The 234686-nt window shown below is 41.5% G+C and overlaps 2 protein-coding genes across 6 annotated transcripts; both read right to left on the bottom strand.

Annotated features, from left to right (window-relative positions):
• Positions 1-39487: 39487 nt before the first annotated feature.
• Positions 39488-224224, bottom strand: TMEM164 (transmembrane protein 164). Of its 5 annotated transcripts, none has more exons than XM_025373155.1 (8): positions 223867-224224; positions 222498-223162; positions 159176-159225; positions 115834-115900; positions 80164-80242; positions 52233-52333; positions 50302-50510; positions 39488-41418 (listed from the first exon to the last, which is right to left on the bottom strand). In XM_025373155.1, exons 2-7 carry the CDS (start codon positions 222885-222887, stop codon positions 50304-50306), a joined length of 894 nt encoding a protein of 297 aa, XP_025228940.1. In that variant the 5' UTR covers positions 222888-223162; positions 223867-224224; the 3' UTR covers positions 39488-41418; positions 50302-50303. The 5 variants fall into 5 exon arrangements, with proteins under 5 accessions (XP_025228940.1, XP_025228941.1, XP_025228939.1 ...); XM_025373156.1 differs by lacking the exon at positions 223867-224224 and adding an exon at positions 223502-223538 and having other exon boundaries at positions 222498-222779; XM_025373154.1 differs by lacking the exons at positions 39488-41418; positions 223867-224224 and adding an exon at positions 223480-223547 and having other exon boundaries at positions 45935-50510.
• LOC112615232 lies at positions 45935-47951 on the bottom strand. Its single transcript, XM_025371850.1, has 2 exons — positions 47907-47951; positions 45935-47808 (listed from the first exon to the last, which is right to left on the bottom strand). Exons 1-2 carry the CDS (start codon positions 47949-47951, stop codon positions 47323-47325), a joined length of 531 nt encoding a protein of 176 aa, XP_025227635.1. The 3' UTR covers positions 45935-47322.
• Positions 224225-234686: the final 10462 nt, after the last annotated feature.

Raw genomic sequence — 234686 nt, 5'->3', positions numbered from 1 at the left:
TGCATAAATGCAGGCTCATAGCACCAGTTAATAAAATGCTGTAACTGAGTTTAGTATTCTCATATTTGAAGGTATGCAGTAGCTCACAGCTGCAGGGTTTTCTCAGCTTACAGTGAAGCCCAGAAAAAATAAAATAAAACAATGGCTTGGAGGATCATATTCATTTTTTAGCTTTTCGCAGGTATAAGAAACTGGATGTTTGGATTTGATTAAATAACATACAGGCTGTAAGGGTTGAAACACATATTCTGGAAATAAATTCAACTTGTTAAAGATAATATAAGTACTAGTCTAGGCATGTTAGATTTTTTTTTTCTGACATAAAATACAATGGGCTCATTTTTGGGACTTCAGCAAATTCTGCCAATGGCTACCTTTTTGGGATAGGTACAAATTAAATTACATATTTAATACTAATCAATGGCAATTCATTGTACATTTCCCAAAATAAGTTGTTATGAGGAACACTGGTTCCTTTGCGCTACCTGAAGAAAAGAATTCTGTGACCAGATAAGTTTGGGAAACACTGGTTAAAAACAGCTCTGCTCACTGTAGGACTTCTCAGAACCTTTTATGTTAATAGTGTTATGTATATCTAAGAGAGAGAAATAGAATGTAGCATTTTCCAGGCTTATTTGACTACAGGACCCTTTTATCCTCCCACCCCAAAGTCTGAGTGTTCCAAGGAACACATTTTTGGAAACACAAGTCTGTTTTCAAAACAGAGTATTACTTTATACTTGGGTAGTAAGAGTTGGTAGTATAGAAACCCTTTGTGCTTTCTAGTGAAATTGTAGCAGAAATCCCATTATCAAACATTATATACCTTAGAAATCTTTCGTAGTAGTAACTGTGGTAGCAATTGGGTTTTGTTTAAAGAAAAAAATAATTTTGCTTATGTTGGCAAGGGGTGAAAATATCCAACTTTTCTGGACTTCTCCATTTATATCCTAGGGTAATGACCAGAAGAATTACAGTAGAATTTTCTGACAGTAATGTGATTCTGAATGAATTGTTCAAATACTTGAACTTGGAAATTTGCCTACATTTGTATACCTTGTTACCCTCATTGCAATCTATAGCTCTTCCTGTTTACTTTTCAACTTTTTTCTCATGTTTCTATACAGCTTCCTCAAATTGTGTATATCACATTACAGAGGGGCGTGTGTGTGTGTGTACATGTGTTTGTGTGTGTATACACACATGCACATACATGGTTTTACTTCTCATTTTTGTTTGGCTTAATTTCCTTTCTTTAACAAGATATTAACAATCATACTATTTGGAAAAGATAAACAAAAGAAAACAAGTCTTACAAAATACAAGTAATCTTTTTTCCTGGATTCATTTCGGCATCAAAATTTATAAGGAGTCATTTTTTGAAAGTTGGAATATAATATTTTTCTGTCCAGTAGTGTGCTTATCATTTTTACATATTATGTTATTATGATTATTTTTGTTAATGGCTACCATTTATTAAGAATTTACTACATCAGACATTGTTGAGGAGCTTTACATGCATAGTCCTTGTAATAACTCTTAGGTACTAATATCTACATTTTCAAAATGAGGAAACTGAGAATTAGGTAATTTAAATAATTTACCCACTCACACATCTATTAAGTGATAGAACTAGGATTCAAACCCAGAACATGTGTCTACAAAATCCATCCCCTGAGACAAAATTTTCTGATTATTTATGTTTTGAAGCTTTGTCATGAAAATAATGAACTTGAAAACAAGTTACTATACATTTTATAAATCATAGATCAGTAATCCTTCAAAAATTCTAGTAGAGGGTTAAGACTGAAATTTTGCAACATTATTTAAAATTCCAGAAAATCCATAGATAATATTATGGAAAGTATACAACTCAGAGTTGTATAGACCAGGCAGAAGAAAATTGACTTGAACTAATATTGTATTAAGGATAAAGCTTATTACAAAAAAATACTACTGTAGGACAGGAAATTGCATTCTTTAGCTACATGGACTTGACTTTAAGAATACAATTTTTTTTTTTTGAACATAAAAATTGGTGATTCTTGGCCTCTGGTCGTCCCACCTTAAAACCCATAACTCACAAAATGAATAAATAGAATTAAATGAACTTAGGGGATGGGGCATAAAGGAGAGAGAAAGCAAAGCAAAAAAAACAAAACAAAACAAAACATAAACAGTGAAATTAAAGGCATTCTAGGCATAGGCATCTTTTTAAAAATTAGAATAACCGGTTCATCTGTGATTAGATAGACTTGTTTGATTTTCAGAATGTTACTCAATTATATCTCTTCTTTTTCTTATTGTGGGAAAATATATGTAACATAAAATTTACCATTTTAACCATTTTTAAATGTATAGTCCTGTGGCCTTAAGCACAACCACATTGTCATACAGTCATCACCACCATCCATCTCCAGAACGTTTTTCGTCTTCCCCAACTCAAACTCTGTACCCATTAAACATGAACTCCTCATTCTTCCTCCTCCAGGCCCTGGCAACCACCACTCTTTTTTGTGTTGCTATGAATTTGACTACTCTAGGTACCTCATATCAGTGGAATCATATGATAGTCATTTTGTGACTAGCTTATTTCACTTAGCATAATGTCTTCAAGGTTCATCCATGTGGTAGTGTGTGTCAATTTACCTTCTTTTTAAGGCTGAATATTCCATTGTATGTATATACCACATTTTGTTTATCCTTTCATCCATTGGTGGATGTTTGGGTGGGTGGCTTCTACCTTTTGGCTGTTGTGAATAATGCTGCAATGAACATAGGTGTACAAAATATCTGTTTGAGTACCCTTTTTCCTCTTAAAAGTTAACCAGTTTATAGAAGACAATGATCTAGCTTGTGTGTAGTACCTTAACTCTAAAACCTTTCTTAAAAATATGACCAGCTATTTTAAAAATGAAATGCCTATCCTGAATTAAGTTTTTATTTATAAATAAAATTATAAACTTTTAATTTTAATAAAATTTAATTTTAATTTTAATAAAATTATTAAAACTTTAAAAATTAAAGTACTTATCATTAAAGTACTTGTCATAGTCATGTTGTATGTTCAAATATGACCAGGTATTTTAAAAATGAAATGCCTATCCTGAATTAAGGTTTTTAAACATATATATATATATAAACATAATCTTTTAAATGTAAAGTACTTGTCATAGTCAAGTTATATGTTCTCCTAATTGAAATTTTGATTTTAGATTGAAAGAAAATCTTATAAAGAGGCTGAGGATTTCTTCTCAATTGTGAAAAAACATAGTATCTGTGTAGGTAATGCAAAGTTTGTGAGAAGTACATGGAACTATTATAAATAGACTATTCTTTCCCTGACCTTGAAGGATCTGGGTAAAAGCAGGAAAGATTATAGAAAATACGAAGCAGGATGGAGAGCTCAGAATTATTGATAAAAGCCTATCCATAGAATTTGGTGATAAAGGCCACAAATTACCCTATTTATCATTGCTGAAGACTTCAAAGTAGAAATATTCTTTGTCCGAGCTGAAGGAGATAATTTCCAGTATTGTTTATGGCTTTTATACATTAGAAAGCAGAGGCAGATTTATTTCCCCAATTTTAGTACTTAGAAAACATACTTTTATAAAGAGGAGAATTAACACTAAGATAGATGAATATAAACATCTCAGTCAAAAAAGATTCCTTAAAATTTTGTCTAATAAATTTCCCAGCAAAATGCAGATCTATTTATTTATGTAAATTCAAGTTGGCTGTAATTCTTCCAGAACACATAAGTAATTAATAGATATATTCTTATTCTGCAAAACAGGAATGTGGCCTGTCACCACACTTAAAAAAAGACTTTTTTTCTCCTTTACTTTGTTGTACTTAGACCTCTTGGCAGTGAAATAATTATTCAGGTGCTGGCAGTTCTAGAGCTTGATTGTGAACTATGCCACTTTTGTTGAACTACTTAATTCTGAGAAATTAGCAATGAAAGTTTAGCCCTTTCTAGGGAACAGTGTGACCACATTAAAGGTGATGTGCTGTGTTTTGTTTTGGAGTTTTATTTTGTTCTGTGTGGGTTAGTGGGGTTGTGTGTCAGGGGAGTTTGGGGGGGATTGATTGCTTGCATGATACAGATGTTCACTTTCCATTAGATATTTTGAGATATTGAAAATAGCTAACAAACCTACTTTATTACTTTCAAAGGTCCTAGCTACATTGGGTACTTGTGGGTGACTAGATTCATTGTAAACTGGATTTGCTTTTATATTTTGGTGTTGCAATCTGGCATTTTTCTAAAGCAGTATGAGTTTAAAGCCATTATAAGCAGCATAATATTTTCCCCTGTCATGGTAGACTGTCTTGTGATCATTTTTATTCTTGATTATTTGGGTAACCACTCTAGGCTCATTGTGAATAATTAGATTAAACAAGTTCCTCCTCCCTCTCATTTAATATTAGTCTTTATGGTAGCATCACCCAGATTGATTTTTCTTATGAAAAGAAAAGCTGTACGAATCACCTCTGACTGTACATTATTGTTATGGAAGCTCATTCTGGAGATGTTAAGGCCAAACAATTTTTGGCAAGTGGTTGTGGCAAGACTCCTGGCTAAAGTATGCATTTTGGGGAAATAAATTAGGTGTATCACAAACAATGCAAAATTAATTAGTTTAATTTACAACCTACATTTTTTGCCTTTTTATAGAACAGATGATGGCCTGAGTCCTAAAACTTATACCTAATTTGATAGTTTCAGTATATTAATTACAAAATGAGAAACATTTGTCAGATTTTATAGGCACTTAATTTAAGGTACAGTTTGGAACCTAGGTTGTTGTATGCTCTTTACTCAAAATCATCCATAGGGAAGCATGGTGAAATATCTGCACAAATCTGGAATCCTCATTTTAGCCATGAGGTTAATGCACTCCTTCATTATCCCAAGATTGTGCTAATGTGCAGAGATGTAACCACAAAATTCCCAGCAGAATGGAAACTAAACAGCAGGAACCATTTGCAGAATGGGTAATGGCTCCTGAAATGTAGAGAATTGTTTGAATTCATATAGCACCTATTGCCATAGGAATTAAGTGTAGTGAGTATATCAGATTCTAATTCCTTATCACATCTTTCAGATCTTTAGAGTTTGCAGTTGGAATCTCCCTCCTGCTTTGATTAAGAGCCACAGGCAAAATGCCTGGGGCAGAAAAGGCCATCTGTGAAAAGGTGGTGTTGAGAGAAGCTGAAAATGGGCTTTTTCAGCACCAGGGCTCTTGGTTCTTAAGTTTGATAGGGAGAGAGTCAACTGCAAGAAATTTACCCTGTTCTTACATCTGTCTGTAAAGTTTAATACCTCTCTGATCCTTCGAGGCTGTTTCCCCTTTTAATCATGTTTGAACAGTTCATTCTGCAAATCTTGTCTTAATTTTGCCTTAGGAGTTTATGATATATTAGGAGAGATAATAAGTTATCAAAATAATTGTAGTCCTAGGTAGAAAATAGTTTTTCTCAAGAAGCAGAGGAGGTGATACTGGATGATTACTACTCTGTATCTGTTATAAAAGCTAAAAGGTATTTAAAGATAACTATGAAATTATTTTATTTGGTTCATCCCTAGTTCACTTTGTATAAAAGCAAAACAATATGTACCACTTTCTGGCTTGTTTTTATCCTACATGGGCCAAAAAGGTCAAATTTACAGGGATGTGTATAAATCATTATTATCAAAGCAACCATATACAAGGTGTTGGGTACTTATATTTTAAGAAATTTGTAATACATATTTTAAAGGGGAAAATGATCTTGTCATAGAAGAAAAAGCCTTTGAAATAGAGGACTCGTAAAAGAGCGTGCATGCACATGCACACACACACACAGAATTTACCAAACATTAGCTAGAACCAAGTTGGATTATAGCTCTGATGCTTGGCAAATGAAGAAAATTAAAAGTTATTTCACTTTCCTCTTGTCTTGTTAAAGTGAATTCATATTTTGTTTTAGTACAGTAAACTGATATCTCTCTCCTTTCCTGAGAGTCATTGTCTGCGATAGTCTTCATTTTCTCAGATGAACGACTGAAATGGTAAAGCTAAGTTAGAACACAAATATTGTATGAAATTGTTACATTAGATGTGGCCTAAAATTATACTATAGACATTAAAAATATATTTCTTTTGTCTGAATATTTACATAATAAATATTGGGCTTACTTATAAGTGTCTAAAGTATTTGAGTCATTAGGACCTGAATGAACAGGAGAACAGATTTGTATCTTAGTGTTCTGGAAGAATAAGATGGTTATGCTTTGATGTAACTCAAGGTGATTATCATGCAAATTGTATGCTTTTACTACTTTTATGGGGACAATGTTAGGAATTTAAGTACTTTTAAATAATTAAAAGTTGAGGTTTTGGTGTAGCAATTGAATATTAAAATTTTAGTTATGATCTTATGAGCATGAGAAATACTTTTTAAAAGTAGAAGGCAAAAGAAATGAAGCCCTTCTCTGTGATCTTTCCCCTTCTCTCAAACTTTAAACTGCCTTAAATGTGGTTATCCAAAGTAGCAGTCTTTGGAAAAAACTTACTTTTCATCATTGATAATAATTTGTTGATCTTTAAATGCTGAACACTTATTGCATCATAAGTCCTTTATCTTGCATCATAAATATATTTTTCTTTTTTTTTTTGAGACGGAGTCTCGCTCTGTTGCCCTTGGCTGGAGTGCAGTGGCCGGATCTCAGCTCACTGCAAAGCTCCGCCTCCCGGGTTTATGCCATTCTCCTGCCTCAGCCTCCCGAGTAACTGGGACTACAGGCGCCCGCCACCTTGCCTGGCTAATTTTTTGTATTTTTTTTTTAGTAGAGACGGGGTTTCACCATGTTAGCCAGAATGGTCTCGATCTCCTGACCTTGTGATCCGCCCGTCTCGGCCTCCCAAAGTGCTGGGATTACAGGTTTGAGCCAGCGCGCCCAGTATAAATACATTTTTCTTAGAAACAACTCTAGTTTTTCTTACATTCTCTCTCGATTTTTAAATAAAGAACAAACTTGCAACATGAAAGTCCTGTCCTAAAGAACTACGTTATCTGATTTACTTCTTGTTAACAAAAGAAATAAAATATATCTATATTTATATAACAAAATAGACATGGACAAATTGTAACATTTAAAAAATTTTCTATTGGAATAGAATTTCACAGATGCTAGGAAATTCTAAAGATGGAAAACAGTATAGTCATGTACCGCATAATGACGTTTTGGTCAACAGTGGACTGCATATACAGCAGTGGTCCCATAAAATTATAATACTGTAATTTTACTCTACCATTTCTATATTTAGGTGCACAAATACGATTGTATTACAGTTGCCTACATTACACAGTATAGTAACATGCTGGACAGCTTTGTAGCCTAGGAGCAATAGGCTATATCATATAGCCTAGGTGTGTTGTAGACTATACCATCTAGGTTTGTGTAAGTACACTCTATGATGTTCACACAACAATGAAATTTTTAATGATGCATTTCTCAGAATGAATCCCTGCCCTTAAGCAATACATGACTGTATTTAATACATTCTTTTGAGAGTGAAGCTCTAATTATTGTTAATATCAAATGTGCAGTGTACTTTTCAGTATATTTAAAATCTAAAAGTGAAGAAAATACATTTGGATTCATAAGGTACAGATTTACACTTGGTCTCATGTTCAGAAAACTCATTTTTATTAATTTTACTTCAGCTCAAAAAATTATCCTGTAAATATACACACTGAAACTACAGACTTGTTCAAATTAGATTAGCATGTTATTGTCTCCATTTTTAACACTCTGCTTTTTTATTTCTACATGGAAATGCTAACTTTTGTATCCTTGCTAGTAGTGAAAGAGAAAGTTAGAAAAGTCCATAAAATAAATTCTTAGAAGCTTTAATTAAAGGGATTGCCCAGAACTCAACTTCTTGTTGCTATACCCAACTACCTTCAGGACTACTTTATATGTTCTACAAAGCTGATTTAAAAGGTTCCAACTGTAGCCACTTCACTGAGGATGGCAGGAAAGAGAATCTCTTTTAAGTTCTGCAGGCTGCTTTTAACCTAAACCATTCTTCTAAGATGACCATTAGTTGCCTCCTAGCTAAGCCTGGAGAAGTATTCTAAGCCTTTGAAATAAGTGGAGCTGTGTTGCATATGAAGAACAGTAAACAACTGTACACTGCTGGTTAGACTTGTACTGCTAATGAGATCATGGGTTCAATTCCTATTTGGACCAGTTCTCTTTGTTTTGTTCCACATCAAAGACTGTACCCTGGATCCCAGGCGCTGATTACAGTGGGGCTCAGACAGAGCATGTGGGCGAATCAGTACCAAACCCAAGTTTTAGCATCATTTCAGCATATGAAATGTGCTACATTAAAAGTACCCAAAACAATGTGGTCTTAAAATGTGATATGCACAAACCCTTTGAAAGTAGCAAGACAGACATGCCCTTTTTCTAAAATTGACAAATCCTGAAGAGGAAGAAAAGAGTTGGGACAATAAAACACTGGTTCTGGAATCTGGAATGTTGCTTTAAGTCCAGGCCAGCAGTGACAAAAGTTATTGTAGTGACCTCTGGACAGACACTGCCATTGAGCAGGCCTCTGGTATAGAAAACATGGTACATTTGGGAGCTGTGAATATAGCTCCAGGTGTGCTTCTGAATCCGTTCACGGTAGATTATGCTTAACAACATTGAGATGTTATTGGAGGTGTGGATGAGGAAGTTTGTTGTTGCAGTCCTTCTTTGCACCTTATTTTAAAGATTAAATGAAACATTTTTCTAATTGCCTTCTTAAAATTTTTAAATGGAAGGGAAGTTTACTTCTGATGCTTCAGTGTTGTAAATTCAACTTATAGACTGACAACCTAAATTCATGGTATAACACAGTTCTTTTCCTTTTTTTTGTATCTGTTCAATGAAAATAAGGTACAACCCAGGTTTTTACGTAGTCTGACTAGAAGTATTCTACTTCAAGATCTGAGAGTAGCATTTTCTCAAACTTTCACCTTAAAAAACAGCATCACCAAATAAAAACTATCACACAGGATGGATAAGAAGTTTTATAGATCTTTTTGGTGATGCACTATGACATGATCTTTATAGATTATAAAATATAGTTGAAACTATGTACATAACTAAAATTTTTAAACTTTATTTGCTGTTAAATTCTGTGAAATTTTAGTTATTTAAAATAAACATGCAAAAATATGAAATGTAATGTTTCAGATTGCAAGGTAATATGTAATGTAGTTTAATGTAGTGTTTGTAAAATACTCTTGTCTAATACTAACTAGTAGTATTTTGATTTGTACAGTCCTAATTTGTTCAAATGACTTCATTTTAACATGTACCGATGTAGATTAATAATGTAAGTTCTGATTTAAAGAATGGTGACAAAATGGTGCATGTAATCCTTTTGCAAGTGTTGGGGAGATCAGTATGTTTTGAAGAGAGTAATTTAACTTTTGGGTGCCAGGAAATGGGTTATCTCAAAGACCATTGCTGGCAGTGCGCAGGCCTGGTAATACTGGCACAGAGCATTAATCATAACACCTTATTAACGGTGAGATGAATAACTTTGAAATAAAGTTTTAGGGAAAAAAAGAGACTACCCAAAACGTAGCTATCTCATGAATAGTTAATTATAATAATAATTGCTTTGAATCTAAAAGAAAAAAGAATATTTTTAGATGCTAATTTTTCTTCACAAACTCTCTGAAGAGTGTCATTGTGACATTAGAGAAAAAGTCTTTGTAGAACTGACAACACAGGTTGGACTTCAGCAGGCCTGAAAATGGTATGGTCAAAAGGGAAGCTTTCTTTCTGCCTCTAATAAAGAGTAGTGGCTAGGAATAGGAGTCATCTCAGATGATACTGGATTTCAGCTGAAGCAACTCTTAAATATTTCAGTGGTAAAAGGATGACTATGTTAAATTCATGGGTTTGTAAATACATGTTATAAAATGTAATTGTTCTTTTTAAAAGTACATTTTTTTTAAAAGGCTACATTTTAAATTTGTCATCTATTGTGTATTGAGATGTTCCCGTGCCTCACAGATCAGCTCACTATGTGGTAGCTATTGTCTAAAAATATGTGCCCTCTCATACTGTTGCAGTTTCCTCTTCATAGGCTTTATTATTGCCCAGAGCAGCACATTTACCCCATTAGCCAAAATGGCACAAACACACCCATTGGCATGACTGAACTCTCCTCAGTGGGTGTCAATCCTTATATCTGAGATGAGAAGCCTTCCTGTGTCTACCTTTCTCACCTAGAATAAAAGCCAAAGTATTTAAAACACATATATTTCACTCAAAGGAAAGTTAATGTTCTGCAATGAATGCCACCATGCTCAGCTTGCCCCTCTCACCTCATCTCCTACTCCCCTCTTCCCACCTCCATTCATTCTCTTGGCCTTAGCCAGGCCGGTTTCCTTGTTTTCCTTTGAACTCACCAAGCATGGTCCCCCACTAGGGCCTCTGCACTTGAATTTTCTTTGCTTGCAACAGTCTTCTACTAGATAGACATGAAGCTTGGCTTCCTCACTCCCTTCAGGTCTCTATTCAAATGATACCATTATCAGTGACACGTATGTAAAATAGCAAGGCCTACATTTGATATCTGGCTCTCCCTGCCTGTTTACCCTGCTTCATTTTTCTCCATAGCACTTATCACCACCTGGCATACTCTAAATTCACTTGTATATTTGTGAGTCTTTCTTAATGCGAATGTAAGTTCCATGAGAGCAAGAACTGCTGTAATATTCCCCAAGGCCTACAACAGTGTGTGGTACATAGTAGGCATTCAGAATATATTATTTTTAAAAGTCTTGTTTTTATCAGCATTTAGGAATAGTGGATTATAAAGTATGATTCTTTGTCTTACTACTTTACCTAGATGTGAAATTATTTGGTCTTTTTGTGGCTGGTTTCTTACAGTTTTCATTGAGTGCATATTGAATGTATTTTTGTGTGTGTGAGTGGTTTGACATTAAAATTCCCTTTTAAAAGTCATTTTATCATGAACACTTTTAAATACTCACAAAAATAGACTATTATAATGATGCAGTCATTTTTATAATAGTGATATTTTTCTCTTTTATTTTTGTGGGGAACAGACTCTCACTATGTTACCCAGGCTAGTCATGAACTCCTGGGCTCAAACGATCCTCCCACCTCTGCTTCTCTAAGTGTTGGGATTACAGGTGTGAGCCACCACACCTGGCTGCTTTTTCATTTTACTTATTTTTGTTTTGACACTTGCTTTTTAAGTACAGAGGCAGTATGAGGTTGTAGAAAGAGCATGGGCTTTAGAGGTAGCCATATCTGGGTTCTAGTTGTGAATCCCTCAATTCTTAGCTTTGTGACCCAAGGGAAGCTACTGAAGTTCTGCCATGCCTTGGTTTTCTCATCTGTAAAATGGGTATAATTCTAAACTGGTAAGTTTGTTGTGAGGATTAGGATATATATGTATACGAAGTATCTTGTACATACTAGGTATGTAGTAAATATTTATATTGTAGTACATGTATAGTAAATATTTATATTTCTACTTTAGGAAGAAATTAAGTAGTGAGAATGGCCAAGAAATGAAATTTTAAATATATTTATAGCAATTTCAATTTTTCTTTTCCTCACGGACACATGTAGGTAGGCAGGAATTTTTATAATATGAGAAGAAACAAGCATCATCAGTAAATAAGCCTGTGACCCCATAATCAGTCACCATCACATATCTGTTTATGTAATTCTTTAAAAAATACACACATACAGCAAAACGCTATCAGTCTATATTTCCTGTTGGTTCTGCCCCACAGATATCTCTTGAATCCACCTCATCCTCTTCAGCCTCACTGCCACTGCCTTTGTCTGGGTTCTTATTCTGGCTCACTGGTTTCCCTGCTTCCCTTTGAAGCCATTCTGCACCAATCACCAGAATTATCTTTCTTGACAAAAATCTATCTCACTCTCCTTAAAACAGTGCCTGTTATTCCTTATTACCAGAGAGGAAAACCTATTTTTATTAAGAAGCATAGCACTTAAGGACCTAACCTCACACTCCAGCTATGCACAATTATTCACCACTTCCCAAATATATTCTTTCATGTCTCTCTGGCTTCACATTTTTTTCTTTGCCTCTCCCCATTTCCACCCAGTCAATTCCTACTCATCCTTCAAGACTCAACTTGCTCATTGCTTCCTCTGTGAGATTTCCTTGACAGTCCCCATGAAAATTGGTCAGTCTCTGAGTTCACACGGCACTTAGTTCAGGCCTCTATTATAACACTTAACACACTGGATTATAATTATTAATTTTATGTTTGTCTCTCCCTTTTGAAATTGCGCTCCACAGTAGTTTACCAAGCAACATCAAAGCAAACTAACAAAAACCAGTCTCATTGCTTTGTAGCAACTTTGCTTGATCCTGATAACCATTCTATTATCTTTCTTTTCTGTTCGCGTGTGTTAGCTTACATTTGTCACCTTTTCTTGCTGTCAGCATACTTGAACAAGTAAGAGTTACCAGTGTTGATTGATAGTGCAAAGGGTGGCTTAAGGCCACTTGGAATTAGACTGAGCCAGAGGACAGGGATCCTTATACGTAACACTTTAGAAAGCAAATTGACATGAGGTTGATCTCATTATAAGTGATTGAAGATGCACTATGTGAATTGATTCCTGCCATTGAACCATAGAGCTAGAAGAGATTCTTTTAAGTCATCTAGTCCAACCCCTATCAGATACTTTAATCTCTCTTAAAAATCTCCTGAGTAATGAGCATCTAGCTTCTATCTGAACATCTCTGTAGACTTGGAAGTCACTTCCAGTTAAGTAGCCCATTTCATTTTCATACACCTCTGAACTCTACTGCCATAACTCCAGTTACCACATAGTTTTAGTCGAAGGGGTAGAAGTCAAAGATTGCCTGCAATTAGTACTTTATTCTTTATAGAAAGCTGCATTAACCAGCAGTGGTTAAACTTAACCCTCTGGTAATGAGTCTTTAGGAGTTTAGGACTAGTAAGATAACACAGCTTTACAACTGAGTCCCATCCACCCACCCATACAAATTTTAACTCTTCCTTATTATTGAAACCTTTGAAGCTACTGCTGCACAACTCTCACAGTCTGCCTTAGACTTCTGGAGTTGGCTGAACCCTAGAGCCCAGAGATTCCGAGATAGACCTGGTGCTAGATCTTTTAGTGATCCCAACAATGACACAGAGTTGGAACTAGAGTTAGAACACAGGTCTTCTGACATTGCCTTGGACTATCTTTACAAATTCCAGAATAGAAAGTACCCATATTATATGTGACTTGATGCTTAAAAAATGAAAAAGTACCCATAAAAGTATATGAATTTATTAGTTTTAGTTAGGAAACATACAATTTCAAGGAACCCTGTAATGAAATAATGATTTTGTAATGTAAAGATTTATTCTTGCTGGGCGCGCGGTGGCTCACGCCTGTAATCCCAGCACTTTGGGAGGCCGAGGCGGGTGGATCACGAGGTCAGGAGATCGAGACCATTCTGGCTAACATGGTGAAACCCCGTCTTTACTAAAAATACAAAAAATTAGCCAGGCGTGGTGGCGGCGCCTGTAGTCCCAGCTACTCGGGAGGCTGAGGCAGGAGAATGGTGTGAACCCGGAGGCGGAGCTTGCAGTGAGCCGAGATCAGATCGCGCCACTCACTCCAGCCTGCGTGACAGAGCGAGACTCCGTCTCAAAAAAAAAAAAAAAAGATTTATTCTTGAGTTATCTTCCTTGTGTCAAGTTTAGGCATACTTCCATAAAATGAAGAATACCCTTAGAACTATTCAACTGCAAGAATAACAGAATATCAGAGTTAGAGAAACTCAAAGAAACACCTTAAGTTTATTATCTTAGATTTCCCTTTTCTCTTCTCTTCTCTTCTCTTCTCTTCTCTTCTCTTCTCTTCTCTTCTCTTCTCTTCTCTTCTCTTCTTTTCTTTTCTTTTCTTAACAGAGCCTCACTCTGTCACCAGGCTGGAGTGCAGTGGCACGATCTCGGCTCACTGCAACCTCCGCCTCCCACGTTCAAGCGATTTTCCTGCCTCAGCCTCCCAAGTAGCCGGGACTACAGGTGTGCACCACCATGCCCAGCTAATTTTTGTATTTTCAGTGGAGACGGGGTTTCACAGTGTTGGCAAGGATGGTCTCGATCTTTTGACCTCATGATCCACCCACCTTGGCCTCCCAAAGTGCTGAGATTACAGGTGTGAGCCATCGCGCCCAGCCAGATTTCCCTTTTCTTTAAACATATATCTGCTTGTTATGTGTCCCAATCATACTTGTAACTTCTGTTTTGTGTGTGTGTGCTGGAACTCTCATAAGTATTTTATATAAGTTACCTCGTCTAATATTTCCAACAACCTTGTGAAGGTGAAAGTATTTCACTTATATTGCAGTTAGGAAAAACAAGGTCTTCGATGGTTAAGTAATTTGCTGAATGACAGCTAATATATAACCTGATTCTATCTAACTCCAAAGCCTGTGCTCCCAACCACTGTGCAATACTGCTTCCTTCCAGTAATATCACTCCCCGTTCCCTGGTGAAAGCTTCTTATGGACATTTGTTTCACTGACTCAACAGGTATTCCCTGGTGTCCACTTACGGAAAACAACAACAACAACAACAACAAAATCACTGAATAACCTTTCTCTTCATTTGGGAACTCAGTTTCTTAACTCAGTTTTCCAAATTCCAAAATCTCCCTTATACCCCTAGTCCATTAATTCCAGTCTCAACTTCTCTTGGGTTCTCTTTCCTTTTAAAATCTTGAGGCACTGTCTCCCTTACTATGCCTTTTTTCTTCACAGCTACCCTCCCAGTTCAGTTTGGTATTCTGAACTTCCATAGTCCCATCAGAATTTACCACCTTCTCAGGGATACATACTCCCTAAACTTTGATTTCTTTCTACATTTGATCTTAACCAAAAGGCCAAGAAGTGATTGATCTCTTTCTGTACAACATTTGTACTTAATATCAGTAAATTTATATGGAATACTAGTTTAGCCCTTAGATTCTAGCCAGACACAACTCTCTGAAATCCACTGCCGACTAGAGAGCCTCGGGGGAAGGATTCACCATAAAGGAACTGTATAAAAGTCCTGACTCTGCCCTTCTCTTCAACTGGCCAAAAGGTAGACATCATTTAGGAGTTAAGAAGTGGGTCAGTTCCTTAGAAATTATAATTAAGGAAACAAATTCTAAGTTTCTAAGTAATTAAGACCAAATATATTGTCTTAGTTTTAATTTTTGCAATTTGAAGTTCCTTAGGGGCAGTTTTTGATAGAACAAATTATCATAAAACAGTTATATAAATGGCGGACAAATATACCCATGACTGGTATCAGGAAGGAATTGAAAGTATGTAGTCATGGACTGTGTCCATCTTATTGAACTTAGATTTCTTACAATACTAAGGTTTAAAAAAATAATAAAATTATCCAGATTGTATTTTTTTTTTCTTTTTTTTTTGAGACAGGCTCTCACTCTGTCACCCTTGCAGCCTCAACCTCCTGGGCTTAAGCAATTCTCTCACCTCAGCCACCCAAGTAGCTAGTACTACAGGTGCACACCACTATACCCAGCAAAATTTTTATAATTTTTGTAGAGACAGGGTTTTGCCATGTTGCCCAGGTCTCAAACTCTAGGCTCAAGTGATCTACCCAACTCAGCCTCAAAAAGTGCTGGGATTTCAGGTATGAGCCACCACGGCCAGCCTCAGATTGTGTCTTTTTCTTACCGCAGCTGGGATTTGAGGATATCAGTATTTGAAAGGCAAAGAAGATTTTTAGAATGTGCTTTCTATAGTATACAAGTATTTTATGATGCATTATTTTAAAATTTTGTGGCAAACAATAGTGAAAACTTTAGAATCATAGGCATCATTCATTATCTTCTGTTTTGCTCCTGAACCATTTAAAAACTTTTGTCTGAAACAAGTATTATTGGAAACTGTTATCAGGATAGGTGTTTTTAAATTTGACAGTGACAATACCTTTCAAACTTGTTTTCATATACTGCCTGTTAATAATAATGAAATTAATAAATTAATAGCCGGGTTGGTTGGGACATTGTCCATGTCACATGTGCTTCTTTCTTTACTTTTTTTTTTTTTTTTTTTTTTTTGAGACAGGGTTTCACTCCTGTCGCCTAGGCTGGAGTGCAGTGGTGCCCACTGGGTACACTGCAACCTCTGCCTCCAGGGCTGAGGTGGTTCTCCTAACTCAGCCACCCGAGTAGCTGGGATTATAGGCGCAAGCCACCACACCTGGCTAATTTTTGTATTTTTTGTAGAGATAGGGCTTCACCATGTTGTCCAGGCTGGTCTTCAACTCCTGGGCTCAAGTGATCCACCCACCTCGGCCTCCCAACGTGCTGGAATTACAGGTGCAAGCTGCCACACATGTCCAATTATTGTATTTGTGTAGAGACAGGGTTTCACCATGTTGCCCAAGGTGGTCTTGAACTCCTATGCTCAAGCTATCTACCTGGCATGGCCTCCTAAAGTGCTGGGATTACAGGAGTGAGCTATCATGGCCAGCCCATGTCACGTGTTTCCTAATAGGTTTTCAAAGATTTTTGCCACAGTAAGAAGTTTTTATTTCACATATTCAAGTCCCACATACCTGATCATGGCAAAATGGCAAATTAATGATATAGTTGAAGAGAAACCAGCAAAGGGCTGTACATGCTAGCCCAGAAATTAGTAACATTTTTAGTCTTTGGGATATCAGTGATGCCATACAGTGTATTTAAGTGTCATTTTTGTCATAAGCCAGAGAAGTGGGAGAAAAGAATAATGGGACATGGTAAAGCAGAAATTCTGCTAAGTAGCTGAAAGTTAGAGTTGATTGCTACTGTTCTGTGTCTTGCCTAAAGTGTAGCCCATTTTAAGTTCAAGACTAACAAAACCTTCCAAAAAGTTAAAAAATTTCAAAGCAAATAAACTAGTAAATGCTCATGGCTCTGCACTTTTACACTGCAGATTTCTTCTATTTCCCAAAGGACTCACCCAATGATGTCTCCTAGCTCCCCAGAGTTACTGTTTCTTCCCTTGTGTGTTCATAATACATTACTGGTACCTCTGTTACAGCACTTGCTTTATCTTGCCTTCCAATGTAGTTTCTTACATGATTGTCTTTCCTACTTAGATTGGTAGTCCCTTGAAGACCTGAACTATATTTTTCACATATTTGCATCCCCTAAGTAGCTATGAGGGAATAGGCATAGAGCAAAATAAATGTTTGAATAAGAGAGTCATTTCCCCTAGTATACTGAAGTATTTGTTTACTAGCTGGGTAAGATAATTAAAGAAAGTGTTAGGAGCCACAGCCTATGCAAAGGAAGTGAGAAATGAAGATTAAAGCATCTCTGAAAGTATAAGTCATAGGAAAATAAAATTAATTTGCAAAGGTGATTTACTTTTTAGGAATGGCAAGATGTATCTGCATTTTGTTTTCTATTTGTAGTTTTAAATCAAGGAAATTTTTACTCACTTGTTTTATAACTGGATCAGTTTTCATTTAATGAAGGATAGGAACACTCAATTCTTATGGGATATTTAGGTATTCTAGTCACACCTATTAAGTTGTGCTATTATAAAAATGAAACAATTGAAATATAAGTTTAAGCTGTGCTCCCATGGAAGAATCTATATATACTAATTGTACAAATGAGATGACACACAGAAATAGCCTGGGGAAAAGAAATGGGGATGCTATTTAACATCCTGTGTATTACCTCTAGCAGACAATTGCAACTTACAATCACTTTATAAGAAAAGGTGCCATGAGGGCTGCTTATTAGAATTCTTTTATGAAGGGCATTTTATTCACAGTAGCACTACTGTCCATGTATGATTTTTAAAACCCTACAAGAGAGAGATGGTCATTTCTGTGAAGTTTTGGTTGTAGTTCCTGGTCCTACAAAGGTTTAGTGAGTGAGTGATGGCTTGTCAGAAATGATCTTTCTGTGATGGCTGAAAACTTTGGGAGGACCAAAGTTTCAGGTGAGCAATCCCAGGTCATAGCTTCACATCCTGCCATTTATTATCTAGTTAATTATGCTTGATTCTGCTAATGCATGAAACCACCTAGAGATGCTGTGTTGATACAAAAATAAAACTTGCATTCAACAAACAAAACAGTACCTCACCTCTTTTTCACAAAGAAGAAGATTTGGGCAAGGGATTGGGAGATTTTGTATTTAGCAAATTTTAAAAAGTCCTTTTGAGATGTGTCTTCTGAGGGCTTTTTGTTTGCTATCATTAACTGTGGGAATATTTGCTCCTGAATGGATCCCACCCTATGCTGAGCCCAGCTTCCCTTGTCATTCCCCCTGCAATAAATACTATACAATAAGTGTCTATGTAACAAATAAACAGTTTGGAGGTTAAATGGAATGCTCAATATAATAAAGCTCCATTGCAGTAGGGAGAAAAGTCCTTTTGATATGCATTTGATAGGAATGTGTTAATTTCAACAAAACATCTGGTATAAAAGAGTTGTGAATGCAGGACATTTGAGGGGGTTACAGAAGGAGAAGGGATTTACTGTGCTTAACAATTGCCAGTAGTCAGGCTACTTCCAAGTTGTGATTTTGTCAGACTTGGAAATTAAGTGGGATCACATCTACTCAGCCCTTCAGTGGGAGAAGATCCAAATCCAGCTGCAAGGAGCAGTGACGGATTCAGAACTAACGCGCTCTATCCAGTGTCTCCTAGCTAGTTTTCATTAATATGCTTACTATTGCCCTCTTTATATTCTGGGTTTCAAAAAAAAAAATATGGCCTTTGTGGTTTATTGGTTGAACTTGTACAGCTGAATCTACTGTAAAAGGTCTTTTTTCACTGGCATTATGTCCTACAGATTTGAGCATTCTTGCTGTTTTACATAAGATAATTCAAACTTAGAATAGTCACTATAGTTTCAAAGCTTGATTGAAAGATACATTCAGTGTTTTCTCTAAATATGTAGCAATTATAACAACACAGCTGTAGTTAAATACATAACTTATTATAAATCCTGACAGTCTTCCTTCTCATTTATATCAGGCTGACATAAGGTTTAGTCAGTTCAATTCCACATTTATCGAGCACTTAACTCTGACCATGGTACTGCACTAGGTACTATGCAGCTACAAAGATCAACAATACATAATGTCTGTGCTCAAGAGCTGAGTGATGTCTTTTGAGGGAAATTGGCATGTATACAAAATAACTATAAGGAAGAATGTAATAAGTGTTGCATTAGATGTAGAAACAATGCTACTGGAAGTGGGAGAAATTAGCTCTAGTTGGATAGATTGGGGAAGGTTTTACCGACTGACATGTAAGCTGAACCTCTATGGACATATACGACTCAATTTCAACATTCAAAAGTGGGGATGTGGAGAAGATATTCATTATGCATCCCGAAAACTTCCTGAGCCAAATGTAAGGAGACAGAGAAATATATATGAGAAGAGATATATATACAAGCAGCCCGAGTCACATCGCTGACTCGGGCTGCTTGTATTAATATATAGGATGGAATGGAAAGGATAGAGATTAGAGACCAAACAGTTATGAAGCTAATCTTAAATATTCCAAATGAAAGATGGTAGAGGCCTGAATTAGGTTAGTAACAGGAGGGATGTAAAGAAACATATAACAGAGACAAGGTAGTAACTGAACAAGATGAGACTATTATGTGGAAAGTAAGCTAAAGGGAAGAGTTGAAGATGGCTTCAAAGATTCCTTCTTAGATGATGGGGGCAGGGGGAAGACAATAAGATGAAAAGTGATAGGCACACAAGACAAGAAGCATGTTTGACACATTGTTAAAGAGTCATTTTTAATGTGAAAGTAATTTTGAATTAATCCTAGATTATCTTTTTTCTGAATTTGAATGTTGAAGATTTTTTAAAATTAAGAATTTATTAAAAATTGTTTGCTTTCAGGATATGGTAGTGAGAGTGAAATACAGTAATATATTATTATACATTGTATCTTATTTAATATTTTATTTAAAATTATAATAAATAAAATAGTGGGAAAAGACCCTTGATATCATTATTTTCTCTTAGGCCACGCCACAAAGCAAAGCTTAGAAAATACAGCTGAACCCTCAAACTTCTTTCTAACCAAAAATACATTTTGTGGATGAGAAATCTATAAAGAAATAAATGTTTGTAAACATTGGGCGGTTGTTATGGAATTTAAATATCTGTTCTTATTACCTAAGAATGTCTGGGTTTCAAGGCTGAATTAAAATAGATTCCAGGCATCTTTAAAGGTAAACAACACATCTGTTGATTTGTCTAGTACAATGGAAACTGACTGAATTTTGATTATGATAAACGTCAGCATCTTCCATCTATTTAGCAATACTTTTGGGTAATCTTTTCTCCTTTGGGGAATTTTCCAGATGTTTTGTGAATATAATTCCAATTTACAAGAGTTGTTTTTACATTGTAGTTGAATGATGTCCTAACTATGAAAGTCTTAGGTTGGTGTAACAGTATCCAAAGGGTCATCTGCAGTGTGTGTAAGAATGCCCTGTGACACCTTGGCTTCTTTGACTTGCCCAGACTCTCAAAGCTAAGTGACAGGGAAGTTTCCTGGAGGCAAAGAGTCCAGTTCTCATTGTAGTAATTTACATTAACAAAGGAATTAACATTTCCAGCTATCTTCTGGGGTCACCCAGTTTTGAGCAACATTCATATAATGCAGTGAAAATGAACAGCTAGTACCACAAAACAATTTAGATGGTTCCTTTGGTACAGACGTTGACTTGTATTTTCTGAAAGGAAGAGAAGCTCTGAAATTCAGTGAAAATGACAGGGCGGTTGCTATTGTACATATTACTAGAAAGAACCATTTCAAATAACAGATTATAAACATGTATTTTAATGCTAATATACTGTAATAGCCTAGCATTGAGTAGTGAAACAATTTCAGACGTGTCCAAATTGTCTTATGACTACATTTATTTCTTAGTGTTTATTTAGAAAATTAGTAGTCAATGCTTAGTTTTATCCCAGTATGGATTATGACTTGTATAATGTTCTATAGAAAAATGTTACCTAACTGGAATAACTCAGAGCTGCCTCCCTCTGCCCCAGCAGTTGGTTTGTGCCCTATGTTTGCTGATTACCTTAAATATTTGCCCAAGTCAAGCCATAATTTAAAAAGCGAAATTCTCATTCAAAGAGTCACAAGCTTAGGGCGTCAAGTTGTAGATGAGTTCGGACTTGCGGGCCCTCTTGTTCCTCCTGATTAACACAGATGATACAGAGATGACAAAGATGATTAACCCAGCATATAAAGGGACATAACATCTTAAAAGAGAGGAGAGATTTTTGGTGACTTTCTTGACCGAAACTATTTTGGAGATTTTTTTTCTGTATGAAACTTACTGGCTAGCATTTCACTTTTGTTGGAGCATTGACCTGATTATTTTATTCAGTATTCTTGCATAGGCCTTTGAAAGGATACCTATTAATTTTATTGTACCAAATTTTCTTAAGAAAACACATTTGGTAGTTCTGATATTTTGAAGGTTTCCATAGAAACAAATCTTGCAACCATTTTTTATATTATTGCTCTAATTTACAATTCTGTATATGTAAAGGAGGAGTCTTACCACCTCAAACCAAGCAAAATTTGTAGAGCACCCATGATGTGCAAGTTTTATGTCTTACGGTAAGGGAAACCTGTACAAATCCAGGAGCTTACAATATAATTAGAGTAGCTAGGCTCTCTTTGTGACAAGGTAACTAAGACTCCTAGGCAGTGAGCCATGCTTGCAGAGGGAGTGGTTGTGGAGAGCTGGAAGACTGCCCTGTGCTAGTGAAGTGAGAGCCAGTATAATGTGTGAGGAGTAACAACCTCCAGGAATGCTTCCTTTGGACAGTGATGCTACTTTGTTGGGTTTGCATTGGATATTTATTTTATAATGATTATATGTTTAGTACTTAACTTACAGGTTTCCAAAGAATTTTAGCTGTTGTTTTGACTTTTTATTATGTTTGTGTTTTTTGTGTGTGTGTCGATCTATAACCTCAGGAGCATAAGCCTTTTTTCCCTTCCCCCTATTTTACAGCTAGATATACCCCCAAGGTATCTACATTAGGTATCTCTCCTAATGCTATCCCTCCCCTAGGCCCCCACCCCCCGACAGGCCCTGGCGTGTAATGTTCCCCTCTCTGTGTCCATGTGTTCTCATTGTTCAACTCCTACTTGTGAGTGAGAACATGCGGTGTTTGGTTTTCTGTTCCTGTGTTAGTTTGCTGACAGTGATGGTTTCCAGTCTTGGGAGGGTGTATGTGTCCAGGAATTTATCCATTTCTTCTAGACTTTCTAGTTTATTTGCATAGAAGTGTTTATAGTATTCTCTGATGTTAGATTGTATTTCTGTGAGATCAGTGGTGATCTCCCTTTTATTATTTTTTATTGTGTCTATTTGATCCTTATCTCTTTTCTTCTTTATTAGTCTGGCTAGTGGTCTATCTACTTTGTTAATCTTTTCAAAAAAACAGCTCCTGAATTCACTGATTTTTTTTGAAGGGGTTATCGTGTCTCTATGTCCTTCAGTTCTGCTCTGATCTTAGTTATTTCTTGTCTTCTGCTAGTTGAATTTGTTTGCTCTTGCTTCTCTAGTTCTTTTAATTGTGATGTTAGGGCATCAGTTTTAGACCTTTCCTGCTTTCTCCTGTGGGCATTTAGTGCTATAAATTTCCCTGTAAACACTGCTTTAGCTGTGTCCCAAGGATTCTGGTACGTTGTGTCTTTGTTCTCATTGGTTACCAAGAGCTTATTTATTTCTGCCTTAATTTCGTTATGTACCTAGTAGTCATTCAGGAGCAGGTTGTTCAGTTTCCACGTAGTTTTGTGGTTTTGAGTGAGTTTCTTAATCCTGAGTTCTAATTTTATTGCACTGTGGTCTGAGAGATTGTTTGTTATGATTTCTGTTCTTTTGCATTTGCTCAGGGGTGTTTTACTTTCAATTATGTGGTCAATTTTAGAATAAGTGCTATATGGTGCTGAGAAGAATATATATTCTGTTGATTTGGGGTGGAGAGTTCTGTAGATGTCTATTAGGTTCCCTTGGTCCAGAGCTGAGTTCAAGTCCTGAATATCTTTGTTAATGTTCTGTCTCGTTGATCTAATATTGACAGTGGGGTTTTGAAGTCTCCCACTATTATTATGTGGGAGTCTAAGTCTCTTTGTAGGTCTCTAAGGACTTGCTTTATGAATCTGGGTGGTCCGCTATTGGGTGCATATATATTTAGGATAGCTCTTCTTGTTGAATTGATCCCTTTACCATTATGTAATGCCCTTATTTGTTTTTTTTTAAATCTTTGTTGGTTTAAAGTCTGTTTTATCAGAAAGTAGGATTGCAAACCCCCCACCTTTTTTTTTTTTTTTTTTTTTGCTTTCCATTTACTTGGCAAATACTCCTCCATCCCTTTATTTTGAGCCTATGTGTGTCTTAGCATGTGAGATGTGTCTCATGAATACAGCACACCGATGATTCTTGACTCTTTATCCAATTTGCCAGTCTGTGTCTTTTAATTGGGGCATTTAGCCCGTATACATTTAAGGTTAATGTTGTTATGTGTGAATTTGGTCCTGTCATTACGATGCTAACTGGTTATTTTGCCCGTTAGTTGATGCAGTTTCTTCATACTGTCAATGGTCTTTACAATTTGGTATGTTTTTGTGGTGGTTAGTACCGGTTTTTCCTTTCCATATTTAGTACTTCCTTCAGGAGCTCTTGTAAGGCAGGCCTGATGGTGACAAAATCTCTCAGCATTTGCTTGTCTGTAAAGGATTTTATTTCTCCTTTGCTTCTGAAGCTTAGTTTGGCTGGATATTAAATTCTGGGTTAAAAATTCTTTTTTTTAAGAATGTTGAATATTGGCCCCCACTCTCTTCTGGCTTGTGAGGTTTCTGCCGAGAGATCCACTGTTAGTCTGATGGGCTTCCCTTTGTGGGTAACCCAACCTTTCTATCTGGCTGCCCTTAACGCTTTTTCCTTCATTTCAACCTTAGTGAATCTGATGATTGTGTATTTTGGGGTTGCTCTTCTCGAAGAGTATCTTTGTGGTATTCTCTGTGTTTCCTGAATTTGAATGTTGGCCTGTCTTGCTAGGTTAGGGAAGTTCTCCTGGATAATATCCTGAAGAGTGTTCTCCAACTTGGTTCCATTCTCCCTGTCACTTTCAGGTACACCAGTCAAATAAAAAATATTTGGTCTTTTCACATAGTCCGTATTTCTCCATATTTCTTGGAGGCTTTGCTCATTCCTTTTCATTCTTTTTTCTCTAATCTTGTCTTCACGCTGTACTTCATTAAGTTGATCTTCAATCTCTGATATCCTTTCTTCTGCTTGATGATTCGGTTATTGATACTTGTGTATGCTTCACAAAGTTCTTGTGCTATGTTTTTCAGCTCCATCAGGTCATTTACATTCTTCTCTAAACTGGTTATTCTAGTTAGCAATTCCTCTAATCTTTTTTCAAGGTTCTTAGTTTTCTTGCGTTGGGTTAGAACATGCTCCTTTAGCTTGGAGGAGTTTGTTATTACCCACCTTCTGAAGCCTACTTCTGTCAATTTGTCAAACTCATTCTCTGTCCAGTTTTGTTCCCCTGCTGGCAAAAAGTTGTGATCCTTTGGAGGAGAAGAGGCATTCTGTTTTTTTCAATTTTCAGCCTTTTTGCGCTGTTTTTTCCTCATCTTTGTGGATTTATCTAACTTTGGTCTTTGATGTTGGCGACCTTCAGATGGGGTTTCGGTGTGGACATCTTTTTTGTTGATGTTGATGCTGTTCCTTTCTGTTTGTTAGTTTTACTTCTAATAGGCCCCTCTGCTGCAGGTCTGGTGGAGTTTGCTGGAGTCCACTCCAGACCCTGTCTGCCTGGGTATCACCAGCAGAGGCTGCAGAACAGCAAAGATTGCTGCCTGTTCCTTCCCCTGGAAGCTTTGTCCCACAGGGGCACCCACCAGATGCCAGCCGGGGCTCTCCTGTATGAGGTGTCTGTTGACATCTGCTGGGAGGTGTCTCCCAGTCAGGAGGCACGGGGGTCAGGGACCCACTTGAGGAGGCAGTCTGTCTCTTAGCAGAGCTTGAGGACTGTGCTGGGAGATCCACTGTTGTCTTCAGAGCCGGCAGCAGGAACGTTCAAGTCTGCTGAAACTGCGCCCACAGCCACCATTTTCCCCAGGTGCTCTGTCCCAGGGAGATGGGAGTTTTATCTGTAAGTCCCTGACTGGGGCTGCTGTCTTTCTTTCAGAGGTGCCCTGCCCAGAAAGGAGGAATCTAGAGAGGCAGTCTGGCTACAGAGGCTTTGCTGAGCTGCGGTGGGCTCCACCCAGTTCGAACTTCCTGGAGGCTTTATTTACACTGTGAGAGGAAAACCGCCTACTCGGCTTGAGCTATATTTCTGATTCAGTTATTAGTGACTGTAAGATTTATACTTAGAGATCGTTGAGCATGACAAAGACTGTAGGCGAGGATCTAGCAACACCAACATGGAAGTAAAAGCTCTCAAATTCACAATAATTGCAGGAAGCCCAGTGTACTCAATAAAGAATGAATGAAATATTTATTTAAAAAGTAGTTTTGCTTGTTTTAGTGACACTGATTTGCTTGTGTTAGTGACAACAATAACTCAAAATAGGCTAATGGAGTGTTACCAAGTAGAAGTCCCCCAGAGACGTGCTTTTTAACATACTACACAAAAGATTTGTAATTATGATGTTACAGTGCCTGTAGATGGTTAACTCCAGAGTCCTGGAAATAATTTGTTCTCTTTAAGCAAGTCCTGTATTTCCCTTACAACCTTAATTATAAAGTTGATTTGCTTAGCAGACCCTTCTTTTCCAAACTTGCTAAGGAAAACCTTCAGTCTAGGTCTGTTTGAATTAGCACAAATTTTGAAATAGTAGAGTTCAAATTAATGAGGTTTTATTCTGTTACGAAGAGCTTGTTTTCCATCATTGATAATTATTTCCAGGAAAGTTAAGTCTGCAGAAGGCATTCTCTCAGTTTCCTTAATGTTGTTTACCAAAGTTTAAGAAGTGGTTTTTTTTAGTTACATGGGAGGAGAGTGAGGACACGGCAGTGGCAAAGGAAAATGAGGTGCTATAACGTGGTCTCTCAGATTTGTGGAGCAGGCTTTGAGCAGCATTCTAAACCAATATTATTTCTTGTAAAAGGCAAACCAGACCTTGGAATTTTAAAGTCTAATGTGATTGAGAGAATGTGTGCTGGTGCATAGTAATACTTTAACCCCCCCTTCAGTCGGGTAAGTTTTAGAACCTCTTAGGTGACAAATATCCTGACAGCCCCACGAGGCATGCACCATTTCCACCCATTTTCCCTGGAGTCAGCCTTTCTCCCACTAGATGATTTTCAACAAGTCCTCCTTCCCCCTTGACTGCTTACTAACCTGAAATCCCACAGAGAACTGGAAGAGTGGCCACTGGATTTTTTTGGAGGATTTAAAAAAATTTGTGTACTAATGTCTGATTTTCTTTAGGCCCATGTTCATCTAAAGAGTAAGTTATCTTATGTTTCTTTTTTCTATGCCTGCCTTTGATGTCCTATGATTCATCCAGTTCATAAGATGTTCCTTTATAAGAAAGTGAGAAAAGCATAAAAATAGACTACTAATATGGGTCCCTATGTGTTTCAAACTACAATAAAATATTATTTTTAATTACCCCCACAAACATAAGAAGCAATGGAGCTACTTCAGGATGCAAAGTTTATGTGTGTTTTCCAGGGGGGTGATAGAGGCTGGGAGATCAAAGCAATTCTGTAACTTTATCATGGAATTATATTTTTATCTATTTATAGCAGTCTATGAGTTTTAGACAGAAAAATGTTGCCAAACTTTGCTGTACTTTGAATGTATAGTAATCTAACGAATAAAAAGAACAGTTAACACCTTCTAAATGAACAGCATTAAATAAATAAAATCGTAGAAGACACACTTTAGTGGAACAATTTTTAAGTTGATGATAAAAGGATATTTTGAATGTAGGGGAACACTGACCATTTAATAAAGTATAACCAGTAATGCCATTTAATGTTTGTTATACTGCCAATAACTGTTTATTAAATTTGAAACTGCCTTCCTATATTCCTTCATTCATTCACTAAATATTTATTTACCAGCTACTATGTGTTAGGCACTGGGTATATAATGGTGAGTAAAAATGAGCACAGTCACCATACTTATAGAGCTAAAGTTATACCTATAACATATACATGGGGACAAAGAGTCCAAAAGTTAGTTTTTAATTTGAATTTCTATAGGGTTTTGCTTAGTCTGGTAGATTTCTACAGATAGGCTAGTATCCATAAACTTTAAGAAGTAGTAAGACCTTGTGAGTTTAGGTGCCTTCCTCTTTTTTTTCTTTTTTTTTTTTTTGTTTTGTGTTTCTGGAATGTGACTTCGTTTATAGGACTTGCACTTCTCATTAGGTGCTTTGAGTAACTCATATATATATGTTATCATAGTGTAGTAAAACTTCAATGAAACAAGGTGTTCCACAGGACTGAAATTGAACATAGGATGCTCCTGGATGTATACTTCTGCTTGGCACATAGCAGGCACTGAATACATATTTGCTGAAATAGTTCACGTTCATAGTTATGCCCTCATATCACTAATCATTAGGACTGCTATTATTCGTGAAAAGTTTTGTCACTATGGGAACAGAGCTTTTATCACATCACTGTAATTTAAATTGCATGGATTTTATCCATTGCCATTTTTTCTTTTCTTTTCTTTTTTTCCAGTCCTAACTGCTAGAAATATTTCCCCTGAAGGTATTTTTTTTTCTTTTTTTTTTTTTATACTTTAAGTTCTAGGGTACATGTGCACAACGTACAAGTTTGATACATAGGTATACATGTGCCATGTTGATTTGCTGCACCATCAACTCATCATTTACATTAGGTATTTCTCGTAATGCTATCCCTTCCACAGCCCCCAACCCCCCAACAGGCCCAGGTATGTGATGCTCCCCATCCTGGGTCTAAGTGATCTCATTATTCAATTCCCATCTATGAGTGAGATCATGTGGTGTTTGGTTTCCTGTCCTCGTGATAGTTTGCTGAGAATGGTGGTTTCCAACTTCATCCATGTCCCTGCAAAGGACATGAACTCATCCTTTTTTATGGCTGCATAGTATTCCACGGTGTATATGTGCCACATTTTCTTAATCCAGTCTATCATTGATGGACATTTGGGTTGGTTCCAAGTCTTTGATATTGTGACTAGTGCCAGAATAAACATACTTGTGCATGTGTCTTTATAGTGGCATGATTTATAATCCTTTGGGTATATACCCAGTAATGTAATTGCTGGGTCAAATGGTAATTGTAGTTGTAGATCCTTGAGGAATCTCCACACTGTCTTCCACAATGGATGAACCAATTTACACTCCCACCAACAGTGTAAAAGCATTCCTATTTCTCCACATTATCTCCAGCATCTGCTGTTTCCTGACTTTTTAATGATTGCTATTCTAACTGGTGTGAGATGGTATCTCATTGTGGTTTTGATTTGCATTTCTCTGATGACCAGTGATGATGAGCATTTTTTCATGTGTCTGTTGGCTGCATGGATGTCTTCTTTTGAGAAGTGTCTGTTCATATCCTTTGCCCACCTTTCGATGGGGTTGTTTTTTTCTTGTAAATTTGTTTGAATTCTTTGTATATTCTGGATATTAGTCCTTTGTCAGATGGGTAGATTGTAAAAATTTTCTCCCATTCTGTAGGTTACCTATTCACTCTGATGCCAGTTTCTTTTGCCGTGCAGAAGCTCTTTAGTTTAATTAGATCCCATTTGTCTATTTTGGCTTTTGTTGCCATTGCTTTTGGTGTTTTAGACATGAAGTCCTTGCCCATGCCTGTGTCCTGAATGGTATTGCCTAGGTTTTCTTCTAGGGTTTGTATGGTTTTAGGTCTAATATTTATGTCTTTAATCCATCTTGAATCAAGTTTTGTATAAGGTGTAATGAAGGGATCCAGTTTCAGCTTTCTACTTATGGCTAGCCAGTTTTCCCAGCACCATTTATTAAATAGGGAATCCTTTCCCCATTTCTTGTTTTTGTCAGGTTTCTCAAAGATCAGATGGTTGTAGATGTCTCGTATTATTTCTGAGCGCTCTGTTCTGTTCCATTGGTCTATATCTCTGTTTTGGTAGCAGTACCATTCTGTTTTGGTTACTGTAGCCTTGTAGTATCATTTGAAGTCAGGTAGCGTGATGCCTCCAGCTTTGTTCTTTTGGCTTAGCATTGTCTTGGCAATGCGGGCTCTTGTTTGGTTCCATATGAACTTTAAAGTAGTTTTTTTCCAATTCTTTGAAGAAAGTAATTGGTAGCTTGATGGGGATGGCATTGAATCTATAAATTACCTTAGGCAGTATGGCCATTTTCACGATACTGATTCTTGCTATCCATGAGCATGGAATATTCTATCATTTGTTTCTGTCCTCTTTTATTTCATTGAGCAGTGGTTTGTAGTTCTCCTTAAAGAGGTCCTTCACATCCCTTGTAAGTTGGATTCCTAGGTATTTTATTCTCTTTGTAGCAATTGTGAATGGGAGTTCACTCATGATTTGGCTGGCTGTCTGTTATTGGTGTATAAGAATTCTTGTGATTTTTGCACATTGATTTTGTATCCTGAGACTTTGCTGAAGTTGCGTGTCAGCTTAAGGAGATTCTGGGCTGAGACGATGGGGTTTTCTAGATATACAATCATGTCATCTGCAAAGAGGGACAATTTGACTTCCTCTTTTCCTAATTGAATACCTTTATTTCTTTCTCCTGCCTAATTGCCCTGGCCAGAACTTCCAACACTGTGTTGAATAGGAGTGGTGAGAGAGGGCATCACTGTTGTGCCAGTTTTGAAAGGGAATGATGCCAGTTTTTGCTCATTCAGTATGATATTGGCTGTGGGTTTGTCATAAATAACTCTTATTATTTTGAGATACGTTCCATCAAGACCTAGTTTATTGAGAGTTTTTAGCATGAAGGGCTGTTGAATTTTGTCGAAGGCCTTTTCTACATCTATTGAGATAATCATGTGTTTTTTGTCATTGGTTCTGTTTATGTGATGGATTACATTTATTGATTTGCGTATGTTGAACCAGCCTTGCATCCCAGGGATGAAGCCGACTTGGATCATGGTGGATAAGCTTTTTGATTTGCTGCTGGATTCGGTTTGCCAATATTTTACTGAGGATTTTCACATCGATGTTCATCAGGTATATTGGTCTAAAATTCTCTTTTTTGTTGCATCTCTGCCAGGCTTTGGTATTGGGATGATGCTGACCTCATAAGATGAGTTAGGGAGGATTCCCTCTTGTTCTGTTCATTGGAATAGTTTCAGAAAGAATGGTACCAGCTCCTCTTTGTACCTCTGGTAGAATTCGGCTGTGAATCCATCTGGTCCTGGACTTTTTTTGGTTGGTAGGCTATTAATTATTGCCTCGATTTCAGAGCCTGTTATTGTTCTATTCAGAGATTCCACTTCTTCCTGGTTTAGTCTTGGGAGGGTGTATGTGTCCAGGAATTTATCCATTTCTTCTAGATTTTCTAGTTAATTTGCATAGAGGTGTTTATAGTATTCTCTGATGGTAGTTTGCATTTCTGTGGGATTGGTGGTGATATCCTCTTCATCATTTTTTATTGTGTCTATTTGATTCTTCTCTCTCTTCTTATTAGTCTTGCTAGTGGTCTATCAGTTTTGTTGATCTTTTCAAAAAACCAACTCCTGGATTCACTGATTTTTTGAAGGGTTTTGTGTGTGTGTGTGTCTCTATCTCTTTCAGTTCTGCTCTGATTTTAGTTATTTCTTGCCTTCTGCTAGGTTTTGAATGTGTTTGCTCTTGCTTCTCTAGTTCTTTTAATTGTGATGTTAGGGTGTTGATTTTAGATGTTTGCTGCTTTCTCTTGTAGCCATTTAGTGCTATAAATTTCCCTCTACACACTGCTTTAAATGTGTCCCAGAGATTCTGGTATGTTGTGTCTTTGTTCTCATTGGTTTCAATGAATATCTTTATTTCTGCCTTCATTTCATTATTTACCCAGTAGTCATTCAGGAGCAAGTTGTTCAGTTTCCATGTAGTTATGCGGGTTTGAGTGAGTTTCTTAATCCTGAGTTCTAGTTTGATTGCACTGTGGTCTGAGAGACAGTTTGTTGTGATTTCTGTTCTTTTACATTTGCTGAGGAGTGCTTTACTTCCAAGTATGTGGTCAGTTTTAGAATAAGTGTGATGTGGTGCTGAGAAGAAGGTATATTCTGTTGATTTGGGGTGGAGAGTTCTGTAGATGTCTATTAGGTCTGCTTGTTGCAGAGCCGAGTTCGGGTCCTGGATATCCTTATTAACCTTCTGTCTCGTTGATCTGTCTAATATTCACAGTGGGGCATTAAAGTCTCCCATTATTATTGTGTGGGAATAAGTTTCTTCGTAGGTCTCTAAGGACTTGCTTTATGAATCTGGGTGCTCCTGTATTAGGTGCCTATATATTTAGGTTAGCTCTTCTTGTTGCATTGATCCTTTTACCATTATGTAATGGCCTTCTTTGTCTCTTTTGATCTTTCTTGGTTTAAAATCTGTTTTCAGAGACTAGGATTGAAACCCTTGCTTTTTTTTTGCTTTCCATTTGCTTGGTAGATCTTCCTCCATCCGTTTATTTTGAGCCTATATGCATCTTTGCATGTGAGATGGGTCTCCTGAATACAGCACACTGATGGGTCTTGACTCTTTATCCAATTTGCCAGTCTGTCTTTTAATTGGAGCATATAGCCCATTTACATTTAAGGTTAATATTGTTATATGTGAATTTGATTCTATCATTATGATATTAGCTGGTTATTTTGCTCATTAGTTGATACAGTTTCTTTCTAGCATCTATGGTCTTTACAATTTGGCATGTTTTTGCAGTGGCTGGTACCAGTTGTTCCTTTCCATGTTTAGTGCTTCCTTCAGGAGCTTTTGTAAGGCAGGCCTGGTGGTGACAAAATCTCTCAGCCTTTGCTTGTCTGTAAAGGATTTTATTTCTCCTTCACATATGAAGCCTAGTTTGGCTGGATATGAAATTCTGGGTTGAAAATTCTTTTCTTTAAGAATGTTGAATATTGGCCCCCACACTCTTCTGGCTTGTAGGGTTTCAGCTGAGAAATCCGCTGTTCCCTTTGTGGGTAACTTGACCTTTCTCTCTGGTTGCCCTTAACACTTTTTCCTTCATTTCAACCTTGGTGAATCTGACAATTATGTGTCTTGGAGTTGCTCTTCTCAAGGAGTATCTTTGTTGTGTTCTCTGTATTTCCTGAATTTGAATGTTGGCCTGCCTTGCTAGGTTGGGGAAGTTCTCCTGCATAATATCCCGAAGCGTGTTTTCCAACTTGGTTCCATTCTCCCCGTCACTTTCAGGTATACCAATCAAACGTAGATTTGGTCTTTTCACATAGTCCCATATTTCTTGGAGGCTTTGTTCATTTCTTTTTACTCTTTTATGTCTAACCTTGTCTTCTTGCTTTACTTCATTAATTTCATCTTCAATCACTGATACCCTTTCTTCCACTTGATTGAATCGGCTCTTGAAGCTTGTGCATGCATCACAAAGTTCTCGTGCCATGGCTTTCAGCTCCATCAGGTCACTTAAGGTCTTCTCTACACTGTTTATTCTAGTTAGCCATTTGTGTAATCTTTTTTCAAGGTTTTTAGCTTCCTTGCGATGAGTTTGAACATCCTCCTTTAGCTAGGAGAACTTTGTTATTACCGACCTTGTGAAGCCTACTTCTGTCAACTCGTCAAAGTCATTCTCCATCCAGCTTTGTTCCGTTGCTGGTGAGGAGCTGCGATCCTTTGGAGGAGAAGAGGTGCTCTGATTTTTAGAATTTTCAGCTTTTCTTCTCTGGTTTCTCCCCATCTTTGTGGTTTTATCTATCTTTGGTCTTTGATGTTGGTGACCTATAGATGGGATTTTGGTGTAGATGACCTTTTTGTTGATGTTGATGCTATTCCTATCTGTTTGTTAGTTTTCCTTCTCACAGTCAGGTCCCTCAGATGCAGGTCTGTTGGAGTTTGCTGGTGTTCCACTCCAGACCCTGTTTGCCTTGGTATCACCAGTGGAGGCTGCAGAACAGCAAATATTGCAGAACAGCAGATATTGCTGCCTGATCCTTCCTCTGGAAGCTTTTTCTCAGAGGGGCAGCCGCATATATGAGGTGTCTGTCAGACCCTACTGGGAGGTGTCTCCTAGTTAGGCTACATGGGGATTAGGGACCCACTTGAGGAGGCAGTCTCTCCATTCTCAGATGTCAAACGCTGTGCTGGGAGAATCACTGCTCTCTTCAGAGCTGTCAGACAGGGACATTTAAGTCTGCAGATGTTGTCTGCTGCCTTTTGTTCAGCTATGCCCTGCCCACAGAGTTGGAGTCTAGAGGCAGTAGGCCTTGCCTTGTTGAGCTGAGGTGGGCTCCACCCAGTTCGAGTTTCCTAGGTGCTTTGTTTACCTACTCAAGCCTCAGCAATGTTGGACGCCCCTCCCCGAGCCCAGCTGCTGCCTTGCAGATGCATCTCAGACTGCTGCACTAGCAGTGAGCAAGGCTTCGTGGGTGTGGGACCCGCTGAGCCAGGCACAGGACAGAATCACCTTGTCTGCTGGTTGCTAAGACCTTGGGAAAAGCATAGTATTTGGGCAGGGAGTGTCCTGTTTTTCCAGGTAGTCCGTCATGGCTTCCCTTGGCTAGGAAAGGGAAATGCCCCAACCCCTTGCGCTTCCCATGTGAGGCAATGCCCCGCCCTGCTTCAGCTCGCCCTCTGAGGGCTGCACCCACTGTCCTACCAGTCCCAATGAGATGAACCAGATACCTCAGTTCGAAATGCAATAATCACCCGTCTTCTGCATCGGTCATGCTGGGAGCTGCAGACTGGAGCTGTTCTGTTCAGCCATCTTGGCAACTCCCATTCCCTTTTTCATCTTCAAATGAAACTATTTCCTTTCTGTATCTATTGTGGTTTTCCTAATATGTAGCATAGTACAGAATCAGCAATTGCCATTATTTCTGCAGCATATTTTGAAGCTTTTCCAACATATTACCCCATGTGCTTGTCTCATGGAAACAAAAGTAAAGTAGGACCTTTTCAATGGGAGAATTAAATAATTTTTAAGGGTAACAGAATGGAAAACTATGTAAGTAAAATTTTTCTTTGAAAACTAGGTTCTTAAGATAGAACCAGATAAGAGATGAAGAGTTAAAATGTCCTTTTCTGTTTTATCAGGCTCAATTTAAACATGTTTGTTGAAAGGAGTAAAGTAAAACCTGTTCCAAGTTAAGAGATTGGAAAGAAGGTTTGCTTGAAGTATGAGACTTTAGTAGTACATCAAGAATCACATATTTGACCTGAACTGAATCTACCCCATGTCATTATGCTATTTACTTGAAAATGAATGTTGAGATTATCTTGCCCTGACCAATTTTGTATTTATACATGCACAACCAGAACATACAGTTGCTTTTACAATAGGGACAGATTCTCTATTTAGAGTTTGATAAAAGAGAACCAAATACTCTATTTTGAAAATGTATAACTTTTCCCTTGGATAATCCTTTATGTAGCTCAGCAGCTAAGTAGAAATGATGGGACAGAGTAGATGAACTGCAAGGTGAGACCAGCCCCTACTAGGAGTGTATAAGCAATATGAAGAGGGAGCGGAGTGGATAAGAAACACAGAGGAAGGCAATAGTTAAGACTGCATTCTCCACACACACACACACAGTGTTGGTGCTCCGCTGCTCCCCCACCCTTATCTGCTTAATTTCTAAGTTCTGCTTGGCTTCAGCATGCTGACACGTGCCAGGTGCCTGTCAGTGCTGAGTTATGTTGGGCAGCTCACTGTTTTACTGTTTTAGCTATTCCCTGGTGCCCTAGGCATCATTTTCCTCTTTCCATCTTGAACATCTGCTCTGGAGTGTTATTGGATTATGTGAAAGAATGATGGAAAGATCAGTGAATTGGGGAAGTCAGGAGATGTCGCTGCTTTCTAAATAGTTTTGTGACTTTGGGCATGCAGCTTTTTGCTCTTAGTTACCCCCAAAATCAAATGAAGGATATAGACTAGATGATCTCTAAGCACTTCTAGCTGACATTTGGTTGACCCCATGACTTTAGGGGGCCTCGTTCTTGGAGGACACCTATTATGATTTCTAATATAATGTAGTATTAGCTTTGTCTATTTCATGGGACTGTTTTGAGGTTCAGCTAGGATAAAAGATGTGAAGATGCTTTGGAAACTATTAAGAATCATATGAAACAAAGATGATACGAGTAGTTTAAAGGATTCTTTCCTCCAAAGATACCATGTAGTGATAAAAATTAAAATAATTCCATTTAAATGAATGTGAGGCCAATTACAGAGGCCATAAAAACAGACATGCAGTTATACTTACCATAGATAAATATGCCATTTAAAAGTACACAGATCAAGGAATGATTCAATAAACATTGATTGATTGGTTAGGCAGCTAGGCTGTGGGGATGAGGTACTCTACTTTTCTTCCTGATTCCCCTTGTGCTTGTCAAGTTTGAAAGAAACAGGCAGTGGATCATGTTATTTTCTCTGTCACTATCACCCATCCACTCCCCAAAGGTTGGANTTATTTATTTATTTATTTATTTATTTATTTTGCAATGGAGTTTCACTCTTGTTGCCCAGGCTGGAGTGCAATGGCACGATCTTGGCTAATTGCAACCTCCACTTCCTGGGTTCAAGCGATTCTTCTGCCTCAGCCTCCTGAGTAGCTGGGATTACAGGCATGTGCCACCACGCCCAGCTCATTTTGTATTTTTAGTAGAAATGAGGTTTTACCATGTTGGTCAGCTGGTCTTGAACTCCTGACCTCAAGTGATCCATCTGCCTCAGCCTCCCAAAGTGCTGAGATTACAGGCATGAGCCACCGCACCCAGCCTACCTTTAACTTTTTGAGGAACGACCAAACCATTTTCCAAAGTGGCTGTACCATTTTATGTTCCCAGTAGCAATGTATATAGGTTCCTATTTCTCATCCTCACCATCATTACTTTTCTTTTTTTGATTTAAGCCATCTTAGTGGATGTGAAGTGGCATCTCATTATGGTTTTGAATTGTATTTCCTTAAAGATCATTGATATTGAACACTTTTTCATGTGCTTATTGGCTATTGGTATATTTTCTTTGGAAAAATGTCCATTCTAGTACTTTGCCCAGTTTTTAATCAGACTGTTTGACTTTTATTATTTTTTGAGATAGGCTGGAGTGCAGTGGCACAATCTCGGCTCACTGCAACCACCATCTCCCGGTTTGAGCAACTCTCCTGCCTCAGCCTCCCGAGTAGCTGGGACTACAGGCGCACACCACCACGCCCAACTAATTTTTGTATTTTTAGTAGAGACAGGGTTTCACCATGTTGGCCAGGATGGTCTTGATCTCTTGACTTTGTGATCTGCCCACCTCGGCCTCCCAAACTGCTGAGATTACAGGTGTGAGCCACTGCGCCCAGCTGATTGTTTCACTTTTTATTGTTGAATTGTAAGAGTTCTTCATATATTCAGGATATTAAACCATTATCAGATATATGATTTGCAAATATTTTCTCTCACTCTGTAGTTTGTCTTTTTCATATTCTTGATAATATCCTTTGACGGACAAAAGTTTTTCACGTTTATGAAGTCCAACTTATCTATTTTTTTCTATTATTGCTAATGTTTTTGGTGTCAAATCTAAGAATCCACTGCCAAATCTGAGATCATGAAGATTTACTTCTATGTTTTCTTCTATTAGTTGTATAGTTTTATTCCTTTTATTTAGGTCTTTGACTTACTTTGAGCTATTTTGTATGTGATGTGTGGTAGCAGTCCAACTTCATTCTTTTTTTTTTTTTTTTTCCAACTTCATTCTTTTGCATGTGGTTATCCAGTTGTCTCAACATTATTTGTTAATACTATTCTTTCCCCCATTGAATGTTCTTGGAATCCTTGTTGAAAATCAGTTGACCATAGAGGTCTGCATTCATTTCTATTATTTCTCTATCTTATTCCATTGGTCTGTATGTCCACCTTTATGCCAGTACTACACTGTTTTGATTACTGTAGTTTTGCAGTGAGTTTTGAGATCAGGAAGTGTAATCCTACTTTGTTTTTCTTTTTCAATACTGTTTTGGCTGTCCAAGGCCCCTTGAGTTCCCTTATGAATTTAAAGATTGGCTTTTCCATTGTTGCAAAAAAAAAAAAAAAAAAAAAAAAAAAAGGCCATTGGAATTTTGAATTTTGATAGGAATTGCACTGAATGTGTAGATGGCTTTGGAGACTATTGTCATTTGGATATTTTTTCTAATACATGAACACAGGATGCCTTTCCATTTATTTAGATGTTTTAAAATTTCTTCCAGTAATATTTTCTAGTTTTCAATGTACAAGTCATTTACCTCCTTGGTTAAATGTATTACTAGGTATTTTGTTATTTTGGATGCTATTATAAAGGAGACTGCTTTTCTTCATTTTATTTTCAGACTGTTTATTACTGGCATTGAGAAACATAACTGATTTTGTGTGTTGATCTTATACACTACAACTTTGCTGAAATCATTTATTGGCTCTAGTAGTTGTTGGTGTGTGTATTCTATGGGAATATAGTCATATTATCTGCAAATAGAGATAGTTTTACTTCTTCCTTTCCAATTTGGATGCCTTTTATTTCTTTCTCTTGCTTAACTGCTCTGGCTAGGATTTTCAATACTATGTTGAATAGCAGAAGTAAACATAAACATCCTGGTCTTGTTCCTGATCTTAGGAGAAAGCTTTCAGTCTCTGTCTATTAGGTATGATGTTAGTTGTGGGTTTTTCATAAATGCCCCTTTATCATGTTAAGGCATTTGCCTTCTACTCCTAGTTTGCTGAGTGTTTTATTATGAAAGGGTATTAACTTTTGTCAAATGGTTTTTCTGCATATATTGAGATGATCATGTCCCCACCCCACCCCCCACTTTGTTCTATTACTGTGGTGTACCGCATTGGTTGATTTTCTTACATTAAACCACCCTTAAATTCCTGGAATAAATCCCACTTGGTCATGGTTTGTTATCCTTTCAAACAACCAACTATTGGTTACATTGACTCTTTTTCTTCTATTATCTATTTCATTTATCTCTGCTCTAATCTTTATTATTTCATTCCCTCTGCTGGCTTTAGGTTTCATTTGCTTTTCTTTTTCTAGTTCCTTAAGGTGTAAAGTTAGAGTATTGGTTTCGGATCTTTCTTCTTTTTTAATGTACGTGTTTACGGCTATAAATTTCCCTCTGGGCACTGCTTTCACTGTATCCCATAAGTTGTTGTATGTTGTATTTTCATTCTCATTCATCTAAAAGCATTTTCTAATTCCCCTAGTGATTTCTTCTTTGACTCATTGGTTCTTTAAGAGTATATTCTTAATTTCCACATATTTGCAAAATCTCCAGTTTTTCTCATTATTGATTTCTAGCTTTGCTCCATTTGATCAAACATACTTTGTATAATTCCAGCATTTTAAAATGTTTTAAAATAATTGTTTTATGGCCTAATATATGCTCTAACCTGGAGAATATCCCATGTACATTTGAGAAGAATGTGTATTGTGCTGTTGTGGGGTATAGTGTTCTGTATGTTTATTGGATCTAGTTGGTTTATAGTGTTGTTGAAACTATTTCCTTACTGATCTTCTGTCTAGTTGTTCTATCCATTATTTAATGTGGCATACAGAGGTCTCCAAATATTACTGTAGAATAGTCTACTATTTGTTTTTAATTCCATCAGTGTTCACTTCATATATTTTGGAGCTCTGTTGTTTGGTGCATACTTGTTTATCATTGTTATATCTTCTTTATGAATTAACCCTTTATCAGTAAAAATTTCCTTCTTCATTTTTTATGACAATTTTTTACTTAAACTCTATTTTGTCTAATATTAGTGTAACCATCTCAGCTCTCTTGTGGTTACTATTTGGATAGAATATCTATTTTAATCCTTTCACTTTCAACCCCTGTATCTTTGGGTCTAAACTGAGTGTCTTGTCAGTAGCACATAATTGGATCATGTTGTTTTTTAATCCATTCTGCCAGAGTCTGTCTTTTAATTGGTGAGCTTAATCCATTTACATTCAAAGTGATTACTGATAATAAAGGACTTGTGCCATTGTGCTATGTATCTTTTTTTGTTCCTCAGTTCCTCCTATACTGCGTTCTTTTGTGTTTGATGTATTTTTTTTTTGTAATATCCACTTTGATTCCCACTTCATTTCCTCTTCTATTTTAGTTATTTTCTTAGTGGTTATCATGGGGATTATAGCTAACATCCTAAGTTTATAACAATCTAGCATGATTGCTCCCATTTCTTTCTTTTCATTTTAAATAGACTTTATTTTTCAGAGTAGTTTTAGGTTCACAGCAAAACTGAGCAAAATGTATACAGGGTTCCCCTATATTTCCTATATACCCATCACACACACAGCCTACCCCACTATCAACATCCTGCATCAGAGTGGCACATTTGTTACAACTGATGAACCTGCAGTGATACATCATTATCATCCAACGTCCAAAGTTTACATTAGGGTTCACTTTTGGTATTGTATATTCTATGAGTTTTGACAACTACATAATGAAATGTATCCGCCATTATAGTATTATACAGAACAGTAGTCTCATTGCCCTAGAAATCCTCTGTGCTTAGCCCATTCATCTCCGTATCCTCCTAACACCTGGCAACCACTGACCTTGACCACTCCTTTTTAATAATTATAATAGCTAACATTTATTGAGTGCTTACTGTGGAGAACCATGTTATACACTTTTCAATAGCCTTATGAGTTTCCCGTTTTACAGAATAAGAATCAAGTTCAAGTTCAAGGAAGTTGTCACTTATCTGAGGCCACCTAACTATGAAGTGGCAAAGTCAGGATTCAAACCAAGTTTGTCAGGCTCCAGAGACTGAGCTTTTCCCGTTCACTGTTGTCTTGATGAGGATGATGATGGTGACAATGGTGGTGGTAATGGTTGTGGTGATGGTAGTGGTGGTATCTAACAAACGTGCTGCCAGGTACTGTGCCAAGTGCCTTATGTGCCTTTTCTTTTTAATCCTCACAATAGCCTATGAAGTAGATGCTATCATTATTGCCATTTTGTAGATGAGCAAACTGAGGCTCAGAGGTTAGTTAACAATCTCAAATGCACAGAACCTACTGAGTGGAGGCTAGTGACTACAACTATAATTGAAGATTTTATTTTGGCGATCTGCTACCTCTCTTTAGCTCTGAAGATGGCAAAGGTGTAGGACTAGGCCTATCCCTGAAAACTGATTGGTTGGTTTGGTTTTTGAAGTTCAAAATCCAGGGACTTAGCCTTGATATTATTTGGTTCTTTTACAAGAATACATGAGTTCTGACGGCAATGCTCTCCTATGGGCAAATCTCACTCTGCCCTTGGCTGTCCAGCCTTAGTCATTGTCTTTCTAGTCAGGGGAGGACCGCCCTCAGGCTTCTGGGTACACGACTAGATCTCAGAAATAGCCCCCTAATCGGCCTCATCAGCTTTGAAGGAGGCCACTGCAGGAGGGGCCTAAGTAGGCCAACACTTTAACCCAGTTACGTGAGGGCAGCTGTAATCCAGGCTGATCATGTCTTGCTAAGCTCTCTGGGGGAGAAATGTCCAAAAGCGGCTTCCTGTGACCAAGTATCCCTAGATCTCACTATGCAGACACTCCTCTTCCCTTCTGGAAGAGGATGGCCTAAAGGTTACAAGGGCAGAGTTTAATTTGAGTGACTGCCAGGACTGAGGGGATGTTGGTGGCAATTCCTAACTGCAGTGAAATGCCCATGGCTCAGGGTACCCTAGGACAAAGTGCTGCTTTTCCTTGAAAGGCTTACTACCTGACTCTTCTTCGACCTTGTTGGAGGAGGTAGGGAAATCAGTGTGTTCTTCTGCATGGGCCAGACAGCCACTCACATTAACCGAGGGAGTTCAGGACATGTTGGGCTTCACACCCCACGCCTACTTCTGCCAGCTTACCTCACCTCTGGCAATGACTAGCCCTAGGAGTTCCCCAGGGAAGTAGGCTGAGTTGTCTGGCCAGGCTGCTGTTGGGGAAAGAAAGAAACCAGAGCTATTGGGGCTGGGTGGCCTAGCTTGTCTGACTCCTTCCCTGTCATTTGGCACAGTGGGCTTCCTTATGCAGGTATACTCTGCCTCTTCCCTCTCATGTCCCACAAACCATCTGTCTCAAGAGAGAGCTCAACAAAGTGGGTCCCCTTCTGGTCAAGAAGCAGAAAGCTTGCCTGGCCTGGGTGGATGCTGGCAGGGAAGAAAAAGAGGAGTGTTAGAATGAGGCTATAAGCTAAAAGTCTGTACATTTTTCCAAAACGGTTTTCTCTAGCAAGAAGGTGACTTTCATGGGGGAAGAGGAAGAGGAATCTAAGTTAACAATTACAGTATTTCATTGATTCTAATATGCCTTAGATTATAAGATGTCTGTTATTTTATATACTGCTGAAAAAGAAGAAAGTTGCTGATTAAACTGTCATGCCACTGATTTTAAGATGCATTCCAATTTTAATGAGGTTAAAATGCAAAAAAAAAAAAATGTGTCTTAGAGTCCATGAAATAAACTGAGGTATCACCTGTCCTACACACAAACACCCACTCACAAACACACCACAGACCACAACCACACAGGGCACATTAAGGCAGATTGGGTATGAGTGCAGTCAAAACCCCAGCTAACCTCTGTGCTCTGAGAACAAGCATAGTAACCAAACTGTCTGGAAATAGGAACACCTTCCACTGGACAGAACTTTATAGAGCCCTCTCACACCCATTGATCTCACTGGATTCCTCATAGATGTCCTGTGGGGTAAGCTAGACAAGGGTATTTATTACTATTTTACAAATGGAGTTCAGGAAAGGTATGACTTTGCCAAGGGCACTCGGGACCTGAAAGGGAAGAACTGGGACAGCGGGCCCTGCCTGCTCAGTCCTGCTACAAGGCTGGTTTGACTACTACAGGACAACAACTATTATTAAGGCAAAGGATAGAGACATAACTACTGAGGTTGTAAATAAGTAACTTTTAGGTCCTTTTCCCAACAAAGTTATTTACAAAACCTCAATATACAAAACAGAATAAAATTGGAGTTGTTCTGGGTGAAGCCAGGGGAAAGGCCAGAGCACCGCCCACTCCACTGCCATGCATCCCCTGCTGCCGGAGGTGACTTCTCCCAGCATCCCTGAGGTGCTGAGGAAGAATCTGTAAACCTCTGGAGCAAGGGGGCTTCAACTGGATTGGTAATGTTCTTTTTTTAAGCGGGATTCAGTTATTATTCTTCATACCTTTGGTATATCTTAAATATTTCATTTTTTTAAAAGGCACTGCTATAGATGGTCAGGTCAAAGAGATGACTCAGAACCTGCCTGGAGACTTGAAAGCAAAAGAAGTTTGCTTTGAATTATAAGCTTGGGTGAGGCCTGGGCACTGAGATTTTTAAAGCTCCCCAGTTGATAAATGTGCAACAAAATCAACGATCCACTGTACTAGAGGCATCTTATTAGCTCCAACATGCTAGAAATCTGAGTGTATGTCTTGGAATGCACAGGAAGCTCCCTCTGTTCTCAGGGGACAGAATACTAGCGAGCCCAAGGTCTTTCTAAAAATGCAAGACCAAAAAGCATGAGCCTCCTGAGTATAGCGAAGGGACAACAATGGCAGGTTGGCATCACCTGGGCAAGCCCCTTGGATGGAGAGGGGAAGTGTGGAAGGGAGCAGAGAGGCCTGCTGGCTGGAGCAGTGGTGGGGCTGAGAATAGGTTGTTGGACAGGAGAACAGCTCTGTGACTCATGCTACTGGCCCTGTTTCCTAGCAGAGATGTGTCAAGGAAGCATCCACCCCCATTGCAAAGACCTGCCTCGGTGTGAAATGCAGAGATTACCGGCTGGCTGGGATGCAGGAGTTATTAAAAGTTAAGAAGTCAGCTGTGGAGGGCATCCAGTAGCCACAGGAGAAGCCTCTCCCTACTGCCTCCCTGGCTCTTAAACCCCTTTGCCCAACAGCTCAGACATCCCAGGTGTGCAATTCGGATGCTGGGCAGAGTGCTGACTGTGGGGAGGGTGGGTTCAGGCAGTGACAGAGTCCTTGACTTTCGACTACGTCGGCCTTGCCTGTTGCCAAGGTTAGCAAAGCACACATCCTTTGATTAAATCATTGCATTTGTCAGACTGACATCGGTGTATTTCTGTCCCTCCACTGGCATTGGCAAACCAGGACAAGGCAAAAGCTCATTGGGGGATCAGGCTGTAACCATCTCAAGCTGCTCCCTACCCATCGGGGGTGGATGACACATTCCATGGGCTGGTGGGGCTTTTGCCATGCAAACACCAACTCTGTGTGCCTCCAGGGAAGGAAGGGGTGACCCTGGTGGTGAAGAACAGCTATGGAGGATATGGAAAAGCAGTTGGACACCTTGCCCAGAGGTCCAGGGAAGAGTCAGGTGGAACAGTTGCCGTTGGTCTTAGAGCTTTTCCCTCACAATACTGCCTCCTTATCCAGGACACCAACTATACAGAGCCCTGCAGAGAAGCAGGATGGGGCCCCTCGGCAAGGAGCTTGAGGTGCCTGGGCAAACAAAGGCATCCCAGCCCCATCCAGGAGAATTCATGGGATGGGCATGGCTTATGAAGCCTAGGGTTCTCCATCAGAGAACAGTGGTGTCCCCTACCATATTTTAGCACTCAGCTGGAAGATCCTTGTTCACTGAGCACTTTCTTACGGAACGGATCCTGGACCAGGGGCTGGAGGATGAATCAGATCCCACCTCCTGGCCCTCAAGGAGCTTAACGTCTACAGAGGGAGAAAGACCAGTAATGAATCACCTGGGGGGGGGGGGGCAAATGGTGGCCAGAGTTAGTACCAGGTGCTGTAGGAGCAAAGTGGACCAGCACCTAACGTAGCCTGGGGCTTGGGGAAGACTGCAAAGAGGAGCTAACCTTCGTGTGGAGGCCTTAGGATGCAACGGGAGAGTGGGGAGCTGAGAAAACAGCACAAAGGAAACAAATGGCAAGGACCTGGGAAATGGCGGCATGCCAAAGCGGAGTACGGTCCCACCGGAGTGAAGGGTCTCTGTGCATGCTTCTTTTGGGAGTGTGGGGTGGAGGAGATGTGGCTGAAGATGCTTACAGAGCCCAGGGCTTGTGTGTTACATGAAAGAGCCTGGGCTTTATATTCTAGAGCGTGAGGGGCCCAGGGAAGTGATGCAGATTTGCATTTGAAAAGACTGTGGCCTGCAGGAGGGAATACAGACTACAGTGGGTTTGGGCATGGTGGTAGGGGCAGATGCACTGCCCAGGGTAGGGATGGCAATGGCCTGTGTCATTGTGTTTTTTAGCTCTCTTCCTAAAAAGGAACACATGGGGAAAGGACACGAACCAACTCTCCTCACCTCCTCTCCACCAGCCTCTTTCCATCCTTCCCCTTTGCCTGGCCCCCTTTCTTCCTGTGCCTTTCAGCTCTGCTTTGAGGCTGCTGCTGACAGGCCATGATTCCTCTGCTTTCTGCACTTGTGGGCCTCCCCTTTCTCTCTCATCTTCCACACCACTGCGCGGCTCTCTTTCCACTTCTGTAAGGACCGGGGGCCCCTGGGCAAGGGTCTACCCAGCAATGCCAGCACACTGGAAAGGCAGTGGAAGCTGGTGGAGAGTGGAGAGCATGTGAGTTTTGGGGTCTAACAAAACCAGTTTCCAACTCCAGCTCCTCCATTTATGAGTGAGCCTCCATGTTCTCAGTTTCTCCCTACCATACAAGGACAGCATTGCCAGTCAGCTAATTGTACTTTGATGGGGGTTCTAAGAGGTAACGGGAGGGATTTAGCTCCATGCCTGGCAAGCAGTTGGAGCTACTACTTTGCTGATAAAGAACCTGAGGCAGCAAGATAAGTGACTTTTCTAGGCTGCTAATCTTCTAGTCCACGATTGCAAGTCCCTGCCTCATTCATAGCCTGGGTGCCCAACCACTGGCAAATGAGGAGATCCACCTGCACTGGCTGCCAGGTCTGGCTAGCTGTACAAAGACTGCCCAGGGTAGGGATGGCAATGGCTTAGGTCACTGTCTTTTTTAGCTCTCTTCCTGAAAAAGAACACATGGGGAAGAACGCGAACCAACTCTCCTCACCTCCTCTCCACCAGCCTCTTTCTGTCCTTCCCGTTCGCCATATCTGGCCCCCTTTCTTCCTGTGCCTTTCAGCTCTGCTACCCCTCCCTATCTGGCTACCTCTCCCCTCTAGAAACAGCAGCCCAGGCGAAAGCCTGAACAGGGCCTCTGTCCTGTGTAAAAGGGCCGATCACAGTCATCATGGGCTGCTCAGCAGGTAGCCTTGGAAAAGCAGGTCTGCTTCCAAAGGGTAAGGCTATCTCGTTCATGGTCCAGCCCATGCTGGGTGCAGGACTGTGCTGAGAAGTGCTGGTGCAGAGCTGACCCTCAGGAAATTTGGGTTGAGTGGGCCTGAATGTGTTTGCCTTCTCCAGCTCAGTCCTCCAGCCTAGCCCAGTGCACTTTGGGTCCCAGAGAGCCCAGCAAATGTGCCTGGCAGACAAGCCCTCTGCTAAGAGCAAATGGCCTGCTGGGTCCCTGGCAGAAGTAGGCAATGTGTGGGAATTCAAGGCCAACCAGCCACACAGCTCCCAGGACAAAGATGTGCTGAGACAGCCCAGCTGTCCTTTGAGGGTCTTCCACAGCACAGAGGGCCAGAGGCCCCTTTTGTCTATTTTTCAAAGCAGAGGGCCTTCTGAGAGGGTTCTGGGAAGCAAGGCCAGGACTCCTGGGTTCTCATATATGTTTTAATAACAGTAAATTAAGAAACATTATAACAGTAAGCCCCATGGTGAGGGTTCCTTTTCATTCAAGGATCTTCAACAACAGAAACACCTGAGACTAAAATTCAGAATGCTAAGTACACAAATTAATGACTATTTATTTCCAAAGGCGACTGCAGAAACCATTTCGGTACAATCAAAAGGTTTTACAAGACAGAGAAAACACATTACAAAATGCCCCAAGAGGTGAGCAAACTGGTGGGGGCACAGAGCACTCAAGAGCCAGCCTGACAAAAATCCTCAGCCTGCTGCTGTTTAGGGAGAGTATAAAGACTGGTTCTAAGGGCAGCCACTGTGTGGGGGTTCAGGGGAGACAGTGAGGGGTCTGCCCAGTGCATAGCAATCCCAGCTGGGAATTGAGGAAGGACAGGGGTAGGGGAAGAGGGGCAGAGGCATTTGCTAAGCTCCTGGCAGAAACCATTACAGATCAGCCTATCATATTCTCTTCACTACAGTAATACCAATATAAATGAAAGATTCTTTAAAATAGAACACAAAATGGACACCAAAAGAAAGAGTTTTCAAAACAACAGCTTTTGTTTGAAATGACTTTTGTTTTGTTTTGTTTTTCATGGGGTTTTGTCTGTTTCTTGCCATGAGTAGCAAACCAGTGTACAAAAATGTCACAGACAAGAGCAACAAGCGACTAGGTTTTCCTGAGCCCAAATCAGCCCACTCTATATACACAACAGGAGGGCTGCCTCCCTGTCATTGACTCTACCCACCACAGTGCGGGCAGGATGGGCTGTGGGGGGAGCTCCTTCCCAGCCTGGGGCCTTGCCAAGGAGCCCACAAGGGCCTGCAGGAGACCCTGCATAATCAGCATCAGTGTCTTGTCTAACAGCATCACACATGGTCCTTTTTTCCTCCTCCCCTACCTCCCCTTCAGCAGAAACCAGTAAGAAAATTCTCTTCAGGAGGGGACAGATGACTCTGGGTCAATGTCTACAAATCCAAGGAAGTCTTTTTGGCAGAGGGAGGGGGGAACAGGGCCCTTCTGCCCTGAGCCACCTCGCTCACCCCCAGGGCACTGCCCTGCCCCAACACCAGTGCACAGAGACCTGCTGACAACTTGCTCTCTGTGGGGAGCTGTGCCCACTTCATAAGACACCAAATTACCAATGATCACAAATATGAAAACCCCAACAGAGGCTACAGCAAAAGGGATGATCTGACAGCTAGACTGAGGTACTGTACGGTAAAGTTCGCCGATCACCCTGGTTAGCCCGGCGACCCTGCAAGCAGCTTCTATGAATGTGATGAAGTTTGAGGAGAGAGAGAGAAAGAGATTGCTGACTTGGGGAGACTGAGTCTGTGGCTTCAGAACCCTGCATGCCTTCACAGGCTGACAGAGGAACGTGTTACTGTTGTGTCTCTGGGAGGAAGATGGGCCAGATCATCTTTGGTGTACAAAACCAAATACTGAGGGCAGGGAGGACTGGAAGTAGGCGTGACTGGATCTCTGCTATTTCGAGTGGATGCCACAAGTTGGCCAGCTCCACAGACTGTTCTCCTCGGCCCATATCCCTGGCCAAGGCTACCTGGGGGCTGAAGGGAGCACTCTTTTCCCTTCCTGAGGCCATTTGAAAGGAAACTGCCCTCTTCTACAAACACCCTCACACATGCGCAGAGCTCCCACACACTGGCAAATGACACATGGAAACCTGGCTGGGGAACTGGCTTGGCACTGACAGGAAAGCCCTGAGGAGGAGCTGGGAAGACAGCCCCACTGGCCACTGGGTGTGCAAGCTCTGGCTTCTCCCTCAGTCCTGTACCAAAGCCGGGGCAGTAGAGGGCCGGCACTGCGCAGATATGAGAGCTACCCTATAAGGCGGGCTACCCTGTAAGGCAGGCTGCCAGGAGTCTGCTTGGGTTGCTTCTCTCCACGTTGGCTTGGCCCAAGATAAGAGTGAGATCCAGACCAGTTCAGATGCTTGCTGCTCCCCAGTGCCCCAAATACAGGCCATGGCTCCCTGTGAAGCCTACAGACTGGGCCCCCTCTGTTCTTTTGACCTACATGTTTCTGAGCCAATCTGGCCCCCCAAAGCCCTGCATGCCCCTTTTACTTCTTCCTTCCCCTGACAGGTGGATCTGTCCCTGGCTTGGCCATGCCAAGTATGTGGCTTTTGCTTTCTTCTCTCCTTCCAAGCACCAGAAAGTGCCCTCCAGAATGGGGTGCTAAGCTGTAGACAGAGCGAAGGCAAGCATGCCAACATGGGGAAAGCTCGAGCAACCAGGCAACCTGTGCCATGCCACAGAAACAAGGAGGAGCAGAGGGCGTACACAGGCACACCCCTATGACATTCCGCAGCTAGTTCTCAGCTGAGGCACAGATCCTCTGCTGGCAGCAACTCCAAGTTCTGGTGGAGGACAGGCCAGGCCCCCAGGGGCTCCTCCCACAATCCCCTTCCAACTTCTCCTTTTGTAAAGAGGCCAAGGGGCACTGAGGCGTTGTGCATTTCCTCATCAGCAATTCCTACATGTAGCAGTTGGATGGTGGGCAGGGCCAATGCAGCCATTCAAGAAGCGCCTCCACTGGAGGGCCACTGGAGGGTGAGAGGCACTAAGAAAAGCTAGGCCCTGCCTTCAAAGAGGGCAAAAACAAAGCTTACACATCAAAAGGAGCTCAGGAGAGTAAGAGCACTTGGTGTTCTCCCCTCCTGCTCCCCAAGCCCTGGGGATTGATAGCCTCAATGCCTCAGGCCTCTGCAGAACGACCGTCCCTCCCAGGGTGGCTTCCCATAGGTCCATTTGCTAAAATTATGACCACTGAGGCACCGAAGCTCAATGTAGTTGAACATGGTCAAACTAGAAATACTGGAACCGGCCTAGGTCAACTGCATTGCCCAGAGTTGGAGAGGGGAAGGGAGGCTCACCAGACAAAGTCACCAAACGATCTTTTCTGTTCTTAAGCAAATCTGTTCCTAGTGGGAGTCAATGAAGAGTCAGCAATGCCCAGCCACTTCCTGCCTGCTCGAGGTCTGTGCATAACTGAGCTGAAGTCATTCAACGAAAGTTTCTCCTTGTGGAGCACCTGAACCTCCACCCACGAGGACCGAATTCCTTGGCAGCCCCCTTTCAATCTAGACATAAGATTCTGGGGTAGACAGGATGAGGAGGAGGTGATGTCCCCCACATTAAACGATTCAGCACTGACTCTGGGTACACTGCAGAAACCTGGCCCTAGGGAAACAACAGTGGCAAGAGCTATAGCTGCTCAAACCCAGGATGCTGACATTCCCTGTAAAACCAAGACACAGATCTACAGGGTCTTCCAGAAATGGGCCCTGATGCAAGGATTCTCCAAACTCAAAAACCAATCAACCAGCCAATTCCAGCTCATTCTTCCCTGAAGCTGCCTGAGAGAGGGAGAGAGGGAGAGAGGGAGAGAGGGAGAGAGGGGGGAAGGGGAGGGAGGGAGAGGGAACACATTTAAGGGGCACTCAAGATTAAAATCATATCTATTATCAGCATTTACCTAAAACAGAGTGTATGATTCAAATCACAGTTTTCTGTGCTCACTTCTGATTGGGATATGCATCAGTTCTCAACTCTCACAGGCAGAATTTACACAGGGTCCGGCCTAGTACTGTATATATCTTGACCCTCTCTTCACTTTGGATTTGTCATTGCAACAGGTCTCCAACCCTCTCAATGCAATCTAGCCCTTGGGCTGCGTGGTGCTCTCACCTCCCATCCCAGGCAGCATCCTGGAGGGAGTGCTGGTTGGCTGCTTACTTTGAGTCATGGGACACCAGTGACCAGAATCTGGCTGGTTCTGTCTTGACCGTGAGCTGTGAATTCCCTCGGCTCTGGGCTTGCCGCTGGTATAGAAACAAGGCCTCAGTTCCCTGTGGTAAGAGCTGTGCTGGAGACTAAATGGGACGCCAGCATAAGCCTGGAGGTCCCTGGCAGTGGAGAAATGAAACACAACGCAATCTCATTGCTTCGATGCCAAAAGAACTACTACTACTTGTTGTTCCCTTTCTCCTCAACCAGCTGTTGTTAAAGCACCGACAAGCAGAGTGAAACAGCCGCTCACTGCAATCTCCCCATGTAAGGCCACTAGGAGCAGAGAGAGAGCCAAAGGGAAGGAGGAAAATCCAGCGCCCAGCACTACACCCCAGGCTCAAGGAGACATCCTAGGGGGAAGAGCTGGGGAAGGAAGAGTGGTAGAAGAAAGGGACAGAAAGGAGGAAAAAGAAATACACCAAACATCCTACTGCCCTCTCCCATGATTTCATCAAGAACTGGGTGTTCTCCAAGTCAAGTCACGACTTGCTTCCTCAGGGAGAAAAAAAAAAAAAAAATAAGCACCTTCAGTCTATTTTCTTGGCTGGAAGCCGGAGCAAATCCAGCAGATATTTACACAAGGGCCCAGCCATGTATGAGAACAGGATGACCAGCTTCCCGTGGGTCATGGTCATGAGAGTCTGGTGTCCCGAGGCCCAGATGCGATACCAGGGGCCGTAGAATGGGTCTGAGATGGCCGGACACAGCATGTTGTTCAAATTCACTTCGGTGACCTGCAGGGACAAGGGAGGTAGAGTGAGCGTTCACCATCCTTAGGCTTTCTCTGGCTTCTGCCAGTTCGGCCATCTCTACCTAATGGGGGACTAGACAAGGAGGGATTGACCAATCCCCACCTGTTTATAAAGGGATTTCTTCTCTCCCCTCGGTTTTCTGAGTGAGTCAAGGCTAGAGGCCTCTGGAGGTGATGGGGGAGGGCTGTCCAGTGGAAAAGCTGTTCAGTTTTGCTCACAGTCTTGCCTTCCGGTTGGGCCCAGAACTTGTTGCCATTCCTGAGCATCTACTATGTGCCTGGTCCCCGGAGAGGTGTTGCAGGCTAAAAGTACAGCCCACAGCGTGGTCCCTGCCTCCACGTAACCGGCAATCAATCAGGTGGGGGTGGTCAAAGGTTTACTACATCTGACCCCAAACCAGACAGGGCTCACCCAGCTTTATACACCATGAGGAGGTCTGAGGAGCATACAGTATGGGGGCCGAGCCCTCAGAGAAGATTTCATGACAGAAGTAGTACCTGAATGGACTCATGAAAGATGGATGGGGGTTTACGTTGAGGAATGGGGTGAGGGTTGCCCTCCTTGTAGGCAGCGTTGCCTGAGCATGGTATGTAGAGTGACATGAGCACACCGATGCCCCTGGAATCTGGGTCCCAGTGGAGAGCAGCGAGTGGTAAGGGTGTGAACTTTGTATGGCTTCCTCCTGAGAGCGCGGGAAGCATTCACACTGTTGGCAAGGAGCTCAGACTAAGCCCCCAGCAAACCAGAGCAGAGCCATACACCACCAAAATGAGGAAGAGAAAGTGATTGCTTCTACAAAGGTGTTGGGGACATCGGTTACACGCCCTAGTCATGCTAGGTCACGCGAGGTTCCACATGGCCAATGCTACATTACTGCCGCTTGCACACAAAACCAGACATGCCACACCTGCCCCAAGGACGGTCGCGGCACCTGCCTTCCAAAGCCCTTCAAGCCTGTTCACATTAAAGACGAGTCCTCACCACCTCTCAGGGAAGTTGGGGCTTTTATACCATGTCACAGAGAGGTGGAGAACTCTCTGCCCTCAAGGATGAGGTGACTCATTCAGAGCAGTGGCAGAGCCAGGACTTGAACTTGGGTCTCCTGACCCCCAGCTCCAGCCCTGAGCTCTTCCTACTCATTTTGCCACTGATATACACTCTTACACTCAGCAATTTTGGGCTCTGGATAACTCAGCTACTGAGTCCAACCATTCTTCATGACTCCAGGAAGTTCTAAACACCCCAGAATGCCACAGGATTTCCCCAACACCACACTTCCACTGGCCATGAAGCTCAGGGAATAGCCCAGCCTTCAGGGCCTATGAAAGGGACCAGGATGGACCCAAGGTCAGAAGACTCCCCCAGGCCAAGGGCCAGGGTTAGAGTCCTGCCTCCCCATGGGGTCCACAACAAACCACTTTCCAGTTGCAGCTCATTGTTTCCGACCCAAGTGGCCATGAGTGAAAGGCATCCTTGCCTCCCCAGGGATGAAAGAAACAGTCATTACTGAAAGACTCAGAAAACTCTTTGGAGAGGCCAAGGCTGTAGATCATAAATCAGCAATCCAGACACAACAATCTGACATCCTGGCCTTTAGCATCTTGTATTTTCAAAACAAAGTGATACGCCAGCGCCAACCAGGATTATCGAGATTTATGGAGAACTGCAAACAGAGGGGATAGAAGGGGATATAACCAAACTTACCAGGCCGAGGATCTGCAAGACGCTGAAGTGATAAAAGAACATGAGGCCAGTTGAGAGAAGAGCCCACCGGAAACTGCTGAGGGGCTCTGGAGTGTAAGCACCTGGAGGAAGAGGGGAGATAGTGAGATGGCAGGAATAGTGACCCCCTTCACCTTTGCACCATGAGGGTGCAGGTACTGAGGTCACAGCTGCTGCCTGATGACTGTTCCTTCTACTGATCAGTGTCAACTACTCAAGAGACAGCCCCGCTGATTAGCTGGGTACTCAACCCAGCCCCTTCCTGCCCTCTGTCCTGCCACTTGTTTCCGGGGTCACTACAAAGAGAGGACTTTTTTTAATCACAAAAGTGGTATGTACTCATTAAAGAAAATTTTCACAAGTTTGTCTCTTTGGTCATTTTCTCTATGCCTCAGGATTTTCTTTTCTTTCTTTTCTAAATTAATATTTGCAATCTTACTGTATAGATAATTGTATAGCCTTCATTCCTGTATTTATTTCCTCATGTTTCTAAAGAGAAATGTCATTGAGGAAGTATGCTGTAGTGATTGAGAATGTTAACTTTGAAGTTAAGATTTGAGTTCAAATCTTGACTCTACCGCTTACGGGCCATGTGAAAAGTTGTTTAAAATCCTCATATCTCAGTTTACTTGCCTATAAAATGGGGACAATAGTACTACCTACTTCTTAGTGTTGGAGGAATAAATGAAACAATATACTGAGAGCTCTTAGTTCAGGGTCTGGTACAATGTAAGTGCTCAGTGAGTGTTAGATGCTGGCATTATCATCATTATCATTCAAATAACTGAAGAATGTGCCAACTCTCCCCCAGGGATACCAAAAATGACGTATTTTACCTCTATCATTGCTAAAAAGTACCATCCCAGTAGGGCTGGATGTATTCCAGAGCTTGGAGAATGGAGGCATGGTTTATACAATGTTGTGGGTATCACTCTGAGTGGGAACTCAGAGTGGGGAATGCAGAAGAGTGAAAGACCTGGAACCCCCAACCCAAGCAATTAGGGGTGACATCACATCCTAGACTATTATTTTCCCAAGTCAGTCTTTCACTGATTCATCCATTCATTCAACAGTTATGAGGCACCCTGTGTATTCCAAGTCCTGTGCAAAGCTTTGAGGACAGGAAGATAAAGAAGGCAGGTTCCCTGCAATTGCAGACTCACAGTCAACAACTACAACATAGGGTAGCTGGTGGGATGACTGAGGTCTGCGCCACCTGTTATGGGAAAACAAAACTCAGCCAGGGGCACAAGGAATGCTTCTTGGTAGAGCAAGTATTGGTGCAAAGCCCAGAAGGACAGATAGGTGGTAAGGAGGGGCCTAGGAATTCCAAAGCATAAGCTTGCATGGAGGCAGACAAGAATGGGGCAATTCAGAGAACTATGGATAACAGTTCCATGGGACCACAGGGGAGAGTGTAATGGGGCAGTTAGCAGGTACTAGACTCAGAGGTTGGCAGGGCTGGTCTGCTCCAGGCTGGGACACATAGGACCCGAGAAGCCATGCTGAGGGATTTGGGCTTCATCCCCTGCACCAGGGTCACGAGCTCAAATGCCCCAACTCTCAGGCAGACAACTGGAAGCAGGGGTGTGACCGGGGCCTAAGAGACGCTAGGGGATGCTGGAGACTGTCAAACTGAAAAGCCCACACCCCTTCTAAAGAGGGCAACCACCACTCAGCTCCATCCAATCACTGCCCTGAAGGGATGTGGACCCAGAGTTACCAGTTTTTTTCACTTTTGCAAGAGAAGCCGATATATATGAACTTTTATGTGAAATTTCCTGATTTTCCAATGTTGGCGACTAATTCAAAATGTTTTAAGAACATTTTGGACCAAGCAAAACATGTCTTCTGGATGGATTTCAGCCCATGGGTGGCCAGCTTTGAGCTCTGCTGTGGAGTCACAGAAAGCAGTCGAAGTTTTGAAGCAGTAAGGTGGGGTGATCACATGTGTGTTTGCAAAGGATTGCCCTGGCTGGTGTGCAGGGGATGGACTCAAGCAGACAGAGTCGAGGCAGGGAGGCTGGCAAGAAGATTGCTGCAGGAGCCCAAAAAGAGAACAGGATCAATGGCCTTGGAAAGCAACAGCAGCGAGGTTGGAGGAGAGTGGGGGAAAAATCACCGTGATGTGGAAGAAGACTGGAGAAGATTGTTGGGGAGATGGGGGTTGGTAAGGGAGAGGAAGGATCCTGGAAGACTCCCAGGGTTCTGGCTGGGGTATCACTGGGTTGATGGTGCCATTTATTGCAATGGAGAAGAGAGGAAAAGGCAGATTGGTACAGAAGGGAAATGATGAGGCCAAGTTTAGACATGAAATTGAGGCGTATGTGAAATATCCAAGTGGAAATAGGTCTTTGGCGGCTGCCTGTACTCTAGGACATATAGTGTGATGGATAAGAGCGTGGGCAGTGGAGCTCAATAGGTAGAGGTTTGCAAATCCTGGCCCCATCATTTATCAACTTTGGGGCCTTGGGAAAGTCTCAGCATCTCTTGAACTTGGTTCTACTCACCTATAAAATGGGGTGGCACTGCCTAATTCACAATATTGTTGGACAGATGAGATGAGATAATATACCGTAATTACAGTATTGTATCTGGGATTTAGCAAATGCTGATTATTTTCATTGTTATATGAGTCACGAACTCAGTGAAGAAGATGGGGGCGAGCATGGAGATGTAGGTGTCATCAGTACACAGTGGTAACTGAAGTCATGGGAACATACGTAGAAAGAGAGAAGGAAAAGGCCAGAGGCAGAATGCCAAGGAAAACCATGTAAGGAGAGCATGTGGGGGAGAAGAGAAAGGAGACTTTCTTCAGTGACTAAAGTGGGGACCAGGGATGGGGGCTCTTCTGTGGAAGAAGCTCAGGCTTGCTTTAGGCTCAAGGCGTATCTGAGTCAGAAGGCCCTTTGCAGACATAGATATCATTCCCTCCATTTTATAGATGGAGAAATTCCAGGTTGGACGATGGGCAATGTCACAGTCAAAGTCATAAGAGTGGAGGACTGGAGAAATGAACTCTCACATACTGCCAGGGGACTCACTAGGGAGCTCAATGCTCCTGTTGCCACTTGTGAAGACCTCCAGCACACAAGTTGGATTGTCTCTTCCCTTGTCTGTCCAACCCTCTAGACCAAGTACAACTCAGGGTCAAGGACCACGTCAGGCCACTTCTGCATTCCTAGCATCCAGCACAGTGCTTGGTGCGTGCGTGAAAACGCACTGAGCTATGCCCTTAAGGCATGCACACATTCCTGTCTGCTGAATGAGTGTGGACTAGGCACCGTGTTGTCACCCTGGCTGCGGTGGGCATACAGGGGAAGAGGAGGCCTGGAGGACAGATGAGTGCTTAGGCTGCCGCTCCTCCCACTGCTGGAGCCCCCAGTTCTGTTGTCCTGGGTGCCCCCTCCCACCATCCTCTCTGCTCAGCGCCCCCTAGTGGCAGATGGGCAGCGAGGTGGCGGCTGCAGGAAAGCCCGTGGGTGTTGGCGGGGATGTCCTCAGCCAGGAGGCAGCTCTGCAGCCAGCCCTGTTATCATGCTCCTCCCCTGTCTTGCCCAGTGCTGCAAAGGGAAAGGAACACTCACAGATACTACCAGGGGACTGTTTCTCAGTGCTCTCACTGCCCCTTGCCTAAACCCCCACTTTAGTAGCATTCATTCTGTGCCACATCATCCATCCCATACCAGACTGTTAGTTCTCTGAGAGAGAGGCTGTTTCTGAATTACCTCTTCACGTCCAGCACCTGGTACACAGTGGGCACTCCAAAAGTAATCACTGCTTGGGTGAATTAATGGTATAGACTTCCTGGAGAATCATAAAATTATAACTCTTTGGCTCAAAAATACTACTTTGTGGACCACATCAAATACCTAAAAACTCCAACAAACCACCCTAATTTGTGCAAAGATATTTACACCTGTACTATCTATAATATTGAGAAACTGGAAACAAACCAAGTAGGGAGATGTTTACATAATATGGTACGTCAACATTGTGCAACAGAGTCCACTACCATTCAAATGACAGCCAAACTATGTATCTGTCTATGCCTGGTAATGGCAAGGACAAAAGACAAAACACCAAGCAGTACACAAATGGCAGAAAATACAGCTTAGTAGTTTAAAAACAAAGGCCTTGGGGCCAGATAGCCTTGGGTTTGAATCATGGCTCTGCCACTACCCACAGGAGTGACCTTGGGCAAATTTTGCTGCCCCTCTAAGCCTGTTTTCCTGTTGGTGGGCTGAGGGTAACATTTACCTCTAAGGGCTGGTGAGTGGAAAAAGAGAGATAAAAGTATACACGACAGCTATCCTGGCATGCAGATGGCTGCTGCTATTTTTTATCATGGCAACCACAACCATCCAAAATCTTACAAAAGACTAGAAGAGGATGGGGACTCTTCTAAAGAGGTGATCTCTATGAAGGGGGACTTCCACTGTGGTTTCCACTGCCTTTCACTGTTATTGATTCTTTCCATTGAAAAGCTGATCAAGTATTCAATTTTTTTTTTTGAAAAAAATAAAAAAAGAAAGTACTCTGAGAATAGATGATCCAGTCTACACGGATATATGCAAATTGTATGCAAACACATATCATTCTCTTTTCTGTATACCTGCATGTGGCCCTTGAGAAAATCCCAGTGAAAAATCAGTTTTCTTCTAAAAGAAAACAGAAACTTCAGCACTTTCAAAAAATTAAACATATAAAAAACCTTTTCCTACTTTAAGAAAAAATGTGACCTTTTTTTGCTAGCATCTTATATCCCAGGAAGAGAGAAGCATGTCAGCTGTAAAGGTAGGGGGAAACCTAGATAATAGCTTTTTCTAAAATCGATTTCGGCCAGAAGCGAGTTTTATGAGTCCTGGGAAAGAAGTCAATTGCACCAGCAGCAGCCAAGACTGATCCCCACAGGCCTCCCAGGGGCCCCTTTTCTCATCCTATAATCCCACCAATGAAGGACTTATACCAAGGAGATGAGACTGGGCAGTGTGGCATCCCCCTCTCCAATCTTCTTCCTGCTTCCTTCAAGTCACTCACTTATTCATGGTACCTATTCACTCAACATCTACAGAGTTCGCATTGGGAGTAAGACTCCATGCCAGACAGTGGAAAGAAGGAGGCAAAGATAGTCCCTGCTCTTGAGAACTACCTGTGTTTACAAGTGAATGATGCAATGGTGCAGTAAGGTAAGTGCATTAAGTAACAGAGACACTGAAGAAAAGTAGCTGGAGAAGATGACAGTTGAGGTGAGCTTTGCAGAACCAGAAGGGGTTGGGGTAGGGCCTTGAAGGAAGGAGGGTAAACTCCAGGCAGAGGTTATAGCCTGAGAAAAGGTGTGGAGACATGAAACGGCATGCTGTTTGTGTGCAATTACAAGCAGTTCTGCGTTACTAGAAAGGAGAGAACTTTGTGAGAAGGGACAGGAGATGAAGCTGGAAAAACAGGCAGGTGAGGCTGGGTCATGAAGAGCCTTGTTTGCCATGCTGGTAACTTGGCCTTTATCTTATATACAATGAGAAGCCACTGAAAGGTTTTAACAAGGTTTTAACATACATTTAACAAATGTATGTTTCAGCTACCTAGACTGCTCTGGCAGCAATGTGGACAATGGACTGGAGAGGGACAAGACTGAAGACAAGTTCAAATGCTGCTGCAGTGGCATAGAGGACTTGGCAGTTTGTCAGACAGGAAGGAGACATCTAGAGTAACTTCCAGGTCTATGACTTCAGTAACTGAGAGGAGGTAATTTAGGGAAGAGACGAGCTCAGGTTGGAGCATGCCAGCACTGAATGCCTATCCGCTATGCCAGCAGATGTCGCCAATAGGCTGTTATGTCCAGGTCTAGCACTCGGGAGAGGGAGATGGCCTGGAAACAGGGCTTGGGGTATGGATAAAATCAATGAGAGTCCACAAAATGTCATAAAAGGATCAAGGAGGAAGCCTGGAATATAGCAACAGTTAAGTGGCTAGCAGAAGGAGAAAGATCCATGAGAAGTCAAGATTGAAGACAAAATTAAAGAGGCAATCAAAAAAAAAAAATCAAAAAAACTAGGAGAGAGGTGTGCTGGAAGTCAAGAGAACATTAAGTTTCAAGAAAGAAAGGATCAATAGTGTTAAGCGCTCTATTACTTGCACTGACCAATAAATAAGGTAGCCACTTGCCACATGTGGCTAATTACATTTAAATGAATTAAAATTAAGCAGAATTAAAACTTTGGTTCCTCAGTCACATCAGCCACATTTCATGTACTCAGCAGTCACATGTGCCTAGTGGCCACCATATTGGACAGTGCAGAGATGAGTATTCCCATCACCACAGAAAATTCCATTGGGAACACACTTCTCTATAGGGGTAAAGACAAGCACTTCCACTGGGTTTGGCTACATGCCGCTCACTAGTTAGTAACCTTCGCAATAGCAGTTTCAGGAAAGTAGCAGTGTAGGAGCAGGATGAGGAAAGATGAAGAAGAATTTTCTATGTGTACAAGGTAAGGAAGGAAATTCCAGGAAAAGGGAACAGGATAGGCAAAAATCACAGATAAATCATTAGCTCAGTTCCTATGTTCTCAATCTCTTCTCTGAATGTTCCCTTCACCCTTTTGTTCTTACCCAACCTACCTCTCCTTGCCTGCTTCATCTGTTGTCCTCTTAAGTAGTGACTGATTTTTCTCCTTTGGCCCATGTAGGTAGAGTGAATAACTTCATTCTTTTCATTGCAGTCCCAGATGAGTGGTCCTCCCTTCTCCCTAAAATCCCACCACTACCATACTGTACTGTACGCTATCCTTCCCTTTCACAGTCATCTACAGACATATGGGTCATGGCCCTCATTCCTTTAGTACCTGGCTCACTACCACCCATCAGATTTCTTGTTAATTTCAACATGCATCTAGATGCATCCTTCAGCATCCTGATCTGTCAGTTCCTTGGCCTCTTGTTTTCAATGACACTGCCCTTTACCACATCTCAGCCACTCATTGTCATGGTTGTGCCTGAGATCTTATAATTATGTGCATCTGTAGCTCCTCCCTAATCTCCAAGTCAAGCATTCCCACTTCAACCACCACTTCTATCTTTCCGGCTCACTCCCGATAACGATGACCCCAACACTTCTTTGACCCCACTGGAGTCTGTGATCCATTGGTCCTACGATCTTTTTACTGTCCCTCATGGCTCCCTTTTCTGTCCTTAAATTCCATGGCCCATGGTTTTAATTATTCCTTGCATACACCTTCGACTCCATTGTTCCTCTCATTATTGTACTCAGCTGGAAAGAAAACCCAGCCCTGGTTGAATTCAGAGCTCCTCCTCTGCCTTGCTTGTCCCTCACAGCTGAATGTACTAGAGAAAAACAACAGCGCTGACTGTTCTCATTTCAAATTCGTGATCACAAACCTCAAGTGCATCTTTCATGTTGCCAGGCAATCATACTGTATTTCCCTAGTCCATTCACTCTGTCTTGCTCCTAGGCCACAATTTAATACTTTCTCTCTTCTCAAATCTTTAATACTTCTATCCCATTATCACTCTCAGATATTAACCTTGCTTCCCACTTCACGGAGAAAAAAAAGAATCAGACAAAAACTTCCATAAGCTTCCACAATCACATTTACCCATCTATCTGCATCAGTGCCCAATATGCTCTTCCTTCACTCCCCCGCTCCCCGTCACCACAGATGCACTGCCCTGTGTCCTAGCCAAGGCCAGAATTTCTATTTGTATCCAGGTTCCATCCCCTCACCTACTCAACAGCATCACTCCAGTCGCTGTTTCGTCATCTTATGTAAACAATTTCTTCCTCTCTACTGGATTAAGTCCATTAGTGTATAAACGAAAAGTACTGTAATAGCTCCCGTTCTAAAACCAACAAGTCAACACTTGACCTCGCTTCCCCATCTGGCCACTACCTCACTCCTCTGCTCCCCTTTATAGCTGAATTCCTTGAAATAATTGTCTATGCCGGTGCTGTCCAATATGGTAGTTACTAGTCACATGCAGCTGGCGGGCACTTGAAATGTGGTTAGTTTGAACTGAGATGTGCTGTTATTACAAAATGTGCACTGGATTTCAAAGGAAATCCAGCAAAATATCCTGGTGATAATTTTTATATTGATTATACTGGAATGATAAAATACTGGATATACTGGGTTAAGTAAGCTCTATTATTAAAATTAATTTCACCTGTTTCTCTTACCTGCTTTTAATGCAACTACTGGAACATTTGAAATTAGGTATGTGCCTCACATGTTTTTATTGGACAGCACTGGTATACTCCCTACCTATAATTCCTCTCTCTTACTGTTCCCTCTTAAACTCACTCTTATCAGGCTTCCCTCCCTCCACCAAAACAGCTCCCATTAAGGTCACAAATGACTTTTTCATTACTAAATCCAATGGCCAATTCTCAGGCCTCATCCTACGTGCCCTTAGAACAAAACAGGGTGAGACTAGAGGCAGGGAAACCAGTTAGATGGCTGTTGCAATAAACAAAGTCAGGGATGATCTGACCTGAAGTAAAGTTGGAGTAGTGGAAATAAATTTGAGAAATGATCAGGAGGTCAAATTAATAGGATGCAGTCACTGATTGGATGGGGGCAGGGACAGGAGTATAGACCAATGATTGGCTTTAGATTTTTGGCCCGGATAACGAATAGGTGATGGTATCACTGAAAAGGATGGGTAACATTGGAGAAGGTGCAGGTTTGGGGATAGGGAAGAGAATGACAAGTTTGGTTCCTGATAACAATGTGTTCCCATCTTTGGTACTCTTTAAATGAGATACCTCCATTTTTAGCCTTTGTAAGCTGTGGCTGCCTAAAAGATATCTCAGCATGGCACAATCCCAAGATAATCATGAATATCTGATCCCCATTCTTACCACTGAGTGTCAGCTCAAGTCAGGTTTCCCCTCATCCAGGCATTTGACCAAAAGAACCTATCCTCTATTCTGTTTACTGTACTTGGAAGTGGAGGATGTCCTGGGTTAGGTGTTCACATGGAAGGTCCATCTTGTCAACCTCCCATCCTAAGGGGCTGGAGAGTCTACCCAGGCCATGCTTCACTCTCGAAGAGCCTAGTTGGGGTTGACTGGCCACCCAGCCTGTGGCTAAGGCAACTTAAAGACCCACCTTCATCCATGAGGATCAGACAGGCAGCCCCCTGACAGTAGTATACAGGATGAGGACCCTGAACTGGCAAAGAATCCAATAGGTGGACCTGACCTAGCAGAATATATACTGAAGTCCAGGGACCCAGGTCCCAGCTTCTACTCTTACCAAGCTGCTGTGTGACCTTGGCTGTGTATCCTGCTGAGCTTTACACAAGGGGGAACCAACTCTTGGATCATCTGAGACAACAAGGTTTCAACTCGTTCTGTATCAGAATCTGCTAGGGCGGTGGCTCTCAAACTTGAGTGTGGGTCAAAATCAGAATCTCTAGGAGGGCTTCTTAAAATCCAGCTTGCTGGGCCCTACTTCAGAGTTTCTGATTAGAGTTTCTAGTAGGTCTAGGGTGAGGCCTGGAATCTGGAATCTGAGAATTTTCATTAATAACAGGTTCCCTGGTTAGGCAGATACTGTTAATCCAGGGACCACACTTTGAAAACAAGTATCCTAGGGAAGCTGTGGAAAATGCAGCTTCCTGTGCCCGGCCCAGGGCATAGAGTTGAATAGAGTTGAATAGAGTTGAATTCGGGGAGTCTGAGTGGGTCCTGGAATCTCCACTTTAGTAACAAGCACTTCAGGATGATCCTGATGCTTGGATCCTCCAACAATATAGGAGAATAGGAGAAACACTGACTTAGAGGGAATCCTGGAGCTGGGAGATGAACCAAGAGACCTGGGAAAAGCTGCCAGTGAAGGGGACACAGTCTGGCCAGGTGTGAGGAGCAGTGTGTCCTGGAAGGTGATAAAATTAAGGCAGAAAACGCTTAACCATTTGCTCCCACAAAGGACTCCTGAGCATCAATCACTTCTTCCTCAGCAGGGACAATCCAGTGGTCTTCAGAAACTCACCTATCCACCTGTTGCACAACGCTCAGCTCTTGGCCAATCAGTCAAATCCCTCAGTTCCTCCCGCACCCACTAACCCTTTAGGAGCCTTCAGGATTTACCAGAGTTCCTATACTTTCACCTGCCCTTACCTGACTAGTATAGTGGAGCAGGGAAGCCTCATGGAAGAGGGGAACTTCTCCAACATCCTAACACTAGCTAGATGGAAGGGGCAATGGGCTCACTGGTATGGAGGAGAAACAGGAAACTCAACCTGGATACTGAGGTCAGCATGTCCTTGGGGCCAGTTTTTGAGCTGCCATTGGCCAAAGTGCTTCCACTTTAACTGGTCCCAGAAAGTAACTAGCACAGGAGGCCCAATCCTCATCCTCCAGATGATGAGCTAAAAGCCCACTCGACAGAGAGGTGGCCTGCCTAGAACAAACAACACTGAGGTTCTTAACTCCAGTTTCCTGAAATGTCCTCCAAAGATATCTGAATTGCCTGCAAAACAGCCTTCTCAGGCAGGCACGGTGGCTCACGCCTGTAATCCCAGCACTTCGGGATTCAAGGCCAGCCTTGGCAACATGGTGAAACCCCACCTCTACTAAAATTACAACAATTAGCACGGTGACGCATGCCTGTAATCCTAGCTACTCAGGAGGCTGAGGCATGAGAATCCCTTGAACCCAGGAGGTGGAGGCTGCAGTGAGCCAGGATCACACCACTGCACTCCAGCCTGGGTGACAGAGCAAGACTCTATCTCAAAACAGAAAACAAAACAAAACAAAACAAAACAAAACAAAACAAAACAACCTTATTACTGGGTGTCAAGCCTGAGGGTCACTGCTCACCAATTCTGAAACAAGAGCTCCCTCTAGTGAAATAGAAAGGGATTTCCCAGCAGCCTTGAAGCAGGCCCTCCACCCAATCCCCTGCACCCCAGCAGCCTGGGGAGACCAAAGGACTCCTTCTCAGAACAATGTTTGAAATGCATAAAATAAAAGGCGAAGGAATTCAATTATATTAAAACACAGTCACCAAAATACTTTTAAAATTTTGTAATATACTAATTATGTTTCTTTATAAATACAGTTAATCACAAGATCTAGCAGCAGGCCTAATAACTACCATCACTTTCAAAGCAGATGAGCATAAACACTCCCTGAGATGGCCGCTACTACTGTAATGTAATAGAAAGCCATCTATGATTGCTACTGACAACAAAGACACAGGTAGGGCTAACACCACTGGTGCTTGTTGCCTGCGTTCATGTGCTACATTTCTGCTAGAGGTCAGTGAAAATAAAGATGGCACTTTCCCCCATTCAAGTTAATGAACCCCTTAAGATCCTATTTGTGAACCCCAGGTTAAGAACTGCTGCCAAAATGAAAACCACCACAACCAACCAATCAAAACACATCACAAGGATGAAGAAAGGGGAGTTCTCGGAGGGGAACTCCTGATTTGTGTCACCAGCCCTGTAGGCAGGACCAAGCTGTGGGCCTAAAGCTGTGTGGGCCCTTTTCTCCAACCACCTTGTGGCTGACTTCCTCCCAACCCATCCACTAGAACCTCTGGAGGCCCACCACCACCACTGGCCAGGGGTGTTCATGATCAACCAATCTGTCTAGACCTGCCACCTTTCCCCAGAATGTCCCTTTCACCTCCTCACCCTAAGGAACCCTGACTGTCCACTGAGGGTGTGATTTCTTCCACTAACAGCTCTGAGAAGGCTGTTCTTTTTTAATCCTTCTATTCCTGCAGCAATCTTTTGTGGGGGGAGGGAAGTTGAAGATTTCTCTAGCCCTCCATTATTGCTTCTAGATGTTTACTCTTGCCATGTTCTCTTTCAAGATTCAGTTCCTCCTCTTTGTCACTGTCACCTGTTGTTGGCCTCCAGGTCATTGGATTCATCTCAGATCAGTGTCACTTAGCTTACCACCTCCTTTTATACATTATACCTTTTCCTGATGGCATTCTGGGTGATTTTAACATCCATGCAGGCACCTCTTTCAATACCCTAACCTCGTGGCCTCCTGAACCTCCTCAACTGTACTGGTCTACTCAACCGCACTAACCACAACCTGCCTTCTGTCATCACGTTGAACTTCCCCGCCTCTGCTGGGATCATCTGACCACAGCCTCCGTGGTTTCATATCCTTATTCCTACTATGCACGTGCCCCTAGACCTCCTCGTGACCTGTGATCCCTTGATGCTCCTTACCTCCCTCCATAGAATTACTCCTTGTTCCCCAGCTCTCTTCTAGCCTTTCTTCCACACCAGCTTGGACTCCATGGCCTCAAACTCTGACACCAGCACTCTCAACTCCCTGGTGGGAAGGAGAACTCTTCATCCCCCTCTCCCCACACTTCTACCTATCCCCTCCCCTCACTACATCATCCCCAAAGGGTGGCTTACTAAAGGTGAGAACCTAAGAAACTGCGCAAACCACATTTTATTAGATTAGTAGGCAGGGCCACAGTGTACTGGCAAGCTGAAACTATACTAATAATAGCAAACAACTTACATGCCACCATTACACGACAAGGACTGTTATAAGCGCTTTATATATTAATACGTTAAGTCATTTAATGCTCATGACAACCATGTGAGAAAGCACTATTATTATTTTTATTTTACAGATGAGAAAACTGAAGCAGGGGAAGGTAACGGAACTTGGCCAAAGTCACACAGCAGTAAGGAGAACCAGTATTTGAAACCGGGTAGTCCAGCTTTGTAATGGGCAGCATGTGTATTTCATCGTGCACATCTCAGCAGAATCTGTCTCTTTGCATAGCTAGGCCTCTTCACCTTCCTCTCTACTCTAGCTTCTCAATGCCTTTGATAGGGTTGAAAGTAAGGGGGGGCCTGCGTTACACATGTAGCCACATTATATTCTCTAGGTACAGAGTGGGAAGCTCACCTAGATGTTGAGAACAAAGCTGCAAGCTCTCGCCCAGCCTGCCAGAGAAGCCCTGCACTAAAGGTCCTGGGTGCCTGCTCAGCTAATAATAAAGTGCTGCTCTTCTGCCATTCTGCTATTGGTCCTTGGGTGACCTGTCCTTGGTCAGAAACCTGAAAGCAATACAGTGTGTTGCAGGATTACCAAAACTTTCTAGTACCACCCAAACATCCCTTACTTTCTAGATTTTCAGTAATACTGACCCTACTTACACAAAATCTCAACATTGGATGGATCCCTCCAGCCAGACGTCCTGCTCCTCCACTTAGGCTGCTGAACCCCAAATGGGGTAACCGTACAAATCAGTGCCAGAAAAATCCACGGATTCCTCTTTCAGGAGGGCCCCACAGTGCCAGTCACCAACCTTTGAGAGCTATGTTGTCCAATATAATAGCCACTAACCACACATAGCCATTTAAACTTCAATTCAGGTCAGGCAAGGTTGCTCTCACCTGTAAACCCAGCACTTTGGGAGGCTGAGGTGGGCGGATCATTTGAGGTCAGGAGTTTGAGACCAGTCTGGCCAACATGGTGAAACCCCATCTCTACTAAAAATACAAAAATTAGCCAAGCATGGTGGCATGTGCCTGTAGTCCCAGCTACTTAGGACGCTAAGGCAGGAGAATCGCTTAAACCCGGAAGGTCGACGTTGCAGTGACCTCCATTGACCTCGCCATTGCACTCCAGCTTGGGCGATAGGGCGAGACTCCATCTCATAAATCAATCCATTAACCAATCAATTTCAATTCAAATTAATTAACCTTAAAATCGAAGGAGAAATCCAACTCCTCAGTCCCCCTAGGCATATTTCAACTGCTCAAAAGCCACATGTAGCTAGTGGCTACCATATGGAATAGAACAGATATAGGATATTTTCATCATCACAGAGAATTCTATTAGACAGTGTTGAGAGAGTCTAGGCTTATCTCCTTCTTCCATTTCCCATAGCACTTACATCTCTTGTCATTACCCTTCTCAATCCACCACCAAACCCCTGTCATTCTCAGCAGTTGTCATCAACCTGTAATTCATCCGCTCCCCTTTCTCCCTGGTACCTTCAATGTTCGCGGGCTCTACTGCGCTTCAACTTAGCATTTGAACATGCTCAGCTCTGGGGCAGAGAGAAAGGGAAAAGGAGGAGAAAAGGAGAGAAAGGGAGGGGGAGAAGGGAGGGGGAAAAATGCCCTCCCTTGGCTCTGTAACGGCCTTAACCTCTCCTTCCTTAATGCCCTTAACTTCTTCCTTCCAATTCCCACTTCTCTGAGGGCCTGATTTTACTGTACCTCTTAGATCCAATGTGGCTTGGCTAGTACTACTTTGGGGAAAATTTCTACTGCCTTAGTTTTCAGGACAACCAGCCTCTCCTTCTATTACTCTGATCTTTCCTGCAATCACCTTACACTCTTCTTCTTCTGTCTACTGTTTGCAAGTTGATGTTCCCCAAGGCTTTCTCTAAGTCCTATTTTCTCCCTACCTACATAGTTACCCTGGACCAGCTCATTCATTCCAATGTTTTCATCTACTAGTTCTATAACCAATGATACCAAAGTCAGTGTCTAGTCCAGACTCCCCTGAACAGCTCCAGAATACTTTATCCTAATGCTTCCTGGGCATTTCAACCTAGATAGCCTAGAAGCACCTCAAACTCAAGTAAAATCACCTTCCTCGCTATGGTCTGAATGTTTATGTTCCCCTCCTCAGATTCATGTTGAAACCTAACGGTCAGTGTGATGATATTAAGAGGTGGAGCCTTTAGGAGGTGATTAGGTCATGAGGGTGAAATCCTCATGAATGAGATTAGTGCCCTTATAAAAGATGCCCAAGGAAGCCTGTTTGCCCCTTCCACATGGGAGAACACAGTCAGAAGACCCCATCTATGAGGAACAGGCCCTTACCAGACACTAAACCTTCTGGTACCTTGATCTGGACTTCCCAGCCTCCAGAACTGTGAGCAATACATTTCTATTGTTTATAAGCTACTCGGTTGATAGTATTTTTGTTGTAGCAGCCCAAAAACACTAAGACACTCTCTAAAACATGCTCCTTCCTTCTGTACCCTCTTCTTAGTTAATGATACTCTATCCCACCCAGTCACTCAGGCCAAAATCCGGGGGCCTCATGGACTTTACCCGCACCCTTATTCCCATAGCACCTCAATTACAACAATTAATTTAAGCAACATTTTTAATGATTAAAATAAATCAATATCCAATATTAATTGTTTATCTTAATCTCCTGAAAAGATGTGACTACTGCCGCCTAGTGGCAAAACACAGACAACTAGAAATGGTGGTTGCTACACTCATGGCATATTATAATAAAAGTACTAGAAAGGCACATTAAGGAATACATGCCCTTGGCTGCCTAGGAAAGTCAGAGACACCTCCAGAGAGGAGGTAGTACCCTTGAGCTAACTTGTAAAGGAAGACACGAAGTTTGCCAGGTTTCAAGTAGAATAGATAGTGTGAGCCTGGACACAAAGCAAAGAAGACTGGGCAAAGATCAGCAGATCTGTTTATTCAGAAAGTAAAGTAATGAGCTGGGCGCAGTGGTGTGCACCTGCAGTCTCAGCTACTTGGGAAGCAGAGACAGGAGGATCACTTGAGCCCACGAGATCCAGGCTGCAGTAAGCTATGATTGCATTACTGCCTTCCAGCCTGGACAACATAGTAAGACTCCATCTCTAAAGGAAACTAAACAAATAAAAACCAGAAGGTAAAGTGATGGAATTGGAGTCTAAGCAATGAGAAATGAAGCCAAAGAGATGGACAAGAATCAGACTGTGAATGGTCTTGAATGCCATGCAAAGAAGTTTGGTCTTCAACCTGGATGGGATTTTTAAGCAGTTGAGCAAAATTAGATCAGACTTCCTCTTTCCTTAAAATGGTCACTCTGGAGACTGTACAGAGGATAGCCTGGGTAGGAGGTAGGGGAAATCAGGGCGCAGGGAGAGGAGAGAGGAAGCAAAGTAGTCCTGGTAATACAGGCTGAGAGCCCACACTAGGATGGGGTGGTGAGGATGGGGAGGAAGGGCCAAACCTGCAAACAATTTTGAGAATTTAAACTGTCAGAACTTCTGAACTGACTGGTATATGGTATGACACAGAGGAAGAGATCCAGGATGTTGCCTACGTTTTTCGCTTTGCTAGTGGATGGAGAGTAGAGCCACTAACCTAGACAGGAAACAGAGGAGGAAGACAAGCAGGATGAGAGAAGGTGTACAGAAATGAGGAGTCTAATTGTTATTTTTGAAGTACCTGTACTGCTTCTCAAGCCTGTGTTAGCTCTATTGATGGAGAACACCAGGATCTATGGGGCAGGCAGAGCAAAAGAGCCCAAGGAGAAAGAACCAGAGAAGCAGGAGAACCAGGAGAAAGAGGTATCCTAGAGCTCAAAGGAGAAACATGTGTCTCCAAAGGAGGGAGTACCAGTAATGTTAAATCCACTGACAAGCATGTTCTCAGTTCATGCAAGGTGCTGTGGCTTTAGAACACAGCAAGGCACAATCCTGACCTCTAGAGACCACAGTCTAGTTGGAAGAAAGATGTATAATTAACACAAGGCAGAACAGCGCTTAATTAATAATAATACAAACCCGGCTGGGCGCAGTGGCTCACGCCTGTAATCCCAGCACTTCGGGAGGCTGAGGCGGGTGCATCACGAGGTCAGGAGATTGAGACCATCCTGACTAACACAGTGAAACCCCGTCTTTACTAAAAATACAAAAAATTAGCCGGGCACAGTGGCGGGCGCCTGTAGTCCCAGCTACTCGTGAGGCTGAGGCAGGAGAATGGCGTGAACCCGGGAGGTGGAGCTTGCAGTGAGCTGAGATCACATCACTGCACTCCAGCCTGGGCGACAGAGCGAGACTCTGTCTCAAAAAAATAAAATAAAATAAAAATAAAAAAAATAAATAATAATACAAACCCAATACATAGTATTTACTATGTGCCAGGCATTGTTCTGTATACTTTTCATATTATCAGCTCAGTGAATCCTCACAACATCCTATGAGGTAGGTACATTACTACCCTCGTTTTGCAAGTGAGAAAACAGACACAGAGAAGTCAAGGTAGTCAACCAAACGCCAGAACTAACTAGCTAGTGGGAGAACTAGGATTTGTACCTACAGTCTGTCTGAATCCAGCGACTCCATGGACAGGCAGCATTAGAGGCATCTCTACCCACCTGGTTTCAAATACCAGTTTAAACTCTAGTGCAGGCCGGGCACGGTAGCTCATGCCTATAAACCCAGAACTTTGGGAGGCAGAGGCAGGCGGATCACTTCAGGCCAGGAGTTCCAGACCACCCTGGCCAACATGGTGAAACCCCATCTCTACTAAAAATGCAAAAACCAGCCGGGCGTGGTGGCACGTGCCTGTAATTCTAGCTATTCTGGGGGCTGAGGTGCGAGAATTGATTGAACCCGAGGAGCAGCGGTTGCAGTGAACCAAGGTCAGGTCACTGCACTCCAGCCTGGGTCACAGAGCGAGTATCTGTCTCAAAAAATAAAATAAAATAAACTCTAGCAAAGGGACTCCTAATCTTGGTGATACTATGCACTCCTTGGGCAGTCTGGGGAAGTGTAAAGGCTCCCTCTCAGAATAAAGTATTTAAGTATATGAAATAGAATATATAGGATTACAAAAGAAAACAATCATCTTGAAATATAGTTATCAAAATGCTTTTAAAAGGCACTCTGTTTTTAAATTTTGAGGTAATGATGAATGCAAATGATTTTTTGAGATATCTGCAACAACTGTAACATAAGAGGAAAATATGTGTAATTTACATTAATGACAGCATGCCAAGCGTTGCTAATGTAACTGTGGTTTGTTATCTACATTCCTTACTAAAGGATATACCACACAGTTGGCCCTCCATATCTGCAAGTTCCACATCTGTGGATTTCACCAACCACCGATCAAAAATGTTTTTTAAAAACAAAAATAATAATAGTAAAAAAATACAAATAAAAAACAGTATAACAACTATTTACATAGCATTTACATTGTATTAGGTATTATGAGTAATCTAGAGATGATTTAAAGCAGGGGTGTCCCAATTTTTTGGCTTCCCTGGGCCACATGGGAAGGATAATTGTCTTGGGCCACACATAAAATACACTACTGATAGCTGATGAGCTAAAAAAAAATTTTTTTTTCAAACATAATGTTTTAAGAAAGTTTACAAATTTGTGTTGGGCCACATTCAAATCCATCCTAGGACACAGGTTAGACAAGCTTCATTTAAATTATACAGGAGGCTGTGTGTAAGTTAGATGCAAATACTGTGTCATTTACATTAGGGACTTGAGCATCCTTGGATTTTGATATTTGTGGTCGGGGGAGTCCTAGAACCAATTCCCCATGGATACCGAGAGATGACTGTATTTCAGTTGGAGTTAACGGACATAAAGATGTGATTATTTTTCTCATTCAAGGTCATGGGCCTCACGTGATGTACTCCCATAAGTCTAGTCGACACTGTGGGGATTAAATGAGATCAAAATCACACATGTAACAAACACAGTGCCTAGTAAACATTAGCTTGTAAGATGTAAAATAAGTTATGTGCAATTTGCAGTACATGAATATATCCCTGAAAAGAAGGTCGTTCATTCATTCATTCTTCACCTACATACCAAGAAGAAATGAAAAATTCCTGTCCTCAGGGAGACCAGCATGTAAAGACTACACTGTGAGGATGACAACAATGGGAGGAACAGAGGCAGCTGGCGGGAGCTGGGGTAGAATAGTTACAGAGGGCTTCCTGGAGAAAGTAACTACTGAGGTGAGTTTTGAGAAATGAATGTTTTCCAGGCCCACAGCTGGAGAAGAGCATTGCTGGGAGAAGTCACGGCATTTTCAAAGACACAGAGGCATGAAAATTGGAAAAAATACTCAGGGAACCCTAAGGATTTGGGTATCACCACAGTGTACAGTACAAAGAAGGGAGCATAAAGACATGAGGTTGGAGAAGGGGTAGGGTACCAGGTCATATGGACTTGTGCACTGGGGAAGATGGGGAGCCACTGAAAGCTTCCAAACAACAAAGTGTTATGATCCTATTTGAGCTATAGAAATAGCTTTGGAAGCTCCAGGAATGGGCTTGGGGGAGCAAAGGAGGCTGGCTGGAGAGAGATCACACAGAGCCAATTATCATCGTTGAGGGAAGAGATGCGCAAGGTTTGGCCCAAGGTAGTGGTCCTAGAGATGGTAAGGAGGGGATGAGTCTGAGAGATATTTAGGAGGTAAGAGCAGGAGGACCCGGTGATTTCTTCACACAGCAGCTAATGTGATCTTCTCCACAAGCAGATTGGATCATGTCGGACTATTTGATAAACATTGCGGGGACAAATGGGAAGTCAGCTGGAAATAAAGTTGGATCCTTTTCTTGCACTGTATATCTGAATATATTCCAAGTGAATAAAAGATTTAAATATTAAAAAATAAAAGGAGCTAAGAAGAAAATATGGGATATATATTTTTATAACCTTGGAGTAATAAAGGGCTTTCTAACCATGACTCTAAATCCAGATGCCATAAAATAAAAGATAAATTACATAGAAAGGTAAAAATTCAGCCGGGCAGGGTGACTCATGCCTATAATCCCAGCACTTTGGGAGGCCAAAGCGGGCAGATCACGAGGTCAAGAGATCAAGACCATCCTAGTCAACAGGGTAAAACCCCGTCTCTACTAAAAATACAAAAATTAGCCAGGTGCAGTGGCGCATGCCTGTAGTCCCAGCCACTTGGGAGGCTAAGGCAAAAGAATCGCTTGAACCCAGGAGGTGGAGGCTGCAGTGAACCAAGATCACGCCACTGCACTCCAGCCTGGCAACAGAGTAAGACTACATCTCAGAAAAAAAAAAAAAAAAAGAAAAAGAAATTTTAAAATCCTGCATGGCAAGAATAAAACATTAGCAAAGTCAAAAGAAAACACAACTGAGGACAGTATCTGTAGCTCATATCATAAAGGGTAAACTGTTAATATTTATATATAACGAGCTCTTAGGATTCAAATTTTGTAAAAAAGCCAACACAATTGAACAATGAGCATGTGATAGGAGCATGTAGTTCAAGGAAGAGGAAATCAAATGCCAATTTTATTTTATTTTATTATTTTATTTTTTTGAGACTGAGTCTCACTGTTTCACAGGCTGGAGTGCAGTGGCACAATCTTGGCTCACTGCAAATTCCACCTCCTGGGTTCAAGCAATTCTCATGCCTCAGCCTCCCGAGTACCTGGGATTACAGGCGTGCACCACCACACTTGGCTAATTTTTGCATTTTCAGTAGAGAGGGGGTTTTACCATGTTGGCCAGGCTGGTCTCGAACTCATGACCTCAGGTGGTCCGCCCACCTCAGTCTCCCAAAGTGCTGGGATTACAGGCTTGAGCCACCGTGCCCAGCCAAATGCCAATTTTAAATATGTAAAAAGACACTTGGCTTCACTCAAAGTGAAACTCAAATTAAAATCGAACTGATATACCTTTTTTTTTTTAACCCATCAGATGGGCAAAAATCCAACTTGGTGAGGCTGTGTAGAAACAGACACTCTCACATATTGCTAGTAAACATTTAAACTGGTACATCTTTTATGGATTTGGAAATATCCAATAAAAATACAAATGCATATACTCTGATTCAGCATTACCACTTAAGGAAATATATCCTATAGATATTCTTGCACACATGCAAAATGGCAAAGGTACCAGGTCCTTCAGTGCAGTGTTATTTATATTATCAAAAGATTTGAAACAACCTAAATGTCCATCAATAGCAGACTGAAAAAGGAAATTATGGTATAGTGTTGTAACCTTGTGTTATGATTAAAAGCAAGAACTGTGGAACCACACTACTGGGTTCAAATCCGGGGACTGTCACTTGCTATCTGAGTACCAGTTTCCTCTTCTATAAAAGGGAGATAATAACAACACCTTCCTAAGAGAGTTGTTATAGGGAATAAATGAGTTAATGCACGGGAAAAGTGACAATATCTGGCATACAGTTGTCTTATATCAAAGCTTTGCCATTTTTATTATACTGTATTATATCATCCACACAATGTAATATTAGGCCACTATAAAAGAAAAGAAAGGGGGAGCTTCCTGTGGGCTCACATGGAAAGCTCTCTAAGAAATATTGCTAAGCAAAACAGTAACAACAGGATGGTTGTGTATTTGCTATTTTAAGATGAATGTCTGAAGAAGGGGGAAAATATTTTTTAAATGTACTTGTATATGCAAAAAACAAACTCTGGGAGGATATGCCAAAACCAAAAATGGTAGTTACTTGTAGAGTTGTAGCAGGGAATGATATGGATGGAGGGAAGGGATGGGAAAGACATTTTTCACAGTCTGGCTTTTTATATTTTAGATTTTTGAATTAAAATGTGTAAATAAGTTAAATCAGAGAAGAATCAATTAGTGAAGCAAGCTGATGTTATACCCCTTCTTCAAATTTTCACAGTCTTTCCATAGCTTTGGCAATCAAGGCCAAACCCCTGACCATGGGTGACAAAGCCTTCCTATCTGACCCCAGCCTGCCCCTCAGGCCCAGTGTCATCCACTTGCCTTGTGCTCCCCACTGCCACAGTGCTGTTGTGCATGCCATTTTGCCCATCTACAAGGAGTCACCTCCCCTAATCCTGTACTTGCCTAATAAACTCCAACTCACCCTTTGGATTTCTGTTTAAATGTCATTTCCTCAGGGAACTCTCCTCCAAATCCCCAAACTCGGTCAGCTTGTTTTGTTCTAAGTTCTCATAAGGGCATGTTCCTTTCTTTCAGAGTACTTATCTCAGTCATAATGATATATTCAGGTGATATCTGATTCATACCCATCTCCCCCCGCCACTAGCTTATACATGTTATTAGGGACAAGGGGTGGTGTCTGATTTTTGCTTATCAGGACACCCCAGTGGTCACTCTGGATCCTGGCAGGAAGAAGGCATATGTTAATATATGTGAGATGAACGGATGAATTGCATACAGGAGGCAGGGATGATTCCAAGATTTTAGCTGGGGTGATTGGATGGTGCCACTTGGCACAAACCACAAGAAGAGCAGGAGGGCTGACAGGGAAGATAATGAGTTTAACACAGACAGGTTGGGTTTGACATATGCTTGAGACATTTAGGTAGAGATGTTGAGTAAACTATATGAATGTGAATCTCGTAAGTCCAAGCTGTAGACAGTGATGTAGCAGCCATAACTAGACAGACTAGTAGTTAAACCATGAAAGCAGGCAAAACCATACCAGAGAATTAGAATAAGATGTGAGCCTAGAACAGAACTCTGAGGAAATCAACATCTCAGAGGAGTGAGAAAAAATAACCTGTGAAGGAGACTTGAGAAGACATGATTGGTGAGGTAGGAAAGCCAGGAATGGGAGGAGCTTTGGAAGCCCCGAAACAGAGCATTCCAAAATGGAGTGACCAATACCATCCAATGCAGCAGCATTCCGTAGGATAAAGACTGAGAGATGATCATTAGATTTGGTCACATAGACGTTGCTGGCGATCTTTAGAAGCACCATCTCTGTGAAAAGCCTGATAGAGGGTTAACTATCACAGTGAAATGTTCTGAGGAATAAAGGGTAATTGAGAAGAAAACTCAAGGGCAGACCCAAGTGTCTCCCAAAGTTATGCATCATGTGTGAGGTGATTTCAGGTGGCAAACATATAAACATTTCATTTTTAATAGTTTTGTATATAAACTGTGTTAAAAGAGATAACTAGTAAATCAAAGTCACAATCTCATGGATATTATGAGGCTTCTCTCGAAAGTTTATATATTTTAGTTAAAAAAAAACTCAATAGATTTAAGGACATGTATTACATACTTAATAACATAGAGTTACGTGGATAAGACAAAAATTGTCTTGCCCAAAGAACTAAATTTTAGAAAATATTGTTTAGATTATTCTTGTAGGATGCTTAGCTGTGAAAGGAAGAGGGAAGACAGAGTTGCATGGGATTGCTAGAAAGTTTCTTAGAATGGGAAAGATTTGAACATCTGTATTGGCTAAAAAGCCAGCAGTGAAGAAAGGGTTGGAAATTCAGGTAATGGCCAGGTACAGTGGCTCATGCCTGTAATCCCAACACTTTGGGAGGTTGAAGTGGGAAGATCACTTGAGCCCAAGAGTTTGAAACCAGCCTGAGCAACATGGCAAAACCCTGTCTCTACAAAATACAAAAAAAAAAGAGCCGGGTGTGGTAGTATGTGCCTATAGTCCCAGCTACTTAGGAGGCTGAGGCGGGAAGACCATGTGAGCCATGAGGTTGAGGCTGCAATGAGTCGTGATTGCACCACTGTACTCCAGCCTGGGTGACAGAGGGAGACCCTGTCTAAAAAAAGAAAAGAAAGAAAGAAAGAAAAAGAATATCCAGGTACATAAGTGATTAATTGATAGAATGAGGCTGCAGAGGTGGGAGCTAATCACACAGGGGTATTATTGGCCAGAACAGAATGAACACCAATTCTTCCAGGATAAGAAGGAGGAAGATAGGGATGGATGTGGGTAAAGAAGTTTGTAGAGGTAGAGATAAGCGTTGAGGAAATTTCCATCCCAAAACCTCAATTTTCTCAGTCATTTGTGGGGAGAGGTGGGGATCTACCAAGGGTGGAGAGAATAGAAGGTTTGAATAGAGTGGACAGGAAGTTTCAGAAGGGTGGTAAAGATTTAGCACAGGACTTGTGAGGGCAATTGTTGCGGGAAGTCAGGGACCCCGAATGGAGGGACCAGCTGAAGCCATGGCAGAAGAACATAAATTGTGAAGATTTCATGGACACTTATCACTTCCCCAATGAATACTCTTGTGATTTCCTATGCCTGTCTTTAATCTCTTAATCTCATCATCTTCGTAAACTGAGGATGTATGTTGCCTCAGGACCCTGTGATGATTTTGTTAACTGCACAAATTGTTTGTAGAGCATGTGTATTTGAACAATATGAAATCTGGGCACCTTAAGAACAGGATAACAGCGATTTTCAGGGAACAAGGGAGATAACCTTAAAGTCTAGCTGCCTGTGGGCTGGGCAGGACAGAGCCATATTTCTCTTATTACCGAAAATGGGTTAGAGAAGTATCGCTGAATTCTTTCCCCAGTAAGGAACATTAATAATTAACAGTTCTGGGAAAAGAATGCATTCCCAGACGACACCTCTGAAATGGTCGTTCTGGGGGTGTCTGCCTTATGCAGATGTAGATAGGGATGAAACACGCCCTAGTCTCCTGTAGCACCCCCAGGCTTGCTAGGATTAGGAAATTCCAGCCTGGTGAATTCTAGTCAGACCGGTTCTCTGCTCTTGAACCCTGAGAATGTGTACACTGCAGGACATGGAAGTTCATTAGTGATTCTAGTTTCGTCCTGACCTTCTGCCTTGTGATCTTTTGTCATCCTTGAAGCATGTGATCTCTGTAACCCACACCCTATTCGTGCACTCCCTCCCCTTTGAAAATTGCTAATAAAAATTTGCTGGTTTTAAGGCTCAGGGGGCATCACGGAACCTGTCGACATGTGATGTCTCCCCCAGACACCCAGCTTTAAAATTTCTCTCTTTTGTACTCTTTCCCTTTATTTCTCAGACCAGCCGACACTTAGGGAAAATAGAAAAGGACTCACATTGAATATCAGGGGTGGGTTTCCCCCAATAGGCAATGTGTGGAGGAGCTGACCATAGACAGAAAATAAATTGAGCAATGGTGTTGACAGCACAATTATAATAGACATCATGACATTTTCATGGCCCTAATTAGAATGGCTTGAAAGAGTTCCTCCAGTAGGCCAAGACTGGGCACACTGAAAAGGGATGGGACACTGACCCCAGTTGGAAGGGACAAAGGAGGTGAGACGCTTTCAGGAGCTAGTGAAAGTTTCAATGACAGGTCATGGAGATACAAGCTGAATAGGAAGAAAAGAAGAGGAAAGGAGTGGAGATTTGGGTCAAAGAAAGAACATAACAGCAGTTACGTTCTCATACAGCAGAGCTTTACAGGAAAACAAGGTCCTGGTGGCTGAAAGGAAGGAAATGCTGAGGTCATTGCAATTAAGAAGCTCAGACCTTGAGAAGCTGGGGTGGATGGGAGGTCCTTACAAGAAGTCTCTCAGGATGTTGGCTCAAATTGTAATGGAAATACTGAGAGCTACAGGCCAGCGACTTCTAGGAATGTGGGGGAAGTGACTAAGAGGTCAAGTGACGGTGGTGATGGAAAAAACGAGAGAGAATGGCAAAAGAGAAAGCCTTTTTCCCCTAACATACAGATGAGATAGTGCTCTAGAAGAGACAGAGGGGGCTCTGCAGCATATGGGGCAGGGCAGAAAGAGCAGCCTCCATTAGAAGAAGCTGCAGGCAAGAGACAGGAAAGCTCTGTGCCCCATGTGGAGCTGCTGGTGAGGCTGGGAGTGGTTTGTAAGAAATATAGTTTGTTAATCAGCTTGATTCAATCATTCTGCATTGTATACACATAGTGTAGCATCACCTTGAACCCTATACATATATAAAAGCATAATTTGTCAGCATCTAATAAAAATTAAATTTAAAAATACTGTAACACAGAAAAAAAGAAATGCAGTTCTAGAGGACCATGGGCAACAAGTCTGAAGGAAAGGAAACAGGGAAACGAAGGGACAGGCCAGAGGAAGAAAAGAGCAGTGTGGATGAGAGCGGTTCCATGTACTGTGACAGTGCATAAGGTCTGCAAGAGTAAGGGATGAGTGGGTTTCCCACAAGGCACCACCTACCCACCCACCCCAAACAATAGGAAGAGGCACTATATGCTCAAGCAGGACCTTGCCTTTCAGGAAAACAGGGTTCCTGGGCATGGGAGATACCTATAGGAGAGCTGTTTTGTATTGGGTAAAAATTGCTAAGCCATTTATTTCTACAAAATTACAAGAGACTTCTAGGGAAGAGAAACCCCAAACTCTCGGCTTTCTTGGTTTACAGAAAACTAATCTTCTGACAGCTTGCTTCAGATCCATTCTCCCTCTTCAAGGCCTAGGTCCAAGGCTTGGGATCAAAGTTGAAGAAATCCAGATGTTTCTCTCAATGCTCATAATTCCCCCCAAGTGAACAGCAGATGGCAGTAAAGAGCTGGAAAGGGAGATGGGAGATGAGCCCTCAAAATAGCTCAAAGTTGACCAGATACAAGGTACTGGGGCCCATCAACTTCTGCGGAGTGGTAGATGCTCTCATTCAGGTCCTGGAGTAAAGTCAGTTTGGTGAGATCACTCCACTTGTGCTGCAAGCTAAACCCTCACTGCACCAGGGTATCTATGGGTTATTAGCAATAACAGACCATACTGTCTCTCATTACAGCCCTACTATCTCTCCCCTTGCCACTTAGGGAACTGGGCTACCGGGAGGATCTGCTCTAAGAAGATACAATTATCTTAGAGTTAGCCAAGTCTTGAGGATGTGGCTTCCTGGATTATTCTTTTGGAGGGAGGAAAGATGGCTACTTGGTATTTCTCATGTCAGACCAGTCTAACCCAGCTACCTGACAGATTTTTATGGTGACCTTAGAGTACAAATATGTTTAAATAACAGCCATGCAGATTTGGCTAGGACTTCCATCATACACCTCAGAAGCCAGGAACAATGAGTAGCACGGGTCTGAGGCCCAGGAACACCTATCTGCCTGGTTCTATTCAGAATACGTGTATTTCTGAGACTTAATATTAAGAGGCTGTTTCCTGTGCCACAGGGGACAGACCTAAGAAATGGCACAAGTCTCCTGGATATTGGAACTTCAGACTTTCCTTAAAGCTTTGTGGGGAAAATAGTGCTTTTACAGCAAATTAAAAGGAAGCGTTTTTGGACATCGTGAGACCCCAAGTGGCTGCACAGGGTAAAAGCAGTCTCAAAGAATATTTAGGCAAGTATGGAGAACTGATAGAAATCAAAGTACAGGAGGCAAATCTCTGGACTATAAGTAGATTCCATCTTGTAATATGTTCCTGGGTTGACCGGTCCTTGGGGCTATCTCACACCAGATCTTAAGATCTGCCAGAATGCCTGAGTTAGAGCATCCACGCATAATCCAAGAAGCAGCAGCGTCCAGCAGAACTCCCAGACCATCTTCCAGTGAGCTCAAGGGCCCATGTGGCCTCATGCCACTTTCAGTATGGTAGAAATGAAACCCTTGCTGCCTGGAGTGAGGTAGGAGCAGAAAAGTCTCAGCAACTGAGATCGAGAGGCTGGGGCTAAAACTGAAAGAGGATGTCTTCCAGTCACAGGGACTTTCAGGAAATAAAGAACACTGAGAAGGAGTGGCTCTCACAACAAGCCTAGATGGACAAGCACTTCCCTTTCCTTTTGTCTATTACACAATAGAGGGAAGGGATAATCTAAGGGTCACTGAGAGGTTACAAATAGATCAGCTTCCTTTCCAGGCTGCCTCTACCAGGTTGGTGGTCTCTCCCTCTTCACCAAATAAAGGTTTTCAGTGGTTTCTTTTACATGGGTGACACTGCTCTTTCACCTGCCTCTCCCCTCAATCCCATAATTGTCCTGGTCCCTGGCCTTCTTGGCCCTTACATATCTTCTTTTGTTCTTGAGGGGACCAAGTGTTTCACTCTCTTCTTCTACCCCACACTGCACATTGAGGCAAGGGGAAGGCACAAGTACAAGAGGGTGACAGTGTGGGGGGCTCCATGCAAATGCAATGCCACCACCAAGACACAAAGCCCAGGCCCTGTGACAGGCAGTCAGCAGCACCATAGTCACCCAGTGAAGTACAGGTCTAAAAAGTCCCCAGACCCCTTGCAGGCTTCGTCCATTCCCATCTCCCCACTTCCTGGTGCCCGGCATAAATCATGCTGAAGAAACTCAGCCAAGAGGCAGCTGAAGATCCTGGGAAGCACCCAAGAGGCTGTGACTCCCGAAAACAGAAGGGAGAGGCTAGGTGTGAGGGTTGCATAGGAATGTGGTTTGCTGGCCTTACCTCCTTTCCAAAGCAGATAGATGGGTACCACGTAGAGCATAACATGCTGAATGTAGTAAATCTCCAATTCAAAGGGGAGCTGTGAGGATAGGAGGGAGAGAAGTATTTCAGAGCAGGAAGCATTCATTTCAATAGAGTCCAAAGTTGACCTCCCTTGCTGTTTAGGACCCATATTTTAGCAATCCCATGCATTTCACCAATTCACTTCTTTATACAATTGCAGGAAAAAAAAAAAAAAAAGAACAAAATGAATATTCTTCTGATCTAGATCAGGATCTTCCTAGATGTCTTTCGTAGAGAAGGGACTTGTAAATGCTCCACTAAGAAAGTCTGGTTAAAAATTTAGGAAATGTGGCATACGATATATCCCCTTGGTGGTTTCCCATGCGTATTTTTGGAATATGAAGGACCTGAGTGGTCCCTATAGACAAGAAACCTACTTGCCATTGTTTATCCAGTGTTTCCCAAACTTATTTAGCAAGTGACTCTTTTTTTAGTAACAGTTTGTATTCTGCAAAATGTACTTTAAGAATCACAACCTTATGTCACTTCCTGCTCCTGGTGACTAGATGGTAGATTATTTACAAGTTTATTTCTCATTTGACATGAAGAACATATGGAGTAGAATTATCCCCATATTCCAGATGGGGAAAAAAAAAAAAAAAGATTGCTAGGTCTCGTAGGGTCTAGATCCAAGAATAAAGTTTCCCCATTGGATATTTGGGTGTCAGCCCAGCATTAGCCCTACTTTTGAGTTTAGACCAAGCTGCTGGGCCAATTTTGGCACAGCTTACCAAAAAGAATGTCCTCACTCTCCCTACATCCAACACACCCACTCACTCGCTCCTGTTTCCCATCTCTCTCAAAATGGAATCTCTGTATTATCAAAGCAGAGCATGTTTTGACCTGCCATAGGGGCCCTGCTGTAGAGCTTCGCAGCGGGCAGAGAATGGAAACAGTTGGGTGGCTAACTCAGTTCTGGGGAAAAAAGAACTTTGGCAGCTGACAAGAGGCCTAGCCTCTTGGGTTTACATAATCCCTACCATACACACACACACGTACACACGCGTACACACACACATACACACACACACCAAAGGATGCCAGGATAGACAAAGGCACCCAGGGGAAAGGATCAGATGCCTCCCTTTCCCCACAGGGCAAGCACATAACCAAGACTGTGTGCTAATGAGAGGAGGCAGTTACAGGCTACCCAGGCACAGGAGCCCAGGTCTGTCTTATGCCAAGGGCTGAAACCAAAAAGATGGCAGAGCTCCCAGAATGGGAGCTGGGACAACTGTGGAGCCTGGACACAGACATTGGCTCTGGCTCTTTAAAATAAAAATCCACACGGAAAATAATTTCCCAGGGACCCACCTGCTGCTCAACTATTACTTTACACTCACCAAGGGAAATGTAAAAACTGAGAAAAGGAGGTAAGATTCCAAGTACCACTGTAGACCCTAGTGGAAAAGGTCACGAGATTGGATACTGGGCATTATCAGCACAAGGTAGCTATGGAGGTCTGAGAGGCCTACACTGGACCTCACAGTAATGTGGTCTGAGATCACTCTAGTATCTGAAAATTAGGTACTGCTTTATGCTTTTCAAATGATTTCACATCCACAATCTACTCAATGTCTCAAAATCCCCAGGAAGCAGCCAGGTCAAGTATTACCCTTAATTGACAGATGAGGAAACTGAGGTGCAAAAGGGTTATTAACTTCCCTGAGGTCGCCTGGAAAATAGGGAAGGAAGGAAAAAGTCCCAAGAAGGCTCAGCTCTCTGGCTGAAATGAGCACCTTCATGCACCTAAGGGACTTGACCTCTCCCTGAAACAGGCCTGGGAAGCCAGGCTGCTCTCTCCCATAGCAAGGAGCTGGGCCAAGGGCATGCAGCTACTAGTCCCAGGTGTGTCCTCAAGCAGTACTTCTGCCAACCTCTCAGACTCCAATTGCTGACCACCCACCTTGACTCACATTGCCCACCTGCCTCACCCTGCCTCCCAGCTCCTAGAAAGCAAAGTCTCCACCTGAATGTCCAGGGAGGCAGTTAAGCATTGCAGTTACAAGCTAGGACTTTGGAGTCTGTCAAAGCTGTGTTCTAGATTTGACTCTGCTGCTCGGTAGCCCCGTGGCCTTGGCCAAGGCCCTTAAACTCTCCATCTCCATTTTGGCATCAGTAAAATGAAAGTCAGTCTTCTGTTATAAGATTGTTGTATGATTTAAAAATTTTTTTAAATATAACAAAAACTAGCATGGTACTTCTTTTATGCCATGAACTATGAAAATCACTTTGTAAACAGTTAATTTAAACAAATCTTCATAAGAACTGTATTGTTCCAATTATATCCGTTTTAGAGATGGGACACTGGGGCACAGAAAAGTTAGATAACTCACTCAAGGATACATTCTCATTCAGTGACAGAGCCAGGATTCAAATCCAAGCAGTTTGGCTCTAGAATTTATAGTCTTAGCCAGCACACTCAGCTGTCCCCTGCTCACTCGCTCCCTCCCACAGAAGTCTGACTCATAGGAGTTGCTCCGTGGGGAGGAGCCACCCTTATGAATGGGAGTAGTCATAGTGGTATCAGCAACAGGACCGAGGCAGGACATGCACATGTCCTCACTTGTCCCTCCACACGGTGATTTAGCCCAGTCCCCTCCTGTTCAAATGATCCTCATCTTCATAGCATGCTCTGCCTACTGTCTGGTGCCCCAGCCACACATCATACAGTAGCCAAACTTGCCCTGTAACATAGGCCTCCCAGCTCCCGAGCCTCTTGTCACTGGCCCACTTCATCTCTGCAGCCACTGTGGCTACAGACTTCAGATGGAATGGCCAAGAGACTGTCCCCACCAGCAGTTTCCTTCCTCTGGTGGCTGCCTCACCCCTACTCCAAGACTTCTCTACTTCAGGGGGCCACAAAGAGTACTGAACTAGGTGCATATGCCACTGCACCCAAAGCCAGGGGAGGGAAAGAGGAAATAGGTTAAGGAGGAAGTGTGGAAAAAGAAGGAGAGAAAGGGAAGAAGAAGATGTAAGAGAAAGGGGGTGAAGTAAGAAGAAACATAATGGCAAGAATAAGAGAGCTGAATGGGAACCAAGAACTTAACCACTTGTCATTTAATAGCAAATCATATTGAAGTACTTATATTATGCACCATGTACTGTGTTAAATACTTTTACACGTTGATATGGTTTGGCTATGTCCCCACCCAAATCTTATCTTGAATTGTAGCTCCCATAATTCCCACATGCTGTGGGAGGGACCCAGTGGGAGATAATTGAATCATGGGGGCATTTTCCTCCATACTGTTCCGGTGGTAGTGAATAGGTCTCATGAGATATGATGGTTTTATAAGGGGTTTCCCCTTTCACTTGGCTCTCATTCTCTCTTGCCTGCCACCATGTAAAACGTGCTTTTCACCTTCTGCCATGATTGTGAGGCCTCCCCAGCCACATGGAACTGTGAGTCCATTAAACCTCTTTTTCTTTATAAATTACCCAGTCTTGTGTATGTCTTTATCAGCAGCATGAAAACAGACTAATACACATGTATTATCTCATTTAATTATTACAACTTTCCTATGAAGTAGGGACTAGGATCATGTGCATTTGACAGACAGGAAACTAAGTCACAGAGAAATTAAATAACATCCAAAGAAACAGCAATAGGCACAGGGATGGGGGGAAAGGGCATTCAACAAAGGAGGAAAAAGTTTTTGTTTTTGCTTTTAAAGAAATGGGGTCTCCCTATGTCACCCAGGCTGGAGTACAGTGGCCAGTCTCATGCACAATCATGGCACACTACAGCCCTGAGCTCCTGGGCACAAGCAACCCTCCTCCCTTAACCTCCCAAGTAGCTGGGACTATAGGCATGCACCATCATGCCCAGCTAAGACAGTTCTTTACTGAACACCGAGTCTGGGCTGAGTTCCAGGAACTTTCTCAGGGAGCCTCCCCTGACCCTCTTTTCCCCATTTTATATCTGTGAAATGCCATACTTCCTTAGAAAGAGTTCCACTTGGTTAATTCATTTCTACACACTAGAGAACTCATACCTAGAACTCCACTCTAATGTACATAGCCTGGTTCTTTTTCAACTGGAGGAATCCTGAGGTTATAGACAAAAAGTCCTGCATCAATGCAATTTAAAGTCAAAAGCAATAAAAAATGCTTTAAGCAACACAGGCCATTAACTACCTTCTCACAAGTCAACATCCTTTTTAGAATCAAAAGACCAGAGTGGTAAAGTTCTCCAGGCCTCTAGAGTTTAGACTGCCTGAAACATTAGGTGCATGGACTCTGTTCATGGCAAGAATCTCAACCTCCTTCCTCCCGCTCTGCAACCCTGACAGCTGCACCACTGTTCTCTCCCATGGAGACCACTGATCCCACCACGCCCCTACTTCCCTGTTTACAACAGTCACCTGAGCAGTCCCTTCACCTTTTTTAAGAAAAACTTAATTATCGCTCTCTGAAGACACTGCTACACTGCTATCCTGACAGCTCTCTCAAGTAGTGATGATTTTTCCTCTCATATAATCTTACACCACTGGGCCAAGGGAGTGCCTCTCTGTGCCTCACAGATGCTTCTAAATTGCTGTCTCTTCCAGACCATTATCTCTGCCTCCTTGCTAACCACTCTCCTGATTTGAATCTCATGTCCTGAGACTATGGCACCCACTACTCCTTTCTGTTGCAGTTATTTACGGACCCCTGCATGTATACCCTCCCCTCCTCAGTCCTTGAAGGTTTTGTGTTACCCCTCCCTGTGACGCCTTTCCAACATTCCTTTGTCAAAATCCCTGCAGTATCAATATTTAGGAACACTCTGGCCTCTCAATGCCTGCCCTCCATGCTCCTCAAGATCTCTCTCCATTTTACCTCATACCTTTTTCATATGGTCACACCAGTTATTATTAATAGCTGTGATCTCTCCATAACCTCTGTCATGTACCCTACTCTCCAGCCACCACCTTGTGTCTGGCCAATTCACTCCCTCTAATATCCCTACTCTCACAATTTTCTCACTTCACCAGGACCTACAGTCTTGATCCTACCACCTTTTTACTGTCCCCTCACCAACCTCATGTCCTTACTTCTATGCTCACCAGCGTTGAGTTCAAGGCCCATCACTTCCTTCAGTACATTCCCAACTCTCCTGACACACTCTCTCCTTTTGTCCTACTTACCTCACAAAACCACATTCCTGGCTAAATCCAACTGTCTGACTTCACATTCCTAAACCCATGCGAGCAAACATGTCTGGAGAAAAATATAAAGCCATGCTATTAGCCCTTTACATTCATGACAACAAACTTAGTGCCAGATTTTCATGCTGCTCTACAATCTCACTATATTCCCAAGACCATTCATTCTCCTCTCTCCCAGGCCACTATTTCACAACTTCTCCTGCTTTCCTCAGACCTTCGCCATTCTCCCTCTCAGCTGAGGAAATGGCTTTCTACTTCAGTGGGGTGAGGGGGCATGGAGAACCATTGGAAGATAACAGACACAAGTTCCCACCTCCACATCTCCCTCCTCCCTGCACCCATACCCACAGCTGCTTTTTCCTCTGCTACTATGCAGGAAGCACCTGTGCTGCTGACTAAGGCTAGTACCATCATTCCTGTACTAGATCCTATCCTTTCTCACCTATTCAAGAATGTCATCCCAGCAACTGTCTGTTTTTCTCACTGGATCATTGCTATCAGAAAACAAACATGCTAAAATACCTTTCATCTAAAGAAACAAAAGCTCTTGACCTCACTCCCATTTGCGGTAGTAATGGAGCTACCACCTCTATTTCTCTGCTTTCCTTTATACTTTATAGCAAAACTCCTCAAAAGATGTCTCTACTCATTGCCATCACTGCCTTTCCTCTGAAGTATTCCTCCATCCAATTCAATCACATTTTCATTCCTACCATTCCACTCAAATTGCTTTTGTTGAGGTTACCAATGACCTCCATGTTTCTAATTCCAGTAGGCAACAAAAGGATGGAAGTTAGCCCACATGGCATCTTTATGTGAAATAGGTGCTCCTTCTTCTGCCAAGGCTCAACCCCATGCCAGGGTGTCAGAGAGATTCTGGATACCACTCACTCCATTATGCAATTAACAAGCTGCACAACTAGAGATACTAATCCTGGTCTATTTTTAGGTCTCATCTTACTTGGTCTATCAACAGCATTTGATGCAGTTGATTATTCCCTCATCCTGAATAGACTTTCTGTGCTGGGATTCTCGCACACCACCCTCTAATCTTTCTCTACCTCAATGGCGTTCCTTCTCAATCTCCTTTGCTGAATTTCCCTTATGTCCCTCATCTCTAAATATTACAGTGGCCAAGAACCAATTCCATGTCCCTCTTCTACAGCTACTCTCACTCACTAGGTAATCTTATCCAGGTTCCTGGCTCTAGATACCATCTGTATACTGATGACTCCCAGTCAGTATCTCCAGCCTGGAGTCACGCTGCTGAGATTGAAATTCTGTCTCCATCATTTATTCTCTATACAACTTTGGGCAAATCATTTAATCTTGCTGAGCCTCAGTTGACTTATTCATAAATGGGAATAATAGTATCTACTTCACCCAGTTGTGGTGAAATAATACCTGTAAAATCCTTGGCCCAGTGCTGGCATATAGTAACTACTCATTAAATGCTGGCTGTTATAATCACTATCCCCCTTTTCAACATCAATCCAGCCAGTAACTAGGAAAGCCAGAATTTCCATCCCAGGCAGTAACACTTAATGCCAGATCTTTCTAGTCGAAAGCTGGGGTTTCATTTCATCATTCTACCTCAGCAAGAAGAGATGGTATCACCTGGGCCTGTCCCACAGTCCTAAGTCACATATTAGTATGTTTACCAGATGACTACCAGGGTAACTTTAGCTCCCCACATTAGTCCATTCATTTGGCCTATCTATAGGCCAGAGTTTCTCACTGGAAACCTCTTTATTTCTCAAAAAAAAAATTTTTATTTCTTTATTTCTCAACTCCACTCTCCTGTTCTTACCCAAAACAGTCCTATTCTCACTTTCATCCAGTTGACCAAAAACACCTATTAAGACACGCCTAAGTGGTACGTAATGTGCTTGCCTCTTGCTACGTGGCAATAATGAAGACATCTTGTAGGGTAGGGATCCCGGCCCTACAACAATTCATAGTCTAGTTGAGAAGGCTAACAGATAAGGAGAGAATATCAGTGCAGGAAAAGATCATAGGAGGCCCTGTAGATCATGTATTGGCTTTGGTTTGAATTTTCTGAGAGGCATGCATGATATGTAGTTTTGCAGGGCTCCTTTTGGTGGTTGTGTGCAGGGTTTGCTACTTGAAGCAGAGAGACCAGTTAGGGGCTGGTGATAGCAATGTCTAAGCAAAGGCAGACACAGCAAGAGAAGAGAGGATGGGCAGATTTGAGAGAAGGTAAGGAAGTTGAATTGCCAGGACTAATTAATTGACTGGACAGGGCATTGTGCAGAAGTAAGAGAAGAAAAGAAGTTGAAGATGACTCACAGGCTATGGCTTAGATGGATGGTAGGACGTTGGGGCTTCTCCCTATGTTGGGACCTACAGTCTAGGGTGCAGATTGGAGGAGGTGAGGTACAAGAAAAGAAGCTGGGGCCATGCTGAATTTGTGATGCCAGTGTGACTGCCTGGGAGAGAAGCTCATAAATTGGTGGGTGTGGATCTTAACGGGGCTAAAGAGGATGAGAAGAATTGAAAGTAAGGCAAATGATATACATGCCTAACTGTACATTATAAAATATGCACACCTAAATGTACATCAGGACACACAAACATGGAAATTTAAAAGAATGAAATTTTATTAGAATAGATATCTAATATTTTCTTCACAGACTCAATGAAACATCTCTTGTACCCCATTTGGTGGACCCCTGGTCCTCAGTAATCTTTTGAGAAGAGTAAATGCCTGGAGAGAGATGAAAACTATAACTAAAGGGTAGTATCAATATTGAGAAATAACTGTTAAGAATAGGAGAGATTCTGTATACACTGAAGGAAGGAGCCAGTGGACAGGGAGATGCTGGAGAAGCATAAGGTGCAGGAGGCACTAGACAGCCAGAGGACTGGAAGCAGGTGAGAGGGAATAGGACCCAAAGCACAGATGGAAAGATTAGCTTTGGGATCCCAGGAGATGAAGAAGGAAGAACAGGCTGAAGTGAGAATAACTGCTTGAGGGAGGGCTGCACATTGCAAATTAAGGGAGCTCACACCATACCTCAGGTGACTTGGTCTTACCAGAAGAGTCCATGGCTAATGATTAGGTGCCAAGTGAGAATAGGCAGTTACAAAGACAGAACCCTGGTCTCAGCTCAGCCCCAGACTACAGACTCTCAAAATAAATTAGGGAATCAAAAAAGATAATCCATCCCTTTAGAGGGGAAAGGATGCAATCGACAGTTACAACTGCCCTTGATAATGTTCCTGCCAATGAAGTTTGGTTTTGGAACACTTTATCTTCATTAACTGACCACAGACTTTAACTGTGGCCTACTGGGGCCACAGACTCCTTAGGACGAAATACCACTTGTAAGAGGAGCCACAAAAGGAATGTCATGACCTAAATGACCACTGATAGGGGACTAGTTAAATAAACCATGATGAATTCATGGTACAGCAGACCACATTGCCATTAAAAACAACAAGGTGTCTGTCATTAAGGAAACATTCAAATCTAGAATATGGGACATTCTACAAAATAACTCCCTAAAATTTCAGTATCATAAATGAAGAAGGGGGTACTGTTCTTAGGTTAAAAAAATGAAAACCAGTAAAGAGATGGAACAATCAAAAGCAATACTTGAAACTTCACTAGATCCTGATTTTTTTTTTAAAAGACGTTCTTGGGACAATTAAGGAAACTTAAACATAAGCTGATTAAATAAAGTAGATGATAAGGTAGATGGTATTATAGAAATGTTGATAATTTTCTTAAGTGTGGTAAGGTATTATAATTATACGAGAGAATGCCCTTAGTCTTAGGAGCTGAAGTACTTAGACTAAAGCGTCAAGATGTCTACAACTTTGAAATGATTCAGCAAATTTAGATAGAAAGTGAATATGGAGAAATGTTAGATATTGTTGAATCTAGCTGAAGGATATAGAGTCATTGTTCACTATGCTACTTTTCAACTTTTCAATATGTTTGAAAAGTTGTATAGTAAAAACAGGAATTTTTAAATATTTAACTAAATTTAAATGATGTAAGTATGAACTAATATGGCAAAATCCTAAGATATAGTACACCAAAGAAGAAACAAGATACATTATTTCTGGAGAACAATTTGTCAATATCTATGAAAACTTTAAAATGCCCACTCAGTTTGACTCAGTAATTTTACTTCTAGGAATTTGTACTAACAGCAATACTTGCCCACATGCACAAAAATATATGCATAAAGATGTTCGCTGCAGCATTATTTATAATTACAAAAAAATTTGGAATTTAAAAAAGCAAACTAAATGACCACCATCAGCAGGATGATCAAAAAACACTCTGGAAGATGTATTACTCCACCAAGTTTTTGTTTTTGTTTTTTTTTTAAAGGAGGTACAACCATTTCTAGGTAAAATAGAGCAAGTCTATATTGTATAAGGCATGATTAGTTTTTTAGAAGAAAAGGAATAAGTTTGTATGTGTATTTTTGGGTGTATATAAAATGGATCTAAGATAGCACCCAGTTACTATTCCCCAAACTGGAGAAGGAAACAGGATTGGGGAAGAGAGACTGGGATAGGAAAGGCAAGATCTTGAGTTTGGGTTCTATATACTTGTATATATATATTTTATAACAAATGAATGTATTCATTTATTAATCATGTAGCTAAATTCTTTTAAAGGATGAAAAAAGTTAAAAGATAAGTACACCAAACAGTTAACAGCAATTCTCTCTGGGGAGTAGGAGGTGGGAACTTTTATGTTATATTCTTTATATCTCTACATTACAGGAATCCTCAACCAAGAGGATGCATTAAATTATTAATGATGATTAGTGTTAATTTGTTCTAGTTTTTAAGAATTCCCTCCTTTGGAGAATATTAGCATGTTAAGAAAATAATGTGTAAAGGGGGCATCCATAGACCCCGAAATCCCTTGTTCTCTTTGTATTTTTCCCTTGAGACCCTACTCCCACTCCACACCTCACCTCCAGTAAGGACAGATGCCCACAGTCCTGCCAGGCACATGCTATTCCATCTAATTTTCACCATCTGATGTGGAAAGGGGCAGGGGGGGCATAATAAAGGTGGCGGGGAGGCCACCGGTCCTTCCCTTTTTTTTTTGAGACAGAGTCTCGCTCTGTTGTTCAGACTAGAGTGCCGTGGTGTGATCTCGGCTTACTGCACCCTCCGCCTCCTGAGTTCAAGAGATTCTCCTGCCTCAGCCTCCCGAGTAGCTGGGACTACAGACACAGGCCACTGTGCTTGGCTAATTTTTTTTTTTTTTTTTTTTTGTATTTTTAGTAGACACGGAGTTTTGCCATGTTGACCAGACTTGTCTCGAACTCCTGGCCTCAAGTGATCTGCCTGCCTCTGCCTCTCAAAGTGCTGCGATTACAGGCGTGAGCCACTGTGAGTCCAAACCCTATCAGGGCTACTACTGACTTCCTCCTTAGTGCTCAGAGCCCTTGAGAGAGCAGGGGAACAGAGTTGTGGTTATAAGGTGCCTTCCCCTAGCCAGCTCCCTGTCAAATACTTTGAGCCCATGAAAGATGCTATCTGTTCTGGTGGCACAGTCACTTGTGCAAGCGTATTTCCTGGTTTGAAAACTATAACAGCCCAGACCTGCCTGCCTCTTTCAGGAAAATCCACAGAACTTTACCAAGTGGTAATTTTGAGTCTGTATACCATTAGATACTCTACAAGAGCTCACTTAGCTGTTTCTTTTAACCAAGATGAAAATGAAACCTCCTCACTCTCCTCCTCCTACATCTAACTGACTCAAGGAGCTGCTGCCTATCATCTTATGAAACCACAAAGTACCATTTTTGAATACTTGTTGCTGGTATCAAAAGTCATTTCTGAAAAGGCAGGGAAGGAAGCTCTGGTGTTTGGTCTGCCTAAGAATAATAATAACAGCTCACATAATAGTGTTCCTAGGGGATATGTCATAACTAAGTCTGTTACATTTTCTTGAGCTTTCATGATAAGGAGGAGGGTGAAGAGAATGATGGTCATAATGAATACTTACTGACTCTTATGGCCTGAATTGTGTCTCTCCCCAAATTCATACATTGAATTCCTCACCCTCAGTACCTCAGAATGTGACTATATTTGGAGATAGTAAAGGTAATTAAGGTAATTAAGGTAAAATGAGGTCATATGGGTGGGTCCTAATCCAATATGACCAGTGTCCTCATAAGAAGAGATTACAGGCTGGGGCACAGTGGCTCACGCCTGTAATCCCAGCACTCTGGGAGGCTGAGGCGTGTGGATCACCTGAGGTCAGAAGTTCAAGACCAGGCTGGCCAATATGGTGAAACCCTGTCTCTACTAAAAATACAAAAATTAGCCAGGCGTGGTGGCAGGTGCTTGTAATCTCAGCTACTCGGGAGGCTGAGGCAGGAGAATTGCTTGAATCTGAGAGGTGGAGGTTGCTGTGAGCTGAGATCGTGCCATTGCACTCCAGCCTGGGCAACACAGCAAGACTCCAACTAAAAAGAAAAAAAAGAAGAAGAAGAAGAAGAGATTACAACACAGACGGACACAGAGAAAAAAACCCTACAAAGACATTGGGAGAAGATAGCCATTGACTGGTGGAAAAGAGAGACCCTCAGAAGAAACCAACCCTGCCAGCACCTTGAGTTTAGAATTCTAGCCTCCAGAACTGTGAGGAAATAAATTTCTGTTTTTTAAGCCACCCAGTCTGTGATATTTGTCATAGCAGCCCTAACAAACCAATACACGGACCAACAATATGCTATGACCAAGGTCTTGTTCTAAGCACTTTACAACTATTAACTTCTTTTATCTTCATAACACCCTTATGTGGTAGCTCCTATGGTTATTCCCCAATTTGAACATGAGAAAACTGAGGCACAGAGGAATTTTTCATGATAGTAAAATATTGGAAATGACCAAAAACCCATCCCAAGGAGACTGGAGAAATACACTGTGGTATATTCACATGATGAAATGTGATGCCACAGTGAAATTGTAACTACAGTTATACTCAGTGGCAGGAATGAACCATACTAATTAATGATGAGTAAAACAAGCAAGTCCCAGAAAACTATCTAAAACATAATACTCTTTTAATGAGGGCCAGAAAAACAACCAAGTAATATCTTATTTAGGAATATATATCTACATGTATATATCTATATATCCATATCTATATCAATATGAATATAAATATCTTTGTGCATATGAGAGAGATAAAACTCCAAAAGAGCAAAAGAATAATAACCAAAATTCAGGCCAGCAATTCCTTCAGGGTGGAGAGGGAGATAGAGAGCAGAATTGGGGGAGCAGCGCACAGGTAGACTGAGTTCTCATCAATGTGGCTAATTCTTAAGTTGGGCTCACAGTTGTCATATTATCCATAAAAAAGTAAATGTACAAATAAATAAAATTAAAGCAGGCTATACATGGACGAATGGTGCAGCATGAAATGAGTCAAGGATTAGAAATATGATTATTCCAATTATGTGTATCCAAGGTCCATTTTAAAAGAAAAAGGGATAGGGTTTCAGTGAAATACTTTGCCTACGGTCTCGGGTTTATTAAGTGTCTCAGCCAGCATTTGAACCCAGGGAACCTGGCTCCAGAACCCATCATCTTAACCATTATTATCTGTTCCATACTTCAGGCTGCTCCCTGATGAAAAAGAAATAGAGTCTACTATGAAAACGGAAGGCCTTACGCTACCTAGCTACCATAATATAGGTACTACCTAGCCATCAAAGTGGACCCAGGGAACTCCGAATTCACAAAATGAAAATTTATTTACCAGTTCTTCAAACTGAGACAAAGATTGAATTTCATATGGAAGAAAGGCGTTTTGAGTATACAAGATGGTGTTTCAGGACTTCGAAGTCTAGCCCTGAACACATTATTTGACATTTTACTCAATAAGGGAAAGTTAGTATTTGTACAGATCTCTCCACAGAACTCAGAGGAAAGTCTAATTAAACAGAGAGATGGTTCAAAAGCCTACCGAGGAACCAGGGCAGCTGCAAGTCAAAAGAAAATTGGCTTGTATGTGGAGGCCAAACTGTGCCTGCACACTGACTTGCCCAGGCCTAACATTCCTGCTTAGGTAGTGGAACAAGGGGCTCAACGAGACCCCTTTCCACCAATGACAGGACCAACACATCATTTCCCTCTACCCTGGGTTACAGATTCCACCCAGAAAACTTAGGCCATGTAGAGCAGTAGGTATGAGAGGAAAGGTGCTAAACTCACAGCCCTTCATCTGCCCAGGTAGTCTATGTTACCCTCCACCCATATTGTAATGCCTTTAAAAGACTTGAGCATCAGATGGCGTGATTGATATAAAAGCCAACCCTCCACTAGCACTAGAGCAAAGGCAAGCAGGAAAGCATCTGGATTTGGCTTTCAGGCCAGTCAAAACAGCTCAAGGGCACTCAGCCTAACCCCTCACCCCACCATCTGCCAAGAAGGGAATCTGGTTAATCTACTCCCTGGGGGTCATTGCTTAAAGGCAGCCAGTGGGCCTGGCAGTCATTTGTGAGGCAGGCTTCCCTGGCCTGTTACGTCCAACATCTCCCCCTAACAATCCCCATGACCTCTGCTTTAAGTTGGAGCCAGGTTCATAAATACCTAAATCAAGGGAAAGCAAAAGTCCCATATCCCCTGGAGGCCACCAGAGATGGATGGGATTTGACCATCTCCTGACCTGAGTACACTCTGGTCACTTCTTTTGACTTCTTTCTTGTCTTCCCTTCTGTTTAACTCTCCAATTCTCTATGTCTTCTCAGGCTCCAAGCCTGCTCCCAGATTTTCCATCAGCACTGAAGGATGGTCAACTTAAACCTGCAGCAGTTCCTGGCTAACCTAACACACAGAGAATGTATAGAATCTTTATTTTCATCACAGAGTTTTAGAGAAAGAAATTTCTTTGGACCAACTGGGATGGGGCCCAGCAACCTGTATTTAAATATATTTCACTAAAAAACAATGTGGATACAGAGGTATTCAACCCATACCTGGAGAAATACTCCAGTAGGGCAGGCCTCAAAATTCTAAGGCGTAGGTGTGAAAACTCAGAATATTTCCATATAGAAATGACAGATAACTCCCAGGAGAATGTATTTTTTTATGATGTGACTGGTGTTCAAAACAACAAAGGAGATAATAATAATAGAAATAATAAGTAATAATTATTAGTACATGGCACTTCTCTGCCAGGCATTGTCCTAAATACTTGGTATGTAGTAGCTAATTCTTACAACAACTCTCTACGATAGGTTCTACCATCCACCTTTTACACCTAAGAAAATTGAGACACAAAGAGATTAAGTAACTGACCCAAGGTAACTTACAGAGCCAGGATGAAAATGGGCAGTCTGACTCCAGAGTCCATGTTCTTAATCACCGACTTATACTATCTACATGTGCCCTGAGGCCCTTTATGGTAGAGAGGAGACCCTTGACTTTGAAACTTGATATACAAATGACCCAAATACATGATGGTTTGACCTCCTGCTATTGAGATATTCTTTCTCCTCCACACCTGTGAGCATGGATCTGGAATATTCTAATTAAATTGCCATGGGAACTGATCAGCACTGGAATCTGCCTCCATGACCTCCCAGATACACATTATTTATTGAGCATCTACTATGTGCCAACTATTATAAACAAGATACAAATGGCCTCTGCCTTTATGTACCTTACAGTATTACAACCACATCATTCCAAATGCTAATTTCTAGGGCTTAAAAGGGTTCTGAAATGAAAATATGGTTTAAATCAGTGTTCCAAGGACTTAAGGCCACCACTGCCAATGTTCTGTTAGCTACATGAGAAGCTACATGGGCTTCCTGACATTTCATAGAACTTAGCACAATACTAGATACATGGTAGGTATTTATCAACTTATTTAGAGATATTTCAGGAGAGCACTGACAACCAATGAATAGAATTAGAATGTCCTCCTGGTTGCTCCTGAAAGTAAGGACATAGCCATAAAAGGGTTGGAAAACAAGACCCAGATGTTCATTTCTGAGCACATAAAAGGCTAGTTCTTAAACAAATCTACCACTGAAAATATCCAAAAGTCCTGGATAAAATATTTAAAAAATTTTTTTTCAATCTATGAACTGTCAAATATACAAGGAATTTTCTAGCCAGAAAAAAAGTGAAAGTGGGAACCCAGAGACATAAGTGGGATATTGCATCCAATTTTCACCCGAAGTAGATTTGCTAAGCCAGCTGAACTTGAGCTTTGATTTTTCATAGCTTCACAGGGCATAAGGGATAGGGGACAAAGGTCAAGATAGCCCAAAGAGTCTGAAAGGAGATAACTCTCATAAAGCTGGGACCCCAAAAAAAGCTACACTTCAGTGTAAAGGTATACTAGAAATACAAATTACTCCTGCCCCCTAGGACAGTAAGGAAAATCTACTGTCAAATCTTCACATTAGGTTGGAGTAACAGCGAAAGGAACTAGGTTATCTCCAATAAAAACTTGGAACTGCAAGCCAGCCATCATGTGTATTTCGGGAGGCTGAGGCAGGAGAATGGCGTGAACCCAGGAGGCGGAGCTTGCAGTAAGCTGAGATCCGGCCACTGCACTCCAGCCTGGGTGACAGAATGAGACTCCGTCTCAAAAAAAAAAAAAAAAAAAGAAAAGTGAATGTACACTACTTGGGTAATCAAAAAACCTGAGGTCAAGAATTTCATTTAGCATGATTCCAGAATGGCAGCTGTCAGGTGCCTAGCAAGAACGAAGACAGATCCTTTCTAGAGGAAACCAGGAGTCGAAAACTTCCCATAAGGAAAATAAGCAACCTACAGTAAAGCAACAACAATAATATTTAAAACAAAGAAAACTTAAATACACAAGGAAACAAGCTAGGAATCCTGAAAACAGAAATTCAAAGACTGCAGATAATAAAACTACTTACAGACTGTTTTGTATGTTTGAAAAAAATTAAAAATATAATAATTGAAATAAAAACTCAATGGATAGAATTAACTAAAGAGATAAATAATAAAATGGAATATACAGCTGAGGAAATTAGCCGAAGTGTAATACAGTAAGACGAATTAGAAAATATCAAAGAAAGATTAAGAGATAAGAAGACACAGTAAGATGGACAAACATATCTCTAAAATGTGGTCCCAGAAGAAGAGAATGGAACAGAGGCAGAGTTTGAAGTTATAACAGCTGAGAATGTTCTGAAACCTGATGAATGATATATACCCACACACAAGAAGCCCAAAGACTCCCAAACAGAATACGAAAGAACACATCAATACTGAAACATATAACAAAATTGCAGAACACCAAACAACAACAAAAAAAACCCTCAAAAGTGACCTGAAAAGATTACTTTCAAAGGAGTAAAAAGGCTGACCACTGACTTTTCAAAGCAACAACAGAGGATAAAATGCAGTAACATTTTATCTGTATTATGAATGAACCTGCCCTGAAATGTGGCATCCAAGTGACACACAGTAGTCACATCTGTGCCGAGAACTAGGCTCTTTTGTGTGTATGCTGAAATTTTGAGGGAGCAGAAGCTCAAGCCCTACCCAAACCCCTTCATTAACAGAGTCCTTGGGGGCTGGGGAGGGCGACCCTATGCAAGGCCTGCAACCTCCAGATAAAAGCAATCTTTTGAAGAGGCATTCTCCCTTTGGTCACCAGAGTATTCTTCAAATTAGTTACGGGTCTTAGATTCTAAAGAAAAATAAGTACTTTTATTGCTTAGGGGTTATCTGAATTTTTGCATCCATACCAGTCCGAACTTTTCAGACCATAATGGGTTTTTAGGAACATACGTTTAGTGGACCAATGGGTAATCTGTGCATGCAGGGCCCATCTCATGCATACCTGGCTGCTTGTATAAGGACTATGAGTGCACCTAGCATGCTCTATCATACGCAGGGTCCCTGGTCCTCTTTCAAAGGCAGCTTGCTGATACAAGACCCATATTTGTGCTGTGGTTATTTTAGTTCTTGGAAGGAGGTGATGAGAATCCTGTCTCTCCTCTGATCAGAGGAGGTGGAGCTCCCCCAATTTTGGCTGGAGTGTGGGGACCCTAGCTCTTCCTCTACCCTGGACTACTTGCTGTTCCTTTCCCCTTCCTACACTGTGGGGAGGAGTTAGTGAAATTAAAACATGTCTGTATATCTCAGCTAAGGGCCTGCTCAGTTAAAGAAAAACGAATCTTCCCTCACTTCCATCTTTGGAAGCAGGAGTTGAGTTGTGGTTGTTTTGTTTTGCTTTGTTTGAGATGGAGTTTTGCTCTTGTTGCCCAGGCTGGAGTGCAATGGTGCAATTTCCGCTCACCGCAACCTCCGCCTCCCCAGTTCAAGAGATTCTCCTGCCTCAGCCTCCTGGGTAGCTGGGATTACAGGAATGCACCATCATGCCCGGCTAATTTTTGTATTTTTAGTACAGACGGGGTTTCTCTATGTTGGTCAGGCTGGTCTCGAACTCCCGACCTCAGGTGATCTGCCCACCTCAGTCTCTCAAAGTGCTGGAGCCACCGCACCTGGCTAGGAGTTGAGCCTTTAACCACACTAAAATACCTTGCCAGGACGAGACTCCGGATGGTACGTCCTCAGGACAGCTCTCACCATGCATCTGCCAACAGCACCCCCTGGACCCTGCTAGATATGGAGAGCTGCCATTCCCTTGCTCAAGACTGGAAACAGAAGGCACCTTTGGCCCAAATTACAGTTGACCTCTGGCCTAGTTTGGAGACCAAGACACAGTTATGTACAGTGCATGTGGCATAAGACACAAATGGGAGTTGCTCAATTCTTTCAGTACCACCTAGATGACTTACAAATTGACCTTCTCTTCAGTCAGTCATATATTGAACACCCACTCCATGAAGAACCTTATGTTCTTCCCACCAACACACACACACACACACACACACACACAGAGAGAGAGAGAGAGAGAGAGAGAGAGAGAGAGAGAGAGAGGGAGGAGTGGCCCAGCCAGGAAATAAACCTAGAAAATAGGTTTATTTTCTAGAAAATCCCTGAGCCCATCCTCAACAACTACACTAGGGTGAGATTTGCTGGTTGCGAAGTCCCATCCACATGTAAGGAATTCTTATTAGAAAAGGTTGAAAAGATAGGAAACACATGTAAAATCTAAACTATAAATTATAAGGGCTAAAAGACAGGACAGAAGCAGTGTCCCAGGAGATTGCTAAAGCGCTCTTCATGGATTCCTATGTTTCCATTGTTTGTGCTCCACTGTGGGCCTTGAGAAAATAGAAGTGGAGAGCAGGCATTGATGTCCCCTTAGAAAAGAATCCTGAAAGGCAGTAGGCTATGGATAAGTCTCTTTCCCAGCCAAAGCAAAGTTCAGACTCTCCAGATCACTGCTAAAGCCAACAGTCTGTAACTGTCCCAGAGCAGGAGCTGCTGTGAGTCAAGAGTTGGGTGTTCCTCCTGCTTTGAGACTTACTGTCTTCTGTGGCAGGGAGAGATGTGCTCTGGATCAGCAGGAGAGGGGAGGCAGGATTCCCTTGTCCTTCTGTCAGCCCTATCTGTCCCCAGAGGGCAGCTATAGGACGACTCCTAGAGGGCAACCTGTGAGCCAGGCCAGCAGCAGAGAGGAACCAGGCAGCTTCTGGAAGATTCATTCTCATCTTGTCCTTTCCATCCACCAACCAAATAGCCATTTCTAAGTTACTGCCATCTTAGAAAAACACACTCATGGTCTAGATGAGCATGTTCAGCTTCACTGGAAGCCCCTCGCCCTGCCATTTGAGCCAACATAATTTACAATTCCCGGAAATGCGTGAGAAGCAGTGTATGCGCTTCTGCTGCCAAGCCTGGCCAGTTTTGCAGATTTTCATTTAGCAGGTGTCTGTCACTAAATCAGTAGCAGCTGCTAATTGCTTTTCCTCTCTCAAACCCTCAGACAGAATGAAACATCTGGTGTTCTCTCACTTCAGGTTAAAATCAGATACCTTATCACATCTCCTTTGGGTTCCATTTTTATTAAAAAGCTTTCAGCTGATGCCTGGAACTGGCAGCAGAGAGCAAGGCCATTCCTGAGCAAGGGGAACGTTTCTAACACGATGGAGCCCGCCTCATGCCTCCAGACTCTATGCACAGAAACAGAGTCACTCAGACCATTCCCCACAATGTGGGGCTTTAGGCCCATGAGCCCAGGGAACCTGAGACTTCATCTCCTGAGCCAGGACTCTGCAGGCCCCCAGCCCTTGAATTGCAGTGCCCCTTCTTGCCCAGAATACTTTCTAGTATTTGCAACCCCCACCCGAGCCAGTTCTCCTCTCTCCTCCAGGGGAATTGCAGGGGGAACAAACTACATACAGTGGAAGAAAATTACCAGGACACCATCATCTCCAGCTCCACTTCCCAATTTATACTAGTGCTGTCTTTTCAGCCACTTTGGAAGTTTTTTTGTTTGTTTCGCTTTTGTCGTTATTCCTCCCCGCAACAATCATTTCGCTGGGCTCCAAATCTGCCTCTTGATTCTAAGTCAAAGCTATACTCAAAAGCACCTTAAGAGCAACTCAAATATTTTCTACTATTATTAATAAATAATCTTAGCTAACCTTTATTGAGCACTTACTACTTTGTATCAGACATTGTGGTAAGTACTTTACATGCATCACCTTATTAAAGATTCAGGAATTGTTACCACCGTCCTCATTTTACAATGTAAAACAGGCTCTGAGACAGGCTATTGACGCTGTAGAAGGAAGACTGGAACAGTGATTTGGCTAGATTAAAAGCCTGTGCTCTGCTGACTAGGTGTCTTTGATGATATTAAGGAATTATTGCTAGTTATTATAGGTATGATAATGGTATTGTAATTTTTTTTTTTTTACTGTGTCCTTACATTTTAGAGTTGCAAAATGAAATATTTACAGTTAAAATTACATGAGATTTTCTTCCAAATAATCCAGGGATAGGTGTTTGTGTTGGGGGTGGAGTGGATTTGCGGTGGAGTGAGGTGTATTGTTAAAAAAAAAAAAAAAAAAAAAAAAGATGGGCTATGTGGTGACAATCATTGAAACTAGGTGACAGATGCATTAGGGAACATTTTTTCTACTTTTGTGTATATTTTCAATTTTCTACAATATAAAATTATACACATACACTCCTGTTCTTATCCACTACATCATAGGACCTCCTAGCTTACACAGTTTTCCCACCCCAAACTTCTTTCCTGTGTTAGCTCCTCTGGCCTGATCCTACCACCAAAGCTTCCTCAACCGGCACCCATGCAGTGCTGGGACCCAGAATGATCACTCTTCCCTTGGACTTTCTAAAGAAACCCTCAGTTTGCCCTAAAGTCTCAGTGCACTCCACTCAAGGTCCTAGGTGTGTGGGACCTAAGGGGAGGTTGGCAGGCCACCTGTTGAGGTAAGAGATGGGCCTCAGAGGGAGCTCTGCCTACCCCCCAATTCTTTTAATGCAATGGAAAACTGCATTCATCTTGCCAGTTGGCACCCAACAAAGGATTATTTCACTGAATCCTCTTAATAACCATGATGTACCTCTCTCCCTCCCTCCCTGCTTCCCTCTTTCTCTCCAGCCTGCCTGCCTGCCTGCCTGCCTGCCTGCCTGCCTTCCATTTCTTATTACAGGGTCTCACTCTGTCACCCACACTGGAGTGTATAGCATGATCCTGGCTCATGGTAACCTTGAACTGTTAGGCTCAAATGATCCTCCTGTCTCAGCCTCCCAAGTAGGTGAGACTACAGACACATACCACCATGCCTGGCTAATTAAAAAAAAATTTTTTTTGGTAGAGACCAGTCTCACTATGTTGGCCAGTCTGGTCTCAAACTCCTGGGCTCAACTGACCCTCCCACATCAGCCTTATGACTAGCTGGGACTACAGGCACATGCCACCATGCCTGGCTAATTATTTTATTTTATTTTTTGTACAGACAGGATCTCACTTTGGTCTTAACACTTCGGCTCAAGTGATCCTTCCTCCTGAGCCTCCCAAAGTGTTGCAGTTACAGGCATGAACCACCAGGCCCAGCCAGTGATGGAGGTAATATTTCTGTTTTACAGATGAGGGTCTGAGCAAAGTTCAGTTGCTTAAATAACCCTGAAGTCTCTTGCTCAGAGTGTCCATTAACCAAAGGCATCTCATTCAGTAGTTATGCAACAGGGGAGGTGGAAAGAGCACTGATGTGGAAGTCAGAAGACCTGAGTGCTGATCCAAGATCTGCCACTCACTGGCTATGTGGCCTTAGGCTAGTCAATTCCCCTGGGCCTTATCATCTCAACACTATATTGCTCATTTTGCTTTCTCTCAACTTTGCTTTCCAGCCCTTTTCAACTTTCACACACACACACTAATCCCCAGAAGATCTTGTTACAAAGCACACTCAGTTTCAAAGCTTTCTACAAAGCTATGGCAATCAAGACAGTGTGGTGCTGGCATATGGATAGACATATAGAGAAATGAGACAGAACTGAGGGTCTAAAAATAAACCTTCACATTTATTTTTCATTGATTTTTAAAAAGGATACCAAGATATTTCAATGGGGATGGATAGAAGAGTCTTTTCAACAAATGGTGCTGGGACAACTGGATATCCACATGAAAAAAAAATGAATTTGGACCCCCTCCTCACACTACACGTAAAGATTTACTCAAAATGGATCATAGACCTAAATGTAAGAGCCAACACTATGCAACTCTTAGAAGAAAACAGTCATACATCTTCATGATCTTGGACTAGGCAACAGTTCCTTAGATATGATACCAAAAGCACAAGCAGCCAAATCAAAAATAGAGAAATGAGACTTTATCAAAATTAAAATATTTTGTGCCTCAAAGGATACAATCAAGCAAATGCAATGATAACCCACAGAATGGAAGAAAAATACTTCAAATTATATATCAGATAAGGGTCTAATATCCAGAAAGAACACTTATAACTGAACGATGAAAACAACCCAATTAAAACTTGGGAAAGGATTTGAAAAGATACTTCTCCAAAAAGACATATAATGGCTAATAAGTACATGAAAAAGTGTTCAACATCATTAGTTATCAGAGAAATACCATTCAAAAATCCGAAATCTGAAATGTTCCTGAATACAAAACTTTTTGAGTACTGAAGTGATGCTCAAAAGAATGCTCATTCAAGCACTTCAGATTTTCAGACTAGGGATGCTCAACTGGTAAGTATAAAGTGCAGCATTCCAACATCTGAAACACTTCTAGTTGTAAGCATTTTGGATAACAGATACTCAACCTCTACCACATCATACTCTTTAGAATGGCTATAATAAAAAAGACACAATAACAAGTGGTAGTGAGGATGCTGAGAACCTGGAATGCTCATTAATTGCTCATGGACATATAAAATGGTATAGCCACTTTGGAAAATAGTCTGGCAGTTACTCTAAAGGTTAAACACTGAGTTATCATTTGACCCAGCAATTCTACTTCTAGGTACATACTCCAAAGCAGACATTCAAACAGATAGCTTTATACAAATGTTCATAGAAGCATATTCACAATAGCCAAAAGGTAGAACCAACCCAAATGCACACTAACTGACGAATGGCTAAACAAAATGTGATATATAATACACACGAATATTATTCAGCCAGAAAAAGGAATGAAGTACTGATACATGCAACAACATGGATGAACCCTGAAAACACTGTGCTGAGTGAAAGAAGCCAGTCACAAAATGCCATATTGTATGGTTACATTTACATGAAATGTCCAGAATAGGCAAATCCATAGAGACAGAAAGTAGATTAGTGGTTTCCTGGGTCTGGAACAAGGAGAGAAGGAATAGGGATGATGCTAATGTTTAAGCAGTTTCCTTTTGGGGTGATGCAAGTGTTCTAAAATTAGACTGTGGTGCTAGTTGAACAACTCTGTGAATATATTAAAAACCACTGAATTGTATATTTTAAAAGGATAAACTTTTCATTTGTAAATGATATCTCAATTAAACCCCCTTCCCAAAAAGTTGTGACTGAAGTCAGAGAACAAGGCAAGTGCTCATTTACGTAATGCTTTTAACTTTCCAAAGCTCTTTGTTATCTTTCCACTGTTATCTTTTGTTATCTCTGTTATTTTTTCTTTATAACTTATCTGAAAGGTAGAGAGGGCAAATTTTACAAATCCCATTTGAAAAATGGGGAAACTGATGTTTAATATGGTGAAATTAAATCCTTCAAAGCCCCAAGTTCCAGCCAGTGGCAGGGCAGAACTAGAACAAAGTGTACAGCAGAGCTGCCCTGGTTGCACACATTGGAATTGCCTGGAGTGCTTTTAAAAAATGAGTATGTGCAGAAAGATAAGTACCACATGTTCTCACTTATATGCCAGAGCTAACAAAGTTAATGTCGTAGAAGGGGAGAGTAGAATGGTGGTTACTAGAGGCTGGGGAGGGTGGAGATAGGGAGGTTGGTTAACAGATACAAAACTATAGCTAGATCGAAGGAATAAGGTATAATGTCCTACAGCCATGTAGGGTGGCTACAGTTAACAATAATGTATTGTATATTTTCCAATAGCTAGGAGAGGATTTGAATATTCCCAACACAAAGAAATGATAAATGCTTCAGGTGACAGATATGCTAACAAGATTGATTTGATCTTCGCACACTATCTGTATCTAAATATCACAATGTACCTCCAAAATATGTGCAATTATTAGGTGCCAAAAATAAAATAATGTATAATTTTAAAATATGTGTGTTTTGAAAGTGGCTCTGGGGATACTAATTGTGCAGCCAGCGTTGAGAACCACTGATCCACAGACTAAGGAGTGAAAGCACTCACTAGATGAGGCTTCTATTGCACAAAGAAACACTGCTTGAAGTAGTGGCTCAAGGTGGAGAGACAAGACACTGGGGAAGACTGCCAGAGGCTGTTCCTTCTAATGTGATTTTTAGGAAGACAGGGCCAAGGCAAACAAGGGCCAAGGCAAACTAGTAAGCTCTGGAGGCAAACAGGCTGCTGCCTGGCACTCACTGCTGCCACTCCCTAAATGGGCTGAAGGGCTTGGGCCTACTGACAAACCTAAAAGGCCTGGACATTTTATTTGAAAACCCATAAAGGAGTGGGCCCAATTCACCTGTCAGGAGGGAGAAAAGCAGATTGGCCAGTTCCCTAATCAAACAGGCTGTCAATGAAACAAATGTGAAAAACAAAGGCAGTGTTAGTCAATGTGGATAGGAAAGCCTGCCTGGGAATTTTAATCTCACTCAGCAAGGCTAATGCAGAAACAAAGCCCCCTTCACATTACCAGCACTGAAAAGCTCAGGGAGCTGGGGCCAAAGCTCTCAAGACTAACATCAACAAGGGCATGTACCTCCTCAGTGTTTAGGATAATATTAGTAATAGTAGTAAAAACAACAGCATCTGACACTTATTGGTCACTTCCTATGTGCCAGGCACTGGGCTAAGTGCTTACCACACATCATCTCCGTTCAACCAAGCACCATTGCACAGATAAGAAAATGAGGTCAGCAAGGTTAGGTATCTTACTCAAGGTCACACAGCTACAGGTAGAAGAGCCAGTCATAAAACCACAGACCAGCTGGTTCCAGGATTGGTACTTCTGACCACTACACTATAAACTCTTAACATCTATGCAGAGACAAAGAGACTTCCAGAATATGTAACAAACAATGTTAACAGTTGTTACTGTTCAATGATTTGTTTTATTCTATTTTTCCTTCCCCTCCCCTCCCTTCCTTCCTTTCTTTAAGAAATGGCGTCTCCTTATGTTGCCCAGGCTTGTTTCAAACTCCTGTGCTTAAGTCCTCCTACCTTGCCCTCCCAAAGTGCTGGGATTACAGGTGGGAGCCACTGCACCTGGCCTCTATTTTTTTCTGTTTTGAACATATATTACTTCTGTAAAGAAATGATACATAAGTGTATAAAGACAAAGGCACAAAGCCTCCTCCTTTTTTTCGATGTCCAGAAAAATAATCACCTTTGCATTAGTGATGATTATTTTTAAATTTATACTTTTCTATATTTCACAAATTTTCAACAGTAAATATGTCTCTTGTTGTAATCAAGAAAATGGCATTATTTTAGGTGGTTGAAAAAAATAATTCTCCTGGAACAAAATATTATCTATCACCCCTCTGTCTTTGCACCCAAGATCCCAGGACATATGTGAGAGGGATCCCCAGAATTTCCCTAAGCAACATAGAAGTTCCAGTTGGCTGATGAATTCATTTATTCTATCTGTAGATACCTACCATGTGCTAAGTACCAGGCTATGTGGGGGTCAGCGACAAAACAAAAAACACTTGTCCTCAGCTCCAATGGGGCTTTCTACAAGTCAATTCACAATGAATCAAATGTTGCCATTTTTGAACTTTGAAGTATTTATTATCGATCTCCATCCATGCTCTACAATCCACTGCTTGGCTTATTAGACTTTGACGTCATTACAGATTTTACCTCATAAAGTGAGGGGGTACTTTGGCAAAGGTTGGAAAGGACACCAGCCACATGTGTGTGTACTGAAATGATGTGTACTCGAACATTTGGAATTTGGTGTCCAGGCATAATCCACTTGCACATGCACTCTGTGGAAACTATGGTCTTCAGAACTCGGGAAGAATGAGAATGGCAAAGCAGAAAAGAGTCCTGGATTTGAAGTAAACAAATGGGAATTCTAAGTCTGTACTTCAGCTTACCATTATCTAACAGTGGACCCTGGAACAAACCTCTCTGTGTCTATTTTTTGTGTAACATGAGGGGTTTGAAGTAGTTCAGTGGTCCTCAATATTTTTATCCTATTAAACTGCTCACTTGAAAGAAAAAAGATATTGTCCTTACCCACAGAGAATAGGCGGAATATATGAATATATAGTCCAACCAAACTATGGATGAAATGAGTTATGTCCATGCCTGAAGAGATTACTGATTATCTAGTGTTTAAGTTAAACAAAGAAATATACTGGGCCAGGCGTGGTGGCTCACGCCTATAATCACAGCACTTTGGGAGGCCAAGGCAGGTGGATCATTTGAGGTCAGGAGTTCAAGACCAGCTTGGCCAACATGGTAAGACCCCACCTCTGATTAAAATACAAAAATTAGCCGGGCATGGTGGCACATGCCTGTGATCCCAGCTACTTGGGAGGCTGAGGCAGGAGAATTGCTTGAACCTGACAGGCAAAGGTTGCAGTGAGCCGAGATCACACCACTGCACTCCAGCCTGGGTGGCAGAATGAGACATCAAAAAAAAAAAAAAAAAAGAGAGAAAGAAATACACTGGAGTAGTATTTATAGTAGAATTCCAAGTGGGTAAGAAGCTGGAACCCAAATAAACCAACAATCCCAGAAATACGAAAATCTTTATCTGCATGTACAAGCAAAGGATAAGTGTAAAAAGATATTTTTAACACAATTTACCCTTGAGGCAACAGGACTGAAAGCTGGTAAAATGATTAGCTTTTTCTTTATAGTCCTCTAAGTTACTTTTCAATGACCATGTATTATTTTTTTTTTCCTAGAACTTATCTGAAATAATTCATTATATTTCACATATCTCATTTTTTAAAAAATCTTTTTCCTTTTATGGATACATAATATTTTAGAGATGTATGGGGTACATCTGAGTATTTATTGCATGCATACAATGTGCAATTATCAAGTCAGGGTATTTGGGGTATCTATCCCCTTGAGTATTTGTCATTTCTATGTGTTAGAAACATTTCAAGTCCTCTCTTCTAGCTACTTTGAAACGAGTTGATGGGTGCTGACGAGTTGATGGGTGCAGCACACCAACATGGCACAAGTATGCATATGTAACAAACCTGCACGTTATGCACATGTACCCTAGAACTTAAAGTATAATAATAATAAAAAAGAGGAAAGACTGAAAAGACATAAATCAGTATTTAGATAAGGAAGAAATACAATTTTAATAAAAATAAATGCAAAATTAAAAAAAGAAATATACCATATATTATTGTTACTATAGTCATGGACATCTACTATTTTTGTAACAAAAAAATCCTAAAAGTAAAATTGAGCCCCCAAATTGCTAATAGATACTGTATAAAATTTACCAAAAGGCAGTCATATAGCTGAATACTTAAAAATCAATCTCAATAACTAGGAAAGAAGAAGACCAAACCTTCCTTTGGTACGACGACCTTTGGTATCAGAAAGACCAAAGTTTCCATGCTAGTTCTGGCACTTCCTGTGTGCCCCTCCGTACAGGTTACTTAAACTTTCTAAGGCTCAGTCTGTAAAATGGACATGCTAATACACACTTCACAGGGTTCTGGTGAGGATCAAAGACTAATAATGGCTAACGGTGCAATGCTATTTGCTTTACACACATTAACTAACTTAATCCTCACAACAGCTTTATGAAATAGGCACTATTATCACCCCCATTTTATAGATGAGAGAACTGAGGCCCACAGAGGATAAATAACTTGCCCAAGTTTGTTCTCCTTGTGTTTTCTCTGTCTCCCACCCCTGCCCCCCCAAACACACACACACACGCACACACACACACACACCACACACAAGAGAGTGGCCCAGCCAGAACATGAACCTAGAGAATCTGATTCCTGAGCCAATCCCCTTAACAACTACACTAGAGTGAGATATGTGTAAAAGAGCTATTCTGATTCCAAAGTCCCATCCACATATAAGAAATTATTATTTGTGGAGGTTGAAAAGATAGGAAATGTACACAAAATCTAAATACTGTAAGGGTTAAGAGACATGACAGAAACAGTGTCTTCTCGTGATTTACAGATAAGTGGTAATGTCTCTGTGTACAACTGGAATCCGTGACTCCCACCCTGCTCTTCAGAATCTCAATACTTGGTTGACTATTTTCTGCCTCCACGTCCATGTGTTCCCTTAGCTTGAACAGCCTCCATCCTATGCAATTTGCATGCACATTCTAACCATCCTTCAAGGCTTGGCTCAGGCTTGCTTTCTTCATGAAGCCTTTCCAGACCACTTACTCCAGGAGGCTGTGTATTAAGGTACAAAGTACACAGGTTTAGCTTTAGCACTTACAAATGATGTAACTCTGAGCAAGTCGTTTAATCTGATCTAAACCTGTTTCCTCATATGTAAAATGGGGTTCTTACGAGAACTGAATAATATATATGTAAATTACCTGGAAAATAGTATGGGCTCAGTAAATGCTAATATTAATCTTTTTTCCATTTCTTGAAGCATAGAGCAACTGCAATTTAGCAGTCAAGCCTGAATGCCTCGTACTTTTTGTGTTTTTATTTGTGACAGGGTCTTGCTCTATCACCCAGACTGAAGTGCAGTGTTGTGGGCCATAGCTCACCGCTACCTCCACCTCCTGGGCTCAAGCCATCTTCCCACCTCAGCCTTGAGTCTCAAGTAGGTCGGATTATAAACATGTGCCACCACGCCCAGCTAATTTTTTATTTTTTGTAGAGACAGGGTCTTATATGTTGCTCAGGCTGTTCTCAAACGCCTGGGCTCAAGCAATCATCCTGCCTTGACCTCCCAAAATGTTGGGATTACAGGTATGAGCCACCATGCCCAACCGTGATTTTTCCTTTTTCATGTTCTCAACTTTAATACTGCCATAACTTTTCAGGCATTTATACCTTATCTTTCTAACTAAACTGCAAGTTCTTGGAGGACCAGGAATGTACACTGGTTGTTTTTGTATCTTCTGCAACACATGGCACAATACTTAACACAGGAAAGTGCTCAATAAAAATCTGTGGATTGACTGGTGTGATCTAGGCTGGATTCATCAAGGATTTAAGACCCTCAAAGCTTAGTCTTAAAATAAAGCTAGTAAGTTGACATATCCTAGGATAGTCCCTAGAATTTGGTTTGGACCAGGAATCCCAAACTCATCTCAATACCCCCCACATCCTCAGACACAATGCATTCATCTGATCAGAAACACACTGGCCTTTGCAGAAGGTTGAGGCACTATTTTACCTCACTCAATTCTTTAGAAAATTAATACCCCTTTTGAAACCAAGCTTTGTACACTTTAAGAACCCTCAGGATAATAAAGGGATATTCTGTCCTCAGTTCAGGTCCAAAATCCAAACTATCACTTTTCAAAATAGCCCAATTTGCCAGTCACAGAAATAACTTTTCTAGGTCAACTAGCACATTTGGATATGCCAATTAGCAAAGAGTGAGATTTTCAAGCTTATTTGCATCGGTGACAACAAAGTTTTTCCAGCAGCACACATGGGTACAAGGTGTGTCAGTGGAAAAGCTGCATCCCAAGAACATCGATACAATATTTGTGAATGGAGGATAGACACCCAGTAATGACAGAATCATTACTATCTTCTTCCACTCAGTCTGAAGATTAGGAATATTCAAAAGAACCATCCTATCCAACAGAGCAAAAAGAACTGGGCAAAAGGAGAGTGGTAGTAAAGAGGGTAAAAAGGAACTAACTAACATAATAGATCAACTAGGATATATAATAATGGGCAAGTTTGATAATAAGATAATAATGTGCTTAAGGCTTTAGGCCCTGAAGAAGAAAGGAGCTTGATGAAAAGAATAATTATCATGCTTCTTCTAGTAGAAGACAGATGGGTACAAACACAAATGCAGGCCAGGCTAGCGTTTTTGGTCTGGGAAGAGGGCTGATATAGTATCTTAACTTTCTTTTCTGTATCCAGTCTCCCTTGCTAAGAACATTCTGCATTCAGAAGAAACTCTCATGGGGGTTACAGGGCGAAAAGCAGAGCACTGAGGTTGCAGCATGGGCCCAGTGTCTCATTTCAGGGCCAGATCACTAGCTTTGCACGTGAGTACCGTAACTGAAAATCTAATCTGTTCCGTAGACACCCTACTTAGCTTCCACCTCTTGGCTTTAATTTCCTGAAAGTGGTTTATCCTGGATTGGATGAGATTCTTTTTTTTTTTTTTTTTTTTTTTGAGTCAGAGTCTCGCTCTGTTGCCCAGGCTGGAGTGCAGTGGCGTGATCTCGGCTCACTGCAAGCTCTGCGTCCCAGGTCACACCATTCTCCTGCCTCAGCCTCCCGAGTAGCTGGGACTACAGGGGCCCGCCACCATGCCCACCTAATTTTTTGTATTTTTAGTAGAGACGGGGTTTCACCATGCTAGCCAGGATGGTCTTGTACTTCTGACCTCGTGATCCGCCCACCTCAGCCTCCCAAAGTGCTGAGATTACAGGCGTGAGCCACCGCGCCTGGTTGGATGATATTCTTTGCAAAGTCATGGGTATAGATAAGGAACCCAGCATCACCATTAGGACAAATGGCCAGTGGCTATAACAAGGAACTCACAAACTAGACAGCACATCTATTCCCTAAGCTATGAACTATTTATAGCCTAGGCAGGAAGACATTAACATGGGATCCATAGGTGGGCTTACAGAGGGGAGAGGGGCTAGGAGAGGAAGTGGTAGTCTGTGTCCCTCCTGAAATTGTCTGCAAAATTGTGTGTAAGTGCATTTATCTAGGAAGAGGCTCTATCACCAGCACACAAACTCTCCCTGAATTTCATTCATGGAATAGAAAAATAACTCTGAAGTCTCAGTCAAGAGATATGGGTTCTGGGAGCACCCACCTTGACTACTTAAACCAGTCATTTATCCTCCTAAATTCACCCTCTGGAAGATAAGATTACATCAGACAAGCTTTGAGCTCCCTGCTAATCTAATAATCAATAGGTTCATGATGTACTTCCCCTCCTTCCCTCCAAGAAACAAAAGGGCGTATCACTGGAAATCACCCTTTAATATAATTCACCTGAATCCAGAAAGAGGCCCCCCCCCCCCTTTTTTTCCAGAATCCTAGGTGTAAAGAGCACTTACTTGTAATATGGGTCACTGGAATACACAGTCCTTCTTTTAGGGTTCAGCTTTGAAGATGGAGAACGCAGAGAAACTGAAGCCTAGGCATTCTCTAGCTGATTTGCAAATCCCGGTGCCAGTAAGTCACAGGGCAGAGCTGAGCACTAGAAATTCACTGAGGACCCCACATCCTTTAGCTGACTGTGGCAACTACTTTGAACGCCCTCTCACTCTGTCTTTGTGTATGTGAGTATATGTATATCTATGGTACCGGTACACACAATGATCAGTTCATTTTATTTTTCTTGCTTCCTCATTACTGCTAATGAGCAACAAAATAAAATAATTAAAAAGATAAAGGGCCAAGAAGGAAGGGCAAAAGTCAAAAGCTGTCTTCCTGCCTAATTGGATCATCAGGTTTAAGAAAGAGTTGCCAATCTTCATGTGTCTCATGTGAAGTCAATCTGAGCTCAACTAAGGGGCTGCAAGGCAAAACTCCCTAAAGCCAGAGTAGTCCAAGAGAGGTCCCAATCATCTAAAAGAACCAGACCTAACCCAATTGCAAATACATAGGCAAATGGAGATATCCCCAGCTTTTCTAAGTTCTTTTCTTTAGAAAAAGAGCACAAAGATTGACCAGATTGACTGGAATCACTAGTTAAGAGAAAGGTTACTTGAACATTTTTGGTAAGTTAGTTGACTACAGCCTCACATTTATTTGGAAAGTATTAGCTGTTAATGTAACAGATATACCAGCACATCTGCTATGACATGGGGGAAAAGGAGGGAGGAAGGAAAGCAGGGTTGGGGGAAGAAACAGTGGTTTCTATGTAGGGTAGTATGGGTGCTATGAGCTGAATTGTGTCCCCCCAAAATTTGTACGTTGGAGCCCTAACTCTTAGTACTTCAGAATGTGACTGTACAGTATTTGCAGATAGGGCCTTCAAAGAGGTGATGAGGTTCAAAGGAGGCCATCAGAGTGGGCTCTGTGCAACCAGATGTGTGTCCTTAGAAGAGGAAATTTGGCTAAACAAGAGACACTAGGGATGTGTGTGTAGAGAAAGGACCATGAGAAGAGGCAGCATGAAGGTGGCCATCTGCAAGCCAGAGAGGCCTCAGAAGAAACTAACCTTGCTGGCACTTTGATCTTGGGAATAGTAACAGTACCTTGCCTCATAAGTTTATTGCAATGATTAAATAAATTAAGCCATGTAAAGCACTTAGAACAGTAGCACATAGCAAGCACTCAAGAATCAGCAGCTGATAGTGCTGCTACTGTTACTTTTTATTTTTTTAAAGATGGGGTCTCACTCTGTTGCCTAGGCTGGAGTACAGTGACATGATCATAAATCACTACAGCCTTGAACTCCTAGGTTCAAGCGATCCTCCCACCTCAGGAGGGAGGGAGGAAGTCTCAAGCAGCCTGGACTACAGGCTTGCACCACCATGTCCAGTTAATTTCTATTTACTGATTTATTTATTTATTTGGAGGCGGAGTCTCGCTCTGTCGCCACGCTGGAGCGCGATCTCGGCTCACTGCAATCTCCACCTCCTGGGTTCAAGCGATTCTCCTGCCTCCACCTCCCAAGTAGTTGAGATTATAGGTGCACGCTGCCACGCCCAGCTAATTTTTGTATTTTTAGTACACACGGGGTTTCACCATGCTGCCCTCGATCTCCTGACCTCGTGATCTGCCTGCCTCAGCCTCCCAAAGTGCTGGGATTACAGGCATGAGCCACCAGGCTCAGCCGATTCTTTTTTTTTTTTTTTTTTTTTAAGAGATGAGTTCTCACTGTGTTGCTCAGGTTGGTCTCAAACTCCTGGCCTCAAGTGATCCTCCCACCTCAGCCTCCTGAGTAGCTGGGACCACAGGTGTGAGCCACTGCACCCAGCAACTACTACTGTTATTGATAAAGGGACTAAGGCTACTTCAGCAGACCTAGGGAGATATGTACTTTTGTGTAACAATACTGACTGAAAACTTCACCAGCAGCTTTCTAACTGATTTCAGTACGTAATGGAGCATTTTGGGGCCCTCATTCTCATGCTTCTACAGTGAGAATCAAAATTTCTGTTTACATTCAATGGCTTTGCAAGAAGGTTATTTGGTTTTCACTGGGGGAAAGGTCCTACTAGAAAGAGAGCTGAAGGTGGCCTGTCTAGAGGAACTATATCTATCCACCTCAGCAGGTGCTGTTTGGCCAGAATTGTGGGCTGGAAACACTCCAATTCAGGATCATTAACTCTATTAGCCTAGGGGGAGATTTTCTGATGCACCTTCCTTTTCTGGGATCTGACAGAGCTGCTGAAATTTGAGAAAGCAGCTCTCTATCTGCCTGACCTCTTAGTCTCCTGAGAAAACAGGTACAAGGGGGAGCAGAAAGATAGTAAGATAGCATTGGATCTATTTTTCTGCCCTAGCAGGTTACCTCCACAGGCAGGAAGTAACTTCTGCTCCAACCCTGTTCCACTTCCCTGAGGCAGGAAGGACTTAAGCTGTGGTATGGGAAATTCGCTGTTTTTTGTTAACTGTTAAGTTTTTCAATTTGGTTTATTTTTACCATTCTTTGAAATTATCCCCTCTACCTCTGAGACCAAGGCAGGAGTTCTGATTCTACAGTTCACCAGGTGAAGTCAGGCAAGTCACAGACCATGGGAGATGTAGAAGGCAGGGCAACAGTGCCTCTGTCAGTGGCCTGTGCCTACTGATCCCAGCTCACAGGGGAATGTTGAACCAAGTGCACCCTATTAAGACAGAGGCTGTGCCCCCTGCACTCCCCAACACAGACGGTACCCTCCATCAAAAGCTCAAATGCTTTATCTGTAAGATGCTTTGGGGTCCTTGGCAGAAAAGATCTAGTCCATATAAGCTACCTTGGGAGTCCTGCTAAAATGTAAATTCTGATGCAGGTGTCTGCAGGTGGCCCCTGAAATTCTGCATGTCTAACAAGCAACACCCATGTGATGCTGATCCTAGGACCATACTTTGAGTTACACACTTGGAGTAACTGTGAGTTATGAACACCCGGGACAGTGATTCTTCAAGAGTGGTCTAAGGACCCCCTGCATCGGCATCACTTGGGGACTTGTTACAAACATTCAGTCCCTGCCATTACTTGCAGACTCTCTCAATCAGACCTTCTGGGGATGGGGCCTGACAAGCCTCATGTTTGACAAGCCCTTCAGTTGACTGCTATGAATGTTACATTTCAGAATCATTGCATGAAATCAGGGGTTCTCAACTCCCACTCCATGCTAGAATCACCTGGGGAACTTTTTAAAACACAATGCTCAGGCTTCATCACAGATCATGAACTCATCCTCTCCAAGGGCGGGGCAGGGCATCAGTGTTTGTTTTTAATTTTATTTCTAACTGACGAATAATTGTGGGTACTTATAAAGTACATACAGTATGATGTTTTGATATATGTGTGCATTGTGAAATGATTAAATCAAGCTAATTAGGTGAGCCTGGAACATTAATTAGGGTTCAAAATTGCTGCTTTAGATGAATGCTTTCTCTGTTAACTTCTACTGATATATGACATGCATCTTGAAAATTGTAACTATCATAAAGGTATACATGAATATTTGTGGGGAGGAGATGACAGGAATATTTGTGGAGAGGGAGCAAAGCATAGCTGTGGTTTTAGGATCAAGAGGCTTAGGCTCCAATCCTAACTGCCACTTGGAATTTTACTCCCTGAGAAAAATTTTCTTCCTCTGTAAAACAAGAGGCCATAATTCTTGCCCTGTCTACCTCAAACACTGTTATGCGAAAAGCCTTGTACACTGTAAAATGCTATCCAAAACTGAGGATTATCAATTAAAGATTTAAACTATGATCTTAATGTTTAAGGCAAATTTAAGTCAGAAAGCAGTAGTCATAATTTTACAAGTGATTTCTTTTTCTGAGCTTCTCAATGTGACCTGCTAATCCCTCCACAGTCCCACATTTGGGATTCTGAGGACACAGCTCTGCCAGCCCAGCATTGTAGCTCCTGCTTCTTTCTGGGCTGGTTTATCACCCAGCCTGCTGCTGCGACCATGGGATTCTCCCTGCTAGCCACTAGGGGCTGTTCGGTCCAGACTGGCCCACGGGTTTGGGTGAATGGGGAAGGAATCTAATTCTTGCCCTAGGAAGTCCTTGGAGAACTAGACAGGCTATGAGGCTCCCCCAGCAAATTACTCAAGGCCAGTGTGGCTGAATCTTAGGACACCTGAAAGCTCCTTTCTTTCCATTAAACCTCTCAAAGAGTTTGTATAGGTTTCTTTGGTCTGCCCTGGTTATTTTACTTTTTTATTTTTTTTGAGACCAAATCTCACTCGGTCGCCCAGGCTGGAGTGCAGTGGCACAGTGTTGACTCACTGCAACCTCTGCCTCCCGGGTTCAAGTGATTCTTCTGCCTTAGCCTCCCGAGTAGCTGGGATTGCAGGCAAACACCACCATGCCTGGCTAATTTTTGTATTTTTAGTAGAGATGGGGCTTCACCATGTTGGCCAGACTGGTCTCAAACTCCTGACCCCAAGTGATCCGCCCATCTCGGCCACCCAAAGTGCTGGGATTACAGGCGTGAGCCACCGCGCCCAGCCAGCTATATGTATATTTTTAAAATCACATGGGCATATGGACAAGTACTGCTTTGGATGTTGCTGGTACATTTCCAGAAGGGGCTACTTACCAGCCGAGTGTTTACCACAGGAAAGAGCAATGCCAGAAGAGCTCCATTCAACATGTGCATCTGTAGCCTAGTGGGAGAGAAAGATAAAGTTCAGGTCATACTCAGTCCCTGATACAAAGGGAGAAAAAAGACATGTCACGTTAAGCCACGCCATATGGAAGAGAACTATGTATACAAGTTGCTCTCTGTGGAAAATGGCACTAGAGTTTGCACAAAATAAATTAAAAGTGGCATATTTTGTATTAACTGAAATGTTCTGAAGAGCACCATCACTGGCTCAGAATCCCCTGAACACCTCCTGAACATGCTTTGGTTACAACAATTTATTACATAATGAGCTCTGTGCTCCCTAAACATTCAGTCAGTCCCAATCAACAGCGTCAACTGCTACAGCTTGGGCGGCATTAGAAAAGGGGAACTACGGGAGGTAAGTGTTCTGTTATTACAGTAGAAACCTATTTATTATAACATGGCTGCTTATTTACACTGTCATGTATAATCCTTTTCCCCAAACAGAGACCTAGACAGAAAAATATTGCTACAACCCAGGAAGCCAACTGCAGTGTTTTGCAAACTATATATCCCCACTTTCTTAGAAATGCCCTCAGGAGCAAAAGTGAGCAGCCTTCCAGGCTTTCATTTACATATTGGGCTCTGTGACTTAAAAGCAAAACAAAAAAAGAAAAAATAAGAAGAAAACCACTGGTCTCCAGCACTGGTTAATGATACTGTTTCCCAATCCCAATGCCAGACTTGTTAAAGTACATGCATATTAGAAACCCTTCATAAGTCAAGCACAATTAACTCAGGAACAAACCCTGCTTGTGAGGGCTCTGGGGATGGATTTAAGTAGCTTCCTTCATTATTAAAGGAAAATGGTTCTTTACTACTAAGAGAGATGAAAAGAATGACAGTCTGTTCCTCTTGAAGAAACATTGATTTGATGGGTTATGGACAACCACCACAGAGGCAACATGCCTCTTAGACCTCAACACTAGCTGCAGGTCGATATCAATCTCTTTCTCTCTCTCTCTCTCTCTCTCGCTCTCGCTCTCTCTCTCACATACACACACACACACACACACACACACACACACACACACACACACGCACGCTCACACAGCATACCTCCTATGCCCTGGCTGGGAAAACAGTCCACATGTTGAAGACTCCCTAGAACTTCAGCTCTTCTCTTGGCACTCACAGATGTGTTTGTAAGACTAAGAGATGTGGCTGGGTGCAGTGGCTCATGCCTATAATCCCAGCACTTTGGGAGGCAGAGGCTGGCGGATCAGCTGAGGTCGGGAGTTCAAGACCACCCTAGCCAATATGGCAAAACCCCATCTCTACTAAAAATATAAAAATTAGCCAGGCATGGTGGCAGGTGCCTGTAATCCTGGCTACTCGGGAGGCTGAGGCACAAGAATTGCTTTAACTCAGGAGGTGGAGGTTGCAGTGAACCAAGATCATGCCACTGCACTACAGCCTGGGTGAGAGAGCAAGACGAGGGGAGGGGAGGGGAGGGGAGGGGAGGGGAGAAGGGAAGAAGGGAAGGGAGAAAGACTAAAAGATGTTACAAGAAGACCCCGGAGAATGGCACAGAAACCCCAAGACTGCTTTTCACTTCCCCTAGTCTGTTTCTTCCTATTGTTCTTTGTCACTAAAACTTTGTGAATAGTGATGGTGTGCACTTAATATATTCCAGCCATCCTTAATCAAGAACCAGAAGAAAAATAATAATATTCCAGGCAAGTATCTGATTAACTGCTTTACATGAACTTTCTTGCTTAATTTTTATACCAATCTTCTGAGATAGGTACAATTACTTTTCCCATTTTGTTGATAAGGAAACCCGTTTCAGAGAAGTGAGGTGATCTGGTCAACATTACACATAAGAGAGTAGAGTCAGAGTTCAAAACCAGGTTTATCTGACTGCAGACCCCAAACTCTTACATCTCTCTTGCTGCCTTGTATAGAGGCCCCTGGTCCCTTCCTCCTGCCAAAGTATGACCTCAGGTGGAGGGTGAGAATGTTCCTCTTTCCTTCCTTTTAGTTTCAAGGGTCTCTCCACCTCCTTCTTCATTACCTGCCCCTGGCTTAATAAGATTTCAAAGGATAACTAAAGTGGAAAAGGCTGTTTGGCTACCCAAGGCCATCACACTCCCTCAGATTAATAAGGCTTGACCTGGTCCATAAAAGGGAAGAGGCACACCAATGCAATGTCACTCCAGCCTCCCTGGGGCTGGCCAGGTTACCACAACCCTTTTTCAGCAGTGTCATTCAAGGTGGCACCCCGTGTCTGACAAACCTGACAAATGGAGTACTAAAAATTCTGGCTCAAGCCTTAGTATCTACAGCAGGAGCTATTAACAGCCATTCCAGGCCTTCAGTGAAGTAGAATCTGGCTTAATCCCGCCCCTGGGCCCTCCTATGTGACAGCCACAACATAAAAACTCACCCTGGGAGAGCAAAAAAAAAAAAAATCACATCAACAGTCCAGATGAAAGTTGGATTCTGGGCTGGGTGTGGTGACTCACACCTGTAATCCCAGCACTTTGGGAGGCCGAGGCAGGATCACTTGAGGTAGGGAGTTCAAGACCAGCCTGGCCAACATGGCGAAACCCCGTCTCTACTAAAAATACAAAAATTAGCTGGGCAAGGTGGCAGGCGCCTGTAGTCCCAGCTACTCAGGAGGCTGAGGCAGGAGAATCACTTGAACCTGGGAGGCAGAGGTTGCAGTGAGCCGAGATCATGCCATTGCACTCCGGCCTGGGTGACAAAGCGAGACTGCATCTCAAACAAACAAACAAAAAAAGCTGGATTCTGGTGCCAGGCTTTGCTATGGACCTCAAACGAAATGTTAGCATTTGCACAGGGTCAATTAGACATTTGGGCACCAAAAGTTAAATCTTGGGGTTGATGGAACTGATAAGGGCCTATGGATGGCCAAAGATGAAGATAAAACTAACATAAAGATCCAAAACAGTTAAGTCCCTAGATAAAGACAAGCATTGCTCTGGGTTCTCAAAATTCAGTTTATGCGAGGTATATATATGCCAGAGGGTGAATTATCTTTAATATATAAAGAAGCCTTACATATTAATAATCACAAACATTTCTAACATTTATTGAACATTTCTATGTGCAAATCATTGGGCTAAGGATTCAAATACATCATCTCATTCAGTCATTAGAGTTTTTATTATAACCACCATCATCTTCTTCATTTCTTATCGGAGAAAACCAAAGCTCCAAGTGATTAAGTGATCTGCCCAAGATCAAACACATAATAAGTGACAGAGGCTTAAGTCAAGCTCAGATGTCACCAAGTTTCAAGCTTGTGTTTTTGCCATTGTACTCTGCTTTAAACCTATGGCATGAATGTTACATATGTTCTGTGTGTGTGTATGTGTGTCTGTGTTTCTATGTGTGTATGTATCAGACTGCAGGCCAGGAAGGAAAAAGTTCTTGAATGCCATTGGGGCAAGGAAGGTCATGCCTAAACCCCTCGTGTGTTCTGTGGCAACTATCCTGATCACACAACTACATTGTCCTTTACAGAAAAAGCACAGCTCTACAGGTAAATGACTGACCAACTCAGAAGCAGAGGCTTTTGTTTTAACTTTATACCCACCCGCAGCCTGCCACAAAAATTTGTATTGGGTATGGCAAAAGGCTATAGGGCCACTAGAAACTCCTGTGAGGGAGTTCCCTCATCTGTACAATAGGAACCATAATAGTACCCAACTCATAGGATTGTTATAGGGAATTATATTTATAAAATGCATTAAAATGTGCGTGGCATATAGTAAGACTCACATAAAATGTTTGTTAAATAAATGGTGAAGAACTCACCTAAAGCCTCAAGATGGATAGATGGATGATGGATGGATGGATGGATGGATGGATGGATGGATGGATGGATGGATGGGAGGAAGGAAGGAAGGAAGGGAGGAAGGGAGGGAGGGAGGGAAAGGAGGAAAGGAAGGATGGGAATGGAAAAAGGAATAGAAAAAAATATATATGAGAGACAAACTATTTAAAAAATTCAAAGTGTCAGAAAGAGGTCCAGAGAAAGCAGATGGACAGACTGAAGGCCAGAACCAAAAAGTAGAGCTTGGGGACAGACTTATATTTAGTTAGTCATACTTATAAACCTCCTTGCCAGCTCAGAGTATTGGTCATTGTATTATATATACAGTTGATCTTTGAACAATGTGGAGGTTAGGGGCACTGACTTCCTGAGCAGTCTAAAACCTGCCTATAACTTTTAACTCCTCTAAAACTTAACTACCAATAGCTTACTGTTGACCAGAAGCCTTACTGAGATCAATTAACACAAATTTTGTATGTTATATGTATTATATATTGTATTCTTACAGAGAAGAGAAAACATTAAGAAAGTCATGAGGAAGAGAAAATACATTTAGAGTACTGTACTACATTTATCAATACCGTAAGTCTGCATCATCTGTTCACAAGATGAATCGTCCATCTAAAATAGTGGGCAACTGCAGCTGCAGACCTCAATCTATCAAGCAATTCAACTTTTCCTTGTAATGTCTTAACTTTTCTCTGCTTCTTGGGAGCACTTCAGCATGACTAGTGCACTTTGTATGGGTCCTCTGGTGTTATTCAACATTTATGGTATTGCACTAAACATGATGAAAAATGCGAGAACCACAAGGATCACTTTTTATTGGGATCCACCATTTACCGGAGAAAGAACAGCCTATTCAGAGATGATTAGGGGCACAGGGCATTGTAAGGGATACTCACAACACCTGAGCTCACCGCAGGACGTGGCTATAAAATTATTACAGGAGTACAGTATGTACTACAGTTAATTTTATGTGGTTATGCTTTAATACTGCATCTTTATATCTGTTTGCATCTCTCAATTATGATGGCACAATGTACAGTCTATAAATGTGTACATAAGCTTTGATAAATTTTAACTTCTTATAATAGATTGTGTATATTTTAGAGTAGTTAACTATAAAATACACTAGTGTCTACATATATTTATTCATTCATGACATACTTAACCTTATCTTAATCTTTTTCAATATTTCTAGACTATAAGACTTGCGTGCAAATTTTTTCAAATTGTCAAAAATCTCCAAACCTTTTTCCAATATATTTATTGAAAAAATCTGCTTCTAAGTGGACCTGCATAGCTCAACCTCATGTTGTTCAAGGGTCGACCCTTCCCTCATGTTTTCCATCCTGTTTAGTGTGATACTGTAACCATTGAGTAACACCAGGGGATCCAGATGAAGTGCCACTAGTTATGCTGGAAGTGCTCCCAAGAAGCAAAGAAAAGTCATGACATTACAAGAGAAAGTTGAATTGCTTGATATGCAGCATATATTTTATTTTCTGTATATTGTGATATTCTGATATCTTTAAAACCCTTTCTGGCTAGAGACAGCCTGCCCCCACCCCCATACTCCAGCCAATTCTTAGAAGATAGCAAGTACTCGGCCAGAAACATGCCTTTGATATGCAAACTAACCAATCCAAAGCCAGACCTCCTCTATCTGCCCCTTACACCCCAGGAGGCTATATTCCTCTTCCTTAATCGCCCCAGGGCCAGATATCAGGCAACTAGGGTGCACCCCTACAGCTTAGAGGCCTGCTGAAATTATTCGAACTAGCCAATCCTTAACTATCCACCCTGTCCTGCCTTGCTTTTCCTGTGGAAACCCCAATAAAGGCAGTGGCCTAAAACTTCCTCCTTGCTCCTATCTCCTGCCTCCTCACCACCCTAATGTCTTTCCCAAGTGGCCTTGCCTAGTATCCCAGGCCTCCTATCTCTAGGACCTGTGAATATAATAAACTTTGTTTTTTCCTTACCCTCTCCTCTGTCTACTCTTGTGGCCACATCTGACTGATCATCACAAAAGAACACAAGATAACCATTATTACTGTCACAAACATTTCCTATAAGCTTTTTTGGTTTTGTATAGGATGCTACACTGAGTCTGCTTAGCTGGTAAGAATCTGAGGCAATATGGCAAGCACCATGGTTTTGATTCTCTTCTGGATCAGTTAATTTTGTTGAATTTAGTTCCACAAACATTAGCCAATCCATTACTGCGTGCCTAACATTGTTGCAGGTATTGTAGGGAAAAGAAGATCAGTGTAAGTAAGACACAGTATCTGCCCTCAAAAAGCTAACAATTTTTATGAGAAGGCAAGAAGTGAAATAACTAGAGGAAATGTACAATGATTAAGGGGGGTTGGAATCAAGTCTACATTCCATCCCATCTCTACCATTTACCGGCCAAGTGACTATGGACAAATCACTTAAAATATGTGTCAATTTCTGGCCAGGCACAGTGGCTCACGTCTGTAATCCCAGCACTTTGGGAGGCCGAGGCGGGCAGATCACGAGGTCAGAAGATCGAGACCATCCTGGCTAACACAGTGAAATCCCATCTCTACTAAAAATAAAAAAATTTTAAAAATTAGCCGGGCATGGTGGCAGGCTCCTGTAGTCTCAGCTACTCGGGAGGCTGAGGCAGGAGAATGGCGGGAACCTGGGAGGCGGAGCTTTCAGTGAGCCGAGATCGGGCCACTGCACTCCAGCCTAGGCGACACAGCGAGACTCTGTCTCAAAAAAAAAAAAGTGTAAATTTCCTCACAATTGGTAATGGAACTAATAACAGCACCTACTGAAAGGATTAGAGAATTTAATAAAATAAGACCATGTAAAGTGATCAATGTAGTGCCTAGGATATAATAAGCACTCAATATACAGTGGCTGTATTATCCTTAATAGATCAATGTAAATGCATATCATATTATTCATAACAAATGAAGCTATTATGATCCTTCACGAGATGAATTCTATTTCAATTTAGTACTTGACAACAACCAAGAACAAAAAGATATGGAACAGATGACAAATTCTCTGGATGGCTGGAAAGGCAAATTCATAGACAGGAATTTGCAAAGGAAATTATAAAATATTTTGAACTGAACAACAACAAAAAAAGATGCCAGTAACAGGAAATTTTTTTTTTTAAGACAGTCTCACTCTGTCACCCAGGTTGGAGGACGGGAGTGCAGTGGCAGGATGTTGCCTCACTACAACATCCGCCTCCCGGGTTCAAGTGATTCTCCTGCCTCAGTCTTCCAAGTAGGAGATTACAGGTGCCTGCCACTACGCCCAGTTTTTGGTGGGTTTTTTGTTTTGTTTTGTTTTTTGTTTTTTGTTTTTATTGTATTTTTTGTAGAGATGGGGTTTCGCCATGTTGGCCAGGCTGGCTCTCGAACTCCAATCCACCCACCTCGGCTTCCCAAAGTGCTGGAATTACAGGCGTGAGCCACTGTACCCGGCCTGAAATTATTATATTAGGCAAAAAGAATGATCTCAAATTAGCAATCTAAGCTCCCACCTTAAGAATCCAAAAAATAAGAGCAAAATAAATCCAAGGCAAGCAGAAAAAATGAAATAATAAAGAGCAGAGATCAATGAAATGGAAAAGAAAAACAATAGAGAGGCAGGGCCCAGTGCCTTATGCCTGTAATCCCAGCATTTTGGGATGCCAAGGCGGGGGGAGTCACTTGAGCCCAGGAGTTCAAGACCAGCCTGGGATGTAGTGGTGCAAGACTGTAGTCCCAGCTAATCGGAAGGCTGAGGTGGGAGAATCACTTGAGCCCAGGAGGTCGAGGCTGCAATGAGCCATGAGCATACGCCACTGCACTCCAGCTTGGACGACAGAGTGAGACCCTGTCTCAAAAAAAAAAGAACAATCAATAAAACCAAAAGTTTGTGTTTCAAAAAAGTCAATACAATTTATAAACCTCTAGGTAGAATGACATGGATAAAAAGAGAGAAGGAAAAAAGTTAACAATATCAGCAATGAAAGAAGATATTAGAACTCTAGTAATTAAAATTATAAAAGAATACTCCAACCAACTCTGTGCACATAAATTTGACAACTTAGATGAAATGGGCATATTCTTCAAAAACCACAAACTCCAAAACTCACCCAAGATGAAAAAGACAACCTGAATAATCCTATTCAATAAATTAAATTCATAGTTAAAATCATCTGAATAAGAAATCTCCAGACTCAGATAGTTTCAGTGACCAATTCTACCAAATATTTATACAATCTTGTCCAGAAAATAAAAGAGAAGGAAACATTTCTCATTTTGATTTGAAGAGGGCAAAGAATAAACACATCAACAAATGAAACAGAATGGTCCATCACTACATTACCCAGATACCAAAACTAGAGGAGGTGGGTAGTGGGGAGGAAGAAGAGGAAGAGAAGAAGAAAATAGAGGAAAATGAAGATGATGATGGAAGAAGAAGGAAGCAGGAAGAAGAGGGAGGGAGGCAAGGAGGGAAAGAGAGAAGGAAGGAAGGAAGGAGGGAGGGAGGGAGGGAGGGAAGGAGGGAAGGAAGGAAGGAAGGAAGGAAGGAAGGAAGGAAGGAAGGAAGGAAGGAAGGAAGGAAGGAAGGAAGGAAGGAAACAAACAAAGACCAATATTCCTCATGAACACAGACACAAAAATCCTCAGGAAAATATTAGCAAATCTAAAGTAGCAGTATAGAAAGAATAATACTCTATGACTAAGTGCATTTTGTCCTGGTAATACAAGGTTAGTTCAATGTTTGAAATTCAATTAATATAATTCACCAAATCGTGCCAAAAAGACTAAAAAATACTAAAAAGTACGTGATCATATCAACTGACATAGAAACGGTATTTTGTCAAAATTCAGTATCTATTCTTGATAAAAATTATCATCAAACTAGGAATAGTAGGGAACTTCCTCAACCTGATAAAGGGCACCTAAAATTACTACACCTAATGTAATACTTAATGGTGAAAGACTAAATGTTGCCCCCTACAACATTAGAAACATGACAAGGATGTCCACTCTCACCACTACTGTTAGACTAGAAGCTTTAGCGAGGAATTAGGCAACAAAAATAATAGAGATTGAAAAGGAAGAAGTAAAACTGTCCTTATTTGCAATGGACGTGATTATATGTATGGAAAATCCCTACGAATCTACAAAAAAGCTCCTAAAAAAATATATTAGTTTTTAAAGGTCACAGGATACAAGATACAAAGTCAACACACAAAAATCAGTCACTTCTACACAGTAGCAGCGTACAACTGAAAACCAAAATTTTGAAAGTACCATTTAAAATGTTTCAAAAAGGCCGGGTGCGGTGGCTCAAGCCTGTAATCCCAGCACTTTGGGAGGCTGAGACGGGCGGATCACAAGGTCAGGAGATCGAGACCATTCTGGCTAACATGGTGAAACCCCGTCTCTACTAAAAAATACAAAAAACTAGCCGGGCGAGGTGGCGGGCGCCTGTAGTCCCAGCTACTCGGGAGGCTGAGGCAGGAGAATGGCGTGGACCCGGGAGGCGGAGCTTGCAGTGAGCTGAGATCTGGCCACTGCACTCCAGCCTGGGCGACAGAGCGAGACTCTGTCTCAAAAAAAAAAAAAAAAAAAAAAAGTTTCAAAAAAAAAACTAAAATGCTTAGGTATAAATCTATCAAAATATTTACAGGATCCATATGCTGAGAATGGCTAAATGCTGATAAAATAAAAGACCTAAATAAATGGAAAGACAAACCATGTCCAAGGACTGAAAGGCTCAACATAGGAAAGATGTCAGTTCTCACCAAAACGATCTATAGATTCAAAGGAATTCTGATCAAAATCCCAACAGGATATTTTATAGGTAGACTGACTTTAAAATGTATATGGAAGGTCAAAGAAACAGGAATAGCTAAAATAATTCTGTAAAAGAAGCAGATAATGAAGGAGTCACATTGCCTGATTTTAATGCTTACTACAAAGTTACAGCAATCAAAACAATGCAGTATTGCCCAAGAATAGACACATCAATCAATGAAACATAATAGTCCAGAATTTGACCCACATAAATATAATCATTTGATTTTTGAAAACAGCGTAAATGGGGTTGAAGCAATTGGACATTAATATGTAAAATAACAAACTTAACCTAAACGTCACACCTTATATAAAAGCTAAGTCATAACTCTAAATAGAAAATTATAAAACTCTTAGAAGGAAATGTAGGAAAAAATCCGTGATCTTCAGTTAAGCAAAGTTCTTAGACGTGACACCAAACACATAATACGTAAAAGAAAAAAAATGATAAACTGACATTAATCAAAATGAAAAACTTTTGATCTGTGAAAGACACTTTAAGACAATGAAAAGACGAGCTATATAACATATAACATGGGAGAAAATATTTGCGAATCACATATCCAACAAAGAACTTTTATCCAGAATATATAAAGAATCCTCAAATTCAACAATAAGAAAACACACAACCCAGCCGGCCGCGGTGGCTCACGCCTGTAATCCCAGCACTTTGGGAGGCTGAGGCGGGCAGATCATGAGGTCAGGAGATCGAGACCATCCTGGCTAACACGATGAAACCCCGTCTCTACTAAAAATACAAAATATATATATATATATTAGCCGGGCATGGTGGCGGGTGCCTTGTAGTCCCAGCTACTCGGGAGGCTGAGACAGGAGAATGGCATGAATCCGGGAGGCAGAGCTTGCAGTGAGCTGAGATGGCGCCACTGCACTTCAGCCTGGGCAGCAGAGTGAGACTCTGTCCACCCCACCCCCGCCAAAAAAAAACAGTGCTATAAAAAAAAACGTGAACAGACACTTCAGCAAAAGAAGGTGTTATTGAATATGTTGTTGTTTTCATAGCACATAAGCAGATAAAAATACGTTCCCTACCATTAGAGAAATGCAAACTAAAACCACAATCAGATGCCACTTCTTACCTGAAAACAAAAACAAAAACAAAAAAAGACAATAGCAATGTGGAGAAACCAGAATTCTCATACACTGTTGGTGGGAATGTAAACGTAAAAGTACTGATTCGGAAAACTATTTGATGGTATCTTATAAAGGTTTTTTTTTTTTTAAATTAAAAAAAAAAAGAAAAAACTTTTAGAAGTTAAAAGTACTAGTACTCACCCTACAACTCAATAATTCTGTTCCTGGCTCCCTACTAAGATGAAAACTTATGTTTACACGGAACCCTCTACACCAATGTTTACAGCAACTCTGCTCATAATAGACAAAATCAGCAGTCCAGGTACCCTTCAATGGCTGAATGGATAAACAAACTGTGGTACTTACAGACCATGGAAAACCACTCAGAAATAAAAAGGAATAAACAACTGATACATGTAACGACTCAGATGAATCTGAAAGGCATTATGCTAAGTAAACAAAGCCACTCTCTAAAGGTTACATACTATAAGGTTCCATTTGTATGACATTCTCCAAAGGACAAAACTACAGTGATGCAGAACTGGTCAGTGGTTGCCAGGGTTTAGAAATCTGGGTGTCACACTAAAGGGAGAGTATAAGAAGTTTTTGTAAGTGATGGAGCAGTTCTAAACCCTGTATGTGGTGGTAATTATAATAATCTATACATGTCTTAAGATTCATAGAACTTTATTCCCAAAAAAGCCAATTTGGCTGTATAACTGAACAAAATTCAAAAATGTATAAGAGAAGCAAAACACCGAACTCTCCCAGTCTCAGCTTTCACATTCACAAAATAAGTGATCCAAGATTCTGAGCATTTTAAACAACGTTTTTTTGCCCTAGTTTTTTCTTTACACTGAAAGTTTTAAACATACAGTAAAGTATTTTTTAAAATGAGCACCTCTGCACCTACCATACAGCTTTAATAAATTTGAATATTATTGATTCAGTTGTCCTCTATGTACCCTTCCTGAATACGATTCATCTCCCCCAACCCTCACCAAGGGGAACCTCTATTCTAAAGTAGTTGACTTCCTTGTTGCCCGTGTTTTTATACATTTACTATGTTTGAATGTATCCACAAATCACATATAGTGTTGTTTCATGTTTATAACCTTAAATAAATGGTACATTATATAGAGAAAGAGATTATGCAAATTACATTTTTCACTTAACTTCTAATTATCCATGTTTATACATGTAGCTCAACTTCATCTGTTTTTCACTGCTGTATATTATTCACTTTTATGAATATACCACAAGTTAGTTACGCATTGTCATGCTGATGGACATTTGGATCTACTTTTTTCCTTCAGCCAGACACTGAGATTTACTTTCTGTGATTTGCATTATAAAAGCAAAAGATCTGGCTGGGTACAGTGGCTCATGCCTGTAATCTCAGCACTTTGGGAGGCCAAGGCAGGCAGATCATTTGAGGTCAGGAGTTCGAGACCAGCCTGGCCAACATGGTGAAATCCCATCTCTACTGAAAATACAAAAATTAGCTGCTCGTGGTGGCATGCGTCTGTAATCCCAGCTACTCAGGAGGCAGAGGCTGAAGTGAGCCAAGATCACGCCACTGCTCTCCAGCCCGGGCACAAAGTGAGACTCCGTCTCAAAAAAAAAAAATCTGTTTCTACCATCCCAGAGTCCAGAGTCCTTCCACACTGACTTTCTGTTTCGATAAACCCTTGGATCTAAGAGTGTATACATTTTTTCCCACTTTGTGAGGTCCTGTAGCACAATCCTGTCTGTCTTGTGGTAGGAAGTGCAGTTAGGAACTTGCATTTCAGAAATCACATATAAGAAAATAAGACGCTCGCCTGTCCAAGATAGCTGAATAGGAACGGCTCCAGTCTACAGCGCCCAGTGTGAGCAACACAGAAGATGGGTGATTTCTGCATTTCCAACTGAGGTACCAGGTTCATCTCACCCAGCCTTGTCGGACAGTGGGTGCAGCCCACAGAGCTTGAGCCGAGGCAGGGCAGGGCATCACCTCACCTGGGAAGCACAAGGGGTTAGGGAATTTCCTTTCCTAGCCAAGGGAAGCCGTGACAGATGGTACCTGGGAAATCGGGTCACTCCCACCCTAATACTGTGCTTTTCCAACGGCCTTAGCAAATGGCACACCAGATATTATATCTCGCGCCTGGCTGGAGGGTCCCATGCCCACGGAGCCTCGCTCACTGCTACACAGCAGTCTGAGATGGAACTGCAAGGCAGCAGCGAGGCTGGGGGAGGGGCGCCCGCCATTTCTGAGGCTTGAGTAGGTAAACAAAGCGGCCTGAAAGCTCGAACTGGGTGGATCCCACCACAGCTCAGGGAGGCCTGCCTGCCTCTGTAGACGCCATCTGTGGGGGCAGGGCATAGCTGAACAAAAGGCAACAGAAACTTCTGCAGACTTAAACATCTAACAGCTTTGAAGAGAGTAGTCATTCTCCCAGCACAGAGTTTGAGATCTGAGAACGGACAGACTAGCTCCTCAAGTGGGTCGCTGACCAGCGAGTAGCCTAACTGGGAGGTACCTCCCAGTAGGGGCCAACTGACACCTCATTAGGCCAGGTGCCCCTCTGAGACGAAGCTTCCAGAGGAAGGATCAGGCAGCAATATTTGGTGTTCTGCAATATCTGCTGTTCTATAGCCTCCGCTGGTGATACCCAGACAAACAGGGTCTGGAGTGAACCTCCAGCAAACTCCAATAGACCTGCAGCTGAAGGTCCTGAGTGTTAGAAGGAAAACTAACAAACACAAAGGACATCCACACCAAAATCCCATCTGTACGTCACCATCATCTAAGACCCAAGGTAGATAAAACCACAAAAATGTGGAAAACCCAGAGCAGAAAAGTTGAAAATTCTAAAAATCAGAGCGCCTCTTCTCCTCCAAAGGAATGCAGCTCCTTGCCAGCAATGGAACAAAGCTGGATGGAGAATGACTTTAACAGGTTGAGAGGAGAAGGCTTCAGACGATCAGTAATAACAAACTTCTCCGAGCTAAAGGTGGATGCTTGAACCCGTCACAAAGAAGCTAAAAACACTGAAAAAAGATTAGACGAATGGCTGACTAGAATAAACAGTGTAGAGAAGACCTTAAATGACCCAATGGAGCTGAAAACCATGGCACGAGAACTCCATGACGCATGCATAAGCTTCAGTAGCCGATTCGATCAACTGGAAGAAAGGGTATCAGTGATTGAAGATCAAATGAATGAAATGAAGAGAGAAGAGAAGTTTAGAGAAAAACTGAGTAAAAAGAAATGAACAAAGCCTCCAAGAAATATGGGACTATGTGAAAAGACGAAATCTATGTCTGATTGGTGTACCTGAAAGTGACGGGGAGAATGGAACCAAGTTGGAAAACACTCTGCAGGATATTATCCAGGAGAACTTCCACAACCTAGCAAGGCAGGCCAACATTCAAATTCAGGAAATACAGAGAACACCACAAAGATACTCCTCGAGAAGAGCAACTCCAAGACACATAATTGCCAGATTCACCAAAGTTGAAATGAAGGGAAAAATGTTAAGGACAGCCAGAGAGAAAGGTCAGGTTACCCACAAAGGGAAGCCCATCAGACTAACAGCAGATCTCTCGGCAGAAACTCTACAAGCCAGAAGGAAGTGGGGGCCAATATTCAACATTCTTAAAGAAAAGAATTTTCAACCCAGAATTTCATATCCAGCCAAACTAATCTTCATAAGTGAAGGAGAAATAAAATCCTTTACAGACAAACAAATGCTGAGAGATTTTGTCACCACCAGGCCTGCCTTACAAAAGCTCCTGAAGGAAGCACTAAACACAGACAGGAATAACTGGTACCAGCCACTGCAAAAACATGCCAAATTGTAAAGACCATCGATGCCAGGAAGAAACTGCATCAACTAATGAGCAAAATAACCAGCTTACATTATAATGACAGGATCAAATTCACACATAACAATATTAACCTTAAATGTAAATGGGCTAAATGCTCCAATTAAAAGAAACAGACCGGCAAATTAGATAAAGACCCAACACCCATCAGTGTGCTGTATTCAGGAGACCCATGTCACGTGCAGAGACACACATAGGTTCAAAATAAAGAGATGGAGGAAGATCTACCAAGCAAATGGAAAACAAAACAAGGCAAGGGTTGCAATCCTAGTCTCTGATAAAACAGACTTCAAACCAACAAAGACCAAAAGAGACAAAAAAGGCCACTACATAATGGTAAAAGGATCCATTCAACAAGAAGAGCTAACTATCCTAAATATATATGCACCCAGTACAGGAGCACCCAGATTCATAAAGCAAGTCCTTAGAGAAGTACAAAAAGAGTTAGACTCCCACACAATAATAATGGGAGACTTTAACACCCCACTGTCAACATTAGACAGATCAACGAGACAGAAAGTTAACAAGAATATCCAGGAACTGAACTCAGCTCTGCAACAAGCAGACCTAATAGACATCTACAGAACTCTCCACTGCAAATCAACACAATATACATTCTTCTCAGCACCACATCACACTGATTCCAAAATTGACTACATAGTTGGAAGTAAAGCACTTCTCAGCAAATGTAAAAGAACAGAAATTATAACAAACTGTCTCTCAGACCACAGTGCAATCAAACTAGAACTTGGGATCAAGAAACTCACTCAAAACCATACGACTACATGGAAACTGAACAACCTGCTCCTGAATGACTACTGGGTACATAATGAAATGAAGGCAGAAATAAAGATGTTCTTTGAAACCAATGAGAACAAAGACACAACGTACCAGAATCTCTGGGACACATTTAAAGCAGTGTGTAGAGGGAAATTTATGGCACTAAATGCCCACAAGAGAAAGCAGGAAAGATCTAAAACTGACACCCTAACATCACAATTAAAAGAACTAGAGAAGCAAGAGCAAACATATTCAAAACATAGCAGAAGGCGAGAAATAACTAAGATCAGAGCAGAACTGAAGGAGAAAGAGACACAAAAAACCCTTCAAAAAATCAATGAATCCAGGAGTTGCTTTTTTGAAAATATCAACAAAATTGATAGACCGCTAGCAAGACCAATAAAGAAGAAAAGAGAGAAGAATCAAATAGACACAACAAAAAATGATTAAGGGGATATCCCCACCGATCCCACAGAAATACAAACTGCCATCAGAGAATACTATAAACACTTCTACACAAATAAACTAGAAAATCTAGAAGAAATGGACAAATTCCTGGATACATACACCCTCTCAAGACTAAACCAGGAAGAAGTGGAATCTCTGAATAGAACAATAACAGGCTCTGAAATTGAGGCAATAATTAATAGCCTACCAACCAGAAAAAGTATGGGACCAAACAGATTCACAGCCAAATTCTACCAGAGGTACAAAGAGGAGCTGGTACCATTCCTTCTGAAACTATTCCAATCAATAGAAAAAGAGGGAATCCTCCCTAACTCATTTAATGAGGCCAACATCATCCTGATACCAAAGCCTGGCAGAGACACAACAAAAAAGACAGTTTTAGACCAATATTCCTGATGAATATCCATGCAAAAATCCTCAATAAAATACTGGTAAACCGAATCCAGCAGCACATCAAAAAGCTTATCCACCATGATCAAGTGGGCTTCATCCCTGGGATGCAAGGCTGGTTCAACACATGCAAATCAATAAACGTAATCCATCATATAAACAGAACCTACGACAAAAGCCACATGATTATCTCAATAGATGTAGACAAAACCTTCGACAAAATTCGGCAGCCCTTCATGCTAAAAACACTCAGTAAACTAGGTATTGATGGGACGTATCTCAAAATAATAACAGCTATTTATGACAAACCCACAGCCAATATCATACTGAATGGCCAAAACCTGGAAGCATTCCCTCTGAAAACTGGCACAAGACAGGGATGCCCTCTCTCACCACTCCTATTCAACATAGTGTTGGAAGTTCCAGCCAGGGCAATAAGGCAAGAGAAAGAAATAAAGGGTATTCAATTAGGAAAAGAGGAAGTCAAATTGTCCGTCTTTGCAGATGACATGATTGTATACTTAGAAAACCCCATTGTCTCAGCCCAAAATCTCCTTAAGCTGATAAGCAACTTCAGCAAAGTCTCAGGATACAAAATCAATGTGCAAAAATCACAAGCATTCTTATACACCAATAACAGGCAAACAGAGAGGCAAATCATGAGTGAACTCCCATTCACAATTGCTTCAAAAAGAATAAAATACCTAGGAATCCAACTTACAAGGAATGTGAAGGAACTCTTCAAGGAAAACTACAAACCACTGTTCAACAAAATAAAAGAAGACACAAACAAATGGAAGAACATTCCATGCTCATGGATAGGAAGAATCAATATCATGAAAATGGCCATACTGCCTAAGGTAATTTATAGATTCAATGCCATCCCCGTCAAGCTACCAATGACTTTCTTCACAGAATTGGAAAAAACTACTTTAAAGTTCATATGGAACCCAACAAGAAGCCGCATTGCCAAGACAATCCTAAGCCAAAAGAACAAAGCTGGAAGCGTCACGCTACCTGACTTCAAACTATACTATAAGGCTACAGTAACCAAAACAGCATGGTACTGGTACCAAAACAGAGATACAGACCAACGGAACAGAACAGAGGCCTCAGAAGTAATACCACACATCTACAGCCATGTGATCTTTGAGAATCCTGAGCAAAACAAGAAATGGGGAAAGGATTCCCTATTTAATAAATGGTGCTGGGAAAACTGGCTAGCCATAAGTAGAAAGCTGAAACTGGATCCCTTCCTTACACCTTACACAAAAATTAATTCAAGATGGATTAAAGACTAGAATGTTAGACCTAAAACCATAAAAACCCTAGAAGAAAACCTAGGCAATACCATTCAGGACATAGGCATGGGCAAAGACTTCATGACTAAAACACCAAAAGCAATGGCAACAAAAGCCAAAATTGACAAATGGGATCTAATTAAACTAAAGAGCTTCTGCACAGCAAAAGAAACTACTGTCAGAGTGAACAGGCAACCTACAGAATGGGAGAAAAATTTTATAATCTACCCATCTGACAAAGGGCTAACATCCAGAATCTACAAATAACTTAAACAAATTTACAAGAAAAAATCAAACAACCCCAACAAAAAGTGGGCACAGTATATGAACAGACACTTCTCAAAAGAAGACATTTATGCAGCCAACAGACACATGAAAAAAAGCTCATCATGACTGGCCATCAGAGAAATGCAAATCAAAACCACAATGAGTATACCATCTCACACCAGTTAGAATGGCGATCATTAAAAAGTCAGGAAACAACAGGTGCTGGAGAGGATGTGAAGAAATAGGAACACTTTTACACTGTTGGTGGGACTATAAACTAGTTCAACCATTGCGGAAAACAGTGTGGCGATTCCTCAAGGATCTAGAACTAGAAATACCATTTGACCCAGCCATCCCATTACTGGGGATATACCCAAAGGATTATAAATCATGCTGCTATAAAGGCACATGCACACGTATGTTTACTGTGGCACTATTCACAATAGCAAAGACTTGGAATCAACCCAAATATCCATCAATGATAGACTGGATTAAGAAAATGTGGCACATATACATCATGGAATACTATGCAGCCATAAAAAAGGATGAGTTCACGGTCTTTGTAGGGACATGGATGAAGCTGGAAACCATCATTCTGAGTAAACTATTGCAAGGACAGATAACCAAACACCACATGTTCTCACTCATAGGTGGGAACTGAACAATGAGAACACTTGGACACAGGATGGGGAACATTATACACTGGGGCCTGTCATGGGGTAGGGGGTTGGGGGAGAGATAGCATTAGGAGATATATCTAACGTATGAGTTAATGGGTGCAGCACACCAACGTGGCACATGTATACATATGCAGCAAACCTGCACATTGTGTACATGTACCTAGAACTTAAAGCATAATAATTAAAATTTAAAAAAAGAAAGTAGGACAACTGCTGAGACTAAGTCGAAGCTATACAAGCATTTTATGTACTGCGCTGTTCACTTGTCCGTATGTTTAAAAATTTTCAGGCCATGTGCAGTGGCTCATGCCTGTAATCCCAGCACTTTGGGAGGCGGAGACGGTGGGAATCACAAGGTCAGGAGATCGAGACTATCCTGGTTAATACGGTGAAACCCCATCTCTACTAAAATATATATATATATATACATATATACAAAAAATTAGCCAGGTGTGGTGGCATGTGCCTGTAGTCCCAGCTACTTGGGAGGCTGAGGTAGGAGAATCGCTGGAACCCAGGAGGTGGAGGTTGCAGTGAGCCACGATCACGCCACTGCACTCTAACCTGGGCAACAGAGCGAGACTCTGCTCAGAAGAAAGAAAAAAGTTTCAGACTAAAAGAACATAAAAAACAAGCAAGTGAAGAAAAAAATGATAAGTAGAACAGGGAGGCTGGGCTGGCTTTGCCTGTAGACACAAAGATAATTCCCTGGTTGCAGCTGGTGGTTTCCCACTTCCTTGTTCTGAACCAAATGGGGCCGCACAACCACAGAGACTGCAGAATATATATATTTTTTTTTCCCTGTGAAATTCAGGAAGTTGGCAACAGCCTCTATCTGGAAGGTACTCAACTGGTAAAAGAGGCTACTTATCTAAAGGCAATTTTCATTCTGAAATTTTACTTATCTGAATGAAAGCAATTTTCTTTCCTTAAGACCCAAATTCTAACAGTGAGTACACAGATGACAAAGTGTCAAGACAAGGATAATGCTATACGTTACTACTAACAATTATTGAGTACCTAGTGTATGTTAGATTTCATGCTAAGAAATTTACATGGGTCATCTTATCTAATCATCACTGTTACTCAGGAGGGTGGTTACTATTAATAGCATTCTTTTACAAATGAGGAAATGGAAGCTAAGACTTTAATCTTCGCTCAGGATCACAGAGCTAAGAATTAAGCAGAACCGCAACTATAACTAATTCCACTGTACTATTCAAGATCCCTTCAAAACATGTCTATCCCATAAATAAAATGCTGAATTTAACAGAACAGTGTTTAAATACATTATATTATGTTCATCCAAATAATGGAATACTATGTAGCCATCAGAAATCATGTTAAGAATACTTAATTAGATGGGTAAACAATCATGCTATATTTTAAATATTACAAAGTATCAGATGTAGAATGATCTTTATTTTGTTTCTAAAAATGGTGGCTCACGCCTGTAATCCCAGCACTTTGGGAGGCCGAGGCGCGTGGATCATGAGGTTAGGAGTTCAAGACCAGCCTCACCAATATGGTGAAACCCCATCTCTACTAAAAATACAAAAATTAGCCGGGTGCGGTGGCAGGTGCCTGTAATCTCAGCTACTCAAGAAGCTGAGGCAGGACAACTGCTTGAACCTGGTTGGCAGAGGTTGCAGTGAGCCGAGATCATGCCACTGCACTCCAGCCTGGGTGACAGAGTGAGACTCTGTCTGTTTAAAAAAAAAAAAAAAAAAGGGATATATACCTACAGAAGACTGAGAAGAAATTATACCAACATATTAACAGGAATTATCAGTTATTATTATTGTAGTCTTTATTGCTTTCTGAAATATTTTATTTCTTTTCTTTACAATTAGCATGGATTACTTTTATAATGAGAAAGAAACAGTTCTGTTTCTTCATTACTAACTGCACTGCTTCTATCTAACCTGCCCAAATCTTATCTATTATGCCGTACTGCTTTTTCTCCCCGCTTTGGAATTGCTTTTGATCAATATATAGCACAGTAGATTCTTCACTTGGATAAAGTAAAAAGAGGTCCAAAATAATCAGTCCTTATTCCTCTGCTGAGTACTGCTTTCCATGTTTCCGCAGATGGGAAAAGTTATCTGAATCTTTAGCCTTCCTTTAACCTAATGATGACGTGCATCTAAACACATGCTTAAAGCCTAGGAGAAGGGGAAAAAAATAAAAGCAGTCCCTGCTCCAGGAACTTTCAAAGAGAACTTCTGGGAGACTTGGAGAAGATAAAACTGAGTATATGTAAAGGTAGGCAGCTTCTATTGTATGTGGAATGGGAAGAGAGACCTGTGAACAACCCAAAAGCACCTTCCCTCTTCTACAAATTAAGGGAAGAATACACATAGACAGAAGGCAGAACCTGACAATAAGGTGGCTCCTAGGAAAGCAGACACCTGAGCAGCATTCTCCATAAAAAAAGGGAAACTGGTCTCCCTGAATTGCTCTTTACTTACTGTGGTTTCCTCTTTCCCCTTTAAATCTGCAGCATTCATAAGCAGAGCCTTCTCTCCTTTGCCAATAACTGAGTCTTAATAAGGCTGCTCAGGTCAAAAACAATCTTTCAACTATCTTTTTCCGTGATGAGTCCAATGCTAAGCCAAAAAGCAGCCACCTCCAAGGTGAAGGTGGCAAAAGACTACCCCTTTTTAACTGCATATGACCCCAAACTAAGTCTCAGTTTAGAATCCTTCAGGTTCCAGAGCAGCTGACCAGATGAGCACTTGGGGGGGGGGGGGTGGTACTGAGATGGTAAAATCATTCCAAGACATTTACACTCAACAGGTTCAAACTGAGTCTATCTCATGACCTCAGAGCAGTCCTAGAGATCTGAGGTCTGAATTTCTCCCTGGGGAAAGTCATGCTGTTAAAAAATCTAAGAGTATCATAAATGAAATCTAGAAAAAGAAAGGGCCATGGGGATACTGCACTGTCATATCATGTGACCCAAAGGCCAACAGGATATCAGTCTTGCAATGCCAAGATCACGTGTCAGGCTGCCCCAGTTCTCCATGCCCACCCCCATGCTTCCCTCATCTACCTTGGCTCACATGCAGCCTACAGTCCTCTCTCCATCCAGCAACGCACCTCCTGCTCTCTGCAGCACAGATGAAATTTCATCTCATCCCCTTCAAAAGCTTCTTTAGACTGAGTCAGGTCATTATATGACCAAATAATCCTACTTGCATCACAGATCCACTCCTTTCCTCGCACACATGAAGATGAGCAACTTTAGGGTTTCAGTGGGGAGCAGAGGGGTACTGTACACTTTCTGGAGCAGAGGGGTACTGTACACTTTCTGAGGCAAAATATGTGTGTCAGCGCTCTGCTATGCACTTTTCTCACCCAAGGCGGGGTGAGGGAAGAGTTCCCTGCCATTTAAACCATACCACTCAGTGACTCACTCTCCCACCCTTGCTACATACACATGGATAACCAAGCACATTAAGTGCTGGGTGTTCGGAATACAGCTAAACCGTCTCATTACAACCCAAAGCCTGGGAAACCTTAATCTCTGTTCTCTTTTCCTTCATGTATTCCTTCAAGATATCCCAATTCAGAGGTCGAAGCTGTAGTGAGCTATGATCACGCCACTGCACTCCAGCCTGGGCAACAGAGCGAGATAGTTTCAAAAACAACAACAAACAAGATAGCCCAACTCAGAGAAAGTCTCAAAAGGCTAGTTTCTCTAGGCTCCCTGCCCACTGTGAAATTCTTGAGCCCAGGTCTCTAGCTGATAAGGAAGAATCTTAGCCTGGAGGCTGTAGAAACAGTCGACTCAGATTGATGACTGCTCTTTTATTGAGTAAGAGTGTTGTGGTTAATAACTAAAAAGCTAGCATCTTCTAGTCTTGGGAGGAGCTCAGATCAACTACCAGAAGCATCGCTAGTCAACATTTGTACTATAAGCAAAAAGAAATGACTGGTTAGCTTTTAAGTTGTTTCTGATATGAACACTTCTGACAGCTGCAGAGGTTTCTCAAGCCTCTAGAGAAGCAGAAAATCCCTGCTCTGATCCTTATGTCAAAGAGTGTGAATGTGAACTCTTGTGTCTCTCCATCTGTAAAGATCATGGGATGACATCACTAGGATGAATTGTAGCTTTCCAAGATCTCCCCATCCCCATTATGGTATTCCTCTTAAATACTCAAGAAACGTCTCCCACTGCCTTCTAGCTTATTAACAGAGTCACTGTCCTACTGTACATATGTAATATCCTCCTCTCTCTCTCTGCCTATGCTAGATCTAATTCCTCTAAACTCAGGGTCAGCAAAATATGGTCCCTCTGTTTTGGCTTCTTTATTGACATGATTTTATTTATATATATATATATATATATATATAATTTTTTCCATCTTAACTGTTAAGTGTACAGTTCAGTGTCATTAAGTACATTCACACTGTTGTATAACCATGACTGCCAGCTATCTCCAGAACTTTCTCATCTGGTCCTCCTGTTTATATAAATAAAGTTTTATTTGAACACAACCACACTAATTTGTTTGCATTTTTCTGTGATGCTTTCATGCTCCAACAACAGCTAAGTAGTTAAAACAAAGAGATCATATGGCTCGCAAAGTCTAAAATATTTACTCTCTGGCCCTTTACAGGAAATGGTTGCCAATCTCTGCTCAAATCCAAAATATGCACTGGATTTCTACTTTAAAATACCACTTGGCTAGCAGTCACTAACATAGCCCCTCTCAATTTCCCACTCAAATGCCTATGAAGATACAGAAAAAGATAAAATTCCCCAAACACTGAAAACTTAGACTGATGGCCAACTTATTACCAGGATCTGGGAGAAATCTCCATTAACAATAAGCCTAATGCTGAAATGAGAAACAACAATCTGTCCAATTCATGCAGCAGCCCACAGAAACCTAAAAGAAGATAGGAAACGTTGAGTCCTTCCACAACTGTCAGCCTCATGGCTTAGAAGCCAAGAGTTCATTTGAAACTGGCAAACTGGATATCCATTTGGACTACATGGCTACTACTTTCAGAGGAAATCAGCAATTCTCCAATCTGGTCTGCATTCATATGGAGACTCTAATTCCCCCAAATCAAAGGGGTAGAAGTGGCAGAATTGGTGCTGGCACACTGTGTACAAGGAGTGAGAGCCCTCACAAGTAACACTCAGGTAGTAACACATGTGGGAGGCTGTACTGTTTCGCATAGTTTACCTGGTTCAGAGAACACTGTAGTAGGGGTAGACAATTCCATATGGGTCCAGCAGAACCCACTAGATGAGTAGCTGACAGACACTGAAACAGGTTAAAAGCTATGTGTATCAACCTGCCTGCCAACAGTGCAGCTGAAAAGGGTTCTAACCAATATGAGAGAGAATCTGAGCTTGAGGATAGTCAAAGGCAATATTCATACCCTGTATTTGATGAAAGACAGATCCTCTTTTGAATATTCATAAACCATACAAAAAACCTGACCGGGCATGGTGGCTCATGCCTGTATCCCCAACACTGGGAGGCCAAGGTGGGAGTATCACTTGAGGCCAGGAGTTCAAGACTGGGAAACACCGCAAACCCTGTTTCTACACATATACATATTTTTTTTTAAATTAGCCAAGCCTGTAGTCCCAGCTATTTTGGAGTCAGAGGTGAGAGGAACACTTGAGCCCAGGAGTTTGAGGATGCCATGAGCTATGAACATGCCACTGCACTCCAGCCTGGGCAACAGAGCAAGACCCTGTTGCTTTACACACACACACACACAAAAGGTTTATATGAAAACCTCTGGCAGCACAAGGGAAATGCATATCACTCTGACAACTTAGAGGAAACAAAAATGTCTTAATTTTTTGTATAAACCAGAAGAAATATTTTAGAAAACTGTTTATATCCTCAAGAGAATGAAAGAAAGCATGGACTCTATGAAACAGGTATAGAAAGCCACTAGAATAAAACATTGAGAAGGAAAGACAAGCTAGGGTAAGTAGTTCAACAGAGCTAGAAAGAAATATAGAGAAATTAACATTGTAACAAAAATAAATAAATTTCACATTGGAGACAGCAGAGAGAAAAATCAATCAAATTAATAGTATGGAAGCCAAATCTGAGACTCTCCCAAGCATGCAAAGGAAAAGGAAAATTTATCTTAGAAACTAACAAAGATTGATATTAGTAAATCTATAACATAATATACCAAATGGGGAGATCAAAGTAGAAAACACAAATGAACCTCTTAATAGATTCCTAGAAAACATCAGCTAAACTCAACAACTATTCTTTTTTTTTTTTTTTTTTTCCCGAGACAGAATCTGACTCTGTCGACCAGGCTGAGTGCAGTGGTGCAATCTCAGCTCACTGCAACCTCCACCTCCTGGGTTCAAGCAATTCTCCTCCCTCAGCCTCTCGAGTAGCTGGGATTACAGGCATGCACCACCATGCCTATATATATATATAGTATTTTTAGTAGAGATGGGATTTTACCATGTTGGCCAGGCTGGTCTCGAACTCCTGATGTCAAGTGATCCTTCTGCCTCAGCCTCCTGAAGTGCAGGGATTACAGGCGTGAGTCACCACACCTGGCCAACTATTCTTGATTTTTTAAGGACTTCATAATTTAAGAATAAGGTAATTCCCTAACATTATAAAAAACATCTAACCTAAACCAATAGCCAACATCAGAGGCAACTAATATGAACCACTAGAAACATTTCTATTAAGTGAATCACTAGAAACATTTCCATTAAAATCAGAAGCAAGACAAGGAAGGACTCCTGCTAGTACTGCTATTATTTAGCCTTATCCCAAAAGTTCTAGCCAATACAATCAGGTTTGAAATCAAAATAGCAGTTTTGTTCTTTAAAAGGAAATAAAGTTATCATATGGGATCTGATGTGATTAATTTCAAAAATAATCCAAGAGAAGCAACTGAAAAACTATTAGAAATAAGAGTCAAGCATAGACACACAAAATCAAAAATTTTCCTACCTACCAGTAATAACTAGTATATATGAGATACACACAAATGCACGCAAGCAACTAAGGAACATAAGAGAAAATTAATAGATTAACATATTATGTCTTTTCCTGGATGACAGACTCAGTGTTGTGATGATGTCAATGAAATTTTAGGTTTAAAGTAATTCCAATCAAAATCCTGGTAGGATTTTGAGAAGAACCTGAAAAAAACATTCTAAGTTCATTTGGATGAAAGAATGGTTGAGACTAGCCAAGAAAAAAGTGTGGGTAATGTGCTAGGCTGCAGAGAAAGCAAAGGAAATCAGGCTTACCAGCTATTGCAAATATAAGGGTATGAAACTGTTGGAAAACCCAAGAGAGAGATCAATGAATAATACAAGCCAAAAAAAATAAATAAATCCTAGCATATATGAGAATTTATGTATGATAAAAGTATAATAGCAATAATCATAGGAAAATAGTTATTTGACGAATGGTGCTCAAATAAATGACTCTCTAGGGGAAAATATAAGCTATACTCTACTTCATACTAGTCACAAAATGAATTTTTGATGGACTGACAAGTTAAATATTTTTAAAACTATTTAAAAACTGGATTATCTATCTAACCTTAGGGTGGGAAATGTCATTTCAAGTGTAAAAGCAATGGAAGAAATTACCATGATCTGAAGGGGGTTTAGAAATCAATCAATTTAACCAATAAAAATGTAAAACCAATCTATATCAAAAGCATCATTAAAAAGTTAGAAGACAATCTGGGGAAAACATTTATGTGCACAAATGTGCAAGTTTGTTACATATGTATACATGTGCTATGTTGGTGTGCTGCACCCATTAACTCGTCATTTACATCAGGTATATCTCCTAATGCTATCCTCCCCCCTCCCCCCTCCCCACAATAGGACCCGGTGTGTGATGCTCCCCTTCCTGCGTCCAAGTGATCTCATTGTTCAATTCTCACCTATGAGTGAGAACATGCGGTTTTCTGTTCTTGCGATAGTTTGCTGAGAATGATGGATTCCAGCTGCATCCATGTCCCTACAAAGGGCACTAACTCATCCTTTTTTATGGCTGCATAGTATTCCATGGTGTATATGTGCCACATTTTCTTAATCCAGTCTGTCACTGATGGACATTTGGGTTGATTCCAAGTCTTTGCTATTGTAAATAGTGCCGCAATAAACATACATGTGCATGTGTCTTTATAGCAGCATGACTCATAATCCTTTGGGTATATCCACAGTAATGGGATGGCTGGGTCAAATGGTATTTCTAGTTCTAGATCCTTGAGGAATCGCCACACTGTTTTCCACAATGGTTGAACTAGTTTACAGTCCCACCAACAGTGTAAAAGTGTTCCTACTTCTCCACATCCTCTCCAGCACCTGTTGTTTCCTGATTTTTTAATGATTGCCATTCTAACTGGTGTGAGATGGTATCTCATTGTGGTTTTGATTTGCATTTCTCTGATGGCCAGTGATGATGAGCATTTTTTCATGTGTCTGTTGGCTGTATGAATGTCTTCTTTTGAGAAGTGTCTGTTCATATACTGTGCCCACTTTTTGATGGGGCTGTTTGTTTTTTTCTTGTAAATTTGATTGAGTTCTTTATAGGTTCTGGATATTAGCCCTTTGTCAGATGAGTACATTGCAAAATTTTTCTCCCATTCTGTAGGTTGCCTGTTCACTCTGATGGTAGTTTCTTTTGCTGTGCAGAAGCACTTTAGTTTAATTAGATCCCATTTGTCAATTTTGGCTTTTGTTGCCATTGCTTTTGGTGTTTTAGACATGAAGTCCTTGCCCATGCCTATGTCCTGAATGGTATTACCTAGGTTTTCTTCTAGGGTTTTTATGGTTTTAGGTCTAACATTTAAGTCTCTAATCCATCTTGAATTAATTTTCGTATAAGGAGTAAGGAAAGGATCCAGTTTCAGCTTTCTCCTTATGGCTAGCCAATTTTCCCAGCACCATTTATTCAATAGGGAATCCTTTCCCCATTTCTTGTTTTTCTCAGGTTTGTCAAGGATCAGATGGCTGTAGATGTGTGGTATTATCTCTGAGGGCTCTGTTCTGTTCCATTGGTCTATATCTCTGTTTTGGTACCAGTACCATGCTGTTTTGGTTACTGTAGCCTTGTAGTATAGTTTGAAGTCAGGTAGCGTGATGCCTCCAGCTTTGTTCTTTTGGCTTAGGATTGTCTTGGCGATGCGGGGTCTTTTTTGGTTCCATATGAACTTTAAAGTAGTTTTTTCCAATTCTGTGAAGAAAGTCATTGGTAGCTTAATGGCGATGGCATTGAATCTATAAATTACCTTGGGCAGTATGGCCATTTTCACAATACTGATTCTTCCTATCCATGAGCATGGTATGTTCTTCCATTTGTTTGTGTCCTCTTTTATTTCACTGAGCAGTGGTTTGTAGTTCTCCTTGAAGAGGTCCTTTACATCCGTTGTAAGTAATTCCTAGGTATTTTATTCTCTTTGAAGCTATTGTGAATGGGAGTTAATTCATGATTTGGCTGTTTGTCTGTTACTGGTGTGTAAGAATGTTTGTGATTTTTGCACATTGATTTTGTATCCTGAGACTTTGCTGAAGTTGCTTATCAGCTTAAGGAGATTTTGGGCCGAGACAATGGGGTTTTCTAAATATACGATCATGTCATCTGCAAACAGGGACTCTTTATATATGTAAACTTCATACAAATTAACAAGGGAAACATCTGTACATCAAAACTCAACAGAGACCATGAGTTGACAATCTACAGAATAAAATACATAAATAGCTGATAGATATAAGTAATAACCATATTATGTATATGTTCCAAATTACCTATAATGATATTTGAAAGAAAAAAACTGACGCAAAAGGTAAGGGAAACAGAAAAGAGAAGCTACCAGTGAGATGTGAGATGTGTTGGGGGAACTGGGGGGTGAGGGGGAGGTCTGGTTACACTGCAACACAGTCTTTTATCTTATTCCTGAGGTTTTCAAAAGGAAATCTTATTTGTTAACTGGTGAGGCAGGCTAGTTCATATTTTGGGACTGGGTAGGTTCCCTAAGATGCATGAGACATGTAACATTTTTCCAACTTAGTAGCAGGATAGGAAGCAAAAAACCATCTCTAAGGATATATTGGTTTTATTCAAACCTAAATGAGGAAAATAATTCTGTGGCTTGGATGTCAACGGGACTGGTACCATTGAAAGTACCATTCACATCAGCCAAATGAGTCAAAAGAAAATGGCTCAGATTCAAAGAGATATAGAACAGCACTGCATGTACAGACACAATACAAGAAACAACTCTGATGCTGCTATGTAAACATTCACAGAGAACAGGAGCCAAGAACAGGGAGGATAAGAGGCCTTCAGAGGCAAAAGACTGCCAGGCTGGAATTCTAGGAGTTGGAGATACTAGAGATCAAAAGAACATGATGCCCAAGGTTGCTGTTGTAGTGGGCCAGGTAGTGGGCCTTCTAATTTTGGCTCCACACCCTGGATGCATGCTTTCCACTGAGGCAGCCTTTCCAGCAGCAGGCTACAGCAGCAGGACTTAGCAAGTCACATGTCAACTGAGGTACATATAAATGAAGCATTCCAGGACCCAGACATAACACTGTGGTACTATCATTCCCTCTTGTCAAGTGTACCATGGGGACCATGTGGAGAATCCTGTCCCTTCCCCACCCCAATGGGAGTTGCCAGCCTTTGCCCAGCACAGGACATGCAGCCTGCTGCACATGTCATACCCCTTTCCTATAGTGACTGGGCGTGCCTCCAGGAAGAACACAGTGGCCTCTGGTTAGCTGGGAAGCTGGTAAACTCATGTGTGGCTGGCACAGCAAAGGGCCCATAGAAAAAGCAAGAGAGACAGGTAAACGATGCTAGTCAACAAACCTATAGAACACATGGGCCTAAAGATCACAGCAGAGCTCATTCATGTATACTGAGACATAGGGAATTTTAAATAAGATGCTTTCATACTTTTAACAATTTAAACAACAATGGGAGAGTAGAAAATAGTCACTTCAGCAACACAAGGTAATGATTAGCAGCATGGGCTCTGGAGCAAGAGAAACTTTGGATCAAATCCTACATGTACCACATGCAAGCCACATCCAGTCACATAAACTTTCTGAGCCTTAGTTCTCTTGACCAGATTTCTATTAATAGTACCAGTACTACTATTAGTACTTCCCACACAGTTTTGTTAGAAGGATTAAATAAAATAATCAATGTTAAGTGTTTCTCACCATGCCTAGGCACATAGTAAACCTGATTATGTTATGATCACTGGCAAGAGAATAAAGAACAGGAATCCTGACTCTGCCACGAAGTAATCTTAGTCCAGTTATGTAATATTTCTTGGTACCCTACTGCTCTATTTTTAGTATGGATAATGTATTCCCTATCCCCCAACACTATTTTAAAGATTAGATGAGAAAATTTAAAGCAAAGAACTTTTAAACAGTAAAGAACAATACTAATGTAAAGTGAAATTATTTTAAGGGCTCTCTACTTTTTAAAATACTGATTTTTAACTCAACATGGTATTTCCACACAATGGAATAATATGCACCCATTAAAAATGGTGTGTATCAGCCACCGTGGTGGCTCATTCCTGTAATCTCAGCACTTTGGGTGGCCGAGGCAGGAGCATCACTTGAGGCCAGAAGTTTCAGACCAGTGTGAACAACATAATGAGAGTCCGTCTCTACAAAAAAAAAATATATATATATATATATTTATATATATATATATAAGCTAGGCATAGTGGTGCACACCTGTGGTCCCAGCTACTTGAGGGGCTGAGGTGGAAGGATCACTTAAGTCAAGCAGGCCAAGGCTGCAGTGAGCCATGAATGCACCATTGCACTCCAGCCTGGGCAACAGAGCAAAACGTGGTCTCAAAAACAAAGAAAAAAATGTTGTGTATTATAAAAACTTGGATAACTCTCCAGGGAATTATGCTAGGTGATTTTTAAAAAGTCAACCCAAAGGTAATGTAATGTATAACTATACTTACACAAGATTCCTAAAATAGCAAAATTATAGATATGAATAATAGATTCATGGTTGCCAGGGATCAGGGATGGGGTTCAGATATGTAGATGGTGGGTATGGCTATAAAAGAATGACAGAAGAGATCCACATGGTGATGGAACTGTTCTGCTTTATCAGACTGTATACCCTATCAATGTAAATATCCTGGCAGTGATACTGTACTATAGTTTTGCCAGAGGTTACCAGTGGCGGAAACTAGGTAAAAGGTACATGAGATTTCTTTTGTGGTTTTTCCTATATTATTTTTTCTACATTATTATACTTAACAGACAACAGGTCTTCAATAAGTTAATGGGAAATACATATTATTTTAAAAAATCTATGCATGGATTTCAAATTTTTTTGCACCAAAATAAACTCGTGCTAACTTATTCTAACATGTCTGAACAGGATCTAGTTTGAGGCACTAAGAAGGATAAGACACCAGTATGAAAACAGCCCCTGCCAGAACAACAATAATTCTGCTAAAATTGAAGCAAGAACAAACATCAAATTTATAGTGAAGCTTCGGTGGAAGGATGGTGAAATCATTTATGCTTTATAAAAAGTTTACAGAGACAATGCCCTGAAAAAATCAGCAGTTTACAGGATAACTCATTTTAAGAAAGGCTGAGATGTTGATGATGAAGCCTGCAGTGGCAGACCACCTACATCAATTTGTATCTTGTTCATTTCATAATTAAAGACAAATGATTAATAGCAGAAATGATAGCCAACACCATAGACATCTCAATTGGCTCAGCTTACACAATTCTGACTGAAAACTTAAAGATGAGTAAACTTTCCAGATCATGGGTGCCAAAATTGCACCCAGATCAGCTGAAGATGAGAACTGAGCTTTCAATGGAAATTTTAAAGAGGTGGGATAAAGATCCTGAAGCATATCTTGAAAGAATTACAACAGGAGATGGAACATGATCCTGAAGACAAAGTACAATCACAGCAATGTCTACCAAGCATTGAAAGTGGTCCGGTCAAGAGCAAAGGTCATGACAGCAGGTTTTGGGGATGCTCAACACATTTTGCTTGTTGATTTTTTTGAGAGTCAAAGGACTGTAACACCTACTTAATTATGATAGTGTTTTGATAAAAAGTCAGCCAAAGTTTTAGTGAAAAAATACCCAGGAAAGCTTCACCGGGGAATACTTCTTGACCAGGAAAATGCTCCTGCTCATTCCGCTCATCAAACAAAGGCAATTCTGTGAGAGTTTCGGTAGGAAATGATTAGGCAATCACCTCAAAGTCCTGATATGGCTCTTTCTGACTTCTTTTTGTTTCTTAAACTTAAAAAAAATATATCTTAAAGGCCCTCATTTATCTTCAGTTAATAATGTAAAAAAGAATGCATTGACAAAGTTACATTCCCAGTACCCTCGGTTCTCTAGGGATGAATTAAATTGCGTTCTTTAGGAATGAATTAAATTGACGTTCATGGAGCTTATGTTGAGAAATGAAGTTTATAATTTTTATCTGTCTCCTGGGTTCAAGCAATTCTCCTGCCTTAGCCTCCTGAGTAGCTGGGATTACAGGAGCCCGCCACCATGCCCAGCTAATTTTTTGTATTTTTAGTAGAGACGGGGGTTTCACCATGTTGGCCAGGCTGGTCTCGAATTCCTGACCTCAGGTGATCCTCCTGCCTCCCAAAGTGCTGGGATTACAGGTGTGAGCCACTGCGCCCAACCTAAAGTTTAATTTTAAAATGTGATGATCCAAAGGATCGCACTAGCTCCACAGCAATGGATCCTAACCAGACTGAAATGTCTGAAAGGACATACACAGAATTCAGAATCTGGATGGCAAGGAAGCTCAGTGAGACTCCAGAGAAAGTTGAAACCCAATCCAAGAAAGCCAGCAAAATGATCCAAGAGTTAAAAGACAACATAGCCACTTTAAGAAAGAGCCAAACAGAACTGCTGGAATTGAAAAACTTCACTACAGAAGTTTCCAAATACAATTGGAAGCATTAACAACAGACTAGACCAAGCTGAGGAAAGAATTTCAGAGCTCAAAGAATGGTCCTAGGAATTAACCCTGTCAGACAAGAATAAAGAAAAAAGAATTTTTAAAAATGAGCAAAAGTTTCAAGATATATGGGATTATGTAATAAGACCAAACCTAAGACTCACTGGCATTCCTGAGAGAGAAGGAAACCCAGTGAGCAACTTGGAAAACATATTTGAGGATAGAGTTCCTGAAAATTTATCTGATCTTGTTAGAGAGGACAACATGCAAATTAAAGAAATTCAGAGAACTCCTGCAAGATACTATATAAGATAACCATCCACAAGACACACAGTCATCAGACTTTCCAAGGTCAATGAAAAAGAAAAAATCTTAAAGGCAGCTAGAGAAAAGGGTCAGATCACTTACAAAGCGAATCCCGCCAGGCTAACAGCAGACTTCTCAGCAGAATCCTTACAAGCCAGAAGAGACTGGGGGCCTATTTTCAGCATCCTTAGAAAAAAGAAATTCCAAGCAAGAATTTCATATCCCACCAAACTAAGCTTCATAAGAGAAGGAGAAATAAAATCTTTTCTAGACAAGCAAATGCGAAGGGAATTCGTTACCACTAAACCAGCCTTAGAAGAGCTCCTTAAGGGAGTTCTAAACATGGGAACAAAAGAACAATACCTGCTACCACAAAAACACATTTAAGAACATAGCTCATAGACTCCAAAAAGCAACTACACAATCGAGACTACAAAGCAACCAATTAACAACATCATGAAAGGAACAAAACCTCATATATCGATATTAACGTTGAATGTAAACAGTCTAAATGTCCACTGAAAGGGCACAGAGTGGCAAGATGGATAAAAACAACCAAGACCTAACTACCTGCTATCTTCAAGAGAAGCATCTCACATGTGATGGCACCCATAGGCTCAAAGTAATGGGATGGAGAAAAATCTATCATGCAAATGAAAAACAAAAAAGAATAGGGGTCGGTATTCTTACATCAGATAAAAAGACTGCAAACCAAAAATAGTAAAAAAGGACAAATAAGAGTATTACATAATGGTAAAGGCTTCAATTCAACAAGGAGACTTAACTATCCTAAATATATATGCACCCAACATTGGAGCACCCAAATTCATAAAACACATACTTTGAAACCTACAAAAAGACTTAGATAGCCACACAATAATAATGGGGATTTCAATACTCCACTATGGTGTAAGACAGATCATCAAGTCAGAAAATGAACAAAGAAATTCTGGACTTAAATTTGACAGTTGACCAATTGGACCTAATAGACATCTACAGAATAGTCCACCCAACAATCACAGAATAAACATTCTTCTCATCTGCACACGGGACATACTCTAAGATCAAACATATGTTTGGCCATAAAGGAAGCCTCAATAAATTCAAAAAGCTTGAAATCATTCCAAGCATACTCTTGTTCCACAGTGGAATAAAAATAGAAGTCAATACCAAGAAGACCCAATTACATGGAAATTAAATAACTTGTTCCTGAATGATTTGGGGATAAACCATAAAATTAAGGCAGAAATCAAAAAATTCTTTGACATTAATGAGAACATAGAAACAACATATGAAAATCTATAGGATGCAGCAAAAACAGTATTAAGAGGAAAATTTACAGTGCTAAATGCCTACATCAAGAAGTTAGAAAGACCTCAAATTAGCAAGCTAAAGTTGTACCTAGAGGAACTAGAAAACAAGAACTAACTCCAAAGCAAGAAGAAAAGATATAACTAAAACCAGAGCAGAACTGAATGAAACTGAAACTCAAACAATCCATACCAAGGATCAATAAAAAAAGGTTGGTTATTTGAAAGGATATACAAGATCTATAAATTGATACCTAGATCAACAAAGAAAAAAGAGAAGACCCAAATAACCACAGAGATGACAAATGTGACATTACAACTGATCCCCCAAAAATATAAAAGAACCTCAGAGACTACTATGAACACTTCTATGCCCACAAATTAGAAAATCTAGAGAAAATGGACGGATTCCTAGAAATACACAACCTCCCAAGAATGAATCAGGAAGAAACTGACACTTGAACAAATAACGAGTTCTGAAATTGAATCAGTAATTTAAAAAAAAGAAAACCTACCAACCAAAAAAAGCCATGGACCAGACAGATTCAGAGCTAAATTCTATCAGATGGATAAAGAAGAAAGAGCCGGTACCAATCTTACTATTACAAAAAAAAAAAAAAAAAAAAATCAAGGAGGAGAGACTCCTCCCTAAATCATGCTACAAAGCAAGCATCACCTTGATACCAAAATCTGGCAAAGACGCAATGAAAAAAGAAAACTACATAGAAGCAAAAATTCTCAACAAAATACTAGCAAACTGAATCCAGCAGCACATCAAATAGTTAATTCGCCAAAATCAAGTAGGCTTCATTCCTGGGATGCAAAGTTGGTTCAACATATGCAAATCAGTAAATGTGATTCGACACATAAACAGAATTTAAAACAAGGACCATGTGATCATCTCAATAGTCAAAGAAAAAGGTTTTTTATATAATCCAACTTCCCTTCATGATAAAAACCTTCAACAAGCTAAACATTGAAAGAATATACCTCAAAATAATAAGAGTAATCTAAGAAAAACCCACAGCCAATATCATACTGAATGAGCAAAAGCTGGAAGCATTCCCCTTGAGATCTAGAACAAGACAAGGATGCCCACTCTCACCATTCCTATTCAACATAGTACCGGAAGGCTTAGCCAGAGAAATCAGGCAAGAGGAATAAATAAAAGGCATGCAAATAGGAAAAGAAGAATTCAAACTATCTCTCTTCACTGATGATATAATTCTATTCCTAGAAAACCCTAAAGACTCCAACAAAAGGCTCCTAGAACTGATAAATGACTTCAATAAAGTTTCAGGATAACAAAATCATATAAAAAAATCAGTAGCATTTCTATACACCAGTAACATTCAAGCTGAGAACCTAATCAAGAATGTAATCCCATTTACAATAGCTGCAAAAAAAATAAAATGCCTAGGAATACATCCAGCCAAGGAGATGAAAGATCTTTACAAGGATAAATACAAAACACTGTTAAAAGAAATCACAGTTGACACAAACAAATGGAAAAATATTAGATTCTCATGGATTAGAATAATCAACATCGTTCAAATGGCCATACTACCTGAAGCAATCTACAGATTCAATGCTATTCCTATCAAACTCCCAAAGTTATTCTTCACATAACTAGAAAAAACTATTCTAAAATTCATACATAACCAAAAAAACAGCCCAAATAGCCAAAGCAATCCTAAGCAAAAAGAACAAACCCAGAGGCACCACATTACCTGACTTCAAACTATACTACAAGGCTATAGTAACCAAAACAGCATCGTACTGGTACAAAAACAGAGACTAAAGGAATAGGATAGAGAACACAGAAATAAAGCCATACACCTACAACTATGTGATGTTCAGCAAAGTCAAGAAAAGTAAACAATGGGGAAAGAACTCCCTATTAAATAAATGGTGCTGAGAAAACTTGCTATACATGTGCAGAAGAATGAAACTGCACTCCTTCCTATCACGATATACAAAAATTAACTCAAGATGAATTAAAGATTTAAATGTAAGATCTCAAACTATAAAAATCCTAGAAGAAAACCCAGAAAATACCTTCTTGACATTGGCCTTGGCAAGGAATTTATAGCTAAGTCCTCAAAAGCAACTAAAAAAAACCAAAAATTGACAAGTGGGACCTAATTAAACTAAAGAGCTTCTGCACAGCAAAAGAAACTATCAGCAGAGTAAACAGACAATATACAGAACGGGAAAAAAAATCACAAATTATTCATCTGACAAAGATCTAATAACCCAAATCTATAAGAAACTTAAATCAACAAGCAAAAAACAAATGACCTGACTAAAAAGTGGGCAAAGGACGTGAACAGACACTTCTCAAAAGAAGGCATACAAGCAGCCAACAAGCATATGAAAAATATCTCTTATCACTAATAGTTAGAGAAATGCAAATCAAACCACAATGAACCCAAGCATGGTGGCTCATGCTTGTAATCCCACCACTTTGAGAGGCTGAGGCGGGCAGATCACCTGAGGTCAGGAGTTCAAGACCAGCCTGGTCAACATGGTAAAACCTCATCTCTACTAAAAATATAAAAATGAGCCACGCATGGTGACACGTGTCTGTAGTCCCAGCTACTTGAGAGGCTGAGGCAGCAGAATCACTTGAACCCAGGAGGAGGAGTTTGCAGTGAGCTGAGATCAGGCCACTGTACTCCAGCCTGGGCAACAGAGCAAGATTCTGTCTCAAAGAACAACAACAACAAAAATGAGATATCATCTCACACCAATCAGAATGGCTATTACTAAAAACTTGAAAAATAACAGATGCTGGTGGGGCTGTAGAGAAAAATGCATATACACTGTTGATGGGAATGTAAATTAGTTTATATCCACTGTGGAAAGCAGGGTGGAGAGTTCTCAAAGAACTAAAAGTAGAACTACCACTCAACCCAGCAATCCCATTACTGGGTATATACCCAAAGGAAAACAAATCATTCTACCAAGACACATGTACCCAGATATTCATCGCAGCACTACTGACAATAGTAAAGACATGGAGTCAATCTAGATGCCCATCACTGGTGGACTGGATAAAGAAAATATGGTACATGTATACCACGGAATAGTATGCAGCCATAAAAAGAATGAAATGATGCCCTTTGCAGCAGCATGGATGCAGCTGGAGGCCATTACCCTAACCTAACTAACACAGAAACAGAAAATCAAATACCACATGTTCTCACTTGTGAATGGAAGCTAAACGTTGGATATACAGACATAAAGATAGGAAAAACAAGCCAGGCATAGTAGCTCATGCCCGTAATCCCAACTCTTCGGGAGGCTGAAGTGGCATAACTGCTTGAGCCCAGGAGTCTGAGACCAGCCTGGGCAACATGGAAAGACCCCATCTCTACAAAAACTAAAATAATTAGCTAGCTAGGTGTCATGGCTAGTGCCTGTAGTCCCAGCTACGTCAGAGGCTGAGGCAGGAGGATCACTTGAGCCCAAGAGGTCGAGGCTATAGTAAGTTGCGTTCTCACCACTGCACTCCAGCCCGGGCACCAGAGCGAGAAACTGTCCAAAAAAAAAAAAAAAAAAAGATAAAAACAACAAACAAAGGCGACTACAAGAGAGGGGAGGCAAGGAGGATGACAAGGGCTGAAAAACTACCTATTGAGTGCTAGGCTTGTCACTACCTGAGTGACAGGTTCAGTCATGCCCCAAACCTCAGCATCATGCAGCATACCCTTGTAACAAACCTGCACATGTAACCCTTGGATCTAGAAGAAAAACTGGGGAAAAAAAGACAATAAATAAATAAGGAATAAATACTTGTCCTTGTCCTTGAGAGAATAAGAAAAAAAACAGAAGAGGGAATTAATGAAGATAAAAGCTGAAAATTAAGTAGAAAAAAATAAATAAGAAAGAATAAATAAATTGAAAACATGGTTCTATGTAGCAACCAAAAACAGGTAAGTGCTTATTAACCTGATTAATATATAGAGGAGAAAACACAAAAACAGACAAGATCAAGTCCAAGAAAAAACATATGACTACAGATGAGGAGATACTTTTAAATTATAAAGTAAGAGGATATTACATGCTCAACTAAATATTTGGCAACAAATTTGAAAATTTAGAAGAAATAGATAATTTCCTAGCAAAACACAAACGACCAAAATTGACCCAAAAACGTTTGAACAGCTTACCACAGAACACATCAGAAAGGTGATTAAGAGTCTACCCATTGAAAAATGGCACCAATATCAGGTGGCTTCACAGATAAGTTTTATCTTACCTTTAAAGGATACATTATTTATTTATTTATTTGTTTATTTGTTTGTTTATTTTGAGACAGAGTCTCTGTCGCCCAGGCTGGAGTGCAGTGGTGAGATCTCATCTCACTGCAACCTCCGCCTCCCAAGTTCAAGTGATTCTCCTCCCTCAGCCTCTCAAGTAGCTGGGATTACAGGCACCCACCACCATGCCCAGCTAATTTTTGTATTTTTAGCAGAGAAAGGGTTTCACCACGTTGGTCAGACTGGTCTTGAACTCCTGACCTCAGGTGGTCTGACCGCCTCAGCCTCCCAAAGTGCTGGGATTACAGGTACCTGCCACCACGCCCAGTCAGGATATACAATTTCTAATGGTAATTAAAGTATTCCAGGCAAGAGAAAAAGAAGGAACATTCTGCAGTATATTTTACATAGCCACCATAACTTTAATCCTTAAACTTGTTTTTTTTTTTTTAAAGATGGAGTCTTGCTCTGCAGCCCAAGTTGCAGTTCGGCTGCACAATCATAGCTCACTGCAGCCTCCAACTCCTGGGCTCAAGTGATCCTCCTGCCTCAGCCTCTCAAGTAGTTGGGACTATAGGCACACATTAGCATGCCCTGTTAATTTTAATTTTAATTTTTTTTTTTTTTTTTTGTAGAGACAAAGTCCTGATATGTTGTCCAGGCTGGTCCCGAGCTCCTGGCCTCAAGCAATCCTTCTAACTCAGCCTCTCAAAGTGTTGGGATTGCAGGCGTGAGCCACTACACCTGGCCTCAATCCTTAAACTTGAAGAAAAGAGCACTAAGAAAAACATGACTCTAATCTCGGGAATATTGAAGCAAGATTCTAAACAAAATATTGACAATAGAATACAGCAATGTATCAAAATAATAATATACTATTATCAGCAGGGTGTATTTCAATGTAAGAGTAGTTCAAAACCAGAAAATCTACCAATGTAATTTATTGTATCAAAAATTTAAATGAAAAAATCCCACATGATCAACAGATGTAGAAAAAGCATTAGATAAAACACAGCTACGCTTCCTTCTTTTAAAAAATATTGGCCGGGCACAGTGGCTCACACCTGTAATCCCAGCTCTTTGGGAGGCCGAGGCAGGAGAATTGCTTCAAGTCAGGAGATCAAGACCATCCTAGCAGCAAAGCAAGACACTGTCTAAATAAATAAATATTTTAAAATCTCTACATAAATGTGAAAACTACTTAAGTATAATAGACTATTTAACAAACACCAACAGCAAATATGAAGGAACACAGAAAATATTTCCATTTAAAATCAGTTTTAGGCAAGAGTAACCCATCAGCACAATTTTTATTTAACTCTGAATTTCTAGCAAATGCATTAAGAAAATGAAATAACTGATATGACTAAGGAAAAGAAGAGAGAAAACTAAAATGAAATTTACAAGAACAAGAGAATTTGGTAAGATAGCCAGATATAAGATATTTTTTAAAATCAACAATCTTTTCCTACTCTAGCAAAAAGCACTTAGGAACAGAAAGGGGAAAAATATTCCATTCATTACGGGGTGGTTGGGGGAGAGAGGGAATGTTGTTAATTCTTTTTCTTTTTTTATTCTTTTTTTTGGTGGTGGGGTAGAGACAAGATTTCACCATGTTGTCCAGGATGGTCTCAAGCTCCTAAGCTCAAGCAATATGCCCACCTTAGCATCCCAAAGTGCCAGGATTATAGGCATGAGCCACTGTACCCGGCAGAAAAGCTGTTAATTCTTGAGGAATAAATGCATCAAGAAAGGCATAGAGCAGATAGGAAGAAAAAGATAAATCTAATTGAAACACATATGATGTGAACAGATGGAAAGAAATACCATTTCTTAGATAAAAGGAGCCATATAATTTAAAAATTGAAATATATACTTAAGGCAATTCTCATTAGAATTCCACTAGTATTTGAGAAAGGTAGGTGAACATAAGTGATCTTAAAATCTGTGTGTATGAACAAGTGACAACAAACAGCCAAGAATTTTTTTTTTTTTTGATACAGAGTCTCACTCTGTTTCCCTGGGCTACAGAGCAGTGGCACAATCCTGGCTCACTACAACCTCCGCCTCCTGGGTTCAAGTGATTCTCCTGCCTCAGCCTCGCGAGTAGCTGGGATTACAGGCGTGTGCCACCACGCCTGGCTAATTTTTGTATTTTTAGTAGAGATGGGGTTTCACTATGTTAGCCAGGCTGGTCTCGAACTCCTGACCTCAAGTGATCCGCCCGCCTCAGCCTCCCAAAGCGCTGGGATTACAGTGTAAGCCAACGTGCCCGGCCCCAGAAAAATGTTTTTTAAAGCCTAATGTAATCAAATCTGTATGACTTGGGTACATGAATAGACAAACAGAAGAAATAGAATAGAGAATCCACAAGTAGATCCCAGCATATAAAACATTTAATAGCTGCAAAGAGATCACAGGGTAAAATAGGGATAATTTAATATATTATTCCAATACAACTGGTTACCTATCTTCAAGAAAACTATCTTAACCAAGACTCGAAATTCAGAAGCTATATAAGAGTTATATTTGGATATAAAAATGCAAACAATTACATGGAAATATATTCCATCAACAAAATCAATACAGGTTGGGCGCAGTGGCTAATGTCTGTAATCCCAGCACTTTGGGAGGCCGAGACGGGCAGATCACTTGAGGTCAGTAGTTCAAGACTAGCCTGGCCAACATAGTGAAATACTGTCTCTACTAAAAAAATAATTAAAAAGAAAAACAAACAAAGTCAATATAAACATATTTGGGAAAGATATCTGTAACAACGATGATAAACAAAGGGCTAAAATCTAAAATATACAAAGAGGTCTTAGAAATTAAGAAAAATATAAACAACCCATAGGAAAATGTGCAGATGATATGAATAAGGAACAAATTTAATTGGACAAAAAATTGAGATAATACTGAAACTCACTAGTAGCCAAGAAACTGCATCCATTAGGTTGTCAAAATTACAAAAGAACCATAACACCTACTGCTGATAGGGATATGAAGAAAATAATAATCTCACATATTATATACAAAAGCAAACAGTGTAGTACAACAGCCTGTTTTTGTAAATCAATATGGTGACATCTATTAACATAAATATATATTTCAACATTCATATATACCTATATACCTCTACCTACATCTATATCTAAACTGAAAGCAACAGTACATAAGGGTGTATACAAAATCATGTTGATTTCAGCATTGAATGTAATGGCAGAAACGTGCAAAGAAAGTAAATGTTCACTAATAGGGGAATGGCTAAATAAATCATTGTGCATTGATGAAATATTTTACAACATTATAAAAGAATAAGAGCTACATCAATAGACTGTGATACATTTCTATGACATATGGTAGAATGAAAAAGCAAGATATATTAAAGTATATATAATATTCTATTTCTGTAAAACAAACAATGAACAACAAAGCATTCCAAAATTTGTGTGTTTGTATGTGTGTGTGTATCTATGCACATGGAGAAAAATGTGAAAAGATACATACTGTTTTGGTAATACAAAGGGATAGTGTGGAAAGGTAGAACTAGGAGCTGAAGGAAAAAAGGGAAAAGAAAGGACCACTACCAAAAAAAAAAAAAAAATCCAGTAATCATATTTATGATTTACACACGTATATGAATGTATCAATAAACCAAGTTAAATTTAGAAAAGATACAGTAAACACCTCAATATACAATATGATCTCTGCTTATTAAGAAAAGAAAGGTAGTAAGCAAAATTATCTCTTGGTGCTTGGATTAGGGATGGATGACGTTTCTTCCTTATGTGTCCCTGTGTTTTCCATAATGAGAATTGTTACTTTCATAATGAAATAGAACCAACAAATGTTACTTTTAAAACATTACACTGAATAATTGAGCTCATTTTGGAAAATCAAGGGAGGAAAACAGGGTTAAATATCCCTTTCCCTTAGGAGCTGTTCAAGTAAGAAATACATGAAATCAGGATCCATTATCCCTCACGCAGCTGAAAGTTACTCACCTAAGGCAAGAGACTAAGTGGCTATTTCAAGGAGCTATTTGAAGCAGAAAATGGGGTCCATTTTCCCCTACCTAACACTTTAATGACTTAAGTAAATCAGAAAGCCATTTACACCACTCTCAATTATCCAAGAATCTGCTGGGCTCTTTATTTCCTGTTCCCTTCCTCTGGCTTGCGGCCATTTCACTGCTCAAGAACATCTCCAGAACCGGGGTCAGGGAAGGAGAAAAGAGATGAAATTAATTCAGTCGATTTAGCTTCTCATTAGCAACTCTAATAAAAGGTTTGATAAGCAAGGTGGTCACAACTCAGGGTTAAAATGAGGGTTCCAGGACTCTTGATAATTTCATTTAAATAAACCTGCCTTCAGAGAAACGCTATTTGCCTGCAATATACTTTAATAGATTTGATGCTTGCTATTTTTATGAAAGTCCGAACTTGTAATAGTGGGTATTTTTCTCTCCTCACTTTAATTTGCACTTTAGGGGGAAAAACCCATAAAAACGTAAGAACAATGCCCTTCAATGTGAAGAACCATATGCTCAGTGGAGCAGTAGGCTCACAAAGCAAAGATTCTTCAGAGAAAGGAAGCTGTCTGGCCCCTAGCATGCTCTCAAGAGAAATTTTAGCCGGGCAGCAACCTTCCAAGGGAGCATGCCTTGGCCATACATCCGCTACTGGAAGGATTTGCTAAAAAGGATTTGACAGGGCTTGACAAAAACCAGGTCTCCACACACAGTATTTCCCTGTTTCAGTAGGCCCTCACAGACCTTTATCCCTTTGGGAAGTGCAGAGACAAAATGGTACAGTTCCAAGGTATTCACAGCAATGCATTACCAGTCTTGTTAGCAAACAGACAAAAACACTCTGAAGAGCAACAGAGCAAAAGTCAATTTTCTCTTACTTGAAGACGACGATAGCTCCCCGACATGGAGGGCAGGCCAGGAGAAAGATCTGCAATTGAAGAATTAAGAATGGTTAGCAAGAAAAAATGCCAGACAGAGTGAGACAATGTTACTTGAACAATAACAAAAAGTAACCAAAACTCTAACACAATAATGTAACAGAAAAAATTTTAAAGGCAACAGGTACGTGTTTGTGCTTGCATGCATGCATGTGTGTGTGTGTGTATGCACATGAGAAAGGGAGAAGGAGGGTGAGAAGACTCAGTATTTCAATGCTTCAGTTTCAAGATGACACAAGTAGTCAGTCTTAAACTTAACCCAGGGCAGGTAAAAATAGATTCTGAGCATGGAACACGCACACACATGCCATCTGGTTTGCCTCCCATGGGAGAAGGTAGGTTTATCAATACTCAACATTGCCAAATTTAGCAAATAAAAATACAGGATGCCCAGTTACATTCTAATTGAAGATAAACAAGGAATAGTTTTAGTATAAATTTGTCCTGTATTTATTTTAGCTGGCAACCCTATCAAACTGCCACTCCCAGGTTCCAAGCCTCCTTTTGATTGATTCTTTTATTTCTAAACATGCCTAGGTGGTTTTACTCTTCCATTCTCCTCCCAGGTAAAACCAAACAAAAAGAACCTTGTCCTAATAGACAAATCAGTTACCTGATACCTGGTGTGACATAGGTCCAGATTACAGCCTTTGGAACCCTGCAGCTGTGGCAGTTTGACCTTCCCCCATGCAGTGGTGCTCAACCATCAAGAGGAACAAAAAAGTCCTATGCAGAGCTTGTAAAACATACAAATTCCTGGGTTCCCCCATTAAGAATTCTGACTCCCCAAGCATGGGACTCCAGGAATTCTCATGTTTCACAAATGTCCCAGGAGATTGAATCACTCCTGGTAGCCTGAGATCCTGAATTTTTGCCCTTGGACTGAACTACTACAGGAGTCAAAAACATTCAGCAGAACTGAGGATTGACAAAGGAATGAAACTCATGTTTGTGGAGTTTCTTCGCCTGTAGTGACTGAATGGTGTGGTTTAGAAATCGTTGACATGTGTCCCTATATTGCTGAGAGCTCTTATTAATACAGGATATCTGTATTATGGACTTGTTGGCTTTGTCACTTGTATGTTCTTTAGTATGTTGTTCTTCTGTTCTCTCAGAGCCCATATTTAGAAGAAAAGGGTATTACAAGAAAAATCACTATAAGGAAAGACGCCTGCATGAATCCCTGCCAATAAGAAGAGGAAGAAGAATGAAAATAAGAAAGGGACTTAAAAAGAACACAGTCAGGAGACCATCACCTGCATGATACCTCATCAAAGGAAATACGTATCAAGAAGGTGCCTTTTCCCTTGATCAATTTCATTAAAAATACAAAGCCGATGATAATTACAGGTCCACAATCTTTTGTTGGCAATCCCAAAATCCAAAAAGTTCTAAAAACTGAAAGTTTTCTTCAAAGCTAATGTTACAGCAAAATACAACTTGAATTGAGGTGAGACGATTTATAGACTGTTTCTTCCACTTATGGTGAATATTCATGTTTCCCATAAAAATAATAATGTATTTAATTGTGGGGTGCTGCCTCAAACCCCACTGGGAGTGTATGTAAAAGACTCTACATGCACTGTATGGCCTTTCTGAAATCCAAAAAATTCTGATTTCTGAAATATATCTGATCTTAATGGTTTTAGATAAGGATTACAGACTTGAAATTTCAATTATCCAAACATTGACTTATCCCCACTCCCCATCCCACCCCTCAGGAGCAGTCCAAGAAATAAACAAAGCTAATATTCTTTACCCTTGATCCAGCAGTAAAGTTACTCACCTTAGGTAAGGGACCAAGTTGGAGGCTGCACATAGTTACCCAGCATCAGGCCCATCAAAGTCTACACTCAGAAGCTACAGTACACAGAGAAGAGGCAGGGGCCCCAACCACCTTAGAAAGGTCCTCAATACTTCTGGAGTCACCAGAGTCATGCCAGCAGCCTTCCTGAGCTTCTGGAATACCCAAGACACTTCCAACATGCTAAACAGAGAAGTAAAAATGCAACACTGGGCACCACAGTTAAATCTTACTTTTCTATACCCACAGACAAGAGGAGGCAAGCAGATTTTAGGGCACAGATTTCCCTTACAAGTCCATTTGGCTGGTTCTGATCCACAATTTCCCTAGGCTAGAAGCTCAGAAAACTACCAAAGAGAACAAGCCTCCAGTTTCAACCCAGTTGGTTGTCCTGTTATCCTCCATCAGTCATGGATCTAACTTTAGTTCTTTCATCTTTTCTGTCTTGCCTATTTCTATCACCAGCATAGCAGTATAGAGTGTATCTTTTTTTTTTTTTTTGAGACAGTCTCACTCTGTTATCCAGGCTGGAGTGCAGTGGTGCAATCATAGCTCACTGCACCCTCCAACTCCTGGGCTGAAGCAATTCTCCTGCTTTAGCCTCTTGAGTAGCTGGGACTACAGGTGTGCACCACCATACCCGGCTAACTTTTTTTATTTTTTTATTTTTTATTTTTTGTGGAGACAGCATCTCACTATGTTGCCCTGGCTGGTCTCGAACTCCTGTCCTCAAGCAATCCTCCTGCCTCAGCTTACCAAAGTGCTGGGATTACAGGTGTATCACTGTGCCTGGCCTCTAGGGTCCTTTTTCAAATCTGCTGACTTGATATAACTAAATGTATCTGATTGAAAGATTACTTATTACATTACATTCCACCTCCTATGATGGTACACAGTTATCTGGGGATTCCTGATTATTTATATTCCATTTCCAGTAAACTCATTGCCTCCTTTAGCAACTTCTCAGATTTATGATACTGAACCTCTTCACCCTGTCATGCTAGAGTCACATTCATATTCAACGTTAGCCAACAGAGCCACATGGAACTAACATTTTAATTCAGAGGTGCAAGGGCCCCCAGCCTTGGCCTGAATATCCCTGCTTTCTTCTTTGCTTGGCTTCCAACTGCCTGAAAATTTTGGTGGCATGCATTTTTAGACTAGGAGGTAAAAAGCTAAACTATCACTTTGGCTGCAAATAGGAAGAGATGAGACTTAGAAGTTCAAACAAGGATGGTACAAAGATGAGAATGTATCTGAGCATACCCCAGTACCAACATGGCACTTTGCATTCACGCTGAAATCTGCCCATATCAGCACCTAAAACAAAAGGCATGAGCAGGTAGCATACAGAGAAGTGCTACAGAGCACTTCCACTTTGCCATCGCCTGGGAGGCAGGCAGGACCATGTTATTAAACCCCATTTCAGAGGTGAGGAAACAGAGGGGAAAAGGTTCTGACAAGCTTTCTGACGAGAACCCAGGTCCCCTAACTCCCAGTTCAATGCACTTTCCACTTCACACCTGACACAGACCAGGGCTCATAGGAGCTCCTTTTCTTTAGACTCTAGCCCTAGCCCTTGACCACATGGCACACAGGGAGTCACCCCAACAGCCCCACACCTGTGCCATCAGCCAACTCATAAGATCTACTCTCTACAGTGTGAGACATCTCAAAACACAAACTCAACTGGACAGCAAATTGCATTTACACAGGTGAGTTTCAGAGTCCCAAAGACAGGTTCATTATAGCTTCTGCCTGTCTCATCCCCAGGTCTGATGGGCACTTGTAATCCTTATAAAACTGAGGTCTTTTTTGGCTGGTTTTCCCAGAAAAATCCACAGGTTCCATTCAAAACCACACTCTCTCTCAGCTTCCTCAGGAAAGATCCCTGTACTAACCTTTAGTTCTTTCCTAAGCATCCAATCTAGGCACCAGCTGTTATCCCAGTTCATCCTCTACCTGTGAATCTCTCTGGTTCCAGGTTCCCACCTTCCCTACCCAACTTCTCAGTCAACACCTGGCCTGCTTCCCATTCCTGTTCCCCCAGTCATATCAGCCCCAAGTTCACTGCCACCATTGTTCAGCCTCCCATCCACTTCTTCTCCACCCCAGTGTTACATTCAACAATCCCCATTTTCATAACTCTTAAAGAAGATAGCTTTTGTACACTGGAGCAAGTGTTAGTACTATGAGAAATATAATTGGGAAGGAGGGCCATTGACCACAGGCCATCCTAAATGAGAGGCTAGCCAGGGTAAGCAATGAAGGGATATGGGCAAACTAAATGAAAGGGAAACAGAGAGTGAGAGAGGTACAGGAGAGTCGTGTTTGGCCTAGCACACAACCTCCCCAAGCTTCAGTTCTCCTGTCACCACCTCCTGTGATGGCACACAGCTATCTGGGGATCGCTGAGGCCAAGTGCTTATGACTGTTACCCACCATAAGGAAGATTAACTCCCTGGGCTGCCCAAAGTTGGTCCTATGACTCGATCCACTTCATACCCTCTGGCCCTCATCATCTCTTTCAGGATCACTGCAATAATCTCCTTACTGGTCTCCTGCCTCCAGGCACAGTGCTGTAAGAGGGATCTATCTAAAAGGTCCCTCTGATCTGCCATTGTAAATGCTTCCACAGCTTGCCACTACCTACTGAAAAAGCTCAAGGTTCTTAGGATGGCGGACAAAGCCTTCTTTGCTCTGGATCCTGCCTACCTCTCCAGCATGACAGCCTCGTGAGTTATGTCAAGCTGTACCCTGAACATATTCATGTCAATTACTACACTTCTACTATCTCATTTTCCAGTACCTCCATTTTATTCAATTATATGGATATGCAATAATTTACTCAGCCAATATCCTCTGGTTGCACATGTAAATTACATCTAAATTTTCAGTTCCTTTACTATTTCCTTAGCCCACATTGGTAGAAGACAGTCTACATCTTCGAAGGGAATATCCATTTGAAGATTTTTTGACCCATAATGCTAAACTGCCCTCCAGAAAAATTATTTAAATTGCTATTCCCTCCAGCAATATACGAGGATCTGTTTTCTGCTGCAACCTGACAAACAGGTCACTATCATTTGGTAATTATCACGTGTTTAAAAGGCAAAACACACACACACAATTTGCATGCCTTAGATTACCAGAAATGTTAAACTATTTTCTAACAGGTATATTGGCCAGCCATATTTCTTCTTTTGGGATGTGACCATCTGTGCACTTTGACTATTTTTCAGCTGGTGTGTTCTTTTCAACTGAGTTGTAAAGAGCTATTTATATATTAATGATAGCTAATACAGATTGTTTGAAATTTATTGCAAAAAATTTTCCCGGGCTGTCATTGTTGCAGCTGTTTATGGTAGGTTTTTATTTATGGAAGCTTTTTAAATCTTTATGTAATCAGATGTATTTCTCATTCCCTTTATGGCTTCTGTCTTAGATATTATGCTTTGAAAATCTTTTATAACAGTGGGATTAGAGCATCACCTATTGTTTTCTTAATATTTTCATAATTTTAATTTTTAAATTTAAATCACCCACATCAAGAAATTGTGCCTTTGCTAATCCTATTCCCTCTTCAAGATGGTTTTTCCAGCTTTCCTCTTGTGGCTCTTATCTACCCTTCAAATGCAAAATTAAACATTATTTTCTCCAGGAAAGCTTCCCTTACACTCCACGGTTAAATGCCAATTCTGGGTCATCTCATTATCTCCCTTGATTTGCCTATTTCTAGATTTTACTATTTTTGTCAGTCTAAGGAGTTTATAAAGAAGCTTCCCTCAAGAATTTAAATAAAAGGGATATAAGAGTGTGCCTACTAAGAGTTAAGCTTTAAAATCCCAGACTTGAAAGACCAGATTGTAACCTGCTTGAAATAAACCCAAAGAAAGAATGGGGTTGACCAACCACTGAGGTATAAAATAAGGAGAGTTGCAAACATGTATTTGGTAATGTCCACAACCAAGCAGTGTCTACATCCAAGCCCATAAATATGTTTTCTAGTCCCATTGGCAAATTCATCCCTACTAAGAAGATGGGAGGAGGACAGTCAGCAATGCCAAGTGGTTAAGAGTATAGGCTTTAGAGTTAAGACAGACTTGGTGTAAATGACGAGTTGATGGGTGCTGACGAGTTGATGGGTGCAGCACACCAACATGGCACAAGTATACATATGTAACAAACCTGCACGTTGTGCACATGTACCCTAGAACTTAAAGTATAATAAAAATGAAAAAAAAAAAAACAGACAGACTTGGATTCACATGGTGGGTCTGCCACTCACCAGCACTCTGGCCTTGGGCAAGAGATTAGAGGAATTTTCACCTGCAAAATAGGGATAAAAATAGTGCCTATGTCTCACAAGGTTTGGGAGAGGACAAAATGAAACAAAGCAAGAAAAGCATTTGGCACAGTGCCTAGCACATAGCTAGCACTCAATACATAATAGCCATAATTATCCTGATTTCAATAGAAAATTCATCCCTACTATGCACCACATCAGCAACAAATCATATTAAATTTTCAATTCCTCTAACTTCGCTTGTTTTAATTCCACGTTTGCAATAACAACGTTCTGACATATTACTCAGTTTCCCTTGTCCAGCTGCCTACAGAGAATACTTAACCCTTTAGGCTCAGTTCCCTTACCTGTCAAGAGGATTACAATAGTATTATTTCATAGGGTAACTGTAAAATTTAAATGCTTAAGGTACCTAGTTCAAGTGCCTGACACACTGTAAGGAATAAAATAAGCATGAGCTATTGATAGTATCATCCTTATTGGATGCCCAAATTGTATAATCTCCATGGAATCATGAAAAAACATCAGATAAACCCAAATCAGGGGCATTCTACAGAGTAAACTGAACAGTACTCTTCAAAATAGTCAAGGTTGTGAAGGCAAAGACTAAGGAACTACCACAGATTAGAGAAGACTAAAGAGAGATAATATCTAAATGCAATTAAGGATCCTAGATAGATCCTGCAACAGAAAAGGGACACTTGTGAAAAAAAAAACTGGTAAAACCCAAATAAAGACTATAGTTAAGTTCATGTTGCATTGTATAAATGATAATTTTTCAGTTTTAATAATTTTACCATAGTTACGTAAAATGTTAACATTAGGGGAAGTTGGGTGAAGGATATACAGGAATTCTCTGTAATATCTTCACAACTCCTCTGTAGGTCAAAAGTCATTTCAAACTAATACAAAGTTTTAAAAGGTACTATAATCTAATCCATTAAGCCTCTCTTCACAACCCAGAGTTATCCCCGATCCCCCACCTTTCTCAGCCCCACATGTATTCAGTTCCCAAATCTTGTCTTGACACTTAGACCTTTTCTTTTTTTTTTTTTTTTTTTCCAGACAGGGTCTTGGTTTGTCACCCAGTCTGGAGTGCATTGGTGTGATCATGGCTCACTGCAGCCTCAAACTCCTAGGCTCAAGCAATCCTCTCACCTCAGCCTCCTGCCTAGTTAGGACTACAGGCATGTGCCACCACACCTAGTTATTTTTATTTTTTGTACATATGGGGTCTCATTTTGTTACCCAGATTAGTCTTGGACTCCTGACTTCAAGTGATCCTCCCACCTCAGCCTCCCAAAGCACTAGGATTACTAGTGTGAGCCACTGCACCCAGCCCAACCTTTTCAATATATCTGAAATCCACCCTCACTATCTTTTCCTAGTTCGGTCCCTATCATTTTCTTAAACTACTACAGCAGTTTCCTATCTGATCTCCAAGTATCCGGTGTTTTTCCTTCATCACTCTAATTCAGGGGTGTCCAATCTTTTGGCTTCCCTGAGCCACACTGGAAGAAGAATAATTCTCTTGGTCTACACATAAAATACACTAACACTAACGATAGCTGATGAGCTTTAAAAAATAATCGCAAAAAAATCTTATAATGTTTTAAGAAAGTTTATGAATTTGTGTTGGGCTGTGTTCAAAGCTGTCTTGGGCTGCATGCAGCCCGCAGGCTGGACAAGCTTGCTCTAATTTTATACAGTATTGTCAGGTTCCTATTCTTAAAATAGCATTCTGATCCTGTTACACTCCTCCTTGAAAGTTTTAAATGACAGATTCATCACAGTACTTATCAGAATCCCAGCTGACATTTTCTTTGTAGAAACTGACACGCTGATTTTAAAATTCATATGGAAATGCAAGGGACCCCAAATAGCCAATCCAACCTTGAAAAGAAAAAGTGGGAGGACTTACACAGCCTGATTTCAACTTATGATAAAGCAACAGTAACAAAGACAGTGTGGTACTAACCTAAGGAAAGACACAGAGACCAATAAAATAGAATTGAGAGCACTGAAATAAACCCTCAGAACTAATTTTTGACAAAGGCATCAAGACCATCCAATGGTAGAAAGAATAGTCTCTTCAACAAATGATGCTGGGACAACTGGTTATCCACATACAAAAGAATTAAGTTGGACCCCTACCTCATAACCCATATACAAAAATTCACTCAAAATCAAAGACCTAACTGTAAGAGCAAAAACTATAAAACTTGTAAAAGAAAGCATAGGGATAAATGTCATGACCTAGGATTTGGTAATAGACTCTAAGATGTAACCAAAAGCACAAGCAACAAAAGAAAAAATAAATATACTGTACTTCACCAAAATTAAAATATTTTATGCTTCAAATGACACTATTAAGAAAGTGAAAAGACAACCCAGGCTGGGCATGGTGGCTCACACCTGTAATCCCAGCACTTTGGGAGGCCGAGGCGGGCAGATAACTTGAGGTCAGGAGTTCGAGACCAGCCTGGCCCACATAGCGAAACTCTGTCTCTACTAAAAATAATTTTTAAAAAAATAGCCAGGTGTTGTGGCACATGACATGTCTGTAATCCTAGCTACTTGGGAGGCTGAGGCGGGGAGGTGCTTGAACCAGGGAGGCAGAGGTTGCAGTGAGCTGAGATCACACCACTGCACTCCAGCCTGGGCATCAGAGTGAGAATCTGTCTCCAAAAAAAAAAAAAAAAAAAAAAAAGGAAGGAGAGGGGAGAGGAGGGGAGGGGACCCAAAGAATGGGAGAAAAAAATCTGCAAATCATGTATCTAATAGGAGTCTAGTATCCAGAATAAATAGCTCTTAAGACTCAACAATAAAAATACAAGTAACAGATGGACAACTCGATGAAATCAGGAAAACAATGTATGATCAAAATGAAAAGTTAAATAAAAAGAAACTGTAAACAACAGCCAAACAAATTCTGGAGCTGAGGAATACAATGACTGAACTAAAAACAGGAGACTTATCAAGCAGAAGAAAGAACCAGCAAATTTGAAGCACAGTTATTTAAAATTACCTCATCAGAAGAGAAAAAGAAAAAAAAAAAGGATGAAAAGGAACGAAGAACCTTAGAGGGTCAAAAATACGCAATGGGGGAAAAGATGCTTGCTTCAGTAAATGATGTTGGGGAAACTGGATATCCACATGCAAAGTAATGAAATTAGACTCTTATCTTACACCACACACAAAAACCAACTCAAAATGGGCTTAAGACTTAAATGTAACATCTGAAACCATAAAACTCCTACAAGAAAACAGGAAAAACTTTTTGAAATTGGTCTTGGCAATGATTTTTTTAATATGGCATCAAAAGCACATGCAAGAAAAGTGAAAAACAAACAAAAACAATTAGGACTACATCAACCTAAAAAGCTATATAGCAAATATTTGCAAACCACAAATTTGATGTCAATATTTAAAATATATAAAGAACTCATAAACTCAATAGCAGAAATACAAATAACCCAATTTAAAAATGGGCAAAGATCTGAATAGACATTTTTCCAAAGAAGGCATACAAATGGACAACAGGTATATGAAAAGGTGCTCAACATCACTAATCATTGGGGATATGCAAATGAAAACCACGGTGAGATCTCATGTCACCCTTGTCAGAATGGCTATTATAAAAAATGCAAAAGATGGCAATATTGGGGAGGGTGTGGAGAAAATAGAACCCTGGAAAACTGCTGATAGAGATCGATAGAGCCATTATCAAAAATAGTATAATTTCAAAAAAAAAAAAAGAAAAGACCTATTCTATGACACAGCAATCCCACTTCTGGATACTTATCCAAGAGTTGAAATCAAGATCTCAAAGGGATATCTGCACTTCTATATTCCTTGCACCATTATTCACAATAGCCAAGATATAGAAACAAGATAAATGTTAATCAATGGATGAATGAATAAAGAAAATGTGGTATATTATCCAACCTTTAAAAAGAAAGATATCCTATTATCATTTTCAGTAACACAGAAGGACCCAAAGGACATTATGTTAAGTGAAATGAGCCAGACACAGAAAGAAAAATATCTTATGATGTCACATAAATATGAAATGTAAATTAGTCAAACTCACAGAAGCTGAGTATAACATGATGGTTAGCTGGGGTTGGTGCTAGGAAAGTAAAATGTTAGTCAAAAAGTACAAAGTTTTAATTTTCCAAGACGAATAAATCCTGAATACCTAATGTATAGCAAGGTGACTATAGGTAAAAATACTGTACTGTATACTTAAAATTTGCTGTAAGAGTAGATCCTAAATATTTCCAACACACACACACACACACACACACACATAAATGATAACTCTATGAAGTAATGAATGTGTTCATTATGGTCGTTTACATATATATATAATCATTAAGTTGAAACCTTAAATATATACATTAAAAATAGCCAAAGTATTAAAAAACTCAACAATAAAAAGACAAATAACCTTGAACAGACATCTCTCCAAAGAAAACATACAGGTACTCAACATGCACATGAAAAGATGTTCAACATCATTAGTCATCAGGGAAATGCAAATCAAACCTACAATGAGATGACACTTCATTCCCACTAGCATGGCTAAAATAAAAAGTCTATCACAAGTATGCACGAGGATGTGGAGAAATTGGAACCCTTTTATACCATTGGTAGGGATGTAAAATGGTGCTGCCACTTTAGAAAAACAGTCTGACAGCTCCTTGAGAGGTTAAACATAGAGTTACAATATGACTCAGCAATTCCACTCCTATACCTGAGGGAAATGAAAACCTATGTCCAAGGGAAATAAAAACCTATGTCCACCTGAAAACTTACACACAGATGTTCACAGAAGTATTATCTCTAATAGCCAAAAGGCGGAAACAACCCAAATGCTCACCAACAGACAAATGGATAAATAAAATGTGGCATATCCTTAAAATGGAATATTAATTGGCCATAAAAATAAGTGAAGTACTGATACATGCCAAACATAGACGAATCTTAAAAACATACTAAATGAAAGAAGCCAGTGGAAAAAAGGTCACATATTATAATTACTCGATTTATATGAAATGTACAGAATAGATAAAATCTATAGAAACAGAAAGTAGATCAACCATTGCTTAGGGCTGGTGAGTGGGGGAAAGGTAGGGAGGGGGGTGAGTTAAATGGTATGGAGTTACTTTTTAGATGATTAAAATGTTCTAAAATTGACTGTGGTGGTGGCTGCACATATATGTGAATATACTAAACAACATTCAATTGTACACTTTAAATGAATGAATTATATGGTATATGATTATAACCCAATAAAGCTGTTTAAAAAAACAAACTTTGGATAGCTCCTTATTGCTTGATAAATAAAAGTCCAAATTCCTTAATTGGGCATTCAACTCCCTCCCCTCCTACATCATCATTTGACCCCCAACCAGCATCATTGCTCACTACTCCCTTTTACATGCTTTTCTATCCAACTAAGATGAATTAGGCACCATTACCCATATACCCCTTGTGGTCTCCCATCTGTCTTTCCTCTCGCTACTCCTTCCCCTGAGATTCTCTCCTCCTGACTCATCTCCACATGTTAATATTCTACTTCTTTCACAAAGCCCAGTTCAAATGCTCCTTCCTATGCAAACCCCTCCCTGTTCTTCAACCCTCACATAGTAGGCACTCAGAAAACTACTGAACGAATGAAGGTACGTAGTTCTCCTATACGATGGCTCTCGTTTTCAGAAGATAATCCTCCCAAAGCCACAACTTTACTTCTTTCTTCCTTTCTTGGTCACAGCAGCAGCTCACTGCTACAGCCCCCTTACCCTGAGGACAATCCCTAACTGGTACCTTGATGAAGAAAGTACTGACATTACATTATGCCAGGGCCGCCGAGTACAGTTGTGCAGGTTGTGCACTGCACAACCCTAGTGGCGCCATTCAATTATAGTCTATGTGAATGGCACCCTCTCCTAGGGTTGTGCAGTGCATAGCCATTCGTGGCGGCCCTGCTTGGAAACATTCCTAGTGTTTGGGAACAAAGCCAAAAAGAACACTCAAGGAGAGAATCACTATGTTGTCGCTATGAAGTAGGCAACTCAAAAATCTTGTCAACAAGGAAGAAACTCAAGCGAATAGCATGGTCATAGCACACAAACAGCATTTGCATGGAATTTAAAACAGGAACATCCAAGAGAAAAAATGTTACTGATGTTTCTCCAGCAGTGGAGAGAGAACAGTACACACATTCTGGTCACACTACAAACCTATGACAGACATGCAAAAGGTACAGTTTTCCATGGACTACCAAAGCCTATATGGTCTCACTCATGAGACTTTTCAACTCCATTGAGTTCCGATTTTAGGTTATAAAACAATCCCTGTTTAATTTGGCTTCAGGTACCTTGATATCAGACAGGGCTGATACACACAAGTGTTCTGATCTCTATAAAGGTCTCTCTTTCATCGTCAATTGACTTATCAGCCTGGTAGTTTACTTATTAAGAAGTGTTTTGTAATGTTGGGGAGTGTGACTCAGTCCACTAGAAACCAACGGCCGTGGGTAAGCTGATAAAAATTAGGCTTTGAACCTACGAACCAAGTTGCAGAGTTAGGACCCGTGTCAACTCCACCAAGGCACAGACACCCTCAAGCTCAGCCAGAGCAGCCGGCCAACTAGCTGGCTAAGTCAAAACTGCAACCAGTAATTCAGGGCACTCCAAAATGGAGAGCCATAAAGGACTGGACATATTGGTAGTGACAACAGGTGAGCTGGTGATAGAGTTCAGGGGTGCCAGACATTGGGTTTGTTTCTTCTTTTTGTTCCCCACTCCAGTTCAGTTCAGCCTCCCACTTCCATATTTGCTCCACCTGGAATATTTCATTCCACTTCTTCTGTCTCCTCTAGAGATTTCCTGAATAACTCACAAAAATTAAGCATTCTTTTTGTGAACTCCATTTGTATTTGTTGGTACTATACACTAATCACTTATTAGTCTCATACTGTTGTTAGTAACAACAATAGCAGCAGTAGTTATTCCTTGTTGAGTGCTTACTAGGTGCCCGGCACAACAGTCAATGTCTTACATGTATTAGTTCACATATTCTTCATAGCAATCCTATTATGTAAGAGATTATTATTTTCCTCCTGTTTGCATACAAGGAAACTGAGCTACAGAAAGGTTAAACAAATTGCCTAAGGTTGCACAACTGACAAGTGAGTCAAAGAGTCAGGCCTGGAACCCAGAACTATCTGATTCCAGAGGTCATGTTTGTTGCCAATACTACCTTTTGTCTGCACCATAAGATAATTTGTCTTTTCTGGAGTTTCCTCTGCCCCAACTCCACACAGTGCCTAACACACCATCGGACATATAAAAGTCCTCCAGAACACATGCGTACATCAACCTCTGCTCCCTATCCATAGCTCAGCCCAGGATATAAGCTGGAATAGACAGGAAGACAGTGTAGCTAGCATGAAGGGGCTTGACTTTTCCAGGAGCCATAGGAGTCGTCCTCCTCTGACCCATTTAAGAGAGGATCCTGCTGCTCCTTGACCTCAATCCCAGAAAAATATTTAGAACAGGATGACCTGGTTACCTTGAAACTCGTCAAGAAAACTCTGAAGTAACACAGCCTAGGCCAACCCATGGGAGGAATGGATGGTATCCAGTTCCCTGAAGCAAGAGGACCAATTGTGTCAGAGCCAAAGTCACATGGGACAGCTAATGTTTGCAGTGCTCCACCACCAATGAACTCTATGGTCAAAGTTGGGGTTTTTATGAGGGTGGGGGAGAGGTGTATTTTTTTAAAAGGAAGTATTTTTTACACCTCCTTAAGCCTCAGTTTTTTCATCGTTTAAAATAGAAATACGAATACCTACCATTTGCAGTGCTTCTAAGGCATAAAATGAGAATGTAATAAAAGCATCTATTTCCTGGTGCCTACATCAGTTAGTACTAGGTTCTGAGCACACAGTGATGCAGGACATAATTCCTGTCTGCAAGAAGCTCACAGTCTGGCTAACAAAGGTCTTCTAAGGCACCCTGTCAACCAATAATAAAGCTGGTTGTTGAGTTACCCTAACTCTCAGCAAGACATTTTATCAAAGGAAAATTTTGGTGGGAAAGAAGGTAAGACCTGTTGGCAAGAGTAAAGATTGTGGGTTATGTCTTTGCTTCCCTATCTTTGCTGCAAATCTCCCATCCACACCTTTATATTTAAAAATTGGGGAAGGGGACTCCATTAATCACTGTTTTAAAAAATGATGCACGTAGGCCGGGCACAGTGGCTCACGCCTGTAATCCCAGCACTTCGGGAGGCCAAGGCGGGTGGATCACGAGGTGAAGAGATCAAGACCATCCTGGTCAACATGGTGAAACCCCGTCTCTACTAAAAATACAAAAAAATTAGCTGGGCATGGTAGCCCCACCTACTCGGGAGGCTGAGGCAGGAGAATCGCTTGAACCTGGGAGGCGGAAGTTGCAGTGAGCCGAGATGGCGCCATGGCACTCCAGCCCATGCGATGGAGCAAGACTCCATCTCAAAAACAACAAAAAAAAGCATGTAAACGCTGTTCTTTTCCTTCACAACACATATCACCATTTCTCATTTATATTTAGCTATGTTTTGATTGAATGTTGATCTTCCCTGCTGACCATAAGCTCCTGGAGAGTTTGAGCTGTGTGATGGTCCTCACTGTAGGTTCAGAACTTAACACAGTGCCTGGAACACACGAGATGCTCATCAGGTACTTGCTGAATGAATAAATGAAACAAGATGTCTCTATACAATATGGATAGACTTGGTTACCTAAGCAAAAGCCATTTTAGAATATTCAAGCCTTGTTTATGCATGCAGTAATTCTCAAGATTTCCAAGAATCTGGTAATGGCAGTTTGTTTCTGGGGAGAAGAACTAGTGGATTAGGGGTCAGAGGTTGGAGGGAATCATATATGCTATTCTATTTCTTTAAAATTGTACGAATTTTTAAATAACAACCAAACATAAATATACCAGATACAATGGATTTGCTCTATTTGAAGCCCAAACAAACAAAACCCAAGCCTTTCCATAGGAAAGCGAAATCTTGGAGGGAAGGGGAAGGACATTGTGCCCTTGTGTGACTAAAATCCTAAGAATCAGGGGTCCTTAAGAATGAGGTTGATTTATACATGGAGTGATGGCTAAGATACTAAGGGGAAAAAGTACAAACATTGTTGAATGATCCCATTTTTAAAATAAAAGTATAAAATGTTTAGCATATGCAGAGATAAAAATCAGAAGGAAAAACATGCTTACAGTGGATATGTCTGGGAGACTGACTTCTAGGGGACTCTTGTTTGCTATGTGTCATATTCCTATAATTTTCTGGGCTTGAATCATGAACATGTGTTGTTTTATGTTAGGAAAATACTATTAAAAGGCAATTTCACTAAAAATATAAGTATGGTGCCTAACTCTGCTAACCACCTGGGGCATGAGAAGGGAGTCAGCTGAAAGTTGGGGCAGTTTTGAAAACCTGGAAAGCGCTGGCCAAACCATACTGGGGAATGAAGCTGCTGTTCCTCCACAAACTGGAAAGATTTATTTTAATCCTCAAGCCACTGTTACAGTCCAGAAGCCAAGCCAGCTGAATAATTGGATTTTCTTTTTCCTTTTTTTCTTTTTTGAAAGAAAGTTACCTCTCTTTTGTATGCAATGGTAATGACAGGAGGGTCACAGTGAGCCTCTTTAAATTCTTAAGCTTTATTGCTTCCCTGTTCTAGGCAGGTAAAACTAAGGTACAGAAAAGTTGATTCTATTTACGTCACCTGGCTCAAACAGCTGAAACCAAGTTGTTTGGCTTTGCTGTAAAACTCAGCGGTTCTAAATCCTGAATGCACATTAGACTCACGTAGGCAGTTTATTGTTTCATAAAAGAAAAAAAAAAATTTCTGGGGCCTACTCCTCAAGATCCCTACTCAACTGGTTGGGCCTGAGGTCTGGACATCAGTATTTTAAAGTGCCCCCGCTGATTTCAACGTACAGCCGGTTTATAAGTCACTATTCTACCCACTGCTTAATATCCCAGTAACCTTAGAGAAAGGGACCTTAGTCACCATTTTTAAAAATCTTCTTTAGGCTGTATATTCCCCTCAAAGGAAGGCAAGCCAAAGAAGCCTGTAACCAAGACAACAAGCTGGGAGCACAAAGAGATAGGTCTTCTGTGATCTGAAACCAAAGGAAGCAGAAGAGAAAAAGTAGAGGTCTGAAAGCAGGTACTGAAAAACTGGAAAGAAACTAGATAACAAAGACATCCTGTCTGAGAAAGTTCCCAAATGTTAGCACGTCAAACTTCTGTTCCACCTCCCAAACTAGGCGCCTTGATACAGATGCCCTAACAGCTGAAAGCAACCCTGAATTAGCAATTAAACCCTTAAAAACTTGCTTTCTTCTTAATGGAACTTCTGGGGGAAAATGAGAATGTCTGCTTTTGTGGAGGTAACAAACCAATTTTTTTTTTCTTCCAAGCCCACTCTCTCCTCCCCATATGTACCTGACCCAATTGCAAAGCAGGATGACAATGAAACATGAATTCCTCATGTGTTTGGATTTTCAAAAAGGGTTCTTCCTCCACATGTACTCTGACCCTGGAGCTTGGGTTTTGTTCCCAACCAGGGAAGTACTGAGATGGATAAAAGGGCTGGGGACGCTGCAAATTGAAAGCCACAGAGTTGGCCTTTTGTTCTTTTTTCTCAGGCAAGGGCTATTCTAGAAAGCCGACATCAAAAGGAAAATGCAGCCTGAGATGAGCTGAAATTGCACAAAATGTGATGAGGCATAAATGAAAAAAAAGAAAGGAAAAAGGAACAAGGGGCTTTCTGTACCAGAAGAGGCTCTTTTCTGAAAACTGCCTCAAATTACAGCACTTTCTACATTTGCTTCACTCCGGGAATGGTTGTATCGTACCTAGCACCAAAATGTGTTTTGCCACATTATGAGGAGAAATTAAGCCACATGCAAATGGCCCAGAGTTTGGTGGTTTGGCAGTCACAAGGAGGAAAGAAATGCGTGACTCCAAGAAGAGTCCCTCTATACTCATTTGGTTCCCTTGGCCCAGAAAGACAAAGGGGAGTTTATTCAGAGTGACATAAAGGAAGAGTCGCACAAGCAAATCAGTGATGGGGCAAAGCATTGATGGTTTGAAGGAAGACATGCATTACCTTTTCTTAACGGTGTTCAATGAATTTCCTTTATTATTCATTATATTAGCCTCTAAGGACTTTGGGCAGCCCAATGGAAGGCTCTCAAAGCCCTTTGAGTTTAGCTTTTGGGCTTACAATGGTTTTAATTAGCCACTTGCCAGCTGTTTTCTTCACCACAGGGAGAAAAAAAGCCATCCTGATGTGGGACTCCTGAAGTGTGTCCTACTGAAAGCCAAGTGGAGAAAGGAGCTATGTCATCCTCTCCACCCAGTCATGTACCTACCACAAAAATCCAACCCTCAGTCCCAAGCTTACACATGGAAAAGCACTGCTTTCCCTCTTCTCCAAGGGTCTACGGATATTTTCTCCTTGCATGTCATCTGATGGGTCCTTCCTCCTAAATGCCTCTGAACTTTACTAAGATGATCCATTAGGCCAGGGGTCCCCAAGCCCCAGACCACAGAATGGTACCAATCCATGGCCTGTTAGGAACCAAGCCACACAGCAGGAAGTGAGTGCCAGATGAGTGAGCATCATCGCCTGAGCTCCACCTCCTGTCAGATCAGTGACAGCATTAGATTCTCATAGGAGCATGAAGAGGGATCTAGACTGCATGCTTGGGATCTAGGTTGCATGCTCCTTATGAGAATCTAATGCCTGATGATCTGAAGTGGCACAGTTTCATCCTGAAACCATCCTCCCTCACCCCCCACCTCAGTCCATGGAAAAATTATCTTTCACAAAACCTGTCCCTGGTGCCAAAAAGGTTCGAGACTGCTGTATTAGGCTGTATGCCCTTTAATCCAGTCTTATGGAATTCTATTCTGAGCAGCAGAAACCCCCAAGAGCCACAATGAGAAGGCAAATAACATTAGGCAACAGGTATTTAAGGTACTATGCAATTTCTAATAGCTAAGGCAGGGCCCCAAATCAAATGATCTAAAGGCCCTTATATCTCTATAAGAACTACATAAAACCACTACTACTAATAATGACAACAACATTTATCAAACCACATGCTTATCAATTAAATGGTAAATGGAATAGAAAACTCTGAATGGTATTTTGAACACACTAGCAGAGAGACTGTAGCAAATCACATAATCAAGAAATGCCCGCTGAGCATTCAGTTATGTTCTACACTCTGTACAGATGTGGAATCCCAGAATAATGAACAGCCATCTGTTATGTCTAAATTCTGTAAGCAGCGCCATGGGTAAACTGTACTCCCCTAGCTCCTCCTCTCCAGGCCCAGCAAAAATGATCTAAATCTAAATTACAGAAGGTATGTTCTGCATTACTTCACTCTCCTATTTCCCTCTATATATCACCAGTAGTGAGCCTGATCAAATGATTTGAGACTGCTACAAATAACCCCCAAGATAAGTTATTCCAATGCATTCAGACTTTATTTGTAGAAACATATACCTCTGGAAGAAAATACCATTGCCTGGAAGTCAGAAGGCCGAAGTTCTAATTCCAAAACAGCTGCTAACTATGGACTTGGAAAAAGAAAAAAAAAAAAAAAAACTTGGCCCCTCTAAATCTCAGAGTCCACATCTGTAAAAGAGGGTGGGAACCCCTGTACAAGATCATTATTATTAAGAACCGGCCATATCATTATTAAGAACCTGCTACTTGCCAGGCACTATGCTAAGTGCTGGGGATACTACAGTGAGTAACATACACATGGTCTTTCCTTCTGTGGAGTATTCAGTCTGGCCGAAGGGAAGATAAATGACATAAAGCATACAAATCACTCTATAATAAAAACGGTGATCAGAGCTTTGACAGCTGTAACACAAAACACCAGTGAGAAGGCGTAGGCAAGAGGAGAAGGCTCCAGGTAGAGGGAAGAGCATAGCTAAAGGCTTAAATGGCCCAGAGGTTACAAAGACACATTCAGGGAACTTAAAGTAGTTCCTGTTGCCTAGACAGTATAGAGTGCCAGAGGAAACATGGTAAGAAATGATACTGGAGAGATGAGCAGAAAAGTCAGATCACACAAAGCCTAGGAGGCCTAGAAAAGGAGTTTGAATTGTTCCTTCCAATAATAAATCCCTATGGTGATGCTCAGAGAATGAAGCTGGGATGTATGCCTAGGATCACAGGTCTGAACCCTGAGGCTTTTCCCCATCAAAAATACTTTTAGGCATTCTGGTAAGGGGCTGGAGGGGTTGTACTTCTACTCCACTTCCCATTAAATAGGCTTTTGCCAGCTGGTCTGGGAACCTGAACCACAAGAAGAATATTGTGTCCTTGGGAAAATGCAATCTGAATTCTAAATAGACTTCCAAAGAAACTTCTGCAACAAAATCCATTCAACACTTGTTGGGGAATGTGTGGAAAGCAATGAAACACAGGACCCTGCTTTACTCCATAGAGACAGTTTTTGAAAAAAGACTCAACACTATAACCAGACCAGAGACTACATAGCCAGACTCTTAAACACAATATCCTCATTTTGATTAGTAGGGTTGTATTTAGGCACAACCATTGAATGGCATTATGCAGTGCCTATTAGATATTTAAATTACCACAAAACCCCAAATATGTCGGGAATGACTATCTATTTTCACTCTGAAGAAAGACAATGCAGAAATGGAGAAGGTGGTCTCTTTAGAAGGAAACACGGATGCAAGCCAAGTCTGTAACTTAAACAGAATCTTCCTGTGTCTCTGCCCAATCAACTCTTAATTATTCAGGCATTAATTCAGCAAATGTTTGAGTGTTAAGTGTGATATAATTTAGCATGCTGGCATCTCTATTTTTCCTCACGTTCCTTTCAGTAGACAGCTTTTAACTATTTGCACTTAGAAAAATACCTTCTGACACCTGGAATGCCCCACTTTCCTCTCCCCACCCACTCACTTGCTCTACAAATAGTGAGTGAAAGAGAAGTGTTGGTAATTTCCCAGAGCTACCCTCCAAATCCCCTCCTGTCATTTTACAGAGTAGCCTTTCTCAAGGTTTAGTGCACACAAATATCACCTGGAGGTGGGTGAGTTAAAATTCATATTTCTAAGCCCATTCTGTCCCCCATCCCAATATCTGGACTCAATAGTTTGGCGATAGGGCCCAGGAATTAGCATTTTTCCCTCAGTGCATTCAAGGTGGAAGGAATCAGCATTTTTAATAAGCACACATGGTGACTCTGATGCAAGTGGGTCAAGAACCATACTTTGAGAAATACTATTGTGGATATTTTGGCTAGCTGAGTCCCAAGTCCTGAACGAAGAATGGTTGCTAGGGGCCCACATTAAACTCAGCCAACAAGAAAGCTGGGTGGCACCAACAAAAAGGGAGTACAACAGATGGGAGAGGAAACTAGCATCCTAGTCAATTGCCCCCAACTCTATTTTAGTTTTTTAAAAGATCCCATATTTTGACTTAAATCAAGCAAATGGCATTGCTGTTCCAGCAATCTCCTAGTGATACCAGAAGAGAAACTCAAACAGGCAGCGTTTATTAACAGAAAGAAAATATAAAAGTAGAAGAAACAATGTTAATTTGCTTGGCCCCATCCCACCTTTTTTCAGCCTCCTTACCTCTCCTGCTAGTTGTTTCCATTTCTGTGACTGGATGCTGCTGTGGCAGGGAAGAGAGGCCAAGGTGGGGCAGTCTTCTATCATTCACATTAATGCTTTCCTCTATTACATGAATAATCAAGAGTTGACTGGAAAGAGGAATAAGCAAAAGGCAAATACTCTACTGAGAGGTTAAATAGGTTAAAGAAGGCCCCCTGTTGGTTGAGAGCTGTGAAGTGATAAATGAACAGTCAGGATCCCTGCCTCTTTTCATTCTCACTGTTTGCCAGGAACACAGATTCAAAGCCCATAACGTCAGCACTGAGCTTGACAGAAATAATCAGGTATCTGTGTTTTTCCACTGTTCCCCGTAATACCTAGAATAGTCTTCAGCACTTCATGTTAGCCTTAAATGTAAACCAACTGTTGTTGACTCAATCCAGAAGTCGATTGTAAAGGTAGGGGCCTATATCTGGTCCGATAATTTCCACTGTGGGAAAACAGAGTCTCATTCAAGCTGGCCCAAGAAAAGGGAGGTTTGTGGAAAGAATACAGGTATCCCATTCGAATCCTAGTGTAGGATAAAGCTGGGCCTCAGGAGAACTGGAAGGTGGTTCTGGGTTCATGGTGTCTGTAGGAAACAGCTCTTCTGTCTCTCAAGGCATCTCTCTTCCTCCCTTGCAAGGTCCCTCTGTTTGCTCATGGTTTCTGTCCCTTCATAAAACTAGCTAGGACATGGACTGTCATGACTACTCCACTCCCCATCATCTTTTGGCTCTTTTCCCTGTTACAAACTGCCTTAGGCTCTCAGCTTCCCAATTCTAATTTCCTAGGAGAGGAATATGAAAGACTCAGCTCTCAGCTGGTCAAGCCCATGTTACCTGCTAGGTGACAGATGGGCTGTCTTGGTGACAGGTGGCCACTCAGTCCAATCAACCTAAGTCAGGGAGGCAGGGTCTCTGGCATAGTTCATGGCTGCTGGCACCTAGCACAGCTGGCATGGAGTGGTTTGTCTGGGATATGGACCGGAAGACATAGTAAAATACATATGATACAAGCCTGATCCTTAGCATGTAATTTGAAAGATAATGACATGTCCATTCATGAGCTTCAAACATCCATAATCTTTCTTATCAAGGATAGTACCTGACCCCAACTCTAAAAACTTAGTCCCCTTTACTCCCATTAAATTAACTTCTTTAAACTGGTAAAAGAATCTAAATATGTCATATTACAGAGGAAACACCATTCTGCCAGCTCCCTGGGGTAAAGAGGGAAGGATAAGAGAGTGTAAGGCAGACAAATCCTGATAAACTGATACCACTGGCCTTTAGCCCATCTCTCTGCAAGCGTTCAGTCAGTTTGCTTTACACCCTATGATCATCTTATCCTCCTCTAAGTTTCTCCAAGTGCCATGTGAGGTCAGTGTTCAATGTTAACTAGAACAAGGCAAGCAGCATTACAAACCAACAGATGGCAATTGAGAGCTTATCATTCTTGGATTATTTTATTCCCTGGAGTGATACATGCCAGGGAGTAAAGCAAGCTATTTTGACAGCAACCTAGTAACAGCTGTCTTCTTCCTCCACTTCTAGGTTAACTCATCCCCTAGATAACCTTCTTTTCTCTTCTCAATTCCCTGTTGCAACAATAATAAATGCCACACCTGATGGAGTCATTAGGCACTTACCTAGTGACAAGTGCCTAGGACAGAGGAGAAAACAAATAAACACTGACAACCACTGAAAACTGACATATCAGGCCAGGCATGTCAGCTCATGCCTGTAAGTCCAGCACTTTAGGAGGCCAAGGCAGAACGATCATGTGAGCCCAGGAGTTCCAAAATAGCCTGGGCAATATAGTGAGACCCCATCTGTAGAAAAAAGGGGAGAAAAAAAAAAAAAAAAGCCAGGAATGGTGGCAGTCCCAAGAGGCTGTGGTGGGAGGATTGCTTCAGCCTAGGAGTTCAAGGTGGCAGTGAGCTATGATCACGCCACTGCACTCCAGCCTGGGTGACAGAGCAAGACTTTGTCTCAAAAACAAACAACAACAACAACAACAAAAAAACCTGACAGATTATCACAACAAGAAAACATGATGGTGGCCATCTCTCAAGATGAGGAACAAATGAGGAGAAATTAAAAGGTTGTATTTCCTGGAAAACAATGTTTCCCGAACTCAAAGCAGGGCCTACTGGAGATTAAGAAAGATTCCAAATAGGATTTCAAAGACCAGAGCTGTAAAGCCCTAAAGACATGTGAAGGAATTTGATATGTAGCCTTATCTCTCAATTATCCCTGACTAGCTTAGTTTGAGTTTTCCTGTAACTCTTCCCCGTGCTCATGGATTGTCGTCTTACCGCTTCAGGTAAGTAAGTTATAGTAGCCTCTGGGGGGAGAAATGGAAAGTATGGTGCTCTATTGTTGTTTCCAACAGTAGTTTTCAACCTTTTGTCCCATGTGCCACCTATCATCACTTCTTCAAAATAGCCCTTCGAAATCCCTTACATTTCCTTCACACAAGGGATATTATGTAGCTGTTAAAGTGAATGAAGTAGAGCTGTTAAAATGAATGAAGGAAAACTATACACACTGGCATGGAAAATAGCCTAACTGTATTACCAAGTGAAAAAAGTCTCAGAGTGGAAGGAATCATCCCATTTTTATTTTTAAAAAAATGTGTAAAGAAAAAGCTCTGAAAGAATAAATGCTAGTTGTTAATAATGATTATCTCTGGCAGATGGGTTTATGGGGGACTTTCACTTTCTATTTTTGCCATTTCTCACTTGCTTAAATTTTTCTCACAACACATGCTTTTTTGCAACCAGGAAAAAGATATTTTTAACCCTTACAGTTCGTTGATATGTGGTACCACCACAGCTTTAGTTTTCAATTCCAATTTGAACAGGATTTAGAGAGGCTGGGGGGTACAAAGTAACAAAGAAGCATCCCTGGGGTTAGAAGAAAGTAGTCTACTCCATTTATAGTAGTCAACACTCAGAAAATAAATTCCACTAATGGGATAGAAGACAGTAGGGTAAAGATATCAAACACATGGGTTCTGGAGTCTGACTTCAAGTCCCAGCCTACTACTAACTTATTCTACATTTCCTCCTCTATTTACTGATAATATCTCGTAATACTTGGAACACATCTAGCATATGATGTGCTCAACAAATAATTATTCTCACTTTTATTGAGGGAGCTAAAGTGTTGTAATTGAAAATTATTTTCATTTACTTTTAGTTATGTCTAATTTAATTTAAATAGTTTCAGTGTAGACACTGTGATAAATACGCCTCTGTGTTAGTTTTATTCTACACCATAGGGTGGTGAGTTAACATTCTGTTGCATACTGGGAGCCCAATAGCACTGGCTAGAAAGAGTTGATTGTGTACATCTCTTCCCAACTCCTCTGTTACCTTAGTGAGGAGGCAGACTGGCAGCTTGAAATTGACCATGGAAATTGGCAAATGCCATAAATCAGAGCTTTAAACATTTACCACACACCACTGTTGACATCTGAAGACCCCTAACTGAGAATACGAACTCCAGGGGTGATATTAGTTAGCAACTGAAATTTCTAATCAAAGCCTACAATCAAGAATTCCTGCAACTCAGCAACAAAAACAAACCAGGTTTTTTCAAAAAATGGGCAAAGAACTTGAACAAACATTTCTCCAAAGAAGATATACAAATGGCTAATAAGCACATGAAATAATGTTCAACATCATTAGTCATCAGGGAAATGCAAAACAAAAGCACAATGATATACCACTTCATACTGCTAGGATGGCTATAATTTTAAAAATAGAAAATAACAAGTGCTGGTGAGGATATATAGAAATTGGAACCCTTGTACATTACTGGTGGGAATGTAAAGTGGCCAGTTGTTGTGGAAAACAGTTTGGCAGTTCCTCAAGAAGCTAAACATAGAATTACCATATGACTCAGCAATTCCACTCCTAGGTATATACATACCCAAAAGAACTGAAAACAAGGACTCAAACAAATACTTGTATGCCAACATTCATTGCAGCATTATTCACAATAGCCAAAAGGTAGAAACAATCTAAATGTCCACTGACAGATAAATAAAATGTGATCTATACGTACAATGTAGTATTACTCACCTTTAAAAAAGGAACAAAGTTCTGATACATGCTACAACCTTGAAAACATTTTGTTAAGTAAAACAAGCCAGACATAAAAGGACAAATATTATCTGATTCCACCTATAATAGGTTCCTAGAATAGGCACATTTATAGAGAGAGAAAGTAGAACAGTGGTTACCGGGGGCTGGGCGAGGTAAGAATTGGAAGTTATTGCTTAATGTGTACAGAGCTGCTGTTTGGTGTGATTAAAAAAAAAAAAGTGTTGGAAATACGAGTGGTAGTTGCATAACATCCCGAATGAAATTAATGCTACCAAAGTGTACACTTAAATATGCTTAAAATGGCAAATTTTGTATATGTATATATTTAACCACAATTTTTTTTAAAATGTAGTATATGAAAACCACTGAATTATACACTTTAAGTGGGTGAATTTTATGGTATATGAATTATATCTCAGTAAAGCTGCTCTTAGAAAGTCCCACAATCAAGGCACAGGGGAATCTTTGGGGGTGATGGGAATATTCTCTATCTTGACTGGAGTGTTCATAGAACTGTATGCATTTGTCAAAACTCACAGAACTGTATCACTAGAAGGGTGAATTTTACTGTATATTAAATATACCTTAACTTTTTTCTAATGGGAAAAAAAGTCACTTACATGCTTCAGCTCTGAAGTACTTCTGATCGTTTGTTCGTTACAATGGATACTAGAAATATTTCATTAGGGAAACTGCCTAGTGTTAAAGATACGTATTTCATCTAGAAATATTCAGTTGTTCCCACTTTTGCATGAATTGGATATAAGACTTTGGTTAGCCCAACATCCTTCACCCCTTTAAAATGACACCTTAGGCTCAGGAGTCCCAACAAATCTTATGTCCAGACACTTAATGGAGGACTCAGATGTACCCTCTAATTAGAAGGTAAGCTGAATCCTACTGCTAAAATACCGTCACATCTATCTCCGGTGAACCTTTCACACAATATGGTGGTTTGCAAAAAAAGAACTGGAATGTCTCTGGGTGTACAGGTCAGACTGTGTAACTGTCTTGTGCCTGATTATTAACACAGTTACGTGGCAGAATTTAATCAGAATTCCTTTCACTGTAATCTACTGGTTGTGGGGGCAAAACCTACAGCCCTTACCTACCTCTGACTATTGGAGATTAATGATATCTACCAGAATAGAATCTAATTAACTGTGGAAAACCAAATTGGCTCAGATCAATTTACAACAAATATTCTCGAAACTTCTGTACAAACAGGGGTCTGATCTGATAATTCACTTAAGTAAAACCATAACAGAAGCGACAAAGAAACAATCTACTTTTCCATTCTGGCTATACGGGTTAGTGCAGGTTAGGGGGTAGAGTTGTGTTTGTTACTATTTATGAGGTAACCCTATTAAATGGATTTGCTTCACAGAAACATTTCCCACTTAATTTGTTGCCTGCCCACCTGTTTTATCCAAAGGGTCAAATAGGGATCCACAAAAAAAGATGACATTTAGTAGTGGCATTTCTTCAAATCAAGCTGAAAGTTAGGGTCCAAATATTAGTGTTCAGCTGTGCCCACTAGCCTCGGAGGCAACATGGTTACTTGTTGCTAAGCCTTAGGACTTCAGCCCAAGCAGCAGGTAACCCCAGACGGTAGGTGAGCAAAGGGGAAAGGAGGTTTCAACCAAGGCAAAGACCAGCAGAAGGGACTAAGGAAAGAATTCATTCAGTTTGCCTTCATTAAAATACAGAGGGGAAAAAAAAGATTCATTCAGCTCTTTTTTCAAATCATATTACCCTGCATCTTGTCATCATGAAAAGTGACACTGTATACAACTCCTTAAAATACAGATAGAGAAATGCTGCTGGGAACCCGTATGCTGATGGAACTCGCTGAGTTGCTGCTACAGCTCTGAGGTCTTAAGTCTCTGGGAACTCAGATCAAGGGAGACCCTGACACTGGTTCCATTTCCCTGAGTATTTTATAAAAGGAATGTACCCAGTCATTCTACTAAAAAGTAAAAAATAGGTAAACTGCTTGAAGCAAACCTATATATAAAAATCAAGATTTAACAACCAAGAAATTCAAAGGCTATAATTCACGTTACCAAAGGAGTTTATCTAAAAGGCTCTCCATGGAATTTACTTTTTGCAAGCTGCCTCTCTGCACTAAAAATAGGATTTAACATATAGATTTGTATCATAAACAGTTTTTCAAGAGTATCTTCTCATTCTAACAAAAGAGAGAGCAACAGAGACGAGTAAATTTGGAGAGAATGCCTTAGAGTTGGCTCTTAGAAGGAAGTCCCCTTAACATTTTATTTTAATATCTATGAATAAGCCAGCCCCTGGCCCTATTTGCTAGAATCCTCGTTAGGGCAGTAGACAAGGAAACACCCTCAGCCTTGCTCAGGGATTTTGAAGACAATGCTCCATACCCTCACCCTCTGAGCCACCCCCAACCCCTTATCCACACACATCACACATACCACTCTCAGAAAACCTTGCCCGAGCAGTACAAAAATTAAATATCCAGGCACACTGAATCCCTGGAACACAATCTGCTAAGTGGAAGCTAGTTACTTTTATAAGGAAAGTGATGGCATAACTGATTTCTGGTGTTATTTCTGAAGATTAAAAGATCAACTGGAAAGCTTTCCTTAAATCAGGCCAACAGAGCATCCCAGGGTGGGGGAACCTGACCCCTAAGTATGGAACACAAGGTTTCCTTCACTCAAAAACGATATCCACCCCCCGCCCTCACTCCCACACTGCAGAAAGTAGTGGCTATTTTCCTGGGAATGTATTCTTCAAAAGGCCAGCAGAAGGCTGTCATCCATTCATCCATCCACCCCCCATTCCTACCTTCAGACAGGACAGAAACCTCTCAGACAGGGTGGCAATTGCTTTAGATTTCCTCGGCAAAGGCCACTCTCGAGTTTTCCTCACTCATCCAACACCTAAGAATCCCTCTGTCAAGAAAATCAGTCTCATTAAATCCCTCACACCCAATGTCTCTTGCCCTGAGGATAAATATCTTCAGCTTCAGGAAGGCAAAAGCAAGCATGTTGAGGGATGAGAAAAAAGGACATTGGGACAATGAGCTTAACCCTGTGGTTGTTACAAACATAAATGACCTGCTTTAATAATAACAGAAACTACCTTTTATTGAGTCCTTACTAGGTCCCAGGAATCATGCTGTACAGACACTCTCTAATCTTTACAACAACCACACAAGGCAAGCATTATTATCCTCATTTTACAGACAAGTAAACTGAGGGTCAAAGAAGTTAAGAAACTTCCCCAAGTTCAAACAGCTAGCAAGTGATAGAACCAAAATTCTAGTCCACTAGTGTCTGATTCTACTAGTATCCATGCCCCAACCCTTAAACCATACCACCTTCGTGATCAAAAGAGAAACCAAATATAACTGATTTTTGTAAAAATCTTAAGTGGGACGCTCAAAGTAGTTTTTAAAAAAAAATTCCCCTTCCCCGCCCCCCCGCCCCATGGTAACTCAAGGCAAGAACTTTTCTCCTTCATTGAATTGAGCAACAGTGAGGAAGCTGCTTCACTATGCCAAGGGAGAAGAGCTACTCACAGTTACCTAGTTGTCTCTCAAGAGCAGGAAAGAAGGTGAGGTGAGGTGAGGTAAGGTGAAGTAAGGTGGGGTAAGGTGGGGTGAGGAGTGGTGATGCCAGGTGAGGTGAGGCCCACACAAGGCACTGGCCTCTGTCAATTATGAGTGAGGTGGAAGGGGCATTCAGTTCTCAGTTGCAAGATCCCCTGACACCAGGAGATTTAATTGTCAGTTGTGTCCCAAAGCCCCTCCCGGGTCAAGGGTTTCTGAACACTTCTAGGTATGATTGAACTGGAGCATGTTTTCCCAAAAGGGAGGTTGTTCCTCAGCTGGACCGTCTCCCTGAGCCAAGGTGGGCCTGGAGGGTGGGAGTACAGGTAGGGTAGAGAACGAGGGTGGCTGGGTTAGCTGGACATGTGGGAGAGTATGAGAAGAGAAAGAATTCCTTCAGTAGTGTTTTTCTTTTTCTTAAAAATGAGTCCAAAGCTGTTCTTTAGGAATATGATAGTTAATGATTAAGTCCATGTGCTAAGGTCACTACGCAGTTATGGAAATATAAGCAATCTAATAAAGGATAGAGTGAGGACAGTAAGGAGTAGGTAGTGGGAAGAAATATTAATTCAACTTAACTGAAAGGTTCAACTTAATTTAAAGGTTAAAAAATGAGATTAAAAATATTCTCCTAACAGTAAAATTAGAAATTTGCTATCAGCCCCTAAAGGAAGCAGGCAAGTGAGAACAGAATGAATGGGCTCCCAGATTGTTTCTGAAGAGTCAAAGAGCCATTCAAGACACACCTGTCAAGGCACCAGGGTCACAGATGGCAATTCTGCCTGTGGCTAAGCAGAGGTGACAGGCCTGCCTTCCCTCACACAGGTGGCCATTCTCCATAACCCCCCAACTACAAGCCCTCCACAATATATGGTGGTGTATATCTGAACCACAGGAAGGCACACAATAACTGGAAGCTAATGCAGAAATAAACCATTTGTGTTTTCTGATGTGGCTGGGTTTTGATGCAGTTTGTGAATCACTACTGCCCAACCCTATCCACTGAAGGAGGGGCCAGTAACTCACATCCTTTCCCAACAGCTTCATATACCTCGCAAAAGTGACCTTGCAACACCACACTCATCTGTCACTCCTCTTTTCATGAATCTTTAATGGTTCCCTACCACCAATCGTATCATGTCCAAATGTCTCCTCTTGGTATTCCAGCTTATTGTACTCTGCCTCTATCCTACCAATCTGGCATCATCTCCCTTTTCTCACAACATAGACCTTCCGCTGGAATCAGTTTCCATTTTGAATCAAACTTACGGCTTCCTCTCTCTCTCTCTATGGTTCTACCAGGGTCTAGACTGTCTCTCCAAAATTCCAGACAACTACAATGTCAATGTTACCGTGGCACTATACATACCCAGCTTCTCTTGGCCATAAAAAAGAGACCATAACTTTAAATATTCTACATTATCCTGCACTGTCCCATATGGTTACCACTAGCTACATGCAGCTATTTAAATTATTTAAAATTAGTAAAATGAAAAGAAAAAATCAGTTCCTCAGTTGCAGTAACCACATATACAGTGCACAACAGCCACATGTGGCCAGTGACTACTATATCAGACAGGGCAGACATAAAATATTTCCATCATCACATAAACTTCTACCAGATATACAAGATAATAGCCTAACATATGCTAAAATTGTTTTTTATAACTACTTGGAAAACTTGATGATCCAAATTTCACAAAAAAGAGTGACTAGCACTTATAGATAAAGCCCATCTTAAGTAACCAGCAAAGCATCTCTTATCAGTGATCCCAATCCATTCTGTAAACATCACAGGTAATTGCAACATCGAATTTTTTGAAAGATCATCTGCAGCAGACCTCAGGCACCTTTCAACATAGCTCTGGTAGGCTAATCAGTCCATTATACACTAAGCTCTCTACTAGGCTACTAGGCTCTGTGAGTCAACGCAAAGATAACATTACCTAGTGTCCATGCTACAGGCATAAAGCCAGTACAGAGATAACCACAAAAAGGGGCAGAAAGAGATAAATCCCACAAGAGAGGTACACAGTGCTACAGGGATTCAAAGGCAGAGAGATCATATCGAGTAGGAGGAACTAGGGAGGACTCCACAGACAGGTACCTGAATACAGATAGGACTGAGCCCTGAAGAATGAGTAGAATTCTAACAGAAGGGGCCAGGAAGATGAAAGGGGGGAACTGCATGAGGAAAAGGAGAAGCAAGTTAGGGCCCAAGGTACATTTATGAAAAACTGAGTCAAAGAAGAACTATGTGGTCCAATTCATCATTCAACAATCATTTGAAACTTTTTCTCCAATCACCTTAATAATAAAAGAATTACACATTAACTTAGATGCCATTTTTTAAAAATTTGCTTAAAAAAGGATTTTGCTTTAGTAAGAATGTCTGATGTTGGTGAGGATGAGCTGGAAGAGACTCTGTCTGTCCCCACTGCTAGTAGGAATGTACATAAGCACTACCTTTTAAAAAAAAAAAAAAGAGAGAGATGTTAAGCTCCTTAAAAACATCCATACCACCGTCCTGGTAACTCCACTTCAAGGAAAGTGACCTACAAAATAATGTTTGTACAAAAAAATGTTGTACAAACAAAAAAAATGTTTGTACAAATGTTTGTACAAAAAAATGTACAAACATTTGTACAAGAAACTTTTTAAAGTTTATAACTGCAAAAAAAAAAAAATATATATATATATATATGTATACACACACACATATAGGAGCACTTTGGGAGGCTAAGGTGGGCAGATCACTTGAGATCAGGAGTTCGAGACCAGCCTGGCCAACATGGTAAAACCCCATCTCTACTAAAAAATACAAAAATTAGCCAGCCGTGGTGATGGTAGCCTGTAGTCCCAGCTACCTGGGAGGCTGATGCACGAGAATCGCTTGAACCTGGGAGGCAAAGGTTGCAGTGAGCTGAGATCGTGCCACTGCACTCCAGCCTGGGTGACAGAGCAAGAATCCATCCCCCCACTAAAAAAAAAGGAAATGACTAGGTAAATTATGATCCAGTTACAGGATGGAGTACCACATACGCATTAAGAGTTATGCCAACAAGTTTTAAACGTTTATGAGGATGCTTAGTGAAAAAAATCAGGTATAAAATTGGCAATATATAGTATAGACACAAGCATGTAAAATAATATGAAGAGAAGGAGAATAAGCAAAAATGTTAACATTTTTGTGGCAAGACTATGAGTGATTTTTATTTTCTATAGCAGTGTTCAGCAAACAATGACCCATGACCCAAACGTGGCCCACTGACTGATTTGTATATAGTTTTAGTAGAACACTGCCACACACATTCACTTACATACTGTCATTATCTGTGGCTGCTTTTGTGCTTCAGTAGCAGAGTTGAGTAGTTGTGGCAGACACAGCATGGTTCACAAAGCCTAAAACATTTACTATCTGGCCCTTTACAGTGAAAGTTTGCCAAATTCTTTAGTTTCCAGATTTTCTATAATGAGAATGTGTTGCTTTTGCAACCTTTTTCTAAGAAGTCTATTTCCACATCATGAAGGGCCTTAAGGAACAGCTCACCAATTCTGGATATTATTTTGTAAGTAACTGAGAGCACTAGAAGTTTCTGAGGAGGGTAGAACATGATCTGACATGATGCCAACTAGTAAAACACAGAACACCAAGTCACATAAAAAGGTGAAATTTAAACTATATGCCAGGCAAATTCTATGATTCATCAAACAGCTGTGATTCTGGGCCACTTCTCTTTTACAGGAGAAGGTTAGCCTAAGATCTGGCTTATTATTTTCAGACTTCCTCCTCTGAAAGAACTCTATGACACGGCCGCCTCCCAACAGTAATGACCAATGGAATTTTTCTCTCTAAAGAAGTTGGGTGGGCAGCGGGGCGGGGGGGAATACAAATTTATGAGTTTTGCCTGCAGAGGCAGTTTAAAAGTTGAGGGTAGTTATTCCTGTCCTCTTGGAGTCAGTCCTCCATTTTCCAAGCTTTTCCCTGTTTCCTACTTTACTGTACTGTTCTGGAAGTATAAGGGGAAAACAGGAAGATGGTACTGGGTAAAAGCGGGGAGCAGGGAAAGGCAAAAAAGGAGAGATTAGAAAGTATCTGATCCTCTGCCTCAAGAGCCCTCAAAGAGTCCTTATAAATCTACCCAACCTCATAACGTGATGAAGAAGACTCTGAGACCTTTCCACAGTGAATACGGGCCATCTGTTTGGTTTCACCTTTATGAAAAGGAAAGAGCTATCTTTCTAAGAGAAAGCCTCCATATCCACAAGCCTCCTCCAGATGCTAGATGCCTTGCTACCTGCCTGATACCTACTTCCCCAGGGGAACTACAAATAACCAGTTCATACAAATGACTGTTTACTCATTCTCTCAGGCATGAACATGGTCAAAGGATGGAAATGGTCTGAAGTGTAGTTTCTTTTCAAATAAAACATACTACCGATCACAAAGAAGATTAATCACCTACAGAATGAGAAACTCCCAACTACCATCATCAGGTTTGGATGGCATGAAAATACAGTGAATAGGTCTCTGGGTTCTTTTTTTCCTGTAAAGAAATGACATTTTTTGCATTCCAGCAAATTTTAGCTGTGAATTTCATTTGGGCACCTTATAAAATGGAACAATTTGCATGTAACTCTGGTAGCTGTTTTTTCTTTAAATTTATTTATATTGTCTTTTATTGGTTAGAGTGAGTGAAAGAAGAGACAGAATGCACTGAGGTGCTCAATTATTTAACAGATCATACTTAACATTTTATATTTTAACATAAACCCGTGCCAACAATTGTTCTCATGAGCTTTCTAAACCATTAAGCTACCCTGTTCTCCTTCTTCTAAATCAAATATAAGTAATTTGTTGTCATAGCAATGCTTCTTCCTACTCCAAAACAGTTCAATACATGCTTTGTTTTAGCCGGCAACTATCTGTCTACCAAAATTGGCCACAATCTTCCATCTCCTTGACAAATGTCTTATTAAATTTAGCTGCCTGGCTTTTACAGTCATCAGGAGACTGTATTTCTATGGCACTTTCTAGCACCTGTACAGGAAAGGGGATTGCAGGAACTCTCAGGAACTGCCTGGAAGCATATCACAGCTAAGTCACTGGGTGACAGCCAATCTCAGTAGTCATGATGACAACAATCCTTGGCATTATTATTCAGCTTTACAGTTTATAGCATGCTGTCATCCACTTTACTGTATTTGAGGTAGTACTAGATGAAGCTTATAGGCTTCCATTTCCTGCATCAGGTAACTACTGTGCACATCAGTAGTTAGTTATGTTCTGTCCTTTATTCTCTGAGTTTTGAGTTCTGCTTTTCTACGCTTTTCACGTGGTATATATTAAGCTAATGAAGGCAATTAACTAAGCTTTTAGAATTGCAAAACAACAACAACAACAGAGGTACAGGATACCGTTGTGGCAGTTCCTTGTGCAATGGACCATAGACAGATATTAACTAACTGTTTAGACAAACACACAAAGCCACACTGGAGAGTCAGGGCCAATATTAACGCTAATCTCATATTTATAGGGCATGTTACAGTTTACAAAGCCATTTCACAAAAATGATCTCATTTGAACTACACCTCTTGTCCATCCATCACCCCAACACACATAAACATAGCTAGATCAGGATGTGTATACCTAAAATATTATTTTCTGCCTTATATTTACCCATTTTTAAATAAAGATGAGTAATTGGTATTTTCAATTCCAGTTCCTTCAGCCCCTGACGTTTACTTCATGCAGTCATATTCTGTAAAATCTGGAGCCCTCTCCCCCATCAAGTTGGATTTTTTTTCACACTACATTTTTGTGAGAAATGCAAATTTAAAGGAAAGGATCAGAGAGTGAGGAGGAGATGTTCTTTCACATTAGCCGAGGTCTTTAAAAGAAAAAAAAAAAAAGCAGGACTAAAAAAGTTGATCTCATAGAAGTAGAGAGTACAGTAGTAGTTACTAGAGGTGGGGAAAGGTAGGGGGAAAGGAGGGATTAGGGAGACATTGGTTAATGGATATGTGTATCAAAATCTCACACTGTACTCCAAAAATATATAAAGTATTATGGGTTAAAAATAATAACAAGCAAAAAAACCTTTTTAAAATTATTACAAAAAGGAAGACTAGGATAGGGCACGGCAGCACATGCCTGTAATTCTAGCACTTTGGGAGGCTGAGGCAGGAGGATCACTTGAGGCCAGGAGTTCGAGACAAGCCTGGGCAACATAGTGAGACCCCCCCCATCTCTTAAAAAAATATATAAAACATTTGCTGGACATGGTGGTGTGCATCTGTAGTCCCAGCTACTTGGAAAGCTGAAGTGGGAAGATAGCTTGAGCAAAAGAGTTTGAGGCTGCAGTGAGCCCTGATCATGCCTTCTACTCAAGCCTGAGTGATAGAGTGAGATATCGACTCTTTAAAAAATATTAAAACCCAAATGCCCATCAATGATAGACTGGATAAAGAAAATGTGGCACATATACACCATGGAATACTATGCAGCCATAAAAAAGAATCAGCTAATGTCCTTTGCAGGGACATGGATGAAGCTGGAAACCATCATTCTCAGCAAATTAACACAGGAACAGAAAACCAAACACCTCATGTTCTCACTCATAAGTGGGAGTTGAATAATGAGAACATATGGGCACAGGGAAGGGAACATCACACACAGAGGCCTGTCGGGGAGTGGGGGGCTAGGAGAGGGATAACATTGGGAGAAATACCTAATGTAGACGAAGGGTTGATGCGTGCAGCAAATCACTATGGCACAGGTATACCTATGTAACAAACCTGCACATTCTGCACATGTATCCCAGAACTGAAAGTATAATAAAAAATTAAAAAATATGTAAAAATTATAAGACACAATGTACCATAATAGTTCCATTTGAAAAGAATGTACTATCTTTTCTTTTTTCTTTTTCTTTCTTTTTTTTTTTTTTGAGACGGAGTCTTGCTCTGTCGCCCAGGCTGGAGTGCAGTGGCACGATCTCAGCTCACTGCAACCTCCGTCCCCTGGGTTCAAGCAATTCTACTGCCTCAGCCTCCGTAGTGTCTGGGGTTACAGGCACCCGCCACCACTCCCAGTTAATTTTTGTATTTTTAGTAGAGACAGGGTTTCGCCATTTTGGCCAGGCTGGTCTTGAAATCCTGACCCATCTGCCCACCCCGGCCTCCTAAAAGTGCTGGGATTACAGGTGTGAGCCACTGCACCCAGCGAATGTACTATCTTTTAAATGGCAACTGTCTCTTGATCCATTGGCATTTTCACATCTGAACAATAATAAAACCCACATTCAAAAACATGAAAAAAAAAATGCTAAAAAAACAAAAGAGGCTGAATGCGATGGCTCATGCCCATAATCCCATCACTTTGGGAGGCAGAGATGGGAGGACTGCTTAAGACCAGGAGTTCAAACCAGCCTGGGCAACACAGTGAAACCCTGTCTCTACAAAAATACAAAAATTAGCCAGGTGTGGTGGCATGCACCTGTAGTCTCAGCTACTCGGGAGGCTAAGGCAGGAGGATCACCTGAGTCCAGGGAAGTCTAAGGCTACAGTGAGTCATGATCATACCACTGCATTCCAGCCTGGGTGATAGAGTGAGATCCAGACTCAGAAAAAAAACATACACACACACACACACACACACACACACACACACAGAGAGAGAGAGAAAAAGAGACAGAAGAGAACAGGTCAGGGAGACAGATGACCAGAAACTTTCGCTTTTGTTTTATACATTTCTATATTTCTAATTTCTTAATTTGTGATCATATGCTACTTCTATAATCAAAACAAAGTTTTTTTTTAAAGAAGAGACAGAGAAGTATTGTTACATTCAAATGAAAGAACACCTGAAACAGGGGACCCTAACTGTCACCTGCTCCTCCTTCATTGAAACTCTCTGAGTAGGAAGGAAGCCCTAGCCAAGAGGACCAGCTCAGAGTGCTTATTTAGGAAATGCAATCAGAATCAGGAGCTGCTGCCCTAACAGAGCATGAAAATAAGATTTCTCAGCACCACATAGGCTCAAGAGCTGGAGCTGAAAAGTTCCATTCCCACCCATATGTGACCAAATGTAATTTGTCTCTCTGTATGCCTTCCAGCTTCACATAGTCTGATTTCATTAGAAAATCTAATAAAAGGGGGAATCGTTGACATCATTTCTGTTGCTTGATCCTTGTGAACACTGTCTTCTATAGACTTTTTTTTCCTGCAGAACAAGTGAGGGAACTAATAAATTACTTAGAACCTCTATGCAACTATTATTTCAATTTCTCCACACCTCACTTCTGTCAGGGGAAAGGGGAACCAGTCATTCTAAAAAGCAGAGAGGTAACAGGATTTGGGTCAGGTTTCATAGAAAATACTAGGCAATAAGAAGAAAGTCCAAAGGTCTGAAACATGTCTGACCAACCAGAAGTAATGTCTGTAAGGGCCATGAAAAATAAAGCTTTCCTTCCCAACCCCTCATGCATCCCAAAAGGAATGCAGCTTTTAAGAGTGTTTTTAATAACAACAAAAGCCTCTGGCACTTGAGGATATGAGGGTGTTAATTTTGTTTGGCAATGTCGAATTTAAGAATTCTTTAAGAAGGTGCAATTTTGATTTTAAGGGTGTTTCTTCCCTGGAGCTGAAAATCCAATTTACCCAGCCCACCCAGAGGGATGCTTTCACCATTACCAAGCCTCCCTTATAGCATGTAGATCTATCCACACTCTTAAGTTGCCACGGGACCCCTATATTGAACATTTGATCAATAGATGTAACAATAAATGTAAAAATTAACATACTATACCTAATAATACAACCTCAAAAATATATAAAGTAAAGGTTAACAGTACTAAAAGAAAAAATAGATAAACCTACCTCTGTGGTAGTAAACTTTAAAAACTCTCCCAGTAACTGATAGATTAAGCAGAGAAAAAATAAGGTAAGGTGATTGAAGAGCAGCAAAATTAACAAGGTTGATCTAGTGGACACTGTATCATACTGGGCCACAAAACAAATCTCAACAAAATTCAAAGAAACAGAACACACAGATCACATTCTCTGATCACAATGTTATTAAGTTAGAAATCAGCAACAAAAAGATGACTTTTAAAAGGTTTAGGAAAAAAACTGTTAATCCTTCTAAACAACCCATGAGTTAAGAAAGCACAATGGAAATTCCAAAACACTTGGAACTGAGCAATAACAAAATGTTATAACATATCAATATTAGTCGAATGTAGCTAAACAGTAGGTAGCAAAAATTATTAACCTTTTAATGCATATAGTCAAATAAGAAAGTCTAAAAATAAATAAGCTAAGCATCCCACCTAAGTTAGGAAAAGAACAAGAGGCATAACTCCAAAGAAAATATGAAGGAGAAAACAGATTTTTAAAATAAGCAGCAATTAACAAAATAGAAAACAAACATAATAACTCCATCAACAAAGCCCCAATTATTTCCTATAAAAGATAAATAAAACTTACAAACTACTGGTGAGATTGATTTTTTAATAGTAAATAATAGTATGAGAGAAAAGGAAGAAATCTTTTAAATATCTGTAGCGTTTATAGTTAACAGGCTATTAACAATTTTAAACTAATAAATTTGTAAATTTAGACAAAATGGTCAAATTCCTAGCAAAACATAAATTAAACACACTGACTAAAGAAAAATAGGATGTCTGAAAATTCCTATAACCATTAAAGAAATTGAATCAGTAGTCCATAATCTTCCCACAAAGACAATACCAAAGCCCAGATAGTTTCACAGGCAAGTTCTAACGAACATTTAAGAAACAAATAACTCTGATCTCACGCAAACTTTTCCAAAGTTTAGAAAAAGAGGAAGCAGCATTGGCCAATTCATTTTATGAAGCTAGCACAAACTTAATACCAAAACCTGACAAAGGTAGTATGAAAAGTGAAAACTAGAGCCAGATTCACTCACAGACTTATTTTATTTTATTTTATTTATTTATTTATGTATTTATTTTTGAGATGGAGTCTTGCTCTGTCGCCCAGGCTGGAGTGCACTGGCACGATCTTGGCTCACTGCAATCTCCACCTCCCGGACTCAAGTCATTCTCCTGTCTCAGCCTCCCAGGTAGCTGGGACTACAGGCGCACACCACCACGCCCAGCTAATTTTTGTATTTTTAGTAGAGAGGGGGTTTCACCATACTGGTCAGGCTGGTCTTGAACTCCTGACCTCAGGTAATCTACCTGCCTTGGCCTCCCAGAGTGCTAGGATTAAAGGCGTGAGCCACCGCACCCGGCCCACTCACAGTTTTTAAGAATATCATGTAAAATATTAGCAAACCATATCCAGGAACAATAAAAAAGATAATACATCATGATCAAGGTGACTTGATTCTGGGAATACAGAGACAGTTTAATATTAGAAAACCAATCAGTATAATTGACCACACTGAAAGACTAAAGAACAAAAGCAGTATGATCATCTCAACAGATGAAGAAAAAGCTTCTAATAAAATGCAACATCCATTCATAATTTTTAAAAAATCTTAGCAAACTTAGAATAGGAGGGAACTTCTAGAATCTAATAAAGAATACCAACAAAAACTTATAGCAAAGATCATACTTTATGATGAAACACTGAAAGCATATCCTTTAAGGCAGAAAACAAGGTAAGAGTTGCCCAATATTGTTACTTGTATTAAGCGCTATACGGGAGGTCTCAACTAAAACACTAAGTCGAGAAAAAGATATTAAAAAAAAAAAATGGCCACAAAGGAAGAGACAAAGTTCTCATTATTTGCAGATTATGTATGATTGCCAACATAGAGACCCCAAAGAATCCTCGGACATATTAATTATAATTAACTTAAAAGCATTTAGCAAGGTTGCTGGATACAAAAATGATGCACAAAGATCAACTGCATTTCTAAAGACCAGCAGTTACAAAATTACAACATGTTAAGTAAAAAAAGAAAACCGAAGGACTAGAGACTCAACCAAGCAGCTGGTTAAGTTTCTGGGCTCTGAACTCAGACTGCCTAGCTTCTAATCCGAGCTCCAGCCCACTAGCTGTGTGACTACAGGCAAGCTATTTAGTCGCTCTGCACCCTACCTTCTAGAATTCTTGTGAGGATTACATGAGTTCATGCACATAAGGCACTTAGGACAGTGCCTGGCACAAAGTAAGGGCAAAATAAATGTGAGCTGTTATCATTACTGTGAAGAAGTAGGTAATAGCCCTATTACCCACGGTTCTGAGGTTCTAACTATTGGACTCCAGTACATCTCCAGGGTAGACAGAGTCAGGGAGCCACAAACTGCTATAAGAGCCAATGAAACTTACCCATGTTTTCCTGAAGGCTGGGCACTGAACTCCCACACCCAGCATACAGCTCATTACTCACACGCCCTGCTGTCTACAGAGTAATTAGTAGAGGAACACGCCCTTTTCTCTGGAGATTTCCGCCCCAGTCTTACCAACTCTTTAACAAGGAACAAAAGTCAACAACTTCAAGCTTCCTGTGAGGATGAAATCTAGAGTTTCTAATGACTAATCTCCATCGTTAAAAGAAAAAGGCAAACTTCAGCCCCTTCAGACAGCTAATGCCAGGAGAAGTTTGTGAGGTATTAGAAGAAAGGTGGTTGTTACTGGCTCTATTTCTTGGGGAGCAAGGAGGAAGACTGTAACTAATATTTTTGAATACCTAATATGTACCACACAGTGTTCCCAGAGCTGAAGAAATATTAACTCACATAATTCTCTAAATAACCTGAAGAGGTAGATAGAATTTTTAGCCCCATTTTTCAAATGCAAAACATAATGACAGTGATTAGGTGACTTGCTTAAAGGCACACAGCTTGTGAGTAATAGAAATTAGCTTTGAGCTCAGATCTAACTCAAAAGCCCTATGCCAAGCCAGAAGAAGAGAAGAAAGAAAGGAGGCTAGTTTGTGAAATGAATGAGGGTGGTGGGTGTAATGCGTGTGATGCTGAGTATTTCAATTATTCTTCTTACTGAGACCAGAGGCCAAAATTAGAATGGGAATGCAAACAATAATTATGTGAATAGAAAACTGAAAGGCAGCAAACCAGCAGGGTATCCAACTGAGTGTTTAGGAGGTACCCATTTTGTGGCATGACTGAGCAAGATTGAAAACAAAAACAAACAAAAAAACAAATACTGCCACACTGTGGCCTCATCTCACTCACTCTTTTTCTGAAAACCAGGATATTCATGGCAGGAACATGCAATTACATGAACTTACCCAGACCTAGGTAAGAATAAGGCAAAATCAGATTGAGGTACAGCGTTGGCAGCTGAAGAACAGAATGTGTGTGCAGCTTGGGTTTTGATGCCATCTGGGTTTTAACTCCTTCTGTATAGCAATATTGTAGGGCTTTCTAACTCAGCTGCCCTGATACCTGAGCCCACAAGTGATGAGCATCCCAAGGGCTTCGACCTAGGACCAGTGAGCAGAATGCTTAACATTTGTGTAGCACTGACTGTGTGCCAAGCAGCACTGCCATCAGAGCCCACCTGTTAGGGCTTCTCCTTCCTGTCCCAAGGTAAATAATTTTGTTTCCTCTAATAGCAGTACCTAGTCTATTCTGCCTTATAAGAAGAACCTGGAGACATACGTGAGCCAGCAGGAGAGGAGGAAAGAGCCTGGCTTTGGGGGCAAGCCCTCAGAGCCTTCCCTGACGCAAGCTGATACACAAACCATCCGAAATAAAGGCCACTGGGTTCAAGAACACATATGCAAACACACACACACGCGCACACACACACCCCCAACAATAACAACACAAACATTTTAAGATCAAGCCTACCATTCTAATAGTATTAGATTTTGTAGATTATTAACCTAGTGTTCCTGAATACAAGATCTTTTCACGACACACAGATAAATGAACGATGCCATACACTAGACTTAGTTCTGTATCTGCCTGCTCTTAAACTCTGCAAGGAGATAAAAGTTACATGTACAATCTGTTGTTTAAATTGCTTCTCTTCTAGAAACCATCATCTCCCAAGGCCCTCTTGTAAAACAGAAGACAAATTTTACTAATTCTCACACAGAGCAATAAAACATGGCATCTCATATTTAAGTGCCCTGTTACCTTTCAGCCTTTATTCAATGTTTACCAACAGTTTTAGAGGCTACAAGGCCTGAAATTAGATAACAGCTACTTTAAGAAAGCTAGAGGCCAGGCACAGTGACTCACATCGGTAATCCCAGGACTTTGGCAGGAGGATCATGTGAGGCCAGAAGTTCAAGACCAACCTGGGCAACACAGTGAGACCCTGTCTCTACAAAATTTTAAAACTCAGCCAGGTGCGGTGGCATGTGCCTGTGGTCCTAGTTACTTGAGAGGCTGAGGTGGAAGGAACTCTTGAGCCCAAGAATTCAAGGTTACAGTTGAGCTGTGATTACACCACTGCAGCCAGCCTGGGTGACAGAGCAAGACCCTGTCTCAAACAAACAAAAGAACCAAACAACAAAAAAGGAAAGCTAGTACTTTCTGATGTTAGCAAGGAGCTCACTGGATAAAAAAACACACACACACACACACACACACACACACAAAACAATATTGTCTCATTATAAATTCACAAGGGAAATCAGAAACAATGTGCAACTGGCTAACTGACCCGTCCATGATGAACTATGTATTCTCTTCACATTTGTGTTTCTAATGCATTGTGTCCTTCATCCAATTCTACAATTTTCCCATTCTACCAGGAAGTAGCAAATGAAGCCAGAAAAGGTCTTAGATACCATCTGGTCTGACCCTCTCATTTACAGAGGCAAAAACTGAATCTCAGAGAAGGGAAGTGACTTACTTGACAAATGCAGGTGACTGGCAAGCCTCTTCATAGAGTCCACCCCACAGTGGAACAGAACTATAGGTAGGATGCTTCTCTTTCAACCAGTTCTTTAAATTGACTTGCAGAAAATTGGCAAATTGTTCTTCATCAATACAAAAATATAATTGGTGACTTATTTTCATGTTAGGCTCTATTAGCCTAATAGTAATGAGTCAACCGGATCTACACATCCATACCAGCTTGGTCACTTTCTAGCTGTGTGACCTTGGGTATGTTACGTAACCTCTCTGATCCTTATTTTTCTTATCTATAAAATGGGAATGCAAATAATAGCATCTATTCCACAGGGTGCCTGGCACTTGGTAAGTGTTCAATAGATGTTAGTGGTGACTAGAATTATACCCTAATACTAACTGTATGGGGAGAGGGGGTCTGAAAGGAAGAATACCTCTACCTTGAATTATACCTGAATCTTCTGAGAAAGCCCCAAACTTAGATCTAAATTGCTGGCTTGGGAAGTAGTAGGGGACAGGGCCAAAAGAACCAGCCTGATGCTAATATTACTAGGAATTGGCCCCACTCCTCTAATTCTCAGGCCCACCCATAAGGACAGGCACCTCTTATCTTTAAGGTGAGTTTCATAAAAAGGAAAAAAAAAATGAGGAACTGAAGCAGAAAAGTCACAAACACATTGAGCTTGGGAAAGACCCTTAGGAGGAGTAGAAAAGTACCCTAATTAGACTAGAATCAATGGTTGTTTCAGTAAAGGGAAAATTAGCCATCTTCAGAACGCTTGGGCTTGACCCAGAGGTAACCAGTGCTGGCCCTTCCCACTCAAGGTTTTAAGAAAGACTAAAGTTTAACCTCCCCTCCCCCAAATCATAAGGAGGCCCAGAGGCATAAAGCACAAAATAGAACTATCGTTAAAGTTCTAACATGGGCCATTAGGTTCACCCGTCCTTCAAGGGCGACAGAACACAGTGTAATAGGACCTCAAAGGGTAAGGCCATATACACCAGCCCTGGTTCTGCCATTCCCAAGTGGTGTGACCTTCAGCCAGTAGCTTTCTGCTCTGGGCTTCTTTCTCTATCTGCAAAACAATGGGCTTGAACTTCAGGAACTTGAAAGCCTCTCTGATCTCTAGCATTTTCTTGTCATAAGTTCTGTACATACTTGCCACCTAAAAATACAGTAGTCAGACTGTTAATGAGCCTTGATAGTAAGTTTCCTGGGGGCAGAAACCACATATAATGCTTTTGTATCTCTCTAGTACGACTAGGCCTGGAGTGATTGCTTAATACATGTTATGTGATCTAGATTCACCACACAATACCTAACATATCATAAGGTTTTTGAATGCCAGGCAGTTCTCCTCAAACCTCTTTCCACCAGACTTTTCAAGTATGTCAGATTTTACCACTGCTGGGTTTTTAATAAAAAGAAGCATCGCACAAACAAACAAAGCTCCTTGTCACATCATGTGACAATGATCGAATACCTATATGCCAGGCACTCTGCTCAAAAGGGGCAGATCTGGGTCCTAGTGCTGGCACCCATCCTACAAGCTGTATGATTCAGGGTGAGTCTGAAAAAGGCCCAATAAAGGCAGTTACTATTATTGAGAATCTTACATCTCAGATCTTTCTTGACAAGTAAATAACTAACTAGCATGCAATGGGACCAACACTTTACAAGCAGTCCACTCCCAAGGCTTTGGGAATACAGAGGAGGAAATAACTATACTGAGATATTTCTCAATACACACACGCACACACACACACACACACACACACGCATTTCTAATGGTCAGTTTAGGCTCAGAACACACTGAATCCAGTTCTTCTCAACTATTGATTCCTAACCCTGGCTACAGATTAGAATCACTTGAGGAGTTTTTTCTTAAATGCCTATGTCCAGGCCCCAACTGTAATCAATTATCTAAGAACAGGGTGTGGGAGCAGACACTGGTTTGTGTTTTATTATCTGCTGCCCCAGGTGACTGAGAGATGCAGCTAGGGTTGAGGACTCTGACCTCCACTGTTCTCCATCTCCACTTCTAGTCCCAAACTTAGCAGCAGGTCCAGATGACTTAAAGGCCTTCAAGGGCTCACAAAAATTCCATTTCAGTCACTCACCAGACTATTCTCTGAGCCAGTACAGTTAAGTCTGCTACTGCCAAAACATTTTTGTAACCAAAACATAAACAAAAAGGAGCTTTCTTAACCTACCGTTAGAGAAGGCGATTAGCTAGTCCAGCCTATTCCCCAACCATTCCATGTATCAGAGGCTTAACTGGCCTGAGATCTCATGCTTTTCTGGAAGCTTCCCTACTACTAAAATTGGTATTTCATTTGTCCCTTCTCAACGACCCTGCTCCTCGCTTCACACTGATGTTTCCTTATAGCAATGAGTGTCCCCTTCCTTCTCTCTCTGCGGCTCAGCACTGAATCTGTCTGACTCACACACTCACACACACACACACACAGATTTGCTTTTTTAATTCCTTCTTAATCAGCCCCTGCCTGCCTCTTGGCCACTTAGCTACTCTTCTACTTATCCCCTCCCTTTTCGCTGAACTTCCTGGCAATGGGGTAACTGCCTCATTCCAGCAATAATCTCTCCATGCCCCCTGCCTCACCCCCACCAGCCACACAGACAGCAAGGCACCTGTGGCACAGCCTCCAAAACACATGATGTTTTCTCAGTTGCCAAATGTTCTCTCGAGAGTTGACTTCCTTTGTCCATTGAATCTTTTTTAGAAAAGTAAAACTATTCTCGCAGGCTGCCAACCATCCTTTCTTTATTTAAATAAGTATTTCTCTTAATTACTAAAGGAATCTATACTTATACCAAATTCAAATAATACAGAAATGTGGTCATTAAAAAATGAGAATGCCTCTCTTTCCCTAATCACTCAGGAGTAAATGCTATTTAGTATATATTCTTCCAGATTTTTACAATGTGTTCATAAACATGCACATATAAAGGGGCTGCTTGGGCTTCTTTTTTTTTTTTTTTTTCCAGAAAAAGGGGTTTCTCTCATACATATGGTTTTGCAACACTGTTGTATTTTAGCAATATATTGTGAACAACTTTGAAAGTGAATTCAGACATCAGCTTCCTTTTAAAAAGCTATACTATTCATTGGCCAGATTTACCATTCTGCTATTAATGGGTTGTTTCCCAATGTTCTGTATCCACCAACACTGATGCCATAAATACTCTGGCATGCAACTCTTCACACATTAACATTTGTAGAGTAAATATTTTAAAGTGGGTGGGGTGGCTGGCCACAGGGACCAGCCTGTAATCACCAATTCTAATTACCTTCTCTCAGGTCTTCCTTGGCCTCACCCTCTACATTTCATGACACAGAGGACAGCTCCTGCCTTCTGAAACTCCTTCCTCTCCTGGATCTCATTCCACTTCCTGGATGGCTGCTCCGTCAAGAGTCTTCTTTCTGCTCCCAAAGGAGACATTCCCCAGAATACTTTCCTTCTTTCTCTTCTCTAGCTTGCATGATGCTCTCCTCTTCTCCTCCTTTATCTTCTCGAAGCCAATACCTCCTAAATCAACATTTCTAGCCTTCACTACATCTCAATAGCCTGCTGGACAATCCATCCTCAACATCTCAAACATCTGAAAATCAACAAATCCCAAAATGAACTAACGACCTTTTCCTCTAAGCCACAGTTTCCTCATCTGGAAAACAAAGGGATTGGACTAGACTTAATTTTTTAAAAAATAGGAGTCTAGAATGTACCAGAAGCTGTGGGGGATATAAAAGTTAATAAAAACATAGACCTTACATTCGGGGAACATACAATCTAAGGAGTAGGGAAGATACACAAACAATTACATAATATAAGGCAGAATAACATGCTAAAATAGACAAGAGAGGCTAAATCCGGCTTAGAGGCTTGAAGACAGCTTCATAAGAGGGAGTGTTTGGGCTGAGCCTTGAATGATAACTAGCATTTCAACAGGAAGAGAAAAGAAAGAATATTTCTGTCTAACAGTGCATGCAGCATAAACAAAGTATAAACTCAGAGAAAAATGGAAGTGCATGGTGCTGGTGGCTGGATCAGAGAACGCACGGAAGAATATACTAAATAACAAGACTGCAAAAAAAGGTTGGGACCAAAATCATAGAAGATACTGAATCCTATCATACGGAGATTAGGATTTCTCTACAGGCTTTATCTATGTGCCATCCCTAGTCTATTAATACCAACTCGGACTGATTGATAAGTGGCTACCTAGAATGCTATGCTAAAAAGATTTTAAACCTACTTGGAGACTCCCTGGGAAAGCGTGCCTATGACTGATTAGCACAGTCGGCCAGGGACAATATAAAGTGTATGCATCTATGTGTTTACCATCCCTGATGAAGGCAATAAGGAGTTACTGAAGGTTTTGGAGGAGGGGAATGGCATGATCCAACATGTATTGTACTTGTATCATTCTGGCAGTAAAGGGTCGAGTAGTAGGTCGAGTAAAGGATAGAGTAGTGTAAAGGATAGAGGAGAGGCGATCAATCACAAGGTTGCTCTAACAAGCCAGGTGATGATGATGACAATGATAAACAAGATGAACCAGGGCAGGGGAATCAAAGAGGAAAAGGAAGAGAAATGGAAGAGATGATGAAAGGCAGAATCAAGATGACTGAGACTATGATGATGAAAAGGAGGAAGAGGAGGGAACTGAGATGTATCGAGGTTTCTAGGGATTTAACCTGGGTCACTGGATGGATTGTGATGCCGTTAAATAAGATAAGAACACTGAAGGAACAGTATCATAGCAGTCCTTCCTTTTCATTCCAAATCCCCCAACCACTTTCCTTAGGATGCATGGCTTTCAAGCCCTCTTGAGTACACTGGGAAGAATAAAGCAGGATCTACATTGCTTGATGGCCCCAGCATTTATGTAACCCTACATATAAACCTACCTTTCTCCCTTTTGCCAGGGTACCAAGGAAATAACTATCAATATCTGATCCTAGAAACAGTGGGCTAAGAAACGTTTAAATATTCCTGCTCTCAAGACATGATGATTGTTCTCATTTTGATAGCACTTTCTTATATTCACAGCCCATTCACATACCTTATTTCACTTGATTCTCATATTTACCCTATAAGGTAAGAAGGGCAAAGACCATCTCTGTCTTACAGATGATAACAGCCATACTCATATTTACTAAACATTTGCCATGCACCACTATTCTAAACACTTCACATGTAGTCATGCATTTAATTCTTACAAGAACCCCATCAAGTAGATGCTACTATTAATCCCCATTTTGCAGATAAGAAAACAGGCCTAGAGGCTTTAGGTATACTGGTCTAGCAACAAACAAGACAAATAATGAACTTGAAAGACCTCAAAAAAAACAAAACAAAACAAATACCATGCCTAGCTATGTCAATTAACTTTCCCAGAGTTGCATAGCTAGAAAGCAGCAGAACTGGGATTTGAACCTAACTAGTCTGGCTCCAGAGCCTGCACTTTTAACTACCACACTCTATTTCTCATTATATAAGAAGACTGAGGCACAGAGAGGCTACCTGAATGGCCAAAATGACTCTGTTTTGTCAACCAGTTACTGATGAACCCACAACCAGGACCCAGGTCTGGCTAACCCTTAATCCAGTGCTGTTTCTATTACTCAACATCATTTACCAAGATGAACTAACCTCTACTACTGGGCTGACAGATTATTCTGACGTTTTTCTTCTTTGGCCTTTGTCACCTCTGCTAGACTAAGGTTCTAATTTTGATCCCTTGCCCTGGAGCCTCATACAACTGTTTACTAGTATCAGATGCAGGCCTCTATTTGGAGGCAGGAAATGATGGCCTCAGTTATATCCACAGCTGAGTGGGTCCCATTTCCAAACAACCAATATCTGTAAGCAACCCATACTGGCTCTACATGCAGGCTCATTAAGCACACACATCCCTGTGAACTGCCTGTGCAGGGCAAACAGCAAGTAATAGTGACACCAGGGCCAGACTCCTCTGTGGAAGACACGAAGCAAGGGCAGGAAAGTAAACTGAAAAAAACAGTTGCTATACCAGCCAGGTAAAGAGGTGGCCTGCAGGCCGGGCGCAGTGGCTCGCGCCTTTAATCCCAGCACTTCGGGAGGCAGAGGCAGGTGGATCACCTGAGGTCGGGAGCTCGAGACCAGCATGACCAACATTGAGAAACCACATCTCTACTAAAAATACAAAATTAGCCAGGCATGGTGGCTTATGCCTGTAATCCCAGCTACTCGGGAGGCTGAGGCAGGAGAATCGCTTGAACCCGGGAGGCGGAGGTTGCGGTGAGCCGAGATCGCGCCATTGCACTCCAGCCTGGGCAACAAGAGTGAAACTCTATCTCAAAAAAAAAAAAAAAGGTGGCCTGCAGCCAGGAGATCCTCACTCTCAAGAAGGCAATGAACAATGAGGCTCAAAAAACACAAGATTTCCATTTCTCTAATAGTGAGCAAGAAGAAAAGTCCATTTCCTTCACTTCCTTTCATGCCAGAAGGTTAGGGATAGAAGGAGGCCATGTGTGGTATTATAGAGAGATACTGAAATGGGAATGGGGAGACCCAGCTCTGCTTCTATTTAGCTGTGTGACTTTGGGTAAATGACTTCACCTCTCTGGGTCTCAGTTTGCTCATCTGGAAAACAAGGGATGAAGGAGAGACAAATTAGTTGATCTCAGAGATTTCTTTCAGCTCTGACTTGGTATCACTCTGCCATTTTAACAACCTGACAAAGTACAGCTAGAACATCCTGTGCCTATAGTCCACCAAAGGGGAAATCAGCTAGAAGCAAAGAAAAGAAGAATTAGATAAAACAGGCCAGATGTGGTGGCTCACTCCTATAATCCCAGCACTTTGGGAGGCTGACGCAGAAGAATCGCTTGAGCCCAGGAATTCAAGACCAGCCTAAGCAGTATGGCAAGACCCCACCTCTACAAAAAATAAAAACTAGCTGGGCATGGTGATGCGTGCCTGTGGTTCCAGCTACTTGGGAGGCTGAGGCAAGAGGATCGCTTGAGCCCAAGGGGACAAGGCTGCAGTGAGCCATATTCAAACCACTGCACTCCAGCCTGAGCGACAGAGCAAGACCCTGTCTCAAAAAAAAAAAAAAAAAAAAAAAATACATGAAACAAAAGCAACCTTTCTGGAGGCTGCAAATGAGGTAATATACAGGCAGCAGACTAAGTACCATGCCTAAAGCATAATTAACGTGTATTCAAAAATGTTACAAGTGTTATTACTACTAGTCGTCACTTTTCCGAGTGTACAAAGATAACCAGAAATTATAGTGAGTTTTCTCCTAAATTCGACTCTTTTTTGCCCATCTGACCCTGTTACACATTTCCAGCATTTAAAAGGCCTAAGGGAGGCCCTGAATGAGCAGGGGCACCAGCTGTCCTTAATGTCCATGGACAGTTATAACTGAAAAGCAAAAACCCAACACTAAGGAAAGAAGGGAAAGAGAAAATACAAGTGGCAAGAGCCAGGATTAATCCTCCGTTCACTGCAAACTGACTGTGGAAGAGGGGGATGAAAAAACAACAGGTGCAGACCACAATGTACTTGGCAAATTGTTTTTTAGGACAGACCCAAAGCAGGGAGTAAGACATTTGGGAAGATGATCCTAGCCTGGTTTCCATGTGTGTCCATCTGAGCAAACACAGCACTGGCTGTGAGATATGGCCAAACACTACCCAGCCGGTCAGGAGACCCTGTGACACGGCGGGCTTCACATTCTTCTCCACAAAGCTAACGCGGCCTTGGCCTGAAGGCCACCCCTGACTCTGATGACCAAGACAATACCCCCCCTGAAATTCCCCACAGGGCTGGGGGTCAATCAGTTCGCTTGGCTGAGTGGCCAGAAACCCCACATGCAAGCAAGGAAACATGACCTTGGCTTGGTGCTAGCTTGCAGGGCTATTCTGAGGAAAGGTGAACTTGAAAGCAGAGTAAAGTCAGCTGCTACGCAGCAGAAGAGAGATCCAAATGTAGAGGCGGCCCCTTTCCTCAGGGTGCCAACATTCCCTGTGGGGCTGGGGGTCCAGGAAATAGGAAGAAATACCCACATGAAGCAGCAGCCAGTAGCGGTAGCAGCCCAAGGGACCAAGTATGAAAGCACTGCTGATAATGAGGCACTTGTGCACATGACCCTGAGCAACATTCCTGCAGGGTGCAGAGAATAAAGTGACAGGCACACACACACACACTCAAGTTCCTGGAACTTAAAAAAGGAAACTCTTAACAAATGCAAACCAACAAAGAACAAGTGCCGATATGAAGAGGACCCTTTATTACAATCTTCCCTAGGTCTTAGAATGTGTGAACTTTCATAGCTTTTAATTTCCAAGCGCTGCTGTTTATTTGGGTTGCTGTTTGTTTAGAAATGCCCTCTAAACCAGCTCCTCTTCCAGGGAACCAGTTTATAGAAAACATGATCTTAGCCTTCTCAACTCTCCCACCTCCAAGGCTAAGAAACACCCTTCTTACCCACAATACTTGGGAATATGCCCAGAGGCCTTCCAATGGCCTTAGCAGGATACAGCACATCCCCCACATCTCAAAGCCTGAAATCACATGACCAAGGTCTAGGCCCCAGAAGGCTGCACTTAAAGAGGGCCTTCTCTAGTGATTGGATGCTTAGGCCCCAGAGCAGTCTTGAAAACGAGGCCGCAGAACAAAGTCTTGAAAAGGAGGAGAGCTGGTCTTAAGGAGAGAGGATTACCATATCCCAGAGATGTAAGAATAATTGGGTTTTTTCTGTCCATTTGCTGATGCGAAAAGCCAAGGCACAGTGAAGTCTTCTCCTGAAAGCAGTACAGTTTCCACTATACTGTGCTTCTCCTTCAGCTAAGATACTGGTCCACTTGAAACCTGCCTTTCACCCAGGAGCTCTGGGGGTGGCCCTTTCTCCTCTAATACTTATCTAACTCTGGTAATAGTTGGCACTGGAGAAGGTTACACTCCCCTTAATCAAAAGAAATAAATGAAAAAGTTAAAAAAAAAAAAAAAAAAAAAAAACTCATTCACCAGTCTATGCCCACCCCATTCCCCCAAACTCACTCCTTTCATACTTCTGTCACAAACTCACTGGTTTCCTAGACTACCAATCTCAAGACGATTTGCACCATGGAGCCAGCCCACTGATAAAGAGCAGTAATAATTAAGCCAATAGGTCCCCAGAAAGCTAAGCTTCCTAACAATGAGAGCCACCCTCTAAATTCTTTAAATCTTAGAGATGTAAGAAGAATTGCCATTTTAAACAGAATCACCCAGTCACCCAGAAAGGGCTGGATAATTTAAAGTATCTTCACATTACCCACAAACATGTCCTTAAGCCTCAAACAGTCAAGCAACCCTGTCCCGCAGAAATTATTACATGGGTGCTAACTTCATGGAACCAACACCTTTGCCCACTGCATACAATTATGATACCAGGGAAGATTTTCTTGGAAAAGCTTTCCTGTAGCAAATCCCTACCATCTTATTGCAACAACAGGCACCCAGGCTCGAAGCAGCAGCCATAGTGAGAATGATGATGACCGTCATCATCACCCTCACCATCTTAGTTGCCGACATCATTGTCATCATCATCATCATCGTTTAAATGTACTGAATGTTTCGGCCAGGCGCGGGGGCTCACGCCTGTAATCCCAGCACTTTCGGAGGCCGAGACGGGTGGATCACGAGGTCAGGAGATGGGAGATCATCCTGGCTAACACGGTGAAACCCCGTCTCTACTAAAAAATACAATAAAACTAGCTGAGCGAGGTGGCGGGCGCCTGTAGTCCCAGCTACTCAGGAGGCTGAGGCAGGAGAATGGCGTAAACCCGGGAGGCGGAGCTTGCAGTGAGCTGAGATCCGGCCACTGCACCCCAGCCTGGGCGACAGAGCAAGACTCCGTCTCAAAAAAAAAGAAAAAAAATGTACTGAATGTTTATGTGCCAGATACTATCTTAAATGCTTTATTAATATTCTCTCATTTTTCTCACTTAATCCTCACAACAACTCTGGTAATGTTCAAGTTTGATCATACCATTTTATGAATGTGGGAACACAGGCTCAGAGAGGTTAAGTAATTTGCCCACGGTCACAGAGCTAGTGGTAGAATTTGAATCTAGGCTTTTACCACCCTAGAGCCTATACTCTTACCCAATACACCACTATGATCTTGAAATGTTAAGTAATACTATTATTATTTAAAAACTGCTAACATTTATTTAGTGCACACAATAAGCCAGAAATTCTGCTAAATACTTGATTTAAATTATTTTATTTAACCCTCACAACAACCCTATTAGTATTCCCATTTTACAGATGCAGCTAAGTAACATGCCTAAGGTCACATGGTGATGGCGCTCAAACCCAAACCCAGGAAATATGGTCCAAAGGCTCTATCCACCAAGCTGAACTTGCATTAGGAAAATGAAGCATTTCTACTGCCCTACTTAAGTCAGGATCCCCGCTGTGTCCCAATCCAAGCCTACAATGTCCCAGCAAGAATTTGGCAAGTAAATGCCAATGAGGAAACTTATCTGGCCCTGATGTGTACATACCAGCCACTCAGATCTGATTAATGTAGGAAAAGAAGACCAAAACTCTTTATAGAAGTCTCTCTTTACCCCATTTTCCTTCAACCTGATTTCTGAAGAGAACACCTGACTACCAGCCTTTTTGCGCTCTGCCCAGAACATCTAATAAGTGTTTACCCAGGACTCCCAGAGCCATAGTTAAGGGCCTTAATGTGCAATCTGGCTCTGTACCTTATTTAATCAGCACCTGAATGAAATGTCTCTTTGCTAGCAACAGCCAGAGCACAGTCAGTCAGAGTCTTTCTGCAAACACAGCTGGTCGATTGGCAAAAACAATTCAATTCACAGGCAAAATACACCCTGACTTTATACCACTACTGGCATGTGATAGAGATGGGGAGACTGAAGGCATTTGGCTAGAATTAGGATGGTACCATGCTTCCTTTCCCCTCCAGATGATCTCACTCCTCCCTCTCCTACCCACCTAAACACATGGCCACAGGGCAGAGTTTGCACTGTTTTCGCCAAACAGGCCAATCCTGTCTGACTTCCTGGCTCCTGCAATATTTTCTTCCCTCAACACCACCCAGCTCAGAATAAAACTCTTATTATCCTTCCTCCCTCTGCCATTTCCTCCAGCAGCTACTAGACAGGAACCAAAACCAATCAAGAGATCCCCCAAACTCTCCCCTTCAGGATCTCATGCTGGTAACAGGTCCAAGTGCCTTGATGCCCATGAACTGACAGATGTACAAGCGCTGCCTTACGCAGCCAGGAAAGAGCTGAGTAAACACAGAGGACTGACCAGTGCCCAGAAAAGGGGTCCTCCCCACGCCTTCAGATTAACTGCTGCATCCAAGCACTGTGGAGGGAGATTTACATTAATATGAAACCCTGAGGGTCAGCACGTAGGGTGGCAAGGCATAGATAACTCCAGTTCTCCTGATCAGGGGCTTTGGGGGAGAGAAGAGGCCAAAACCTGAGCAAGGGACATGAGAAAGAACATCTGCTTAAAAACACTAGACACAGTCTACCAATTATATATAATGTTAGGGTAACAGGCCCTTTTTTAAAACTCATCCTCTCCCTGATGCCCAGTGGAGTCTGTCCACTGACACTTCAGTATGAACCTCTGAAATAAAACTGCTTTCTTCCTAATCCCCCCATGGCTATCATCTCCTCTGAAGAGATGGACATTTTGAATTACAGAAAGGATTGTTTTGGAGCTTGCAGTACTCTGGAAGGCGCCAAGCTTGTGTGGGGTGGATCAGGTGGAGAGACTTGGAAACAGGGAAGAAGAGATATGAAAAAGAAAGGTAGAAAGATGGCACCACATTTCATTAGTGCTGCTGTGAACTTTAGAGCAGTAACCATCCACGAGCCACTAAAAATCATCTACTGGTTGCAGGTGGGATGCCTGCTATCTCCTCATTTCTCATATTTAATGTCTGCTCACTTACGCCAATGTTCTGTGCCTCTGTCACTGACAGTGTGGGCCCTCCTTGGGACAGCACAGAGAACAAAATTTTCTATCTCATCCCCTATCAAGGATGCAAGGGCATCTGCAGTTCGCTTATCAACAGCCTAGAAATAACAGAGCATTCCTAGAGTTTCACTTAGTTGGCCAAGGGAGAAGACATCTACCCCTGATAATAAGAAGCAAATAATTCCAGGTTACAGTTGAGACACTTTTCTGTGAAGGAGGAAGCAACTCTGCGAACTTATGTTAGGATCTCTCAAAGTGAGGTCAAAGGCTCACAGGCATTAGAATCATCTGGGATTTTGTTATAAATGCAGATTCCCATCCTCATCCTAGACCTGCTCAGAATTGCTGTGAAGAGAGCTAGACATCTACATTGTAACAAGCTTCCAAGGGATTCTTTAACAAATAAAGTTTGACAATCACTGCTCTCCACATCCATCCGCTTCCTGTCCACTTGAACTCTGGGTAAGTGAACAGATACTAAATAGGAGAAATGGGGAGATAGCACATAGCCTTTGCACTTATTGTTTCTTATGCCTAGAATTGCTTTCCTTCCTCCATCACCCAATGAACTCCTACTCATTCAAGTACATTTATTGAGCACCTACTAGACCCAGTCTCTGTTCTAGACACTAAGAGAACAAAAACCAAGGGTCCTTGCTTTCATGGAGCTAACATGAGCCAGCTCAAATGCCACCTCTTCTAGGAAGCTTTCCTTAATTGCATTAGGGGAAAAAAAAGACCCCTGTCCTGTATGCTTCGTTCAAACCTGTTACTATACATGTAATGCTGTAATTTAGTTGATCTATTTCCTTGTCCATCTCATCAAAACTGTGAGCAAAATGAGGGCAAAGGCTACTGGTTTTTTTTTTTTTTTTTTTTTTTGTTTTGCTTTTGCTTTAGAAGGTACATCAGCAATGACTGCTTCTTATTTCTCTTTGAATCTCCAATGCCTGGCACCAATGTCTGGCACACAATAGGCATTCGATAAATATCTGTTGAGTGAATGCAAGAAACAATAAACTCCCACAAACATTTAAAACAAGAGTCCTGCAAACAGAGAGTTAGCATGCAACAACCATGTGTCAACATTCCCTCTTGTTAGTCCCTGCAGATCTTAGAGACTGGAAAGGGGGGGATATAGAATGACTGGAAGGATATATTCCGTATATCACTGGAAGGTAATAAAGGTGGCCTGGTTGAAATACTCCATTGACATAACTAATAGTCACCAAACAAGCCACTGGAACTCTACAGCTACCTAAAAACCCTCTTCACAATAACTTGGGGCCCTCATCCTCTAATATGAATCACACTATTTAACAGGTATTGAGACGGTGCCAGAAGACTTAATGCCTTGCCCACAGATCACACAGACTCATGCTCAGTTAGGACGGGCACTGAAACCAACTTCCCACCTAATTACTTCAGCCACTACATAATGTCTCTACAAGTGGGGTCCAAGGCTGACCAGTTTTAGAATCACCCAAGAGCTGGTATAAATGCAGATTCCCATCCTCACCCTAGACCTGCTCAGAATCACTATGTGGAGAACAAGGTATCTGCATTGTAACAAGCTTCCAAGAGACTCTTTTACAAATAAAGTTTGACAATCACTGCTCTCCACATCCATAGTCTCTTCGTGTTCACTCAGCCAGTTACTGGCAGGGAGAAGAGCACCTGAGACAAGACATTCTCAATTTAACAAAATATATGAAAGACCGGGAGAAGCAGAGAAACCTGGCTCTTCATTTCAATGAGGGACAACAATGAGGTATCCACTGAAAAATACAAGAGGAGAGAAAAAGGAAAAGTGAGGCTCTGGTTTAATAACATTTTTTATTTATATGATATTAAGAAGCAAGAAAGTTGGCATGTCCAAGAGATTAAGATCAAGATCCAACAGCATAATTTCCTGATTGGGAGAAAAGCAAACAGACACTTTGGGCCAAGCGTGGAGATTCTAATAACCAGTTCTTTGTGATGGAAATTCTACAAAAAGATGTGTGAGCAGGACCTGAGATCGCCTCACTCCTGTGGCTATTTCAAAAAACAGGCAGAGGCCGGGCGCACTGGCTCAAGCCTGTAATCCCAGCACTTTGGGAGGCCGAGACAGGCGGATCACGAGGTCAGGAGATCGAGACCATCCTGGCTAACACGGTGAAACCCCGTCTCTACTAAAAAAAAAAAAAATACAAAAAACTAGCCGGGTGAGATGGCGGGCACCTGTAGTCCCAGCTACTCGGGAGGCTGAGGCAGGAGAATGGCGTGAACCCGGGAGGCGGAGCTTGCAGATAGCTGAGATCCAGCNTACAGGTGTGTGCTACCACGCCCAGCTAATTTTTGTATTTTTAGTAGAGACAGTGTTTCACCATGTTGGCCAGGCTGGTCTTAAACTCCTGACCTCAGGTGATCCACCTGCCTCGGCCTTCCAAAGTGCTAAGATTACAGGCGTAAGTCACTGCACTTGGCCAGAAATTCATTTTTTTAATATTAAAAAATTTCCTTAACTTTGGGTCAAAGTATACAAAATGTATCTATCTGTTTATTTAGAGACAGTGTCTTGCTCTGTTGCCCAGGCAGGAGTGCAGTGCTGCAATCAAAACTCAGTGCAGCCTTGAATTCCTGTGCTCAAGCGATCTGCCTCAGCTTCCTGAGTAGCTAGGACTACAGGCATGTGCCATTACACTTGGCTAATTAAAAATAATTTTTTCGTAGAGATAGAACTTAATGTTTTTTTTTTTGGAGACAGAGTCTCGCTCTGTCACCCAGGCTGGAGTGCAGTGGCGCGGTATCAGCTCACTGCAACCTCTGCCTCCCGGGTTCAAGCGATTCTCCTGCCTCAGCCTCCCAAGTAGCTGGGATTACAGGCGTGTACCACCATGCCTGGCTAATTTTTTGTATTTTTAGTAGAGAGAAGGTTTCCCCGTGTTAGCCAAGATGGTCTCGATCTCCTGACCTCGTGATCCACCTGCCTTGGCATCCCAAAGTACTGGGATTACAGGCGTGTGCCATCATGCCCGGTCGGAAGATTCTCTTAACAGGAACATAAGGCCACCAGTGGAGAAAGAGAAAAGGAAAGCAGAAAGTCACTTCCACCAATCAATCAGTCACCATTATCCAGTACACATTAAACAATTAATGTGCATATACAGTATTATATTCAGCTCTACAAGGAGTTACAAAGGAAAAACCCACTATTCCTTTACTTTAAAAAAGTGTTCCCACTAATGGTAGAGAAACATTAAAGAAAAATGCAAAAAAAAAAAACAAGTGATCTGGCCAAACACAAGATTACCTACATGCATACAAAGGTATTCATCAAAGAGCCCAACATTCTGACAAGTATTCAGATGGCTGAGAAAGGAGGACAAAAAGTGTTACTTGAATGACTGGAATAACTGGAGTCAGGTCAGGCTCCTCTGGAAAGGTTTCTTCAGGGGAGTATTTACAGAGGGGAGGAAACTAAAAACAAGTCCCACAAAGACTGAGAAGAAGGTGGCACATGTGTGGCAAAGGAATAAAAATTCTGGGAGCTTGTGGATCATCCACTGAGTAGAGGCCAGCAACATACTGTTTTTTTTTGTTTTTTTTTTTTTTGAGACGGAGTCTCACTGTGTCTCCCAGGCTGGAGTGCAGTGGCGTGATCTCGGCTCACTGCAAGCTCCGCCTCCCGGGTTCACGCCATTCTCCCGCCTCAGCCTCCCAAGTAGCTGGGACTACAGGCGCCCGCCACCGTGCCCGGCTAATTTTTTGTATTTTTAGTAGAGACGGGGTTTCACCATGTTAGCCAGGATAGTCTCGATCTCCTGACCTCGTGATCCACCCGCCTCGGCCTCCCAAAGTGCTGGGATTACAGGCTTGAGCCACCGCGCCCGGCCCATACTGTTATTTAATAGCAAGCTGACTTGTATTAACAGGTGCAAGGCATGAAAAGACTGGGAAAAAAATATTTCCTCTCTGCTTGGTGTGGGCTGGACCTCTGATAAGTTTACAGTGTCCAGTTTTATAGGCCATGCATCAGAAAGGTATCCAGACACAGGCAAGGATCCAGAGAAAAGTAACAAAAATGATTAGAGGAATGCCTTCTAGAAGCTATCAAGATAGGTGTAAGGAGTTGAGCTTTGTCGGTTTCTGAGTATGAAGTTAAAACTATATTGGTCATCTGCCATCTTTGACCAGTTTTGCCCAGCTTCTCTGTTTAAGTGACCACATAATTATTCAGAGAATTCAAGTGCTTCATTTCCACATGGCCCGTTTCACAGAGAAGACTGAGATAGCAAAAGGTTAAATAGTTTGCTGAGGTTCCTGTAGCAAGCCATGAGCAAAACTAGCATCATAATTTTAAATCTCGGGGCTGTCTGAGGTTGTTTAATTCACCGATCTACAGCACCTCTCTTTATATGGACACCCCCAAAGACTGTAACAATGGAAGATGGAAAAATTCTCTGCAAATTTCCTTGGGGGGAGGAATAAACTAAAAAGGAATGTCGTGTCTCACTAGTGAGGCCCCTATAATCATCATCTCCTTGTATCCCCCTGGACTGATGACACAGGACACAGTCCATCTGATAAGCTGTCAGCAGATGGCTGGATCCCTTATTGTACCCATTACCCACCAACGTCAATTCCAAGCAGGAATGATAATCAGTGCTCCAGACAACAGATGGAGAATGAGGAGGTGTGTCTGGTCTGAAGTCAAGGGGGAAAACAGAAAGCCAAGTTTCTCAAATCCATCAGGTTTTCTCTAAAACAAATTCATCGCATAACAACTGGAATGCAACAGTGTATATTCAGCGAGTTGCAACGGGTTTCACGAAAAGCTCAGGACTTTCTGAGTGTGTGTCATTCTACACTTTTAGCAAGGAGGGAGGAAGTAAGAAAATCAGTGAACCCAAAGCGGGTAAGCCATATTTGGTTGAAGTTAGATTTCTAATATATTGTAAAGAAGACAAAAAATCAAATAGCTACAGCAACTCTAAAAAAGGATGGGATTCAGCATTACTCACTAAAAACCAACAGCTTGGGACTAAGGGGTCAACAGCACCAATTATTCTTTGCCAAATGTCCAGCCTGGATACAGCCTGCCTTATGCGCATAGACATCGAGGGTTAAACGGCATATGCTGCACCCCACTAAGTTCTGTGCCTAATCAGGAGATGCTGGCACAGACACATACAGAACCAACAGGAATTGGACAATTAAACAAGACATCCCAAATGGGATCTTTTCCTTAAATTTCTAAGACAAAGACAATATAACTGCACTCAAGGAGGGTAAAGGGCCACTAAATTAAGACCAGCAGTCTTTACAACCATCAGTCAAACTGTCCAGCATTTTAACCCTTCTGCTGAGAAACTGTAGATTTTTAAGACTTAAATAGCTATGAGAACCTCTTCCTGCTAAGCCCAGATTCCCACTGTGGCAGCTCAGTTCTAAAGCCACCTGTGCCACTAACTTACTGGGTGATATTTGGTAGACAGTACAGTCACTCCATAAATTCACTCCCTGTCACCCATACCTGCCAAAATCATAAGCAAAAAGGGACTAGCCATGCTTGAAGAAATACTTATTGGTATAATTGATAGACACCACTGATATTTAGCAAGGGGTTTAGCAACCATGTGCTAACCTTGGTGCTTGCTGATCTTGAGAACACTCAAATTTTATCTCTGGCTGGAGACTATGAGATAGTGCAACGTCAACCATACATGCCTGGATCAGTCTACAGTCCCAGGACACGTTTGAGAAATCAGACAAGGCCAAAAAGAAACCTGACAGGATGAATATTAATCAATAACAGAACTTGGACACAAGTACTGCCCTTCCTTATGCTACTGAAGTTGGCAGTCACCCAAAGGCAGCATGGCTATGAGGAGAGCCTGTGTAACAAGGCCTTGGGAATGACTATTTTGCAGACTGAAAAATGAGATAGGAAGACTAACCAATTTCCCTCCAACTTATCTATTTCCTGGCCTAAAGCAATACCTCACTTGTTACAAACTTACACTGACTCTCTGAGGAAGGCCTTTTTATAAAGCCCAAACTGAGTCATCCTGTTGAGAGACACACATCAGACATGTCTCTGCTAAGTTATCCCTTTCACTTCAGCTAGTATCTCTCTTTCCTTGTTAGGACTTCTAAATTCCACAGAATTTGCCACTACAACATAGCCTAATTCAGCTAGTTCACTTGCTAAACATTTCTTTGTATATAGCATCTGCTCTTTGGAATATATGCTGTTGCAGGAAACATTTTAACATCCCTTTCTCCAGGCCTAAGCTAAATGTAACAATGTATATGAAAGTGCCTTGTAAACAGTAAGTGCTAGATGAATGCAAGGTATTATGGTATGCTGGGTATACATACTATTATTGGTCATTGCTGCAACCAAGTCAGAAAATTATTTCCAACCATCTGCTGTTAATTTTTTTTTTTTAGGACTCATCAAATTTAAAAAATCCATAGATTCCTGCTTCCCAGGAAAAGCCATATGGAGGGTATAGAAAGTTGGATTAATCAGAGGCTAGGTCTCCTGGTACGCCAGGGGTTACTATTTAAATGATACAAAGCAGTGATATAGGAGAAAAGGGCAAAGAAGCATAATTCTGATGGGGCTCAAGAACTCCTTGGCATGGCTCTGTTCCATGCCCCCATCCTAAGGCTTCAAAGTCCTAAAGTGCCATCATCCTCTGCATGTGTTCCCAAGTATGGCCCAGCTGAGTTTACTTTACTGGAGAGACACAGGGAGAAAACAATGAATGGGGACTGGCCACCTGACTTCCACAGAGAAGAAACTAGCTTCCTTTTTTTTCCACACAGGAGGTCAAAAGCATTTCAGGATAGCTCTCTGTTGCATACTCATCTACGACTTATGGGGACAAGAATCACATAAACTGTCAAGAGCTAGGAGGGCAACTCTGCCTCATTTTATAAGTAGGCAAACTGAGGACCAGGATTAGTACTTTCTCCAAAGTCACACAATGAATTAATGCCAGCCACTAGGTCTCCAGAGTCTTCTAAGAGCCTCTAAAAATCTTTCTGCTAAAAACCATGGTGTTGCCAGTCTTGACGTCATCACACTAGCAGCAGCCAGGCTGAATTTAGTCCTTTGTTGACCTTGTAGATATATGGTTGCCAGAGCCCTCAAGACCACTTTGTAGAAGATGCACCCTTTGACCCTCACCACCTGCCATCCTTAAAAAAAAGCACTCCTGTCCCGACAGCCTCACACAGCATCGGCTGAGATGCGTTGTTTCCTATCATTAACAAAAAGCCCATTCATTAAAAAAAGAAAGAAAGAAGACTGGCTCAAATTTACACAGAAGGTCTAGCTAGGGCAGCCCTGGACTTCCTGTGAATGGCATCACTTCCCAAGAAGCCCTTTCTTAAAAAATGCTGCCCACTCCAACCCGGATGCTTACGCCACCCAATCAAAAACAGCCGCTTTATTCCAAAGCTATCCACACCTTCTTACCATATCTGCAAGAAGGGAAGAGGCCGGGGTCATTCACCACATCCAGGAGCCTGCAATCAAATGAGTTCCTAGGAACACAGTGCAAGTATCCAAGCCATGAGTAGACAGCGTGGTGCTCAACTGCCTGACACTTCCCACAGGACTGCCCCACCACCCACTGCCACCCTCACTTTGGGGGTGACAGCTTACAACCTCAAGGTGGATGAATTTGCTTTCCAACCCAAGCACTAATTCACCTTTTGGCTGCAAGCAAATGACCTGTCATTCATAAACCCCGCCAGGCCTGTAAAATGGAGATAATAATCTCAACCTCCTGCCCCAAGCTAGGCTGTCACAAGTCTCCAAAGAATAACCTTCTACAAACATAAAGACAGTAATGATGCTAATGACAGGTTTCAAAACTGCCCCTGAATAAAACACACTGGGTTTTCCACAGTCTGAAATCTAAAAAAGACTGATTGCTCTCCCAGTCTCCTCTTCATCCTCCTCTATGATTTTATAGCTTTAGAACATCTCTCCACACAGGCTGAGTACAGACAGTCTCACTCTTGGTCCTCACCCAGATTATTTTTATGTATCTGGCAACTTGCCTTTTCAATCCCATTTGTTTTCCTTAGCACTGCTAATGGGTGGAAGTCGAGGAGGTAAAGAAATCAGCTTCCTAAGCACCCTTGGACTATGACCACAGGAGACAGAATGACAGTGATAAGATGGAGAGGTTTGCAAAAAAAGAAATACCCTCTCACCATAACGATCACCAGCCCAAAGTTCACAAGTCAGCCTGGGAACCTGCTTCAGAACTCACTTAGTAGGAGCTTGGTGCTGCTCCAATGCCTCAAAATGAAAAGGCAGACCTCACTCTAAGAGCATACACTCCCAAATGAAAGAGTCTTTAAGAGAAACCTGTAAAAGTATTTCCCCAAAGTACCACAGTGTAGATGAGAAAGTTTATGTGACCACCTCCAGGAAAGAGTGTCACCAGGCCCCGGGGAAATTAACTACCACAGAAGGCAAGGGAGCTGGGTCATGGTCCACTGATGTGATTCAGAAAGGACACCTGGCTGGGGCTGGACTTCCTGCTTGTGAAAGGCCAGGGCAGGGCAGGGCTGGGCTGGGCTGGGAGGTGAGGGGCAGCCAGTGTGAGTGCCAGTCGTTCCTAGGGTTAAGGCACAAGGTTCCTCACCTCCACTGTGGGGCTGACGCATTGTGCAAAGGTGAAAGAAAGCCAAACCTGAAATCGGCACAAAGGCAGCCACTCGCTGGAAAATCATTTTTAAGGGTCCCACTCCCCGCCAGGATGAGATGCTGTACACTATGGAGTGTCCTGAGCACACAAATGACTCTTATCACTTAGGCTGCCTAGGAAAAAGTCAACAGACTCACATGCATCATGGTGACCAGGTGACAGGGGTTGAGCAGGTAGATGACGGTCTTGGTGGCGAACTTAAAGCCCACCTCCACCCCGAAGGTCAGGCACAGGGCTACTAAGAGCAGATTCTTGCTCAGGCTCTCCTTGCCTTCCTCTGGCCGCTGGGTCACCTGCTCTGGCTGGCTGCCAGGGCTACCCCTACCGTCCTCCTTCGTCTGCCTCAGGATGTGCCGCAGGGCCACCAGGATCTCCAACAGGGCCAGGGTCAGGACCACCACACTTTCCAGCAGCCGCTGCTGCCAAGAGAGGAAGGCAGCACAGTCGGGGCCCCCATTGCCTGCAAAACTGGGGTCCACGCCCCCATAGAGCCAGTCCAGGAGGCTCTGGTAGCTATACCGGGACATGATGCAAAGTGGTTCCCCTTGACCACAGTGCAGGAGGCAAGAGTGAGATGGAACACAAGCCCAGAGGGTTGCCCGGGTGGTGGACCATGTAAGGCGGGCACACCCCACAACCCCCCTCCAGACACCAGGGCACCGAGAGTAGGGGAGGGGAAGCTACACGCAAGGCCCGGGGTAAAGTGCTGGCTCTAACTTGTCCCCACGGCTGTCTGGGGGAGCCCCCCGCGCTTCTCCAGTGGCCACCAACGAGGCAGGGTTGAAAGGAGCCGTTGGCCAATCTAAAAGGAAGGAGAGGAAAAAAAAAAAAAAAGGTCTCAAAGAGGCAATTGCATCGGGAATTAGGAAGCGGGAGGGGTAACTAGCGAGGGAAGAAAAGGGGAACGGGGCAGTGGCGAAGCAGGGGTCAGGGGAAGCCGGAGGCCGAGAGGGTCGGGGCGGGGGCCAAGGAGACCCGGCAGTGCTGCGGCAGCGAACCGGGAGCCAAAAGGGGTCAGAGCTAGGGGACACGCGGAGGCCAGGAGAGGAGCTAGCGGGGCCAGGCAGGCGGGGAGGGCGACGGGGATGGCAGGGACGCCGGACTCCTCGTCTCACGCACTCGCCACAGAGGGATCTCTTACTCCTGCAACCGCGTGGCCGTCTCTGCCCCCAGCTAGCAACTTCGCCGCCGACGGGCCCCTCCAGCCAATTTAGAGCGGTCCTGGTCCAGCCTCCCGCCCCCGGGTACACCCCCAAACCCCCAGCTCCACCCTCCGGCCCCAGACGCCCGCCCTCCAGGCAGCACCACCCCCAGCCCGCGGCCCGCCCGGGACCTGCCCCCCTCGCGCAGGCAGCGGCGGGAGGAAGCCGGAGTGAGGGCGGGAGGCCGGGCCAGCCGGAGGTTGGACTAAAGCCGGCCCCCTCCCTCCGCCCCGGCGCCGCAACCTCCCGCGCCTCCCGCCCGGCCCTGGGGATCAGTCGCCGCGCCCCTCGGGGCTTCACTCACCGGCAGCTCGGCCCGCGGCCCCGGCTCGGGCTACTGCTCCGCTCCCGCGCTCCCCGCGCCGGGCGCTCAGTTCCCCTGGCGGCCGCCGCCGCGGCGCACGGCTCCTCCTCCCCGTCTTCCTCCCCCTGCAGCCGCCGCGCTCGCTTCCTCCTTCTTCCCCTCCTTCTCTCCTCCCCCTCGCCGCTGCCACCGCCACTGCCTCCCTCCTCCCGTCCAGTTCAGCTCTCGCCCCACCACACGCCCTCGGGCCACGACTACTCCTCCTCGCCTCCTTCCCTTTTCTGCCTCTGGCACTCCCCTCACCCGTCCACCATTCACACCTCCCACCCTCCGCGGCTTCGGCTCTCCCTCCTCCTCCCTCCTCCGGCTCAGTCTCCGCCTCCTTCCTCCTCCTCCCTGGCCTGCCTCGTCTTCTGCACTCGGAGCCTGCACGCGTGCACAGCCACCCTCCTTCACAACCGTGTACAGAATTCGCCCCCTCGGTGAAGGCCTGTTGACTGGCTCCGCCTCCCGCGACCTGGTTCTCTAGGGCACTTCTTTCTATACTGGACACATAGTAGGCACTTAGCCGGCCCGCCCTAACTACTTGTGCAGCGAATAAGCCTTTCTAGTAATGAGCAGCTTGGCTTTGGGGTGTGTGCTGGGTATGGCCGGCTCCTCTTCGCGATTCCTCCTTTCTGCCACGACTCATGCAAGACCAGAAAGGCATCTTCTCTCCCCTTTCTAGCCACAGCCCCACTCCACACTTCGGTGCCTAGGACAGGGGCTTCTTTTCCCTGCTCCTCCCCCTCCTGCTCTGATCCAGTATTTTCTCTCTACCTCTTGCCACACAGACCACCCCTGCCACGCCCTCTCCCTCCCCCACTTCTCCCCTTTCTCCTGACAGGCCTTCAATGGTAGGCCAGTGGGAGGAAGAGAGGCTTCCCCTGACCTCTTTCCCTCCCCCTCTTTCCCCCTTCCCCCTCCTGAGAGCAGTTGCTTCCTAACCTATGCGTGGAAAAGCCAGCCAGGACTATATGAGTGTGGAGGAGCAGCTCTAAGCCCAAAACCTGGATGAGGGCAACTGACTGAAATAAAATCCCCTCTTCCTACCTGCTGCTTTTTACCCATCGGCTGTTTGCTTTTCTTGAAACAAGGGACAGTAAAAGGACCTTCTCAGGACCTACCTCATGTTGATTTAATATTTATTGAAGACTCACGATGAGTTAGAAGAATATCCAGAAAAACACAGTTAGGCACCTTGCCTAGGAAACACTTTTGGATGTTGGCTGCAAGCCAGGCTCAAAACATAAAATGCAATCTACTGTATTATCAGGCCATCGCCCTCCCGTTTTTTCCAAGTCTGGTTTTCCTAACAAGTACAGTCAGGTAGCCTTGTGTGGCTCCAAGTTTTGTACAACATCTACCATAGGCCTGATGTTCTCCAAGTGTCAAGAGGCGTTAGAACCAGAGCGACTCCATCTTGAATAGGGGCTGGGTTTTCCATCCCGGAAAACTCATGAATAATCCACCCCTTGTTTAGCATATAATCAAGAAATAACCCTAAGAATTATCTGTGGAGTAGCCATTCTTTATTCCTTTACTTTCTTAATAGACTTGCTTTGATTTTACTCCGAATTCTTTCTTGCCCCGAATTATTGCTCGAGGTCCAAGAACCCTCTCTTGGGGTCTTCATCCAGACCCCTTTCCGGTAATACAAGTGCCAATTAATAAAGAACAACAACAAACAAGGCTTAATTCAGAGGCTCACTAGTTCATTCTCCTTAGTTGTTTTGTTAAATCCTCAGCAACATAACCAAGGAACATTAAGGACAAAGCTGTGGAGCACCTAGCAATGGAATACAGCATCCCAAGACCTCAAGTTGCTATCTTCAAGGAAGCAAGAATGAGGGCATAGCACTTAGCCAATGGCTTCAGTAATCCCTCCAATTTCCACCTGAGCTTCTGTTGGGAATTTGGCCTAGACTGTCCTGAGTTTGCAGCAATGACTATGGTTAATAATGACTCTAGCCAGGCCAGTTTTCTATATTGAGCCATAAATTCCTTTTTCACAGGCATGTTGAAGAAAAACGCCAAACTCTGTAAAATATCTGAGGAGATTTATTCTGCACCAAATGTGAGGACCATGACATGTGACACAGCCTCAGAAGGTCCTGAGATCCTATGCCCAAGGTGATTGGGTTACAGCTTGGTTTTATACATTTTAGAGAGACAGGAGTTACAGGCAAAGATATAAATCAATACATGTAAGGTATACATTGGTCTTAGCCTGGAAAGGCAGGACATCTCAGGTGGTTGGGGGGAGCTCACAGTCATAGGTGGATTCAAAGATTTTCTGACTAGCAATTGGTTGAAAAAGTTAAGCTTTATCCAAACAGTTGAAGTCAGCAGAAACAAATGCTTGAGTTAAGATAAAGGGTGTTGTGGAAGCCAAGATTCTTGCTACATAGATGAAGCTGACAGGTAGCAATCTTCAGAGAGAATAGATGTAAAATCTCTTATTGGACCTTAAAAGGTGTCTGACTCTTAGTTAAATCTCTCCTGGATCATGAAAGGACCTGGAAAGGGAAGGAGATTCTCTACAGAATGTACATTTTCTCCACAAGAGATAACTTTGCAAGGCCATTTCAAAATATGTCAAAGAAATGTTTTTTGGGGTAAAATACTTTGATTGCCTTCAGGGCCTGCTTTCTGTCATGTGGTGCTATACCAGGGTCAGGTTAGAATTTGGTATCTTATTGTCACGAAAAGTCTGTTTTTTCAGTCTTATGATCTCTATTTTAATGTTAATGCTGATCAATTGTGCATAAACTCCAAAGAGAGGGGGTATAATGAAGAATGTCCTCGAGGTTTTTTGAACATGGGAAATTCTGTGATGGTTTCTGTCAAGGTTTCTAATGATTTTTTATTGTGGTAAAATATAAAATTTGTCGTTTTAACTATTTTTTTCTTTTCTTTTTTTCTTTTTCTTTTTTTTCTTTTTTTTTTTTTTTTTTTGAGATGGAGTCTCGCTCTATTGCCCAGGCCAAAGTGCAGTGGTGCCATCTCGGCTCACTGCAACCTCTGCCTCCTGTGTTCAAGCAATTCTCCTGCCTCAGCCTCCCAAGTAGCTGGGACTACAGGCATGCACCATGCCCAGCTAATTTTTGAATTTTCAGTAGAAACAGTGTTTCGCCATGTTGGCCAGGCTGGTCTCAAACTCCTGGCCTGAAGTGATCCACCCACCTCATCCTTCCAAAGTGCTAGGATTACAAGCGTGAACCACCGCACGCAGTTGTTTTCGTGATTTTTTAATTGTGCAATTTAATGACTTCAATCACATTCACAATGTGCAACCGTCACTACTCTATTTCTGAAAGTTTCCATCACCCCAAATAGAAATCCTATACCCATTAAGCAATTTAAAAAAAAAAATCCAACCTCCATGAGATGGAGTCTTACTCTATCCCCCAGACAGGAGTACAGTGGTGCAATCTCGGCTCACTATAACCTCCGCCTCCTGGGTTCAAGTGATTCTCCTGCCTCAGCCTCCTGAGTAGGTGGGACTACTGGCGTGTACCACCATGTCCTGCTAATTTTTGTATTTTTAGTAGGGACTGGGTTTCACCATGTTGGCCGGGCTGGTCTTGAACTCCTGACCTCAGGAAATCTACCTGCCTCAGCCTCCCAAACTGCTGAGATTACAGGCATGAGCCACCGCACCTGGTCAGCCTGAGCTAGTTTTTCAAACTTTCTTTCCAGATCCCCTTAGCCAAGGTAGGGGGGTGTGTGTTGGGGGGGTGTGTCTGTTCAGTCATTTAGGGGGGCTTAAAATTTTATTCTGGGTTTACAAGTAGAATAACAAAGTGTTTTTAGGATACGGATTCTAATCTAACCCCATTTATATTATTTACTTGCTGTGTCACCTTGGACAATTTACTCAACCTCCCTGTGCCTCAATTGCCTCATCTATTAATTGAAAGATACTATTATCAAATCTATGAGGTTATGCACAGTCAAATGAGCTGAATGTTGGGGACCATAAGGTAGTGTCTGGTGCATAGAGAATGTTCCCTAAGTGCTCCCTATTATTACCCATCCCTGCATTTGCATGTGTACACACACGCAAGCACGTGCATGCACACACAACCTCAAATTCAGTGCTCTCCCCCGCATCTGCATAAACAATCCTACCTTCCTTCAAAGCCCACGTAAAATTTCACTCCCCTCAATCCCCCTCCCTCTGCTCCCGGAGCTCTCTCCCTCCTCTGAACTTGTACAGCATTTATTGCCTGCACTACTCATTTTATTCTGAATCACATACTGCCTTCCATTGTTCTCTCATTGTGACTCTTGTCTCCCACACCAGGCTCTTTGAGAGCTGGAAATGGATCTTAATCTTTTCTAAACCCCACCCACAGCACCTAGCAAAGTGGCAAACTCCTAGTAGACACTAAATAAGCACTAGGAGATTGTTGTCCCCATAAGTAAAAGGCAGGTAATAATTGAGCTAAAATAGTATGTTGAATTTAGAACTACAAAAGCTTCAGGCAAAAGTCCCGATCATTTCTTTGCTGGGACTCAGGCCAGAGCTTTCTTGTCTCCAACCAGTAACAAGAGCAAATCAACTTTGCTTTTTAAGTAGAGCCTTGAAGCACAACAGTGAAAACGGAGCCCGGAATCCAGGCTTGGTTCAGTGAAACCTTGGGGAAAACCATCTCTCTGTGCTTCTGTATACTCAGAAGCAAAATGAGAGGGTTGGACTAGAATGGTCTCTAAAATACCTGCTGGCATTAATCTGCTATGATTCTACGAACTCAACCTTCCCGCCTTTTATCTCAGTCTGGTTTGAATCTTAAAGCAGAAAGATAATCTACCTACCTGACGGAGATATGAGCCTGGGGAGACAATGCTCTAAATACTTGTGGCGAAAGTGCCTCCCAGCTATGAACACAGCTGCCCTACTGTGGAGTGCAAAGTGTCAGAAATTATTACCTCTGCTGTACCACAACCAAACTGAGGTTCAGAAAAGTGAAGTGACTTGCCTAAGGTCACACAAGTTAGTGGCAGAGTGAGGACTAGAACTTGAGGTTCTCACTCCTGGTCCAGTGATCTTTCAATAGTAGGAGCCAGAGCAAGCTCGTTCTCTTTGACCTCACCATCTTACCTTTTCTTCTCTCCACTTTTTTCTTTGAATCAACTCCTACCACTCTGTCCACAATGGAACCCGAGAGTCGAATGCATACATGATCTTTCACAAACAAAAAACAATGCACACTCCCAACATTATATGAAGTGTTAGCAGTAAAAATAAACTGCATATGTATGGAGGATGAAGAGAGAAGTCTTTGTCTTAATTTGACTTATCTGCTTACTGCTTCTGCCACTCCGCAAAACATTCGACACCAGCATTCATTCCGTAAGTATTTTCTGAGTCTCTATTATGTTCATAGGAATGCACTATTGCCTGTGAGCAATGTCTGCTCTCAATGAGCTTAAAATTCAGCTAGGGAGATACTCACAAACAAGGGAGGTTAGAAAACAATAAATGAGGGAAGTATAAACACAAGCCAAGCAGACATGAGCTGCTACCACAAGAACAAGTCTTGCATGTGTCAAGTGACTTTTACCAACAAGGAGAGTGAAAAGAACTCAGGCGTAGTTCAACACCAAGTAAGGTCATCTGTGGGGAGAAAGGTCAGCCTGGCAGGTACCCCAGAGATACTGACAGGAAGGGAAAAGGAGGAAGCCTCCTGGAATGCTAGCAATGCTCTGTGTCTTGATCTGAGTGATGTTACATGGATATATACATATGTAAACATACATAGAGTGCACACTTTAGAGTTGTACATTTTACTGTATGTCGGTAATGCCTCAATTTAAAAAAAAAAACAAAAAAAACCGTTCAGAAAAGAGGGAAAACACCAGGAGCAGGAATTGCCAAGAACATGTTCATAGTGGAAGAGGCAACATTTGATTGGGGATGTAATAAATCTAACCTACTGGATGTTAGCTCTGGCTCCTACACTTTAGAGCAGGGGTCTCCAGCCCCTGGACTACAGATCCACACCAGTCTGTGGCCTGTTAGGAACTGGGCAGCACAGCAGGAGGTGAATGGTAGGCAAGCAAGCAAAACAACTTCTGTATTCACAGCAGCTCCCCAACACTCCCATTACTGCCTGAGCTCCACCTCCTGTCAGATCAGTGGCAGCATTAGATTCTCATAGGAGCATGAACCCTATTGTGAACTGCGCATGTGAGGGATCTAGGTTGCATACTCCTTATGAGAATCTAATGCCTGATCTGTCATTGTCTCCCATCACCCCCAGATGGGACCATCTAGTTGCAAGAAAACAAGCTCAGGGCTCCTACTGATTCTATATTATGGTGAGTTGTATAAACTGTTTCATTATCTATTACAGTGTAATAATAATATAAATAAAGTGCACAATAAACGTAACACTCTTGAAACATACCGAAACCCCGCCCCCTCACCCTGCTCCCCCACAACCAGTCCTTGGAAAAATTGTCTTCCATAAAACCAGTCCCTGGTGCCAAAAAGGTTGGGGACTGCTGTTTTAGAGTCATTTGGCCAGTTCTTTAAAAATACTGATTTTGGGGGCCCCACCCCAGAGCAATACAATCAGAAGCTCTGAGAGTAGAGCTTAGTATGATTTTTTTTTTTTTTGAGATGGAGTCTCACTCTGTCACCCAGGCTGGAGTGCAGTGGCATGATCTTGGCTCACTGCAACCTCCACCTCCTGGGTTCAAGCGATTCTCCTGCCTCAGCCTCCCGAGTAGCTGGGATTACAGGCGCCCACCACTATACCCAGCTGATTTTTGTATTTTCTAGTAGAGATGGGGTTTCACCATGTTAGGTTGGTCTCGAACTCCTGACCTCAGGTGATCCACCCGCCTCAGCCTCCCAAAGTGCTGGGATTACAGGCATGAGCCACCACATCCAGCCAGTATGGATATTTTTTTAAAACTAAGATTGGGAACTACCATGGGTCTAGTCAGTAAAGCAAGAAAATCTAACTAAGGGTGATCAAACACCACTAAATGGTTGAGTGCTTTGCATATAGTATCTCATTTAAGCCTTATGACAAACAGCCTTGAGCAGTAAGTACTATTGTTTTAATCCCCATTTTATGGATGTGAAAATGTATGCTTAAGTCATACTGCCTGTATGTGCCAAAACTGGGATTTTATCCCAGATCTGCTAGCTCCAAAGCCAGTAACCCGATCCCATACACAATACCGTTCTTGGTAGATAAGCTGACTGTCCATGAAGACATCACTGCTTTCAATTTCTTTCTTTCTTTTTTATTTATTTACTTACTTATTTACCAGACAGAGTCTGGGTCTGTCACCCAGGCTGGAGTGCAGTGGTGTGGCGCAATCTCAGCTTACTGCAACCTCCACCTTCCTGGCTCAAGCCATCCTCCCAAGTAGCTGGGACTACAGGCTTGTGCCGCCAGACCCAGCTAATTTTTGTATCTGGTTTTTTTTTTTTTTTTTTTTTGAGATGGGGTTTCACCTTGTTGCCCAGGCTGGTCTCGAACTCCTGAGCTCAAGCCACCCACTCGCCTTGGCCTCCCACAGTGCTGGGATTACAGTGTAAGCCACTGTGCTTGGCCTAAATTATTTCTCTTTTTTCTTGGGGTTTAATTTACATACACTAATATGCATTATTAGTTGTAAGTGTACAGCTCCATGAGTTTAACAAATGTGTACACCCCTGTAATCACCACCCAGATGTTCATGCCCACCTCCCTGTCAATCCGTACCCCTAGAGGTAACCATTGTCCTGATTTTTATCACCATAGATTCACTCTGCTTATTCTTGAATGCCATATAAGTGGAATTGTGCAGCATGTAATTCATTGTGTCTGGCTTATTTTGCTCAGCATTCTGTAAGGCTCATCAGATCACTTCTTATGTCAGGAAATGAATGTTAAGAATGTAGGCCGGGCGCGGTGGCTCAAGCCTGTAATCCCAGCACTTTGGGAGGCCGAGACGGGCGGATCACGAGGTCAGGAGATCGAGACCATCCTGGCTAACATGGTGAAACCCCGTCTCTATTAAGAAATACAAAAAACTAGCCGGGCGAGGTGGCGGGCGTCTGTAGTCCCAGCTACTCGGGAGGCTGAGGCCGGAGAATGGCGTGAACCCGGGAGGCGGAGCTTGCAGTGAGCTGAGATCCGGCCACTGCACTCCAGCCCGGGCGACAGAGCGAGACTCTGTCTCAAAAAAAAAAAAAAAAAAAAAAAGAATGTAGAAGATGCTAAAACCAATCAGACTCCGGACAAAGCTCAGTTCTTTAATTGCCGAGCTGGGAACTACTGTTGCCAAGAAGCCCTTCTCCACCCCTGGCACCATAACTCCAGTAGTGCTCCCACAGCTGATATTAACAATGGGGTCCGCATAGAGTATTTCTACAGAATTGTTCAAGACTCTTGGAATACATCAATTTCACACAATCTGGGAAGCAACTTCACACAACCCAGCTTCCTGGAATAAGAGGAAAGTGTGTGCTGCAGTAAGTTCAGCCTCTAGACTCCAGGAGCATGGGAAGCATTCTGATCCTCCCAGTTTCAGAATGATCCCAAAGAGCATGATTAATATTTGGCAGGTGAGGGGTGTAAGTGGCAGGGAGGTCACTCGTGGTGCAACCCTATTTTTTGAAAGTTTAGTAAAATCCTCATACTCCCCTGTGCTCCCCGTCAGAACTGAGCCCAGAATGCCATGGTGGACCCCAAAATAACACAAACTGGACACAACTGCTCTCCTTTTCCTTCTCTCATCTTTCCACTTCAAGCTAATGCCAGGCTCCTATCTTCAGCTATTTTATTTTTTTATTTTATTTTATTTTTGAGACGGAGTCTCACTCTGTCGCCCAGGCTGCAGTGCAGTGGCACGATCCTGGCTCATTGCAGCCTCTTCCTCCTGGGTTCAAGCGATTCTCCTGTCCCAACCTCCCGAGTAGCTGGGATTACAGGAGCCTGACCACCCCCAGGTAATTTTTGTATTTTTAGTAGAGATGGGGTTTCACCATGTTGGCCAGGATAGTCTTGATCTCCTGACCTGGTGATCCGCCCGCCTCGGCCTCCCAAAGTACTGGGATTACAGGCTTGAGCCACTGCATCCAGCCTGGCAGCTATTTTATTTTTAAGAGCAATTCCAAATTTCTGAATTTTTCTAAGTCCATTGCTACCTGCTAGCTCTTCTCCCCATAATAGAAATCGTACAACCATTTTAGATGAGTCTAGTCGTATAGAAGCAGCTTTACTGTCTCTCTCCATTCAGAGTCTCCAGCATGAGGTAACAATAACTTGAGCTCCCCCACTGTGCAGAATTCTTTAATCAGAGCTGTGAGGGGTAGAGAATCACCGTCCCTGCCTTTTATTTCTTGGTTTGATTATATTTCCTTTCTATAACTCTGTCCTTCAACCTTTGAACTTTATTTGTAAGTCTCCCATAGCCTCTAGATACCAAGCTGACTTTTCCATATGGTTCCCTAGTATCTGGTGGATTATTTTTATTTGACAGTTTGCTTCATTGTTTGGATCTCCAACTTCTAACCTACTTGATCCCTCTAGCAGCAATTTTCACTTGCTCCCCACTGTATCACTTGATAAGAGACCTGACCTACTGGTTGAAAAAAACACTATCTTAGGAGATAGAAACTAAGTTCTAACCTTGGGTCCTTGACTTGCTGCCTAACCCACTTCCTGCTTCGCTTTCCTCATATTTGGCAGAAAAATACACATCCCAAACTCTCCTTGCTTCGCAAGGATATCCCCAGGACAAATAATATTGTACACGTGAGTGCTGTTTGCAATATTGCTGATAAATCAACTCAAAAGGTGATTGCTATCATTAAATCTTAATAAGACAGTAATGAGAAAAGCATGCTTTCACAGGGAAGCCACATATATATATATACACACACACATATATATGTATATATGTACATATGTGTACAATCAACTACATAGTAAGAAAAAAAACTTTAGTGACAGCACAAAAAAAGTCTTTGGTTTGAGGTAAACTAACTTTAAACAGACATTGACATTATTAAACATTTACTTATAATCTAGAAAGCCCAAGCCAAGTTGAAACAAAGTTCAAGACTAACAAATTACTCCTCAGGCTTCCAAATGTAAACCTTCCCTTAATTCTATTTATTGACTGTCATCGGATAAATGTTTTCTTGACTTGTAATCCTAAACTGCCACTTACCTTATCATCAAAAACTCAACTTGGCATAATTTGGCTATTTAAATCATGAAGGAGTCAAGCTGTTGTCTTTATTTCAGGGGTTCCAAGAAAGGTATGCAGTTAAATGTCATGGGCTCAGGCAGAGCCAAAAACTTGCTCTGGCATACTGGGCAAGGCAGATAACTCTTCAGGACTCAGACTGCTGGTCTTGCCCTTGACACAGACTGGAAAAACTTGGCTGGGTGGCAGCATCATATAGTTGAAAGTACATGAGGAAAATGGTGACCAGGACATCTGGGTTGGATCTGACTAGCTTGAGCAAGTCACTCTTTGGGCCTCAGTTTTGTCTTTTAGAATATGAAAGGATTTCAGTCACTCACCTCTAAGTTCCCTTCTAGCTTTATTATATTTTTTCTTTGTTTATATTTTCTTTAATAAGAAGAGACAGGGTCTCACCATATTGACCAGGCTGGTCTCAAACTCCTGGCCCCACGCAATCCTCCTGCCTGGCCTCCCAAAGTGCTGGGATTACAAGCGTGAGCCACCGTGCCTTGCCCCCTTCTAGCTTTAATATTCCTCTCAACTGGGAATGTTGATGTGAAAAACTGGCCTTACAA

The sequence above is a fragment of the Theropithecus gelada genome, chromosome X, assembly GCF_003255815.1.
Source record: "Theropithecus gelada isolate Dixy chromosome X, Tgel_1.0, whole genome shotgun sequence".
NCBI lineage: Eukaryota > Metazoa > Chordata > Mammalia > Primates > Cercopithecidae > Theropithecus > Theropithecus gelada.
The sequence above is the reverse complement of the archived record's forward strand: the minus strand, read 5'-3'. Positions and strand labels throughout refer to the sequence as shown.

Bases quoted from the DNA above. Each gene is read 5' to 3' on its own strand.
- LOC112615232 (XM_025371850.1), bottom strand. From the start codon at position 47,951: ATGGCCTGTATTTGGGGCACTGGGGAGCAGCAAGCATCTGAACTG. The intron at 47,809-47,906 runs GTCTGGATCTCA...CCCGCCTTATAG, and splicing joins AGCAGCAAGCATCTGAACTG to GGTAGCTCTCATATCTGCGC.
- TMEM164 (XM_025373155.1), bottom strand. From the start codon at position 222,887: ATGTCCCGGTATAGCTACCAGAGCCTCCTGGACTGGCTCTATGGGGGC. The intron at 80,243-115,833 runs GTAAGTAGCCCC...CTATCCTCACAG, and splicing joins CTGTGGTAAACACTCGGCTG to CTCCCCTTTGAATTGGAGAT. The intron at 50,511-52,232 runs GTAAGTTTGGTT...TTGTCCCTGCAG, and splicing joins TCTTGCAGATCCTCGGCCTG to GTCACCGAAGTGAATTTGAA.